At 40.9% G+C, this 222388-nt stretch overlaps 4 protein-coding genes and 1 pseudogene across 13 annotated transcripts in view; 3 read left to right on the top strand and 2 right to left on the bottom strand.

Moving 5' to 3' along the window:
* Positions 1–4364, bottom strand: part of ASL (argininosuccinate lyase) — a 9643-nt gene extending 5279 nt beyond the window's left edge. Inside the window, exons 1-5 of one of the 2 annotated variants that reach the window (XM_036826882.1) lie at positions 4273–4312; positions 3997–4051; positions 688–882; positions 287–370; positions 1–26 (exon numbers count right to left, since the gene is read on the bottom strand). The exon at positions 1–26 is cut by the window's left edge and continues 31 nt beyond it. In XM_036826882.1, coding sequence (XP_036682777.1) covers positions 1–26; positions 287–370; positions 688–882; positions 3997–4008 — 317 coding nt within the window. In that variant the 5' untranslated portion in view covers positions 4009–4051; positions 4273–4312. Of the gene's footprint in view, positions 27–286; positions 371–687; positions 883–3996; positions 4052–4272 lie in introns of both variants that reach the window. The other variant, XM_036826883.1, reaches the window with a different exon arrangement.
* A 9658-nt stretch (positions 4365–14022) lies between these two features.
* LOC118881583 (CGRP receptor component) lies at positions 14023–78535 on the top strand. 6 transcript variants are annotated; one of them, XR_005016569.1, is made up of 7 exons: positions 14023–14129; positions 22612–22648; positions 27780–27878; positions 30431–30525; positions 46951–47008; positions 52037–52975; positions 78338–78535. XR_005016569.1 is itself a non-coding variant. In XM_036826712.1 (6 exons), exons 1-6 carry the CDS (start codon positions 14122–14124, stop codon positions 52184–52186), a joined length of 447 nt encoding a protein of 148 aa, XP_036682607.1. In that variant the 5' UTR covers positions 14023–14121; the 3' UTR covers positions 52187–55284. The 6 variants fall into 6 exon arrangements, 4 of the variants coding, with proteins under 4 accessions (XP_036682607.1, XP_036682608.1, XP_036682609.1 ...); XR_005016570.1 differs by lacking the exon at positions 78338–78535 and adding an exon at positions 72804–72826; XM_036826712.1 differs by lacking the exon at positions 78338–78535 and having other exon boundaries at positions 52037–55284.
* On the top strand, positions 42677–45475 carry LOC118880917 (DAZ-associated protein 2-like). Its single transcript, XM_036825112.1, has 3 exons — positions 42677–42815; positions 43058–43174; positions 45465–45475. The coding sequence occupies exons 1-3, from the start codon at positions 42677–42679 to the stop codon at positions 45473–45475; spliced, it is 267 nt and encodes an 88-aa protein (XP_036681007.1).
* Positions 78536–85635: 7100 nt separating the features above from the next.
* TPST1 (tyrosylprotein sulfotransferase 1) lies at positions 85636–218365 on the top strand. 4 transcript variants are annotated; one of them, XM_036825969.1, is made up of 6 exons: positions 85636–86048; positions 130237–131182; positions 160022–160220; positions 211669–211719; positions 215165–215211; positions 217790–218342. In XM_036825969.1, exons 2-5 carry the CDS (start codon positions 130338–130340, stop codon positions 215180–215182), a joined length of 1113 nt encoding a protein of 370 aa, XP_036681864.1. In that variant the 5' UTR covers positions 85636–86048; positions 130237–130337; the 3' UTR covers positions 215183–215211; positions 217790–218342. The 4 variants fall into 4 exon arrangements, with proteins under 4 accessions (XP_036681864.1, XP_036681863.1, XP_036681862.1 ...); XM_036825968.1 differs by lacking the exon at positions 85636–86048 and adding an exon at positions 98857–98966; XM_036825967.1 differs by lacking the exon at positions 85636–86048 and adding an exon at positions 98874–99077 and having other exon boundaries at positions 217790–218365.
* Positions 205263–205377, bottom strand: LOC118882169 (annotated as a pseudogene).
* Positions 218366–222388: the final 4023 nt, after the last annotated feature.

A 222388-nucleotide genomic window follows, 5' to 3' on the forward strand; every position in this document is an offset into this window, starting at 1 on the left:
TTCCCTGCGGTTTCACCGATGAGCTCCTGGGGGTGGAGGGAGGCACGCAGTCGGGGTCTGCCTGCTTGTGGCCCAGTGGGGTCAGCCCAGGCCACAGCCTCCCCAGCCTGTGGCCCTCCCTCCCTGCCCCAGGGTCCCCTGGTTCTGCCCGATCTCTGCCATCTCTGCTCAGGCCTCCTGCTCTGAGGTCCCAGTGACGAAGGGAACAGAATGATGGCGCTTATGCTCCAAGCGGCCCAGAGAGGGGAGGGGCAGGGGCGGGGGGTGAGGTGGGGGGTGGCCTCACCTTCAGACGCCGCTCATTGGCCGTATGGATGTCCTCATCATTGGGGTTTAGTTTGAAGGTGCCCTGGGCCCACTCCTCAGCTACCTGTAGCAGACAGCAGCAACACGGGGGTCAGGTGGGCGGGCATCAGCAGTTGAGTCCTGGCAGCGCTCCCCCCGGAGGAGCATCACAGGCCAAGAGCATGTTTGCTCAGGAGCCACAGGACCACAGGGGCGTTAAGGGACGACGAGAGACAGTCAGCACAGCATGTGGTTAAAGGGCATCTCTCTAGGCATATGATCACTACGAGGGGAGAGGACAGGCTTGGGATGATACCGCAGCCTGCGCTTGCTCGGGGATTCGGTGAAAGCCTGGGACCACAGGGAGGGACCCTGGGTTGGGCCTGGGGGTGTGGAGAGTACCTTGTCCAGGCCCTGGAGTATCTGGTCCATCTCGGTCTTGGTGAGGAGCCCCGCCTTCTCCAGGCCCCGGCTGTAGGCCTTGCTGCCCTGCACGTCCACCTCCCAGAGGTGCTGGTCATAGGTGATGGACGAGTTGAACTTCTCCATGATGGGGTCCACTGCGCCCACAAACCGGCCACCCCACAGCTTCCCGCTCTGGCCAGGAGGGCACGAGCAATTAGTCTCCTCCCCGCTTGAGAACAGTACCTCCCACAAAGGGCCCTGAGGAGAGTTATCAAATCTGACGGCAGTGGGAGCCAGCGGGCAGGGTTATTCTCACTGGACAGATAAGGAAACTGAGGCTCAGAGAGGGTTAGGAACTTGCCCAGAGTCACTGAGGGAGTGAATGTGGGAACTTGGCTGGACACTGAAGTTAGGTTCTTTCCCACCATGGGGCGCTGCTCCAGGGAGATGGTGGCAGGCACCCCTGAGACCAGAGCAGAACTTCTAGGACCCTTCCTGCCACTGACCAAAGTGAGAAGTCACTCTGGAATCCAGCTCTGATGTACCAGGGATAATGACAATAATACTGGCTAACATATGTCGCATTCTCACTGTCTGCCAGGCACCATTATTTGCTTGTCATGCAGACAGCAACGCTGTGAACTGGGTACCAATACTATCCTGCTACAGAGAGGAAAGACTGAGGCACAGAGCAGATCTGTACCTTGCCCTTGCTGAGAGTGGCAGAGCCCGGACTGCACCTCGGCAGCCGGAAGTCGAAGCCCTGCTCTAAACCCCACAGGCCACCAGGACCTCTCTGCTGGCTCCGCTGTTCTGAACATTTGCTGCAGGGACAGGTGAGGAGGCACTTGAGGGGCCCCATCAGTCTCAAATTACCTGCATCTCCCTCCCCCAGCTTGGGGTGGGGCCTAAGGTCCCAACCCCCCACTCCTCTGGAGAGCACCCCGGACACACCCGTTATCATTGGCCTTCTAGGAGGTCACTAGCTGACCCTCTGCCCCCCAGGAGCCAAGGGCAGAGGGATGGGACAGAGACACCTCTGTTTTGAAAGAGGGCATAGGTCTGGGCATGGGACAGATGGGGGAGGGAGCACAGAACCCCTGAGGGGCAGTCCTCGTGCCCAGTGAGCCAAGGACAGGAGGGGAGTGGTCCGGGGTGGAGATGGGAATGTTACTTCACTGGCATCTTTTCTGTGGAGGGGGGTTTACAGTGGCCACTGGGGACATATGTTCTCCTCTGTCTCCCTGCAATGTCCCAGACCTCAGTTAGCCACCTGACCATAGGGGTGTTATATTACCTCTCTAACCTTCAGGGTTGCCCCTTTATAAAATAGAAATAATAATAGCATCTATCTGATGGAGTTGTTAGATTAAGCCATTAGATTAAGCTAACTGCATACATAGCACAGTGCCTGGTACTCAGTAAGTTCTAGGTATTGCTAAGGGAGGGGCCGAGGGCTGCCAGGGTCAGGGTGTGCCTTAGCTCCACTCCTCACTCCTGTGTGCACCCCCGGGACCTCCACCGTGCTCTGGCCCCAGGCTGTGAGCTGACCCCTCAGTGCCCAGCAGCCTTGGCTGCCAGAGGACTCTGCCCTGCAGATGTAGCCTCTGCCCCCACTCAGCCTTTTGAGCTGGACCTGCCCCTTACCCCCTGCTGCCCCGCCAAGCCTAGATCTCCAGCAAAGCACCACGTGGGGCCCTGGTCCTGACCACCGGGGCCAGAGGGTCAGGGCCAGCGAGTCAGGATGGGGAGGCAGGCTGCCCTTCAGCCAGGGGCCTGTCATCACCTCCCCCAGCAGGCCCCTGGACTCGCTTCGTGGGTTGTTAGTAATAACAACTATTTAACAAGTGGGGCCGCAGCCAAACCAATTAGTGCCAACCCACAGGACAGCCTGGGGCAAGCAGAGGTCGCCTGGCGCCCTGGTTTCCTGAAGGCAGCCCACTCCGCATTGGGGCCAAGCTCCTACCCTGCCGGCAGTCTTAAAAGGACCCCAGGAGGATGTCAGAGTGACGTGCCACCACCTGGGCACTGAGGGAGGGGCGAGGTGGTGGGAGAGGGCACTGCTGTGAGCCAGGGCACATCTGGGTCAGAAGGATCCCTTTGGGGCAAGGGGACAGGGACACTGGTTCGGGCTGGGATGAAAGAGCAACAGCCAATTTAGAACGCACGGGAAATACCGGCGTTGTCCCTCTTAGTGTCGTTAGCCATGATTTATTGAGCACCTACTATTGCTTCGCCCTGTGCCAGGCATTCTCCAGATGCTCTTACACCCCCCTATGAGGTTACCCCTATTTTACAAATGAGGAAAGACGTTCAGGGAGGTCGAGTGACTGCTTCAGAAGCCAAGTCTGTTTGGCTCCAAAGTCCAGGCCCTGCCACGGGCCCTCCACCATGACCCAGAAGCTAGCAGGGCAGACAGTCTTAACGCATTTATTCAATAAACAAACTGAGGCCCAGAGAGGAAGTGACTTGCCAGCTAATGGGGGCCAGGAGGGACTGGAGCCCACACCTCCTGCTTCCCAGCCCCAGGGTTCCCTTCTCTGGCATCAAGCAAACAGCCCCTTTTACCTGAAGAGTTCAAAGCAATGACCTCATGATCCAGTACCTTACAGAGAAGGCAGACAGCTAATATTATCCCCATCTGCCGGGTAAATCAACTGAGGCCCAAGGAAAGGAACCTGTGCCTCAGACTCCTGCCACTCAGTCAGAAAGAGAACCCAGGAGTCGTCTGGCTCTGAGGGAGAGAGGCCAATGAGGAAGCCACCAGGTCCTGGGGCCACACGGCACGGTCCCCTACCTCCTGGCTCTTAGCACACGCAAGAGTCCTGTGTACTCTGATACACAGGGACAACTGCTATGGTAGGAGAGGGGCACAGGATGGGGACTGACAGGAGGACAGGGGGCAGGGGGCGGGGAGGAAGGAATGAAGAGGTGAGGGTGCTGAATGAGTGGGCCACACCTTTCCTACCCCGCCTAGATCACGGTCAGGTCAGGGCCACCTTCCCCAGCAGTGTGGGTTGGTGCGTTTTCCACAAAGGCTGCCTGGGGAGGGGTGAGGGACGGGGGAGAGCAGATGGTGGTGGGGACACCGGGAAGTTGGGGCAAAGCTCTCTTTCGGGCTCTGGCAGGTGCGCCAGGGGGTACCCACTGCCTGAAGCCAGCGAGGACAATTACCAGGAGGATGGAGGGCGGCAGGTCTGGCTCGGGGAGATCGCGTGCGCAGGTCACTGTCCCGACTGGCGCCCAGGGCGCCCCTCCCCCTCGTTTGGAGGCTTGGAGGACCAGCGTCCTCGAGGTCCCACTTACCTCCGATGCCATGTTGGGCGGTTCCTTGCCGTCCGGGAGCCTAGGTCCTCCGGGTCTGTAAGACAGGGCGGGACTGACGACCTCGTCGGCCACCGGGCGGTGTCACCCCGGGCGGGGCCGGCTCCGGGTTGGGGCACTGCCCTTGGCGGAGCGCAGCCTGTGGCGGAGGCGGACGTGGGCAGCGCCCAGCGCGTTCGCGCGGGTCCTCTGCGTCCTCCGCTCCCGTCAGTCCCGCCAGTCCCGCCCGTCCAGCCTGTCCGGCCGCCGAGCACTTACCACCGCCTGGCCGCGCAGTGCGTCTCTCCACGGCCGCGGGGCTGGACTTTTCCAGCCGGGAGAGCGTCAACAGCAGCCCGGCGCTGTCCCCACCTCCTATCGGCGGCCGCACCAATCCCAGGCGGCCCGGCCCGGTGGGCGTTGCCTCCGCCCTCCAACCCCAGCTGTGGGCGGAGCCGTCTCCGGAGCGGCTTTGGGCTGAGCGGCCCTAGGGAGGCGGTAGGGACTGTGAGGGTGGTGCCAGGGCGGCAGTGATCAAGGCTGCAGACTGCTCCGGGCACTGGAGGGAGACCCGGGCTAGGGATAGAGGACACTGGGCCGGGCCTGGCGGGCTCACAGGAGACACAAGGTGAAAAGCCACGCCCGATCATTCCTTCATTCAAAAAACACGTACCCGCACCTCCTTTGTGGTAGGTACAGAGTTAGACACTGAAGAAAAGGAAGTGAGCATAAGAAATGATGCTTGCCTCAAGAAGCTCTAACAAAGCGTGGATAAGGCGTGCAGGGGGCACAGAGGGCAGCGCAGAGTGGGGCGTCCATCTTGGGGTACTCAGGGAAGGGTTCCCTGACGCGATTAATTAACTAATTATTCAACAAAATAGACAGCGGGGTTCTGGCCTTAGGGGCCCTTGAACTTCTGCCCTGGAAGTTCCACATTCTGGGGGAGATGTCCACTGAGTTGAGTCTTGGAAGATGAAAGGGAGTTAGCTCAGCGAAAAAGGGGGTTAGAACATTCCCTGCGGGGGGCGGGGGGGAGCAGCCTGGGCAAAGTCCGGGAGGCCAGAGGCCAGAAAGTGAATGGCCTGCTTGCAGAACAGGAAGCCAAGAGTGGCTATAACAAAGGGTCAGGGGCTTTAGAATGGAGGTGGGAAGGAGAGGTGGGAAGTAGGTTGGGGTAAGATTGTAAAGCGCCTTGAATGTCAGACGAGAGGGTTTGGTCTTGATAGGACCTATGGTCCTCCCATAGGTCATAGGGAGCCAACAGATTTTAAAAATTGAGGGAACCAAAATTTTTTTAGAAAGATACTTCTGGCAACAGTATTGAGGGTGGAATGGAGGGGAGAAGGGACCAGTAGCTGGGATACCTCATGGGTTGAAGGTTTTTAGCCCTCACTCAAGAGTGGAGTGCATCAGGCTGTTGCATCAGGCTGTTGCAAGCTTTCCTAAATGCTCCTCCCTGTGCCTGGAATGCCTTCCCTCACTGTCTGTCTTGCTACTCCCATTCATCCGTCAGTATTCGAGCCAAGCATCATCAACGTTGGGAAGACTCCCTGCTGATCCAGGTGTCCAGCTCTGGGCTCCCATGCGATCCTGGAGAAGCATCTAGCAGTCTTTCCCTGAATTGGGAGCACAGTAGTTGTGGCTTCTGGGTCTTCTCCCCCACCCAACTGTGGGCTCCTTGAAAGCAAGGCCTCATCCTCTTTATCTCTGTGACCTCCCAACCTCTCCTGTCTTCTCCCACAACAGTCCCAGAACAGGGCTGCAGCAGGCCCCTAGGTGGGCAGGGAAGCCCTTGAGACCAGCTGTGAGTCATGTGGTCCTGACAACTGAGAGAGTGCTGTGGCAAACCCCTGGGATCTACCTGCTAGTGTCTGAGGCCTGACATCCTCTCCTGGGAGGTCAAGTGTCAAAGCCAGAGGTACTTTGCAAATATGAGGTCACATTCCTGAATACCCAGCAACGTACAGGGATCAAACCCTTTGGCAAATGAATTGAGGCTGGAAAGGGTGTTGGGGAAGTGTTAAAAAATGCTCACAGTCTCACTGTTAAAAGCCTCATGAATCTGGATATGTATGGATGTGTGTGTGTGTGTACGTATATGTACATATATATGATGTATGTATCAGCTTTATTGAGATTTAATTGATACACAATAATATACAAATATTTAAAGTGTACAATTTGATATATTTTGACATAGGTACACCCATGAAAATACACCATAATCAAAATAGTGAATGTACCCATCATACCCAAAATTGTCCTTACCCTCTTCATAATCTCCTCCTCCTGCCTGTCCCCATCCATCCCCAAGAAAACACTAATGTGCTTGTAACAATAGATTAGCTTACATTTTCTCTCTATATATACATGGAATTATTATATATATAAAATTATTATATTTTTTGATCTGTCTTTTCTCACTCAGCATAATCATTTGGAAATTTATCCATGTTAGTACATGTGTCAATAGTTCATTCCTTTTTATTGATAAATAATATTCCATTCTATGGATATACCACAATTTGTTTATCCAGCTGCCTGTTGATGGACTTTTGAGTTGCTTCCAATTTGTGGTCGTTACAAATAAAACTTGTATGTGCAAGTCTTTCTATGGACATATGCTTTCACTTCCCTTGCGTAAATACCTGGTTCTCAGGCCTTTGAACTTGGACCGGATTACACCACTGGCTTTCCTGGTCCTGCAGCTTGCAGATGGCAGATTTGGGGACTTTTTGGCCTCCATATCAGCATGAGCCAATTTCTATAGATTATAGTTATAATAACTTTTAACATCCTTCTCTGATTTATTAATCCTTCTCTTCATTATGGTTCATATTTTCTTGTCTTTTTACATACCTAGAAATTTTTGGATGCTAGACATGAGATCTTTATCTTGTTAGGTGTTGGATATTTTTGTATTCCTATAAATCTTTTTGAGCTTTTCTCTGAGATGCAGTTAAGTTACTTGGAAACAGTTTGATTCTTTTGGGTTTTGCTTTTCATTATCTCTTAGGTCAGAAGCAATGCGCAGTCTAGAGCTAATTATTCCCCACTAATAAGGGAAGACCTTCTTGAATACTCTACCCAGTGAATTATGAGTTTTCCCAGTCTGGCTGGTAGGACTAGGCACTATTCTTTTTGATCCTTTTGGATGGTTCTTTCCCCAAACTCAGATAGTTTCCTCACATGCATGCACTAATCAGTAATCCACTGAATACTCGCAGGGAACCCTCGGTAGATCTTCACAGTTCTCTTCTCCCTGTTACTCTTTTTGATGAACTCTAAAGTCCTCTGTCTCTCTAGGCTCCACTTTTTTTCTCAACTCAGGGGGTCTGCCAGATTCTGCCTCAGTTCTTCCTCCCTGCATCATGTCCTTGGAACTTTCTCAAAATAGTAAGCTGGATTACTATAGGGCTCACCTCTTTAGTTTCCTGTCTCCCAGGAATCACTATCTTTCATTGAAAAACTTTGTTTCATGTATTTTGCCTTTTTTTAAAAAAATATTTATTTATTTAGGCTGCGCTGGGTCTTAGTTACAGCATGTGGGCTTCTTAGTTGTGGCATGCAGACTCCTAGTTGTGGCATGTGGACTCTTTAGTTGTGGCATGCATGTGGGATCTAGTTCCCTGACCAGGGATCGAACCTGGGCCCCCTGCATTGGGATTGTAGAGTCTTACCCACTGGACCACCAGGGAAGTCCCTATTTGCCTTTTTAATTTTGCCTTTTGGTTGTTTCACGTGTGATGGTAAATCAGATCCCAACTGACTCTATCTTGGCCAGAAGTAAAAGTCTGGTGGCAGATATTTAACACAAAAGGTAAGGGTGGCAGAGTCAAACTTACCTTGGCTTAAATTCCAACTCTGTCACTTACTGTAAAATGGGGGCGGGGCGGTCTTTTATATCCAAATGGCTATTTGATCTTTTTCCTCAGATGTTTAAAAGACATCTAAAAGTCAACATGTTCAAAACTGAACCCCTGATCTTCCCACTCCTGAATGTGAGTGTCATTTTGTGTTTCCCATGACAATAAATGCCAACACCAACCATCTAGTTGCTCAGACCAAAACCCTTGGACTCCCGTTTTTCCTCACACCCAAATCTGATCAGTCATGTAATCCTGTTGGATCTATTTCAAATTATATCCAGAATCTGTTTCTCTCACTTCCACTGCTTCTTCCTGGACTGAGCCACCATCATCTTTTCCCTTGACTATTAGTTACAACAGTCTTTCCTCTGGTGTCCCTGCTTCTACCCTTGCCCTTGGAGGGTCCCTTCTTAACACGGGAGCAGAGGATCCTTTTAAAATTTAAGTTAGGTCACGGTACTTCTCTGTTCAAAACACTCCTTTGGCTCCCCATTCTGTTCAGAGTGAAAGCCAACATCCTTCCAGTGGCCTAGAACTCAGTGACCTGCCCCGCCTCCTCCTTCCTTACATCTCTGTCCTCTCCTCCTGTGACTTTTCACTCTCTACTCCAGCCACACTGGCTTGGTGTGGTCCTCAAACATCCAGGCCTGGGGACTTCCCTGGCGGTCCAGTGGTTAAGACCCTATGCTTCCACTGAAGAGGGCACAGGTTCAATCCCTGGTCAGGAACTAAGATCCTGCAGGCCACGCGGTGAGGCAAAAAAAAAAAAACCCCAAACAAACAAAACAAAACAAACAGGTGTTTCTGCCATGTTTTTTTTTTGTTTGCTTGTTGTTTTTTAAAAACTATTTATTTATTTAGCTGTGCCGGGTCTTAGATGTGGCACTCGGGATCTTCATTGAGGCATGCGGATCTTTTCAGTTGAACTTTTTAGTTGCACCATGCATGTGGGATCTAGTTCCCCGACCAGGGATCAAACCCGGGCCCCCTGCATTGGGAGCGCAGAGTCTGGACCACCAGGGAGGTCCCTGCCATGGGGTCTTTGTACTTCTTGCTGTTCGGTGTGTGTCACTCCCTCACCTTCTTCATGTCTCTGCTCACATGTCACCTTCTCAGAAAGTGGGGACTTTCCTTGACTACTTTGTTTAAAGGAGCAGTTTGCTCTCCTTCTCTGTCTCGCCTCCTCACCTTTATTTTTCTCCACACCACCTTCACCCTCTGACATACTGTATTTGTCATCTATTTGTTTATTTGCACTTGTCCCTGCACACTAGAATGTGAGTGATTTCTGTCTGTTTTATTTTTTAATGTACTCCGGGTACCTAGAACATTGAAGGAACACAATAAGTATTTGTTAAATGAAAAAAAAAAATAGAATGAATAAATGAGTAAAAATACCTAGCTTGTATGATTTGTTGTGAGAATCTGAGTTAATAATATATGTAAAATCTCAACACTAGGTCTGGCAGCTATACAATTGGGGCTCAATAAATGTGCTTTCATTGCTATTATTACTATTATTTTTTTTAATTTTTGGCTGCACGGGGGCTTTCTCTAGTTGCTCTAGGCGCGTGGGCTTCAGTAGTTGTGGCACGTGGGCTCAGCAGTTGTGGCTCGCGGGCTCTAGAGCGCAGGCTCAGTAGTTTTGGTGCACAGGCTTAGTTGCTTTGCGGCATGTGGGATCTTCCCGGACCAGTGCTCGAACCCGTGTCCCCTGCATTGGCAGGCGGATTCTTAACCACTGCGCACCTGGGAAGTCCCTCGTTGCTATTATTGATAATAGTAACTGTGCTCCCAGGAGAAGAGGGAGTCAGGGAGGAAAGGGAGAGGTTCTTACCTCATTACATCTCCTGAGCATCATCCTCAGAAATCCAAAGCTCTGACTCCTGCCTGAGGGAAGAAAAAATTAAGGAAGAAATTTAGAGGTAGCCTGAGGCATTTCCTGTATACAAATAGAACAAGAAACAAAACAACAACGATAACTAATATTTGTTGAGCTCTAACTGTGTGCCAGGCACTATGCTAAACATATTATATAGTGATTACGTACTTAGATCCTCACAACCACCCTTTGTGGTCAATGCTATAATTACTCCCATTCTGCTGATGAGAATACTGAGTCTGGGAGAGATTAAGTGACTTGCCCCAAAACACCCAGCTAGGAAGTGGCAGAGCTGAGAATGACTACCAGTAGTCTGGCCACGGAGCCTGTGTTCTGTGCAAGCAGCAATAACATCCGTCTGAGGAGCCTTGACCATAGGCAAACCTTCTGTATCCATCCTCGTTGCCAGCTTGGGGGTCCATGACTGTTCAGACAATGGACCACACCCATTTTCAGCTGAGGGCTGAGTGCTGTACGGAATTTACCTGCCTCGGAAGAATGAAAACCTTGCCCGGCCTCTCTCCCCTAAAATTTCCACCTTGGTACAGCAAAAGAGTCTCGGAAGGGTCTAGTGCAGAACAGGGAGGAATCCCTAATGTTGCCAGGAGAGAGGTGAGGTTGGAGTTGGCCAGAGAACAGTGAGAACCCTGGCTCTGACACTTCCTGACTCCTCTCTGAGCTTCACTTTCCTCTCTGTGAAATGGGCTGATCATAGTGCTTAACTCTGAGGACTCCTGAGAGAAGTGAATGCGACCACGCTAACGCCATGCCTGGCATGCATCCCCATAGGGATTTTGTGAGGATTAGATGAGTGTACACATGTGAAGAGCTTACATCAACTCTCTGGCAGCTGGTAAGCACCCAAGTCTTACTATTCTAGACTCTCCCTGGGTGACTTCACTTTAAAGGCTTCAATTTCTACTTATACCTTCAAAAGCTCTATCTGCTTATTTTCTTCTGAGCTCTAAACCTAAAAGCTTCAGTGTTCAACAGGACATTTCCACTTGGAGGGCACACGGGCTTTGCTCATTCTCTAGCCCTTTGTATGTATTTAATACCTCTGCCTAAAAAGCCAGCTGTTAAGGAAAAGAAAAGTCATTTTCTAGGGTGGTGTGATTTGGGTGGCGAAGAACAGAGACTCGTTAGGCAGCCTCAAGTTAGGAAAGTTTCAAGGAGGCCCTGAGTGGGGACACGCCAGGCAGGAATTTCAGCTATGGACTGGCCCAGCTTTGTTGCCTGGGTTACCTGTTGCACAGGCTCCTTCTGGGCAGCCTTCCCTTGGGGGAGGGCCTCTCTCCTGACTACTTGGCTGCCTCCATGCCATAGGTTGGGTGGCTGAATATGGCCCCCAAAGTCTTAGGGTAGCATCCCTTGGAGAACCTGGAGCTTAGCCATTTTATCATGGGGTCCTCAAAGGCACTAGCTTCTCTTCTGTGGAAGCCCATCCCTGAAGCCTTGGCCTTGTGTGTTCCTTCCCACACCCCACTCAAACACCCCTGGCCTTGGAACGTCTCTCCACCTCATTAGTCATTTCCTCCTCTGTTCCATAGCGTCTAAACACAGCATATCGTAGTTATTGATGTCCAGAGCTCGTTCCCAACTAGGCTGTCAGCTAGGCAGGGTAGGAGGTGTGTATTATTCATATTGGTATCCTCACCACCGAATGGGCCATCAGTACATGTTTGCTGAGTGAATAACACGATGGGGACTCTCCACATGAATTAGACCAGCTGGGTCTGGGTTGGCATTTTATTTACTTGTTGATTTTTAAAGTAAATTCGTTGTTTTAAAAATATTTTTGTAGGGAGTTCCCTGGCAGTCCAGTGGTGAGGACTCGGCATGTTCACTGCCGTGGCCCTGGGTTCAATCCCTGGTCAGGGAACTAAGATCCCACAGTCTGTGAGGCGTGGCCAAAAAAATTTTTTTCTTTTGTATTGATAGTTTTAAAATAACATGTATATTGAAAAATATTTTTTAAATTCCAAATGTGTAAAATTAAATGTTAAAAATTCCCCTCACTTCTCTTCCAAGCAATCCCCACAGGCAAATACCAGTAAAAAACATTTTAATAGCTTTATTGATATATAATTTGGATACCATACAATTCACCCATTTAGAGTGTACAATTCAGTGTTATTTAGTGTATTCACAGGGATGTGTAACCACTACCACAATCTAATTTTAGGACATTTCTGTTTCCCTCCAAAGAAAGTATCCATCAGCTTTCCATCACCACCCTAGCCCCTCTCCCAGCCCTAAGCAACCACTAATCCACTTCCTGTCTCTATAGATTTTTTGGCCTATTCTTGGACATTTCATATACATGGAATCATACAGTATGTGTGTCTGGCTTCTTTCACTTAGCATGTTTTTGAGGGTCATCCATGTTGTAGCATGTATCAGTACTCCATTCCTTTTTATTGCCAAATAGTATTCCATTGTATTAATACTGCATATTTCATTTATCCAGTCATGTCACTATTTTTTTTAAAAATTAATTAATTAATTTATTTTTGGCTGCGTTGGGTCTTTGTTGCTGTGCACAGGCTTTCTCTAGTGGCGAGCAGGGGCTACTCTTCGTTGTGGTGCACGGGCTTCTCATTGCGGTGGCTTCTCTTGTTGCGGAGCATGGGCTCTAGGTGCCCAGGCTTCAGTGGTTGTGGCTTGCGGGCTCTAGAGCGCAGGTTCAGTAGTTGTGGCACACGAGCCTAGCTGCTTTGCAGCATGTGGGGTCTTCCCAGACCAGGGCTCGAACCCGTGTTCCCTGCACTGGCAGGCGGATTTCCAACCACTGAGCCACCCGGGAAGTCCCAGTCATCAGTCACCATTAACAATTTAATACACCTGTGTATTTGTTCAGATTGCCTGGGTTTGAATCTCTACTGGACAAGTTCCTAGAGAAGTGACTTTTGGTAAATTATAATCTCTCCAAGCTTGGCTCAGTTTCCTCAGTAGTAAAATTTGAATAACAAAGAAATCTACCTCATAGAGTGTCACAGTTGTACTGTCACGGTAATTATTATTTGTTGAGCACTAAGTATGTGCCAGGCATTCTAGGTATCTAACAGATAGATCTATGATTTACACATTAGGGAACTGAGGTTAGGAGAAGTTAGGTAATCTCCCAGGGTTAAACATCCCCTAAGAAAGTGATGGAGGTAAATAGAATCACAGGCTGCCTGCAAAGCCTGCACTGTTACTGTTAATATCACGGAATAGCAAAGCACTTATCAAGGGCCTTGCAAAGAGAATGTGTTTAGTAAATGATCTGATATAACTATTAAAAAGTGGGGGAAAAAGACACCTGCCATTGTTAATTTTTGGCATATTTCCTTCCAGTCTTTAAGAAATATTTCAAGCCATACCAAAATTCCAGAAAATAATAGACATCAACATTTCACCTTTTTTTAAGAACACAAAATTTAGTAGATTAGGTGGCTCTATCTCCCGTACCCTTAGGTATTTTTTTCCCTATGCTTATTTTTCCTTAGGTTATTAGAGTCACACCACATCATTTTTCATCTTTTAAATCCTATCTTGAGCATTTCCCTATAATATCAAATTATGCTACATGATTTCTCGTGGTCACATATATTGATATTATACTGTATGGTTCAAACATGATTTATCAACTCCTCATTGTTGGGTATTTAGGCTGTCTCCCAGCAAAATTATCATGACACATCGATCTTTCTTCAAGCATCTGATAATTCCCTTTCAACAAATTCCTAGAAAGGCTGGAAGGTCAGAGACTGCTTGTCATTCAAGCTCTTTGTACTTTCCTGCCAAATAGCTCTGAAGAATGGGAAATGGGAGAAGGGAGGCGGAGATTTTTTCCCCCACTTTTTAGTACGTTTTAGTTAATTATAACACACATAGAGAAAAATGCACCTAAGCGTGCAGCTCGCTGAATTTTGAGAAACGGAACACACCGCGTACCCAGCACCCAGGTCCTGAAATAGAGCATTTCCAGCGGCCCCGGGCCGTCTCGCCCCTTGCCATTGCTACTATTCCAGGGGTGGGATTTTAATGCCCAAAGGCCTACTAATCCGATTATGTCTTTGGAAATTTACTTTATTCATACTACTTAGATATAACCTAGACCACGAAAACGTGAGCTAAATCCTGTCTGCAAACGCTTAACAGTCTGAAGTCGAGCTGGGCGTAGAGGACAGGGCTCGGACGGCTAGAGGGGCACGCAGGGCTCGCGGCCCCGTCGGGTCCTCCGGGCTCCCGGTGTGCAGCGCGGCGATCCCGGCGTGCACCGCGGCGCGCGGAGCCGGCCACTTGGAGCTCGGCGTGGACGCCGGGTGCGGCGGCGGGGCGGTGTGGAGCTCCGCGGGTGCTGTCGGCTGGAGGCGAAGAGGCGGGGTCGACATGGAAGTGTAAGCAGCTCGGGGCGCGTCGCTGGTTTTGGGCAGACGCTCACAGCTGGGGACCGCTAGACCCTGGGAGCCGGGAGACGTGGACCTGGGGCGACCCCTCATCGCGGCTTGTGGGGAGGGCGACGGATCGGGAGGCGGGGGAGGAAGGGGCTCTCGCTCTGGCCCTCCGAACTTTCGCCCCCACGCCCACCGCGTGCCCAGCACGGGGGGCCGAGTGCCACTTGTTTCGGCTGCCTTTCAGGGTGCCTGTTTCCTCCCTCATCCACTCACTAGCATTGCAGGCGTCACGGTGGGGAGCCTGGCCCGGTGTTGGAGCAGGGACTTCGAAGGTATAAAGCCCTGGGTCCGGCCTGGAAGTACTTGGAGGAGAGATGGGTAAATGCTGGGGTAGAGCTTTGCTTAGGGGCAGTGGGCGCCTTTGGAACCCTAACTCAGAACAGGTGCTGTCCAAGTTTGATGAGAAGCATTTAGCTGTTTGTGTGAGTGTGTAGGGAGGGAGTAAAAGCCATTCTAACAGTTTTAACTCCACATGGTCTTTTCCGTGTCTGTTCATTGTACCGGGTGCAAATGGAAGTTTTCGTAGCTACTCTTTTTTTTTTTTAAATAAATTTTATTTATTTATTAATTATTATTATTATTATTTTTTGGCTGTGTTGGGTCTTCGTTTCTGTGCGAGGGCTTTCTCTAGTTGCGGCGAGCGGGGGCCACTCTTCATCGCGGTGCGCGGGCCTCTCACTGTCGCGGCCTCTCTTGTTGCGGAGCACAGGCTCCAGATGCGCAGGCTCAGTAGTTGTGGCGCACGGGCTTAGTTGCTCCGCGGCATGTGGGATCTTCCCAGACCAGGGCTCGAACCCGTGTCCCCTGCATTGGCAGGCATATTCTCAACCACTGCGCCACCAGGGAAGCCCTGTAGCTACTCTTTATGTGGATTTTTGCACGATTGACGTTAACTTGTAGGCATACTATATTGTGTTCTCTTTGCCACCGATTATTTAATATTGATATTTTCTTTTATGTTCTTTAGCCTCATGTTTAATGTCTACATGTACTACTGTTTTTCAGACTTTAAAAAAAACACGGTATGTATATGTAACTGAAATGAAAGCTTCATGAGACAATGCTGTATGCAGTACACTCTGATAGTCTCTTTTATTAAAATAGACCCACTAGATTGATTTTGCAATCCACTAATGGGGGTTAATCTGCAATTTGAAAAAACATGCATAATATTACTCTAGCCCAAGCCGTCATTATCAATTTTTCCCTCTTTATTAAGCATTTCCTGTCAGCATACAAACCAGCTTTAATTTATCTATCTTAAAAGAAAAATCCCTTGTCTGTCCCCACATCCATGTCCGCCTGTTGCTCCCTCTCTGCTTCCTGTCACCAGAAAACTTCTTAGAAATGTTGTTTACCCCCTCATTCTCTCAATCATTCTTTTGGGCTTTCATCCTCACCAGTCTACAGAAATGGGTCTTATGTAGGTTACCTGAGCCTTCCATCTTGTCAAATTCAGAAGTTGATTTTCTGGCCTCAGCTTCCTTGATCCCTTAGCAGCAACTGATACAGAAACTCTAGACACTCTCTTGGCTTTGTGACGTGCTCTCTTGGATTTCCTCCTACATCAAGGACTACTTCTCAGTCTTCTTTCATAGCCCCGCCTTCCTTCCTTGCTTGACTTCTAAATGTTGAAGTATTTTAGGGCTCAGTCCTGGGACCCTTTCTCTCCACATTCCCTTGGTCATTTTACCCATCTGTATGCAAATGATTCCCCAGAATATATTTCTAGCCCTTTTCTCTTATCCATCCAGTTGCTTAAACCAGAAATCTAGCCCTCTTTCCTCACCGCTAAATCCAGTCCATCAGCCAGTCCTGTCATCTCCACGCTCAGAATGTATTTTGAATGCAGCACCACCCCCACTGCTAATTTTGTAGTCCATCATCTCTGGTCCAGATTAAGCAATAGCCTTTGGTTTCCACTCTTGCCCCGCCCACTCCATTCGTTTTCCACACAGCAGCCAAAGTGAATTAAAATAATAATTGGATCAAATCACTCCCTGTGTAAAAACCCTTCATTGCTTTTCTATGTGCTTAGAGGATATCTGCATTCCTTAGTAGGACTACAAGACCTTATGTAACCTCACCCACTCACCAACCTTGTCTCTTGCCACTGTCCCCTCCCCCAAAGAGACACCCTTTCCACTGGCAGTCAAGTAATTTCAGTAACTCTCCAAGCCCTTGCATTGCTGTTCCCTCTGCCTGGTATACTTTTCCCCCTGTCCTGCCCACTTCTTATCTTTTTGACAGCTCAGGTTGAGTGTCCTTTTTCAATGTTGTTTTCCCTCTTTGGTAAATCCAAAATAAGTCCTGCTTTTTGTCTCTCATAGAACCTTGGTTTACTTTTCCCTTAAATAATTACAAGTTCTGATAATAGATGTATTGTAGATGTATTAATAGATGTTTACATGTCTAGTGTATTGTCTCCCGCTTGAGAGTGTAAGTATCATGAAGGCAGGGACCAGTGTCTGTTCCCCTGGTGCTTAGCAGAGCATCTGGCACACAGTAGCCCTTTGGCAAACACAGTCGGCCTTCCGTATTTGCTGGTTTTATAGTCGTGGGTTTCACATCCACAGACACAGAGGGCTGACTGTACTTGTTGAGTGAAGTAATATAACAATACTTCATTAATTTAATAAATTAATAAAAATTAATATAAATTATTTAGCTAGTTTTCTGATTGCTGAGCATATAGATTTTCTGATTTTCCTAAGTGAAATGGTTTCAATCAAGAGTTTTTTCTCCTATATAGTAACCTGTCCACTTCTCCCAAGGAGTCAGTGACTAATCAAGAACTTTGTGGCTAGCAGTTTGTGGGAAAATAGGTTTTCTGAGGTAGGCATGTGGTTTGGGGGTGGAGGGGCCCCTGGAATAAGACTGTCTGGAGGCCTAATTCTGTTTTTTTTTTTTGGCCCCAGCATGCGGCATGTTGGATCTTAGTTCCCTGACCAGGGATCGAACCCGTGCCCCCTGCCTTGGAAGGGTGGAGGCCTAACCGCTGGACTGCCAGGGAAGTCCCTGGAGGCCTAATTCTAGTTCTTGCCTGGCCTCCAGCATGAGGTGTAACCTCTGGCAGTGTGGTCCTTAGTATCTTCAGGAGACCCCTAGGTCTCTGAGAGGGCAAACATATTGTACCTCTGTTAGGCATTCCTAGGACCTGCAGTGAGGAGGCATGGATGGAAAACTCCCCTGAGTTTTTACTACTTTTTTTTCTTCAATCACTGAGTAACTACCTACTGTGTGAATGATACATATAGATGGATATATACTAGAAGTTTTTTAAAGGTAAGGAATATTTATGCTTTATTTGGTTGAATGATAGACTTTAAAAATAAAAACTTTTTGACCATCACATCAGATAAAAGGATACAAAATATTCATAGCAAAATTAAGTATTTGTATATTAAGGTATTTGCTGTTTGGCTAACTTTGTCTAATGCCTCGGGACTATTTATATGCCTGGAAAACTTTGTGTTCATCCTTTTATTCTTGAACTTAGTATACATAGTTACGGAAAATGGAGTTTCTTCCACATCATCTTTTTGAGATAGTGTCAGAATTTCCTTCTTTTTACAGCTGGAAATACTAAGGTTTAGAGAAGTTAGCTAATAGGTCCTACAGCAATTCAGTAACAGGACTGGAAAGAGGATAATTTGCTAGCTCCTAAGTGAATGCTACAGTTTAAATTGTTCATTGACTTTGAAGGCTGCTCAGTTTTCTTGGACCTGAGTTTAGTTTTTCAGAACAGGACTTGAATCAGTAACATAGGTTAAACATAGGAGAATTTGAGCAATTCTGTTTGTCATTGTGTTCATAAGAGTTAACTGTGTGGCAGTTATTAGGCACTGTTTGCTTGGGCTTTTTTGTGCATGTGTGAGCCTCTAAGGAAAGTCTGTCAGTAGATCATTTTGTTCTGTTTATAAAGAATTTGATTTTCCGAAGTAGTTGTTTGTGTCCATTAAATTGACTCAGCAAGTTAAGCAGATTTTACAGGTTAAATTTCAAATAGCACGTCAGCTTCAGTCAGCTAATTCATTACTTAAGGAAATTAAGTGACTGCCTTCCTGTAAGTATAGATTTAGACAATCTTTAAAATTCACTTGGAATATTTGCTTTAAACATCTGTAAGTAAAATCAGTACCATTCTAAGTCCTACAGGTGAGTATGAAGTAAAAAAACATTGGAGGAGAATGTCCTCAATTTCAAGTTATACTATTTTTTTTTTTAACTTCATGGAATTCTTTAGTTTTACATCTCCATTTTTCTCAACTTTTTACCTTGAAAAATTTCAAACCCATGGAACAGTTGCAAAAAGAGCATCTCAAGTACCTTTATATCCTTTACCTGGGGTCACCATTTGTTAACATTTTTGATATATCTGCCTTCTCTTTGTTACACATGCCTGCATTCTCTCTCCACACACTTTACTGAACCATTTCAGAGTCGTAGATATGTCATTTTATCAGTCTTAAAAAGACATTCTCCTGTGTAACTGCAATACCATCATCACACCCAGGGAATTTAGTGCTGATATTACCACTATTATTAAAATACAACCTATATTAAAATTTCTCCAATTGTCCTAATAATGTTTTAGCTGGATTTTAAAAAAAAATTGATTCAGGATCCAATCAAGAATCACACATTGCATTTAGTTGTCAAGGTTCTTTAATCTCCTTTACTCTGAGAACAGTTTCTTAGCCTCTTTTTGTGACATTGACATCGTGACAAATGATAGTGATATTTGAAGAATCTAGGCCAGTTGGTTTGAAGAAGATTTCTCAGGTTGGGTTTGTCTGATTATATTCTCATAACTACATTTTTTGACAGGATTGCTATAAGGGATGTTTCCTTCTCAGTGCATCACATCATCATTATTGGTGCTGTTAAATTGGATAACTTGATTAAGTTGATGTCTGTCAAATCTCACCATACCCTGTTCTCAACAACCTGCCACTTCGTGGTAGTTACAGTAACTTCTTCAGGATAAAAACTGCCTTCAAAAAAAATTTCCCAATACACATAGTTCATTTAGGACTCAATGAAAGGCAGATACTATACTCATTGACATTTTTCTGAATAAAGGAATGCCTAGCATATTTTGGCATTTACACCATTAGTATTTAGCTGGGTAAAAAAATTATTTATCTTCCTAATAAAAGAATCAATGAATAAATCAGCATCTGCCCACCAGACTGCAAGATGCTGTACCTTTTTAAACATCCATTGTTCTCCTGGCCCCAAAACACAGGTTCATGAAAATATACATGAAAGAGAGTTCCTTTCCTTCTTTGTATATTGGCTCTAGAAAAGGCAGAAGATGTTCTTTGGATTCTTGCAATTAACAATATTGACTTGGGCAGTGGGGCAGTAATTTGGAAGAGACAAGGACAGATTTCCCAGGGCATGGAATAATCTACATGACAGAGGGGGGCTGTGATTTGGAAATGAAGTTGTCACCGTGGCACCTGGGATGGATCCACTGGCCTTGAGGAAAAATAACATTTGTAATTTTTTTCCACCCTGTTCCAGGAAGGGATGTTTTAGTTCCCCTGAATGTTAGGGCACGAAGGGAGTTGTAATTCAGTTTCAAGCAAAGATAGGAGGAAGCCTTGTGGGCTGACTTCCTGATTAAGTAGGCAAAGATGACATGTGGTTTGATTTGTCATTTTCAATTTTATTTATTTATTTATTTATTTATGGCTGTGTTGGGTCTTCGTTGCTGTGTGCGGGCTTTCTGTAGTTGAGGTGAGCGGGGGCTACTCTTCATTGTGGTGCGTTAGCTTCTCCTTGCGGTGGCTTTTCTTGTTGCGGAGCACGGGCTCTAGGTGTGCGGGCTTCAGTAGTTGTGGCACACGGGCTTAGTTGCTCCGCGGCATGTGGGATCTTCCTGGACCAGGGCTTGAACCTGTGTCCCCTGCATTGGCAGGCAGATTCTTAACCACTGTGCCACCAGAGAAGTCCTGTCATTTTCAGTTTTAAATGAGCCATATCACATACTCTAATTATGCATTATCCTTCCTGTGTTAGGTTCCATTTATTTATTTATTTATTTAAAATTTTTAATTAATTTATTTCTGACTGCGTTGGGTCTTCGTTGCTGCACGCAGGCTTTCTCTAGTTGCGGCGAGCGGGGGCTACTCTTCATTGCAGTGCGTGGGCTTCTCATTGTGGTGGCTTCCCTTGTTGTGGAGCATGGGCTCTAGACGCGCAGGCTTCAGTAGTTGTGGCACTCTGGCTCAGTAGTTGTGGCTCACCGGCCGTAGAATGCAGGCTCAGTAGTTGTGGTGCACAGGCTTAGTTGCTCTGCGGCATGTGGGATCTTCCCAGACCAGGGCTTGAACCCATGTCCCCTGAATTGGCAGGCGGATTCTTAACCACTACGCCACCAGGGAAGTCCCCTAGGTTCCTTTTAAATATGGTATTCTTTGTGACCTGAGTTCCATTGTGGTCATTTGGGCAAAGCAGCACTTTTGTGAAATCCTGACTGTTTGTTGAATGACTCGTAGCTTTTGGTAAGCTTCATGTGCTAACTTGATTAAGTGCCGACATTACTGTGCTGATGATCTAAGGCCTAGGTTGAAGCCTGCGTTAACCACCTGCTTGTTTTGCTTTATTTATTGACTGGGGAAACCACCCATCTATTTGGCTCATGTTTTTGAAATTTTGTGTCCTCCTTTTCATCATATAGCCCCATTCCTAGTTTAAGAACAAACAGTAATCTTTGTTGTACCTTATGTCAAGTCCATACTCCTTCCTGAGTTTTTAGGATTCTGCATTACTGGTTTCCATTTGTTCAATCCTGTTTTATTTTTCACAATCCCATAGTTGTTGTCCACTTCAGTTAGGCTTTCTACTGTGTGCCCTTGAGCAAGTTTTTAAATCTCTGAGCCTCAGTTTTCATCATCTCTAAAGAAGGAATCATAATAGCTCTTACATCACAGGGTTTTTAGTGAGAATTTAAGTGAGGTGATATCTTTTAACAGTAATAGCCTTCGTTTAGGAGAACCTAATAAGTACCAAGAACTGTGTTACACTTTTAAAATTTGTTTTCCTTTCATCCTCAGAACGGCTTTATGAAGTAGGAAGAAGTGGTGGTTGTGGTGGTAGTAGCCCAGGCAGTAGTGATAATAGATGGTATTTATTGAGCACATACTGTGTTCCAGGTACTTTACCTGTTTCAACTCAATCCTGTAACAATGTTACAAGGTTGGTACTACAGTTGCCGTTTTATAGATGAGGAAATTTAAGCATAGAGAGGTTAAATAACTTGCCCAAATTCACATAGCTAATGGATGGTGGAGCTGGGTTTAGAATCCAGGCTACATTTCTAGGTACTAGTTATCTGCATTTTTTGTTTTATATGGGGATGCTTAGCGGGGGTTAATTAACTCACTGAAACTCACATACCTTATAAGTGGCAGAGCTGGAATATGAACCCAGATTTGTCTGATTTCAAAACTGTATTCTTTTAAAATTGAAGTATTGTTGATTTACAGTGTTTCAGGTATACAGCAAAGTGATTCAGCTATACATACATATATTACGTATATATGTATGCTTTTTCAGGTTCTTTTCCATTATAGATTATTACAAGATATTGACTGTAGTTCCCTGTGCTGTACACTATACAGGTCAAAACTGTATTCTTTATTATACTGTACTGCCTCCAGACTGTTAAAAACAATAAGTGCTTTCTGATGTGATATTGTAGAATGGATCAGTTGTAATTTAATACACGTCACATTGCTGTGCTCATTCATACATGAAAGGTGACATTTTGCCTTGATTGACCGTTGCCACTGCTCAACACCTGAACTCTACTTGTTGAGTTGACAGAAAAGATGAACACCTTGGGAGTTTTGTGGGTATCTGGCAGGATTCCAGATGTTGCTGGAATTTCCAGTAGTGATGTTAGTGTTAAGGATCCCATTTCTGGTGATTCAGCAGGAGGACTTGGCTGCCCAAAATGTCAGTAGCTGATGGAAGGCAGATGGTACTGTAGAGAGGACGTGGCTGTGGGATGAGGCGGCACTCTGTTTCTCCAGTTAATTCTAGCACCCTCTGTTTATTGACATCCCCCTACCCCCGTGGTTTTGCCCCTGTGTTCTTCCTGTAACTAACTTCCCCTAGGTATCTGACTTCTCAACTTCTGCCTACTTGGACCAGGGATAAGCATAGTATTTTAATCACCTACTTGGTGAGGGATGTGTGATATACTGTGGCTGTTAAATGGAGAATTTGCTCTGAATTTGCCCATCGCCAGCTAAACCAGTAAGACTTAGGACGTTTCTCAATTTTAGGCTGTAATCCCCAAGTTTCTGAACTGTGCTACTGAATCTTGACAGAGGGATTATTTTGTAGATACTTAATTCCCACAAAGGGATGTGAGCCCAGACTGATGATAATTTACTTTATTTTTCAGGAAGGATGCCAGCGCTGCGCTGCTCAGTAACTATGAGGTAAATAGCTTTGGACTATCGTGTTTTCCTCTCTGATCATTTGCCCTTTGCTTCTGAAGATTATTCAATTAGTTTTGGTTAGAAATGACTGAATTCATTTGGATTTGCCACTTTAAAATAGGAGAGATGGCACCATCTGGTGGACCTTGGAATAGCCTTAGCTTGGTAAATTATATACAGTAATTCAGGGAAGCTGGGAAGCCTTTAGTTTACTGTAGGCAACCTTCTCCAAATCCCAAAGATTTTAGATCTTCATTTGAGATGCCTTCCTGTGATGGAAGCATCAGTTTTGGAACTGTTTCTGTTTGCAGAAGTTTTCCATTAAAATACTTAACGCCTTTTCCTAATTACCACTCTTTAGCTGTAAAATGCTTTTATAAGTTATTATTTTGATCCTCATAAGAGTCTCATAAGTATTAACACATTCATTTTGGAAGTGAGAGTTTAGTGACTCACCATTACGAATAATTTAGTAGGAAGTAACAGATTTGGAATTTGGGGGCTTGAGGATTGGGTTGCTGGGGAAAGAAAGGAAAGAAGTTGGTGAGAGGGGAGATAGAACATTATTTTTGCCTACCTTCTATTTTGCCTGGGTGTTGTTTGGTACTAGCAAAACTATCTGATAGGTTAACTCCAGGTATAGAAAAAAACATTCATATATTCACTGTCCATTTTTCTTATGCCAGAGTCTAAACTCAGGAAGACTTATAGGAGATTTGAGTCTCCATTTTGTGATATATGTAGAAGGTAGTAGATTTAACACAGTGGGCCATATTCTTTTCTTCCTAAAGGTTCATCTTAAATGGTTGCTGCTCATAATAGGAAGGAAATGGTTGTTGGTCAAGCCGTTGGCTTTTAGGAACCTCCTTCTCCAGTTTAGACTCTGGACAAGGTGTGTAGTGTTTTATCCATTGGGGAAACATTGCATTAATTGGGTCTTATGCCCCTATTTCTGAAAGGAATGACAGGCAGGGGAGGGGTTGCATTGTATCTAGTCGTTACTGTGTTTATGATCCTATGCTTCTCTCAGTTCTCTGGTATAATCTCTAAAACAGGAGAGAGATTTCCTCCCCTGACCCTTCTTAGCACTAATACACATGTGTTTCTACCTTGTGGGGAAAATTTACTTCTAAAGTTGTATAGCATTTTTTCTTTCTTTTTTTTTTTTGTAAACTACTTTTATCGCTTGCTTCATAATTTTTCTTTTCCAGAAATAAAATAGATTTTCATGTTAGAGAAGCAAGATCTTTTAAAAAAAAAATATATATATATATATTTATTTTAGGAAAAATTTTTAAAATTCAGGTACAGTCAGCATACAACATTTTATTAGTTTCAAGCATACAACATAATGTTTCGATATTTGTATATATTGCAAAATGATTACCACAATAAGTCTACTTAACATCACTCACCATACATAGTTACATAATTCTTTTTTTCTTGTGTTGAGAACTTTTTAAGATTTACTCTTTTAGCAACTTTCAAATATGCAATACAGTATTATTAACTGGAGTTGCCATGCTGTACATTATATCCCCGTGACTTAGTTTATAACTGGAAGTTTGTAACTTCTGACCACCTTCATCCATTTTGCTTACTCCCCCCGCTGTCTCTGGCAACCATCTGTTCTCTGTATCTATGAGCTTGGTTTCTGGTTTCGGTTTTGTTTTTGTTTTTGTTTTAATTTTTGACCATGCTGCGTGGCATGCGGGATCTTAGTTCCCTGACCAGGGATCGAACCCACGCCCCCTACAGTGGAAGCATGGAGTCTCAACCACTGGACTGCCAGGGAAGTCGCTTTTTTTTTTTCTTTTCTTTTTTAGATTCCACGTATAAGTGATACCATACAGTATTTGTCTTTCTCTGACTTCTTTCACTTAGCATAATGCCCTCAAGTTCCATTCATGTTGTCACAGATGGCAAGATTTCATTCTTTTATTTATTTATTTATTTATTTATTTATGGCTGTGTTGGGTCTTCTTTTCTGTGCGAGGGCTTTCTCTAGTTGTGGCAAGTGGGGGGCCACTCTTCATCGCGGTGCGCGGGCCTCTCATTATCACGGCCTCTCTTGTTGCGGAGCACAGGCTCCAGACGCGCAGGCTCAGTAATTGTGGCTCACGGGCCTAGTTGCTCCGCGGCATGTGGGATCTTCCCAGACCAGGGTTCGAACCTGTGTTCCCTGCATTGGCAGGCAGATTCTCAACCATTGCGCCACCAGGGAAGCCCGATTTCATTCTTTTTTATGGCTGAATAATATTCCTTTGTATATATATGCCACATTTTCTTTATCCATTCATCTGTAAATGGACACTTTAGTTTATTTCCTTACCTTGGCTATTGTAAATAATGCTGCAGTGAACATGGGGGTGCATATATCCTTTCAAATTACTGTTTTTGTTTTCTTTGGATAGTTACCCAGAAGTGGAATGGCTGAATCATATGGTAGTTCTATTTTTAATTTTTTGATGATCCTTCATAGTGTTTTCCATAGTGACTGCACCAGTTAACATTCCCAGCTATAGTACACAATGCTTTCCTTTTCTCCACATCCTCCTCAATATTTATTTCTTGACTTTTTAATAATAGCCATTCTAACAGGTGTGAGGTGGTAATCTCATTGTGGTTTTGATTTGCATTTCCCTGATGATTAGTGATGTTGAGCATCTTTTCATGTACCTATTGGCCATCTGTATGTATTCTTTGGAAAAATGCCCATTTTTAAATTGGATTGTTTGTTTGTTTTGCTCTGGAGTTGTATGAATTTATATATTTTGGATATTAACTCCTTATCAGCTACATGATTTGCAGATATTTTCTCCCATTCAGTAGGTTGCATTTTGTTGATGATTTTCTTTGCTGCACAGCAGCTTTTTAGTTTGATGTAGTCCCACTTGTTTATTTTTGCCTTTGTTGCCTTAACTTTTGGTGTTAAATCCAAAAAGTCATTGCCAAGACCATTGTCAAGGAGCTTACTGCCTATGTTTTTTTCTAGGAGTTTTATGGTTTCAGGTTTTACATCATCAAGTCTTTAATCCATTTTGAGTTAATTTTTGTGTATGGTGTATATAGTGGTCTAGTTTCATTCTTTTGCATGTGGCTGTCCAGTTTTCCCAACACCGTTTATTGAGGAGACTGTCCTTTCCCATTGTGTATTCTTGGTTCCTTTATCATAAATTAATTGACCATATATGTATGGATTTATATCTGGGCTCTCTATTCTGTTCCGTTGATCTCTGCATCTGTTGTAGGCCAATACCAGACTGTTTTGATTACTATAGCTTTGTAATGTAGTTTGAAACCAGGGAGTGTGATGCCTCCAACTTTGTTCTTCTTTCTCAAGATTGCTTTGACTATTCTGGATCTTTTGTGATTCCATACAAATTTTAGGATTGTTCTGTTTCTGTGAAATATGCAGTTGGAATTTTAATAAGAATTGCATTGAATCTGTAGTTTGCTTTGGGTAGTATGGACATTTTATCAATATTCTTCCAATGTGTGAACATTTATTTGTGTCTTCTTCAGTTTCTTTCATCAGTGTCTTATAGTTCCCACTGTACAGGTCTTTTGCCTCCTTGGTTAAATTTATTCCTAATCTTATCTTTTTTGTTGCAATTATAATAAATAGGATTGTTTTCTTAATTTCTCTTTTAATAGTTTGTTATTAGTGTATAGAAACATAACAGATTCCTGTATGTTGATTTTGTATCCTGCAACTTTACTGAATTCATTTATTCTAGCAGGTTTTTGGTGGAGTCTTCAGGGGTTTCTATAAGTAATACCATGTCATCTGCAAATAGTGACAGTTTTACTTTTTCCTTTCCCATTTGGATGGCTAAATTTTATTCCTTTTCTTGCCTAATTGCCCTGGCTAGGACTTCCAATACTATGTTGAATAAAAGAGGCAAGAGTGGGCACCATTGTCTTATTCCTGATCTTAGAGAAGCTTTTACCTTTTTCACTGTGGAGTATGATGTTAGCTCTGGGCTTATCATGTATGGCCTTTATTATGTTGAGGTATGTTTCCTCTGTACCCACTTTGTTTAGAGTTTTGATCATAGATGTTGAATTTTGTCAAATGCTTTTTCTGCATCTATTGAGATGATCATATTATAGGAAAATTTACTTTCAAATACTCAGAATATTATTTTTGAGATCCGAGGACATAAGTTATATGGTGTGTATTGGTAGGAAACACTTGAAATAGTTTATGTAAACAAATGAATTTGCACAATTTGACTTAGATAAAAGAGCATTTTTATCTTATTTTATTTTTTTAAAATTTATTTTAATTAATTAATTAATTAATTAATTTGGGCTGCGTTGGGTCTTCGTTGCTGTGCGCGGGCTTTCTCTAGTTGTGGCGAGTGAGAGCTACTCTTCATTGCGGTGCGCTGGTTTCTCATTGTGGTGGCTTCTCTTGTTGCGGAGCACGGACTCTAGGCACACGGGCTTCAGTAGCTGTGGCACGTGGGCTCAGTAGTTGTGGCTTGTGGGCTTTAGAGCACAGGCTCCGTAGTTGTGGCACACAGGCTTAGTTGCTCCGTGGCATGTGGGATCTTCCCAGACCAGGGCTCGAACCTGTGTCCCCTGCATTGGCAGGCGGATTCTTTTTTTTTTTTTTTTTTTTTAATTTTTTTTTTTTTTTTATTGCTTTGTTGGGTCTTCGTTTCTGTGCGAGGGCTTTCTCCAGTTGCGGCAAGCGGGGGCCACTCTTCATCGCGGTGCGTGGGCCTCTCACTGTCACGGCCTCTCTTGTTGCGGAGCACAGGCTCCAGATGCGCAGGCTCAGTAATTGTGGCTCACGGGCCTAGTTGCTCCGCGGCATGTGGGATCTTCCCAGACCAGGGCTCGAACCCGTGTCCCCTGCATTGGCAGGCAGATTCTCAACCACTGCGCCACCAGGGAAGCCCATGGCAGGCAGATTCTTAACCACTGTGCCACCCGGGAAGCCCAAGAGCATTTTTAAAAAGTCACATGCTTCTCGGACTTCTTTGCTCTAATGCAAGAGTTTGGGGGAGGGTTTATGAGAAGAAAAGAGATATTCTCTTTATCCTTTAAAATCATTGACCTTGGAATAGGTACCTTTCTCAAATTTATTTATGGAAATCTTTTGTATATCTCTTCCTAGGTGTTCCAGTTACTAACTGATATGAAAGAGCAGCGTAAAGAAAGTGGAAAGAATAAACACAGTTCTGGGCAACAGAACTTGAATACTATCACGTATGAAGTAAGCCTAGGTTTTTGGAAGGTCTACCCAAACTACCATTGAAGGGGGTTGGTTTATCTTGCTGATGACTGGCCACCGAATCATGACTACCTATTATCTGATTTGAGTAGCTTTACTGTAACCCAGTTTTTATCCTGTTTATAGAAGTGGGAAGAGTTTGGCCAATTGCGAGTGTTAACCAATTGCAAAGTCAGACGAGGGAATAATTAAAAGTCTGCCGTCACTTCTAATACCAGTTGCAAGTCGGGGAGCCCTACGACCACCCTCAGGTTCAGTAATTCACTGGAAGTACTCACGGAACTTGCTAAAAGCTATTATATTCACCAGTACAGGTTATTACAAGGAAAAGATACAGATTAAATTTGGCCAAGGGAAGAAGCAAATGGGGCAGGTGCCAGGAGAAAAACCAAATGCAGAGCTTCCATTGTTCTCTAATGTGGAGTCAGAGCACATTTCTCTTGAAATCAGTGTGTGTTAATACACACAGAATATTGCCAACCAAGGAAGCTTGGCCAAGCTTTGGTGTCCACAGTTTTTATTGGGGCTCCATTACCTAGGCATGATTGAATGATTGATTGCCTGTGTAGTTCATGTCAGCCTCCAGGTCTACTGATACTGCATGACCCAAAGCCCCTACTCTAAGTCACATTGTTAATACCATCCAGTAGGACATAAGACCCCAAGACAGATATACTCCTATTAGATATAATGTTCCAGGAGTATGGAGATTACCTCCCAGAAGCTGAGGGCAAAGTCCAGACTCTCTGTTTTAGCAAAGCCAAATTCTTTATTACAGAGAAAGTGATACTTTTTATGGTAGAAAACTTAGAAAGTACAAAAAAGCATAAAGAAGAAATCAAAAGTAATTCATAATCTTAATATCTAGTTGATAGTTTGTTGCATTCTCTCCCAGTCTTATGCTTAAGCTGTTGTATTTGTTATATGATGTTTGATTTTTGTATCTGTCATTTTGTTTTTTCTTGTTATTTGCTTTCAATTTTGATTTTTTCTTTAAAGAGATTTGGATTTAACTCTTTTTAATTTATCTTTTCAAAGACATTTTAAAACTTGCATTAAGGTATCATAATCTCTTTTAAGGAAAATAAGGAATTTAACTCTTTAGTCACCATTCCTTCCCATCTGATTTTTTTCATTTAATTGTGTGTTTAGAACCCTACAGTTCATTTATTCATTCGTGTTCTTTCACATTATATAGTTCATCTCTTCCAAAGAAGAAAAAAAAAGATTGTTGGTAATTAGTTTTATACACATTTCAAACTATCAAGCACCCTTAACTACACAGTTAATTAGTTTATGCTCACTATCACTCTATTAATTCTTTTTTAAAAAAATTTAATTAATTAATTATTAATTTTTGGCTGCATCAAGTCTTTGTTGCTGTGCGTGGGCTTTCTCAGTTGCAGCGAGCGGGGACTACTCTTCGTTGTGGTGCACGGGCCTCTCATTGCAGTGGCTTCTCTTGTTGTGGAGCATGGGCTCTAGGCACGTGAGCTTCAGTAGTTGTGGAGCACGGGCTCTAGAGTGCAGGCTCAGTAGTTGTGGCCCACGGGCTTAGTTGCTCCTTGGCATGTGGGATCTTCCCTGACCAGGGATGGAACCCATGTCCCTTGCATTGGCAGGCAGATTCTTAACTACTGCGCCACCAGGGAAGTCCCCACTCTGTTAATTCTTAAGTTCTTGCTTTTAATTTTTGGTGCCTTAAGGAAAGTTACTTTGGTAATAAATGTGCCCTTCTCATTGCGTGATACAGAGTACATGGTATCAGTGTCTTATTACTGATGCTGTTAACCTTGATCACTTGGTTAAGGTGGTGTCTGCCTGGTTTCTCCACTGTAAAGTTACTGTTTTTCCATTTCCATATTCTGTTAATTAGCAAAGAGTCACCTAGTCCAGCCCACATACAAGGGGAAGGGGAATAGGCTTCATCTCTTAAGGGAGGGATATTAAAGAATTTGAGGACACACATTAAAACTACCACAGTAATTAATAAATATTTTGGGGAAGCTGCTTTGAGACTATGCAAATATCCTACTTCTTACGCTTTTGCCCATTAATTTTAGTATTCATTGGTGGATCCTTCCTGCAGTAATTATTCCTATGGTGCGATTGCCTAATGGTGATTTATTTCCCTCATTCTTTCTATGTTTAATTGTTAGAATTCTTCGTAAGAAAGAGTTGTTCCTTCTAATCCATTTATTGGGTAATTTATATCTATATGGACTTATAGCTATTTATTTTATTCTTTGGGTTCCCTGTGCATAAAAAATTGATACATGATAACACAGTTGTCAGACTGAGTTTTTTCCTTAAGATCAGAAAAGCTTTATTCTAAAATTTCAGTCATCTTTTTGTTCTAGCTACTGGTTTTATTTTTGAGGAATTCCTATTATGTGAAGATTGACTCTCCTGAAGGCATTTGTTTTACAAAAGATTTTTGAAGCAAAATTTTAGAATACTAAATTATAGCCATTGCCTTCTCTTTTTGTCATTCGGGGTTGTTTGTCTTATGCTTGCCTTTCCCTTTTTTGTAGACATTAAAATACATATCAAAAACACCATGCAGGCACCAGAGTCCTGAGATTGTGAGAGAATTTCTCACAGCAGTGAAAAGCCACAAGTTAACCAAGTAAGTAAAAATAATCTTAAGTGGGAAAAGACTGACACATAATGAAAATGATAGCTTATAAAAGTCATCCTCAGCAACTGTGTATTTATATTAGGTTGGGTTTTGAATTGTAATCAATACACAGGGCGTAGGGTCATGGTATTTTATAAATTTATTTATTGATTTATTGATTGATTGCTGCTTTGGGTCTTCGGTGCTGTGCGCGGGCTTCTCATTGTGGTGGCTTCTCTTGTTGTGGAGCACGGGCTCTAGGCTCATGGGTTCTAGAGCACAGGCTCGGTAGTTGTGGTGCACGGGCTTAGCTGCTCTGCGGCATGTGGGATCTTCCTGGACCAGGGATCGAACCTGTGTCCCCTGCATTGGCAGGCGGATTCTCACTGCGCCACCAGGGAAGTCCCAGGGTCACGGTACTGTAGATGAGACAACTGAGACTTAAGACACTGGGCTCCTTCTAGAGCCAGAAACAGAATGTAGTGGGCTTTTTAATCTCAAAAATCTTTCCCAAAAATCTTCCCATAACCCCTTCCCAGCATTCAGACTAAAACTGGTTGAAAAACAGGATTCACAAATTGAAGTGCTTTTTATAAAGTTGATGAATTAAGTCATTTGACATTTGTGTTTGTTTGGGGCAAAAATGGCTTGATAATATTCTCTCTGCTCTTCTAGTGCCCATTTACTTTCTTGGTGACTTTCTAGAATAAATTAAGTTTGTAGGAATTAAAAACATTAAGAATTAGATCAAAAGTTTCCATGAGAAGAAAACTAGCCCTAGTCTTTTAGAATTGATACTAGAGCTGATAAATCCAAAAAGCTTTTGTCATTCATTCAGAATAATCAATAATTTTCTTTTGGAGGAAACATTTGGTGTTAGTTCAGGCACACAGTTGATACACTGTCAGTAAACTAAGTGCCCTTCTCCCCTTGCCTCTCTTCTGTAAATGAACTCTGAAGACAAACATCTTTCAAATGTGTGCATGTGTGTGCATGTGTGTATGTTTACAGTTTGTTTTATTTTTGTGAGAAAATACACATAACATAAAATTTACCATCTTAACCATTTTTTTAAAAAATTTATTTATATTTTTGGTTGCGTTGGGTCTTTGTTGCGGTGCGCGGGCTTCTCATTGCAGTGGCTTCTCTTGTTGCGGAGCACAAGCTCTAGGCGCACGGACTTCAGTAGTTGTGGCACATGGGCTCAGTAGTTGCGGCTTGCAGGCTCTACAGTGCAGGCTTAGTAGTTGTGGTGCATGGGCTTAGTTGTTCTGTGGCATGTGGGATCTTCCTGGACCAGGGCTCGAACCTGTGTCTCCTACATTGGCAGGCGGATTCATAACCACTGCGCCACCAGGGAAGCCCTACCATCTTAACCACTTTTAAGTCTACAGTTCATCTGTATTAAGTATAGTGTTCACATTCTGTGTAACCAATACCCAGAATTGTTTTTTTTAAATTTATTTGGTTGTGCTGGGTCTTTGTTGCAGCAGGCGGGCTCCTTAGTTGCAGCTTGCGGACTCCTTAGTTGCGGCTTACCGGCTCCTTAGTTGTGGCTCACAGGCTCCTTAGTTGCAGCGTGCAAACTCTTAGTTGCAGCACGCATGTGGGATCTAGTTCCGTGACCAGGGATTGAACCTGGGCCCCCTGCATTGGGAGAGTGGAGTCTTCACCACTGAGCCACCAGGGAAGTCCCCAGAACTTTTTAAATCTTACAAAACAATCTGTATACCAATTAAACAACTCCCCATTTCCTGCTCTCCCCAGCCCCTGACACCACCACTCTGTTTTCTGTTTCTATGGATTTGACTATTCTATATACCTCATGTAATTAGAATCATATAGTATTTGTCTTAAAAAAAAAGTCTGAATATTATTTAATATTGTTATCTTTTTATTTTAACCATTTTTAAGTGTGTAATTCAGTGGCATTAGATATATTTAATTGTTGTACATCTCTGCCATCCATCCACAGGACAATTTTTCGTCATGCAAAACTAAAACTCTATACCCATTAAACAATGTCTCCCTATATGCCACATCCTCTAGCCCTGGTAACCACCAATTTGCTTTATGTCTCATGAATTTGGCTACTTTAAGTACCTCATATGAGAATCATACAGTATTTTTTCTTTTGTGACTGGCTTATTTCATTTATTATGTCTTCAAGGTTCATTCATATTATAGTATGTGTCAGATTTTCCTTCCTTTTGAAGTCTGCCTAGTATTACATTTTATGTATATATGACATTTTGTTTATTCATTTATCAACTGATGTATAACCTGGGTTGTTTCCACCTTTCGGCTGTTGCACATAATGATGCTGCTATGAACATGAATGTACAAATATCTCTTTGAGACCCAGCATTCAGTTCTTTTGAGTATATACCCAGAAGCCACATTTGCTAGATCTTATGATAATTCTATTTTTAATTTTTTGAGGAACTGCCACACTGTTTTCCATAGTGTCTGCTCCATTTTACATTCCCACAAACAGTGCACAAGGGTTCTAATTTCTCCACATCCTCGTCAACACTTCTTATTTTATCTTCTCCCTTTTGTTACAGTTGTCATATTTATTACATCTATATATGTTGAAAACAGTGTTTAGCAGTGTTTTATTACTTAACGTTCTATACTTCTACATATTTTAAAGAACATAAGAGGACAAAAACAGTCTTTTATATTTACCCGGAATTTTGCTATTTCTTTTGCTCTTCATTCATTCCTGTTCCATGTTTACTTTTTATCATTCAGCCTGAAGAACTTGCTCTAGCGTTCTTTTAGAACAGGCCTGCTGGCTACAGTTTTCTTTCAGATGAGAATGTTATTATTTTCTTTCATTCCTGAAGGATAGTTTCACAGGTTGAATGATCTTTTCTTTCAGCACGTTAAAGATGTTAGTTCAGTGTCTTCTGATTGCCATGGTTTCTGATGAGAAATCTGTGGTCATGCCAATATGTAATATATTGTTTTCCTCTGACTGTTTTCAATACTTTTCTTTATGCTTGGTCTTTGACGATTTGATTATGATTTTTTTTTTTTTTTTAGTTTATCTTCGCTGAGCTTCTTGATTATGTAAATTTTTGTGTCTTACCCAATTTGTGAAGTTTTGGGTCATTGTTTCTTTAAATATTTTTTTCTGCCCCAGTGTCTTCCTCCTTTCTTTTCAGAACTCCAAAGACACAACTGTTAGAACTCTGATAATTGTTCTACAGTCCCCAAGCCTCTGTTTTTGTTGTTGTTGTTGTTGTTTAAAGACAAGGAAACTTTCTAATTGAAGTATGGTTGATTTACAATGTTGTGTTAGTTTCAGGTATACAACATAGCGATTCAGTTATACATATGTATATATATATTCTTTCTCAGAATTCTTTTCCATTATAGCTTATTACAGGATATTGAATGTAGTTCCCTATGCTATATAGTGGGTCCTTGTTGTTTATCTATTTTATATATACTAGTGTGTCTGTTAATCCTAAATCCCTAATTTATCCCTCCACACCTTTCCCCTCCTTTCCCCTTTGGTAACCGTAAGTTTGTCTTCTATGTCTGTGAGTCTTTTTCTGTTCTGTAAAAAAGTTCATTTGTATCTTTTTTTCTTTTTTTAGATTCCACATATAAGTTATATCGTGATATTTGTCTTTCTCTGTCTGACTTACTTCACTTAGTATGATAATCTATTGGTCCATCCATGTTGCTGCAAATGGTATTATTTCATTCTTTTTTATGGCTGAGTAATATTCCATTGTTACACACACACACACACACACACACACACACACACACACACACACACACACACACCCCACATCTTCTTTAACCATTCATCTCTTGATGGACACTTAGTCCCTTCTGGGACTCCCAAACTGTATATGTTGGTCCACTTCTTGGTGTTCCACAGACCCATTAGGCTTTGTCCACTTTTCTTTAGTCTTCTTTTTTCTGTTCAAGTTCATTGATTCTTTGTTCTGCCTGTTCATATCTGCCTTCAAATCCCTTTAGTGTTTTTCATTTCAGTCATTGTACTTTCCAGCTCTGGAATTTCTTTTTGTTTTGTTTGTGTCTCATTGATATTTCCATTTTGTTTATACATTGTTTTCTGTACTTTCTCCACATCTTCCTTTAATTCTAGGAGCATCTTTTTTTTTTTTTATTTAAAAAAAATTAATTAGTTAATTTTTGGCTGCGTTGGGTCTGTTACTGTGCGCGGCTTTCTTTAGTTGTGGTGAGCGGGGGCTACTGTTTGTTGCGGTGCGCGGGCTTCTAATTGCAGTGGCTTCTCTTGTTGTGGAGCACGGGCTCTAGGCACACAGGCTTCAGTAATTGTGGCTTGCGGGCTCTAGAGCACAGGCTCAGTAGTTGTGGTGCACTGGCTTAGTTGCTCCGTGGCATGTGGGATCTTCCCAGACCAGGGCTCGAACCTGTGTCCCCTGCCTTGGCAGGAGGATTCTTAACCACTGTGCCACCAGGGAAGCCCCTAATTCTTGGAGCATCTTTAAGACAGTTGTTTTAAAGCCTTTGTCTAGTAGACCGGCCATCAGGTTTTTTTCAGGGACGTTTTCTATTGATTTATTTTTTTCCTTTGAATGGGCCATACTTAACTGTTTCTTTGTTTACCTTGTGATTTCTTATTGAAAACTGGACATTTGATCTAATAATGTTGTAACTCTGGAAATCAGATTTTCTTCCTTCCCCTAGGCTTGCTGATTTTTGTTTATTGTTTGCTATTTTTGTCTTGTAGGCTGTCTCTGTGCTACGGATCAGCTTGAGGTGTAAACTCAAGGTCTTCTCAGGTCTTTTCTGAGTGTGCCTCTTTCCCTAGGCATGCACAGTCACTCTGATTTTTCCCATATATGCAGTTGTTTTTGAATGTCCCAGCCTTTAGTGTCTGAACTTTAGGGAGAAAAAAATAAAAAGAAGGGTTGGGGGATAAAAGGACACCAGCCCTTTAAATTCTAAAAGTCACTTCAGCTGGAGGGGGAGGTGCAACAACAATGGCTGCTGCCCCTTTGCTTGCATCTCTGTGATCAGAAGCTATAGTCAGTGATTAGAGCACAGATCCTTGATATTTGGAGGACAGGGTACATTTTGCCCTCTCTAGCTTCCACAAGCTGTGTACAAGCTGCTCCAGGAACGTGGGCACAGCTGCCTGCCCCTGGAGTTGGGGGATGGGTGCTGCTACTGTGCTAAGATCTAAAATTGACCAAAATTAACTGCTATTTACCTTCCAAAACTTCCCCTGGAAGTTGCAAGCCTTCAGTAGACTTCAGAGTTTCAAAATAGTTAGTATCAGACAGATTCTACCAGTACAATTGTTTTCTAGGTGGGGAGACAGATTTCTGGTACTTCCTACTCTGGCACCTTTGCAGAATTTTTTTTTTTTTTTAAGAGACTTCATGTTTTTAGATCAGTTTTAGGTTTACAGCAACATAAGGGGAAGGTACAGAGGTTTCCCATATGTTCCATCCCCCTCACATCCATAGCATCCCTCATTATCAGCATCCCCCATCAGAGTGGTAAATTTGTTATAATCAGTGAACCTACATTGACACGTCATTAACACCAAAAGTTCATAGTTTATATTAGGGTTTACTTGTGGTGGTGAACAGTTCTTTGGATTTGGACAAATCTATAATGACGTGTATCCACTGTTACGGTATCATACAGATTATTTTCTCTGACCTAGAAATCTTCTGTGCTCCACCTGTTTATTCCTTCCTTCCCACTCACAACCCCTGGCAGTCACTGATCTTTTTACTGTCTATCTAGTTTTGCCATTTTCAGAAAGTCATGTAATTGGAACCATACAATATGTAGTCTTTTCAGGATGCATTTAAAGTTCCTCCATGCCTTTTCATGGTTTCATAGCTCATTTCTTTTTAGGAGTGAATAATATTCCATTGTCTGAATGTACCACAGTTTAGTAATCCATTACCTACTGAAGGACATCTTGGTTGCTTCCAAGTTTTGGCATTTATCAAGAAAAGCTACTATAAACATTTGTGTGCAGGTTTTTTGTCAACATAAGTTTTCAGCTCCTTTGGGTAAATACCAAGGAGCACAGTTGCTGGATCATATGGTAAGAGTATATTTAGTTTTGTAAGAAACCTGGACTGTTTTCCAAAATGGCTGTACCATTTTGCATCTCCACCATCAGTGAATGAGCGTTCCTTTTGCTTCACATTCTCATCAGCATTTGGTGTTGTCAATGTTCTGGATTTCGGCCATTCTAATAGGTATAGAGTGGTATCTCATTGTTGTAATTTGCACTTCCCTGATGACATATGATGTGGAGCATCTTTCATAAGCTTATTTGCCAGCTGTGTATCTTCTTTGGTGAGGTGTCCATTCAGGTCTTTTTTTTTTAGTGGGTGAAAAAACATGATACCTTGTTTTTATTTGTACTTCTGTACAGATGAATGAAGTTGAGCATCTCTTCCAGTGTTTAAAAGCTTTTTCTGTGAACTAGCTATTAACATCCTTCATCCACTTCTTTTTTTCTTTTTTTTTTTTTAAAGTTATACAATTTTTATTTATTTATTTATTTATTTGTGGCTGTGTTGGGTCTTCATTTTTGTGCGAGGGCTTTCTCTAGTTGCGACAAGTGGGGGCCACTCTTCATCGTGGTGCGCGGGCCTCTCATTATCGCGGCCTCTCTTGTTGCGGAGTACAGGCTCCAGACGCGCAGGCTCAGTAGTTGTGGCTCATGGGCCAAGTTGCTCCGCGGCATGTGGGATCTTCCCAGACCAGGGCTCGAACCCGTGTCCCCTGCATTGGCAGGCAGATTCTCGACCACTGCGCCACCAGGGAAGCCCCTTTTTTCTTTTTTTTTAAAAATAAATTTATTTATTTATTTTTGGCTGCATTGGGTCTTTGTTGCTGTGTGCGGGCTTTCTCTGGTTGCGGCGAGCGGGGGCTACTCTTCGTTGTGGGGCTTGGGCTTCACACTGGGGTGGCTTCCCTTGTTGCGGAGCATGGGTTCTAGGCACACGGGCCTCATTAGTTGTGGCACACGGGCTCAGTAGTTGTGGCTTGCGGTCTCTAGAGCACAGGCTCAGTAGTTGTGGCGCATGGGCTTAGTTGCTCCGCGGCATGTGGAGTCTTCCTGGACCAGGGCTCAAACCCATGTCCCCTGCGTTGGCAGGCGGATTCTTAACCACTGTGCCACCAGGGAAGTCCCTTTCATCCACTTATTTCTTGTTTGTTTGTTTGTTTCTTTTTTTTTCCAGTATAGGTGATTTACAATATGGTGTTAGTTTCAGGTGTACAGCCTAGTGATTGAGTATTTTTTGCAGATTATACTCCATTATAGGTTATTACAAGATTATGGGTATAATTCCCTGTGCTATGTAGTAAATCCTTGATGCTTATCTATTTTATGTATAGTAATTTGTATCTGTTAATCCCATACCCATAATTTGTCCCCTCTCCTTCCCCCTCCCTTTTGGTAACCACAAGTTTGTTTTATATATCTGTGAGTCTGTTTTGCATATGTATTCATTTGTATTATTTTTTTATTTTTAAATTTTTTTTAATTAAAAATTTTTTTTGGCCATGCCGTGCAGCATGCGGGATCTTAGTTCCCCAACCAGGGATCGAACCCATGCCCCCTGCAGTGGAAGCATGGAGTCTTAACCACTGGACCTCCAGGGAAGTCCCTGTATTATTTTTTTAGGTTCTGCATATAAGTGATATTGTATAGTATTTGTCTTTCTCTGTCTGACTTATTTCACTACACATAATATTCTCTAGGTCCATCCACATTGCTGCAAATAGCAGTGTTTCATTCATTTTTTTTAGCTAATACTCCATTGTGTATGTGTGTGTGTGTGTATATACACACACATGTACACACACACCACATTTTAATCCGGTCATCTGTTGATGGGGCACTTGGGTTGCTTCCATGTCTTGGCTATTGTAAGTAGTTCTTTTGCCCATTTTAAAAATTGGGTTGTTTGTTTTTTTATTGCTGAGTTTTAAGAATTCTTTCTGTATTTTGGATAACTGTCCTTTATCACGTGTCTTTTGGAAATATTTTCTCTCAATCTGTGGTTTATCTTGTTTTCTTGACTTGGTATTTCATAGAGCGAATATTTTTAATTTTAATGAAGTCCAATTTATCAATTATTTCTTTTGTGGATTGTGTCTTTGGTGTTGTATCTAAAAAGTCATCACCATATGCAAGGTCATCTAGGTTTTCTCCTGTGTTATCTCCTGAGAGTTTTATAGTTTTGCATTTTACATTTAGGTCTAGTTGTCTAGATGGTTGTTGTCTAGGTGGTGGGGAGGCAGATTCCTGGTTCTTCCTACTCTGCCATCTTCCCTGAATGCTCTCTGTTCATTTTTATCCCCTCTTTGTTGTTCAAATGGGGTAATTTCTACTGAACTGTCTATACGTTCGCAGACTCTTTTCTTCTGTCAACTCTATTTTGTTATTAAGCCCACATAGTGAATTTTAAAATTTCATATATTTTTCAGTTCTAAAATTGTCATTTGTTTATTACTTATAATTTCTGTCTCTTTCCTGAGAACTTTTATTATTCCATTCATTTCAAGAATGTTTAAAAAAAAAAGAATGTTTGTTTATATCTCATGTTGTAATAATAACTACTTTAAAGTTTTTGTGTGATAATTCCAACATCTGGGTCATCATAGATTTGGTATCTGTTGATTAACTTTTCCCTTGAGAATGAGTGATATTTCCCTCATTGAGATAATTTTGGATTGTATCCTGGACATTTTGAATATTATATTGTTTAGAACTCTGGATCCTGTGAAACGTCTCTGGTTAATGTTGCTTTTTTTGTTTCTTTTAGCAGGTGGTCAGTCCAGTTACGTTCACAACTCAAGTCTGTCTTGGCTTACATGGCAAAGATTTCAATATCAGTTTAGGTTTTAAACTGTTCTGCTGCTTTGGGCCTTTTTTGCATATGAGACTGGAGTTATGTTTTAACTTGTTCACTTCTCAGTGTGTTTGCTGTGCTGGGTCTCTGCTCTTTGTTGTTTGGGGCTGTTCTACACATGAATAGCTTGGGCTAAACCTAAGATTTGTGCTGATTGGTACTCAAATTTAGGGAAATCCTCTCTCTTGCTCTTCTCTCTGGGATTGCCCCCAGACTCTCAGGCCCACATGTGCCCCCTTTTTTAGGCCTCTGGCCACAAGTAGTAGATTTCTCTCATCATTTTAGCTGCCTATGTTTGCATTTGTTACTGGCGCCACCCTTGGGGCAAAGAAGGTAGGAAAAAAGAGGAGAGGGGAAAAAAAGATATTCCTTGGCACTCTGGACCACAGTGGCTCCCTTCCTGGATATACCCACTGCCAGGGCTCTCTGAGGAACTGCCCTCGAGTTGTGGGCTTTACCTAGATCTCCAGATCTCTGGGGCCCCTTTTCCCAATCTTCTGGCCAGAAAGATGGAATTTCTCCTGGAGTTTCAGCTGCATGTGAAACTACTGCTGTAGGGCAGTACTGCTAAGGCAGTCCTGAGGATCAGGGCTTATGAGAGAAAGGAGGAAGAGAAAGAAACTCACATCCATCCCCCACACCAACTAGTTCTTTTTTCTTTTTTTAAAAAATATTTATTTTATTTATTTATCTTTGACTGCATCGGATCTTAGTTGCAGCACACAGAATCTTCTTTGCAGCGTGCAGGCACTTTGTTGCGGCATGTGGGCTTTTCTCTAGTTGTGGCGTGTGGGCTTCAGAGTGCAAGGGTTCTTCGCTGCGGCACATGGGCTCTCCAGTTGAGGCGTGCAGGCTCAGTAGTTGAGGTGCGCGAGCTTAGTTGCCCCACGGCATGTGGAATCTTAGTTCCCCAACCAGGGACTGAACCCGCGTCCCCTGCATTGGAAGGCGGATTCTTAACCACTGGACCACCAGGGAAGTCCCACCAACTAGTTCTAGCTTTCTTCAAGTTTTTTTTCCCTTCCCAGTCCACCTACTTTTGTTTTCAGAGTCCAGGTTTTTGCTTTTGTGTTTTGTCCTGCGTTTGGTGTTGTCGTAAACAGCAGAAAGAGGCTTTAGTGGGTTTACTCCATCTTGTCTACAACAGAAGTCCTAATGGTCGATTTTTAAGACCTCTTCTCAGCTGTTTGCCTGCTGTTTTGCTTCCCAATCCCTACATCTTTTCTGCTATAAACATGCACCTGGCTACTATTCAGTTGCCTTGCAAGCTGATTCATGATTGGCCATAATCTCTATATATTTAAAGTAGACTGTAATATTCAGAGGAGGATTTATTTCAGTTCTCTTTTTCCATTTGTGATCCGAAATTTAAGGATTTGTAAAGTCCTTTTTGACCCTTTAGTGTCTCCTTTTCATTAAATGGTTGATTCCTGGGGCAGATGAACATGCCAGGGTTCTTATTGACACACAGGTTATCTATGACTGTAGGAAGCAAAAGCTGCAGGCAGTGTTGTTCTGAAAACAACCAGTAGAGGGGGCCGGTAGGCTTCGTTCACTGTCGCTGGGCCCGGCTCCGCTGGGAGGTAGCCGACTATTGCAGCCCACTGGAGTTCATTTGGCCCCAGTGCCTGGTGACTCAGGGGGCTGCTTGCCATGTGCTCTCAAGACCTGGATCATCTTGTGCTAGCCAGTATAGTCCAAGACAGGAATCACATTTATAACAGAAACTGCTGAAGTGCTCTTTAATGCTTATTTCTGAATATCCCAATAGAGTTGTTTTCTATCATTCTCTCAGGAAGAGGAGATTCAAGATAATAGCCCTTAAGTGGTCTGGTTCTAGTAGTACAAACTGGAGCTGCATTAATTTGCTTGAAAGCCTCCATTGCTAGAGTTCTTGAGGATTTGGTAGGAACCATGTTTTATTTGACTTTATAGCTTTATTCAGCAAAATGGTAGTTTTGAGACTCAGCTTAAAATCACTTTGACACTAAGTCCTATGTCATTTTTTCCTGTAGCATGTTAATTCCCCAAGGCATTTGGTTCTCTAGTCATTTAAATTTTTTGCTTGAGGTACTTTTTTCTTAAGAAGTGCAGCCTGGCTTGCAGCCCCAGGTCTCATCCTGAGATCTCCTTAGGATGTACAGCCGTGTCTGCCAGGAGTAGAAGGACTTGCCTTCGAGACCCAGGTCTGTAAATAACCCATGTGCAGCAACGAAGACCCAACGCAGCCCAAAATAAGTAAATTTATTATTTAAAAAAAAAAGAGTGGTCAGCATGGAGCTCCCTGCGCCCTTTAATGAGAACAGTTTTGGTGATCAGTTGGGGTGGGAGCTAAAGTGCAGTGAATTAAGTGAAGGAGAGAAAGTAGAGATGATAAAACTAAGCCTGATTATGAAGTCGGGGGGCATGTTTGTAACCCCCGCCCCCAAAACTGGCACCTGCAGTACGTGTGGTTCTGGGACTTGACTTCAGCAGGGCTCAGCTCCTGGGGGTGCAGAGCAGAGAACTTGACTGGTTGGTTTGACTACAGGTTGGGGTTTTTCAGGGAGTAGCTGTGAATGATTTTGTCGGTAGAAGACTTATCCTTTTTGCAACTGTAGGAACATTTCCAGCATTTCAGAGCCTGGCAGGATAATGACTGTTCAATAAACTGAGTTCTGTTGCTTTGATTGATTTGTAGCTGAGATGTTCATTTATTCAGCTATGTCTTTTCCTACTCTTTATTCTTTATTCATGCTGTTGGATGATGATGGTTAAAATAAATAATTGTGTTTTGAGTGAGGATTCATATTTTGCAACTCAGCTTGTCCTTCAAGGCTACTTGCTTATTCCTAGTCTTATTCCTAGTCTCCTCCTTACTCGATTCTCTGCAGCTTTTAGTCCTGTTAACCCTCTTCATGTCCAGACCTCTCAGATGGTGACCTCACTTTTGCTTCGCTGAGAAAACTATCCAAAATGAACTCATTTCCCTTCACATCTCCTTAAGTTTGCTTTTTCTTTCCCCATTGCTGTGATCTCAGTGAAACATGAGCCTTTTCGCAGAAACTTTGAACTTTTGTTTTTTTGAGGGTCTTTCCCTTTCTCTCCTGTAATTTCAGCCTCTCCACCTGCTTGTGTTCTTAGCCGACAAACATGCTTCAGTTTCCCTTCAGAACCTGCTCTCCTCAGGCCATAATTGCTTTTTTTACTTCTATCCTGTCAAGAGGTCATTTCTGTCCATGACACTGAGCTGAACCAGACCCACAGCCTCCATGAACGGCAGGGGTCAGTATCCACCACAGCCAGCCTACCCTGCGCAGCCTCCTGGGAATCCGGTGTGCCCTCAGACCTTGCATCTTCCTCAGGTTCCACCCTGTACTGATGCTTCACCTGCCTGCTCAGAGGTCTGCCATCCGAGCTTTGTGCACCCAGGGGCTGCCACAGTCCCCACCGTGTCAGCTGCTTTTCCTGGCACCTCACGGTATCTTCCCATGGCCCAGTCTGTGGCCGTTGGCCTTTTAGGTTGCAGAGTCCCCTGGCTTAGTATCTGGTTGGTCCCATCTCCAGCTGGTCCAACAGCGCCGGTGGGAGGAGGGTGTGATGAAGGTGCCAGATTCGGCGCTGAGGCTACTGCTGGCACGATTCCTCCTACACCACCGGGTACCCTCCCGGCACTGCGCAGCTTGCAGTCATGCAGGGAGCCCATGTCCTTGTAACTCAGTGGAAGAGAAACTTCTCCGTGGGTGGCTCAGATGGTGACTACACCATCGGTGAGGAACCAAGGCCACCTCTGTGCCAGGAAGGACATCACATAGCTTCTCACAATATAACTGCTTTAGTCAACATTAACCTGAAGTTGCGGTTTAGACACATGTTGTTGAGGTGTCTTTCTGGTGTCCAAACTTTCAGTCACTTTTCAAACTTAGTAAGAAACCATACATATAGTAGTAGCATTACCGCCCTGAAGCATTTTGATGGGGGGGATGGTATCCATTCATAAAATGAATGTGAGTGAAGCAGCCCTAGGGACCTTCCTTTAGTTTCTCTGGAGTAATACTGTACCATACTGGTCTTTGCTTTTAGTAATAAAACATGAAATTAGGTTTGGAGAAGACTTTGATCTTCTGATTAAAGTTTCCAGATTATTCTGATTGGTCTTTAATCTCCTGTAAGTCTTTGATTTTTATTACTTGTTATAAATGAAACACATTGGTTGTCTGCCTTTTCCTTTCCACCCTTTGCCCTAATCCCACCCTTTACCCTAGTCTTCCATTCCCTCCCACCAGTCTCCATTGAATCAGTGGTGCAGGACAGAAAGCAGTCAGACCCATTTCCTTCTCTCCTTGCACTTCTCCCACTTGTCATCTTTTAACTAGTCTTTTACAAGGATCCTCTGAGACCCCCTCTGTGCCCTAAGCACAGACCCCTTTATTTCCACTTTGGATCTCCTTAGGCAGAAGTGGAGAGTGCCTTTGGACCCTCCTTAAAGATCATCTCTTTATACATGAACCAAACCCAAATTTGCTTTGGTGCCAGAAAAACTGAACTTTTCCTGATATCAAAGCATATCAATACAAACTGTACTGAGAACAGTTTAAAATAAGAGGGGCAACAAGGAGGATGCCTTTGAAAAGCCTGATGACTTTAGAGCCAAATTAAGGGGAGTTTTCAGATCACAAATTGGTTACAGTTTATTGTCAGAGTGCCTGATGTGGCCACTCATGGCTCCCAAGAATTCCTAAGCTGGGTTAACGGGGTCATACTGTGAATGTCTCACTCCGAAATGACTTGAGTCCAGTGAAATCTCACTAGGGTTAAGAATATTTCGGGATCCTTAATCTTTTGATTTTTGTTTTCTGAAATTGGATTTTATTTTATCTTATAATTTCAGTTCACCTAAATTTTGTGTTCTCTACATGTTATGTTTGACTGTTGTGGAAGTTCAGTGTTGTATGTCTCTAGCTGCACTGTGGTGCATCTGTCTTGTGGGTTTTTTATACTAAAAATGTAGAATAAAGACTTTTGAAGATTTGAATAAAGTGATGATAATTGAATTACAAAGAAAAAAAAAAGAGGTATTTCCTCCACAGTTCTTCCCCAGTCCCCACAATCCAGTTGTCACCTTAACCGTTATTCCACTGAACTACTTGCCCAGGCCACCAGTGCCCTCCTTTTTGGCAAATCCAGTGACTTCTCTACCATCAACCTACTTTCCTCTCTTCAGTATTTGATATTGTTGATAATACCCTCTGTCTTGAACTTTTCCTCTCTTGGTTTCCATCACACCACTCTCCTAAGTTTTCTTTTTCTCTTTTCACTCCTTGCTCCTTTCCTGCTTTCTCTCCCGGCCCCTTGAATGGAGGTGTTTTACGGTGTCCTGTCTGGGTCTTCATTTACTCAGCAGCTGGTCTCTGGACTACGATTTCCACTCTCGTGGTTTCACATAACTCCTTGATAATAAAGCCAGCTCTGATCTTTTTCTTTAATTCTAGACCAAACTAGAACTAAAACTAGACAGGATGTTCAACAGAGACCTCTTCACTGTGGTCCCAAAAGTACCACAAACTCAAATTCAAATTTTCAATTAATACATTTTTTCCAAACAGGCTAAACATCTGACAGTAAGCCTTAACTCTCCCATTTCCTTCACCCCACCCCCCGACCCAACCTAGGCAGTTGTCAGGTCCTGTTGACTGTACCTGAGGGTGACCAGGAGCATTTCACAGGTCCAGGCTCTCATTTCCTTTCCTGCTGCTGCTGCTGCCGCTGCCCAGCTGCACAACTTTTGAGTATTACAGTGTCTCTGCCTCCATTTTCTCAGGTTTTCTAGACCCAGCAAGTCACTCCTTCCCTCGGTTGCTCTCCAGTGTCTACAGAGTAACATCTGGCCTCTTGGTAGTCAGGGCTCTTTGTGGCCTTGTCCCAGATGACTCTTTCAACCTGTGTCCCACAGCCTCTCTAGCAGCCATTTCCTGAAACTCCGTGAATCTTTGTTCTTCTGGGTGTTTAGTTGTACTGTTCCTTCCCTGACTGCCCATTCCTCTTATCCTTTTTGCCTAGAAAATCCTTAAGGGCCCAGTGCAAGAGTCGTCTCCTCTATGAAGTCTAGAGTAAATGTTTGGGGGACTCTGAGGAGTAGAGTTTAACTACAACTGCCTTACTATGACTACCATTTACGGGGAAATTACTGTGTGAGTCGTCATTATGAACACTATGAATGGTTAAGGACATGGGCTTTCATGGCAGAGTCCCAGCTCTGCCATTTACTAGCTGTGTAACCTTGGACAAAGTATTTCTTTACCGTCTCAATGTCAAGTCTGAGGGTTAAATGTGCTTGCTGTATGGAAGGTAAGCAGTAAATGGTAGCTGCTCCTGCTATAAATGGTAAGATTTTCATCCCTCATAATCTCCTTATGAGATCAGTAAGTACCGTTGTCATTCCTGTTTGACAGGTGGTGAAACCAAGGCTTAGGGAGAACCAGGTAACTGGTACTGCTTCCCCAAACACCTGGCTGTGGGAATTGTGGCTTACTCATCACTTTATTCCAGAATTGTTTATTGAATTGAAAGATGAAGTTGGAGGGACTTCCCTGGTGGTGCAGTGGGTAAGACTCCGTGCTCCCAATGCAGGGGGCCCGGGTTTGTTCCCTGGTCAGGGAACGAGATCCCACATGAGTGCCGCAACTAAGAGTTCACATGCCACAACTAAGGAGCCCGCCTGCTGCAACTAACTAACTAACTAACTAAATAAATAAATAAATAAAATATTTTTAAAAAAAGAAAGAAAGAAAGATGAAGCTGGAGCTCCAGGGTCAGATTGAGAGAGAAATGTAGAAATTGTCACCTGCACAGGGGTGGTAATTGAAGCCGCTTTCTTTCAAGTCCTGTCATCTTTGAGAGTCCACACATTTCAACCACCCCTTCAGCAAGGAGCTGTAAATTGTGACAGATGATAACGAGTATCTTCACTATTACTTAAATCTTTTGTTGAAATTTGCTTGTATTTGTCTTCTTTCCCCAACTGGATTGTAAGCTCTTTGAGGGCAGAAGACTGTGTCTTATACTACTGTGTATTAACTCCTGTCCCCTTAGAGTCCTTGTTTTTGTTTACTAACAGGCCAAGTCTGAATAACATTTAATCTTAATCTCAAAAAGGAATTCTCAACCGTTTCTAAGTGATGACCAACCAAGATGATTTTGTCAATCTTTTACTTTCTATAATTTGGATTAAGAAAGCATTATTCACATTTTCCAAATAAAATTTATTAAAACTACACCTGTGCTATCTGCTATCAATGCATTTCTTGTAATCCAAGCCTCTGTACCATTAGGATTCTAATACACATTTGTGCCCTTGAGTAACAGTCACTGATATAGGACTCTCTTACTCCCATTCTTTCGTTTTACAGTTGAAGAAACTGAGGGCCATGTTCCAAGTTGTACTTCCATTTGTTATCTGACAAAGTGTTCTCTAAATAGCTTGGTCAAGACTCAAAATCTTTAGGGGTATGAGAGTTTTAAATGCTCTGTACTTTTCTTTTGACAGAGCTGAAAAGCTTCAGCTGTTGAATCACAGGCCGGTGACTGCTGTTGAGATCCAGCTGGTGAGTGAAGGAGACTTGAATTTGGGCGGGTTAGTTTCTGGGTCTGAGATGTAGAAAGGGTCCTAAAGGCCGAGCTCAGACAAGCCAGGAACTGCCATTACTTGAAAAGACTGCCAGACCACCCATTCTGTAAGTGAAAAGAAACCTCACCAATTTGATGCTAGTTAGTATGGACTTCGGGAAAGGGAAGGACTGGAGAAAATTCAATTCCTTCTGTCGGGTCTGGGGCTATGACTTGGCAGCTCTTTGTCTCCCCTGTGTCCTGCACCATTCTGGCCATTGCTTCCCTGCAGAGGTTATTGCCAACCAGGTAAAAACATGAGATTCGACATGACTCTGGTGTTTTATCTCCCCCCACTCCCACCCTTTAACCTCCTCTTCCTGTATCTTCTCTTGGTTAATGGAGTGCGTGTGCACTTTCCCGCGTGCTCGCTCTCTCTTACCCTCCTGGCTCAGTGTCCCAAGCTAGAAGCCCAGAAGTCATTCCCTTCCCTTTATCTCCTAGTTAGTCAGTCAGTCCCGGGTTCTCTTGCTTCTCCCTCCTCTTGGTCTTTCTTCTCTCTGTACTGCACTGCGTTAATTCCTGTAATTGTTCTCAGCTCGGCTCTTGCGCCTGTCCTCTCACCGTTCTCCCTGCCTCCAGGCCAGCCCCCTCCTGTCCATCTTCTACACCACGATCAGAGTTCACTTTCTAAAGCCACACATTTGATCATCATGTTTCCCCGCATGAAACCATTCAGTGGAACCTCAACACGTGCAAAGTCTAGACTGCAGTCACAGCATAAAGCTTTAGGATTGGGGAAGCCACAGTAAAAGGCAGAGATGGTATAAGGAGAGTGTGAAGATGAGGCCTAGTGGTGCAGGCCCAGTGGTTGCTGTACTGGCATGTGCCGCGCTTTCCTTCCGTGTACAGGGCAGAGAGTACTGTTAAGCTCCAAATATTAGGCAGGCCGTTCAACTGCGAGTAAAAGAAAAGTTTGGCTGGAGAATTAATAAAATGAGAATAAAGCAGTTTTCAAAGTCAGTTTTAGAAGTATTTAGCTCTTTGTCAAATTTCCTTCAGAAAAATGTAGAAGAAAATGGCCCAAAATACCTCTGATATTTAGAGTTGCTTAAAAACAAAACAAAAAAACCTTTTTTTAAAAGGATCGTGGGGTATTTAATTTTTGACTAAAACTTTTACTGTCTTCTCAGCATTTTGTTTCTCCCCTTCAAAATGCACCCAAAATTAAATTAGAAGAATTCCTTCCATAAAGGGTACCTTTCTGGGGGAACTGGCCTTCAGGCTAAACAGAAATCCTTTTTTTTTTATATCCTCATTATTCTGATGCTTTCGACTATGTTGGAGATTCAGCTAAAAAAGAGAAAAAACAAAACAGCAAGAAACTAATCCCTGTCCTTCTGGGTTAAGGATCACATGTCATGTCTCCTCCAACTTTAATCAGCAACATATGTTATTCATGGCTTAATGACAGATGGAGAGAAGAGATGAGGAGGATTAGCATGACCTCATCCCAGAGCCTGTAGAAAGCTCTCATTACCTGGTAAGATTAGCTGCTATTAAGGTTGCCTGCTCTATGCCAGACTTGGTGCCAGGGGCTTTGTATATGTCACCTATAATGCCCTCACCATAGTCTTGGTTAGTGAGTGGCTGAGTGGGTCTGTCTGATTCAGAAGCCTTACTCTGTTCCTCCAAGCCATGTGCTTCTACATGGTGAGGAGAAAGGTGTGTGTGGCATCCCCTTTCCACAGGTAGATAGGCCTTGTTAAAAACTGGGTGTGTTATTTCCCAGCAGTGGGACCGTTTTTTGGCCAGATTTTTCCCAGCCTGGGATTTGGCTACAAATCATTTATCAAGATTTGTAGCAGTGTCTCTTCTCACCAGAAAGGGATAAGAAATGAGGTTTTCCCTAGAGTGGAAAGTGCAGAGGACTTGAGAATTTCCCTGTGTTAACCTTACAGCCATTGATTCTCCCTGGGTCCAGAAGTAATCCCAACATTCAGCATTTGTCAGGATTCACTTTTGGAGACTGAAGCTTCTTTTTTTCATTTCAACTTCAGCCGTGACTTGTTGTAATCCCCAGATCCACAGCCAGCTGCCTGCTGTGTGTGAGGAAATGAGGAAGCCACCAGCTCTGTGGCCTCTGCCATGCCCTGCTGTGTGTTCATTTGGGGCCATTTGTGAGCCCTCTGGCCTAAAGACAGGACCGTGAACCCCCTGACCTCACAGGCCACGGTCCTGAACAGCACTACCATCTGTGCCTATTGTAATTTAGTGATTGTAAAAAGGCTTGAATTACATAGTTCCATGGCTTAAATTATGTTCTCCTTTGGTCCTTACTGTAGGCGTTACTTTTGTTTTACTTTAGAAAAACTCAAAATATATAGAGGTTAAGTGAACCGTTCTGGGTCAGATAGCTAGAAGTGTCGCTGTTAGACTTTGCGTTGTTTTGAGGAAAGTAGGAGGTTGGGCTTGGCAGCTTAGAGTGAGAAGCAACCGTTTCTGGAATGCAGCAGCCCAGTCTGACAGCCCTGATAACCAGTGTGATCTTCATCTATGATAAAAAATTTATTGTTTATGTCGACCTGCCTACAAAAACTTTGTATTTTTACATTTCATTTGCCCTTATATTCAGAACAACTTGAACCCTTTAATGTTTGGGAATGTTGAGACGGTGCTTTGCATTTCTTTATTTGGGCTCTGTTTCTTCTGTGTTGGAAAGAAAAGGTGAGGAATAATGTAGTTATTATTTACTCTAGTGATCCAAGAGGGGTTAGTAAGTTTTTGGTTTCTGCAAGTTTCTTTTTTGTGTATATTTCATTCTGCTTAGTACAGCTCAGGTTTTCTTCCTGTGACTGGGAAAGAAAATTTCCCGACTCTAATTATCCCTGAGGGTTGTTTGCTTATAAAAGCTTCTGCTCTCGGCAAATTTGGCAAAATTAGTAAAGCTTGTCAGCCCTGTTGCTAAGAACACACCTAGCTGAAACTGGATCTGTCAGACCCAGAGATTGGGATGCAAGAAGGTGGCCTGTCAAAATCCTCTCTGTTTGGTTTTCTAAAAAGACCCCTCAGAGGTCATACAACCAAACTCTTTCAAACCAGTGGACTCTGGTGTGCCATACAATGTCTCTAAGAGAGGAAATGATAGAAACCTCTTACTTGAGGCTGTGGTATTCTAGAAGGAGCTGGGACTCAAAGTCTCAAAAGACCTTGCACTGCTTGCTGTGAGATACAGATGACGTTTTCCTTGTGATGCTGAGCCTCCATGTACTTGCCTGTAAATTGTCCTCATTTTATGTACATCATCCTTGAGAAGAGAAGCTCTGGTGGCAGTGATTGTGGGAAACCCCTGGTCTACTGTGGAGCACAGATAATGGAGGGAGGTTGTCACTGGTCTAACGACAGTCTAAGTCTCCTTCACCCTCTTCCCCTGAGGAAACAGTTCATCATCAACTGTGTGTGCCAGTTATTCATAAACTTGGAGACATTTTTCTCCCAAATAGAGATCATTTTTTCCTCAAGATTAAATTATCAAGTCAGATATATCCCTCCTTCCTCCTCCTTCATTCTTTGGAGGCAGTGTATGTTAAGAGTATTTCCTTTTACAGACCGTAATTTTACATGTCTGATTGTAAAAGTGGGCTTTTGAGGATTGTTTCTTGTTCAGTAGAGAAGTTACATGGAGCCTTTGAATCTTTAGAATATGGTCATTTTATTTCACAGTATGATGGGAAGAAGCCCCATTGGTTCACTCTGCATCTTTACTCTAGAACACCCAGGATTATTCTCTAGTTGTGGAAACATTTTTGGACTGAGGTGAATGAAGAGACCAGTGGTTTGCCAGGACTTTGATCTTGGGCATGTCACCTGGCTTCTTTAGCTTCTGTACTGTTGTTTGTGAAGCTAGGCAGTCAGACTGAAGTCCTTTTGAGGATTGTGAGCCAAGCTTGTCATCATGCTTTACTTAAATCTGCCAGGATTTCTTTCTGGAATTCCTTTTGGTCTTAGTTGCCAGATTTCAGAGATTGTTATGCCATAGGGTAGGACCCTGGACACCTTTAACTGAGAAAGCTATTTGTGATAGATGGCTAATGCCACCAAGTGAGCGTGGTTAAGTAACTTGACCGCCTGCATACTGCTTTTACAGAGGTGGTTGATGACATCATGTTTGTATTAATTAACATATTGAGAATTAGAGGTGAGGCTACAAATTGTGGATATCATCTGTGTGTTCAGATATCCAGGACCATGTCAGAAACTGGGCTCTAAGTGGACCTTTGATGGGGCGGTGGGAGATTGTTTCCCAGCCATCACTCATCGGACTCCTGTTCTGCATTCCCAGGAGATGACCAAGGCCACGGGGTGTGTGTTAGATTGTAGGTGTTAGAGATGGGCAGGTCTGGCTTGGGATTGTAGTTCTGCCCTTTGCTGGGCTTGCTGTGAGGTTTAAAAGAAATAACGGGTGTGAAGTGCAAGGCACAGTGCCAGGCACAAGAGCTCCCTGACAGGTCTTGTCAGTGGTGGTAGTAGTGAGGATTAGAAAAAATATACAGGCCATTTGGCACATAGTGGGCAGTCATCAAATGAGTTGTTGATACTATTCATAAGTTACAGATGGGCTTGTTGTGATATACAAAAGTATATAAAATGCCATTTCGCTCCCCAGAGATGAGTTTTCTTTGCATAAACAGCATATTCATGTGCGTGTGTATGAGTGTGTGTGTGTGTGTGTGTGTGTGTGTGAGTAGAGAACTGTTAGGCTTTGCTTTTTAAGGAAAAATGCTAACGTGCAACTCGCTTTTTTCACTGACCCGTTTGGAGCGGCCACGTCGGCTTACCCTGGAATTTGAGCTGGCTTCTCACTCCCATGGAGCCAAGATGGAAAGGACCTAGAGACCCCGGGCAGCTCAGGAGCTAGGCCCTGAGCTCTGTGCTGAGGGGCTGGGCCGGGACCAGGAACAACATGGGCAGGGCCCTGTCTGTGAGGCCCCATTGTAACTCCTGGAGGGTTTTCTTTCCTTCTGCAGATGGTGGAGGAGAGTGAAGAACGGCTGACAGAGGAGCAGATAGAAGCTCTGCTCCACACCGTCACAAGCATCCTCCCTGCGGGGCCAGAGGCTGAGCAGAAGCAAAATACCAACGATGACATGACAATGGACGAAGAGGACCCAGCATAGAAGAGCACAACTGGCCCAAGTGTCTCGTGAAGTTGAAAGGCCCAGCAGCCACTTCCCAGACATTCAGAGGATTATTTATTTGGTTTTACCTTCTATCCCAACAGGCCTGATTTCCTGGTTAGTTGGGTAAACCACAAAAATAAGCCTTTCTCAAAAATAAGCTGAAAAGAAATCCTTGTGCCTCTGAAAGAAGAAACATGGTGGATAGGCTGAGGTTGTCAGGGCAGAGAGCTAAAGAGAGGAAGAGTGAGTCCAAGAGGACAATACTGTGGAACTCTGTGTGGTAAAAATATTTCTTCTGTGGCCTTTGCCATGGTTGTGGGACGGTCCCTGTACACAGCTGGTAAAATACTTGCACTGGCTTTGATGGGCTATGTCCTAATTAATTTCATCTGCTTCCCCAGGAGCTTCCCAAGCAGGCATGCAGAGCCCTGCTAGGATGAGAGCTGAGTTACGAGAATCCTGTTAGATGGCTAAAAACTCCCAAAGCAGCAAATAGTTGCTCTAAGTTAAAATGAGCCACTGAACTTGGCTCACCTTAGAGGAATCTTTTCCTTGAGAACAGCAGAGATAAGAAGAGAACGGCCTGGACAACTCTTCATCAGGTCTAAAGGCCCCTTTCCTCTGCTGGCATGGGCTTTGTTTACAGCCCACTAATTAGTCTTAAATGTTAGGGCACCAGCTCACTCCAGTTGAAAAGAGGCACTCCAGACTGAATGACCGTGTCACCTGCCTTTCTGAATACCTTCCGTTTCCTGCCCTGTGACAGGCTCTGCCTGTTGAAGCCAGGTGGGCAAGTTGTTTGCATCTTTTAAAAAGGGCAGTTCCCTGGGGTTCCAGTGGCTAGGACTCTGCACTTTCACTGCTGAGGGCGTGGGCTCAATCCCTGGTCGGGGAACTAAGATCCCACAAGGTGCAAATTGTGGCTCAAAACAAAAAAAACCCAAAAATGAAGAAGGTACAGTTATGTAGCTCTTTTTGTGGATGGAATATGAAGAGCTAGAGGTTAATTAATAAGAATTTGAATTTGTTGACTGTTGCATCAGTTTTTGAATTTAAAATATTAGAATAATTACCATGTGAAGAACTTGTTAATATTCAGGCTTTGGAGAGTTTAGTAGCCCCAGACATGTAGTTGCCTTAGATCCTAGGAATATTGTTAAAAATTAATTTCCCATATTCACTCTGCTCCCGATTTGGGGAAGAAAATGCCCATAGACATTAATTTTTCAAATTGGTACTCGTGTTGTAAGATCACATTTTCAGTGTTTCTGTTTATTGGATTACTTCCCACCCCTAGGAATTCCCAGGTTATTTCAGCCTCCCCACCACCCCTGCCAGTAGGCAGTTATGTTCATCTTAACCTTATCATCTAAAGATCAGTTGAGATCTGCTTACAGGCAACATTGAAATTAACAGGGCATTTATTTTTTATTTTATATTTTTTAAAATTAATTTTTATTGGAGTATGGTTGCTTTACAGTGTTGTGTTAGCTTCCACTGCACAACAAAATGAATCAGCCATACACATACAGGGTATTTATTTTTTTATTTTTATTTTTATTTTTCATCGCAGAAAGAATTCAGTGAGAGACAAAGTGATGGGTAAGAAGTGGATTTATTTAGAGAAAAACACACTCCACAGACAGAGTGTGGGCCATCTCAGAAGGGGAGAAAGGCCCAGGGCATTTATTTTTAAATCTCTCTTTTGAGTATCAGGAATTTTACCAGGAGCTGTTGATTTGTCAAGGCATGCATGTGCTTGTATTATTTTTGTTTCATTTTGACCTTGAGTGTGTTAGGTGCTTTTTCTTCATGGATTTAAGGCTTAATTAGTTAATAATAAATTGTTTGCAGATGACTGCCAACTTGTGCTATTTTTATAAATCTTTGAAGAGTTTGTTTTGCCATGGATAGGAAGAAATAAAATGAAATCTGACTTAAAAGCTAACATATATATATATTTTTTAATTTTAATTTTTTTCTTAAGTTGAATCTATTTAGATCTAAATTTTGTGTTGGATTTCAAGAAAATTTTAAGTTTCTTTATTTGGGACCTGAATTTAGCCTCTGATTAAGTTTCTGATTAAGTCTGACAGGCTCTAGGAGACTTAACCTTTATAAGAAATATGGTCTTTGTAATATTCCCATAGCATTAGTAATCAACATTTCAGAAATAAAAGGTTGTAATTTACACAAGAAACTTAACCAGGATCATATCTGGAAAGGAGAGCTGGGAGTCTATGAGACTTGCTTTTCGTTTTATGTCCTTCTGTATGGCTTCAGTTTTTGACCAGGTGACTGTTTTATTCTTTAAAAAGAAAAAAAAAAATCTGTTTATTTACACGTTGTCCTTGGCCTCTGCGAAAGTTATTAAATGTATAGTGGATAGTTAAATTATGTCCCAAACGTGGAGACTGACACCCAGTCCAGTCACTCTGGGAGACGCAGCACTGAGGGGATTGATCTTTCAAGAAGGTACTGCTGAACTCTTAAAAGATGAAGTTGACTCTCACTTAGAGGTTTATCCAAATAATTTCCTTGCCTCTTTTTGCTTAAAAGTTACTGTATGACCCACTACCACCTCAGAGGACTTGCCACTTATTCAAGGCTTGTTCATAAAATAATGGGTACTGTTTTCCTAATCAGTCATTGTGTAAGCATACCAGCTCTCAAGAGCTTATACCCTAGTGAGAGATGAGAGGATCAGTCCTCCCGTATATTCTTTGCTAAATCATTTTCTCCCCTGAAACCAATTTATTACTGCTCGTGTAAATGGATCATTTCTCAGTAAACTATGAAACAGACCACATACCCTGAAAAGGATCGTCAATCTGATTTAATTACACAATGAACTAAGGGGATAAAAGGAAGCAAAACTGCCCAGAACTGGCCAGAAAGCCTTTTACATATTTTAAAAATAAAGATATAATTCACAGGGACTTCATTGGCAGTCCAGTGGAAGCTGCACTTAGCCTTCCAGTGCGGGGGGTGTGGGTTTGTTCCCTGGTCAGGGAGCTGGGGTCCCACGTGCCTCGTGGCCAAGGGGCCAAAACATAAAACAGAAGCAATGTTGTAACAAGTTTAATAAGGACTTATAAAAAAGAAAAATGTTCCACATCAAAAAAATCTTTAAAAAAAAAGATATAATTCACATACCATAAAATTTATCATTTTAAAATATACCACTCAGTGGTTTTGAGTATAATCACAAGATTATACAATCATCACTACTACCTAATTCCAGAATGGTTTCATCACCCCTAAAAGAAGCCCCATATCCATTAGCAGTCATTCCCAATTACCCATAGTCCCTGGCAACCAGTAATCTACTTTCTACTTTCTGTCTGTCTGTATTTGCCTATTTTGGACATTTCATATAAATTGAATCGTACAGTATATGGCCTCTTGTATCTGACTTCTTTCATTTAGCATAATTTTTTCAAGGCTCAAATGTGTTGTACCATTCCTTTTTATGGCTGAATAATACTTCATTGAATGGATATACCACATTTTGTTTATCAGTTCATCAGTTGATAGACATTTGGGTTGTGTCTACTCTTTGGCTGTTATGAATATGCTGCTGTGAACATTCATATATAAATTTTTTGTGACTGTTTACCTTTCTTGAATATACATAACTAGGAGTGGAATTGTTGCGTCATATAGTAACTCTGTGTTTAACATTTTTTTTTTTTTTTAGATTAATTTTTTGGCCATGCCTTGTGGCATGCGGAATCTTAGTTCCCCAACCAGGGATCAAACCCATGCGCCCTGCAGTGGAAGCACAGAGTCTTAACCACTGGACCACCAGGGCAGTCCCTGTGTTTAACTTTTTGATGAACTACCAAACTGTTTTCCATAGTACATGTACCATTTCATGTTTCCACCAACAACACAAGATGGAATCCAGGGAATTCCCTGGCGGTCCAGCGGTTAGGACTCGGCGCTTTCACTGCCATGGCCGGGGTTCAATCCCTGGTCAGGGAACTAAGGTCCCACAAGCCGCGCAGCATGGCCAAAAAAGATGGAATCCAATCTTTCACTTGTTATCGTCCCTCTTGTTGATTATAGCCAGCCTAGTGTTTGTGAAGTGCTATCTCGTGGTTTTGATTTGTATTTCCCTAGTGGCTACTAAGGTTGAGCATCTTTTCATGTGCTTATTGGCCACTTGTATATCTTATTTGGAAAAATGCCTATTGAAATCCTTTGCACCTTAAAAAATTAATAGATTTTGGTTTTTCAAGGAGTTTTAGGTTTACAGAGAAATTGAGCAGAAAGTAGAGAGAGTTCCTCTATAGTCCCTTGTCCCCACCCCTCCCAACACACAGTTTCCCCTATTAACATCTTGCATTAGTGTGGTGCATTTGTTACAGCTGATGAGCCAGTATTGGTACATCGTTACTAAAAGTCCATAGTTTACATTAGGTTCATTCTTTGTGAACCTAATGTAAGTGCAGTAATGCATACTTAGAATGGGTTTTGACAAATATGTAATATGATATATATAATGTTATATGTGACATCATTACAGTATCATCAGAATATTTTCAATGCCCTAAAAATACCCTATGTTCCACCTATTCATCCCTCCTTCCCTTCCTCTAAATTGTTGGCAACCACTGACCTTTTCACTGTCTTCATAGTTTTGCCTTTTTCAGAATGTCATATAGTTGGAATCATACAGTATGTAACCTTTTCAGATTGGATTTTTCACTTAGGTTACTCCATGTCATTTCATAGCATGACAGTTCATTTCTTTTTAGTATTGAATAATATTCCATTGTCTGCATCTACCAGATTGTTTATCCATTCACCTATTGAAGGAAATCTTGGTTACCGTCAAGTTTTGGCAATTATCAAAAATAGCTGCTATAAATATTTGTGTGCAGGTTTGTGTGGACAGAAGTTTTTAACTCATTTGTGTAAATACCAAGGAGTGTGATAGTTGGATCATATGGTAAGAGTATGTTTAGCTTTATAAGAAACTGCCAAATTGTCTTCCAAAGTGGCTGTACCAGTTTGCATCACCACCAGCATGAATGAGAGTTTCTTTTGTTCCACATCCTCACCAGAATTTGGTGGTGTCAGTGTTTTGGATTTTGGTCACTCTAATAGGTGTGTGATATTACCACATTGTTTTAATTTGCAGTTCCCTAAAGACGTACGTTCAGCATCTTTTCATATGTTTATTTGCCATCTCGCTGTCTTTTTTGATGAAGTGTCCCGATCTCTTGCTCATTTTTTAGTTAGGTTGTTGAGATTTAAGAGGTTTTTAAAATATATTTTGGAAACTAGTTCTTTATCAAATATGTGTTTTATGGATATTTTTCTCCCAGTCTCTGTGGCTTCTCTTTTCATTCTCTTAACAGTATCTTTCACAGGGCAGAAGTTTTAATTTTAATGAAGTCCATCCTATCCATTTTTTCTTTCATGGTTCATGCTTTTTTTTTTTTTTTTTTTGCCTCACTGCGTGACATGTGGGATCTTAGTTCCCTGACCAGGGATCAAACCTGCTCCCCCTGCACTGGAAGTGCAGAGTCCTAACCACTAGACCGCCAGGGAATTCCCTCATGGATCGTGCTTTTGATATTGTACCTAAAAGGTCATCATGAAGCCCAAGGTCACCTAGATTTTCTTCTGTGTTAGCTTTTGGAGTTTTATAGTTTTGCATTTTACATTTAGGTCTATGATCCATTTTGAGTTAATTTTTGTAAAAAGTCTACAAAAGCCACAGGGGCAGGGAGGGTGCTGTGCCTCGTGGCATGTGGGATTTAGTTCCTCGACCAGGGATCAAACCTGCTGTCCCTGCAGTGGTTGCATGGAGTCTTAACCACTGGACTGCCAGGGAAGTCCCTACATTCATTTTTGCATGTGAATATTCAGTTGCTCCAGCACCATTTGTGGAAAAGACTATCCTTTCTCCATTCAGTTGCTTTTGTTCCTTTGGCAAAGATCAGTTGATTTTCTTTGTGTGGGTCTGTTTCTAGGCTCTATTTTGTTCTATTGGTCTGTTTTCTATTCTTTCACCAATATCACACTGCCTTGATTATTGTAGCTTTGTATTAAATCTTGAAGTTATGTAGCATCAGACTCCTAGCTTTGCTCTTCTCCTTTGCCCATTTTTTAAAAATTTATTTATTTATTTATGGCTGGGTCTTCATTTCTGTGCGAGGGCTTTCTGTAGTTGTGGCAAGTGGGGGCCACTCTTCATCACGGTGCGCGGGCCTCTCACTATCGCGGCCTCTCTTGTTGCGGAGCACAGGCTCCAGACGCGCAGGCTCAGTAGTTGTGGCTCACGGGCCTAGTCGCTCCGTGGCATGTGGGATCTTCCCAGACCAGGGCTCGAACCTGTGTCCCCTGCATTGGCAGGCAGATTCTCAACCACTGCGCCACCAAGGAAGCCCTTAATTTATTATTTATTTTATTTATTTATTATTTTTGGCTGCGTTGGGTCTTCGTTGCGTGGGCTTTCTCTAGTTGCCGCGAGGCATGTGGGATCTTCCCGGACCGGGGCTCGAACCCATGTCCCCTGCATTGGCAGACGGATTCTTAACCACTGCGTCACCAGGGAAGCCCTCCTTTGCCCATTTTTAATTGGGTTGTTTGTCTTTATTTTTGAATTGTAAGATTTCTTTATATAATCTAGATACTAGGCCCTTGGCAGATACATGATATACAGTTATTTTCTCCCATTTTTGGGTTGTCTTTTCACTTTCTTGATGGTGTCCTTTGGAGCACCTAAGTTTTTAATTTAGATGAAATCCAGTATATCTATTTTTTGTTGTTTTTGCTTCTAATTTTGGCCTCATATCTAAGAATCCATTGCCTAAACCAATGTCATAAATATTTGCTCCTGTGTAACTTCTAAAAATTTTATACATTTAGGCCTTCAATCCATTTGAGGTTATTTTTGTATATGGTGTGAGGAGGGAGTCCAGCTTCATTCTTTTGCATGTGGATATCCATTTATCCTAGCATCATTTGTTGAAACCTGTCCCTGTTCCCCCCCCCCCCACCCGAGTATTCTCTCCCTGAAAAGAAAGTGGCTAAGTTTCATCAGTTGGTTCCTGTGGACTACTGAGTTATCTGTCATCTTAGGCCCTTATTAAATGTTATGTAATCCACAGCAGCCTCTAGCCCCTTTAGACTTCACTCTACTGTTTAGAACAGGGATCAGCAAGCCTCATCTGTAAAGGGCCAGATAGTATTTTAGCCTTTGCAGGTCATAAATTACCATCACAACTACTTAATTCTGCTGTTACAGCATGAAAGCAGCCATGGACAATATATAGATGAGTGGGACTGTGTTCCAGTACAACTATTTACAGAATTGGGCAGTAATCTGTAATTTGCTGATCCTTGTTTAGATGGTTCCAGAGTGGGGAGGAGAAGGTTCCCTCTCCACCGATAATCTTCCTCATGAGGTCCTCAGTGTGTTCTGTAGGACATCTGCACTCTTCCCATGGATGCTTCAAGAGCTGGCATGCTGAATCCTCGTGTAGATTCTACCCACTAGCATGATGCAGAAGTCTTAGAGTGTGTTTAGTCTTGACTGTCTTACCTGCCACACACTATGGGGCTGGCTTGAGGATTCTGTGTTCAGTCACATTAGCTATGATTTTAGGTTCAGCAAAGGTTTGTTGAGCATATAGTATGTGCCAGGTTCAGTGCTATATCCTTGGGCCATAGAGTCAAACCTCAAGTTGCATATGGCATGCAAGATAAGACAGGTTAATTAATGCTTCCACTGTTTTCTCTTGATCCATTGTGTACCCTGTCTGTACTTAATATACCTAAAATAGTCTTTCTTTACATCATACCCTCAGCTCAAAAACTGAAAGTCTTCCTATGACATTGAGAATAAAAAATTTATATGACATGAGCAAAATGGAGAGCTAGGAAGCTCCAACCTCTTGTTCCCCAACAGAGACATTAAAAACAACAAAAAGCTAGCTAAAGTGAGCTTGTGGGAAGCTCTGGAAAACAGTCAGAGGCCTACAGTAACCAAGAATGGCCTATCAAGAAAAAGCGACATTCAAAATGGTAGAAAATTTTGTGGAATTTTTGCTCACCCTTGTCCCCTCACCTCTGGGCAATCTTGCTCTGGAGGAGACAGAAGCCCATTTCTCAGTTCCCTCCTTCAAACTGGAGGGAGCAGAGCAAACCTTATTTGCAATATTCTAACTTGTCTGGGAGCTGCCTGAAGAACTACTTTCTGTTTCCCCTAATTGGATCTCTGCAGGGGAACTCAGTAGAAAGTGACAGTAATTGCTTATAAAATCAGTAAAATAAGACTCACAGACACCTAAAACAAGACATTGTGGGTGGAGACATACGATAGACTATCTAAGGCCCCAAGGAGAAATGAGTAAGACTCTGCATAAGACATATAAAAGCAATTTGTATAGAGAGAAATCACAAAAGGTACACAGATCGAGGTGAGATGTATGCTAAGAAAACATCTGAAGACTTTAGCTTTCTACTTTGGCTGATCCTAAGGCTCACAACATATCTTAATCAGTAAACGATTTTGCTGGCATAGACCCAGTTTGCCAAGGCTAGGAGAGGTGGTGGTTTTTTCAAATGCCCAATTTTCAACAACAAAATAATTGCAAGGAGCAGGATAGCCTGGCCTATTCAAAGGAAGAAAATGAAGTGCAGGAACCTTCCCTGAAGAAACATACGTATCAGACTTACTAAATAAAGACTTTAAAACAACTGTCTGAAATAAGCTCAAAGAGTTAAAGGAAGACAGACAAAGAACTATAGGAAATCAGGAAAATGATACATGAACAAAATGAGAATAGTAGCAAATTATAAAAAGGAAACATTCTGGAGCTGAAAAATACAATAACTTAATTGAAAATTTCACTGACGGTGCAACAACAGATTTGAGAAGGCAGAAGAAAGAATCGGCACAGGAGCAAAAAGGAAAACAAACAGATCCTTAGGGACTTATGGCACATCAACAAGAGGACCAATATATGTATATGCAAGTACCAGAAGAAGAGAGAAAGAAAAAGAGATAATTTGAAGAAATATTGGCCAAAAACTACCCAAATTTGTGAAGACATGCATCTACAAATCAAAGAAGTTTAAAATCCAAGTAGGATAAATCCAGAAAGACCCACACCAAGACACATTGTAATCAAACTATAGAAAAATAAGGACGATGTTGAAAGCAGCAAGAGAAAGGTGACTCGTCACGTACAAGGGATCATCAATAAGATTATCAGTTAATTTCTCAGCAAAAACTTTGGAGGCCAGAAGGGAACAGGATGATGTATTTAAAGTGCTGAAAGAAAAAAAAAAAACAAACTTTGAACCGAGAATTCTATTCCTGGCAAAACTATCCCTCAAAAATGAGAGAGAATCACCTCACACCCATTAGAATAGCTACTATAAAACAAAACAAACAAAATAACAAATGTTGGGGAGGATGTAGAGATTGGAACCCTTATGTACTGTTGATGGTAATGTAAAATGGTGTAACATATAGAAAACAGTATAGCAGGACCTCAAAAAAATAAGCATAGAATTATTGTATAATCCAGCAATTCCACTTCTGGGTATATACCCAAAGAATTGAAAGCAGGATCTAAAAGACGTATTGGTACACCCATGTTCACAGGAGCATTATCCTCACTATCCAAAAGGTGGAAGCAAAACGAAGTGTCCATTGACAGATTAATGGATAAACAAAATGTGATCTATACATATACTGGAATATAATTCAGCCTTAAAGGAAAACCTGACACATGCTGCAGCATGGATGAAACTTGGGGATATTATGCTAAGTGAAATAAACCAGTCACAAAAGGACAGATACTTTATGGTTCCACTTATATGAGATATAGTCAAAATCATAAACACAAACATAGAATGGTGGTTTCCAGGGACCAGGGGGAGGAGATAATCGGTTGTTGTTTAATGGTTATAGATTTCAGTTTTGCTTGCAAGTTGAAAAGAGTTTTGGAAATTCATTGCACAACAATGTAGATGTATTTAGCACTAATGAACTGTACACTTAAAAATGGTTGAGATAGTAAATTTTGTACTTTTCCACACAAAAAAATACTTTTTTTAAATAAATTATTTTATTTTATTTATATTTGGCTGTGTTGGCTCTTCATTGCTGCACACGGGCTTTCTCTAGTTGCGGTGAGCAGGGTCTACTCTTCGTTGTGGTGCAAGTGCTTCTCACTGCAGTGGCTTCTCTTGTTGCAGAGCACGGGCTCTAGGCATGTGGGCTTCAGTAGTTGTGACACATGGGCTTAGTAGTTGTGGCGCACAGGTTCTAGAGTGCAGGCTCAGTAGTTGTGGTGCACGGGCTTAGTTGCTCCACGGCATGTGGGATATTCCCAAAGCTGGGCTCGAACCCGTGTCCCCCTCATTGGCAATTCTTAACCAGTGCACCACCAGTGAAGCCCTCTTCTATGGTTTCTTTAAAAAATTTCCTCCAATTTTCCTTAAGACATTTTTCTTTAAATTGCATTTATTTAGTCTTATGTTTCCTCTAATTTAGTCTTCATTTTTTTCCCCTTCTAATTTTTACTCTGAGTAAAGTAAAACTCTTATTTATGAGTTTTTCTAACTTTATTTACTGTGGTTCATTCATGTCATGTATCATTTTCTTATTAATTTTTAGCTGGTTTTAAAATAGTATGTTGCAATTTGAGCTGTTTCGTGTGCACGTATTTCTGGTGTGCTCTCATTAGCTTATAGAAATGTTATACTCTTTTTCTTTTTTTTAATAATAACCTTGTATGAATTTGACCTCAATAATTTTCTGCTGTTTATTTTTATATGAAATTAGTTTTCTGGAACTTTTAGAAGGAGTTGTGTGGTTCAGGATGGTTTTACTAACTTCACAAAGCTCCCTCTTTTGTTGTTTTCAAATAACATTCAAAAATTTGGTGGCTTGCTGACTCTGTTCCCCTCCCACTCTTTTATTTAGACCAAGGATTGGCAAAGGCCACCTGTTTTTTTGTAAATAAGGTTTTATTAGACCACAGCCCTGCTCATTCATTTACATATGCTTATGGCTGCTCTCAGGCCAAATCTGCAAAATTGAGGAGTTGCAACATGCACCCTATAACCTATAAGCCAAAAATATTATGGTCTAGCCCTTTAAGACCCTGATTTAGACCTCTTCTTTCTTTGTCTCTCTATTGTCCCTGTTTTGCTCAATTTTGACTTTATCCCAGCTGTGTCTTCTCAGTGTGAGGCACTGTCAAGGAAGCCAGTCAGTTTAGAGAGTTCAAAGGGACCCACACTGCTTCAGACCTTAGTACCCCTTACGTTTAAAAAATTGTGGTAAAATATACATATAACATAAAATTTATCATTTTAACCATTTTTAGTTTAACAATTCAGTATATTCACAGTGTTGTGCAATCATCACCACTGTATATTTTCAGAACTTTTTTATCACCCCAAACTAAAACTCTGTACCCATTAAACAGTAATTCCCCATTCCCCCTCTTTCTCTAGCCCCTGGTAACCTCTATTCTACTTTCTGTCTCTATGAATTTGCCTATTCTAAGTACTTAATGTCCTTCAGTGTCTGCTTTATTCCACTAAGCATAATGTTTTCAAGATCATCCATGTTGTAGTAGGTATCAGAATTTTGTTCCTTTTTATGACTGAATAATATTCCATTGTATGTATATATCACATTTTGTTGATCCATTCATTTACTGATGGACACTTCAGTTGTTTCTACCTTTGAACATTGGTGTACAAATATCTGTCTGAGTCCCTGCTTTCAATTCTTTTGAGTATATATCTAGAAGTGGAATTGCTGGATTATACAGTAATTCTATTTTTAACTTTTTTTGTTGTTTGTGTGTGTTTTTGTTTTTTTTGGTTTTGGCCGCACTGCGCTTGCAGAATCTCAGTTCCCCGACCAGGGATTGAACCTGGGGCATGGCAGGGAAAGCCTGGAATCCTAACCACTAGGCCACCTGAGAACTCCCTGTTTTTAACTTTTTGAAGAACTGTCACAATGGCTTTTCCATTTTTCCACAGTGGCAGCACCATTTTATATTCCCACCAGCAGTGCACTTGGATTCCAGTTTCTCCACATCCTTGGCCAACATTTGTTTTTTTCCGGTTTGCTTTTGTTTTAGTAACAGCCATCCTCATGAGTATTAAGCGTTATCTCATTGTGGTTTTGATTTGCATTTCCCTAATGATTAGTGATGTTGAGTATCTTTTCATGTGCTTATTGAGCACTTGTGTTTCTTCTTTGGATATTCGTCTATTTGAGTCCTTTGAATTGTATTTGTTGTTGAGTTGCAGAAGTTCGGTTCTTTATGTATTTTGGGTATTAATTCCTTATCAGATATATGATTTGCAAATATTTACTCCCATTTGTTTGTTGTCTTTTCACTCTCTTGATAGTGTCCTTTGATTATTTTCCCTTTTAGAATTACTAAATAATTTATGGAGAGATATTTTAAGATTATGTAAATATCCTCTTCCTCATCAGACTTTCACTCACTAATTTAAGCATCTATCAGTGATTCTTTCCTGAATCAATGGCTACTATTTTTGCACACCAGCCATGTTCCAGATACTGCGCTAGGTGCTTACCATGCATTATCCCTATGTCATAGATGAGGAAACTGAAGCTGAATAGGTGAAACAACAGTGTAAGGACTCCTCGCAAGCAGTAGAAATGGGAGTAGACTCAGGACTGTCTGCTCCAGAGCTAGAGCTCATGTGCTAGAGCTTGGAAAGCAACCGTTAGCTGGAAACTTGGGGCTCCAAGCATCAGGTCTATTGAGCTAGCCTGTTTTTGATGCTCCTTCCTTGTGTTTCCCAAACACCCGCGACCTTGAGAGGGGGAAGAACAGGCAGACTTCAGGGCTATGGGCTGTGACATGCTGGGTGTGTTCTGCAGTCAGGAACCAATCCCCTGATAGAGTACCAGCTACCCAGACTGATCTGCTTACAGTTTATTGGGTCACTGTGTATCTGCAGTGTTCTGCAGGTGTGGTTGAGTCAGTAGCTGGGCTCACAGAACCAGAAGTCCCAAGTTGTCCTTTCAATGATAGGGGTCGGGGGGGTGGTCTTAGTAACCTGGCAGGTTCTGGGTTAAACACTCCCACTCTTTCCTCCTCTGGGGCCTTAGCTGGGAGGAACAGAACATGGGCAGGGTGGGGTCCTGGGGCAGGGAGCCAGAGCCCTGAGTCATAGAGAAACCAAGGAGTCAGGGTGAGGGCACAGCATGTTGAGCCAGAAAACCTAGAGGAAAGCCAATGTCTGAATGCTGGGAGGAGGGAGAAGTCACCAGATGCAGGTGAGGTCACAGGAGGGATCACAGTTAGAAATGGAGCCAAGAACAAGCTCCAGTGGGTCAGGATCACATGAGGTTGGTATAGGAGATGCTGAACCTGTGTCTGGAGATCTCCACTGTGGGAGGCTTATTCTCCAGGGCTGACAGTGGCCTAAGCCACACAAGGCCAGGTGTGTGCATTAGTCACAGGTGCCTTATTGGATCAGGCTTCGTGGTGGACATTCACCTCTCCAGCTACAATTGGGCATCTCCAGTAGGCCCATACCCACCTCCACTGCCTGGGATTCAGCCTCTGTATCCTATCAGCTGGGGTCACCTAGCTCAGCTCCTCATCTGCTGTGATTACTCAGTCAGACCCCAACCCTCTCTTGGATGAAAACTGCATTCTTCATGAGCTTTACTCTCAGACACTTTCCGTGTAGTGGCATTTTTTTGTTTTGTTTGTTTTTGTTTTTTTAACCATCCAGAAATAATTCCAAGCTTACAAAAAGTTGCAAAAATAAAAGCAGCACAATATAAAAATACGCATTTTTCCCCCAAACCATCTTAAAGTGAGTTAAATACATCATGACTCTTTACACCTAAATACTATATAATTAATTATCGCTGGTGTTTTCTCCCTTGCAATGAATAAGCAGTGCAGGGAGACCATGCAAATTTTCCTTAACAAAATTGCCCCCTAGATTGAGTGTCCCCTGATTCTTCCCTAATCCAGTCTTTACTGCGATGGTTACGAAACGGGTTTGTTGACTCCAGCACTCCCTCCGCATCTTCCATTCTGCCCTCAAAACCCCATTTTTTCAAAAGTGCTGCCTTACTTCCTGGATGGGGTTCCAAGCCTATCTTGTACCAGGCCCGGACTCAGTCATTTCCGTGAGGAGCATGACTCCTTTTAGTGCTGAAGGTATCAGAGATCAAGTTCAGAGAACTGGGTGTCCTCATTGCTACTGGCGTGCCTTTGCTTCCTGGCTCTTTCAATGGACAGAGCTAGGAAATATATGCTTGTGTATGCACATGTACATACGTACACATATTTGTGTATTCATACATATGTATAATATCAACATGCATATACATATTTTAGAAATCATGAATTTACGCTGATACCTCCTCACAGAGTTATTTCTTGCTTTGCCCACTCCGTATGTATATGTCCCTTCTCCCTCAGTGAGAATCCTGGCTCCCAACCGTATCAACATATTTGCTCAATCCTATATTACATCTAAAGTAGTTTATTACATCCAAGATGGTTTCTGAATTGCTTTGCCCACACCATTACAAACAACAGACCTACCAAAAGGAGTTCAGGATTTGTTTCCAATTCTTCCCCCTTCCACCACATCCCTGCCCCCAGTTGAGGGTATGTAGTCAAATACTGTGTTAAGTTACTTGAATTGATTCTTCTTTTTAGTGTGGTTATGGTGCTTATTTGATTATTTCCATTGTTTCAGTTTGCTTTCAGTTTTAAATTACCTCCTTTCCATTCTTATTGATTTAATTTTATTTTTGAACGTGTGACATATTGCCATACTTTCAAAAGTCAAATCTATAAAAAAAGTTATGCTCAGAGGAATATTACTTCCACCTATTCTCCTCCACCCCTTGTAGGTAACCAATGACATTGTTTCCTGATTTATCCTTCTTGTGTTTTATTTTGTAATGATAATCAGATATAAGTATATTTTCTTATTTTCCCTTCATTCTCGAGCAAAAGATAGCATACTATATATGTGTGATACAATAAGAAATATATTTGGTCTTTGTTCCCGGTTCCTTGCACAGAGCTCCTGAGACCCTTGAGATTTCCTGAGTGATGGGATTATCTTTAGTTACTCATAAGGAGCCCATTTTTTTTAGCACACCTGAGTTTATGGTAATGAGATGATATAGTGTGGAGCCCCTAGATAGCTTCAGGATGGGGCTGGTCACCAGAAAGACCAAGTGATTAGAAGGTTGGAACTTTCAGCCACACCCACCAACCAGCCCTCCTTCTAGCAGTTGTTCTGGCCAGAGCCCACCTGGATCACACATGAGCCAGGATAAGAGGCCTGAACAGTTTGGGGCTCTAACTCAGCCTCTGGTTACCAGGAATGGGAGAGAACCTTACAGTCCATCAGGAACTTTCTTGGCACTGACAGTGTGGGAACAGCGATGAAGGCTATAAATGATGTCTTGGAGAATGAGGGTTGGGGCAGCCCCATGAGGTATCTTGAGTAAAGGACAACTACAATAGGACTGTTCTGAGTGGCTGAATCCTGTCTATTCTTTTGTGCAAGAACATACACACACCTCACATGCCCTTTACTACTCGCTCTGGTTTTCAGCCTCCTTTGAGTGACCTGGCCCTTCCTCTTGGAAGCCATGCTGGTGAGTGCCTAGCAGGAGTACAAGCCCTAGGCCAGATGAATCCAGGTTCTGCTGTTTACTTGTTGCAGGACCTTGAAATTACTTAACTTCCTTGATCTCTCCATCTATGAAATGTGAATAATCAGAGTAACTACCTCCTGGGATATTAGCGGGGGTGTTACAAAAAATACAGTTTATATCAGCATATGGACATATATATGTAACTGAAACCAAAGTTTTATGAAACAGTCCTTATCTTTACTATGTGCAATGTTCTCTTATAATTTTCTCTTCTATTGTATTCTAGTCTGTCCTTTTAAACAAATATGTTGATTGTGCCTCCACGTACTCTCATGACTCACTAATGGGTTAGCACCCATAGTTTGAAAAGCATTGCTGAAAACTCTTCTGTCTTCAAATAGGGAATTAAAAAATGAAAAGAAAAAAAAATGAGTCAATAGAAAAATATATATATATAAGAACAAAAAATATATATTTCCTCCAAGTAGATTTAATTAATTCAACAGACGTACAGTAGAGTATATAATTGTTTCGCCATTACTCCTTCCCTTCCCTGTAAGGTGATTATGTATACCTTCTTGCTAAGCGGTCCATTGTGAGGTTTGGCCATGTTACTTCTTATGGCTTTTGGCAAGTGAGCAGGAATGACTCATATAATGTCTGAGCAGAAACTTTAAAAGCAAAAAATTGCATAGTTTGGCTTGGTCTCTAGTGATTTTGCCCTCTGCTATGAGAACAGTATGTTTCAGATAGGTCTGTTCCTTTGGCCTGGGTCCCAGAGTGAGAATGTACACAGATCCAAAGTGCAGCCTATCCTCAGCCCTCATGTAACATGAGAAACAAATATTTGTTGTAATAAGCCACTGAGATTTGGGGTTGTTTGTTACTGCAGCAAAAGCTGACTATTCCAAGAAGCAACTTAAAGAAAAAAAAAAAAAAAAGAGAAAAACCCAAAGCATTCTTTTGAACGTTTAAACAATACAGAAGTATATAAAGTAAAACATAAAGTTCCCTTTCACCAACTCCCTGCTCCTTCAGGAGTCATCATTGGTAACATTTTGGTGCATGTCCTTTCAGAGAAGGAAATTTTTGAAATGGTTGTTTTCTAATCTTAATGAGATAAAATTAGTACACGATTTTCCATAAGTAAAGTTTTATCACCTGTTTGTTTACATATGGCTGCTTTCACACTAAAATAGCAGAGTTGAGTATTGCAACAGAGACTGTAATGCCTAACATATTTACTGTCTGGCCCTTCACAGAAGAAATGTGCTGACCCTTTACCTAAGTTTACCAAATGTTAACGTTTGGCATTTTGTAACTTTTGTTTTTATTTCTCTCTCTTTTATATATGGATTTTTTTCTAAACTATTTAAAATAAAGTGTAGATATCATGACACTTTATATATTTCAGTATGTATTTCCTAAGAATAAGTGTACTCTTATACATAACCTGTCAACTCTAATAATATAATAGCCAGTTATTTTACTAGCAAAAGTGAGTTTATTTGGGAATAGCAGAGTAATTGAAATTTGGGATATGTGAACCATAGTGGACAATAGGCAAGTCCAGAGAATAAGGAAGGGAGACTTGCCTTTATAGGGAAAAGCAGGAAATTGGGAAGCGCTTGTGATAACCAAAGAGTCCATTGGAGGAAGCTGGTAGTCCAAAGTATGGAGCCTTCTCATTGGTTGGGCTACTACAATCTCTAATTGCCTGGGTTGTCATGGGTGGAGAGAAGTTTTCTTCTTGTGCTGGATAGTAAAGTAGAGGCATCTTCCTGTGGGAGATGTAGGTATATATCTCTTCCTGTTTGGAGCAATCAATGATGCATGGTGGGGCATGAGATCTCCCCCTACAGGCCTGTCCCAACTCCAGTCTTAGCTGAGGTTTCTTTAATTGATTCCACATTTCCCCCTTTTGATCAAAATCTTTCCTCGAAAGCATTGCTGATCAAAGAGTCAGGATCTCTGCACGTAGTGGTTTGTCCCTCGGTGCCAGGAAGGATCTTCCCTGGTTGTTATGTCCCATGTGGTAGGGAAGTACACAAATCAGAAACCTCTTGAGTCTCTATTTGAGTAACAAGGAAAGGTGGTAGGAAGAACTCTCAGGCATTTCTTGTTTAAAGTCCATATTTAGTCAAGGTTGTAAGTGCTAGAAATTACCTCAAAGTGCTGAACTAGCTCATCTTATTAGGCATGTCATTTTTTAAAAATTTATTAATTTATTTATTTTTTGGCTGTGTTGGGTCTTCGTTTCTGTGCGAGGGCTTTCTCTAGTTGCGGCGAGTGGGGGCCAGTCTTCATCGCGGTGCGCAGGCCTCTCACTGTCACGGCCTCTCTTGTTGCGGAGCACAGGCTCCAGATACGCAGGCTCAGTAATTGTGGCTCACGGGCTTAGTTGCTCCGCGGCATGTGGGATCTTCCCAGACCAGGGCTCGAACCCGTGTCCCCTGCATTGGCAGGCAGATTCTCAACCACTGCGCCACCAGGGAAGCCCCAGGCATGTCATTTTTGCAAAGGTTCAACAAGCAATAGGTACAGAACTTAACAAACAGGACCACAGATCATTATAAAATGATACTTAATTATCTATTTGATCAAAGTAACAATAAAAGATTTCAAAGACAAATAGAAAATATTACATAGTTGTAAGGGAGACTTAGCTCTTTTATTTTTTAAACTTTTTTCTTTTTTTTAAAGGAATTCCTTCATTTTTATGGCTGTGTTGGGTCTTCGTTTCTGTGCGAGGGCTTTCTCTAGTTGTGGCAAGCGGGGGCCACTCTTCATCGCGGTGCGCGGCCCTCTCACTATCACGGCCTCTCTTGTTGCAGAGCACAGGCTCCAGACGCGCAGGCTCAGTAATTGTGGCTCACGGGCCCAGCTGCTCTGCGGCATGTGGGATCTTCCCAGACTGGGGCTCGAACCCATGTCCCCTGCATTGGCAGGCAGATTCTCAACCACTGCGCCACCAGGGGAGCCCAGCTCTTTTAATATTGAGAAGATTCCGTTTTCTTAACTAATGAGAGACTTGATTAAGACAACATGAAGCACAGGAAATAATTTTGGTAAAACAGAAATCTCTGTTTTCTAAGCTGATTACTTAAAGGTAAGGAAAAACCTTTCACAATTTTTTATCAGGAGTAGATCAATATTCCAAGAAAATCTTGTTCTTTTAGCAAATGAAAGAAAATTGTTTTAGTTTTATATAAGTACACCACTTATTTTAAAGCTTAGTCTCAAAACTTTTATAATCTTCACCAGCTTGACCACACGTAAAGTTTCTTTTTTCAAAGATTCTTTTTCCAGAAATCTTCTACAACTTACTATTTCCGTTTAGCTTTGTCCTGTCTTTCCTCTTTCCTATTCTGAAACAATCAGCCTCATTTTAGGACAAAATTACTTTCTTTCCCTCAACAAAATTTCCATTCCTCATACCTTTTAATGCCAAGAGCACATATCCTTCTTTCCTTGCATACAGAGTTATTTTCCCTTATTATTCCTAGTAACTTCACTAGAACGGTCTGTTATTGACAAATTTCTGCATATATTTCATAATTCCTAAAAGCATATTTTCCCCACAGTAAAATTTCCAAAATATGGCATGCTTACCAATAGATCCAACTATCTTTAATTAGTTTGTAAAGGAAGCCCAAAGTGAATGAACCCATTTTTAGTAATGTATCAGTATTTTATCTTACTTGGGAATGATGTAGATATTTAATGATTACCCATCACTTAACTTAGCAAAACTGTAAGATTCCAAGTTACCAAAAAGATTTGGGGAAGCTACCTAAAAGCATTACTTATAAACCTGTATCTCATTCACATCCAGTTTACTTGTTTTCAACAGTCATGTAGCCATTTTTGTAACACTTGCAAAAATTTTTATCATACCAAGTTATTTTTCTTGCTGACAAATTTTGTAACAAAGATAACATGAACTTATCTGACCAGTAAGCTCAAGTAGAATAAAAATGGTATGCCTGCATTATTTTCAGTGTTGATAACTCCAAAGATATGCCTATTTTAATTAAACCCCAAACTAGCTTTCATTCACCAACATTAATCTCAGATCATGTAAACCTGAAAAGCACCTGGTCCAGTCTCTGTTATATTTTAACTTATATAAGTGCTTGTTTGTTTTTAAATCAATTAAATAGAGCTCTTTTATAAATTAATTTTAGCAATACCATCTACAGGTAGAAAAGGAAAAAAAAACCCCACACATCTACAACACATATATACACATAGACACAAATGAAAATACAGACAGATGCAAACAGAGACCTTCTAGGTTTGTTTTAAATTTTAGCCATGTCTCAGATACAAACTCAAAAGAATAGTTAGATCCAAATTGTGTCTCTGGCATGCTGTAAGAATGCTTTTAGAACTGTTTATGGAGTCAATTTGTCTTTTAGAAGCTTCTGCATACCAATCAAAGAATGCATTTTATTGTCTCCCTAAGGGTTTGGACTTCTCTCTTTTAAGGGTTCTCCGTCAGTTGGACTTATTTAAAACAAGGTTCCCCCTTTTGAACAGGATGGGGTGACTTACCGAAAAGCTTCAACAGACAGACAAACAGAAAGCAACTTTTCTCCTATTATCAAAAATCTAGGGCAGTTGATATTTAAATCCTTCCTTCTAGTTGTTTATTTGCTCCAGATAACTTAGAAACAGTAACCAGGGGTTTAGCATTTGGATCCTCAGAGGGTTCGATTTTAAAGGGGCTGGTTTTCACAGAGGAAAGAGGAAAGTGGCATTGGGGGTGGGGCCAGAGCACAAGGTGGAGTCTGAGACAAAGGGGGCAGAGAAGACACACAAGATGGCCCCTGAGACAGAGAACCTGGGGGAGGGGAACACAAGAAGTACGAGATTTCAGAAGTCATTTTGTTCTTTTCTCTCTCTCTCTCTTTTTTTTTTTTTTTTGGCCATACCATGCAGCATGTGGGATGTGGGATCTTAGCTCCCCAACCAGGCATCAAACCCGCACCCCCTGCATTGGAAGCACGGAGTCTTAACCACTGGAACACCAAGGAAGTCCCAGTCATTTTGTTCTTTTCTAGTTTTTCGGTTGTTTCTGCCAATGTAGAAACGGTATCTTGCAAAGAGGTAATTTTAGAGTTTTGTGTGTATTTGGAAGCTTCCAGGTACCAATAAAAATAAATAAACCGTTTGTTTTGTTTAATTTTAAAACCATGGACCTCCAATTTAGTCTTATAAAAAAAAATGAGTTTGGGAAGACTGAAAGCTACCCATAACGGCCACTGTAATTCTGAATTACCTTTAGTTTTCTCAGCCCACTTAGTTAAAAATGTGCATGTGGGGAGCCCATAGTTTTTAAACATGAAACCAGCTGGAGTCCCCAAAGGAGGGCTGCCCTCAGAGCATTTAGATGGTCAGGGTCTCATTTTCTTAAGTTCTCCTGGAAACCCAAGAAAGTTGCTAGAGTCCTAACCCAGATTCCAAAAGGACTAAAACAAAATCTTAGATCCCAGTTAGCTTGGTCCCCAAAAGAGAACCTCACTGCCATGCTCCAGAAAGCAACTGAGTACTCACCAAGGATGAAGCCTTGAACCAGAAAGAACAGAACCTTTCCAGATCCCAAATGAAGTCCGAGAGCTCAAAATGCAAAAAGAGTGGAGCTTGGAAACCAAGATGAGACTCCAAACTGAAAACAGGTGGTAACCTACGGAAACAATGAGCATAAAGGGCTTGGTGTAGGTACCTCGTTCAGTTCTGGGAGCCATCATCTCTCAGGTCCACCTCCTTTCGACCCCACTTCTGACACCAAACATGTCAACTTTAATAATATAATAGCCAGCTATTTTACCAGCAAAAGTGAGTTTATTTAGGGATAGCAGAGGAATTCCAATTTGGGACGTGTGAACTACAGCACACCATAGGCAAATCCAGAGAACAAGGAAGGGGTAGTTGAGAGGGTCTGTGATAACCAAAGAATCCACTGGAGGAAGCTGGGAGTCCAAAGTATGGTGGCTTCTCATTGGTTGGGCTGCTAGTCTTTGATTAGCTGGGCTGTCATGGGGCAGAGAGATGTCTTCTTCTCCCTGCTGGATAGTAGTGTAGAGGCACCTTCTGGTGGGAGGTGTAGGTGAGGTCTCTTCCTGTTTGGAGCAATTGATGATGCATGGCGGTCATGAGAGCTCCCCCTACAGGCCTGTCCCAACTCCAATTTTAGCTGAGTTTAAGAAAATTAATTTCACAAACCACATTATAATTATCACACCTGGAGCATTTAACATTAATACAATTCTACTAATATTCAGATTTCCCCAAAATTGTCCTGAAAATGTCCTTTATAGCCTTTCCCCCCTCAAGTCAGTATGTAATTAGAGATTATACTGTGCATTTCGTTATCATGTCTCTTTAGTTGCCTTTAATCTAGAACAGTTCTCAGTCTTTTTAGACTCTCGTGAAACTTTTTGACGAGTTTTTGAAGAGTCTGAGCAGCTGTTCTGCAGATTGTCAATTTGGATTTGTCTGTTTTTTGCAACCGCAGTATGAGATTCAGGTTAATCATTTTTTGGCAGAAATTCTACATAGGTGTTATCGTGTTCTTATCAGGAGGCTTATGCTGTCACTTTGACTAATTATTTGTGATGTTAAGTTGTGTCACTTGTTTGCCTAGTGTCTGCCAGATTTCTCTGCCGTAAAGGTCATTTTTTCCCCTTTATAACTAGTAAGTCATCTGTGGGGAAATTCTTTGAGCTGTGTGGAACAACCTATTTCCCAACAACATTTTGCCCCGTGTGTTTGGCTCCACTGATGATTCTTTCCTGAATCAATTGTTGTCATGTAGGATGTAAATGGACATCAATGTTTAAAATGGTACCCAAGTGATTTTAAAGTGTAGCAGCATTGGGAATTGCTAGACCAGTGCTTCTCAATCTGTGTTTATGAATCCCCTGGGGATCTTGTTACAATGAAAATTTGGAATCAGCAAGACTGAAGTAGAGGTAAGATTAAGCATTTCCAACAAATTCCCAGGTGCTGCTGGTGATACTGCCACATGGACCACACGTTAAATATCAAGGGTCCGTCTAGACTCCAGACAATACATACAATTCATTCTGGATACATCTCTTCCTAATTCATTCTGGATACATCTCTTCCTAATTCATTCTGGATACATCTCTTCCTAATTCATTCTGGATACATCTCTTCCTAATTCATTCTGGATACATCTCTTCCTAATTCATTCTGGATACATCTCTTCCTAATTCATTCTGGATACATCTCTTCCTAATTCATTCTGGATACATCTCTTCCTAATTCCTTCTGGATACATGAATGCAGTGGAAGCACAGAGTCTTAACCACTGGACCGCCAGGGAAGTCCCTCATCTACGACTTTTAAGAACTGTATGTTAATAAGGCCAAAAGGAGCTGTCAGAATGTTACTAGTGATTGTCTCTGAGTGGTAGTTGTCTTTCCATTTTAGTACTTTGCTGTGCGTTCCAAGGTGTTTGTAATACGTTGTTTTTTTTTTTAATCTTTGGAAAAAATTAAGTTAGAAGAATGGAAAGAAAGAGAGAGAGAAAGAAAGAAAGAAACAAAGAATGAGAAGGAAGGAAAGGTGTGAGGGAGGAAGAGAGAAAGAGAAAGGGAGAGGAAGTGAGGGAGGAAAGGAAGAAATAACTGAAATTGATTTACAGCTAGAAGGCTGGTTGCTTTCCTGGGGCTGAATTTTCCAGAAGAGCAGCCTGAGAAGTGCCATACAATCTGAGTGGCATGTTTCTCTCTTCCTCCTCACACACTCCTGTGTTGCTGGATCTGCAGAGCCACAAATAGCATCTAGTCCGGTTCCTGTGTTCGGCATCCCCTTGAACAGACTTCTGCTCTAAGCTTCTATGTATTGTGACTTTTGGCTTCGCCCAGAGCTTTGGATAGACTATTCCAATCCAAGCTGCGAGACTGGAAACTATGCTGATGGGAGATTCCTTTGATGTGGAGCAGGATGGAGTGAGAGAAGGGGTAGCCAGGATCTCCTGATGTTTCTGTTAGAGCCGGAGCTGCTTCTTTTTTATAAATTTATTTGTTTATTTATTTTTTATTTTTGGCAGCGTTGGGTCTTCATTGCTGTCCGCAGGCTCTCTCTAGTTGGCGGTGAGCAGGGGCTACTCTTCGTTGCAGTGCGCAGGCTTCTCATTGCAGTGGCTTCTCTTGTGGAGCACGGGCTCTAGGCACACAGGCTTCAGTAGTTGTGGCGCATGGGCTCAGTAGTTGTGGCTCGTGGGCTCTAGAGCGCAGGCTCACCAGTTTTGGCACACGGGCTTTAGTTGCTCCACAGCATGTGGGATCTTCCTGGACCAGGGATCAAACCCGTGTCCCCTGCATTGGCAGGCGGCTTCTTAACCTTGGCACCACCAGGGAAGTCCCGAGCCTGAGCTGCTTCTAGCTGAGGCTGGGACAAACCTTCAGAGCTGGTTTGAAGTGGGAGGTGGAGTGAGAGGGCCTGACTGTTATCCTCTGACGTCAATCAGTCCTTAGATGAGGGCTGCCTGAGGTGAGGATGTGACCTTGGGTGAGGTGGCTCTCCTCAGCTGAGGCTACTATTCTTGAAGGTGGCTGAGGCTTATCTATGGGGGTCACTCCATAGATAATGTTAATTTGTGCTTCATTCCTGAAAGGGGATCTTCATTTCTGAAGGAGGATCACAGCGTCCCCCATGAATTTACAGAATAGTGTATTGATATGAAACTAGGCAAGAATAGGATGAGAAGACATAAGAGGAAGCAGTGGGAAAGGAGGCAGGAAATGGTGTCTTGTTTAAGTGGGGGCTCTTTTACCCACCACAGCACAGGCCCCAGGCCAGGCTCACTCACCTAGGAGAGAACCTGGCTTCACCCTTGACTCTGGTTCTGTCTGTCTGTCTTCTTCTGTCTTCACCCACAATCCAGGCCTGCAGGTTTCTCAAACGTTCTGCTCTGAGGGACCCGTGCTCAAGGGTCTTTGGTATGTTTGGGACTCCAGGTCTGCTTAACATCTGGCCTCTCTGGTCCACTCGGAGCTACTCCCTTGGGTACACTGCTTCATCCCGGGAACACCACCAGGGCACATTGCAGACACTCTTGGCTTGCAGGACCCAGGCTGAGGACTCTGCTTTTATCTGAAGAAGCACTGCCTCTTCTCATCTTGCTTCTGAAAGAAAGAAAAGAAAAAGAGAAAGAAAATATATTTTATGGGATTATCCTTTTAAAAACAAAAGACACTGGGAGCCATGGAGATGTGATAGTTGGATCTCCCTCAAGAAAGAACGTGTCCTTCAGCTGCCAGGTGTGCAGGTAGCTGACAGCCTCCAGATATCTGCATCTCACGATCTGCCTCAGTTTTCACACCGAGGCCAGGGTCTTACTGGGCAGCCCCAGACCATGATATGTACGACAGGGACACTAGGACCTGGATATTTTTGCCCAACATACGATTCCTCTGTGGGCTATCTTTGCTCCCTCTCAAGAAAATGAAAAGATAACCCACAGAATGAAAGAAAATATTTGCAAATCTTATGTCTGATCAGTGGCTTGTCCGCAGAATATATAAAGAATTCTTACAGTGCAATGGTAATAAAAACAAACAAACAAACAAATAATCCAATTAAAATATAGGCAAAGGATCTGAATAGACTTTGCTCCAAGGAAGAAATACAAATGGCCCAAGGGCACGTGAAAAGATGTTCAACATCATTAGCCATCAGGGAAATGCAAATCAAAACCACAATGAGATACCACTTCATATGACCAAGATGGCTAATCAGAAAAACACATGAGCGTTGATGAGACTGTGGAGAAAGTGGAACCCTCAGACACTGCGGGTGGCAGTGTGAAATGGTGCAGCTACGTGGAAAACAGTCTGGCAGGTCCTGAAATGACTAAACGTAGGGTTACCATGTGACCCAGCAATTCCACTCCTACATACATCCCCATGAGAAATGAAGACATATGTCCACACAAAAACTTGTACACAAATGTCACAGCAGCATTATTCACAATAGCTAAAAGGTGGAAACAACCCAAATGTCCATCAAGTGAGGAATGGATAAACAAAATGTAGCATACCCATACAATGAAATATTATTTGGCCATAAAAAGGAATGCAGTGCTGATACGTGCCACAACATGGATAAACCTTGAAAACATTATGCTAAGTGAAAGGAGCCAGTTACAAAAGACCATATATTATATTATTCCATTTGTATGAAATGTCTATAATAGGGAAATTTATAGAGAGTAGATTAATGTTTGCTTAGGACTAGAGGGAGATGGAGGATGAGGGGTAATAACTAAAGGGTACAGGATTTAGTTTTGGGAGGTGCTGAAGTTGTTCTAAAATCGACTATGGTGATGGTTGCGCATATTTCTGAATATACTAAAAACCATTGAATGGTATGCTTTAAATGGGTGAATTGTATGGAATGTGAATTACATCTCTATAAAGCTGTTTTTTTTTTTTTTTTAAAAGAATACAGTGTGAAGAGAGCTGTGGTCATAGGGGCATACACAGAGTGCTGTGACAGCAAATCTAGAAAAAACAGAAAAAAAGGCCGGACCACCCCAGGCTAGGATGGTCAAGGAACGTGTTTCAGTGAGGCCCCGAAAACCTGGTGGGACTTAAGAAGAGGTTAAGAGGATTCTCAGGGTGAAGACTGTAATCTGGGACCCAGGTGGGAAGCCTGAAGTGGGGAATGGAGTCCAAGTAGTTAACTTTAGAGTAGCTAGCTTGGACATGGAATACAAAAAAGGGAAGAGAGAAAAGGGAAACGGGAAGGTTCTTATTTGAGCACTACTGCTGTGAGTTGGTTTCGGATTTGTTGAATGTTTAAAGCCAGATCTTTGAGGCTTGGGTACTTGGGTGAGTTCTCCGAGGAATCCTTTTCTTCAGTCACTAGATGTGAAGCAAACACACCTCTCCTTCTAGAAAATTCTCTCCCAAAATTTTCCTCCTTAAATCCAGTTGCCAACCTTTTTAGACCTTTGACGGGGCAAAGAGTTAAGACTAAAGTAACTACTTTTCAGAAACCTTATAAATTTTAGCCCAGGGTTTCCCAGCCTCAGAGCCACAGACAATTTGGTTGGATAATTCTTTGCTGTGGGCACTGTCCGTGCACTGTAGGCTGTTTAGCAGTGTCCCTGGCCTCTACCAGCTAGGTGGTTAACACCCTCACCTTCCAGTTGACAAGCAAAAACATCTCCAGACATTTCTCACTGCCAGATGTCCCCTGGGGGTGTTGATGACAAAATCGCCCCGGGTTAAGAACCACTGACCCAGCCCCCTTGCTACTCAAAGTGTGGACCATGGACCAGTACCATAAGCATCATCTGGGAACTTGTTAGAAATGTAAATTGTCAGGCCCCCACCCTAGACCTGCTGAATCAGAATCTGCACTTGAACAAGATGTGTGATTTGTATGCTCATTAAAATGGGAAGCCTGGTCTAGTACACCGCGGCATGCGGGATCTTAGTTCCCTGACCAGGGATCAAACCCGTGCCTCCTGCAGTGGAAGCGTGGAGTCTTAACCACTGGACTGCCAGGGAAGTCCGGAAACTGACATTTTTAACATAAAAAGAAAAAAAATATCAAGGCCATGGCCTGGCCTTACTGGCACAGTATTCTCTTGCACCGGCCCTTAACTCGGGGCTTGCGTTTGAATCTCCACAACCTTTCCCAAACTACATGGGTCCAGGGCCCAGATTTCTGATTCAGTGGGTTCAGGGCCTATGACTTTTGAGACGTCTCTCCAGGTGATGTGTCCTCAGTTAAGGTCCCCTGGGCTAACTTTACTGGGTACTTAGCTGCTTCCTTCCAAATCAACTATCCAAGTTGCAGAATCTCTTGAGAGAGAATAATTGGCTACCAAGTGAGCCCTGGCCATGTTTCAGAAGCACAGGGGAAATAGGGTCATACTTGGATTCTGGAGTGGAATCTTCTCAGGCCTCCAAACCTGGGGAACTGTTGTCTCTGGGAGTCGCCAGTTGTCGAATCCCCTTCTCTTGCCTGGAGGACCCAGGGAGCTGCTCTTTCTGTCATCACACCCTGCACTGCACACACCCCTGCTGAAACTCTGGCCACCAAGCTCAGGCATAGCATTCCTTCCAAGAATACCCAGGCTCTCTTAATTTCCTCTGTGTCCTCGGACAAGAATGGCTGGAAAAAGTGACAGGGCGGGCTTTCTTGGAAAGCAATCTGGCCTGCATCAGCATTAATGAGTAAAATGTGTCCTCATGTGGCTATTCCCCAACAGACAGCACATTCCCAAGCTATTTTAACTCATCGGTTCAGAAATTCTAGAGCCCCCATCCTCAGTCCTTGAGGTCTGGATCCTTTTTCTCCCAGAGAATCAGACCCAGACATCATTGATTAAAGGTTCTATAAGTCTCAGAGAATAGTTCGCTATCTATCATCTATCTGTGTATCTGTCATCTCTCTATCATCATCTAGATATAGATTGACAGTTGTAGAGATATTTATGTTACAAAGTGTTAAGAAATTCAACTGAGGAAATGTTAAAGATCTTATTGGCTTTATTGAATGGTTCATGAATTGGGCAGCATCCCATCTAGCAGATAGAAAGGAGCTCCCAGGAGCTGTACAAAAGAAAAGACTTACTGGCAGAAGGAAGGGGGTAAGGAAGTTAAACTAGCAAAAAGTGGATTGGTTTCAGCAAGGTCACCTTTCTTTAGGGGAGAGCAGGGGTCTATCAGGCAGATTACCTCACTGACCAGGTAATTCCTCATTGACCGATTTAAGATTCGATTTCCAGGAGACGCCAAAACTATAATTATTATTATTTTCTAATAAGTTTATAATTTGTTTATTTATTTTTGGCTGTGTTGGGTCTTCATTGTGGTGCACAGGCTTCTCATTGCGGTGGCTTCTCTTGTTGCAGAACATGGGCTCTAGGTGCGCAGGCTTCAGTAGTTGCAGCACGTGGGCTCAGTAGTTGTGGCATGCGGGCCCTAGAGCGTGCAGGCTTCAGTAGTTGTGGTGCGCGGGCTCAGTAGTTTTGGTTCGCGGGCTCTAGAGCACAGACTCAGTAGTTGTGGCGCACGGGCTTAGTTGCTCCACGGCATGTGGGATCTTCCTGGACCAGGGCTCGAACCCGTGTCCCCTGCATTGGCAGGTGGATTCTTAACCACTGCACCACCAGGGAAGTCCCCAAAACTATAATTATTAAGTCTCACTTAGGTGCCATGGGGCTTAGTATAAGTGACTCCATTTTGGGCCTGTTGTCTTCTTTTTAACAAAAATAATATAATCTTGATTTAGAAAGTTTGGAACATGATACAATTTTTACAACCCTGTTAAAGTTTAGTGGCCAGAACCTTCTTGGAGCTGTCAAAGTAACTTAGAAAATGCCAAGAATAGGCAGCCTTTTAGAATCATAGAAAACTAGACTATCTTTATTATGCTTCCCAAGGCCGTGGAAGCAGGCCATACACCATTTCAGGCCCTGTCCAAAGGAATGCATTTTCCCAGTCTACTGGGTCTTTTATTGTCCTACAAAAGTTAATTTTTTTTTTCCTTCACAAATAAACATGCAATTGACTAGTTTCAGTGTGGTAAACACCTGACTTGAAGCTCAAGAGTCACCAAGTTTAGTTCAGCTAATCATTCCCACTTTTGTCTCAACTGGGTTAAGTTCATGAGACCTTTGTTTCTTATCACGGATCAGCACTGTCATTTGTATAGTATTTTTCTCTTCAATTAAATATTTAAATAATGACATCAGTTGCTGTCCTGAGAATGATGACAACTGGTGATGCTGAAATGGGACTCTTGGCAGCTACGCAGCCCCCCCAGGAGTTAGCCTGAAATCATCCAGAGTCAGATGAGAGATAAAAGTGCAAATTCAGGCTTTGAAAAGTGCATTAGGTCTGTCCGTGTATAGTGTATGAAATGTATGAATGTGTAGACTGTTTTAAGTCTTGAATTTAGCAAAGTTGAGGACTGTCTGTATGTATAGGAATACCCTTTCCCTGCAGCACCGTATCTCTAAAATTCTTCCCTCCAATCTCCTGAAAACTCAGAGCCTGACTCTCCTATCACTATAACAACCCCTGCCTCATGGTGAATAGGGTCATTATCAAGAGTGGCAGAAGTGGTGAAGACTTTTAGTATTTCTATTGAAGTCCCATCTGGAGCTTGCATCTTATTTTGGGGGCCTCTTGATATCTTGACCTATGGGACACTTGCCAGTTGGGCCTATAACAGCCCTCGAGTGATCATCTGGGTGATCATAGTGACAAATATGGTAATTAAATTCTAACCAAAGTTTGCCATCCACACATAAAAATAACACAGGTGCTTAGAATAGATAAATCCTGTGTAAAAAGGAGGATAAGGGTGATCACCTCTGATTAATTATCCCAAGAGAGGCAGCAAAATTCCTGCAGAGGAAGGGAACAGAGTGCTGGTCTGTGCTAGAGAAGGTTCTCTCTAGGGGCACCAGACTGCAGTCCAAATCGTGAGCCTGTTAAGGCCAGGTGCCGAGGCTCACTTACCTGGGATCTGTTTGAGAATACCCGTTTTCAGTCTACTCAACTGCATTAGGTAGGACTCTTGGTTGTGAGTGGTAGAAACTCAAAATAGCTTAAGCCTGAAGATGGATTTATTTTAAGGAACAGTGGACCCTTGGAACCAATGGATCTCTTGGAACATGGGTGTCTTGGAACCCAGGAGCAAGAATGCAACTGGGCCTCAGAAGCTATATGGAGTCAGAGACTCGAACACCACCAGCCTCTCTGTCTTGTTTCTATGCCTCTCTGAGCTTCACTCTTTTTTCTCAGCAATGCATCTGCCTCCAATCCTTCAGACCAAATCATCTGAAACATGATTGTAGAGAGCTCCTAAATTTTATATTTTTACAACCTCAGACACCAACAAGAGCCTGTTTCAATTCTCTATCAGTCTCTGGTTCAAAAAATCTGGGAGAAGGCATTCATTGGATCAGCTTGAGGCAGGTGCCTTCCCTTGAGCCAATCAGCTGTGGGCAGCAGACAAGGTCACATGAAAACCGGGCAGCCTGGAAGCAGGAAGCAAGGAGCAAGGGCAGCAACTAAAAGGCGAGTAGTGCCAGCCAGTCATTCCTGTGGGGTGTCCACTGAGCCAACAATCCCACCATTTTGATGTCTTCTTTTGTATTCATTGATCTATGTCTGAGGCTGGAGAAATATGCCATGTTCATAGATTGGAAAACAATATTTTAAGGATCAGTTCTCCCCAAATTGATTTCTAGATTATACATATCCTTATCAAAATCTCAACATGTTTTTTTTCTTTTTTTTTGTATTTGTTTTGTTTTGTTTTTAGATTATGATTTTTATTTATTTTGTAAGTTTTATTTATATATTTATTTATTTATAATTTTTAAATGATTATATTCTATTTATTTAGGTCTTTAATTTCTCTCTTTTTTTTTCAAACCAAACAACTTTTTATTCAAGTATAGTTGATTTACAATGTGTTAGTTTCAGGTGTACAGCAAAGTGATTCAGTTACACATACGTGTGTATATATATATATATATATATACACACACACACACACATATATATATATTCTTTTCCCAATTCTTTTCCATTATAGGTTATTACAAGATATTGAATATAATTCCCTGTGCTATATAGTAGGTCCTTGTTGGTTTTCTATTTTATATACAGTAGTATATATCTGTTAATCCCAAACTCCTAATTTATCCCTCCCCCTCCCCATTTCCCCTTTGGTAACCATAAGTATGTTTTCTATGTTTGTGAGTCTGTTTCTCCACATGTTTGTTTGTTTGTTTATTTATTGATTTATTTATTTTTGGCTGTGTTGGGTCTTCGTTTCTGTGCGAGGGCTTTCTCTAGTTGCGGCAAGTGAGGGCCACTCTTCATCGCGGTGCGCGGGCCTCTCACTATCGCGGCCTCTCTTGTTGTGGAGCACAGGCTCCAGACGCGCAGGCTCAGTAATTGTGGCTCACGGGCCTAGTCGCTCCACGGCATGTGGGATCTTCCCAGACCAGGGCTCAAACCCGTGTCCCCTGCATTGGCAGGCAGATTCTCAACCACTGCGCCACCAGGGAAGCCCTCAACATGTTTTTTAATAGAACTTGACAAGCTAATTCTAAATTTATACGAAAATACAGAGGGCCAAGAAGAGCCAAGATAGTGGTCTGTTCTGAAGCTCTGGTCTAGAAATGATCCACCTCTTACTTACTCAAGATGTGACTTTTAAAAAAAATGTTAGAAAGAAAGAAAAACTAGCAGCATACTACCCACACTTTTCACTCAATAAAGGAAGGGAAGGTCAAAAGCAAGCTAGAGCTCCATAGGCACAGCCAGAAGCTTGTTCACAGGCACACAGGAAGGAAGATCCAGGGGGAAAAGAAGAACAATTAAGTGAGTAACGGGGAGAAACTGTGTCCTATACAGTAGGTGCTGCCTTCCTTCCATCCCCTGACTCTCATGAGAGAGTATCGCTGGTAGCCCACCCTAGCTGGAACATACTGGAAAGGGAATTTTGGAGTCTATAGATCAGCCTAGCCAGCTTGCCACTTCACACGTCCCCTGCACTAGTGTGAGTGCCGGTTTTGATACATAATGCCAGGATATAGTCATCAGTCTCACCTTATCCTGCACATCATTGCCAGCGGCTGACCCCCAGCTTCTGGCTGTGTCTCTTGTGGTCAGGCTCTTTCCCCTCCAAGCGGCCCTGCCCACCTTGTCCTTTGAGCCAACCTCAAATCCAGCATGTGCGTGTGTGCAGGCCTCTCTGGCTGTTCAAGGCCCAGCTGGCCCCTTTGCTCAGACTCCTCCGTCTCACACCCCAGAACTCCTAGCCCCTCCACAGCAGTGCAGAGATTTGCTCTTTTGGGAATGGGGTTCACCCCTGCCCACAAATGTTTCACTTAATCAAGGATTTGTTGTTTTAAAAATGACTTTGCTGGTGACTTTATTTGCATTAAGGACCTTCACATTCCCCTGCTGCCTGTGGCCTAGAATTGCTGACTTCAGCCCTTCTGGGAGCCCTGGGCATGGAAAAGCCCTGCAGATTCTGCATCCATATTATGCTCGTTGTGTGTGTGTGTCTGTAAATATTTTACCAGAATGTAAACAAGGTGTGGGCCTGCTGCCTTGTTCACTGCTGTGTTTCCAGTGCCTGCACAGGGCATGGCACGTGGTGGGCACTCAATAAACATGTGTCAAATGAATGAATACAGCATACATGCACATTTCTGTACAAGGACCTGGGTACAATGTGTAAACATCTCTGTGTAGATATGTTATTTTGTGCATGTGCGTGTGTGTGTGTGTATATGTGTGGCAGGGGGAGGACAGAAATATTTGGGTAGGCCCAAAACAGCCATCAGGGACTATTTTATTATTTTTTTATTTTTATTTTTTTTAAAGGAGTTGCTTGTATTTATTTTATTTTATTTTATTTTATTTATTTATTTATTTATGGCTGTGTTGTGTCTTCGTTTCTGTGCGAGGGCTTTCTCTAGTTGCGGCAAGCGGGGGCCACTCTTCATCGCGGTGCGCGGGCCTCTCACTATCGCGGCCTCTCTTGTTGTGGAGCACAGGCTCCAGACGCGCAGGCTCAGTAATTGTGGCTCACGGGCCCAGCTGCTCTGCGGCATGTGGGATCTTCCCAGACCAGGGCTCGAACCCGTGTCCCCTGCATTGGCAGGCAGATTCTCAACCACTGCGCCACCAGGGAAGCCCCAGGGACTATTTTAATTACTCCTAATCATCAATATAGAATTTGTTAGAGAAATATGTGGAAAACTAACATATACATGAGAGCATACATAAATTCCTTCCATGGCAAGTTGACTGGTGGCCCCCAAAAGATATGTACTAACTCCCAGAAACTGTGAGTGTGACCTTATGTGGAAAAAGGCTCTTTGCTGATGTAAATAAGTTAATGACCTCACTATGAGATCATCTGGGATTATCTGGATGTCCCTAGGATCCTGCCCCAAATCCAATGACAAGTTTCCTTATAAGAGAGAGGAAGAGGAGGCCATGTGACCACAGTGGCAGAAACTGGAGGATACGGCCAAGGAAGCCAAGGATTGCCAGCAGCCACTAGAAGCTGGAAGAGGCGAGGAAAGATTCTCCCCTGGAGCCTGCAGAAAGAGCCCGGCCCTGCTGACGCCTCGATTTCAGACTTCTGACCTTCAGAACCGTAAGAGAATAAATTCCTTTTGTGTTAAGTCCCCCATTTGTGGTCATTTGTTATGGCAGCCACAGAAAATGAATACACCTTCTGTCCAGCACACAAGAACTCGTGGCCAGTTTGTCCCAGGCTGTGTGTGTCCTGTGGGTGTGCACCGCCTACTTTCCACCGTGACTGCCAGCCCATGGTTGTGTACAACAGCAGAGCAGATATTTGTAAGGAGTGGAGCAAACAGGCAGGGGGCTGTGAGGGAGCCTGGCTGGGAAGGCCAGGCCAGGCCCAGAGGTCTGGAACCCTTCAGATTCGCTGGGGGCCCCTGGAAATATTCTGGAAATAATGCCTCTAAGGCATCCCCCGCCCCCCCTGGCACTGAGCAGTAGGGGCCACCAGGGAATAAGGAGGAAAGGATGGTCTTCCTGCTTCCTGCAAACTGGTCCCTCTCCAGGTCATGATTCTGGTGAAGGGGCCGGTACCCTTGAGGCTGCCCTGAGGTGCCTGGTGTGCTGTGACTGCCACCCATACCTCAGTGAGCTGCTGCTCAGCTCCCAGCATAGCACTCAGACTGCCTGCCCTGCTGTCCGCACAGTTTCCTGTCCCCAGTGCTTTTCCTTCTCTGCCCATCCCGGTTCTGTGATCTCCAGAGCCTCAGCTCCGGGCCACCGGCCAACTCCACTTTCCTTAAATGACTGGCAGGCACATCAGGGCCAGGCAAGAATCATCGTCAGACGGGGAACAGGATATTTTCACCGTCTCTGAAATACTAAGTCATTTCAACAGATTGCTTATAATTACAAAAGGAAAAACTGTAACTTCTCAGTGGAGAAACCCGGCAGATACCACCTTAACCAGATCATCAAAGTTAACGTCACCAATAATGGGACAAACTGACCTCGTGTGTGCCTCCTGCTGCCATGTGCTGTGAAAGGCGCAACCTCACTCTCGGGGCCTTCCTGCCCCCCTAAATGCATAACCTGAGACAGCAAAGTCAAGTCAAAGGCTATTTTACAAATAACTAGTATGCCTTAAGAATGAAAGAGGGAGAAACTGTTCGCTATTGTAAGAGACTAAAGTGATACAACTAAATGCAACACACAGATGATGTGAATCAAAAATGTCACCTGGGGCTTCCCTGGTGGTGCAGTGGTTGAGAGTCTGCCTGCCAATGCAGGGAACACGGGTTCAAGCCCTGGTCTGGGAAGATCCCACATGCCGCAGAGCAACTGGGCCCGTGAGCCACAATTACTGAGCCTGCGTGTCTGGAGCCTGTGCTCCGCAACAAGAGAGGCCGCGATAGTGAGAGGCCCGCGCACCGCGATGAAGAGTGGTCCCCACTTGCCACAACTGGAGAAAGCCCTCGCACGGAAACAAAGACTCAACACAGTCATAAATAAATAAATAAATAAATAAATAAATAAATAAATAAATAAAAAGAACGTGAATTTCTTTAAAAAAAAAAAAAATGTCACCTGCCCTATGAGTAAACAAAGGATACTGCAGCCATCAAGCCATCACATTACAGGCACCCCCGAGGGTGAGCCCTGTGGGAACTCAGGATGGGAAAGAACTGGATACTGGCCCTGGATAGCTAAGGTGCCTATCAAAGGAATGATTTCAGTGACCCCAGACTCTTACATCTTCCCATATATAGAAAAGCACTAAATTCATTACCTTGAGATGTCTGGTTGTTTTCTTTAATTAACAGTATTTTTTTTTTTTTTTGAGTGTAGAAAGCGAGATTTATTAAGTACACTGCAAGGGAACAGCCGGCAAGACCAGGGTCTGCCAACAGTAATCTTTTTTTAAAATTAATTAATTAATTAATTAATTTTTGCCTGTGTTGGGTCTTCGTCTCTGTGCAAGGGCCCTCTCCAGTTGCGGCGAGCAGGGGCCACTCTTCATCGCGGTGCGCGGGCCTCTCACTGCCGCGGCCTCTCCCGCTGCGGAGCACAGGCTCCAGACGCACAGGCTCCAGATGCGCAGGCTCAGTAGTTGTGGCTCACGGGCCCAGCTGCTCTGCGGCATGTGGGATCCTTCCGGACCGGGGCACGAACCCGTGTCCCCTGCATTAGCAGGCGGATTCCCAACCACTGCGCCACCAGGGAAGCCCCAACAGTAATCTTTTGATGTGCCAGCTACCAGGTCTTTGTTGCTAAACGCCTGTGTACCCTGGATCCTCCCTGACCTCTTTGGAGCCGTCCCTCAGAGCCGTCAGTGAGGCTACTCCTGGGCTTGAGTGCTCAGAAAGTCCTCCGAGGGACTTTCCTGGCAGTCCAGTGGCTAAGACTCCAGACTCCCAATGCAGGGGGCCCGGGTTCAATCCCTGGTCAGGGAACTAGATCCCACAGGCCGCAACTAAAAGATCCCGCATGCTGCAACGAAGACCCAGCACAGCCAAATAAATAAATAAATATTAAAAAGAAAAAGAAAGTCCTCCAAATAAAACATAATTCTCAACTTTTAGGTTGTACATTTTTTTTCCGTAGACAATGAGAATGAAAAAAATGGTTGTGAAGGACATAATTGGGACAACTGGGGAAATTTGACTAGGGACTGTATATGTAGATAGTAAGTAGTATCATATCAATGTTAAATTTCCTTCATTGGATCATAGTACAAGAAAATGTCCTTATATTTAGGAGGTGCCAATGAAGTATTTAGGGATAAAGCGACACAAGACACAATGTCTGTAATTTATTCTCAAATGGTTCAATAACTAAAAATAATGATAATTATAGCTAGCTAGCTAGATGGATAGAGAGAGATATTAAAGCAATTGTAGCAAATGTTAGCAATTGATGAATCAACAGTCACTTGGTAAGGGTACATATATTGGAGTTAATTGTACTATTCTCACCAATTTTTTTCTAGTTTAAAAAATTTCAAAATAAAGTAAAAAAAAAAAAACAACTTTGTGAACTATGGAGATGTAGAACGAAGTGAACTGTTGATTTTTCAGGGAGATGCTGTCCCATCATTCAATTTAATCCCTCTCAGCAAACATTCCAAGGCCTCTTATGGGCCCATAAACAGTGTTGGGTGTTGCAGGGAAAATTCCATCCCCCATCTAAGCAGCTCCCTATCTGATGGGGGTGAGGGGGGAGAACCAGACAAATAACACGAAGAACAAGAATACAAAGTAGAATGGGAGAAAGGCCTTAAGAAAGGTGTAAATTGGGACACAGGTCACAAGAGTCACAGAGATGATACCCTTCCAAGTGGAGTTGGCATTTCAGTGTAATGTAAGGTTGGCTGAATTTGCACTGGTAGAGTTGCACTGAGTTTTCACTGGCTGGGTTGAGGAGTACAACACAAGTAGAAGGCTATGCATGAGCACAGGACCAGAGTGGAGACAGGGGCACACTGAGTGGTGAGCAAGTCTTTGTTGCCTTGAGTACCTTTGTTAAGTATGTGTAGGAAAGGCAGTGCTTGTCTTCTGCTCTTCTTAAGTTCAGTGGCTGTAGCCTGAGAATTAAACTGACAAACAACACATTACAGGCATACCCTGTTTTTTCATGCTTCGCTCTGTTGTGCTTCACAGTTACTGTGTTTTTTCTTACGAATTGAAGGTTTGTGGCAACCCTGCAAGGAGCAAGTTTATTGGCACCATTTTTCCAACAGCATTTGCTCACTTCATGTCTCTGTGTCACATTTTGCTAATTCTTGTAATATTTCAAACTTTTTCATTATTATATTTGTTATGGTGATCTGCGATCTTTGATGTTACTGGTTGCTTTTTTTAAATTTGGCTGCGTTGGGTGTTCGTTGCTGCGTGCGGGCTTTTCTCTAGTTGCGGCGAGCGGGGGCTACTCTTTGTTGCCATGCGCGGGCTTCTCATTGCAGTGGCTTCTCTTGTTGTGGAGTACAGGCTCTAAGCGCGGGGGCTCCAGTAGTTGCGGCACGCGGGCTTAGTAGTTGTGGCTCGCGGGCTCTAGAGTGCAGGCTCAGTAGTTGTGGCGCACAGGCTTAGTTGCTCCACGGCATGTGGGATCTTCCCGGCCCAGGGTTCGAACCTGTGTCCCCTGCATTGGCAGGCGGATTCTTAACCACTGTGCTACCAGGGAAGTCCTGATGTTACTATTATAATTGTTTTGGGAGCCATGAACTGCGCCCACGTATGATGGCAAACTTAATCAATAAATGTGTGTGTTCTGACTGTTTCACCAACCAGCCATTCCCCCATCTCTCTCCCTCTTCTCAAGACTCCCTATTCCCTGAGACACAGCAATATAGAAATTAGGCCAATTTATAACCCTACCATGGCCTCTTAGTGTTCAAGGGAAAGGGAGAGTTGCATGTCTCTCACTTTACATCAAAAGCCAGAAGTGGTTAAGCTTACTGAGGAAGGCATGTTGAAGGCCAAGACAGGCCACAAGATAAAAACCTCTTGAGCCAAACAGTTAGCCAAGTTGTGAATGCAAAGGAAAAGTTCTTGAAAGAAATTAAAATTGCTATTCCAGTGAACACACAAATGATGAGAAAGCAAAACAGCCTTTTTGCTGATGTGGAAGTTCTTTTTTTAAACATCTTTATTGGAGTGTAATTGCTTTACAATGGTGTGTTAGTTTCTGTATATAACTAACAAAGTGAAACAGCTGTATAACAAAGTTGTATAACAAAGTGAAACAGCTATACGTACACGTGTATCCCATATCCCCTCCCTCTTGCGTCTCCCTCCCACCCTCCCTATCCCACCCCTCTAGGTGGACACAGAGCACCAAGCTGATCTCCCTGTGCTACGCGGCTGCTTTATGGAAAAAGTTTTACTGGTTTGGTTAGAAAATCAAATCAGCCACAACATTCCCTTAAGCCAAAGCCTAATGCAGAGCAAGGCCCTAACTCTCTTCAGTTCTGTCAAGGCTGAGAGAGGTAAGGAAGCTGCAGAAGAAAAATTTAAAGCTAGCAGAGGTTGGTTCATGAGGTTTAAGGAAAGAAGCCTACTCCATAATATAAAAGTGCAAGGTAAAGAGCAAGTGCTGATGTAGAAGCTGCAGCAAGTTATCGAGAAGATCTAGCAAAGATCATAAACGAAGGTGGCTACACTAAACAACAGATTTTTCAATGTAGACAAAACAGCCTTCTATTGGAAGAAGGTGCCATCTGAGACTTTCATAGCTAGAGAGGAGAAGTCAACGCCTGGCTTCAAACTTCAAAGGATAGGCTGATTCTCTTGTAAGGGGCTAATGCAGATGGTGACTTGAAGTTGAAGCCAATGCTCATTTACCATTCTGAAAATCCTAGGGCCCTTGAGAATTATGCTAAATCGACACTGCCTATGCTCTATAAATGGAACAACAAAGCCTGGAATGACAGCACATTTGCTTACAAATACTGACTACTTTAAGCCCACTGTCGAGACCTACTGCTCAGAAAAAAAGAATTCCTTTCTAAATATTACTGCTTATTGACAATGCACCTGGTCACCCAAGAGCTCTGGTGGAAATGGACAATGAGATTGATGTTGTTTTCATGCCTGCTAACACAACCTTCATTCTGCAGCCCACGGATCAAGGAATAATTTTGACTTTCAAGTCTTATGATTTATGAAATACAGCCATAGCTGCCATAGACAGTGATTCCTCTGATGGATCTAGGCAAAGGAAATTGAAAACCTTCTGGAAAGGATTCACCATTCTAGATGCCATTAAGAACATTAAGAATATTTGTGATTCATGGCAAAAGGTCAAAATATCAACCTTAACAGGAGTTTAGAAGAAGTTGATTCCAACCCTCATGGATAACTGTGAGGGGTTCAAAACTTCAGTGGAGGAAGTAACAGCAGATGTGGTGGAAATGGCAAGAGAACTAGAATTAGAAATAGAGCTCGAAGATGTGACTGAATTGCTACAATCTCATGATAAAACTTTAATGCTTGGAGAAGTGCTTCTTCTGTATGAGCAAAAAAAGTAGTTTCTTGAGATGGAATCTACTGCTGATGAAGATTCTGTGAAGACTGTTGAAACGACAACAAATGATTTAGAATATTATATAAACTTAGTTGATAAAGCAGTGGAAGGGTTTGAGAGGATTGACTTCAATTCTGAAAGAAGTTCTACTGTGTGTAGCATGCTATCAAACAGTATTGCACGGCTACAGAGAAATCATTCATGAAAGGAAGAGTCAGTCAATGCAGCAGACTTCATCGTTGTCTTATTCTTAAAAATTGTGCATTTTGAGACGCTTCACATTCTGTCTATGGAATATATATCTCTCTAAATAAACTTACTCTCACTTAACTATGGCTCGCTCTTAAATTCTTGCCTGTGCAAAGCCAAGGACCCTCCCTTGGCAGTCCCAGGGACTCATCCGAGACCTGGGATATGACCATTCTCTCATCCCCATTCTCCTGCAACAGTTGCATGTCCCAAATTGCAGTTCTTTGCTGCTCCTTGATAAACTCATTTTGCTGATAAAAATAACTGGCTCTTTTATTGTTTTAGATGAACAAATATAAGCCGAATAAAGGCAGCTGGGACTGACTTGTTCACTGCTGTGTCCTCAGCACCTAGAACAGTGCCTGGGTGCAGGACATTGGTAAATCCCCAGTGCTGGAGTCCCCCAGATCCTGCTGGGAGTAGCACGCTCTTCGAAGAAGCTGCTTGCCCTAGGAAAGGGACCTGGGAGGGTGGCAAGAAACTGGTAGCCTCTGCAGCCTCTTTAACCAGGGAGGGAAAACCAAAGCCACAGGAGAAAATGGCCCTCTTGAATTAGACCACAGGAGGCCTGAGCAAGCTCTGTCCAAGAGGCAGGGCCCGGGAAAAGTCTGCACTGGTGTCATGGGTCGGCATCCATGGGCAGAGAAGGTTTGGCTGCTCCCTGGAGCATCTCCCATCCGGGCCCCTCCCCTCCCTGGAGCTTTTCTCCACTGAGGGTCAGAGACTTGCCTCAGATGGAGGCAGACCCTGTAGCTACTCCAGCCAATACGCAAAAGCACCCAGCATCTCTCTTTTGTGTAACCTAAACCCCTCATCCTGAACTTCCAACTTAGTGGTTCTGACACCTGGTAGGGGAGCAGAATTTACCTGGGAGCTTTTTTTCTTTTTTTTTTTAAATGTAGTATAACGAACATACAGAATAGTGCACGTGTGTGTATAGTGTGATGAATTTTCACAAAGTGACCAAACCAGGTAGTTCCCAAGTCAGGAAACAGGATATCATCAACTAGCCTCTCTGAAGTTCCCCAAGTGCCACCTCCTAGTCGCTACCCCCATCTCTTTCCCTTGGGAGTTGGGGGGATCCTTCTCCCAGAGTTTCTGCTTCATAAAACTGACCTGATGCCCAGCGTCTATTTTACAAAGCTGCACAGGTGGTTTACTTGCATAGCTAAGTTTGGCAACTACTCCTGGAAGTCATATAATCTTCTTTGTCGTAAGTGGAACCAGAGGCAGCTTTGCTCCCAGTCTTCGGCTCAGCACCAGTAGCTGTCTAGCTGGGTTTACCCGTGAAGCAGTGGGCATTTCCTGCATCTGGGGTCTGCAGAGCACGGGGGGGCAACTTCTGGACTCAGGAAGCCCAATTGGTTGGTTCCAGCCTGGGCATGTGGCCCTCCCTCCCCGGCGGGAGTTGCACTAAGAGGTATTTTTGGAAGGTGCAGGAATTCTGTAACCATTTGGAAAATGCCTGCTCATAGGCTGGGCTGGATTCTCATTTTAAAATGCTGATGTGGCTGAGGGGCCTGACCTGGCCAGTTTTCCTGGATCTAGGAGTGGGGAAAGTAAAGAGGCATGCTCATTTTTTTCCCTTTTTCTTTAAATTGTATCACCATTTTCTTTTTGTCTCAAATCCCTCTAACCTACAAGCTTCAAGAGAATTGTGAGGTGTCTTCTGCAGTTCATGGGCTCTTTGATGCTGCTTGCAGGTAAGTGTTTCATCTTGTCTCAAGTCAGCCAGGGCTCTGGGGTCACTTCAAGTCGAATGAAAGTTTAACCCTCAATTCCCCATCAAGGATCTTTGGCTCTGGAGCCCTCACCTGGAGTCTCCCTGCCCTTCCAGGCAGGACCCTGAGTGCCCTCCTACTCTCTTCCCTGTGTCTCTCTCTGCTTTGCCCTGCTGCCTTCATCTTTATCGAGAGCAGCAGCTTTTGTTTTTTTAAATTAAGTATAGTTAGTTTACAATGTTGAGCTAATTTCTGCTGTACAGCAAAGTGATTCAGTTACACATATATATACATTCTTTTTTATATTCTTTTCCATTATGGTTTATCACAGGATATTGACTATAGTTCCCTGTGCTATACAGTAGGACCTTGTTGTTTATCCATTCTCTATATAATAGTTTGCATCTGCTAACCCCCAGCTCCCACTCCATTCCATCCCTCCCCCTCCCCCCTTCCCCTTGGCAACAAGTCTGTTCTCTATGTCTGTGCATCTCTTTCTGTTTCGTAGGTAAGTTCATTTGTGTCATAGTTTAGATTCCACATATAAGTGATATCATATGGTATTTGTCTTTCTCTTTCTGACTTACTTCACTTCGTATGATAGGTCCATCCATGTTGCTGCAAATGGCATTATTTCATTCTTTTTTATGGCTGAGTAGTATTCCATTGTATATATGTACCACATCTTCTTTATCCATTCATCTGTTGATGGACATTTTGGTTGTTTCCATGTCTTGGCTATTGTGACTAGTGCTGCTATGAACACAGGGATGCATGTTTCTTTTTGAATTGTAATTTTGCCTGGATATATGCCCAGAAGTGGGATTGCTGGATCATAAGGCAGCTCTATTTTTAGTTTTCTGAGGAACCTCCATATTGTTTTCCATAATGGCTGCACCAACTTACATTCCCACCAACAGTGTAGGAGTTTTCCCTTTTCTCTATACCCTCTCCAGCATTTGTTATTTGTAGACTTTTTAATGATGGCCATTCTGATCGGTGTGAGGTGGTACCTTACTGTAGTCTTGATTTGCATTTCTCTAATAATTAGTGATGTTGAGCATCTTTTCATGTGTCTGTTGGCCATCTATATGTCTTCTTTGGAGAAATGTCTATTTAGCTCTGCAGTTTTTGCTAATCATCCATTCACTCACCCATCCATTCATTCAACCAGTGCCAGGCCCTGTGCTGGGGACAGCATGGAGGGTCAGGCTGACAAACCATCTTCTGTCATCACCATTTCTGCCCTTACCCTTGACAACTCTTTGTCCCCACTTCTCCACTTCCTCCCAAGGCCATGTCCGTGCTCTCTGAAGGACCTCTCTTCTTCCCTTGCATGGCAAAGGTAGCCTGCCCTCTCCATTATCTGTGTCCAAACCCCTTGCACCCGACCCTCATTTCCAGCTCCCTTGGGCTGAGACAGAGAATAAAAAAGTAGAACCTGGCATGATTCTCTTCCCCAATTTTCCATTTCTGAGGACCTCCCCATCCCTTCCACCTCCCACCTCCACCACTATCCTCTCTCCACGCCAGAGCCTGGAATGGAAGTGCCATGAGTGGGGAGCTGCTGTACTTTTGTCCTTCGAGGGAATTCCCTGGCAGTCCAGTGATTAGGACTCTACGCTCTCACTGCCGGGACCCCAGGTTTGATCCCTGGTCGGGGAACTAAGATCCTGCAAGCCATTCAGCGCGACCAAAAAAAGAAAAAAGAAACCAAAGCAAAGCCAACAACCCCCCAAAATAAAAGTGCTGGAGGGCTGGGCTGCCTCTTCAGTTCTCCTCAAAGCCTGAACATTCTTCGGTGTATTGCACGGAGACTCTCCTTCCAGAAGGTGAGATGACTGTAGGAAGGTGTCCTCACTTACTCTCAGCCAGGCCTTCTTGCTGAGAGATGACTCCCTGAAGTAGAAGCCAGGCAAAGGTTGAACTAGAAGAGGGCAGTGGCTTCCGGGTACTCACTGGGGTGTCAGTGAGCACTTGTCTACTTCCTCTCTTTCCTTGGGCCTACCAGCCTGTTTGGAAGAAACAATCTCTGAGCCTTTGAACTGCCTATCAGCCAGGGGACGAAGCTGTCTAGGCCCTCAGGTGAGGTTCTCTGAGTCTGAGCTGATCACCTGGAAAAGGTAAAGCTGGGGAAAGAAAAAATAGATCCAGAGTGTTCAGAGTATGTGTACTCAATATGAGACTTACTAAATGACACAGAGCAATACATATGTCACATAAACCAGATATTCATATAGGCTTGATCAGTGAGTTTTCCAGAAAAGAGTTCTTTTCTTAAAAAAAAAATTATGTATTTTTTCATTTTAAATAGGTAATCCAAGCACAGGGCACAACATTTAAAAAAGTGCCAAAGACTATATACAGTGAAAACTAAATGTCTTTCCCTCTCCTGTACCCAAGTTCTTCAGTGTCCCTCCCAGAAACAACCACTGTTGCCAGTTTACTGTGCATACTTTTGGAGATTGTCTCTGAAAATCACAAGTGTGTGTGTGTGTGTGTGTGTGTGTGTGTGTGTGTGTGTGTACTTGAAAAAAATACAAATGGACATATTATATATACTGTTTTTAACATTATTCTTTTCACTTAAGAGTATATTTTGGAGACTTTTTTCTTAACATATATGGGTTGGGGGTAGATTTGGAAAGCAGAAAAACTTGTTCCCATATGACCCTGAGCTTTGCTTCAGATCAAGCAGCTCCTTGTTTGGGGCTGTTTTTTTTTACAGACAGTGTGGTCCCTGGGCCACCTGAAGCTGTCTTGCTCAGGGAGACATCCTGCCACAGGACGGGCAGGGAGTCAACCTCCCTGCCAGAGTTCACTGGGATTCATGTCCCCCGTTCTTACTGAATTCCTCACATCTGGAATTTGTTCTCAGAGTTTATATGTGAGATCCAGCAGCAAGCCCCCACCTGGCTACTCAAATTTTTGTTTTCAGGTCTTGTAGGTAGGTGAAGTATTTTCTGGGTATTGTGGAGGTCATCTCAGAGCTGCATTTCTGGCTTGTGGAAAGACGATGGCAGGGGTTGTGTTTAAGGGATTAACGCTCCATGGTGCTGGCCGTGGCTTCAAGATTACTCAGGTCAGGGTGAGCTGCTTCCCTGAAGGGGTCTGGAATGCAGGAGGTGGAATGGGACACAGCTCTTACTTAAACTTAAAAGACTTGTTAAACAAACGACTTTGGGTGCAGATGTATCTAGAATCACCTTGTAGAATGCTGTGTCCTTTCCCTTTCCTCTTGCTTTCTGCCTGCCGACGTCGTTCATTTTCTTTTGATGAGCTTTGTAATCCTAGTGGATCATTTCTGATGCACCAAAGCAGCTTGGGTCAAATCAGATCATCTTCTTCATTTGATTTAAATGTTCCATAGAAAAATATTATGGTGGGTATTTCTTTAAATTTCCTCAGGTCAAATTGCTTACAAGGTTTTGCCAATTGAATAAAGAGAAAACAGTTAGATATACTGAGCCCTGGTTCTTAGAGCGGCACCACAGCCTGGGGCTTTCAGAGGTTTGTTACCTTATTTGCTCTTTTTAAAAAATAACAGCTTATTGAGATATAATTCACATACCATACAATTCACCTACTTTAAGTACACAATTCAATTTTTTTGGATATTCACAGAATTGCGCAATCATCACCACAATCAATTTTAGAAGATTTTCATCAATCATTCCCCCCGCAGAAGCCCCATAGCCATTAGCAATCACTTTCTGTTTTCCCCCAACCTCCTCAGCCCAAGACATCCACGAATGTACTTGCTTTTTCTATGGATTTGCCTATTCTGGACATTTCATATAAAGGGACTCATGTAATATGTGGTCTTTTGTGACTGGCTTCTTTCACCTAGCACGATATTTTCAAGATTCATCCCTGTGTAGCATGTATCGGAACTTCACTTCTTTTTATGGCCAAATAATCGTCCATTGTGTGGATATGCCATATTTTACTTATCCATTAATCAGTTGATAGACATCTGGGTTATTTCCACTTTATTGGCTACTATGAATAACGGTGCTATGAACATTCATGTACAAATTTTTGTGTGGACTTCACTTGATCTTTACAGCAACTCTCTGAGGTACATATTCTACAGACCTCATTCTATAGATAACAAAACTCATTCCAAGACGGTAGACAGGAATTGTGAATACAGCTGTTAGATTCCTGAGCCTATGCTTTTTCCAATGTACGTTCATAGAGTTGAAATAATTGCTTTGACAGAACCTTGTGTGGATATACCTGTAGGTATTGTGAACACGAACGGGTATTTTTCAGTTGCGAAATTTCAGCCCTCTTCCCAACGTCCTCATTCTCTTTGCCCTTTTCTCCTTTCCTAGTTTTCACTTCTTTCTTTCAAGTATCAGTTCCCCGCCCCTGTGGTGGGGACAGAATCTATCACTCACTTTGGTGTGTAATGAAATGTGTGAATCTGATATTTATATTTTTGAGTCACCCCAATGAGATGAAAGCTCCTCTGCCAGCAGCAAGCACAGAGGCGGTATGTGAAGCAAGGACAAGCAGAGAGAGGATTTCTTGGAAAAGCTCATTCTCCTGTCCTGTCCCAGGGTTTCAAGGATGAAGGGCACCCACATTGGAGGTTGGGGCTACGGTGGACAGCCACCTGCCTCCGGCTCCCCTCCAGCTAGGTCGCGCGCACCGTTGCTCGGCAACAACCCGCTCACACAGGTGGCGGCCCCAGAACCCCGAGGGGAGCGCGCACACGCAGGGACGCAGGGACGCCCGGGCGGCCCCGACGTCAGACCCACCCCGCCCCTCAGCGCCTGTCAGACCAGGCGGGAGGCTGAGCCCCGCCCCCCCTCGGGGTGGGGGGCAGCCAGCGGAACCCACGAATCAGAGAGTCCGACACATCCCCCGGCCAGGCGCCGGGCAACCAATCGGCGCACGCGTGTGATCCCACGCCCGTCCGGGAGGGCGGCTGCAGGCGCTAAGGCGGCGACTGGGGGAGTCGCTGCTGAGGCGGCTGCGGGCCCGGGTCGCGTCGGCGCAGCTCCGCGCGGCCGAGCCGGGCTGGCAGCAGCTGGCGCCTGGCGGTGAGGGCGGGCTCCCGGGGTGGGTGGAATGGCCCTCACCTAGGGCGGTGGGAGAAGCGGCTGAGCCGAGGATGCTGGGGAGGCGGCGCGGCGGCTCCTCACTCATCCCAGGTAAGGGGGACGCCGCGCTCGCTGCGGCTCGGGTCGGAGCGCCGCCCCGGCCCCGCTGTGCTCCCGCCGCCGCCCACCTAGCTCCGAGTCCCGGCCGCCTCTGTCCTGGCATCCCTCGGCCCCAGTCGCCGCCGGCCGCCGCATCTCCCCTCTGCCCTCGGGCGGTTGTCCAGCCTCGCCCCCTCAAGCGCAGAGCCCGGCGGCCCGGCCCGGCTCCGGCGCCCACCCCTTCCCCCAGCGCCGGCGTTTCCCTGTCTCGGGCTTCCTTTTGGCCCGGCTCGCCCCCGCCGTGGTCGGCCTCCCGCCTTCTCCCGCCCCCTCCCCGCCTTTCCCTCTCTCTCGCGGGGCTGGCACCGTTTCCCAGCCCCCGCGGTCCTTCGGGGCGCTTGCCGGGGATGAGACGCCCCGGCCCCCCCGGATTGGACTTTTGCCCTCACCTCTACCCGGGCTTCCCTTCCTCAGTCTCACCCCATCCTTGCCTCCTATACGGTGTCCTCTGGACATTTCACTCGCGCCCTCCCACCCCCACGCCATGTGTCCCTGGGTTTTGCCCTTTTGCTCCCAGTTGCCTTCCTTTCCCAACTCGCCCCTTCTCCCTTCGCTTCCATCAACCACCGTCGCTAGCACTTCTTTTCCTTTACACTGAAACCTTCAGACACCGCGACTCTCCTGAATGCCCGGTCTATACTTTCAACACCGTAGTTCGTCTTTCAGTGAGCTGCACCCATAACGTCTCAAGTGTGTTGTCCAGAGTCTGGCACACAGTAGGCCTGGTACATGGCAGATGCTCACACGTGTTACCATCTTCCTCCTTCCAGGCCTTTGTACTCTCCAGATGGTGGTAGCAAGAGGTCCAGTATCCAAAGGGAATTGATGCGCTACCTGAAGAGTGGTATAGGAGGTGGCGGGATGAATTAGTGAACTCCAAGTGTGATAGAGATTACATTATCAGTTATTTACTCACTGCAGTCATCCCGAAGAACTGAATTCTGCTCTCTTTGTGCCATGTGTTGTTTTATAATAATTGGCTTTGTAAAGTATTATTAACAACGTTTGCAATGTAATTGCCCCCTTAACCCCCGCCCCGCCTCCCCATCTGGTGTTTGCTGAACCTTTATTTTTTAGGGAAGAAAGAGCCCCTAACTCCTAGTTGAAATAGCATTGTGTGTAAGAAGTATTTCACGTGTTTATCTCCCAGCTGGATAGTCCAGTCTGCAGTGAATTTTCATCCTTTAAGAGCCTGCCGGGAGGAATCAGGTTCAGATTTCTTGGAATCAGCTGTTGAAGGGACCAAAAATGCTTAGGAGTGGAAGTTCTGACAGGTTCTCTAAGAGTGAAAGAGGAATTAGCCACCCCCGCCCCCCTTTCTGGCTCTCAGAGGAAATGACTATAGTCGATTTTTAAAAAGAGTAAAATAAGTTTGACTTTTTAAAATTATAAAAGCAGTGTCACTGGCCTCAAGCCATTCTTGCCACATTTGCTCTGATGGTTTCCAAGCCTGGATGAATCAAACAGTTGGCTTTTTCTGCTCCTAGGGTCTCCAGAGCAGGCTGGAGGAAAGTGTGTAACTGAGCCGCTGGTGCTGTTGCAGACTTCTGGATCCCAACTTTACTTGCACTGCCTGGAGATGCTTTGACTTACTCCTCAGCTTCCTTTTATGTACCCACACCTAATTGCTGTCTATAGGTTTTTACCGTTCTCCTCTCCTTGTCCTACTCTTGACTTCTCTACATTGCTTATCTTGTTTCCTACTTCACAGAAGAAATAGGTGGGCATCAGCCCTGAACTCTTAAGGGTGTGTCATTTTTCTGTGTGCTTATACCTCTCTGATACCTGATCTCCTTTCCTTTTACCAGAGGAAGAAGGTGTTACTTTCTCAGGCTAACTAACATCTTTCCTATTCTATATTCTCTCTCTTTTTCTCAGCCTGCACACATGCTCAGGTTTTCACCAATCAAAACAAACAAAAACATTGCCTTGATATGCTTTCCCTCAGATTAATGTGGTATTCCTTAGGGTTTTATTTTCTGTTCTTTTCTCTGTCCTCTAATTTCCTTGTGTGATTACACTTCCCTTCATGGCTTTAAGTAGCACCTGTATATTTTTGGTTTTCAAAGATGTATGTCCAGTCCCCATTTTTCTTGAACTTCAGGTGTTTCGTATTTTCGTCTGTCTATTGGGTAACTATACTTGGATACTTGGTACTTCAAACTTGGTTATTTTTTCCTTTCTGTTCCCTCATCTTGCTCATAGCTGCGTCAAGCACATCCACAAGCTTCCTATTTTAGGGTCTTCACCCTAGAAACCTTAGAAGCCTCTTCTTTCCTATCATTAAGTCTACCATAGATCCTGTTGTTCCTACCTGAAATCCTTTTCTTTCTCTCCTCATTGCCAGAAGATTGGTTGAGGTCTGGGTTATGTTTTTCCTGAACAGAGTAGGCCGTTTTCAACCCAGGCTCTACTTTAAAACCACCTGGGGAGCTTTTAAAGGTTAAGGATGAGGGGATCAAGGCATCCAGGAGGTTCTGATTCTTGGTCTGGTGTGGGGCTAAACCTTTTCATTTAAAAAATGTTTCTCCTCTTGTAAAAATAAAATACAGTGTGTGTGTGAAAAAAAAAAGTTTCTCATGTGGCAGTAATAGGCAGCTAGGGCTGAGAACTGGCTTGAGAGCTCTAAGAGGGAGTGAGAACCCTGAGGAACTATATATAGCATTTAACTCATCCTTTATAAATCAGCATAAATGTCACTTTTGTTGGCATGGTTAGTTGCCTACTTTCCTGATATTTTGTACATGTACCTATTAAACTACTTATCACATTTTATTTAAATTATTTCTCATGGGCCCATTTTTGTCATGACTAGGAGTTCCTTGAGGTCTGGGATTATGCCTAAAGGTAGACTACTGTTTCTTATACTACTTGGAGCACTTCTGATACCAAATATGTAGGTCTTCCCCTCACATTAAATACTTCTCCAACTCTCCAGGCAACAACTGGGTATTCTACAATTTAACTTAATTATTACTAACTACCTGGATTTAGTGCAGACCCCACAGATTAAGGACTCAGTCCTGCATGACTCCTCCCAACTTCAGACCAATCACAAGACCTGGATTGTGACCTGTACTTCTGACCAATTGGGTATAAACTGGGGCTTCCCACAGCTCCCTCCGCAGGTCAGTAATTTGCTGTAATGGCTCACAGAACTCAGGAAAGCTCTTTACTTACCTTTACCCATTTACTGTATTATAAAGGCTGTAACTCAGGAACAGCCAGATGGAAGAGATGCATAGGGCAAGGTATGTGGGAAGGGGCATGGAGCTTCCATGAGCTTCCATGCCTCTTCTGGGCTCGCCATCCTCCCAGTACCTCAGTGAATTCACCAGCCTGGAAGCTCTCCCAACCCCTTTATTTAGGATTTTCATGGAGGCTTCATTACATGGGCATACTTGATTAAATCATTGGCCGCTGGTTATTAGCTTCTTTCCCCTTCTGGAGGTCAGGGGTTGATTCCTCTGGCAACCAGCTCCCATTTTCCCAGATGTGGTTGAAAGGGCCCTATTATGAATAACAAAGGGTGTTCCTCTCACCCCTATCAAGAAATTTAAGGGTTTTAGGAGCTCTGTGCTAGGAACCAGGGATGAAGACTGATAAACTGTTCTATTCTACAATAATTCTTATAATATCACAATATCACAATGCCTTATTTATCTTTTCATCACTGTCTTGCACAATACTTGGTATATTTTAGAAATGATAAAAATTGGCTGAATGAATCAGTTGGTAAATAATGTATAACAGATCACTGAATTCACGGTTTTGCAAGCTGACCAGCTGTTTCTTTTTTGGCTGCTTAGCAGGTCACTAGTCATACTTGCACAGTCATTCTTGTTTTAAAAACACACACACTCTATAAATTAGAGTGCATTAAGAGAAATATTATTTGCTCTTATGCTTTGGCTTTTAAGATGGTTAAACTATGACAATATTATAGAGGTTCATTCAGGCTTCCTCTTTAGCAGATACTATTTAAAATAGATTTTATTTCATATGGTTGAAGCAGATGTATCTTTTTTAAACAAATAGCTCTGATTTTAGGCTTATAAGCTTTGGAATCTTTAGAACAAAAACTGTCCAATTGATAAAGATCTTGAACAGTGGCAGAACTTTCTTTTTAACTAAGAGAATTAAGGAAGTAGGATTAAAGCCATCTACCTATGTGAATAGCATTGGTGATGGCGAGGGGGAAAATCTGTAATTCTCAAATATTTAATTACTGTTATAGGAAAAACTTGTAATTGCTCATATATTGATATCAGCATATTTTATAATTCCTCAGAGCTAAGATGTAAACTGTAGAGTTGTTTTCCTTTTTTTGTTTTTTAGTTTTTAGTTTTTTTTTTTTTTTTTGGCCATGCCGAGCAGCTTGTGGGGTCTTAGTTCCCCGACCAGGTGTCAAACCCTGGCCCCTGGCAGTGGGAGCGCCGAGTCCTAACCACTGGACCACTGGAAACCAAGGGATTCCCTGTTTTTTAGTTTTCTTAAGATTTTGTCAGCTATGTCTCTTTATAGAATTTGTGGTTGACAGGTCTTTACTTTCAGCATTTGAAAAATGTGCCACTTCCTTCAGATATCCATGATTTCAGATGAGAAATCTTCTGTCATTGGGATTTGTGTTTCCCTATAGCTAATGTATCCTCTCTTCCTGGCTGCTTTAAAGACTTTTTCTTTGTCTTCAGTTTTCAGAAGTTTAATTATGGTACGTCTTAGCATGGATTTCTTTGGGTTTATCCTATTTGGAATTCTGTTAGCTTTTTGAACTGTGGGTTAATGTCATTTGCCAAATTTGGGATATTTTCAGCCATTTCTTAGAATAACTTTTCAGCCCCACTCTCTTTTCTTTCTGTGACTCTGATGATACAAATGTTAGGTCTTTTGTTACTGTCCTACAGGGCATGAGGCATTCTTTTTTTTTTTTTTTCTTTTTCTTTGTTGCTCAGATTGGGTAATTCTTAATGTTCTACTTCTAGTTTCAAGTTCGCTCCTTCTTTCTTCTGTCATATTCATTCTGCTGTTGAGCCCATCCAGTGAGGTTTTGTTTTGTTATTGTATTTTTCAGTTCTATACCTTCCATTTGATTTTTTTCTGTTTATCTTCTCTTTCTTTGATAATATTTTCTATTTTGTCATTTGTCTCAAGAATATGTCTCATTGCTCATTAAAGCATGATGACTGCTATAAAATTCTTGTCAGATAATTCCAACATCTGATTCATCTTGGTGTTAGCCTATGTTAATGTCTTTATTCATTCAAGTTGTGATTTTCCTGGTTCTTGGTATGATGAGTGACTTTTGATTGTGTCCTGGACAGTTTTGATATTTTGTTAGGAGACTCTGGATCCTATTTAAATCTTTTATTTTATAGGTGAGAGAGATTAAAAGTTACAAACTTTCAGTTATAAAATAAATAAATCTTGGGGGTGTAATATACAGCATAAGGAATATAGTCAATAATATTGTAATAACTTTGTATGGTGACAGACGGCAACTAGACTTATGGTAGTGATCATTTTGTAATGTATAAAAATATTGACTCACTATGTTGTACACCTGAAATTAATATAAATTGTAAGTCAGTTACACTTCAATAAAAAAAAGCCTTCTAATTTAGTAGGCAGTCGCCCTAAAAAGTTTAATGCGTAGGGCCCAGCCAACTTTCTTTTTTTGGTAGCAGCTTTATTGAGCTATAATTCACATACCATACATTCACCCATTTAAGGTGTAAATTTGTTTTAGTATATTTACAGGGTTGTGCAACCCTTACTACAGTCAATTTTAGGACATTTTCAAGAAACTGCACACTCCTTACCTGTCACCTCCAACTCTCCCACTTGTCATCCCCTCCATCCCTAGGCAACTGGTACTCTGTTTTCTCTCTCTATAGATTTGCTTATTCAGGACATTTCATATAAATGTAATTATACAATATGTAGTCCTTTGTTACTGGTTTCTTTCACTTTGCATGTTTTCAAGGTTCTTCCACGTTGTAGAATGTATCAATATTTTATTTCTTTTTCTTGCTGAATAATATTCTATTTTATGCATAGACCACATTTATATATTAATCAGTTGATGGGTGTTTGGGCTGTTTGTACATTTTGGCTGTTATGACTAATGCTGCTGTGAACATCTGTGTACAAGTTTTTGCGTGGACATGTTTCATTTCTCTTGGATATATACCTATGGGTGGAATTGCTGGGTCATGTGGTAACTCTAGAACTCTAGGTCTAATATCTTGAGGAACTACCAGACTGTTTTCCAAAATGGCTTCTCTGTTTTACATTTCTATTAGCAAGAAATGAGGGTTCCAATTTTTCCACCTTGTTGCCAAGACTTGTTATTATCTGACCTTCATATTTTAGCTATCCTAATGGATGTGAAGTAATATCTCATTGTGGTTTTGATTGCATTTCCCTGATGGCTAATGATGTTGAGCATCTTTTCATGTGCTTTTTGGCTATTTGTATATCTTTGGAGAAATCTCTGTTCCTTTGTCCATTTTTAAATTGAGTTATTTGTCCTTCTGTTGTTGAGTTGTAAGATTTCTTTATATATTCTGGATACTAGACCCTTATCAGATATGATTTACAGATACAAATCTCCTGTTTTGTAGGTGTCTTTTCACTTTCTTTTTTAAAATTTATTTACTTTATTCGTTTATTTTTGGCTGTGTTGGGTCTTCGTTGCTGCGTGTGGGCTTTCTCTAGTTGCGGCGAGTGGGGGCTGCTCTTCGTTGCAGTGCTTGGGCTTCTCATTGCAGTGGTTTCTCTTGTTGCAGAGCATGGGCTCTAGGCACTCAGGCTTCAGTAGTTGTGGCATGGTGGGCTCAGTAGTTGTGGCTCATGGGCTCTAGAGCGCAGGCTCAGTAGTTGTGGCGCATGGGCTTAGTTGCTCTGTGGCATGTGGGATCTTCCCAGACCAGGGCTTGAACCCGTGTCCCCTGCATTGGCAGGCGATTCTTAACCACTGTGCCACCAGGGAAACCCTCTTTTCACTTTCTTGATGGCACAAAGGTTTTTAATTTTGATTAAATCCAATTTGTCTATTTTTTTCTTTTGCTGCTTGTGCTTTATGTTTCATATTTAAGAAACCATTTCCTGATTCAAGGTCATGAAAGCTTACTCCTATGTTTTCTTCCAAGAGTTTTATAGTTTCAGCTCTTACATTTAGATCTTTAATCCACTTTTGTGAATTTTGTATGTGGTATGAGATAGGGGTCCAACCTCATTTTTTGCTATAGATATTCAGTTGTCTAAGCACCACATTTTTTTTTTAAATTTTTATTTTTATTTTGGCTGTGTTGGGTCTTCATTTCTGTGCGAGGGCTTTCTCTAGTTGTGGCAAGCGGGGGCCACTCTTCATCGTGGTGCGCGGGCCTCTCACTATCACGGCCTCTCTTGTTGTGGAGCACAGGCTCCAGACGTGCAGGCTCAGCAATTGTGGCTCACGTGCCCAGTTGCTCCGCGGCATGTGGGATCTCCCAGACCAGGGCTCGAACCCGTGTGCCCTGCATTGGCAGGCAGACTCTCAACCACTGCGCCACCAGGGAAGCCCAGCACCACATGTTGAAAAAACTATTCTTTCTCCCTTTGAATTGTCTTGGCACTCTTGTCTGGTTGGAATTTTGATAGAGATTGCATTGAACTTGTAGATCAGTTTGGGGAATATTGCCATCTTAACTGTATTATTCTTCCAGTCCATGAGCATGTAATGACTTTTCACTTACTTAGATATTCTTTAATTTACTTCAATAGTGTTTTCTAGTTTTCAGTGTACAAGTTTTGCATTTTTTGGTTAAATGTATTTCTTAATATTTTATTCTTTTGGTGCTATTGTAAGTGGAACTCTTAATTTTGTTTTTGGATTGTTATTGATAGTATATAGAAATATAATTGAATTCTTTATATTAGTCATGTATCTTAAAACCATACCAAATTAATTTAATAGTTCTGATAGTTTTTTAGTGATTTATTAGGATTTTATATATACATGATATATAATCTCTGAAGAGAGGTAGTCTTCTTCCTTCCAATCTGGATTGTTTTTCTTTTCTTTTTCTTGTCTAACTGCCCTGGCCAGAATCTCCTGTATAATACCGAATAGAAATGGTGAGAGTGTACATCCTGTCTTGTTCCTGATATTAGGGGGAATCGTTAAATGTGAAGTTAGCTGTGGGTTTTCTTAGATGTCCTTTTTCGAATTGATGATGTTCTCTATTTCTAGTTTATTCATTGTGTTTATCATGAAAGAGTGTTGGATTTTGTCCAATGCTTTTTTCAGTGCCTATTTGAGATCATATGGTTTTCGCTCTTTTGCTCTTGTGTATGACATTAATTGATTTTCATATGTTGAAACAACTTTGCATGCATGGAATACACCACATTTGGTCATGATGTGTGAGTCTCTGTATATGTTGTTGGATTTGGTTTGCTGCTATTTTGTTGAGGATTTTTGCATTTATATAATAAATGTTTATTTATAGTTTTCTTGTATTGTCTTCGTCTGGTTTTGGAATCAGGAAAATTGGCTTCATAGAATGAGTTGGGAAGTGTTCCCATCTCTTCTGTATTTTGGAAGAATTTGTTAAGGGTTGGTGTTCATTCTTAATGTTTCATAGAATTCACCTGTGAAGCCATCTGATCCTGGGCTTTTCTTTGTGGGAAGTTTTTGATTATTTATTCAATTTCTTTACTTGTTATAGCTTTATTCAAATTACTTCTTTGTGAGTTGATTTTAGCAGTTTGTGTCTTCTGGGGATTTGTACATTTCATCTAGGTTTTGTAATTTGTTACATTACAATTTTTATAGTATTCCATACAATCCTTTATAATCATTCTTATTTATGTAAAGTTGGTAGTAATTTCTGATTTCAGTAATTTGGTCTTTAGTAATTTAGGTCTTCTCTCTTTTGTTCTTGTTCAGTCTAACTATGATGATTGTCAATTCTGTTCATCTTTTCAAAGAACTGACTTTTTGTTTTGTTGATTTTCTCTATTCTTTTATTCTCTATTGTATTTATTTCACTAATTATTTCCTTCTGTCTGCTGGCTTTGGGTTTAGTTTGTTCTTCTTTTTCTAGTTTCTTAAAGCGTACAGTTTGGTTGTTGATTTGAGATCTTTTTAATTTTTAAAATTAAAAAAAATTTTTAAATTCAGATATAATTGACATATAACATTGTGTAAGTTTAAGGTGTGTAACATGTTGACTTGAGATCTTTTTTTTAGATCTTTTTTTTAAATACAGGTGTTTACAGCGATAAATTTTCTCATAGCTTGGCTCTTGCTGCTTTTGTCACGTCCCGTAAGTTTTGGTTTTTATCGCAAAGTATTTTCTTTTTCTTTTTTTTGGCTGTGTCGGGTCTTAGTTGCAGCATGCAGGATCTTCAGTGAGGCATTTGGGGTCTTTCGTTGTGGCACGTTGGCTTCTCTCTAGTTGTGGTGCGCGGTCTTCTCTAGCAGGCTTCTCTCTAGTTGTGGCACGCGGGCTCCAGGGCGCGTGGGCTCTGTAGTTTTGTGGCATGCAGGCTCTCTCATTAAGGTGCACGAGCTCAGTAGTTGTGGCACGTGGGCTTAGTTGCCCCATGGCATGTGGGATCTTAGTTCCCCGACCAGGGATTGAACCTGTGTCCCCTGCGTTGGAAGGTGATTCTCTACCACTGGACCACCAGGGAAGTCCCCCAAAATATCTTCTAACTTCCCGTATGATTTTTTGGGTCATTGGTTATTTAGGGGAGTGGTGTTTATTTTCAAATCTTTGTGAATTTCCTAAATTATTTTCCTGTTATTGTTTTCTAATTTCATTCCATTGTTGTTGGAGAATATACTTTGTATGATTTCAATCCTTTAAATTTACAGAGACTTCTTTTATGGCCTGTTTTAGAGAATGTTACCTGTGCACTTGAAAACAATGTATATTCTGCTATTGTTGCTTGGACTGTTTTATAGATGTTTGCTAGATTTTGTTGGTTTGTAGTGTTTGAGTCTTCTGGTTCCTTGCTGATCTTTTGTGTGGTTGTGTTATCCATATTGAAAGTAGAGTATTGAAGTCTCCAACTGTTATTGTTGAATTGTCTATTTCTTCTTTCAATTCTGTCAGTTGTTGCTTCGTATATTTGGGGGTTCTGTTATTAGGTGCATATATGTTTATAATTGTTATATCTTCTTGATGGATTTGTCCTCTTGTAATTATAAAATGTTCCTTGTCTTTAGTAACAATTTTTATCTTACAGTGCATTGTATTTGATGCTAGTATAGCTACTCCAGAGTCTTTTGGCTACTGTTTACGTGTGTGTATTTTTCTCTCCTTTTGCTTTCAGCCCACTTAGTCTTTGAGTCTAAAGTATGTCTTGTAGAAATCATATATTAGGATTTTTTAAAATTGTTTTTTGTTTTTGTTTTGGTCCATTCTGCCAATCCTCACCTCTTGAGTGTGTAATCAATTTACGTTTAATGTAATTACTGGTATATTAGGATTTATGTTTTCCATTTTGCTATTTGCTTTCTATATGTTTTATGTCTTTTTAGTTTCTCTATTCCTCCATTACTGCCCTTTTTGTAGTAAATATTTTCTAGTATATGTTTTAATTAGCTTGTTATTTCCTTTATTATAATTTTCTTTATTTTCCTGGTGATTACAGTTAGTATCTTAGAGCAATCTATTTTGGATTAATACCAGCTTCATTTCAATAGTATGCAAAAACTTTGTTTTAATAGAGTTCTGTTCATTTCCTCCTTCTTTGTGTTCTTATTGTCATTCAAACTGCATATTTTATAATAAAATCCCATCAACAGTTATTTAATTATTGCTTTATGCAGTTGTCTTTTAATTCGTGTAGGAAAAGAGTTACGAACAAAAATATGTTTATACTGCCTTTTGTATTTATCTGGGTAGTTATCTTTATTAGTGCTTATTTCTTCATGTGGATTTGGGTTACTATCTAGTGTCTTTTTATTTCATCATTAAGGACTCCCTTTATTTCTTGTACAGCAGCCCTTCCAGCGATGAATTCTTTCAGTTTTGTTTACTGGGGATATCTTAATTTCTCTTTCTTCTTCTTTTTTTTTATAAGAGATGGTTAGTTTTTTTATTTTTTATTTATTTATTTATTTTTTAGATTTTTTTTAAAATTTAATTTTATCTATTTATTTTTTGGTTGTGTTGGATCTTCGTTGCTGTGCGCGGGCTTTCTCTAGATGTGACAAGTGGGGGCTACTCTTCGTTGCCGTGCGCGGGCTTCTCCTTGTGGTGGCTTCTCTGGCTGCGGAGTGCGGGCTCTAGGTGCACAGGCTTCAGTAGTTGTGGCATGCAGGCTCTAGAGTGCAGGCTAAGTAGTTGTGGCACACAGGCTTATTTGCTCCATGACATGTGGGATTTTCCTGGACCAGGGATCAAACCCATGTCCCCTGCATTGGCAGGTGGATTCCTATCCACTGCACCACCAGGGAAGTCCCTCTCCTTCATTTTTGAAGGATAGTTTTGCTGGATTTAGAATTCTTGATTGATAGTCTTTTTCCTTTTCTTTTAGCACTGTGAATATGTTATCCCACTGTCTCTGGCCTCTGTGGTTTTGATGAGAAGTCAGCCTTTCATCTTATTGAGGATTTTGAATGCGATGAGTCACTTTTTTCTTGGTACCTTCAATAACCTCTGTTTTTGGCTTCTGACAGTTTGATTATAATGTGTCTAGCTGTATATCTCTTTGATTTTTCCTACTTGGTGTTTATCTAGTTCCTCAGTTGTTAAGATTAATGTTTTTCACTGAATTTAGGGTGTTTTCAGCCATTTATTTATGTAACTCTGATTTTTTCCTCTTTTTGTCTCCTCTGGGACTTCTGCATATTTTGGTGTGCTTGATGATATCCCACAGATCTGAGGCTGAATTCATTTTTGTTCATTCTTCTTTCTGTTTTTCAGACTAGAAAATCGATCTCTCTTTAAGTCTGCAGATTCTTCAGCTAGCTTAAATCTGCTGTTGAGCCCCTCTAGTGAATTTTTCATTTTAATTATTATACTTTAACTCCAGAATTATTTAAAGAATAATTTTTATCTCTATTGATACTCCCTATTTGGTGAGAAATTCTCATAATTCCTTTAAATTCTTCAGACATGATCTCCTTTAGTTCTTTGAACATAGTTACAAAAGCTGATTTAAAGTCCTTGTCTAGTAAGTCCAACATCTGGGCTTCCTTAGGGATAGTTTCTATTGACTGCCTTTTTTCCCCTGTGTTTGGGTCATACTCTCTTGTTTCTTTGTGTGTCTCATAGTTTTTGCTGAAAATGGACATTTTAAATAATATAATGTAGCTACTCTGAAAATCACCCTCTCTCCCAGGGTTTATTGTTGTTGCTATTTGTTTTGTTACTTTTTTGGACTAATTCTGTAAACCCTGTACTCTTTGTCCTGTGTAACCACTGAAGTCTCTGCTTGGTTTGCTTAGTGATTAGCTAATGATTGGGCAGATTTCCTTAAATGTCTTGAACTCATAAGTCTCCCAACCTTGTTGAGGGACTGTGTGTGTGTGTGTGTGTGTGTGTGTGTGTGTGTGTGTGTGTGTGTGTGTGTGTTGTGGCTCCCTTAATGCACCAGAAGTTTACATTGTGCCTTAGCCTTTACCTCCTGTTTGTGTAGAACATCAGGGTCAGCCGGAGGTGAGAGAATAGGGCCTTCCTAGGTCTTTCCTGGGCATGTGCATGCCTTCTAGATTACTAAAAGTATGTTGGAGCTTTTCTAAACCCTCTATGTACATCTCATTCCTCAGTTTTTCCTTTTAAGTTTTTGGATCAATATATTGTTTGCCCCAATTTTTATTGCCACTGCAGACAGCTATGGCATTAAAAAATTGTCTCTGGTTATTTTAACAAAAGCCCTGGGGATAGAATTGTTTACATTGAGGGTGCTCAGATTCAGGTCCAATAAAGGTAAGCCCTGAGAATGGAGTTTTTCCAGTGAGCTGCTAGACTGGTTAAGTAATACAATTCTTTAGAGTTGTGGTTTCAGAGGGAGCTCCTAACCTCTTCTGCTCCCTTGAGTGGCTGCTGGACTGCTGTTATTCACACCTACCATGTTTGCAGGTTGTTGGTTTCCCAGGCTTCCATGGAGCTGGGAGGAGGGAAATAGGGCAAATTGAAATGCCATAAAGCTTGCTCTCCTTGCTGAAATTCAGCTGCTTTTCATGACTAAATGTTTCTTAGATTGTTGCAAGCCTTTGGTTTTCAGATTTCCGAAAAAGTTGATTTTGACCATTTGTGCCAGTGTTCTCATTAATTTTATGGAAGATCAGACTTTTAGAGGTCCTACTCTGCCATGCTGGATGTGTTTCCTTCAGCCTTTTCTTACATTTATGTAGTAGAAGAGTTTCATGCATTAGATTTTAGCACATTTTTTTAGGTTACTGACAACTTTGAGATAATACATTTTTGTTTTTCCAGTTTTCTTTGCTTTTGTTCCCATACACTCTGGTTAAACTGATTACTTAATATTTTCTGAATACATGCTATATTCTTCCACTTTGAGGCTTCTTATTTTCTTATTTTCTCTGCTCAAAATACTCTTTCTTCCCTCAGTCCCACAGTGGGAATCCTGCTTATCTTCTAAGATTCATTCTGATGTCATTTTCTTCATTTAGCTTTTTATGAACCCATGGATGTGATCCTTTATTGGAAAACTTGTATTATTTTTTTCATACCTTTTGTATGATCTTATACTTTCATCATGTGTGTATATATATGTGTGTGTGTGTGTGTGTATGTGTGTGTATATATATATATATATATATATATATATATATATATATATATATATATATTAGGCATACATAGTTTATTGTCTTTTCCCCCTGCTGAGTTGCTAATTCTTTGAAGCCAAATGATGAATCGTACTTATTTATGTGCTAAGTAAATGTTTGTTTAATTCAAGTGTAAGTGTAAGGTTTCATAGCAAGAATGCTTTACATTTTAGGTATTTTACTGGGAATTGCATTTTATTCATTTATTTTTGAACTGAAGGAAAATGTCTACTCTGGAAAAATATAACAATACAGGGTTGTGCACACACTATACTATATAATCCTTGGTAAGGTGCAGGAAGATGAGACTATAAAGGCAAAATTCAATTTTTCCCATAGAGATTGTTATAATAGTGGTTTCTGATCAAAGATTTGTTACCCAGATTTTTATAGAGAAGATCACAGAATTCCAGCTCTGAGTAACTTTGTGTCAGAGGCATAATTTCTCATGACAGAAGTGGGAACTTATTTACATGTGAGAGTGACTGTGCTGAAGCAAAACTAAACTGCTAAAAAACACAGGAAATGTAGAGCTACTTGACATGCTAGATTTTAGCTTCCGTGTATGTCTATTATCTCTTAGGACCAGATCTAGCTCTTCATTCTTAATGCTATCTAGATAAAATCATCAGGGACTTGCAGAAAGTGTGCAAAAATGCATGCTGTTCATTTATGCAAATAAAGCAGAATGCATACATGGATTTAGAGTTTTCGTCTATCATTCTAATTAGATCTGAGATGATCGAAATAGGATAATTCAAAAGTCCACAGGGACTTCCCTGGTGATGCAGTGGTTAAGAATCTGGCTGCCAATGCAGCGGACACGGGTTTGAGCCCTGGTCCGGAAAGATCCCACATGCCACAGAGCAACTAAGCCCGTGTGCCGCAACTACTGAGCCTGTGCTTTAGAGCCTGTGAGCCACAACTACTGAGCTCACATGCCACAACTACTGAAGCCCGTGCACCTAGAGCCTATGCTCCACAACAAAGAGAAACCACTGCAATGAGAAGCCTGTGCACTGTAATGAAGAGTAGCCCCTGCTCGCTGCAACAAAAACAAAAGCTAGGTACAGTTTTTAAACCATATGCTAATGAAAGCCTTATAACACTATCAGAGTCTTACATTCACTTCATTTGCACCATATGTTGCCTACACCGCTTTTTGTTCATGCCAAGCCTAATGTCTGGGAAGCAACCATGGAATAGTCATCATACTTTTAGAGTCAGACCTGGGTTGCAACTTGGTCAACAATTTGCCAAGTATTGATACCTTAAGTAAGTTACTTATTCTTTCTGAGCTTCACTTTCCTTATGTGTAAAATGATTCTAGGACAGAAATGTAACTTTAACTTCTGGTTTGTTGCAGTGAGTGTAAGGGAGTACAAAAAAAATAAGATTCTGATTTATTCGTTAATGAGAGTGTGAAATGATAGAGGCAGATGAAATAGACTGATCAATAAAGAAAGTGGATTAGAAGAGCAAGGGCCAGAGGGGGGAAAAACAAGAGGTGAACTTTGTACTTTAGTCTTTCTGAATATAGTCAATCCATATTTTAACACTGGAATCAGGAGGAAAGACCAGTATTCTAATTATAGGAAAGAGTTAGCTGTCTGGGATTTTAGTGAGAAAGAAAGTTTTAGTGGGGTCACTCATTGCATATTTACTGAGTGCTCAATATGCATGTAGCATTTTATGTTATATGCTATGGGGAAAACTGAAAAGGATAAGATATAGTCAGTACTTTCCAAGAACTCACAACTAATTACACTCATAGAATCTAGTTACATTAACTTATTGGCAATCAAGAATCCATTAACTCATTCAAAAGTCCTTACTTTCAAGGAGTTCACAATCTACTGAAAAAACAGACAAATTAGAAGAAATAAGATACGGGTAAGTACAAGAGCACTAGGAAGGACAACTGCGTCGTATGAGGCAGAGAGCTGTCAGGAAAACTTCCTAGAAGAGATAGTATTGAAACCTAATATTGAAGGATGAATGGGAGTTGTGAGTAAGAGATGCTGCACGTTGTTGAAGATGAAGGCAGCTTTGAGTGAGTGTGTGTGTGTGTGTGTGTGGAGGGACGTTGGTGACGAGGAGTAATAAGAGGCTGAGGGGCAGGCAAGGGCTGCATCATGAAAGGCCTTATGTTATGGTAAGGATTTTTTTGAAAGAAGTAGAAAGTCATTGAAGGGTTTTAAGTAGGGGAGTGTCATAAGTATATTTCCATTTTAGATGGATCACTCTTGGGGGCTTCCCTGGTGGTGTAGTGGTTCAGAAGCCGCCTGCCAAGGTAAGGGACACGGGTTTGATCCCTGGTCCGGGAAGATCCCATATGCCGCAGAGCAGCTGAGCCGGTGCTCCACAACTACTGAGCCTGAGCTCTAGAGCCTGAGAGCCACAACTACTGAGGCTGCATGCCACAACTAATGAAGCCTGTGCACCTAGAGCCTATGCTCCACAACAAGAAAAGCCACTGCACTGAGGAGCCTGCGCACCGCAACAAAGAGTATCCCCCGCTTGCCACAACTAGAGAAAGCCCACGCGCAGCAACAAAGACCCAACGCAGCCAAAAATAAATAAATAAAGTAAATTAAAAAAAAAAAAAGAAAGATCACTCCTGAAACAGGATAGTGAATGAACTGATTAAAGGAAGTCAGAAAGTACCAGTCAGTAGGCTGTGGAGTTATCCTTGAGAATAAGATGAGGATGAGAATTAAAGCCATACCAGCAGAGGAAGAAAAGGGAGGAGAATTGATTCAAGAGCTATGAAGGAGGAAGAATTGACAGGACTTATACCTGTTGTGTATGGAGAGGTTAAGGGAGAAACTACATAAATGCTCCCAGATTTTTAGCTTAAGCATTTGGGAGGAAGTGGTTCATTTACCAGTAGAGGAAAATGAAGAGGAGGATTGATTTACTAGGGAAGATATATTCCATTTGGTGTTCTTTGAATTTGACAGGCCCAGTGGAACATTCAGATAGAATTTGTCCCTTGGCCTTTGAATGGTCAGGTCTCGGGATTTAGCATAGAAGTTTTGGCTGCAGGTAGATTTGTGAGACATCAGAAGATAAATAGGGGGTAGCCATAGATGAAGCAGGATGAGTGTAGGAGTGTGGATGAGGGAACCCAATACCATAAATTAATGCTTTGTGACTGTTTTGTGATGTTTGCTTCTGATACATATTAAATTTGTGTATGAGGCTTTTTTTTTCCTGGGCTTTCTATTTTGTGCCACCGATTACTGTTAGTATCATAACAGTTAAAATATTTTTGTTAATACCTTAGTATCTGTTTGGCTCTTTCTAAAGTCTTGGGAAAGCTATTTTTCCCATCTGCTATGAATTTTGTAGATTCAGTTTAAAAATCCTGTTGGAATAATGACTGGGATTGCAAAATTTTGTCATGGCCTCCAGATTACTTTGGTTTTATTTGTAGTTCCTTTTTCATTTCTGATATTATTTGTTTCAGATGACTCTGTAGGCATGTTAAGGAGATTTAAGACAGATTTCACTAGGTGCTGATTCATCTATAAATTCCTTGCTTTATATTTTATTTGATAATAGCGCACCCACTGCATGAATGATGAATGGGTTTTAATTTGTGCTTTTTTTATTTTTTATTTTTTTTAATTTGTGCTTTAAAGGAGCTTATAGTTTAGTGGGGTAAAATAACCACAATACAGTGCATGAGCATGCAAACCAATGTGTTTTTACCAAGTGCTTGAGGTTACAGAAGAGGGAAAAATTGATTTGGAGGGTGAGGGGGATGAGTAAAGAGCCCCAAGGAGGCGTGTATAAAAGAGAGAAAGGGGCTTGATACAGGAGGCAGCAGCATGAGCAGAGGCCAGGTGTGTGTGGAGGTGCCTGGTTTGAATGAGGGGTGGTCCTGAAGGGGGCAGGCTTCATGGGAGGAGTGCCAAGGGGTGAAGTTGGTGGAAGAGCAGGAGCCAGTGTATGAAGGGTGCCACAGGCCCGTGTTCTTTAAAAGTTCTTTCACATGTTATCCACCTGATGGCCACAGCAGCACTGTGAAAGAAAAGAGAACTTGCAGGCATTCTTTTATCTTTGCATTTTCTCTCCAGTCTTACTTCTTGTAATTTCTACTCTGATTACATGTGGAAAAGAGCTTGATTATCATTATTCCTGTTTTATGAATGAGAGACTTGATGCTCAGTGATTTATCTAGTTCCATATGGCTAAGAAAAAATGGATTTGAGACTAGAGCCCACGTCTTCTGACTAATATACTAGGCTGCCTTTACATTATTTCAATGCCATCTTCTTTTCTCCTTTACCTATTCTAGTTACTTTTAATTCTAAAACTTGGGAGGTTGGTGGAAAAATTGCATAATTGAATAACTGAATGAGAGTATATGATTTGAGCAAATTTGTTTTTTCTTTTCTTTGTGTTCCCTCTCATGGATGATTTAAACAGACAATAAACATGAGTGAAGAATCTAGAATAGGAATGGTTAGCCTACAATGGCCCTCTGATTTATAGGTCTGAGAAGGTTAGAACTTAGTAACTTAAACTTTTTATTTTGTTTTATTTCATTTAACTCTGTATTATGAAAAATTTCAAACATATGCAAAAACAAAATTACACTGAGCCCTCAAGTACTCATAGCTCAGCTTCAACAGTTACTAACTCGTAGTCATCTAATTTCATATAAACCCTTCCTTCCCCCGCCACATCTGCCTTCAGATATTTTTGAAGTAATTCCCAGACATCATTTCATTTAATTTGAACTTTTAAAAATGTTGTGCTTGAGTTTAACTTGTGCTCTTGTCTCTATTTGTGTCCTAGGCATTAGGTCCAGTTCTTAGTATTTGACCAGCTCTTTTCCCTCCTGACCATGGGGTTTATTGGAAACAAAATTCCAGTACACTGCTCCTTTATGAAGATGGGTCCCAGAACACTCCCAAAGATCGTCAGCTGTGTGTACTGTATTTTTCTTACATTTGTTGTCAGTGGTTTTAGTGCCAGCCCCCAGGGTGTGGCTAGGAAAAGATGTTCCCATGTTGGTACTCTGACCATGAGCTGACATAAGGATTGGTTTTACAACAGTGGGTTTATTTGGAGTTTCTGCTGAATGCAAAGCTGACATTCAAATTAAACCCTGGACACTTATTAATTGGCAAGTTCAAGCACACGATACAGTTATTTTTCCTTTTGCTAAAAAAGCTGGAAGCAAATAGAGAAACCAGCTATAAATTGGACTTTAGACAGAAGGCAAAGTGTCACTGGGTGTTGCCATTTGCCACGTTGGTTGGCATGAATAAGCATGGGAAGCAAGGAGCTAATGATTAATAAAGGAAAGAAAACATTTAGGGGACTGTTACATTCCTGTAATTTATCTTTTGCTGGGAAATTTACCCAGCATCTCTTTGTACATAGCACATGGCTACTTTCCTGACCACAAAAGCAGGGTGTAAGGAATGTGGTCATGAGTGCATGTGCCTGGGCCTGTGTATATGCGCTGAGTGTTGAAAATGGTCTGCTGACTACCAACCTCTTACACCCTTATGTTTGTTGACTGACACTGTTTTTGATTAGAAATCTTTATAAAATTTACAAAGATCTAAGTATGGAAGTATAATGTCATCATTCTCTTCTTCTCTAGAGCATTATTTCTGGGAGTCTTTCATTTGGCTTGCTGGGAAAGAACAGTCTTATTAATAGTAATTTTTCAGATATGTTTGTTGCGGTGTTTCAGTGCTTTTTCTTTCTACTGGAGGTAAAAATATGAGACTGAACTTTCTAGTGTTTCCTTCTAGCACAGCCTCAGCTTTGTAAACGTCCCAGTTGAGAAAATATTGATACTACTTCTCTGAAAATACAGTGACATGGACTTTAAGATAATGGAAAGAGGCCAGTGTGTGTGTGTGTGTGTGTGTGTGTTCATGCGTGCACATGTGGACAGTGGTCAAATATATAAGGGTAATGGTCAGACAAGCTTTTACTGTACTTTCTTCTTAAATTATAGGACTACTTTTTTCAAGAATTTGAGAAGAATCAGTATTAAGGTCTGAGTAGAGACTTCAGTCTCTGCAGCATCTCTCTTCCGTAGACATTTTCTTCCCAGTTTGATTAGTTTACTTTTACATTTTGAAGACTCAGTGTACACTGTAACCTGGTGCTCTGTTAAGCATGCTGTGGTAGGGGACGGAACATAGACAAGGTCTCTGAGCTTCAGGAGTTTAAAATCTTTGGGAGTAAGTAAAATATACACAATAAAATGAAGAGTGACCTTTGAAGAGGAGGTAAGATTTAGAGAGGTGGTGAGGAGAATGTGCTACTTGGGCCTCAGTTTCTATGTCTATAAAATGAGAGGGTTGGACCAAATGACGTAAAGGCCCCTTTTAGCAGTCATGCTCTATGATTCTTCAAGTTAAGAAACATCTAAAGACAGAAAATTAGGCTTCATATACTTAGTGAAAAAGTAATGAGGGACTTCCCTGGTGGTCCAGTGGGTAAGACTCTGCACTCCCAATGCAAGGGGCCGGGTTCAGTCCCTGGTCAGTGAACTAGATCCCACATGCGTGCTGCAGGACTAAAGAGTTCGCATGCTACAACTAAGAGTCTGCATGCTGCAACTAAGAAGCTCGCATGCTGTAATGAAGATTCCGCATGCCGCAGTGAAGATCCCATGTGCCGCAACTAAGACCTGGCGCAGCCTGAATGATGAATGAATGAAAAGTAATGAGAATGTTTCTGGGGAAGCCAAGAATCCTCTTCTTTTCCTTTTTAGTATCCCTTACAAGGTCTTTGACCACTGTCTTACTTGCTTTCAAACATCTTGAAGGGAAGATACAACATACTTTTTTCCCTTAAGTGTGTTGGGGGAGACAATGTTTAATTAATTTCTTTTTTAAAATAAATTTATTTATTTGTTTATTTTTGGCTGCGTTGGGTCTTTGTTGCTGCGCACGGGTTTTCTCTAGTTGCGGCTAGTGGGGGCTACTCTTCGTTGCGGTGCGTGGGCTTCTCCTTGTGGTGGCTTCTCGTTGTGGAGCACGGGCTCTAGGCGCGCGGGCTTCAGTAGTTGTGGCACGTGGGCTCAGTAGCTGTGGCTCGCGGGCTCTAGAGCGCAGGCTCAGTAGTTGTGCCGCACGGGCTCAGTTGCTCTGCGGCATGTGGGATCTTCCCAGACCAGAGCTCAAACCTGCGTCCCCTGCATTGGCAGCCGGATTCGTAACCCTGCGCCATCAGGGAAGTCTCACAGTGCTTAATTTAAAATGCAACAGGAATGAAGGCTTGAAAAAAATTACCCCAAATTATGTTAATTGACACAGCTCTCAAGTATGATGGGATGCATGGCAGGGTTTTCTTTTTCCCTAAATTGTTCCTTAGTAAAGAGAAAGTTGCCTTCATTTGAGTCCTTATTAAACCTCTAATATGAAGAGGTACCTTCTCAATTATTTCACTTTGAACAATAAACTACTGTTTTAGGATAATGATATATTAGCCTGACTTCAATCAGTGCTACTTTTGATGCCTATTGACAGAATCAGTAGAAGGAGACAGAAATTTAGTGTTGGATGTCTTAAAATAAGCCTTTTCAAGACCATTTTGAAAAATAATACCAGGCTTTGAGCAGAGGAATGACATGTTCTGACTTAAGGTTTGAAAAAATCTCTTTGGCTGTTGAGTTGAGAATAGACTCTAGGGGGCAGGAGAAGAAGTAAAGATACCTTTCAGAAATCCTGGTGAGAGAATCTGGCAGTCCTAGTGGAAGTGTTGAGAAGTGGTGGGATTCTGATTGAGAAGTGGTGGGATTCTGACTACATTTTGAAGAAAGAGCCGGTAGAGTTTTTGTCAGATTTAGATGTAGGGTATGAGAAAGAGGTAAATCAAATATGTATTAAATGCTTTAAAATCAAGCACATCTCACACCCTTTGACCTAGCAATTCCTCTTTTAAAAATTCAGAGTAGAGAATAATCATGTGTGCAAAGATGTTTGTACATGCAAGAATATTTATCACAAAAATTTAGAAACAAGTAAGTAATAATACAGAATTGGGGGCTTCCCTGGTGGCGCAGTGGTTGAGAATCTGCCTGCCAATGCAGGGGACACGGGTTCGAGCCCTGGTCTGGGAAGATCCCACATGCCGCGGAGCAACTGGGCCCGTGAGCCACAACTACTGAGCCTGAGCATCTGGAGCCTCTGCTCCGCAACAAGAGAGGCCGCGATAGTGAGAGGCCCGCACACCGCGATGAAGAGTGGCCCCCACTCGCCGCAAATGGAGAAAGCCCTCACACAGAAACGAAGACCCAACACAGCCAAAAATAATAAAAATAATAAGTAATAAATAAAAAATTAAAAAAAAATACAGAATTGGCCAAATAAACATTGGTAAAGCCTTTTCAGTAAAGTATTATGCAGTCATGAAAATGATTTACAAGTATGTTTCTGGACAAGGAAATACATTCATAATATATTTCCAGTTTTTGTCTTTTTATGTATTTTACTGGGAATTTTTGGGTATTTTAATGGGAAGTTATCAGATACTGTTGGTTGCTGCTATAGTAACTTAAAGGTCTATCATGTTAACTTTTGATTGGTGAATTCTATTTTGTATCTAATATGTGTCTGGGGAAGTTTTCAGAGAAGTAGTTATGTTGTTTTTGTACAATTGAATTCTAAATTGTTCATGTAATTTTTCAACGAAGTTGAGTCATTTGTCACCTATTGGATTCTGACATATGTCAGGTGTTGGTAAGTCAAATGTAAAGTATGTATAGTACTAAATTTTATCAAAAAGCTTTGCAATTTCAGGGTGATTTCTTAGTGATCACTGCTTTTCTCTCATGCAATATACATTATGCAACCCCCTCAAACAAATGAATGTACTAGAGGAATCATTCCTGTATAACTATAAAATGAAATTGACTAGAGTTAATTGTGTCCCTAAGAGCACTCCTCTTTGCTTCATTAAATGAGTTTTGTTTGCTTTGTTTGTAGTTAAATTAATTTATATTTCATTCAAATGTTCATAAAATGGAAAATACGGGGATCATTTTTCTAGGATCATTTCTCTACTTTTCTCAGTAAAACCCGTTATTTACTTAATGTCTTCCTATCACCACTAAGTAATGTTAATCAGAAACATTAATTGGAAGATTTAGAATCACAAGCTCTCCTCTTCTTGGTCTTCTCCTGTCATCTGTCTTCTCCTCCCCCCATGTTTCCCCTCAAATTTCTCTTGATTCAACAAATTTTTTTGTTTTAAAAATTGTTATACAGTAAAATTGACTTTTTTCTGGTGCATAGTTCTGTGAATTTTCATACATATATTGATTCATGTAACAACTACCACAATCAGGATACAGAACAGTTCCATCATCCCAGAACACTGTTGTGTTATATCCCTTTATACTTAGTCCTCTGGCATCCAGTGATGTAGTTTTGTCTTTTCAAGAATATTTTATAAGTAGAATCATTTTGAGACTGGCTGCTTTCACTCAGCATAATGCCTTTGAGGTTCATTCAAATTGTTGCATGTATCAAGTATTTGTTCTTTTTTACTGCTGGATAGTATTCCAGAAGTGGATGTACCACAGTTTATCCAAATTTACCCATTGAGGGACATTTGGTTTGTTTTCAGTTTTTAGTGATTATGAATAGAGCTGCTATATTCATGTGCAGGTTTTATGTGAATGTAGGTTTCATTTCTCTAGGACAAATGCTCAGGAGTGCACTTGTTGGGTTGTATGGTAAGTGTATGTTTACATTTATTAGACTCTATCAGACTGTTTTTTTAAAATTTTTATTGGAGTATAGTTGATTTACAATGTTGTGTTAGCTTCTGCTGTACAGCAAAGTGAATCAGTTATACATATACATATATCCACTCTTTTTTAGATTCTTTTCTCCTATCGGTCATTAGAATCTACCAGACTCTGGATGTACCATTGTGCGTTCCCAGCAGTGTGTGAAAGCCGGTTGCTCCTCATCTTTGTCAGCACTTGATATTGTCTGTCAGCATTTTTTATTTGAGCCATCCTAATAAGTGTGTAGTCGTTTTTTTAAAAAACCAGTATTATTGACACGTAGTCCACACACCATAAATTTTCCCACAACCTGGATTTAGAACATTTTCATCACCCAAAAAAAAGACCACATGGGCTTCCCTGGTGGCGCAGTGGTTAGGAATCTGCCTGCCAATGCAGGGGACACAGATTTGAGCCCTGGCCCGGGAGGATCCCACATGCCGCAGAGCAACTGGGCCCGTGCGCCACAACTACTGAGCCTGAGCTCTAGAGCCCGCAAGCCACAACGACTGAGCCCACATGCCACAACTGCTGAAGCCTGCGCACCTGGGGCCCACGCTCCGCAACGAGAGAAGCCACAACGAGCCCGCACACTGCAAGGAAGAGTAGCCCCTGCTCACTGCAACTAGAGAAAGCCTGCTCACAGCAACGAAGACACAACACAGCCATAAATAAATAAATAAATAAATAAATTTTAAAAACAAACAAAAAACATGGTATGGGCTTTGCTGGTGGCACAGTGGTTAAGAGATCCGCCTGCCATTGCAGGGGACACGGGTTCGATCCCTGGTCCGGGAAGATCTGACATGCCGCAGAGCAACTAAGCCCGTGCACCACAACTACTGAGCCTGCGCTCTAGAGCCCACAAGCCACAACTACTGAGCCCATGCGCTGCATCTGCTGAAACCCGCACGCTCTAGAGGCCATGCTCTGCAACAAGAGAAGCCACTGCAGTGAGAAGACCGTGCACCGCAATGAAGAGTAGCCCCGACTTGCTGCAACTAGAGAAAGCCCGTGCACAGCAACGAAGACCCAACACAGCCAAAACTAACTAACTAAATAAAAATAAATAAATTTATTTAAAAAAAACAAAAAAAACATGGTAGTTGTTTCCATCTTCCTTCTCCCCTCAGCCCCAGGCAACTACTAATTTTTCTGTCTCTACAGATTTGCCTTTTCTGGACATTTCATATAAATGGGATCATACAATATGTGATCTTTCATGAGTTATTTCAGTCAATTAGCATAATGTTTTTAAGGTTCATCCAAATTGTAACATGTATCCGTACTCCTTTTTATGGCTGAATAATACTTTATTGCATGGATATACCATATATTGTTTACTCATTTATCAGTTAGTGGGCATTTGGGTTGTTGCTTATTTTTGGCTATGAATAATGATCCCATGAACATTTGTGTACAAGTTTTTGTGTAGACACATGTATTCAATTCTCTTGGGTGGAATTGCTGGATCATATGGTAACTCTTAACCTTTTGAAGAACTGCCAAACTGTTTTCTAAAGTGACTGTGCCCCCGCCAGTTTACAGTCCCACCCACTGGCAGTATATGAGGGTTTCAGTTTCTCCACATCTTCACCGACACTTTTTATTGTCTGTGTTGTTTTTGTTGCCATCTAGTGGGTTTGAAGTGGTATCTCATTTTGGTTTTGATTTGCGTTTTCCTAAAGACTAACATTGTTGAACATCTTTTCATGTGCTAATTAACTATTGTGTATCTTCTTTGGAGAAGTGTCTATTTAGAGCTTTTGTCCATATTTTATTGGGTTATTTGTTCTTCTTGTTAAATTGTAAGTCCTTTATGTATTCTGGTTACAAGTCCCTTATTGGATATATGATTTACATATATGTTCTCCCGTTTTTTGGTTTGTCTTTCACTTTTAGGATATTGTCCTTTGAAGCACAAATATTTTAAATTTTGATGAAGTCCAATTTATCTGTTTTTTCTTTGTCTCTTGTACTTTTGGTGTTGTATCTAAGAAACTGTGGCCTAACGCACAGCCACAAAGATTTACACTTCTGTTTTCTTCTAAGAATTTTATAGTTTTAGCTCTTACATTTAGGTATTTAGCTCATTTTGAGTTAATTTTTGTGAATAGGTATTCAACTTCATTCTTTTGCATGTGGATGTCCAGTTGTCCCAGCATCATTTGTTGAAAAGAGTGCTCTTTCCTCACTCAGTTATCTTGGCACCCTTGTCAAAAGTCAGTTGACCATGTAAAGCAATTATACTCCAATAAAGATGTTTAAAAAAAAAAAAAAAGTCAGTTGACCATAAATGTAACAGTTTATTTCTGGACTTCCATTCATCTGTATGCCTGTTTTTCTGCCAGTATTGCATTGTCTTCATTACTATCACTTTGTAGTAAGTTTTGAAATTGGGAATTGTGAATCTTCCAACATTGTTGTTTTTCAAGATAGTTTTGGCCAGAGTGAGATTGTATAAACCTAAATAGGATTAAGTAACTCACTGCTTAGAATCTTTAAATCAGTCACATCTGATTGCATCTATGATAAAATTTTATATCCTTAACCTGACCCACAAGATTTATGAACTGACCCCTGACCATTTTTCCAGTTTCATCTCTCACTCACTTTCTCTCTTGCTTACTGCCTTAGCCTGCTCTTTGAAAACTTTTTTTTTTTCTTGGCCGCACCGTGTGGCATGTGGGATCTTAGTTCCCGACTAGGGATCGAACCCGTGCCCCATGCATTGGAAGCACAGAGTCTTAACCACTGGACTGCCAGGGAAGTCCCTGAAAGCTTTAAAATGCCTTTCTATTGCAGGGCTTTTGCGTATCCATTTACTTTTGCTTAGAATGCTCTTCTCTTCACTCTTTACCTAGTTCCTACTCATTCTTCAGATCTTTACCTGTCAATTTTTAAGAAAGACTATTCCTATTATTATTATTTTTTAATAAATTTATTTAGTTTTGGCTGCATTGGGTTTTCGTTGCTGCGCGTGGGCTTTCTCTAGTTGCTGTGAGCGGGGGCTACTCTTCGTTGTGGTGCGTGGGCTTCTCCTTGCAGTGGCTTCTCTTGTTGCAGAGCATGGGCTCTAGGCTCGCGGGCTTCAGTAGTTGTGGCATGTGGGCTCAGTAGTCGTGGCACGTGGGCTCAGTATTCATGGCTTGCGGGCTCTAGAGTGCAGGCTCAGTAGTTGTGGCGCACGGGCTTAGTTGCTCCGCGGCATGTGGGATCTTCCCGGACCAGAGCTCGAACCCGTGTCCCCTGCATTGGCACTCGGATTCTTAACCACTGCGCCACCAGGGAAGCCCCCTATTATTATTATTATTATTTTAATTAATTAATTAATTAATTAATATTTTTGGCTGTGTTGGGTCTTTGTTTCTGTGCGAGGGCTTTCTCTAGTTGCGGCAAGCGGGGGCCCTTCTTCATCGCGGTGCGCGGGCCTCTCGCTATCGCGGCCTCTCGTTGCGGAGCACAGGCTCAGTAGTTGTGGCTCACGGGCCTAGTTGCTCTGTGGCATGTGGGATCTTCCCAGACCAGGGCTCAAACCCGTGTACCCTGCATTGGCAGGCAGATTCTCAACCACTGTGCCACCAGGGAAGACCCCCCTATTATTTTTATTTATTTTTTTTTTTAAAGCACTTTTCTTTTTTATAGCTACTTTATTTATTTATTTTATTTTTATTTTTGGTTGTGTTGGGTCTTCGGTTCATGCGAGGGCTTTCTCTAGTTGAGGCAAGTGGGGGCCACTCTTCATCGCGGTGTGGGGACCGCTCTTCATCGCGGTGCGCGGGCCTTTCACTATCGCGGCCCCTCCCGTTGCGGGGCACAGGCTCCAGACGCGCAGGCTCAGTAGTTGTGGCTCACGGGCCCAGCTGCTCCGTGGCATGTGGGATCTTCCCAGACCAGGGCTCGAACCCGTGTCCCCTGCATTAGCAGGCAGATTCTCAACCACTGCGCCACCAGGGAAGCCCCCCCTATTATTTTTTAAATATTGGTTTTTCTTTTCTCACTTAGAAAGGTAACACATGTTCATCATAGCAAATTTAAAAAATAAGGAAAGGTATCTTACAAGGAAACCAGAGGATAAGCATTTAATGTTGTAGAGACATCTAATGCCAGCTTGTTTTTGGGTCCTGTGGTCCTTATTTTCTTTTTCTGTTTGGAAGCCTGAAGAACTATTTCTTTCACATTTGAAATTGAACTATATTTGAAATTTGAAATTGCCATATTTGAAATTGCCAGGATGTTTCCAGATTGGGTTTATTGTCATTTGTTTTGCTTGAAAGGTAGGCCCTCACTTGAATAGACTAATTTCTTTTTTTCCATTTCCGAAAGGTTTTTTTCCCTTTGTGCTTGTAATACAGTTTTAGTTTCTTTAACCAAAATGTTATTTTTCTAGGGTTGAATCTTAATTCTCCGTTTTCTCTATTACTCGCTTTTCTCTCCATTGTTCTCTTTCCTTCCACTTACTCCCTTTTAAATTAAATACTGGTGTAACATCTTAAGTGTGCCTTCTACATCGTGGATACAGTTTTCTGCATAGATATTTCAATGCTATATTGCTACCAATTATCTTAATTAATGTTTTTTTCTTTGCAGTCTTTTCTTATCAAGCTGATCTTCTAATCTCGACCTCTTCTCACTTTGTGGTTCTTTGTTGCAGCTTTATAATAAAGTACCGTGCCTGGCACAATAATATATCTTCAAATATGTGGCTAAAGGAATGAATACATGAGTAAAGAAAAACCAGATCTTGATTGTTGTATCCTACTGAGACTCTCAAAAAATATTTCTTTGAGTGTATTCTTCAAAAAAAGAAAACCCAGCTGTACTGAGGTGTAACATATACCATAAAACTTACTCATTGTAAGGGTACAATTCAGTGATTTTTAGTAGATTTTATAGAGTTGTGCAACTATCACAACAGTCCAGTTTTAATTAATTAATTAATTTATATTTTTGGCTGTGTTGGGTCTTCGTTTCTGTGCAAGGGCTTTCTCTAGTTGCGGCAAGCGGGGGCCACTCTTCATCGCGGTGCGCGGGCCTCTCACTATCGCGGCCTCTCTTGTTGCGGAGCACAGGCTCCAGACGCGCAGGCTCAGTAATTGTGGCTCACGGGCTTAGTTGCTCCGCGGCATGTGGGATCTTCCCAGACCAGGGCTCGAACCCGTGTCCCCTGCATTGGCAGGCAGATTCTCAACCACTGCGCCACCAGGGAAGCCCCAACAGTCCAGTTTTAGAACTGGAAAAAGGTTCCAGTGATTTTCATCACTGGAAAAAGCCCCCTCATGCCTGTTTGCCATAAGTTCCTGCTTCCACCCCATGCTTTCTGTCTCTGTAAATTTGCCAGATGTGAACATTTCATATAAATGTATGCTGATGTAGCTGCTCAGATACATACACACACATACACAGTTGTTTTCATTTTTAAGCATGGCTTTCTTGTGGTTTGCCCCCCTGTCTGCATAGCTTAGTGGACAGCGGTTGTGCTCAAACATATTGAGGCAGTAAGACTTGTCCTCTGCCAGTGGATCTGCGTGTGGGGCAGAGGAACACATTCAAAGTTCAGGCTGTTCTCAAATCTGCCCTTGGTTTCCACTTGATCCTTTCATGTCTCCTCTTTGCCTGTATGCAGCTCAGCGTTGGCCACGAGCTTGCTGATCACGACTACAGCCTCAGCCTACTAGAGCTCTTCACCCTCCTTGCTCACCTGCCGCCTAGAGCATCACTTACACTGGCAGCACAGTTGGGCATGTGTGCTACGCTCCAGTTCAAATTGAGTGATCTCCCATTGATTCCAGCAGCAAAGCCTCCAGGCCTTGTAGTTTGCCCTGCCCTGCAGAACCTCTCTACCTGCTGAGTGGGTGGATGGTGGGGGTGGGAGTAGTCTTGGGCACAAATACCACAGCTCTCACTGTTCTTACTGAACGTTGAGCAGTTTTTCAAACATAAATGCTTCTTGGGTGGTTGTATTCCTTTGGTCAATTTCCAGAGGACTGAAAGGGTGGTTTTGTCAGTTTCATTCCTTTTTATAGTTTGTTTTTTGAGGAGAAGAATTGCCTACCTTCCTGTTAGTTCATAGCTAGACATCCTGCCTCTCAGAATGTATTCTTTTTCTAGTGTAGTTAGTCATTTCCCCAGGTGTCCTCACTGTCAGTCAGGATATTCATATATATATATATATATATGACTGAGAGTTTTTAAGGACTTGGCTCATGTGATTATGGCACTGGTATTTCTAAAATCCATACAGCAGTCCGGCAGGTAAGAGTTGATGTTAGCCTAGAGTCTGAATTCCTCAGGGCAGCAGGCTGGAAACTCAGACAGGGTTTCTGTGTTGCAGTCTTGTGGAGAATCCCTTTTTCTTCAGGAAACTTGTCTTTTCTCTTAAGGACTTCAATTGTTGGATGAGGTCCACCTGTATTTTGGAGGGTAATCTACTTTACTCAAAGTCTGTTGATTTAATTGTTAGTCACTTCTAAAAAATATACCTTCACAGAAACATTTAGACTGGTGTTTGACCAAACACTGGGCACCATAGCCTAGCCAAGTTGACAGATAAAACTAAACATCACACTTGCCCTCTGAAGTTCAGGGTAAGTTTACATGTACATAGTACGTATGTTTTACATACATGCCCCTGCTTTTACATGTCTGTGTCTTTGGTCATAGCGTATCTTCAGTTTAGAATGCTCTGTGTACCCAAATCTTATCTATTCTAGATAAGGCTAGATCACAGACACACACAGTTTTCTTTGCACCCTATACACCAGCTTTCCTGAACTACTTGTCACCTAATTATGCTGTGTTCTGTCATGCCATTGTGCTTTTGCACACGAGTTTCTGTTGCTTTGCGTACTCCTTCCTCTTGTTTTATATACGGCTTTTATAGCTTCCAGAGGTAGACTCTGTGTGCCTTTTCATTATACTACCATTGTCTCCTTTGCTTATTTCTACTAAGACACTGATCACACTTTATTGTCATTGTATATCTGTCTGCCCATGAGACTTTGTTTCCTGAGAGCAGGAGTCACTGCACTGCTGTCCTTTTCAAAGTTTATCCTCAGCCAAGCCCAAGTATCTGGACTGTAGTACCTAAATAAATAATTTGTAAGATATGAATAAACTGAATCTGTGTTAAAAATTTGGAAGTTGCATATTTCTTCTGTAATTTCTCTTTATAGTAGAATGTGGATGAAGCTTCTTGGGGATGAAGCAACTCTGAATATCAGAGATGAACCTTGGGTTAGACTCCAAACATACTTGGGAATATTAAATATTTGCTTGACTCACTATAGAAATAATTTTATTTTTCCATTCTGTGCAAGGTCTGTAGCTTCAGAATTGTTACATTAAGAAAAGCTGTTTCTGATTAGAAGTACTGATTTATTTTTGCTTGTATTTATATATACTTGTATTCTAAGAGTATCAGTGTATTTACGACTGCTTCAGCTTCTTTCTAGCTAAAATGTAATGGTGATAACTGATGATTAATTTGTAAACAATCTTAATGTGATGGTAAAATAACTTTTTCCTTTTCCTATTAGATATTGATCATCTTTCTGAAGTAGAATCTCCATGGCCTGAATGTTTTCTGAAAAACATTTGTAGCAAAATATCTGTTTAATAGCAAGATAACCACATCAAGATGGTTGGAAAACTGAAGCAGAACTTACTATTGGCATGTCTGGTGATTAGTTCTGTGACTGTATTTTACTTGGGCCAACACGCCATGGAATGCCATCACCGAATAGAAGAACGTAGCCAGCCCCTCAAATTGGAGAACACAAAGACCACTGTGCGAACTGGCCTGGACATCAAAGCCAATAAAACCTTTGCCTATCACAAAGATATGCCTTTAATATTTATTGGAGGTGTGCCTCGGAGTGGAACCACACTCATGAGGGCCATGCTAGATGCACACCCTGATATTCGCTGTGGAGAGGAAACCAGGGTCATTCCTCGAATCCTGGCTCTGAAGCAGATATGGTCACGGTCGAGTAAAGAGAAAATACGCTTGGATGAGGCTGGTGTCACCGATGAAGTGCTGGATTCTGCCATGCAGGCCTTCTTACTAGAAATCATTGTTAAGCATGGGGAGCCAGCCCCTTATTTATGTAATAAAGATCCTTTTGCCCTGAAATCCTTAACTTACCTTGCTAGGTTATTCCCCAATGCCAAATTTCTCCTGATGGTCCGAGATGGCCGGGCATCAGTACATTCAATGATTTCTCGAAAAGTTACAATTGCTGGATTTGACCTGAACAGCTATAGGGACTGTTTGACCAAGTGGAATCGTGCCATAGAGACCATGTATAACCAGTGTATGGAGGTTGGCTATAAAAAATGCATGTTAGTTCACTATGAGCAACTTGTCTTACATCCTGAACGGTGGATGAGAACACTCTTAAAGTTCCTCCAAATTCCTTGGAACCACTCAGTATTACACCATGAAGAGATGATTGGGAAAGCTGGGGGAGTATCTCTGTCAAAGTGAGTAGATGTTATGTTTTTTATTTGACCATATTCAGCTAATGAAGTGTGTGTGTGTGTGTGTCTATATGGAATATATATATGTATATGGAAACTATAGACCTTTTCTGGAATAGAGCTTCATCAGTGAGTTTTTAAAAAATTCTCTAGCCGGTTCATTATAGACCCTTTCATTTACTTAATTCATTTTTAAATTTATGAATTGTCCTTTATGTACTTGATGGAGGCAAACCCAATTTAGAGCAGTGAAAGGACATCAGACTTTAATGTCCATCATTCAATTTTAGTGGCTTCTGATATTTAACTTCTAGATATTTTTGTTAATAAGGATAGTTAACTTTTGTGTAGATTAAGGTCAATATGAGGAAAAGCATCTACCATGTTGGTATGTAGTGAATTCCAGCATATAGGAAATTTTAGTGAGAGAAAAATAAAGGTTAAAATTATCTAACTCATTCCCTTCATTTTACAGGTAGGAAATCTGAGTTAGAAAGATCAAAATGATTTACTCAAATTTAAATGGCAGGGCCAGAATTAGAATCTATGCTTTGGTCTTAATGGGCTAGTGCTTTTTCCCATGTCATTTTATTACATGTAGTGCTTCTTTTGTCATCTGATGGATACATCTTCCCTTGATTTTTACAAAATTTTAGAGGATCTCTGAAATTTGGAAGCTTAATCCATAATTCATACAAGAAGTTCCTTGGATTCAAATATTTCTAAAACCATTGTATTTTTCTTCCTTTCTCATGAAGTGATGACTAGGGTGGCCTGACTTGATCTGCTAACCTGACTTGATGACTTATACCTAGAATAAGGATATAAGGATATAAAAACTACTGTTAAATTCAGGTAGCATCTCCTCATGAAGAAAAGTTGGCTATAACTAAATTTTATTTTTTATCTTTCCATTTATAAAAGTAATATCCCCTGTAAAAAAAAAAAAAGAAAAAGCAGTGAACTTCCCTTGTGTGTCCTGCTTGCTCCTATCAAGGAATGTCTTCTTGATTTTTTTTCAAAGTATAGAACTTGTACAGTAAATATTGATTCTTCATATAGGTAATTGGAAAGGAACAGCTACCTTTCTGCAACAGGCTTTCAGTTATTGATTATAAATTATTAGGTATCGTCACTCCAGTGGCTCCAGGTTATTTTTATTGATTCAAAGAGAAATACAGCTTTAGCTAATGTCATCACAGTTTACTGTTCTTTCCAAATAATAAAGCATCACTAGTTTCTAATCACCTGTATTCCTAGGTAGCATTTTACTTTGTATGCTTGTATGTTGGCCCAGAAATTCTGATGCTAGTTCCATCTATTAATATAAAATAAGCCTATTAACACCCCCCCATCTCTCCAAGTAGGGATTAAAGAGATATGCTCAAGTTAAATTTCTGTGGAAATCAGGAAAAGATAATTTTGCAGGGACCTCCCTGGTGGTCCAGTGGTTAAGACTCTGCGCTTCCACTGCAGAGAGTGCAGGTTTGATCCCTGGTTGGGGAACTAAGAACCTGCATGCTGCGCAGTGTGGCCAAAAAAAAGATAATTTTGCAAACATGCAGACCAAGGAAATTCATAGGAATTTTGAATCAGTGAGTTTTAGAGGGGGAAGAGACCTTACTTAGCATGTAGTATATGGAATGCAGACCCAGTGAGATTTTATGCTTTGTCAAGAATCACACATGGCAGAACCATGACTAGAACTTCCAATGCCTATTCCAAGACTCTTGCCACTATATGAGTTTTTAAAAATTAGGGTATAACATATATAGTAAATCACAAATATTCAGTGTACAATTTGATGAATGTTTACATCTCTATACACTTGTGTTCTCACCATCCATATAAAGATATAAAAAAATTACCAGCACTCAGGAGACTCCTTTGTGCTCCTTCCCAGTCAGTATCCTCCTCAACCCCAAAGTAACCACTGTTCCAATCTCTTTCACCAGAGGTGATATGAGGTTGCATATAAAGTTCAAAAACAGTCTTGCTTGTTTTTGAACTTCATATAAATGCAGTCATGTCTATTTATTATCTTGTTCCTGGATTTTTTCATTTAATATTTAGATTCACCCAGAATATTATACATAGCAGTAGTTCATTCTTTTTCATTACTACGTGATATTCCAATATGTAAATATAACACAATTGATCCATTGTTCCATTGATGGACATTTGATGTTTCCAGTTTTGGGGAATTATGGGTAAAATTGCTAAGCATATTCTTGTACATAACCTTTGGTTGACATAAGCTTTCCTTTCTCTTGGGTATATAACAATGAGTAGAATTGATGGCTCATAAGATATCTCTATGTATCTATATATCTTTAACAAATACTTCCAGTTTTCCAGAGTGTATCATTCATGTATGGCTGTACCATTCATGTGTGACTATACTCTACATGAATGTGTTCTAGTTGCTTCACATCTTTGCCAACACTTGGTATTGTCAGTCCTTTTAATTTTAGTGGGATGCAAGTAGTTTTTAAACTTAAAAGCAAAATAATAACATTTAAACTCCTTTTTGAAACAAAGTCTTACCCAGCATTACAGTATAAAATAGATAAGAGCAGAGTTACTGTGGTTGAAGCAGGTCTAATCTAAACTGTACTGCCTCTTTTAAGACTGAGTCCCTGCTCTTAAAAAGAGCTAATTGGGGGGACTTCCCTGGTGGCGCAGTGGTTGGGAGTCCGCCCGCCAGTGCGGGCAACACGGGTTCGATCCCTGGTCCGGGAAGATCCCACATGCTGTGGAGCAACTGAGCCCCCTGCGCCACGGCTACTGAGCCTGCGCTCTAGAGCCCACGAGCCACACAATTACTGAGCTCATGTGCCGCAACTACTGCAGCCCGCATGCCTAGAGCCTGTGCTCCGCAGCAAAGTAAAGCCACCGCAGTGAGAAGCCCGCACACCGCAGCAAAGAGTGGACCCCGCTCGCCGCAACTAGAGAAAGCCCGCGCGCGGCAGCGGAGACCCGATGCAGCCAAAAAATAAATAAATATTAAAAAAAAAAAAAAAAAAGAGCTAATTGGGGGATAAGGTAGAAATATACAGACTTATTCCATTAGTTAAGTACCAGGTTGTAAATATTACATGTTAGTTGAGAGTCATGACCATAAGGAATTCATAGCCCAGAGTCAATCATCCTGTGTGCTTTTGCCTTCCTATAAATATTTTTATTCTGGGAAAATTGTTTAAAGTAAGTATTTTAATACTTATTTTAGTATTATTTAGTAAAAAAATACTGAAAATATTTAGGCAGCCTTGAAAGCTTGAATATATCACCAGATGGCTCAGGATGCAGAAATTGTTGACGACAGCAATAAGAAGGGCCTTCATGGTTCTACCTGCCTTATCTTGTTAACTATGGAGGTTAAGCTTTCTTTTGCTTTGCTTAGGAATTTTCAGTTATTTTCACTTCATCTCTTGCTTCCCTGGTCAGTTCCAGTTACAGAAGAGTAGGAGGTGCAGGGTAGTCACCTGCTAGCATGTATAAGGGTCATCTATGAAAGAGTTTGATAGAAGAAAGCATGCTTTCATTCTGGCGTGGTCCAGGGAGTCTTCATTAGAGATTAGTGTATATAAGCTAAACTTCTCAAAATTGAAAATAAAAGCAAAATATTTAATGAGTGGAGAAGGGATGAAAACAGATTGCTTTGACTGGCTGATAATTTAGCTTTAGTTCTGCATGTAGGTAAAACTGTAGGATTTTATTCTGTTTTATTTTTTTACTTATTAATTTTTTTTTGGTTACGCTGCACAGCATATGGGATCTTAGTTCCCCGACCAGGAATCGAACCCGCACCCCTTGCATTGGAAGCGCAGGGTCTTAACAACTGGACCGCCAGGGAAGTCCCTAGGATTTTAGATATACTAGTCATCCTTGATATTTTAAGGTAGTCGTTCAACTCCAGTAGTAGTTCTAGTTTCTCCAGTGACTGGCATTATAACTTTTATGTTTGAATGCTATGTTCTGTTTTAATAAATTATTCAACCACACTACTCAACTTCATATTAAACTGAATCATAATCTTGAATATGATAGCTCCAAAAAACAATATGTATAGAACTCGCTGATCTCTCTATTTCTTCTAAACTAATAGAGAGTAGAAAAAGATTGAGGTATTTCTACATGTCTTTTTGCCTTTATCTTTCAAGAAATGTTTGTATAGAAAGGTGGGGGGGGCACATTCTAAGGAAAATATTTTATGCAAATAGGTGTATTCCGGCAGAATTCTCCAAGTGATTGAATTGGAGGAGGGTTTCGCTGATCAGGGAATGGTATCTCCTGCTGAGGCCTGCTCCTTTTGACATTTGTATTTTGCGTTTGGAGTAGGAAATAGAAGTTCGTATTTTGAGTAGGAAATAGAGGTAAAGTTTGAGACTATTTATGTAGACCTCTTCCTGCAGATTGTGGAATTTTTGTGGAATTTTAGTCATCTCCATATGGAAGCATTCAGGAAGTTACTAGACTGCACAGAGTTGTTTTTGCTATTAAACTCATTAAGATACTATAGAATTACCTGGAACAAATAAAAATCATCAATAACAGTAACAAAAAAGAAAAGCCACCAACCATATGTATACTCAAGAGTGAGTGAAATAAAAAGGTAACTTAGATCAGTAAATAAGTTTAGTAGTCAAAAGAGCAAAGCCAGAAAAACAAAATAATATAATGGTAACCCTTAAAAGGAATAAGTACAAGAATCAAAACTACAATTCAGAGAAGAGTTATCTACTCCTAGAGCAGAAAAAGGGTGTAAAACTATTATGCACAAATAGGTTAGAATGAAAAATGTAATAATAGTGGTAAGTATAAGAGAACAAATTGGAATACAATAAATGACACTCAGAAGCTTCTAATAAGTGTAAAGCAGAGAAAAAACTTAGAAATCAGATCCAGAGCAAAAAACACATTAAATAAATAGGTGAAAATAATGCAGAAAAGTTTTTGGAAATGGAGATACTTTTTTTTTTTTTTTTTTTTTTTTTTTTCGTGTGTGTGTATGTGTATGTAATGGATCTTCTTATTTATTTATTTATTTATTTATGTATTTATTTATTTATTTATTTATGTATTTATTTATTTATTTATTTATGGCTGTGTTGGGTCTTCATTTCTGTGCGAGGGCTGTCTCCAGTTGCGGCAAGCGAGGGCCACTCTTCATCGCGGTGCGCGGGTCTCTCACTATCGCGGCCTCTCTTGTTGCGGAGCACAGGCTCCAGACGCGCAGGCTCAGCAATTGTGGCTCACGGGCCTAGTCGCTCCGCGGCATGTGGGATCTTCCCAGACCAGGGCTCGAACCCGTGTCCCCTGCATTGGCAGGCAGATTCTCAACCACTGCGCCACCAGGGAAGCCCCGGAAATGGAGATACTTTTGAGGAAGTAGAATAGTTATTTAGTAAATTTAGAATATTAATTTTTTTTTAGTTTCCAAAATGGAATTTAGTTTGGAAATTAAAAATTTTTATATTTTACAGGATTACCAGAGAAAGATAACAAAATGTCTACTTGAAAAATTTCTGAAATGTAAGGATAACAAGAATATTATGAGCAAGTTAAGAGAAAGGCTATATTCATGCAAATTAGGATCACTTCTATAGTTTGTAAGATTAATAGCATGCAAATTAGGATTAGCTGAGCTCTGTGAACTCAGATTAAAATATCCCAGAGGAGTTTTATAAGTATTACATTTTTTCCCCATAAAATTATCATAGAGCAAGGCTGTTTACTTTGGATTACTGATCCTTTGTGAAGGCAGTAAACCTATCTTTATAAATTTAGTTGTTAATCAAATACCATCTAAGAGGAATGCTTTGGGATTGTGGAAATGGCTGTGCTGCTTTTACAAGTCAAATTGAAGAGCTAAGTAGCTGAGAACCCTTAGCTGGAAAAGGGTAATTGAATAAACGAGGAATACAATTGACAGCAAAACAGGTTGTAAAAGGAAAACAGTAGAGGAAAATTGTATTTCAAAATACGTCAGCGAAGAATGAGAAGAAGAAAAAGAACATAAATTAATATAAAGCACAACTCGCACTTTTCTTGAAGAACATGGCAATTGATGGCAAAAAATAGAAGTTGGGTATTAGATCATTTAGATTAGGTGTCTTTGCAAAAGATAGAGATCCAAGATAACAGTGGTTTTAAATAAAATACTGGCTGTTATGTAAAAGAAGGCAGACCAAGACTGGTTTGGAAGCTCATCGCCCCCAAGGTCCAAGTTGGAGCTCCAGTCATATTATCTGTGTCCTAGGCAGCAGGGAAGGGGCCTTAAGTATTTTTAAGAATATTTCTAGAAGCTTCCAGGTAGCCCTTCTCCGTGTGTTGCACTGGCCATAACTTAGTCTTATGGCCGTAAATAAAAGGCTGAGGAATGTAGTGACCATGTGCCCAACTGAGAGTTGATGTTTCTTTTACTGAGAAGAATAGGTGGTTTTTTTGGGGTAGGCAGATAGCAGTCTCTGCTACTTCACTGAGTACTTACTATGTGCCAGGCAGAGTGCAAAAGTCTGCCCTAAAGGTACCCATGATCTAACAGAAGACACAGATTGCTGAATGATACAGTGCGAAGTACTATGGGAAACCAACAAGAGGTACCTAACCCAGTCTGGGCTGTTCAGGAAGGCCTTCCTGGATGATGTGGTGTCAAATTGAGAAATAAAGCAGTGTTTCTCAACCTTGGCAGTATTGACATTTTGGGCCAGATAATTCTTTGTTGTGGGGGACCATCCTGTATGTTGTGGGATGTTTAATTAGCAGCATCCCTGGCTCCTACTCAGTAGATACCAGTAGCAACCCTCCCCACCCCTGCCAAGTTGTGGCAACCCAGAATGTTTCCAGACATTGCCAGATGCCCCCTGGGGGGCAAGCTCCCAGATGAAGGGAAGACCATTTTGACTTACAGGATATTGTGCTCCTTGGGTGACCCATGGTTAGAGTGTGGTAGTTCTTCCTTGACTGCTTAGAACATCTCTTCCTTCCTTAGCCAATTGAACCATCAGGAGATATTACTCCTAGGATCGGTCTGTGTCTAACTCTAGTCCTACAGTGTCCAAAGAGAAGAGGTGGAATAGAGAGCTTCTTGTGGCGTGACTCATGGCCCAACCTAGGGGCACAGAAGGACCTAGGGAACAGCTGGGACCTGTTATGCCTGAACTGTAGGCCCTGCCCTCCCACTCTATAGTGGAAGTCATCCAAGCTCAGTCCCACCTGGGCCCAGAATGTCGCATTTGTTTCCCATAGCCTAATATAATTTTTTAAACATAAAGTAAAATAAACCCAGGCAGTAATCATTTGGAAGCTACAACATGGACAAATTCACGAAGATGAGAAACACTGTGGTATTTATGAGGAATTATAGGCAGTTTGGTGTTGCTAGAGAGTTCATTCCCAGGCACGAAGTAGTGGGAATAGGCTTGAGAGAGCTGAGGGGGACCAGGCTTTGGAGGGCCTTATATTTTATGCTAAAGATCTTAAATTTTATCCTGTAGAACAGTTGTTTCAAACTTGTCTTATCCGTGGGACACTCTTTTCAAATGAAATCTCATAAGGAACCTTGGTATCTAAAGTACTTAGAGGTGATGTGGCTCTGGTTTGTAGCAACATTTAATTTTGCTTGGATTTAGCAAAACTGAAGTAAAACTCATGGAATTGCAACACTTCTATTTTGTTTTCAAAAGAAAAAGTTGATTATAACATCCTCTTAAATTTATAGAAATTGTAAGTTTTTAAGAGGTTGGGATTATAATGGTTTCTACAAACACTTAGGGTTTTTTTGTTTGTTTATTTTTGTTTTTGTTTTAAATATTTATTTATTTACTTACTTATTTGGCTACACCATTTCTTAGTTGCACGCAAGATCTTTGTTGCAGCACGTGGGATCTTTGCAGCATGCGGGATCTTTAGTTGTGGCTTGTGGGATCTTCAGTTGTGGCATGCGGGATCTTTTAGTTGCGGCATGCAGGCTCTTAGTAGCAGCATGCCGGCTCTTAGTTACAGCATGTGGGATCTAGTTCCCTGACCAGGGATCAAACCCGGGCCCCCTGCGTTGGGAACACAGAGTCTTATCCACTGAGCCACCAGGGAAGTCCCTACAAACACTTAGATTTTTGTTTTATTTATTTATGTATTTATGTATGTATGTATGTATGGCTGAGTTGGGTCTTTGTTGCTGCATGTGGGCTTTCTCTAGTTGCGGCGAGTGGGGGCTACTCTTCGTCGTGGTGTGTGGACTTCTCATTGTGGTGGCTTCTTTTGTTGCGGAGCACGGGCTCTAGGCACGGGCTTCAGTAGTTGTGGCTCGCCAGCTCTAGAGTGCAGACTCAGTAGTTGTGGCACTCGGGCTTAGTTGCTCCGCGACATGTGGGATCTTCCCGGACCAGGGCTCGAACCCGTGTTCCCTGCATTGACAGGTGGATTCAACCACTGCGCCACCAGGGAAGCCCTAAACACTTAGTTTTAATAGACCTAAGTTTGACCTTTCAGGGTATGAAACTTAGAAGGTATGAAACAAAGAAAAAAAATTTTTTTAAGATTTAAAATGTTAGCCTGTTTGGGAGTGTTTTTCTAAGGTGAAACATAGGGCAAATTTGATCTGTAAGTAGAATAGCCTGTAAAATTGATTAACTGCTATCAAGAAAAACCAAGCACATCATAGGTATTATAGCTAGTTTCTATCCAGATACTATGGTCCTCTCCCTCTTCTGAATTCAGAGCATTATGGTCCCCTCCCTCTTCTGAATTACCTAATAAAGGATGATTTCATTATTTTTGAAAAACACCATTACATTCCATCATTGATCAAAATCATCTTCTCAGACATCAGCCATACATTCGGGTCACCTAAAGGACCTTTTAAAAGACCCAGAGTTTGTGATTCAGACCTGGTGTAGCCCCAATAATTTGCATTCGTAGCAGGTTCCTAGGTGGTGGTGCTCCTTGTCTGGAGATTTCACTTTAAGAACCCCTGCTCAGAATCATGCTGCATCTTATGTTTGCTTCGTATGTAGACTCTAACTTTTTTGTCACTTACTCTCTGGGCTCCAGCCACACTGAAATAATTGTATCTACTCAAATATTCTACACTGTTCATTGTATCAGCTGCTTTGGATGTATTGCTCCCTCTGTCTGCAGTACCTTTCTCACTTCATCTGACCAAGTCAAGTTGTATTTCAGCATTCAGCTTAGGTCTCCCTTCCCTAAGGAAGAGCTCCTTGAGATCTCCCTTTGTCTAGGATGTGCTTCCTTTGCCTTCATGAGGTGTCTTGGCAAGTGGAAAAGAGTTCAGACTTTGAAGCTGATTAGACCTATGTTTAAAATTCCTTTACTGACACCAACTGGTTTTGTAACATTGGATAAACTACTGTCCCTCTCTGTGTCTCCATTTTTTTAATCAAGAAAATGGAGAAGATGGTGATGATGACCATGATGTTATCATCTAATATTTATTGAATATTTGTTGTGTGCCAGGCACACATATGTTATAAGTTCTTTGCATGCCTTATCTCAGTTTTCATATTTACCCTTTCACACTTACACATAGATACTTTAAAAACCTCCATTTTGGGACTTCCTTGGTGGTGCAGTGGTTAAGAATCCGCCTGCCAATGCAGGGGACACTGGTTCGATCCCTGGTCCAGGAAGATCCCATATGCCACGGAGCAACTAATTCTGTGCGCCACAGCTACTGAGCTTGTGGTCTAGAGCCCACGAACCACAATTACTGAGCCTGAGTGCCACAACTACTGAAGCCTGCGTACCTAGAGCCCGTGCTCCACAACAAGAGAAGACACCACAATGAGAAGCCCGTGCACCACAACAAAGAGTAGACCCCTTGCTGCAGGCTAGAGAAAAGCACGTGCGCAGCAACGAAGACCCAACGCAGCCAAAAATAAATAAATAAATTTATTTTTAAAAACCCCTCCATTTTATAGATGAAGGGCCTATCCCTCTCAGAGAGGTTGAGGAGCTTGTCCTCGGTTCCACAGTTGGAACATAGTAGAGTGAGGATATGGGCTCATATCTTTCCATCTTCAGAACCTGTGCTCTTAACCTCTATGTTATATTTACTTTATAGGGCTTATGAATATTAAATAAAATAATGAGTGTGAAAGTGGCTAAACACAGGCAGACAGATAAGAGTCAGACAAAGGTACCTAGCACGGTACCAAGTGCGCCATAGGCTTTTGTTATCACACATTCTCCATAAGCTTGTTTACGGTAGAGATAGTCTTAACTCATGAATGTCTGTTTAACTGATGAAGCAAAATGGGCACCTGATTTTAACAGCTCTACTAGGGAAACTGACATGGAAGTTTGGGAATTTCAGCCTTACAGTAGCAATATTTGAAACTACCTGATGATGATCCCTGGTCTGTCATTATTTTTGTCGTGTTTTTCCCATTTTTGTTTGTTTAGTTTGCCTATTTGTGAACTTTACATAAATGAGATCATAGTCTGTGTTTTCTTCTGTCCATTTTTTTTTTTTTACTTAACATTATCTTGAGATTTATCTTTTTGAGGTGTATAACTATTTTCAATTTGTTTTTATTGCCACAATACTATGATATAATAGATATAATAATAATAAATATAATGATTTATACATTTATACTGTTGATGAACATTTGGGTCATTTTTGGTTTCGAGCTATGTACATTTTTTAAGGTGTCCTCTTCAAGAGTTTCTCTAAGATACACACTTAAGCATAGGATTGCTGGGTCATGGAGGATATGCATATTCACCTTCACTAGGTAATGCCAAGTTGTTTTCCAAAGAGTTTGCAGTAGCTTACACTGCTACTATCAATATAAAAATCCCCAGGAATCCATAACCTCACCAGCCTGGCTTTTTTTTTTAAACCTTCTTATTTAGTTTAACTGTACAGTACAGCCTGGCTTGTTAATTTTTCTAACTGGGTAAGAGTAAATGGTAGGTACCTCATTGTAATTTCAATTTGTAATTCTCTGTTAATGAATTTGAGCACCGTATATTTTCATTGGCTATATATAGTTCTCTTTTGTGAAAGGCCTGTTCATGACTTTTGCCCATATTTCTGATGGGTAAGGTTTGTCTTTTTCTTTTTGATATCCTTTATCTGATAGATATATTACAAATTGCTTCTCTCAGTAGCTTGTCTTTTAACTTTCTTTATAATCTCTTTTGATGAAGTAGATTTTCAAGTTGTTGCACTTATCAGTCTTTTCCCTTATGGCTTTTTTTTGTTTTGTTTGTTTTATCTTAATCTTTATATGACATTGATTTTTGAACATGATAAACTGTGAAATACAAGTGGTCTTGAAATATAATCGTTCATAAAATTCATGTAACAAATCAGAAACCCAAATTAATATATTCAAATATGGAAAATTTTTTAACAATATTACTTTTTAAATTAATTTGTTTTTGGCTGCACTGGGTCTTCGTTGTTGCATGTGGGCTTTTCTCTAGTTGCGGCGAGTGGGGGCTACTCTTCGTTGCAGTGTGTGGGCTTCTCATTGCACTGGCTTCTCTTGTTGCAGAGCACAGGCTCTAGGCATGCGGGCTCCAGTAGTTGTGGCAAGCGGGCTTCAGTAGTTGTGGCTTGCGGGCCCTAGAGTGCAGGCTTAGTAGTTGTGGCACATGGGCTTTGTTGCTCTGCAGCATGTGGAATCTTCCTGGACCAGGGCTCGAACCTGTGTCCCCTGCAATGGCAGGCGGATTCTTAACCACTGCGCCACCAAGGAAGTCCTGGAAATTGTTAAATAGTAAAATTAGCAATGTTGCCTAATATTCTTTTTCTGTTCCAGGATCCCTCCAGGATTCCATATTACATTTAGTCATCATATCTCCTTAGGTTTCTCCTGGCTATGACAGTTTCTCAGACTTTTGGTATTTTTCATGACCTAGATATTCTTTTTTTTTTAATTTTTGAATTTTATTATATTTATTTTTTTATACAACAGGTTCTTATTAGTCATCAGTTTTATACACATCAGTGTATACATGTCAATCCCAATCGCCCAATTCAGCACACCACCATCCCCACCCCACCGCAGTTTTCCCCCCTTGGTGTCCATATGTCTGTTCTCTACATCTGTGTCTCAACTTCTGCCCTGCAAACCGGCTCATCTGTACCATTTTTCTAGGTTCCACATACATGCGTTAATATACGATATTTGTTTTTCTCTTTCTGACTTACTTCACTCTGTGTGACAGTCTCTAGATCCATCCACGTCTCAACAAATGACCCAATTTCGTTGCTTTATATGGCTGAGTAATATTCTATTGTATATATGTACCACATTTTCTTTATCCATTCGTCTGTCGATGGGCATTTAGGTTGCCTCCATGACCTGGCTATTGTAAATAGTGCTGCAATGAACATTGGGGTGCATGTGTCTTTTTGAATTATGGTTTTCTCTGGGTATATGCCCAGTAGTGGGGTTGCTGGATCATATGGTAGTTCTATTTTTAGTTTTTTAAGGAACCTCCATACTGTTCTCCATAGTGGCTGTATCAGTTTACATTCCCACCAACAGTGCAAGAGGGTTCCCTTTTCTCCACACCCTGTCCAGCATTTGTTGTTTGTAGATTTTCTGATGATGCCCATTCTAACTGGTGTGAGGTGATACCTCATTGTAGTTTTGATTTGCATTTCTCTAATAATTAGTGATGTTGAGCAGCTTTTCATGTGCTTCTTGGCCATCTATATGTCTTCTTTGGAGAAATGTCTATTGAGGTCTTCTGCCCATTTTTGGATTGGGTTGTTTGTTTCTTTAATATTGAGCTGCATGAGCTGTTTATATAATTTGGAGATTAATCCTTTGTCTGTTGATTCGTTTGCAGATATTTTCTCCCATTCTGAGGGTTGTCTTTTTGTCTTGTTTATGGTTTCCTTTGCTGTGCAAAAGCTTTTAAGTTTCATTAGGTCCCATTTGTTTATTTTTGTTTTTATTTCCATTACTCTAGGAGGTGGATCAAAAGAGACATTGCTGTGATTTCTGTCAAAGAGTGTTCTTCCTATGTTTTCCTCTAAGAGTTTTATAGTGTCCAGTCTTACATTTAGGTCTCTAATCCATTTTGAGTTTATTTTTGTGTATGGTGTTAGGGAGTGTTCTAATTTCATTCTTTTACATGTAGCTGTTCAGTTTTCTCAGCACCACTTATTGAAGAGACTGTCTTTTCTCCATTGTATATCCTTGCCTCCTTTGTCATAGATTAGTTGACCATAGGTGTGTGGGTTTATCTCTGGGCTTTCTATCTTGTTCCATTGATCTTTGTTTCTGTTTTTGTGCCAGTACCATATTGTCTTGATTACTGTAGCTTTGTAGTATAGTCTGAAGTCAGGGAGTCTGATTCCTCCAGCTCCGTTTTTTTCCCTCAAGACTGCTTTGGCTATTCGGGGTCTTTTGTGTCTCCATACAAATTTTAAGATTTTTTGTTCTAGTTCCGTAAAAAATGCCATGGGTAATTTGATAGGGATTGCATTGAATCTGCAGATTGCTTTGGGTAGTATAGTCATTTTCACAGTGTTGATTCTTCCAATCCAAGAACATGGTATATCTCTCCATCTGTTGGTATCATCTTTAATTTCTTTCATCAGTGTCTTACAGTTTTCTTCATACAGGTCTTCTGTCTCCCTAGGTAGGTTTATTCCTAGGTATTTTATTCTTTTTGTTGCAGTGGTAAATGGGAGTGTTTCCTTAATTTCTCTTTCAGATTTTTCATCATTAGTGTATAGGAATGCAAGAGATTTCTGTACATTAATTTTGTGTCCTACAACTTTACCAAATTCACTGATTAACTCTAGTAGTGTTCTGGTGGCATTTTTAGGATTCTCTATGTATAGTATCATGTCATCTGCAAACAGTGACAGTCTTACTTCTTCTTTTCCAATTTGTATTCCTTTTATTTCTTTTTCTTCTCTGATTGCCATGGCTAGGACTTCCAAAACTATGTTGAATAATAGTGGTGAGAGTGGACATCCTTGTCTTGTTCCTTATCTTAGAGGAAATGCTTTCAGTTTTTCACCATTGAGAATGATGTTTGCTGTGGGTTTGTCATATATGGCCTTTATTATGTTGAGGTAGGTTCCGTCTATGCCCACTTTCTGGAGAGTTTTTGTGATAAATGGGTGTTGAATTTTGTCAAAGGCTTTCTTTGCATCTATTGAGTTGATCATATGGTTTTTATTCAATTTGTTAATATGGTGTATCATATTGATTGATTTGCATATATTGAAGAATCCTTGCATCCTTGGGATAAATCCCACTTGATCATGGTGTGTGATCCTTTTAATGTGTTGTTGGATTCTGTCTGCTAGTATTTTGTTGAGGATTTTTGCGTCTATATTCTTCAGTGATATTAGTCTGTAATTTTCTTTTTTTGTAGTATCTTTGTCTGGTTTTGGTATCAGGGTGATGGTGGCCTCATAGAATGAGTTTGGGAGTGTTCCTTCCTCCACAATTTTTTGGAAGAGTTTGAGAAGGATGGGTGTTAGCTCTTCTCTAAATGTTTGATAGAATTCACCTGTGAAGCCATCTGGTCCTGGACTTTTGTTTGTTGGAAGATTTTAAATCACAGTTTCAATTTCATTACTTGTGATTGGTCTGTTCATATTTTCTCTTTCTTCCTGGTTCAGTCTTGGAAGGTTATACCTTTCTAAGAATATGTCCATTTCTTCCAGGTTGTCCATTTTGCTGGCATAGAGTTGCTTGTAGTAGTCTCTTAGGATGCTTTGTATTTCTGTGGTGTCTGTTGTAACTTCTCCTTTTTCATTTCTAATTTTATTGATTTGAGTCCTCTCCCTCTTTTTCTTGATGAGTCTGGCTAATGGTTTATCAATTTTGTTTATCTTCTCAAAGAACCAGCTTTTAGTTTTATTGATCTTTGCTATTGTTTTCTTTGTTTCTATTTCATTTATTTCTGCTCTGATCTTTATGATTTCTTTCCTTCTGCTCACTTTGGGTTTTGTTTGTTCTTTCTGTAGTTCCTTTAGGTAGGTGTAAGGTTAGATAGTTTATTTGAGATGTTTCTTGTTTCTTGAGGTAGGCTTGTATAGCTATAAACTTCCCTCTTAGAACTGCTTTTGCTGCATCCCATAGGTTTTGGATCATCATGTTTTCATTGTCATTTTTCTCTAGGTAATTTTTGATTTCCTCTTTGGTTTCTTCAGTGATCTCTTGGTTATTTAGTAATGTAGTGTGTAGCCTCCATGTGTCTGTGTTGTTTACATTTTTTTCCCTGTAATTCATTTCTAATCTCATATGGTTGTGGTCAGAAAAGATGCTTGATATGATTTCAGTTTTCTTAAATTTACTGAGGCTTGATTTGTGACCCAAGATGTGATCTATCCTGGAGAATGTTCCGTGCGCACTTGAGAAGAAAGTGTAATCTGCTGTTTTTGGATGGAATGTCCTATAAATATCAATTAAATCTATCTGGTCTATTGTGTCAGTTAAAGCTTCTGTTTCCTTATTTATTTTCATTTTGGATGATCTGTCCATTGGTGTAAGTGAGGTGTTAAAGTCTCCCACTATTATTGTGTTACTGTCGATTTCCTCTTTTACAGCTGTTAGCAGTTGCCTTATGTATTGAGGTGCTCCTATGTTGGGTGCATATATATTTATAATTGTTATATCTTCTTTTTGGATTGATCCCTTGATGATTATGTAGTGTCCTTCCTTGTCTCTTGTAACATTCTTTATTTTAAAGTCTAATTTTATCTGATATGAGTATTGCTACTCCAGCTTTCTTTTGATTTCCATGTGCATGGAATATCTTTTTCCATCCCCTCACTTTCAGTCTGTATGTGTCCCTAGATCTGAAGTGAGTCTCTTGTAGATGGCATATATATGGGTCTTGTTTTTGTATCCATTCAGCAAGCCTGTGTCTTTTGGTTGGAGCATTAAATCCTTCACGTTTAAGGTAGTTATCGATATGTATGTTCCTATGACCATTTTCTTAATTGTTTTGGGTTTGTTTTTGTAGGGCCTTTTCTTCTTTTGTGTTTCCCACTTAGAGGAGTTCCTTTAGCATTTGTTGTAGAGCTGGTTTGGTGGTGCTGAATTCTCTTAGCTTTTGCTTGTCTGTAAAGCTTTTGATTTCTCCATGGAATCTGAATGAGATCCTTGCCGGGTAGAGTAATCTTGGTTGTAGGTTCTTCCCTTTCATCACTTTAAGTATATCATGCCACTCCTTTCTGGCTTGTAGAGTTTCTGCTGAGAAATCAGCTGTTAACCTTATGGGAGTTCCCTTGTATGTAATTTGTCATTTTTCCCTTGCTGCTTTCAATAAGTTTTCTTTGTCTTTAATTTTTGCCACTTTGATTACTATGTGTCTCGGCGTGTTTCTCCTTGGGTTTATCCTGTATGGGCCTCTCTGTGCTTCCTGGACTTGGGTGGCTATCTCCTTTCCCATGTTAGGTAAGTTTTCGACTATAATCTCTTCACATATTTCCTCGGGTCCTTTCTCTCTGTCCTCTCCTTCTGGGACCCCTATAATGCGAATGTTGTTGCATTTAATGTTGTCCCAGAGGTCTCTTAGACTGTCTTCATTTCTTTTCATTCTTTTTTCTTTAGTCTGTTCCATGGCAGTGAATTCCACCATTCTGCCTTCCAGGTCACTTATCCGTTCTTCTGCCTCAGTTATTCTGCTATTGATTCCTTCTAGTGTAGTTTTCATTTCAGTTATTGTATTGTTCATCTCTGTTTGTTTGTTCTTTAATTCTTCTAGGTCTTTGTTAAACATTTCTTGCATCGTCTCGATCTTTACCTCCATTCTTTTTCCGAGGTCCTGGATCATCTTCACTATCATTATTCTGAATTCTGTTTCTGGAAAGTTGCCTATCTCCACTTCATTTAGTTGTTTTTCTGCGGTTTTTTCTTGTTCCTTCATCTGGTACATAGCCCTGTGCCTTTTCATCTTGTCTATCTGTCTGTGAATGTGGTTTTTGTTCCACAGGCTGCAGGATTGTAGTTCTTCTTGCTTCTGCTGTCTGCCCTTTGGTGGGTGAGGCTATGTAAGAGGCTTGTGTAAGTTTCCTGATGGGAGGGACTGGTGGTGGGTAGAGCGGACTGTTGCTCTGGTGGGCAGAGCTCAGTAAAACTTTAATCCACTTGACTGCTGATGGGTGGGGCTGGGTTCCTTCCCTGTTGGTTGTTTGGCCTGAGGCAACCCAACACTGGAGCCTACCTGGGCTCTTTGGTGGGGATAATGACAGACTCTGGGAGGGCTCTCGCCAAGGAGTACTTCCCAGAACTTCTACTGCCAGTGTCCTTGTCCCCACGGTGAGCCACAGCCACCCCCGGCCTCTGCAGGAGACCCTCCAACACTAGCAGGTAAGTCTGGTTCATTCTCCCCTGGGGTCACTGCTCCTTCCCCTGGGTCCCAGTGCACACACTACTTTGTGTGTGCCCTCCAAGAGTGGAGTCTCTGTTTCCCCAAGTCCTGTTGAAGTCCTGCAGTCAAATCCCACTAGCCTTCAAAGTCTGATTCTCTAGGAATTCCTCCTCCCATTGCCGGAACCCTAGGTTGGGAAGCCGATGTGGGGCTCGGAACCTTCACTCCAGCGGGTGGACTTCTGTGGTATAAGTGTTCTCCAGTCTGTGAGTCACCCACCCAGCAGTTATGGGATTTGATTTTACTGTGATTGTGCCCCTCCTACCATCTCATTGTGGCTTCTCATTTGTCTTTGGATGTGGGGTATCTTTTTTGGTGAGTTTCAGTGTCTTCCTGTCGATGATTGTCCAGCAGCTAGTTGTGATTCTGGTGTTCTCATAAGAGGGAGTGAGAGCACGTCCTTCTACTCCGCCATCTTGGTTCAGCCTCTCCCTTATGGTTTGAACTTTGTGTTTTGTAAAGAAATCTTTCCTTACCCTAAGGTCAAAAATAGTCTCCCACATTTTTTCCTAAAACTTGAAGAATTTTCCTTTCATGTTAATCAATCTGGAATTTACTGATCAATATGAAATTTATTTTTTGTGTGTGAGGGTACAGATCCATCTTTAATTTTTTTTCCATATGGATGTCTGGTTCCCCAGAGCTCTTTATGGAGTAGTCTCTTTTTCCCTAGCCACCTGCAGTACCTGCTAGGTTAAATATTAAGTTTCCATATATGCATTTTTCTGTTAGTGAAATATAACATAGTTATACTCTATTTTAATTACTATAGTTTTACAAAATGTCTTAATATCCAGTAGGGCAAGCCTCCTGCTTATTTCTTCTCTTGGAATGTCTTGGCTATTTTTAGCCCTTTATTCCTCAGTTTTCTATTTAAGCATGATTTATTAATGATTAAATTTACATTGAATTTGTAGGTAATTTTGAGAAGGATAGCTATCATTATATCAATATTAAGCCTTCCTATCCATAACACAGTATGCTTCTCCATTTATTTAGGTCTTCAACATCTTTTGATGATATTTTATTATGTTCTTCATAAAAGTCTTGTACTTCTTTTGATTAATTTTTGAGTACCTTTTTGCTGTTAATGTGAATAATGTGTTTTTTTTCAAATAATTTTTTGTTTGTTTTTGGCCATACCTCACAGCTTACGGGATCTTAGTTCCCCGACCAGGGATTGAACCCGGCCCCCCGCAGTGAAAGCTCCGAGTCCTAACCACTGGACTGCCAGGGAATTCCCCTATATAATTTGTTGTTTTTAAAGTTTCTGTTAGTTGCTCTTATATCAAAATACAATTGACTTTTGTATATATTTATGTCCTGCAGCTTTCCTAATGTTTTGTGGTTTTGTCTAGGCTAGGACTTATAATAACAAGCAACCTTGTTTTAAAGCAGTGGTTCTCAACTGGGGCCAATTTGCTCTCCTGGGGGACATTTCGCAATGTCTGGAAATATTTTTGGTTGTCACAATGGTGGGGTGGTTGCACTGCTGGCATTTAATAGGTAGAGACCAGGGATGTTGCTAAACCTCCTGCAATGCACAGGACAAGCCCCACAACAAAGAATTTATCCAACTTAAAATGTAAATAGTGCCAAGGCTGAGAAACTTTAAGATAAGTTTTTTCTTTATTGTGAAAATTTTCAAGTACAAAAATATTCAAAAGAATGGTATATGTATGACCGCCAACAATGATCAATATAGGGCAACAGTGTTTCATTTAACTTTCTCCCTTCCCCTACTCTTGAATTATTTTAAAGCAAATCCAGGACATTATATCATTCCATCTTTTATTTTTTTTATTTTTGGCCTTGCCGCACGGCTTGCGGGATCTTAGTTCCTCAACCAGGGATTGAACCCAGGCCATTGGCAGTGAGACCACAGAGTCCTAACCACTGGACCGCCAGGGAATTCCCCATTCCATCTTTTAAAAAAATAATTAATGAATCATTTATTTCATTAAAAGTAGACATTAACAGTTTTAAATCAGACATTTAGAAAAAAAATTCTGATTGTAATCTACATTAAAATTAGCTCCTGCGAAGACATATTCAGTGAGTAAGATAGTTAAGATTTTGGTTTCTTACTGAGATAGTCCTGGGTTTGAATCCCAGCTCTGCCTCTTATAAGCAGTATGGGCCTACAGAAGTCACTCTGTCACTTTGAGTCTTGGCTTATTTCTCATTTAAAAGGCTGCATTTAAGAAAGAAAATCTGGAGCCATTCTTAGAAAGGATACAGATGAAGAAGTATGTAGGGCGAGGTCTGGAAGGGTCCCAAGACAGAAGCTTCTGACCCCATGAAACAAGGGTGCTCCATCCTCCTGACATGTGGATATGTTCACCAACCTGGAAGCTCCTCAAAATGTAGTGACTTTAGTGTTTGCTTAAAATAGCCAACATGTATTTTATCATGGTTTCGGTGGGTTGGGAATATGGGCTTGTCTTAGCTGAGTCTCCTAGCTCAGAATCTCTTACAGGCTGCAATCAAGGCTTAACTGATAGGGGACTGTTTCCCAGCTCATGTGGTTTTGGGCAGGATTCAGTTCCTCATGGGTGTTGGATGGAGGACCTCACTTCCCTGCCGTGAAGCTTTCTCTGTATGGCTAGTCACAACACAGCAGCTGACTTAATCAGAGCAAGCAAATGAGAAGAGCCAGGGAAAGTGAGCAAGACGGAATTCACATCTTCTTAACCTCATCTTCAGGTGACATCCTATCACTTCTGCCATGTTCATTAGAAGCAAGTCCCTAGGTCTAGCTACAATCAAGGGGAGGAGATTACATGAGGGAATACAGGAGTTGGGAATCTTGGGTACCATTTTATTTTTAAATTTATTTTATTTATTTATTATTATTTTTAATATTTTATTTATTTACTTATTTATTTGGTTGTGCTAGGTCTTAGTTGTGTTTTTCCAGCTCCTTAGTTGTGGCCAGTGGGCTCCTTAGTTGCAGCTTGCCAGCTCCGTAGTTGTGGCATGTGAACTCTTAGTTGTGGCATGCATGTGGGATCTAGTTCCCTGACCAGGGATTGAACCTGGGCCCCCTGCACTGGGAGCATGGAGTCTTAACCACTCTGCCACCAGGGAAGTCCCTCTTGGGTACCATTTTAGAAGCAGCCAATCAGTCTGCTCTTAGGCTGCCAATGACTCATATGCAAAATACATTTCCCCCGTCCCCATGTCCCCAAATTCTCATCCTATTACAGGCTCAAAGTCCTTCATCTTGCCATCTAAGTCTAGTTGTGGATGGAGCTTCTGGATGTAGTTCCTTAAATATAGGTCCTTGAATAGAAAAGATCTGTAGCACTAAAGGTACAAGTTATGTCCCCACTCCACCCCCAATGCCACTATACAGTGATGGAACAGGCATAGGACAATAGACATTTAAAATGAAGGCAAATAGGAGGGGAAAAAAGGTGTCATTGATTCATATCAATTCTGAAATCCATCTGGGAAAATATTAGACATTCTTTGATCAAGTCTCAGTCAAATGTAAGTAATATAGGAATTATGTTCCATGTCTCTCAGCTCTGCCCTTTGGGCTCTTGAGTGATCCTTCCTTTTTCATGAAAGATAGCACATATTTTGTAGCTATGTGGTTTTATCTGTCTACTTCCTGCCAGAAGAATTTTGGGAATCCAATGTGTCTTTCCATTTTGTACTGTTTCTGTCCCTTTCAGTCCAAGTTGGCAATGTGGCTGCTGATAAACTTCTCAAAAACGTTGTGGGTGCTCTGTAAATCTCACTGGGGTTCATTCCATTTGGATAATAATTTTACCCACAAATCTCTTTGAGATAAACCGTTCTTTGCTTTGGGCTCCTGCTGAGATGGCTAAGGGACAATGTGCTTAAGCTTCCTAGAGGACTTATTGTTAAATTGAGAGGATCTGTGAGGCACACCCTTAATTTGTTTAAAGGACTCTGTGTGACTGAATTATTAAGAGCCATTTAGGAGCAGCCTACCACAGAGGTTAATTTATCTAATTGAAGTAGTTATATGACTTTTTTTGCTCCTTTTAAGCTACTAATGTAAGTTACATTAATAGATTTTGTAATGTTGATTTAACCTTGAATTTCTGGAAAAACTCCAACTTAGTGGAGCACTAATTATCATCTGATAATTAGTGCTGGATTTGATATGCTAACTTTTGGTTTAGGATTTTTATATATATTTCATGAGTGATACCTGTAATTTTTATTATTCCTATACTCTATGTCTGGTTTTGATAGGGATAGAGTAGGATAGTTACACAGGTAGTTTTAGAAATCCCACTAGGGGATTATAGATAGAGAGGGAACCTTAGGGAACTTTGGGAGACCACTGTAAGTTTTTGTCTTGTTTTATTTTTGAGACCATTGTAAGTTAATGGTTGAGTCCAGCAAGATAATATCCTTAGGATCAAGGACAAGAATGTAAGGGAAAGGTAACATTCCAAAGGAGAAGACCCTCATTATACTGAAATCTGTGATGATTTAATGTATTTTAGTATATGTTACCACCCTTCTGCTGATTTGAATAAGCACCATGATAGTCCTAGTTTGACCTTATAGAGTCAAACACTCTCTTGCCTGATGAGAAGGAGGAGCTAATGATGTAAGTAAGCCTAACGTCTACTCAAAGAATGAGGAAGAAGGTGGTCCTTTCCCCCTCCCCACTTTCCTTTGACTATAAAAATGTAGCCCACTTAATTCTTGGGGCAGAGCCCCCTTGCCTGCCTGCTTGTATCCCTCGCAAGCGTCCTATATTAATAAAGCTACTCCTTGTCTATCACTTTGCCTCTTGCTGAATTCCTTCTGCACTGAGACATAAAGAACCTGAGCCTCAGTAAGTCCTGACACAAGGTTAGTGATTCTAATTACAAGACCGTGGCTTCAAGTCACAATCTGGGTTTTGGCTGGGTTCGAGTCCCGGCCCGTGGGTTCAAGTCCCAATGTGAGGTATGCGGTTTCAGTTTTGTTACATAGTTATGCTGGCCTTATAAATTACTTAGAGAGTGTTCCCTCCCGTGCATCTTTTGATTGTCTTTTCCCTCAATATTGGATCACATTTTCTTGGTTCTCTGTATCTGAGTATTTTTGGAGTTATGTTTTGAGTCTCTGAGTCCTGCTAGAATCCTCTGGTGAATGAAGATTTTTCTGTTGTGGTGGGTAATCAAGCTGGTTAGTTTCTAAACCACAAGTTTGTGTCTCCTTCTGTGAACAGTGTTTCCAGTATCAGTTTAGTTTTCAGACTTTGCTATGCTGCTTTGGGTTTTTCTCATTCACAAATCATTTATGAGTTTGGAGCGTTGGTGGCAGTTTATTTCATAGTTTAATTCTCAAAGCCTTTGCTGTGCTTCCTTCAGTCTTTCCCAGGTGTGAGTTGGAAGTTGTGCTGATTCATATGCAAAATTATGGAACATGTTCTCTGGCTCTCTCTTTTTTTTTTTTTTTTCCAGTTTATTTTTTTCATTTTATATAATATCATTTTAACAAAGTTCACTTTTTTTTTAAACATCTTTATTGGAGTATAATTGCTTTATAATGGTGTGTTAGTTTCTGCTTTATAACAAAGTGAATCAGTTATACATATACATATGTTCCCATATCTCTTCCCTCTTGCGTCTCCCTCCCTCCCACCCTCCCTATCCCACCCCTCTAGGTGGTCACAAAGCACCGAGCTGATCTCCCTGTGCTATGCGGTTGCTTCCCACTAGCTATCTGTTTTACGTTTGGTAGTGTATATGTGTCCATGCCACTCTCTCACTTTGTCACAGCTTACCCTTCCCCCTCTCCATATCCTCAGGTCCATTCTCTAGTAGGCCTGTGTCTTTATTCCCGTCTTGTCTGGCTCTCTCTTTCCCTTGATTTCTCCCTAACGCTCCCTGGCTCCCAGAGGCTACATTTCTCGTTATTCTGGCCAGAAGTAGGGCTTTCACTCAGCGTTTTAGCTGCCTGCACCATCACTGTGCATTTCTGCTTGCTGGGTGCCACCATTAGGGCAAAGAGGTGAGAGAAATCTGTCAAAAATAATGAGGATGTTTCTTATAATACTCTTTAGACTCCAGTGGTCCCTTTTCCCAATTATTTTTTGCCTAAAAGATGGGGTTTTGTTCAGTTTTTGCTGCTTACATTTGTGCATAGTATGGACTTAGGATTTTTATTTTATTCTAAGATTTATTTGAAAAATCTTTAATTTTTGGAAGATTATTTTTGTTCTATTCAGTCTGGGTTGGCAGTGATTTTCTCTTAGTACTTTGAAGGTATTATTCCACTGTCCACTAGTTGTAGTTGTTGCTGTTGAAAAATCTGCTGTCAGTCTAATTGTCAGTCCCTTTTCTATATGCCATTTAAAGTTCATCTTTTGTGTTCTGTGTTTTAACTTTAAGAATCCCTGCTTCCACTGTAGGGGGCGTGGGTTCAACCCCTGGTCCAGGAACTAAGATCCCACATGCCGTGCAGCCAGAAAGAAAAGACCCTTTTTGGGACTTCCCTGGTGGTCCAGTGGTTGAGGCTCTGTGCTCCCAGTTCAGGGGGCACGGGTTCAATCCCTGGTTGGAGAACTAAGGTCCTGCATGCTGCATGGCATGGCCAAAAAAAAAAAAAAACAAAAAAACACCACTTTGTGACATAGAAATTTGAATTCCATATGATTTTCATGTGTTTAAAATATTATTCTTTTGATTTTTTTAAAAAACATTTAAAAATGTAAAGCCATTCTTAGCTTGAAGGCCAGACAAAAACAGGCAGTAGGACTGGATTTGCCCTGTGACTCATAGATTACTAACCTTTACCTTAGCTACTTGGTAACTTACGCTGACTCATGTCACCCTAGGAGAGGAATGACCTAGTTCTGACATCTGCATTGCCATAATATGGTTTCTAACCTCTGTCGTCACATTTATCATGCTGCATATTAATCATGTGTATGCTTATCTCTCTTACTGGACTCTGAGCTTCTTGAGAGGAAGGCCATGACCTAGTCATGTTCATCTTTGCATACTTAGTATCTAACACTTGACCTGACCCATAGTGGGTATTCAAAAAGTATTTAATATGAATTTTATGCTCAATCAATATAAAATGCCATTACTGCTGCCTTAAAGAGAAACACCTGATTGATAGGCAGTACGCCTTCCCAAGTTCTTCCCCCTAAGGAGTCCATGGCAACTGCATTTGCTACTAGTGAATCTTGTGACTCAGTGGTTACATAACAAAAAGCCTTTTCATTTTAGAATTCTATCTCTTTCAGAGAAGAGATGGTTGGACTTTATCTTTAAATCAATCATCATGATAAATAATGGCTTTAATTTTTCTTCTGAACTGGTGCTATATTCTGGATGCAAAAATAATACTAGCTATTGTTTACTGAGCACATACTACATTTCAATCTCTTAGTCAACTCTAATTTTCCTTTAGACTTTTGGTAAGTTCCTTACTACTATCAATTTACCTCTTTTCCTTTGTTCCCTACATCTGAAACAAAACTAAGCAACAATACTTATGCATTTTCTCCACGCTATTGTAATGAATGAAAACACGGTCCATTCAGTCCTTCAAGTCAAATATGAATTCATCTAGACTCCTTTCTCTCCTCCCCATATCTAATTGGCCACTAAGTCTGATCAATTAAAAACAAATCTACGGGGTCTTCCCTGGTGGCACAGTGGTTAAGAATCCACCTGCCAATGCAGGGGACACGGTTTCAAGCCCTGGTCCAGGAAGATCCCACATGCCGCGGAGCACCTAAGCCCGTGTGCCACAACTACTGAGCCCGCGTGCCTAGAGCCCGTGCTCCACAACAAGAGAAGCCACTGCAATGAGAAGCCCGCGTACCGCAATGAAGAGTAGCCCCCGCTCGCCACAACTACTAGAGAAAGCCCACGCGCAGCAACGAAGACCCAGTGTAGCCAAAAATAAATAAATAAATAAATACATTTATTTAAAAAAAAAACAAATCGATGGAGGTTTTTTCTTTCCATCTCTATGTCATTTGCTGTAGTTGAAGCTTTAATCATTTCTCAATTCTTTCAATATATAGTTGAACGTCTTTACTGGTTTTTCTGACCCTGGTTACCCCATCCTTCAATCTACTCTTCCCATAGTTATCAACATTGAATGCAGATAAGAACAATCTAGTCTTGTCAGTCCTGTGATTAAAACCCTTCTATCATTCCCAACTTCCCAAACACGACATATGAGACCCTATGTGTGACTTCAGTGCTTAACACAGATATGTTTCAGAATTCAAAATTTTTGGATTCTAGAAAGGTCATATGATGTACATAACACATATTATATAACATCCTCTGTTTGTTCTGGGTCAACACTCTGTAATCAAGGACATCAGTATTTCTGCATTAAAGAGTATGATTGTTTATGCCAAGAAGAATAAAGACTATAAATAGATTCCTATCAGTTCAGGTTATGTTTTGCTGCCACATGAGTTACAGGAAAATGTTTAGTTTTTGGATTTCAGAATTTGGGACAAGAGATTGTGACCCTATAGATATCCAGTGGTCTGCTGGAGCTGGATTGAGCCAGCTACAGTGCACCCATTTTTGTGCATCTCTTCTCAACTCTGTGGTCAATGACATCATGTTGGTAGCTTGAAATCAGCCATGGTGGGAGTATTTACACCATTGGTCGTCAGTAAATGCTACAAATTATGACCTTTCCCTTCTCAGAGATCAGGTTGTTAAGTGTTACCGGCACAGCCCTGTATATACCTATTACATGTGTAGTATGTTATCACTGTGGCAAAACCACTCAGTCTATGCAGTATAGAAAAAGAGGCCAAGGTTTTCAGGGAAGCGTAGAATGTAAAAATCAAGATGTGATTTGACGTCAATAGGACGGCAGTAAGAGAAACTGGGTAAAGCAGATGCTTTGGAGTCAGACAGACGTAGGTTCAAATTCTACCTCCATTATTTTCAGACTGTGTGACTTTGGATAAATCACTTATGGGTCTCAGTTAACATAGTTGAAAAATAGGGACTGATAATATTTCTCTTAAGGATGTTTCAAGGATTAAAGTAGATATCATATGCAAAGTACCTGACATAGAATGAACAGAAATTATTATTTTTTGTTTACTATAAAGCATTTTTTTCTTGAGATGTTTATCTCTGCAGATGTGACTCCCATTCTCTAACACTCCTAGTGCACCCACAGTAAATATCACGCAGTTCAGCACTTGGATGTTCTCTAGTTATTTCATCTTTTTTTTTTTTTATAAAGTATGTTTGGTTATATACTAGATATTTTTATTTTCTTTTTATTTATTTATTTGGCTGTGTCGGGTCTTAGTTGTGGCACGTGGGATCTTTCATTGCGGTGTGCGGGCTCCTCTCTAGTGGTGGCGCACGGGCTCCAGAGCACGCGGGCTCAGTAGTTGCGGTGCGTGGGCTTAGTTGCCCCACAGCATGTGGGATCTTAGTTCCCTGACTAGGGATCGAACCCACGTCCCCTGCATTGGAAGGTGGATTCTGAACCACTGGACCACTAGGGAAGTCCCTAGTTATTTCATCTTGTAGCAGTTGATCTCCTTATTAATATATGATCCTTGACCTCTTGAGCATGTTTGTATAAACTAAATTTGTAGGGTTTTTTTTTCCCCATGAAAAGCTTTTACTCATTAGTTTAATGAACATTTATTGGGCATCTATTATATGTTAATATGCTAGATACTGGTGAACGTGAAATTAATAAAACATAGACCTTCCTTACAGTCTGGTGGAAGGATAGATAGTTGGGCAAGGAAGCCAACTACTTAAATGCAGGGAAATTAGGAGGCTTTTGTAGTAATCTGGGTGAGAAATGATGGTGACATGAACTAAGGTTAGTGGCAGTAAGACTGGAGGAGAGATTTTCCTACTCAAAGATAGAGTCTCTAGAACTGGATAACTTGGGAGTGATCTTACTTTCTCCCTGTTCCATCTGAGATCTCTGGTTTTGCCTTGTAGATAGGTGGTGGTGCCATTTATCAAGATAAAATATATATGAAGAGGAGTAGATTTTGAGCAGAAGTTGATGGGTCCAGTTTTGGACCATCTTAGTTTTTGGGTGTGTGCAGGGTATATGGATAGGGTAACCATATAATTCATCATACAAACTTGAACATTTGTGGGTGTGAGTGGGATATGCTGTTCATAATTAAGCTGGGGGCAATTGGTATAAACGGGACCTGTCCTGGACAAACCAGGATGTTCTTTAGTCAAGAAAGAGTGGGGTCTACTCTTTGTTGTGGTGTGCGTGCTTCTCATTGTGGTGGCTTTTCTTGTTGCAGAGCACAGGCTCTAGGCGTGTGGGCTTCAGTAGTTGTGGCACGGCAGGCTCAGTAGTTGTGGCTCACGGGCTCTAGAGCGCAGGCTCAGTAGTTGTGGCACACGGGCTTAGTTGCTCCGCAGCATGTGGGATCTTCCCAGACCAGGGACCGAGCCCGTGTTCCCTGCATTGGCAGGCAGATTCTTAACCACTGTACCACCAGGGAAGTCCTCTCTTGTGTATTTTTTAAGGAGTGGAGACCCTTTGAGGGATTCTTCATCAGATAATGGTTATCTGCAGCGAGAGATCGAAAACTTAAAGAAAAAGGTCTTTTTAACCTTTTATTAGAATACTGTGTTTGAATGACTTCTAATGTATTATGATATAAAACTCTCTTAGGCACTTTTGTTTGATAGTCATTTGGCCAAAATCTGCTAGTTCAGATCCAATTTCAATCTAGATGTCATTTTAGATCATATTTTACCCTAAGATTATGAGTTATTTAGTCAAATATAGTGTCACTATAAGCTTAAAGTAAATTTCTAGGTCAAGAGATAGAACACATTTATTTTGTAATATCGAAAGTCATAAACAGCACTCCTTTTTCTTCCTTAGAAAATAGGGTTCTTTAGGAAATCAACAGAAAAATGGGACAAATGAATATTTTGCAGTCTAAGTGGATTATGGTTGACTATTTTCCCCCCAGTATTTTATTATGAAAAATTTCAAACATACAAAGAACTGAAAGAATTATACCCACTAGCTACAATTAACATTTTGCTATATTTGCTTTATCACATAATCTGTCCATCTTTCTGTTCCTCTAGTCATCGTTCATCAAGCCATCTTATTTATTTGTGTTTTTTTTTAATGTATTTCAAGTAAGTTGACCAGCTGTTTTTCTAAGCAGTCTTATCTTTGTTATGTTTTTCTGAATGTTGTAATTAAAGTGTCAATACATTCTGTGCAGATGTTTTCAGCTGACCATTTTTCCTATTTCTAGGAATCTGAGGTTGCCAATAATTGCTGTCAGATTGAGAACATTAAAAAAAAAGTCTAGTAAGTAATGTCAAGCCTGAAAAATGCACTCTTTCTCAATAGCTTTTATAATCTGGAGACTTGTAATTTTTAAAGTCATCAAAAATAATTTCCAGTACTGTTTTCAGTATTCTAAATACATGTTTATTCACATTATATTGTTTTCAGAGTGGAGAGATCTACAGACCAAGTCATCAAGCCAGTCAATGTGGGAGCTCTATCAAAATGGGTTGGGAAGATACCTCCAGATGTTTTACAAGACATGGCAGTGATTGCACCCATGCTTGCCAAACTTGGATATGACCCGTATGCCAATCCACCTAACTATGGAAAACCTGATCCCAAAATCCTTGAAAACACTAGAAGGGTAAGTGAGATTTTTAAAGTGAATTGAGAAAACTGGTTATGGAATTGGGGTCCTAAAAAGTTTTTTCTGATTTTGTTCCTTGCTTTTTTATGATCAGAAAATTATTTTAAATTAGAAAAATCCTATTTGTAAAATGCTTTATCATCAGAAATCTTCCACTGCATTTTAAGGATAACTGTGGCTCTTTCCAGGGACTATGGGGACAATTCTTTAATCTGTTTTTCCCAATTTCTAAGAATGGTGCTTACTGTTGGGAAGATTTATTCTCATAGCTGATTATCATAAATTTGCATAAACACCAGAATTATTAGTGACCTCACTTCTAGTTTCTTTTTACTTTGAATCTAATGGCTACTTTACTTTTCAACCTTTGTTTAGATGAGGCATGATTTCTTGATACTTGAAAACTAAACATTGGCTACATGAGAAGAATTATTACATAGGTACAATAAACAACCCTCTGATTGAGAGAAAGTTACTATTAAAGTGTAGTTACAACTACTTCTTTTATAAGTTATGCTCATATCTTTATAATCTTATTTGAGAAAAGCTGAAAACTCAAAAAATCTGAATATATACCTTACCTGTATAATCTATTTCAAATCATACCTTAATGTATTTTTTTTTATTGTGGTAAAATTTAAATAACAAAATTTACCATTTTAACAATTTATAAGTGTACAGTCCAGTACATTCATATTGTTGTAGAACTGTCACCACCATCCATCTCCAGGACTTTTTTCATGCTTCCAAACTGAAACTACATAATCATTACCCATTCCCCCTTCCTCCAGCCCCTGGCAACCACAATTCTACTTTCTGTCTATAGATGTGGTATTTTTTGAAACTACAGTTTAAATAAGACAACCGTGTTAGCGTAAGTTCACTGATAGGCTGTTGGATTTCAAGATTAAAATTCCTTGCCTTTCTCTGGTATTTTTTTTTTATGTCAGTGTCCTCTCCTCCCCACAGCCTTATAATATATCATCTCTTTAGTCTGTTCTTCTGTTGATACCTTTAATCGACAAACAAACTTATATTTCATGAGGCTGATTTCCATGTGGATTTTTTACTCTTAGATATTACTTTTGTTTTCTTTTTTCAAGTCATTAGTGGCTATTTATGAAGAGCTATTTTCTTATAAACCATCATATATGGAGGCAGATTTTTTTTATTTTTAAAATAATCTTTATCCTTTTTATATTTTTCATACATACAAGCATTATTATAAAAATATAAACTTAGTTTATAAAACTTATAAAATTAAAAAGATAAGAGAATAAAATTTACCTATAATGTTACCACCCAGACAAATACCATTTTTAGCATTTTGATGGATTTCTCTTTCTTCTTTGCATGTTGTTAAACAAAGGTAAGAATACTTGTCTTACATCTCACTTTTGCACACGCACAATCTTGTATTCAGCCCTTTCCACTTAATATTCATGAGCATTTTCTCATTGTGCACATGCTTTTTAAACATAATTTTTCATGGTTGTATAAATAAATCATTTTATGAGCCACCTTAAATCCTTTATGAAACACAGTAGTAAGTGAATGAATGAATGAACAAAGAAATAAAATGTATCCCTAGTATATGTTCTATAATTTATTTTACCATTTTTCTTTTGCTGTTTACAATTTTCTCTTTGACAAATAGTGCTACAGTGAACATCTTTGCACATACTACATTTTAGTGGGGGTTTTTTTAGGGCTAGACTAATGAAAGTGGAATTAAACCACGTCAAAATATCTGAAATTTTTTTAAGGTGCATGATATATGTTGATAAATTTTTTTTTGTTCTTTTGAACTACCAGCATAATATAGGTAATTTTATTTTAGATTTTTGCTAATTTTAATAGGTTTCATTGATTAATATAATTGACCATTTTCCAGTTATTACCTATATGTATATATTCTTCTATGAAACATTTCTTAAGTTTGAAAAAAGTTTTATATGTGTTAAGGTTTTGTGAATTACGTTCTGCTAAAGGCAAAGTATACAGTGCATTATCATAGTCCTTTTTAATCTCTTGGTAATTGGTAATTCATAGCTTTCTCCTTTGTACAATACTGAAATGGTTTTTATAAACCAAGGTACATGTGTAAGTGATATTTAGAGGTTCCCCAAGTAGTAGACATTATAGTTTTCCTACATGTGAATTGACCAGCTAGATTATTCTTGGCTTGCTTGAGTGGTTAAGTAGGGAAGAATGCTGTGGTTTGAATCCTTGTGACTAGAGAATTTGTTTCATACACATTTGTGGCTTTTGAAAGAGTTTCAAAATGCACACTGGAATAAACCTCCCCACCATCTTTGTCTACCTCTAAAGTGACAAATAATTTTGAGGAAAAAAAGATAAAGTGTGAACTATAATTGCATTTTTGAGCACTTTGTGATAATGCATTCAAGCTAACATCCTTGTTTTATGGGGTTGGACTATATATTTTCAGAGCTTTTTGCCTGTAAAAACTCAGATGCTAATATATCCAGCATTGATGATCATGAAGTTTCGTAAAGTAATGGTTAAAAAGTGATCTTCGATTGTCAGCTGTGACCTGAGATGGACTCCAGAGAAAGAAGGTGGCTGTGGAGATTGTGCCCTTTATTTATGAGATGGGAGTGGGGAAGAGATTCACGTTTTGACTGGGAATATAGAATCCAAAGCTCTAGGCCTAAAAATTCAAGTTTTCATACAATTTTGGGTAATCTAGAAGTACTGGTGTCTGAGTCAGTGTATTTTGGGGAGATGTTGCCCAATTTTGAATAGAAAATCATGTGCTTCATGGTTGCTGTGACTCAGATGGTAAATTGGAAATGAAATGCTCACAGATTCCATACCCTTTCCCACCATGGTCTCTAATCCCACAATTGTAGCACATTTTAGTAAGGAGTGCCCTCTAGGTTACATTCTAGCCATCTCCCTCCCCCATAGGTTTTAAATCTTTTTAGAGTTATCGACCTTTGAGAATCTGATGAAATTTATGGATCCCTATCTGAGAAATGCAGACACATACATACACAGAATTTTACCCACAATTTCAGTGGATTCATAGATGCCCCTAAAGCCTATCAGATTAAGGACTTCTGTTTTATAGTCTCCTTAAGCTCATCCACTCATGTGATTTTGATTACAACCTATTTGCTGATGATCATAAATCTTTATCTCCTACTGGGTCTCTTTCCTGAGCCCTAGGCTCATTTTTTTCCACCTGCTTTCTGTATCTCTCCACTTGGATATTCACAAGGACCTCAAACTCAATGTCCAAATGAACTTATTGTCCAAAGTTGTTCCTTGATAGGCAGAAGCTAGATGGATTGTTCACTAAACTGAGCAAGAATCTAGAATAGGGGTGGGATGAGGCTGTGTTTATCTGTATTTGCGTTGTCTGTGAGCCAGTGAGCAGCTGTGCGGAGCAGAGTCCTCAGGACACGTGGGTCAAGCCAGAAAACAGTTCAAAGACCTGGTTACTAAACCCGGAGAGTAAGCTGAAAAGCAGATCCAAGTGTGAATGCAATATCCAGTTGAAAACCAGACTAGACAGTACTAAAGAAGAGCACATAGTCAAATGGAAAAGCACGTATCAGTGTGCAGAACCCACAGAGCAAACAAGAAGGAACTTGAATATTAATTAAGTGAGCTGGGAGGGGGAGTTGAGTTATATCCCTGAACCAAACAGTAAGAAGCTGCAGCAGTTAGAATTGATGTTCTTGCATTAAAGGGAGAGCCTATAATGCACACCTGTGTTTTCTAGTTCCTGTACCCATCAGAAACTGCTTCTCCCTGTTTTTCCTGTCTCCATTCGTAGCATTCCTATTTGTCTAGTCATCAAAGTTAGTTAGGATTAACTGGCTTTGAAGATCACATGTAATTAATTGGTCACCAAGTCCCCTTGATTCTGCATTTGAACATACCTTGATTCAATCCTATTTCAGGTACCTTAGTTCAGTTTCTCCTCATTTTTTACATGAATTATGGTTTATTCCCCTTTGTGTATGTGAGTGTGTTCAGTCATTCTTCTGCTACATTTTTAAAATATTCAATGAAAGTTACTTTTTAAAAGTTCAAATCTGAATGTATTATATCTGAATGTATCATTCCCTTGCATAAACCTTGAATAGCTCCACTAGTACTATAGGATAGAGCCCAGACTTCTTAGAATGGCATGTACTTTTCAGGTCTTTGGAGATTTTCTGGTGATCTTTTTATTGTTTGTTTCTAGGTTAATTCCTTTACGGTTAGAGAACGACTCAGTGTGGTTTCAGTCCTTTGAAATATATTGAAAATTGCCTTATGGCCAGCATATGTTCTCACCATGTCACTTGAGAGGATGTGTATTCTGCAGCTGTTGCAGAATTCTATAAATATCAATTAAGTCATGTTGTTTCACAGTGTTGCTCAAATCTTCTAATTCTTATTGATAGGGGGTGTCTAATTTTATCAGTTTTGGAAAAAGATTATTTTTTATTTCTGTCAATTTTGCTTCATGTGTTTTGAATCAGTATTATTAGGAGCAAACCCTTTTATATAGTCTTGAGGAATTAACTCATCATTATGAAGTGTCTCTCATCATCTCTGATGTTTCTCTCTGGAAGTCTAGTTTGTCTGATGTAAACGTAGCCACTTCGTTGTTTTTATGCATACAGTGTACATGGTATATTTTTTTCCGTCCTGTTACTCTTAATCTGTGCCTTTATATTTAAAGTATGTTGCTTATAAGTGGATATAGCTGGTCTTGTTTGTTAATCTCATAATCTCTGACTTTAAATGGACTAGTTAATCTACTTACATGTAACGTTATTACTCACCTGTTTGGGTTTAAATCTACCACCTTGCTGTTTGTTTTCTATTTGGACGTCTGTCTTTGTCCCTTTCTTTCTTTTTTCCTGCCTTCTTTTGCATCAGTCTAGTTTGTTTAAGTATTTCATTTTATCTCCACTATTGGCTCTTAGCTCGCCTTGTTAGCTATACCTCTTTTTTTATTTGTTTGTTTATGGTAGTTGCTCTCTGACAGGAGCTGCAAACTTTTCTGTGAGCCACAAATGGTCTTTTTCATCTTTTCTGAAGACTCAGATTTTCATCTGGAATCATTTCTTTTTACCCTGATGAAATTCTTTTAGTATTTCTTATAGTAAGGGTATGCTGGCTACTAATTCTCTCAGCTTTTGTTTATCTGAAAATGTCATTATTTCTCTGTTATATGAGAGTATTTTGCTGAGTATAGAGTTCTAGGTTGACAGGTTTTTGGGTTTCGTTTGTTTGTTTTACTTTCAGCACTTAGAATATGTTATTTTATTGGCTTTCATTGTTTTTATGGGAAGTCAACTAAAATTCTTATGAATGTAATAGTTTTTTGGGTTTTTTTGGGAGGGGGGCTGCTAATAAGACTTTTCTCTTATCTCCAGTTTTTGGAAGTTTGACTAAAATGTGCCAAATTCACTGATCATCTCTTTTGCCATCTCTAGTCTGGGCCTCAGGTTTGATTTGTTTTTAATTAACCTATCTTTGAATTCATTGATCCTTTCTTCTTCTGTGTCTGGTCTGCCATTAATCCCATCCAGTGACTTCATTTCAGATAGTGTATTTTTCAGTTCTAGAATTTCCATTTCTCTGCTGGAATCCTCCATCTCTCCACCCATTCGGTTCATCTTTTCCTCTAAATTCTTATTTATTTACTCATTTATTTATTTTTGGCTGTGTTGGGTCTTCATTGCTGTGCGTGGGCTTTCTCTAGTTTTGGCAAGCGGGGGCTACTCTTCGTTGTGGTGCGCAGGCTTCTCATTGCGGTGGCTTCTCTTGTTGTGGCTCGTGGGCCCTAGAGCACAGGCTCAGTAGTTGTGGCACATGGGTTTACTTGCTCTGTGGCATGTGGGATCTTCCCGGACCAGGGATCGAACCTGTGTCCCCTGCATTGGCAGGTGGATTCTTAACCACTGTGCCACCAGGGCAGTCCCTAAATTCTTTTAACATATTTATAATAATTATTTTAAAGTTCTTATACATGGGTCTCTCTTTTGGCCTTTTTTCTTAATTATGAGTTATACTTATTTGCTTCTTCACATGTCTTAGAAGTTTTGATTTCATACTGGACCTTTTGTATAAAAGAAGAGTAGAGAGTAACCTAGATAATATTTTTGCTTTATTTTTCCCAGAGAGGGCATATTCTTTTTTCTGTCAGGCAGCTAGGGTAATTGGCTGATCATTCAAATTTCAGTGTGTCAGGTGGAGCTGTGGCTGAGCAACAGTTTTAATTAGTTTACTTCTGGATTTAAACGAGATTATGGAGATTTGACCTTTAGCCCAACCCACAGTTTCCTGTGTGCTGTAGATAAAAGGTTGATTTCTTTGACTTTTTAAAAATAACAGCTGGCAGGGAGATGGGTTGAAGCTTAAATTAATTTATTTCACCTCTGGATTGCAACTGCAGCAGGGCCCTGGAAGCTAAGGACCACACAAGACTGGGCGATCTCGGACTTCCCTGGTGGCGCAGTGGTTAAGAATCCGCCTGCTAATGCAGGGGACACGGGTTCAAGCCCTGGTCTGGGAAGATCCCACATGCCGTGGAGCAACTAAGCCCGTGCGCCACCACTGCTGAAGCCCGCATGCCCTAGAGCCCATGCTCCACAACAAGAGAAGCCACCGCAATGAGAAGCCCGCGCACCGCAACGAAGAGTAGCCCCCACTCGCCACAACTAGAGAAAGCCCGTGCACAGCAATGACGACCCAACGTGGCCATAAATAAATAAATAAATAAATGTATTAAAATAAAAGATTGGGCTATCTCTCTCTCCTTTCTAGCTCTGCTCCCACTGTTACTTACTCAACAAAAGGCCCTTGGGGTACAATTGTTAGACCAAGAGATTTATTTTTACACCTGGGGCTCTTCTAGATTTGGATCCATCATACCAGTCCACACTGCCACTAAAAGTTCAGCCCCTTTTTGTCTCATCAGCAAAATCTTTCACCTCTGGTAGGCCTGCTTTTCTGCCTACCTATATGCACAGTAGGCAGTTGATTCAAGGTAGAAAGGGGCTCTTTGCTCACCTTTGAAGAACTCATCCTTCTCTGGAATTGGGTTCATTTAGACTTCTTTGCATCCACTGCTTTTTGATGGCTCTAAAGAATAGTATGAAGTTTAGTTTGTCTGGTATTTTCTCATTGTTTTGATGAGAGCAGTGGTCTTTTGGGTCTTTTGAGACCTCTTGCTTCGTAACCATAATGGAACTCAGAATAGCATTAAGATTCTTTGTCTTCTGCTTTCAACCTTCCTTTTCAACCTTATCTCTTTTTATCCTTCTAATCACACCCCACTACCTGCCTTTCATTCTTTTGGCACATTTGTATACCTCTGTACCTTTGCACTTACTCTTCTTCCTGCCTTGATTATCTTGCTTCTCTTCTTCATTTTACAACTTTGTCCTTTAAGACTCAGCTCAAATGACACCTCTTCTGTGCCACAGATCCTTCTACTATACTTTGTGCCTGCCTTTGCTCTTGCAGTTATCACACTATATTATGATTGTTTGTATTACATGCTGCTTCTTTTACACTAAGGACTTTTCAAAGGCAAGGACCACATATGCATTTTGTATGCTGAGCACCAAACTTAATACTTGAGAATTAGTAGGCGTTTAATAAAATGATTTTTATTAGCAAAATAAATCTTAGACATAGGAATAAGAATATTTCTTCAACCAAAAATACTGTATCCTGATATGAAGCTCTTGTAGACAATATTTGAAGTTATGGCCCAGTTCATAGGGATTCTACCTTATGTGAGAAATGCTCCATCACCCAGAAGTGAGCTCCAGTGGCTACGGCAGTACTTTATTACTGTATCAGTCTGCATTCAGTTGGGGAAAGAGAGCTACTGTAAGTATTACAGGAGTGAGGGGTTTAATATGTTAATTATGGCTTACACAAATGTGGGAGAACTGGAGAACTGAGGGTCTGGAAAATTTTTATCATATACTGGACATTTTATATAAAAGAAGAATAGAGAATGAACTGATAAATCTGTCATAGAAAGATCAGGAAAATAGGCATTAATGATTTAAGCCTGAAGTGGGTGGAAAGCCAGAGTTTGCAGAGAAGCCCTCAAAACTGCATCTAGCTGTCAAAGTGGGACCTCAGTAAGGGAGCCTAAGGAAGGACCTGTGAGGCATGCCATGGGGATGAAGTGGGAGCTTTAGGAGAGGTCTGTGGAAGCACTGCGTGTCTTGAGAATAATGGCTTCTGCTTCATTTCCATTTTATAAATCTCTTTTATAAAAGAGAAAATCATATTTTCTCTCATTGGCAGCCTTTTACTCAGAACCACACAGGGAAGGGAATTATGGGAGACTTAATTTTCTGCCTTAGACAAAAGTAGTTGGTGGTACCAGTTGACCACGGACAGTCCAGCACTGTTCATCTCTTTGCCAGCCTGACGTACATACATTGCCATTTTAACCCCATTTAACTTCCAAATAAAGATAATGACATTGTGCTTCCACCTTACATGATGCAATGATCCCTTACAAAACTAAAAGCATACTAACCATCTCCCCAAAAGAGGAGACACTGTGTTTCACATTGCACTTTATTCATTTCTGGGTGATATTTATTTACTCCCCTAGCTGAGTCACATTCCGTCTTTGATATCCTGAAACCTAAGTACTGAGATATAGAGTCAGCCCTAAGTAACACACCTTATATTAGAGCGTATGGGAATGGGAAAGGGAGGGGAAAAAAAAGAAATAGTTAATCTATTCAGGTATATTCATAACAAAGCAGGAAGAATATCTATAACACTATTGTAGTCCTCATTTCTGCACCTGCCACGTGATCATGGATGGTATTTGTAATTTCTTTCTTTCTCTAGCTATTTCATATTCCATTTGCCCTCACTAACCATGTTGGTTGGATGGTGACCCAAACCTTCATTCTAAAAGGATGTGTGCCAATAATGGTCATGCCTATATTGTTTTGCTGTAATTTTCCATTAACTTTCCATTGTAAACAAGTGTAATAGAGGATCTTCTGGGTTCTAGGAAATGTCTTTCCTTCCTCCATTGTGTCTTTTATTTATTTATTTATTTATTTTAATTGATTTTATTTTTGGCTGCCTTGGATCTTTGCCACTGCACGTGGGCCCTCTCTAGCTGTGGTGAGCGGGGGCCACTCCTTGCTGCAGTGCACAGGCCTCTCACTGCGGTGGCTTCTCTTGTTGCGGAGCACGGGCTCTAGGCGCACGGGCTTCAATAGTTGTGGCACGCTGGCTCAGTAGTTGTGGTGCATGGGCTTAGTTGCTCCGCAGGATGTGGGATCTTCCCAGACCAGGGATCGAACCCGTGTCCCCTGCATTGGCAGGCGGATTCTCAACCACTGCGCCACCAGGGAATCCCCCCTCCATTGTGTATTTTAAATCCTGTTTCCTAAGACTATACTTTCAGGGATCAACCAAGATTACTCTACCCAGCAAGAATCTCATTCAGATTTGACGGAGAAATTAAAACCTTTACAGATAAGCAAAAGCTAAGAGAATTCAGCACCACCAAACCAGCTTTACAACAAACGCTAAAGGAACTTCTCTAGGCAGGAAACACAAGAGAAGGAAAAGACCTACAATAACAAACCCAAAACAATTAAGAAAATGGTAATAGGAGCATACATATCGATGATTACCTTAAACGTGAATGGATTAAATGCTCCAACCAAAAGACACAAGCTTGCTGAATGGATACAAAAACAAGACCCATTTATATGCTGTCTACAAGAGACCCACTTCAGACCTTGGGACACATACAGACTGAAACTGAGGGGCTGGAAAAAGATATTCCATGCAAATTGAAATCAAAAGAAAGCTGGAGTAGCAATTCTCATATTAGACAAAATAGACTTTAAAACAAAGACTATTACAAGAGACAAAGAAAGACACTACATAATGATCAAGGGATCAATCCAAGAAGAAGATATAACAATTGTAAATATTTATGCACCCAACATAGGAGCACCTCAATACATAAGGCAAATACTAACAGCCATAAAAGGGGAAATCAACAGTAACACAATCATAGTAGGGGACTTTAACACCCCACTTTCACCAATGGACAGATCATCCAAAATGAAAATAAATAAGGAAACACAAGCTTTAAATGATATATTAAACAAGATGGACTTAATTGATATTTATAGGACATTCCATCCAAAAACAACAGAATACACATTCTTCTCAAGTGCTCATGGAACATTCTCCAGGATCATATCTTGGGTCACAAATCAAGCCTTGGTAAATTTAAGAAAATTGACATCGTATCAGGTATCTTTTCTGACCACAACGCTATGAGACTAGATATCAATTACAGGAAAAAATCTGTAAAAAATACAAACACATGGAGGCTAAACAATACACTACTTAGTAACCAAGAGATCACTGAAGAAATCAAAGAGGAAATAAAAAAATACCTAGAAGCAAATGACAGTGAAAACACGACGACCCAAAACCTGTGGGATGCAGCAGAAGCAGTTCTAAGAGGGAAGTTTATAGCAATACAATCCTACCTTAAGAAACAAGAAACATCTCAAACAAACAACCTAACCTTACACCTAAAGCAATTAGAGAAAGAAGAACAAAAAACCCCCAAAGTTAGCAGAAGGAAAGAAATCATAAAGATCAGATCAGAAATAAATGAAAAAGAAATGAAGGAAACGATAGCAAAGATCAATAAAGCTAAAAGCTGGTTATTTGAGAAGATAAACAAAATTGATAAACCATTAGCCAGACTCATCAAGAAAAAAAGGGAAAAGACTCAATAGACTTAGAAATGAAAAAGGAGAAGTAACAACTGACACTGCAGAAATACAAAGGATCATGAGAGATTACTACAGGCAACTATATGCCAATAAAATGGACAACCTGGAAGAAATGGACAAATCCTTAGAAATGCACAACCTTCTGAGACTGAACCAGGAAGAAATAGAAAATATGAACAGACCAATCACAAGCACTGAAATTGAAACTGTGATTAAAACTCTTCCAACAAACAAAAGCCCAGGACCAGGTGGCTTCACAGGCAAATTCTATCAAACATTTAGAGAAGAGCTAACACCTATCCTTCTCAAACTCTTCCAAAATATAGCAGAGGGAGGAACACGCCCAAACTCATTCTACGAGGCCACCATCACCCTGATACCAAAACCAGACAAAGATGTCACAAAGAAAGAAAACTACAGGCCAGTATCACTGAAGAATATAGATGCACAAATCCTCAACAAAATACTAGCAAACAGGATCCAACAGCACATTAAAAGGATCATACACCATGATCAAGTGGGGTTTATCCCAGGAATGCAAGGATTCTTCAATATACGGAGATCAAACCATGTGATACACCATATTAACAAATTGAAGGAGAAAAACCATATGATCATCTCAATAGATGCAGAGAAAGCTTTTGACAAAATTCAACACCGATTTATGATAAAAACCCTCCAGAAAGTAGGCATAGAGGGAACTTTCCTCAACATAATAAAGGACGTATATGACCAACCCACAGCCAACATCGTCCTCAATGGTGAAAAACTGAAACCATTTCCACTAAGATCAGGAACAAGACAAGAAATTGTTAGTTATTCCCAGGTACTCAAGCTTAACACATTGCATCCAAAATCTCTGTATCCATATCAATAAATTTGGATTAATCCAACATTACTTTTCTTCTGCTCTGGTCTTAGGATTTCTACTACACTTTACCTAGGTTTTGCAGATACAAAAAGGCAAAATCTTGAAATTCTTGTGGTGTGTACAGAACCTCTTCTTGGGTCTGACTTAGTGTTCATGTCTCTGGGGCCTGCTGGGATTTAAGTCTAGTTCTAAGTTTAGAAGCAATAAGAGGTGGTGGGTGGGTCATTGTTCTCCTGCTAGGTGACTACCTCAAGAGAGATCATGAAAGGTTCTTCGGCAAGAGGATGCCAACTTTTTCAGACAGAGAGCAAAGACTGCCTCTTTTGGCAAGGAAGGTAGGATGACCAACTATCTTGGTTTGCCCAGGACTGAGGGGTTTCCTGGGGTACAGGACTTGCAGTGCTAAAACTGGGATAGTCTTGGGCAAACTGGGAAGGTTGGTCAACTAGTAGATATGTTGTATTGTTCTGTTGTCAACTTGGTTAACTCTGGGAACTGCCCTTCCCAGAATTCTCTTCTTTGTATGGTTCTAGGCGAGAGCTTGTCCATGGAAGAAATTGTGTGAGATTGAGAGGTGGAAGTAAAGCGATGGCCATTTCTTCCTGGAGGTTTTGCAGGCAGATGCAGAGATAGACACAGAGGAGCCTGGTGTTGTCGTGCTTGTCCTTGCTCTTTTCCATTCCACATCCAGCTCTTCCACGTGAGTGCTGGCCCTCCTGACCGACAGTGGCTCCAGGTCCACCACCATTCCGTTGGCAGCTGACCCACAGAGGTGGTGTGCTACCCAAAGGCAATAGCTCCCTGTGGACTTATCCACAAGCTCTCTTAATAATCATAGTGGTTTTACTGCCCTGTCTAAATCCTGACTGATATATAAGGCTCAGCAGAATTTGAACATTTAAGATGCTCAGCTTTATCAGAATCTTCCCAAACAGCTTCATCCTAATATTCAGGATCTCATTCTTTCAATCAATGCCTTAACATTAATATGATACCTTACATGGCTGTGAATTCAATAGCATTGTTATTCAACCATATGCAGGCTCACACTTTGGACTTGGTTTTCAGAAATATTGATTCAGTGGCTGTAAGTGATACGGGCATTCAGGGCATCCATTATTTGAAGTCCTGTTCTAGTTGTCTATGAAAATCATCTCCAACTCTGCCCTTGCCACAGCTGTGGGAGACATCCTAGTTAACTTCCAGGAAAAATTCCCTCTTTTGACTACATTACTGTAATTGAGCTTCTGGGCTATAGTAGGAGTATTCCAACTAACACTATCCTGGGTGAATTTGAAGTGTGATGAATCTTTAGCTATTGCTCATTTCCTTTATTTCTTGTACTCAAATACTGGCTGTTGTAGTTAAAGGAATACTTATCCCATTCTTCTAAGATTTTCATAGACCTTCGAAGTAACAACTGTAGAATTTAACTCAGTTCCTTAACTTGGCATTTTTTTTCAAGTATTTTGCTTTGGTTTTGAAAGCAGGCAGAATTGTTTCCTTTAGGCATTCTATAAAGAATATAGGGACTTCCCTGGTGGCACAGTGCTTAAGAATCCGCCTGCCAATGCTGGGGACACGGGTTCGAGCCCTGGTCCGGGAAGATCCCACATGCCGCAGAGCAACTAAGCCCGTGCGCCACAACTCCTGAGCCTGTGCTCTAGAACCCGTGAGCCAACACTACTGAGCCAGCGTGCCACAACTACTGAAGCCTGCAACAAGAGAAGCCACTGCAAGGAGAAGCCCGCGCACCGCAACGAAGAGTAGCCCCCGCTGGCCACAGCTAGAGAAAGCCCACGCGCAGCAGTGAAGACCCAACACAGCCAAAGATAAATAAATAAATAAAATTATTTTTAAAAAAAGAATATATAAGAAGGTTCAAAGTAGTACATTTTACTGTCTCTTAGAATAACTCAGTCTGTGTTTGAGTATATCATTTTAAGTCTTTGATTATTAAACAAGTAATTACTAAATAATTGCTCTAGGCATAATACCTTCTAGTTGCTTCAAGAGAAGCAAAGACCTGGTTTTTATCCAGAGGGAATATATAGGTAGTTGGAGAGAAAAGATGACATAGAAAAAAATGAGGTAATGATAAGACGACAGAAAATTTTCCACTGTGTTTTAAAGGATAAAAACTGGTTTTAGAAATGCAGGAATTTGTCCACAGGGTCAGTCTAAAAGTCTGAGACTACCCTGAGGGAATAGCCACAGCAAGTTTGTGCCCTTTGAATCATTTTTCAGAGTCAAATCTTTCTCATCTTCTCTGTCACTGTTTTGGCACTGTCATTCATAAATGTATCCCAATAATTTGTGTTTTCTGCCAGAAGTCCTCTTGGAGGTAATGAGTTTCATGCACTCATATATGCTGTATAAAGCAGGTTTTCTTTGTCTTCTGCTTACCTAGATCAGATGTCAAAGGAGCCCCTTTGTTATGTGTACAAGCACTTATTCCTTGCTGTGTCATACATTTTAATTGTCTTCTTTAGCCGCTGTGATCTCATCTGAAGGCTTATGGGGAATCCAGTCTCTTAAACAAATGAAGCAGGTTGCAGGGTTCCTCTCATTTTTCTCTTTCTGTCTTCTTTAGTTAGATTACCTTTTGAAAGTGAGAGAACACAGCTAAGAGATTTGGTTGGGTAGCTGTTGACACAGTTTCCTTTGGAATATTAAAGAGAGAAATCACTTCTCTTTATGTCAATAAATATTCTGAATGTTCATAAATGATTGTACTAAACAATAATACCCAACGCCTAGAAAACCCAGTGTCTGTAAATGAGAATATAATAAACCAGAATAATTAGAAGTAATTTTTTACCCTGTGGTCTTATTCAGGGAAAACATGGGAGAAGACACAGTTCTAGGTTAACTTGGTATCAGATTACTAGTGTCTGAAAGAGCTTCTTCCGATTACCTTTTTAAAAATTCCATAAAGATCCCTAATAAAAAGGAACATCACTGTAAAATAAAGATATGAAAAAACTCTATGTTAAAGAATGGGGAAATTTTCTAGTAAGTTTATCATTGACTGTATTGAAGACGACATTCATAGTACTTCCTTAAACCCAAGATTACTGATGACAACAAAGAAGGCAGAACAAGGCTTTGACTCACCTTTACTATTCATCCCTAACTCCATATTGGAGGGGCTCCCTGACTAGAAAATCAGGAAGTCAGAGCTGTTAGCTGGTCTGCTAAAAATCCCAACCCTGTCATCTCCCCTCATTTTTTATCCACTGTATCTTCTGTATCCACTCGTAAGCCGGAGCTCCAAGTAAACAACATATCTGGGGAAGAAGGAGCATATGGTAAGGGGCAGAATTTGACCAAAAAAATCAAATTAATGACATAGAAAGCATACTTGGGATGACCATCCAGAATTCACAGTGAAAGGACAGAGATGGAAATGATAGGTAAGAGAAAATTATACATATTAAAGAAAGAAAATTGAGATTTAACCAGTGAATAATAGAAATCTCCAAAGGAGAAACCAGAAGAAATGGAACAGAAGCATTAATCAAATTTGTTATCGTAGAAAAGTTTCCAGGGTTGGAAATGACCTGAAGAATAAAAGGGTTCACCATATTCTAAAGAACATCATGAAAAAAATGTCTGAACCGAGACATGTTTTGGTGGTATTTACAAATTTCAGGGATCCTGGGGGGGAAAAAAACCCCCTGTATATATCGAGGCATAAAAAAGTAGGTTACCTACAAAGGAACAAAAATTATGCTGGCTTCAGAATTCTCTTTTGCGGTACTAAATAGAAAATGATGGAGTGGTAGTTCTTAACCTGCATGTACTTTTTGGTGTCTTTGAATCCCCTGAAATAATATGCAAACTTAGGTGTGTTGATACAAGTTGCTATTCCTGGAAATAGAATTCATATCTTTAAAAAAATTTTTTTTTAATTTAATTTTATTTTTTTTTTATACAGCAGGTTCTTATTAGTCATCAGTTTTATACACATCAGTGTATACATGTCAATCCCAATCGCCCAATTCAGCACACCACCATCCCCACCCCCCCGTGGATTTCCCCCTTGGTGTCCATACATTTGTTCTTTACATCTATGTCTCAACTTCTGCCCTGCACACCGGTTCATCTGTGCCATTTTTCTAGGTTCCACATCCATGCGTTAATATACAATATTTGTTTTGCTCTTTCTGACTTACTTCACTCTGTATGACAGTCTCTAGATCCATCACGTCTCAACAAATGACTCAATTTCGTTCCTTTTTATGGCGGAGTAATAGTCCATTGTATATATGTACCACAACTTCTTTATCCGTTCGTCTGTCGATGGGCATTTAGGTTGCTTCCATGACCTGGCTATTGTTAATAGTGCTGCAGTGAACATTGGGGTGCATGTGTCTTTTTGAATTATGGTTTTCTCTGGGTATATGCACAGTAGTGGGATTGCTGGGTCATATGGTAATTCTATTTTTAGTTTTTTAAGGAACCTCCATACTGTTCTCCATAGTGGCTGTATCAATTTACATTCCCACCAACAGTGCAAGAGGGTTCCTTTTTCTCCACACCCTGTCCAGCATTTGTTTGTAGATTTTCTGATGATGCCCATTCTAACTGGTGTGAGGTGATAACCTCTTTGTAGTTTTGATTTACAATTCTCTAATAATTAGTGATGTTGAGCAGCTTTTCATGTGCTTCTTGGCCATCTGTATGTCTTCTTTGGAGAAATGTCTATTTAGGTCTTCTGCCCATTTTTGAATTGGGTTGTTTGTTTCTTTAATATTGAGCTGCATGAGCTGTTTATATATTTTGGAGATTAATCCTTTGTCCACTGATTCATTTGCAAATATTTTCTCCCATTCTGAGGGTTGTCTTTTCGTCTTGTTTATGGTTTCCTTTGCTGTGCAAAAGCTTTTAAGTTTCATTAGGTCCCATTTGTTTATTTTTGTTTTTATTTCCATTACTCTAGGAGGTGGATCAAAAAAGATCTTGCTGTAATTTATGTCAAAGAGCGTTCTTCCTATGTTTTCCTCTAAGGGTGTTATCGTGTCCGGTCTTACATTTAGGTCTCTAATCCATTTTGAGTTTATTTTTGTGTATGGTGTTAGGGAGTGTTCTATTTTCATTCTTTTACATGTAGCCGTCCAGTTTTCCCAGCACCACTTATTGAAGAGACTGTCTTTTCTCCATTGTATATCCTTGCCTCCTTTGTCATAGATTAGCTGACCATAGGTGCGTGGGTTTTTCTCTGGGCTTTCTATCTTGTTCCGTTGATCTATGTTTCTGTTTTTGTGCCAGTACCATATTGTCTTGATTAGTGTAGCTTTGTAGTATAGTCTGAAGTCAGGGAGTCTGATTCCTCCAGCTCCGTTTTTTTCCCTCAAGACTGCTTTGGCTATTCAGGGTCTTTTGTGTCTCCATACAAATTTTAAGATTTTTTGTTCTAGTTCCGTAAAAAATGCCATTGGTAATTTGATAGGGATTGCATTGAATCTGTAGATTGCTTTGGGTAGTATAGTCATTTTCACAATGTTGATTCTTCCAATCCAAGAACATGGTATATCTCTCCATCTGTTGGTATCATCTTTAATTTCTTTCATCAGTGTCTTATAGTTTTCTGCATGCAGGTCTTTTGTCTGCCTAGGTAGGTTTATTCCTAGATATTTTATTCTTTTTGTTGCAATGGTAAATGGGAGTGTTTCCTTAATTTCTCTTTCAGATTTTTCATCATTATTGTATAGGAATGCAAGAGATTTCTGTGTATTAATTCTGTATCCTGCAACTTTACCAAATTCATTGATTAGCTCTAGTAGTTTTCTGGTGGCATCTTTAGGATTCTCTATGTATAGTATCATGTCACCTGCAAACAGTGACAGTTTTACTTCTTCTTTTCCAATTTGTATTCCTTTTATTTCTTTTTCTTCTCTGATTGCCGTGGCTAGGACTTCCAAAACTATGTTGAATAATAGTGGTGAGAGTGGACATCCTTGTCTTGTTCCTGATCTTAGAGGAAATGCTTTCAGTTTTTCACCATTGAGAATGATGTTTGCTGTGGGTTTGTTGTATATGGCCTTTATTATGTTGAGGTAGGTTCCGTCTATGCCCACTTTCTGGAGAGTTTTTATCATAAATGGGTGTTGAATTTTGTCAAAAGCATTTCTGCATCTATTGAGATGATCGTATGGTTTTTATTCTTCAGTTTGTTAATATGGTGTATCTTATTGATTGATTTGCATATATTGAAGAATCCTTGCATCCCTGGGATAAATCCCACTTGATCATGGTGTATGATCCTTTTAATGTGTTGTTGGATTCTGTTGACTAGTATTTTGTTGAGGATTTTTGCGTCTATATTCTTCAGTGATATTGGTCTGTAATTTTCTTTTTTTGTAGTATCTTTGTCTGGTTTTGGTATCAGGGTGATGGTGGCCTCATAGAATGAGTTTGGGAGTGTTCCTTCCTCCACAATTTTTTGGAAGAGTTTGAGAAGGATGGATGTTAGCTCTTCTCTAAATGTTTGATAGAATTCACCTGTGAAGCCATCTGGTCCTGGACTTTTGTTTGTTGAAAGATTTTAAATCACAGTTTCAATTTCATTACTTGTGATTGGTCTGTTCATATTTTCTATTTCTTCCTGGTTCTGTCTTGGAAGGTTATACCTTTCTAAGAATTTGTCCATTTCTTCCAGGTTGTCCGTTTTATTGGCATAGAGTTGCTTGTAGTAGTCTCTTAGGATGCTTTGTATTTCTGTGGTGTCTGTTGTAACTTCTTTTTCATTTCTAATTTTATTGATTTGAGTCCTCTCCCTCTTTTTCTTGATGAGTCTGGCTAATGGTTTATCAATTTTGTTTATCTTCTCAAAGAACCAGCTTTTAGTTTTATTGATCTTTGCTATTGTTTTCTTTGTTTCTATTTCATTTATTTCTGCTCTGATCTTTATGATTTCTTTCCTTCTGCTCACTTTGCGTTTTGTTTGTTCTTCTTTCTCTAGTTCCTTTAGGTGTAAGGTTAGATTGTTTATCTGAGATTTTTCTTATTTCTTGAGGTAGGCTTGTATAGCTATAAACTTCCCTCTTAGAACTGCTTTTGCTGCATCCCATAGGTTTTGGATTGTCGTGTTTTCATTGTCATTTGTCTCTAGGTATTTTTTGATTTCCTCTTTGATTTCTTCATTGATCTCTTGGTTATTTAGTAATGTAGTGTTTCCCCTCCATGTGTTTGTGTTTTTTACGTTTTTTTCCCTGTAATTCATTTCTAATCTCATAGCGTTGTGGTCAGAAAAGATGCTTGATATGATTTCAATTTTCTTAAATTTACTGAGGCTTGATTTTTGACCCAAGATGTGATCTATCCTGGAGAATGTTCCGTGCGCACTTGAGAAGAAAGTGTAATCTGCTGTTTTTGGATGGAATGTCCTACAAATATCAATTAAATCTATGTGGTCTATTGTGTCATTTAAAACTTCTGTTTCCTTATTTATTTTCATTTTGGATGATCTGTCCATTGGTGTAAGTGAGGTGTTAAAGTCCCCCACTATTATTGTGTTTCTGTCGATTTCCTCTTTTATAGCTGTTAGCAGTTGCCTTATGTATTGAGGTGCTCCTATGTTGGGTGCATATATATTTATAATTGTTATATCTTCTTCTTGGATTGATCCCTTGTTGATTATGTAGTGTCCTTCCTTGTCTCTTGTAACATTCTTTATTTTAACGTCTATTTTATCTGATATGAGTATTGCTACTACAGCTTTCTTTTGATTTCCATTTTCATGGAATATCTTTTTCCATCCCCTCAGTTTCAGTCTGTATGTGTGCCTAGGTCTGAAGTGGGTGTCTTGTAGACAGCATATATATGGGTCTTTTTTTTGTATCCATTCAGCAAGCTTGTGTCTTTTGGTTGGAGCATTTAATCCATTCACGTTTAAGGTAATTATCGATACGTATGTTCCTATGACCATTTTCTTAATTGTTTTGGGTTTGTTTTTGTAAGTCCTTTTCTTCTCTTGTGTTTCCCACTTAGAGAAGTTCCTTTAGCATTTGTTGTAGAGCTGGTTTGGTGGTGCTGAATTCTCTTAGCTTTTGCTTGTCTGTAAAGCTTTTGATATCATTATTCTGAATTCTTTTTCTGGAAGGTGCCTATCTCCACTTCATTTAGTTGTTTTTCTGGGGTTTTATCTTGTTCCTTCATCTGGTACATAGCCCTCTGCCTTTTCGTCTTGTCTGTCTTTCTGTGAATGTGGTTTTTGTTCCACAGGCTGCAGGATTGTAATTCTTCTTGCTTCTGCTGTCTGCCCTCTGGTGGATGAGGCTGTCAAAGAGGCTTGTGTAAGTTTCCTGATGGGAGGGACTCTGGTGAGTAGAGCTGACTGTTGCTCTGGTGGGCAGAGCTCAGTAAAACTTTAATCCGCTTGACTGCTGATGGGTGAGGCTGGGTTCCCTCCCTGTTGGTTGTTTGGCCTGAGGCAACCCAACACTGGAGCCTACCTGGGCTCTTTGGTGGGGCTAATGACAGACTCTGGGAGGGCTCACGCCAAGGAGTACTTCCCAGAACTTCTGCTGCCAGTGTCCTTGTCCCCACGGTGAGCCACAGCCACCCCCTGCCTCTGCAGGAGACCCTCCAACTGTAGCAGCTAGGTCTGGTTCGGTCTCCCCCGGGGTCACTGCTCCTTCCCCTGGGTCCCGATGCACACACTACTTTGTGTGTGCCCTCCAAGAGTGGAGTCTCTGTTTCCCCCAGTCCTGTCAAAGTCCTGCAATCAAATTCCACTAGGTTTCAAAGTCTGATTCTCTAAGAATTCCTTCTCCTGTTGCCGGACCCCCAGGTTGGGGAGCCTGATGTGGGGCTCGGAACCTTCACTCCAGCGGGTGGACTTCTGTGGTATAAGTGTTCTCCAGTCTGTGAGTCACACACTCAGCAGTTATGGGATTTGATTTTACTGTGATTGCGCCCCTCCTACCGTCTCATTGTGGCTTCTCCTTTGTCTTTGGATGTGGGGTATCTTTTTTGGTGAGTTCCAGTGTCTTCCTGTCAATGATTGTCCAGGAGCTAGCTATGATTCTGGTGTTCTCACAAGAGAGAGTGAGAGCACATCTTTCTACTCGGCCATCTTGCTTCCTCCTCCCAGAATTCATATCTTTCATCATATTTTTGAAAATAATTTCTATTACCATTCTTCGTTTCATTTGAAAATATGAACTCTTATAATATTTCGAACATTTTCACTATTATATTTGTTGTGATCTGTGATCAATGATAGTTGATGTTACTATTATAATTGTTTTCGACACCTCAAAGCATGCCCATGTAAGACAGTGAACATAATTGATAAATGTTTTGTGTTTTCGAGTGGCAATTCCCCCATCTCTCTCCCTCTTCTCGGGCTTCCCTGTTCCCTGAGACATAGCAATATTGAAGTTAGGCTAATTTATAACCCTACAATGGCCTCTAAGCGTTCAAGTGAAAGGAAAAGTTCCACATCTCTTACCTTACATCAGAAGCTAGAAATGATTAAGCTTGGTGAAGAGAGCAAGTAGAAAGCTGAGACAGGCTGAAAGCTAGGCTTCCTGTATCAACAGTTAGCCACGTTGTGAATGCAAAGGAAAAGTTGTTGAAGGAAATTAAAAGTGCTACTCCAGTGAACACACAAATGATAAGAAAGCAAAGCAGCTTTATTGCTGATATGGAGAAAGTTTTACTGGTCTGGTTAGAAGATCAAACCAGCCACAACATTCCCTTAAGCTAAAACCTAATCCAGGGCAAGACTCAAACTCTTCAATTTTGTGAAGTCTGAGAGAGGTGAGGAAGCTGCAGAAGAAAAGTTTGAAGCTAGCTGAGGTTGGTTCATGAGGTTTAAGGAAAGAAGCCATCTCCATAATATAAAAGTGCAAGGTGAAGCAGCAAGTGCTGATGCAGAAACTACAGCAAGTTATCCAGAAGATCTAGCAAAGATAATTAATGAAGGTGGCTACACTAAGCAACAGATTTTCAATGTAGACAGAGCTGCCTTACACTGGAAGAAGATGTCATCTAGGACCCTCATAGCTAAAGAGAAGAAGTCAATGCCTGGCTTCAAAGCTTCAAAGGATAGGCTGATTCTCTTGTAAGGGGCTAATGGAGCTGGTGACCTGAAGTTGAAGCCAGTGCTCATTTACCATTCTGAAAATCCTAAGGCCCTTGAGAATTATGCTAAATCTATTCTGCCTAGGCTTTATAAGTGGAGCAACAAAGCCTGGATGAAAGCACATTTATTTACAAATACTGAATATTTTAGCCCACTTTTGAGACCTACTGCTCAGAAAAAAAGATTCTTTTCCAAATATTACTGCTCATTGACAATGCACTTGGTCACCCAAGAGCTCTGATGGAAATGGACAATGAGATTAATGTCATTTTCATGCCTGCTAACACAACATTCATTCTGCAGCCTATGAGTCAAGGAGTAATTTTGACTTTCAAGTATTATTAGTTAAGTAATACATTTCATAATGCTCTATCTTAGACAGAAAATGATTCCTCTGATGGATCTGGGCAAAGGAAATTGAAAACCTCCTGGAAAGGATTCACCATTCTAGGTGCCATTAAGAGCATTCATTGATTCATGGGACAAGATCGAAATCTCAACATTAACAGGAGTTTGGAAGAAGTTGATTCCAACCCTCATGGATGACTTTGAGGGGTTCAAGACTTCAGTGGAAGAAGTAACTGTATATGTGGTGGAAATAGCAAGAGTACTAGAATTAGAGGTGGAGCCTGAAGATGTGACTGAATTGCTGCAATCTCATGATAAAACTTTAATTCATGAGGAATTGCTTCTTCTGGATGAGCAAAAAAAGTGGTTTCTTAAGATGGAATCTACTCCTGGTAAAGATGCCATGAAGACTGTTGAAATGACAGCAAAGGATTTAGAATATCACATAAACTTAGTTGATAAAGCAGCAGTAGGGTTTGATTGACTCCAATTTTGAAAGAAGTGCTACTGTGGGTAAAACGCTATCAAACAGTATTGCACGGCTACAGAGAAATCATTCATGAAAGGAAGAGTCAGTCAGTGCAGCAGACTTCATCGTTGTCTTATTCCTAAAAACTGCCGCAGCCACCCCAGCCTTCAGTAACCACCACCCTGACCGGTCAGCAGCCCTCAACATCAAGGCAAGACCCTCCACCAGCAAAAAGATTACAACTCACTGAAGGCTCAGATGATGGTTAGCATTTTTTAGCAATAAGGCATTTTTAAATTAAGGTATGTACATTATTTTTAGACATAATGCTATTGCACATTTAATGGACTACAATGTAGTGTAAACATTAGTTTTGTATGCACTGGGAAGCCTAAAAATGTGTGTGACTCACTTTATTGCAATACTTGCTTTATTGCGGTTGTCTAGAACCAAACCCACAATATCTCCAAGGTATGCCTATGTTATTTACTGGTGTTGTTGAATCTGCATAGCTGACATTGATAGAAGTTCAACATTGCTTTTTTCAAGTATTCATTTTTGGGACTTGAAATCTTGAATAAGCATCAATGGGCTTCATGTGAATTCTTCATATATTTTTCACTTAATGTATTTTGCATTTCTGCAAGTGACACATTCTCCTAGGTAGTGATTTGACAGGCAAGAGAGCATACAAAGACCTCATCTTGTAGCGAAAACCTATTGATCATGTTTTATAATTGAAGGAAGATTGTGCAGACTATTGCCAGTTCCTTTCTGTTTTTCTACCATTTTTCAACCCAGAGATGCTTCTTTTTCCTTCCAAGGAGATAGTAACAATACCCCAGAAGCCTTCTGCCTGCCCCTCCAAATTATTTCCTCCTCTTCTTTCCTTCTTTCCACAGATAACTTCTCTCTTGAATTCTGCCATCATGGATTTAATTTTGCTTGTTTTAAAATTTCATATAAAAAAAAATTTCATATAAATGGAATCACACAGTATATTTTCAGGAAAGGAAAAAAGCAGTGTCTGACATCTAAGAACTGATCTGACACAACTTCTAGGCCATGGTTTATTAGAAACTGGCTTGGTCAGATAGTTGGACTTCCTTGTCCACCCCATCTCTGCCTTTAAAAGCCTTCCATTTTGTACAGCTCCTTGGAGCTCCTCTCTCCTTGCCAGATGGAGTGCTGCCTGATTTATAAATTGTTAAATGAAGCCAATTGGATCTTCAGTAAAAAAGCAAATAGTAAAAAAAAAAAGAAAGAAAAAGAAACTGGCTTGGTGCTGACCACTAGGACATGTTGGTCTCATATTGGGTATAAATGATCTCACAGAACACCAACACAAGATTACTCTTTAACCATGATGAACTGAGAAAAGACAAGGCCACTTTATAATTTTGTTTGAGCACAGAAAATATCAAGGTCACTGTGCAAACCACAGAATACCCAATACCCACCTCTTGTTTAATATGAGTTGATTGCTGCGTCTTACAAATAGCTTTAGTCTCACTTCTAGTCTTCCTTCCTTTTAGATAAGATTTATTAAGATACCCAGTTATAGAATCATCCCTGCTTGCTGACAGCACCCAGTCCGGAGCAAACCCCTGTTTCCTTGGACTCTTCCCAAAATCACCTAGCCAAAACCTGAATCATGAAAGTCCTTTCTAATACTCTTTTACTGAGACATCCCCCATTTCCCATGTTGTGTGTCTTCCCTTGATTAAATGAGTAATGAATTCACCATGTTCAGCTACAGCTATATTCCTGGTAGTCTTTAGCTGGAAGGTATTGACAGTATTCTTTTGTGTCTGGTTTCTTTCCTTTAACATTCGTGAGTTTCATGTTGTTGCATTTCACAGTAGTTCATTTTTGTTATTTAATATGATACTATAGTTACACAACTATTTGGACATTTGAGTTGTTTATAGTTTTAGGGATTTTTTTTTTTTGACATTAATTCTTGCAATTTATTTTTTATTATTATTTTTTTTCACACACACACACTGTATTTTATTTTTACAAGAGATAAATAGACTGACACCAAGCATTGTACATGGATGACCACAACAAAAGCAACAATGATTGCAATTACCAAACATGAAACACACTCATACTATGTCATAATATTGACTTAGGGATGTTTTAATGTTGATATACAATATCCTTGTACATGTCTTTTGATGAAAATGAGTATGCATTTTTGTTGAGAATATGCCTGAGATTTACATTAGGAGTTCCCAAGACCACTCACAGTAATCCAAAATTCAGTTGCAGTTGATTATAGCAAAAGGATATAAAGTAAAATCTACAAAGCGAAAAGGCATATGGGGGAAACTCTGGAGGAAACCAGGTACTGTCTTTCAAATGTCTCTCACAGTGGAGTCACACAGGATTTGCTTCATTCACCCAGCAACATGTGTGACAACACATGTGAATTGTTGCCAACCAGGGAGCTCACCAGAGCTTTTGAATCCAGAGTTTTTATTGGGGGTTGGTCACGTAGGCATGTAGACCCCTCCAGAGAAAAAACAGATGTTCACCGTAAATAAATCACTAACATAAACTATCTGCTCAAACTGGTACAGGCTGGCCCAAGGCCTCAGACATGCAAAAACATTCTTATAGACAGAACATTCCAAGCTCAGATCCCAGGAGCCAGCCAAGAGCCAGTCCTGAAAATAGGCCTTTCTTGGGAATGTGCAACATTTGAGCAAGCTAGGCCTGCCGAGTTAATCTTTTCCTTTACAGAATGAATGTATGGAGGGCATTTGTATGTGCAAATTTAGAAGATAATGCTGAAGAGTTTCCCAGAGTGATTATACTCTATCACTAGCAGGTGTATGAGAATTTCAGTTACTCTACATTGTCAGTATTTGTTGGTCAATCTTTAAAATTTTAGTCTTTCTTGTAGGAGCGTAGTGATGTTTTATTATGGTTAAAATTTGTATTCCTTAATTACTAATGAGAGTGAACACTTTATGTTATTTGCCACTAAACTATGTTATGAAATGCCATTTCAAGTCTCTTACCCAATTTTCTACTGAATCATTTGCTTTTTCCTTAATGATTTTTAGAAATTCTCTACATATTTTGATGTGTGGAGTTTATATGTATTTCACATATCCTTCTCCCACTTATCTGCCTTGCCTTTCTCTCCATTAAGGCTGTCTTTTCAAGAATAGAAGTTCCTGGGACTTCCCTGGCGGTCCAGTGGTTAAGACTCCGTGCTCCCAATGCAGGGGGCACGGGTTCGATCCCCGCTCAGGGAACTAAGGTCCGCATGCTACATAGTACCGCCAAAAACAAACAAACAAACAAAAAAAGAATAGAAGTTCCTATGCTCAAGCTAATGAATGGTTGCAGGTATGTCTGAGTATAGATCCCTTGTACTGAGATGTCTCTGGAAAGAATGAGATGAAGATTTATTACTTTTTTTGGTCTGCTCAGCATCTTTAAGCTTTGGAAATGGGCTGTCAGTCATGTAGCCCTGCCTTTCCTGTCATGGGGATGAGGGGAATGAGGGGAGGAGGGACTGGCTGGACTTAGGCTGGCCAATCAGATTACTCAATATCCCTGGGCTTAGTGAATTGTCTGGGAGATCATATGAACCAAGGGGGCCAGAGTATTTTCATAGATTGATACAGATGCTGAGGGAAAGGGGTTCTCTTTCTTCTTACTGGGATTGGAAGCCAAAAGATGATGTAAACTAGAGCTAATGGAGACATCTTTCCCACCATTTGGAGAGAGCCTGTCTGAGGATGAAGTCATTGTGATGATAAATTTGAGGACACTTGATAACATGAGGGAAACATATCCTTTTTTATTTCCTTGAGCTATTTTGATTTGGGTCTCTACTATTTACTATCTGTGTATTTTGACTAATATAATACCAATTACCCAAATTTCTCCTGGTACTAAAACTGATATTGCCTCTGAAAAATGTTCAGCTGCTAATCAGAAACTAATGTGATTTTCTGAAAAATAAAAACATCTGTTTCTAATTTTAAAAAAGTTCCTAATTTTAATGCCTAGTTTAGTATCCTTTTCTTTATGTTTAGTGGTTTTGTTATACCATTTAATAAATCTTTTTCATAATCCAAGGCCATGAAGATATTCTCCTATGTTATCTATAAAACCTTTATTGCTTTCCTTTTCTCATTTAGATCTGTAGCCTACCTGGAATTGATTTTTTTTATTGTGGTAAAAAATGCATAGCATAAAATTTACAATCTTAAGTATTTTTAACTGTACAGTTCAGTAATATTAAGTATATTGACATTGTTGTGAAACAGATATCCAGGACTTTTTAATCCTGCAAAATAAACTTTCTACCCATTAAACAACTCCCCATTCCTCCCGTCCCCTCAGCCCCTGACGGCCACCATGCCACTTTCTATCTCGAATTTGACTCTACTCTAGGTACCTAATAAAAGTGGAATCATACAGTATTTGTCTTTCTATGACTGGTTTATTTCATTTAGCATAATGTCCTCAAGGCTCATCCATGTTGTAACATATGACAGGATTTCCTTCCTTTTTAAAACTGAATGATACTCATTTATATTTATATACCATATTTTGTTAATTCATTCATCCATTGATGGACATCTGGGTTGCTTCTACCTTGTGAATAGTGTTGCTATGAACATGGGTGTGCAAGTATCTCTTTGAGATCCTGCTTTCAATTATTTTGGATATATACCCAGAGGTGGGATTGCTGGATTATATGGTAATCTTATTTTTAATTTTTTGAGGAACTGACATGCTGTTTTCCGTAGCAGATGTACCATTTTACAGTTGTACCAACAGTGCACAAGGATTCTAATTTTATACATCCTTGTCAACACTTGTTATTTTCTGTTTTTTTTTTTTTTAATAGTAATCCTAATGGGATTACTAATGGGTGTGAGTGGTATCTCATTGTGGTTTTGATATGTATTTCTCTGATGATTAGTGATGTTGAGCATCTTTCCATACGTTTGTTGGCCGTTTGTATATCATCTTTGGAGAAATGTCTGTTCAAGTCCTTTGCCTATTTTTTAATCAAGTTAGTTGCTTTTTTATTATTGAGTTCTAGAAGTTCATTATGTATCCTGCATATTAACTCCTTATCAGATATACGATTTGCACGTATTTGCATTTCTTTAGAGTTGGTTTCTGGAGTGGTTTTTTGGTGGGGGAACGTGCATATCTCCCTCTTTCTTCGTGCATATCTCCCTCTTTCTTCGTATGCCTTGTGGTCTTTTTTTGAGATTTGGGTGTTTGACAAAATAGTCACCTCTCCCATTCTTTATGTACTGGCTTTATGCATGGGGAAGATCTTCACTATCAGACCAGCTAGAGGCACTAAGACTTCTCAAACCTTTTTTGATTTGCCTAGTCACATTGCAAGTGGCCTGGATATATAGGGAGTGGAAAACCAGGGCCACTTTTGCAGTCTACCACAGGGATGGTTTCGAATCATGGATGATTTTTCTGTAATAGATAAATAATATCTATGTTTCTTCTTATGTCAGTTTGTTGTGTTTTTCAAGAGCTTGTCCATTTCTCCTGATATTTCAAACTCACTGGCAAAACAATTATAGTATCCCCTAACCTTTTAAAATATTGGGTGAAATTCACATGACAATTAATGTTTTTGAAGTGTACAGTTCAGTAACATTCAGTTCATTCACAATGTTAAACAATCACCAACTCTTTCTACTTTCAGTACTTTTATGTCATCTCAGAAGAATAACCTTTCAGTAATCATTCCCTATTCTCCTTCCCCTTACCCTGTGGGAACCACAAATCTGCTTTCTGTCTCCATGGACTTACCTATTATGAATATTTCATATAAAAGGAGCTGTACAATATGTGTTCCTTTATGTCTGGCTTATTTCACTTGGAATGTTTTCGTGGTCCATGTATCCTCTTTAAGGCTGCATAGTATTCCATTGTATGCGTATACCACATTTTGCTTATCCATTTGTCCATTGAGGGACAGTTGGGTTATCTCCACCTTTTGGCTATTATGAACAATGCTGCTATGAAAATTCATGTATAAGCTTCTGTGTGGATATATGGTTTCATTTCTCTTGGATATATACCTAGGAGTGGAATTGCTGGGTCGTATGGTAATTTTATGTTTATCTTCCTGAGAAACTGCCAAACTGTTTTCCACAGTGGTTGTGCCGTTTTACATTCCCATCAGCAATGCACAAGATTTCTATTTCTCCACTCCTCACCAACACTTGTTTGTTTTTTTTTTTTTAATTAATTTTATTATTTATTTATTTTTGGCTGTGTTGGATCTTCGTTTCTGTGCGAGGGCTTTCTCTAGTTGTGGCAAGCGGGGACCACTCTTCATCGCGGGGCGCAGGCCTCTCACTGTCGCGGCCTCTCTTGTTGCGGAGCACAGGCTCCAGATGCGCAGGCTCAGTAGCTGTGGCTCACGGGCCTAGTTGCTCCGCGGCATGTGGGATCTTCCCAGACCAGGGCTCGAACCCGTGTCCCCTGCATTGGCAGGCAGATTCTCAACCACTGCGCCACCAGGGAAGCCCACCAACACTTGTTATTTCAAGTTTTTTAAATTCCAGCCATCCTAAAGCATGTGAAATGGTATTTTATTGTGGTTTTGATTTGCATTTCCTTACTGACCAATGAATTTGAACATCCTTTCATGTGCTTGTTGTCCATTTGTATCTATTCAAATGTTTGTTTAAATCCACTGCCCATTTTTTAATTGGGTTGCATTTTTGTTGTTGTTGAGTTCTTTATATGTTCTGGATACCAAACCCTTATCAGAGGTATGACTGCAAATATTTTTCCCATTCTGTAGGTTTTCTTTTCATTCTCTTGATAATGTCTTTTGATAGCCAGATACAAAAAGACAAATGTTATATGATACTACTCATTTTAGTTGCCTGGAATAGTCAAATCTATAAAGACAGAAAGTAGAACAGTGGTTATCAGGAGCTGGTGGAAGGAGGGAATTAGAAGTTATTATTTAATGAATGCAGACTTTCAGTAAGGGGTGAAGAACAAGTTCTGGAAATGGATAATGGTGGTGGTTGCACAACAGTGTGAATGCACTTAATGCCACTGAACTGTACACTTGAATATGGTTAAAATGTATTTAACATCAAGTGACATGTATTTTATATTAAGTATATTTTACCACAATAAAAACAAAAGAAAAAATATAATAATATGTTTCCAAGGATGTGGAGAAATTAGAACCCTAATACAATGCTGGTGGGAACGTAAAATGGTGCAATCACTTTGGAAAACAGTCTGGTAGTTTCTCAAAAAGTTAAACATCAAATGGACAAAGGCCTTGAATAGATATACAGATGGCCAATAAGCATATGAAAAGATGCTGGTCTTATATTCTTTTATTAGATGGTCAGTCAGGTGTGGCTACAAGAATCAGAGGAGAGACTCAGGAATACAAAGTTTCTGGTACTCACAGGTCTAGAGAGAGGAGCCCATGCAGGGCTACATGAGAATGCCGCCAGGGTGGTCAGGAGGCAGAAGACAGGAACAAGGAGAAGGTTTAAGTCAGAAACTTAATTAAGATTTCCAAGGGAATGGCAAGACAGGGCAGGGTGAACAGTTTAAGACTGGCTATTTTTAGTGATTTTGGTGGGATGTGGGCTATAGGGATGGTCCCTACTTACCTGGTACTTGACTTGTGATGATTAAGGCAAAGGAATATTGTCTACTGTGGTATAGGGGCCAGATAGAGGAGGCTTGGCCCTGGATTATTGGTTAATTTGTATAACAAAAACATCCTTCAGGTGAGGCCCTTTGCTGTCTCTAAGAATTGGCTAGTCCTGGAGGGGCAATCTCTAACCAGAAAGGTTTTGTTTTGTTTTGCTTTTTAATGATGGCAAAACATCATAGTATACAATACAGTGCTCAATATCACTAGTCATTAGGGAAATGCAAAGCAAAATCACAGTGAGATACCTCTTCACACCCACTGGGATAGCTACTATTTTAAAAAGCAAGGAAAGGAAATTACAAGTGTTCGTGAGGATGTGGAGAAATTGGAACCCCCATGCATTGCTGCTGGGAATGTAAACTGATGCAGCCACTTTCTGACAGCTCCTCAAAAAGTTAAACATAGAATTACCACATGACCCAGCATTCTGCTTCTAGGTATATACCCAAAAGGATTGAAAGCAAGGACTCAAACAGATTTTTGTTCACCTGTGTTCATGGCAGCATTATTTACAATAGCCAAATGGTGGAAAAAACCCAAATGTCCATTGATGGATGAATGGATAAACAGGTGATATCCACACAATGAAATATTGTTCAGCCTTAAAGAAGAATGAAATTCTGATACATGCTTCAACTTGGATGAAAATTGAAAACATTACACTAAGTGAAATAAGCCAGACACAAAAGGATAAATAGTGTATAATACTCTACTTATGTGAGATGCACAGAATAGGCAAATTCATAGAAAAAAATCAGATTATCAGGGGCTGGGCCATGATTTTATTTCTATAAAGCTCAAAGTTACTCTCATTGGAGGAGAGAGATACTTTTTGACTAGAAGGAGGCACAAGAGAGGCTGCTGGGTCATGTTCTATTTCTCAATCTATGTTCATTCTGTAAAATTTCATTGAGCAGTTCAGCCACAATTTGCACATTTTCCTTTATATGTTATACTTTAATTAAGTTGTACTTAAAATCGGGAGGGGAAGAGATATCTGAATTTCAGTTTTTAAATGCCAGAGTAAAAGATAGCCATTTTCTTATCTTGGAAATCATCTAAACACAATAACCGTAACAAGAAATAGAGACATAAATTCTATGTTTGACACTTGGAGAAATCCACAGCCCCAAACCGCAAGACACTGAGGAAGAGTAGACAAATGCAGTGAAGAGAAAACAAAAATGAGAGGGACTTGTTGAGAGAAAACATTAAGGAATGATCAACAAATGCAGTGAAGGTCAAGGAAAGGTGAGGGGGACACCCAATGTGGACGCTTTTAGGCAAGAACACAGGATTCTACAGAATTGGCAAGCACTGAGGGCAAAACCAACAGTCTTTTTTTTTTCAACTGGTGCTGGAAACCAATTTATTTAACCGAAAAAGTCGGGGACGGAAGTGACAGCGTCTGTGGGTAAAATCAACAGTCTGTAACAAGAACAGTACACAGCCAAGTTCCAATAGCTTCCCTAGACAGGGTTTGGCATGAAATATCACAAAACAGGGAAGATGGGGACTAAACACAGACCATTTAAGCCATATTTGTATAATGCTGTTGTGAAGTAGGTTGAAGGAGAGTTTTAGCAATGAAAGCAGCTTTGCAGTGTGGATCTTTGTTAGTTGTAGAGAAGTAAAGGTAAAAAACCCAATTCTCACACACAATCTGTATCATAAAGAGAATTCCTACTAACCTGGAATGTAGCCCTGGTCCTTCCCCAGTGTGAACCTCTTATAAATATTTGACATATGAACAACTCTTCTCTTTCAAAAATGAATAATAAGGCAAAAAGGATCAGCACCAGATGAAAATTTGACCAAGTATATAGCCCTGAATTAAAAAAAAATAATGAAAAAAATCACCTTGAAAAATTATTATAATTATTATTAATTATATAGAAGGAGATATGAAACAGGGCATGTATGTGTTGTTTGTAGTTTTGATACAGGAGACAAGATTTGTCTCCTACCGAGACTTGTGAGGCATTTCCTAAATGTAGGAAGGGGATTCAAATCCCGGGCAGCCACAAAGAGTAAAACTACTGCTATGTGGAGATGTACAGCGGGAGAAATACATGCACACACAGGGTTTGGTCTCCTTTTCACTGATTTCAACACTTACCAATCTCTGTTAAGTAAATCAGATTTTGTTTTCTGTCTTTCTGCCGCAGTACTGATTTTGAGCTCTTCAATCTAGTTTAACTAAATATCTTAATGGAGTGAAGGTGTGACATACTTCCTTGTTCTTAGCCTCCCCTTTGCTTTACAGGTCTGCTTCTCTACACAGAATATGATTGTCCTAGCCTTGCTTTCCTTTTCTCATCGTGTCCATTTTATTTATTTATTTATTTATTTATTTATTTATTTATTTATGGCTGCGTTGAGTCTTCATTGCAGTGCGCGGGCTTCTCATTGCGGTGGCTTCTCTTGTTTCAGAGCATGGGCTCTAGGTGCGCGGGCTTCAGTAGTTGTGGCATGCAGGCTCAATAGTTGTGGCACATGGGCTTAGTTGCTCTGCGGCATGGATCTTCCCGGACGAGGGCTCGAACCCATGTCCCCTGCATTGGCAGGTGGATTCTTAACCACTGCGCTACCAGGGAAGCCCCCCATTTTTAAAAAGGAAAATAAGGCAAAGCACTTGTATCTGCAACATGCTTTTTCTAGAATGGCCTTCGAGGCAAGAAAAAGAGATCATGATTAGAGGTCTTTGAAAATGTGCTATATTCTTTCATTCATATGTACACACACACACACACACACACACACACACACACACACACACACATTATAAGCCTTACTAATGTTGGGGCCAGGGAGAATTTCTTAGATTTTCTACCTTTTTTTTTTGGCTACTTGGCACCAATTGGTTCCTTCATGAACATTTCAAAGTGCAATTAAACAAAAGGGAACACTTTTTCAAAAAGCTATGTAATTTCTTATCAAAAAATAATTTTAAATTCTTGAGTTATTTTATTTCTAACAGTAGAACTGAATAGAATGAATAACAGTATTCTATAAGGTAATGTCATATGTAGCCCTGAAGGGTCAGCAGGTTCAAATCAGGGAGGGCCAGATGGAGTTGCTTCTTCTGCTTCTCTGCTCAGTGTATACTGTAAGTTGGCCTCAGAAACTGTTCTCAGTCCATCATCTGTAAAAATGGAGACCACTATGAAAGGATCTCTTCATTCATTTCTTTTTTTTATCCAACTGTGTTCATCCCTGGATCCAGGATATACAGATGATTAAAGGTTTATCCTTCTCCTTAAGAAGTATGCTGAAAATAGATCTGTAATTAACTATAATTCAACGTGATAACTGCCATAGAAGTAGGGTATTTGGGATGCCATGTGGACACAGAAATGGCCCTACTGGATTCTCATGTTTAAAGGATAAGTAAAAGTTCCCTAGTTTGAGGGGCTTCCCTGGTGGCGCAGTGGTTAAGAATCTGCCTGCCAACGCAGGGGACACGAGTTCGAGCCCTGGTCTGGGAAGATCCCACATGCCGCGGAGCAACTAAGCCCGTGAGCCACAACTACTGAGCCTGCGCGTCTGGAGCCTGTGCTGCGCAACAAGAGAGGCCGTGACAGTGAGAGGCCCGCGCACCGCGATGAAGAGTGGCCCCCGCTCACCGCAACTGGAGAAAGCTCTCGCACAGAAACGAAGACCCAACACAGCCAAAAATAAATAAATAAATTTAAAAAAAAAAAAAAAAAGTTCCCTAGTTTGAGAAAAGAAGGAAAAAGCACCCCAGTGAAGGAAATTGATGAAATTATTATTGACTGTACTTGTATGAACTATCCTTCATTGTTTCTGAAAACTATGTTCATTACAGTTACCTTTGAATAGAAATGACTTAGCATTCTTGCCTGATAAGTGTCCCATAGTAAAATGATGCGATTTCTTAATCATTCTGCATGCTAAACTTTTCTCCCCAGGAAATCAAAGTCCTAATGCTATAATTGTTATATTTATACTGCTTTCTGTAGAGGTTCCTATAGTTACTACATGTTCACAATTCAATTTACATTCCAATCCATCGTGTCCAACTTCACCCAAAAGTCAATACACTTTTTTTTTTTTTTTTTTTACCTTTTAGCATATCTATTTATTTTTTTATTTATTTATTTATTTTTTTTAAACATCTTTATTGAAGTATAATTGCCTTACAATGGTGTGTTAGCTTCTGCTTTATAACAAAGTTAATCAGTTATACATATACAATATGTTCCCGTATCTCTTCCCTCTTGCATCTCCCTCCCTCCCACCCTCCCCATCCCACCCTCCCCATCCCACCCCTCTAGGTGGTCACAAAGCACCGAGCTGATCTCCCTATGCTATGCGGCTGCTTCCCACTAGCTATCTATTTTACGTTTGGTAGTGTATATATGTCCATGACACTCTCTCACCCTGTCACATCTCACCCCACCCCCTCCCCATATCCTCAAGTCCATTCTCTAGTAGGTCTGTGTCTTTATTCCCGTCTTGCCACTAGGTTCTTCATGGCTTTTTTTTTTCTTAGATTCCGTATACATGTGTTAGCATACTGTATTTGTTTTTCTCTTTCTGACTTACTTCACTCTGTATGACAGACTCTAACTCCATCCACCTCATTACAAATACCTCCATTTCATTTCTTTTTATGGCTGAGTAATATTCCATTGTATATATGTGCCACATCTTCTTTATCCATTCATCTGTCGATGGACATTTAGGTTGCTTCCATGTCCTGGCTATTGTAAACAGAGCTGCAATGAACATTTTGGTACATGACTCTTTTTGAACTATGGTTTTCTCAGGGTATATGCCCAGTAGTGGGATTGCTGGATCGTATGGTAGTTCTATTTGTAGTTTTTTAAGGAACCTCCATACTGTTCTCCATAGTGGCTGTATCAATTTACATTCCCACCAACAGTGCAAGAGAGTTCCCTTTCCTCCACACCCTCTCCAGCATTTATTGTTTCTAGATTTTTTGATGATGGCCATTCTGACCGGTGTGAGATGATATCTCATTGTAGTTTTGATTTGCATTTCTCTAATGATTAATGATGTTGAGCATTCTTTCATGTATCTGTAGGCCATCTGTATATCTTCTTTGGAGAAATGTCTATTTAGGTCTTCTGCCCATTTTTGGATTGGGTTGTTCGTTTTTTTGTTATTGAGCTGCATGAGCTGCTTGTAAATCTTGGAGATTAATCCTTTGTCAGTTGCTTCATTTGCAAATATTTTCTCCCATTCTGATGGTTGTCTTTTGGTCTTGTTTATGGTTTCCTTTGCTGTGCAAAAGCTTTTAAGTTTCATTAGGTCCCATTTGTTTATTTGTGTTCTTATTTCCATTTCTCTGGGAGCTGGGTCAAAAAGAATCTTGCTGTGATGTATGTCATAGAGTGTTCTGCCTATGTTTTCCTCTAAGAGTTTGATAGTGTCTGGTCTTACACTTAGGTCTTTAATCCATTTTGAGTTTATTTTTGTGCATGGTGTCAGGGAGTGTTCTAATTTCATACTTTTACATGTATTTGTCCAATTTTCCCAGCACCACTTATTGAAGAGGCTGTCTTTTCTCCACTGTATATGCTTGCCTCCTTTATCAAAGATAAGGTGACCATATGTGCGTGGGTTTATCTCTGGGCTTTCTATCCTGTTCCATTGATCTATATTTCTGTTTTTGTGCCAGTACCAAACTGTCTTGATTACTGTAGCTTTGTAATATAGTCTGAAGTCAGGGAGCCTGATTCCACCAGCTCCATTTTTCGTTCTCAAGATTGCTTTGGCTATTCGGGGTCTTTTGTGTTTCCATACAAATTGGGAAACTTTTTGTTCTAGTTCTGTGAAAAATGCCAGTGGTAGTTTGATAGGGATTGCATTGAATCTGTAGATTGCTTTGGGTAGTAGAGTCATTTTCACAATGTTGATTCTTCCAATCCAGGAACATGGTATATCTTTCCATCTATTTGTATCATCTTTAATTTCTTTCATCAGTGTCTTATAATTTTCTGCATACAGGTCTTTTGTCTCCTTAGGTAGGTTTATTCCTAGATATTTTATTCTTTTTGTTGCAGTGGTAAATGGGAGTGTTTTCTTAATTTCACTTTCAGATTTTTCGTTGTTAGTGTATAGAAATGCAAGAGATTTCTGTGCATTCATTTTGTATCCTGCTACTTTACCAAATTCATTGATTAGCTCTAGGAGTTTTCTGGTAGCATCTTTAGGATTCTCTATGTATAGTATCATGTCATCTGCAAAGAGTGACAGCTTTACTTCTTCTTTTCCGATTTGGATTCCTTTTATTTCTTTTTCTTCTCTGATTGCTGTGGCTAACACTTCCAAAACTATGTTGAATAATAGTGGTGAGAGTGGGCAACCTTGTCTTGTTCCTGATCTTAGTGGAAATGGTTTCAGTTTTTCACCATTGAGGACGATGTTGGCTGTGGGTTTGTCATATATGGCCTTTATTATGTTGAGGAAAGTTCCCTCTATGCCTACTTTCTGCAGGGCTTTTATCATAAATGGGTGTTGAATTTTGTCGAAAGCTTTCTCTGCATCTATTGAGATGATCATATGGTTTTTCTCCTTCAATTTGTTAATATGGTGTATCACATTGATTGATTTGCGTATATTGAAGAATCCTTGCATTCCTGGGATAAACCCCACTTGATCATGGTGTATGATCCTTTTAATGTGCTCTTGGATTCTGTTTGCGAGTATTTTGTTGAGGATTTTTGCATCTATGTTCATCAGTGATATTGGCCTGTAGTTTTCTTTCTTTGTGACATCTTTGTCTGGTTTTGGTATCAGGGTGATGGTGGCCTCATAGAATGAGTTTGGGAGTGTTCCTCCCTCTGCAATATTTTGGAAGAGTTTGAGAAGGATAGGTGTTAGCTCTTCTCTAAATGTTTGATAGAATTCACCTGTGAAGCCATCTGGTCCTGGGCTTTTGTTTGTTGAAAGGTTTTTAATCACAGTTTCAATTTCAGTGCTTGTGATTGGTCTGTTCATATTTTCTATTTCTTCCTGGTTCAGTCTCGGCAGTTTGTGCATTTCTAAGAATCTGTCCATTTCTTCCAGGTTGTCCATTTTATTGGCGTAGAGTTGCTTGTAGTAATCTCTCATGATCTTTTGTATTTCTGCAGTGTCAGTGGTTACTTCTCCTTTTTCATTTCTAATTCTATTGATTTGAGTCTTCTCCCTTTTTCTCTTGATGAGTCTGGCTAATGGTTTATCAATTTTGTTTATCTTCTCAAAGAACCAGCTTTTAGTTTTATTGATTTTTGCTATTGTTTCCTTCATTTCTTTTTCATTTATTTCTGACCTGATCTTTATGATTTCTTTCCTTCTGCTAGCTTTGGGGTTTTTTTGTTCTTCTTTCTCTAATTGCTTTAGGTGCAAGGTTAGGTTGTTTATTCGAGATGTTTCCTGTTTCTTGAGGTAGGCTTGTATTGCTATAAACTTCCCTCTTAGCACTGCTTTTGCTGCGTCCCATAGGTTTTGGGTCGTCGTATCTCCATTGTCATTTGTTTCTAGGTATTTTTTGATTTCCCCTTTGATTTCTTCAGTGATCACTTCGTTATTAAGTAGTGTATTGTGTAGCCTCCATGTGTTTGTATTTTTTACACATCTTTTCCTGTAATTGATATCTAGTCTCATAGCGTTGTGGTCGGAAAAGATACTTGATATGATTTCAATTTTCTTAAATTTACCAAGGCTTGATTTGTGACCCAAGATATGATCTATCCTGGAGAATGTTCCATGCGCACTTGAGAAAAATGTGCAATACACTTTTTTAAAAAAACATTATTGGAGGAGCAGATCATGCTTCTGAGCTGATTAATATTTTTTCTTCTTGATATAGAGAGTATAGTATTAATAACATTTGTCCGTTGTTTCTAGCACAAGATTATTGAATGCTTCAGGGGCCTAGTCTGAGACTTGCAAAGCTGCCAAAATATTTTAAGACAAATGAGAATATGTAAACATACATGTTATCAGCTGTTTCATATTTGTGTTTTAGAGATAATGAGTCTCTAGTGGGCCACAAGAGCCCAGTGGGATTAAAGATGTAAATTTCAAAATCTAGATTCCTTACTACATTATCATATCTGGCTGGAGTTGTGTTTTCTCTGCATGTGAAACTATCAAGTCATTGTTTCTCAAGGGGGAATGCTCTGTCTATTAATAAAAATAATGAATTGCATAACAAATAACAGCAGGCCAAGCATGGACCAGTGATGAAAGTTTGTCATGAACTGAGGATTATGAATAATCCAATTCTGTGCACTTGAGCACACTTGGAAAGAGGATGGCAAGAAGAAAGAGGGAAGGGAGGGAAGGAAGGGAGAGAGGGAGGGAGGGAAGAGAAGGAGGGAGGGAGAGAGGAAGGATTAACTATATTATAGAGTTTACAGTGAGTTTACAGAAAGGAGGAATAAATTAGGTCTGAGCTTACAGTGAAATTTGAATTCACAACCAGGGGTTATGAGACTAATCTTTTAACCCTTAGAGAGAGAGAGAAAGAGTGTGTGTGTGTGTGTGTGTGTGTGTGTGTGTGTGTGTACACATATGTGTATATGTACCTACACTTTGAGCAAAACAATTTATATGTACACACATACACTTCGAAGAAAACAATGAGCAAAAGCAACACCTTAAAGTCTGCAGTGCACATAGTATGGTCATTAGTATGTGTTTCTGGAGATTGTTTAAAATTCTCTTATTTTGAAAGAATGTTTTGAGTTAAATCAGCAATTGGTACTTCACAGCCTACAGGCCAAATCTGGCCTGCCACTTGTTTTATAAATAAAGTTTTAGTAGAACACACTACACTCATTTATTTACATGTTGTCTATGTCTGCTTTCACACTACACAAGCAGAGTTGAATAGTTGGGAAAGTGACTGTAGCCTACAAAGCATAAAATATTTACTCTCTGGCCTTTTACAGAGTAGGATGCCAACCCCTGAGTTTAATCCTCAATTTCAGCCCCTTCACAAATTATATATTTCTTATAATCTAATGAGCTTTCTAAGGCTAATATATTTGTTCTGTTGAAAATTGTTTTGATCTCTCTGATTTTTTCCCAACTTTTTCATACTTATAGAAAAATTTGGAAAACATCTGTATACCTGTAACAGATTCATTAGTTAAAATTTTGCCATATTTGCTTCATCTCTCTATGTACATGTATACACACATGATTTCTTTTGTTTTGTTTTGTTTGCTGTTGAATTATTTGAAAGTTGCAGATATTATGCTCCTTCAGCACACATCTCTAAGAATAAGAGCATTTCCTACATAAGTCATTGTTTTAAAATTTAAATATACATGTACGGGCTTTTTGTTTATGTGTAAGAACCATTTCATTTCTATAGCATTTTATTCAACCCTGTGATCCTATTTATAAATGGGATTCCAAGTATAGTAATTATTTATCTATTGATTATAACCTGAATAATGGTCCCCTAAAGATTTCCATGTCCTAATCCCTGGAATCTGTAAACACGTTCATTACCTTATATGTCAAAAGGGACTTTGTACATGTAACTAAGGAATCTTAAATGAAGAGATTATCCTGTATTACCTGGGTGGGCCCAGTGTAATCACAAGGGTCCTTATAAGAGGGAGGCAGGAGAGTTAAAAGGCAGAGAAGGTGATATGACATTGGAAGCAAAATCAGTGAAAGAAATGTGACAGCGCTACGCTTCTAGCATTGAAGATGGCAAGGCTAAGAATTTTCAAACCCATTTCAAAACCAGCAACTCATGGCTCCTTTTTTTTTTTTTTTTTTTTAAACAGTGTTTCCCTCAATATCTCTCTTCTCTTGCATATTTTACTATAATTATCAAGAAGAAACCTAGTGATACCTTCAATACTTTGCTTGGAAGTTTCCTTAGCTGGACCATCCAGTTCGTTTGGCTCATTTTCTACTTTCTGTATAACTGCAGCTGACAGGGTTGCTAAACTTTCTGTTACTGTGTTATAAGATCCCCCTGCCTCTAGTGTCTAATCAGGTGTCCCTGCATTCCTTAAAACCTGCGCAGGTAGCCTCCTCAACGTCTAAAATCTACTGCAATTCATGTCAATTTAGGCTTTTACTGCTGCTCTCCTTAAAGTCCCTCTAGCTACCTCCTCCTGCCCAGTTCCAAAACTTCTGCCACATTTTAGGTGTTTGTTACATTATCACCCCACTTATGACACCAAAATCTGTATTAGTTATTTACTTAACCATAGCAAATTACCCTAAAATTTAGGGTAATTAGCTTAAAACAACAAATGTATTATCTCCCAGTTTCTGTAGATTAGGAATCCAGGTGCAGTTTATCTAGATACCTTGGGTCAAGGTCTTTCGTGAGGGTGTGGTCAAACCGTGAGCCAGGACTGCAGTCATCTCAAGGTTCAGTTGGGAGAGGATCCCTTTCCAAACTCCCTCCTGTGAGTGTGGGCAGGCCTCAGGTCCTTGCTGGCCGTTGGCTGGAGATATCAGTTCTTTTGCCGCTTGGGCCTCTCTAGAAGGCAGTTCACAACATGCAGCTGGCTTCCTTCCAATCAAATAAGCAAGAAAGAGTACCCAAGACAGAAGAAACACTTTTGTGACCTAATCTCAGAAATAACATCCCATCACTTTTGCCATATTCTAGTTGTTAGAAGCAAGTCACTAGATCCAGCTCACACTTAAAGGAAGGGGATTACACATGTCATGGATACCAGAAGCAGGGATCCTGGGGGCTCAATCTAAGGGAATGTGGCCACAAACACTTTTAGCATGAAAATAATTTAGAAAAAGTTTAATATTCTCCATAAGATCAAGCCAGATTCAGAGTTAGGCCTCATAACATGTCTGACACTTTCTCCTGTAAATTGTAGAAGCTTGACTGTCTGAAACCCTTGGGGAACCCATCATTCTAGAAAGTCAGGTTTCTGGACAGATTTGTCCCATTTAAGACCAAACCTTAATATTTTGGTGTAGAATTCCTCTGCATTTTGATGACATATTTCTTTACCTTCTTAAATAAATAATTGATCATAATTTAAATTTTCATTTCATCCAAAGGAAATTACTGTATGTGTTATAAAGAGAAAAATGCCCATCTTCTCTTTATATAGGATATAGAACTGTTGGTCCCTTTCTTAAAGAACTCAAGGCTTCCTGTCTGCCTTTTATAATTTCTGTGTCTTCCTTTGTTTCATTTGTCACTTCTCAGTTATCAGTACTTGCCCATTGCCTTCCTGTTTGCTGTATCTGATGGCTACATGTTGAGACCAGATAACTTACGATGGTTAAAACTGTGTAAAGGAAAAGGGACCTAATGGAGGACTGGATCTGCAGTCTTCAAGTGTGTTAACGACACCCATTTTAGCTGCTTGGAGACTTTTGCTTACACCTTAATTGTAAACTATTACTACAGGTGAGGCTGTGGTAACAGGTGAGGTGATACTGGGCATAGTTGGTCAGTGGCTGATTAATCTTGTAAGAAAGCTGAAAGTGGCCTGAGGACAAGTAACAAGAATGATGCATTGCTTGCTTCAGCCAGTATTCAGAACCCCTTCTTTCTTGGGTTTTTGAAACTTCACAGGCAGCTTAGATAAATTCTCCTCCCTTCTCTAGCTCTGTAGTCTAGGTAATTCCACAATTGAAGGCTTCGCTTATAACAGAGTTAATTATATCTCACTCCAGAAATTTGAATCTGACTTTAGTCTATAAACCCAAAACAGCAAATACAATTTACTTTTCTATTTGACTTATTTCTTTTGAAATGGTATACGTCACCAGCCAAAACCTCTCAAATGGAAGCGTGCTATCACTATCACAAGTAAAAGCTATAAGGCAGGGTTAAATATGCGGACCTCACATTTTTATATGCATTTCTTTTAGACCTTGTTTAGTGTTTTGCTCTGTGAGAAGATCAAGAGCAGTGTGGTAATCTTTACAAATTGTTAGACACAGACCAGGAGGCCTGCTAGAGGGGGCAAGGGTGGAACTGAGAAAGTATTCCTTGTGGTATTCAGGCTTTGAGAAACTTCTTTGAGAATCGCAAAATGTTAGAGCTTGGAAGGGAGTGGTTAAAAAAAACCCCTTAGTCCTTTTCCCTCAGCTCCAGTGTCTTGCGAATAGTTAACAATACAGCTAAAGGTTATGGGAAGTACACATCTCTCCTTCTTATCTTTTTTCTCTGCATAACATAGAATTCCTTTTCCAGTAGTAATGTGTTCCTTTACTTAGCAGTCTTATAAATAATGGTTTCCAGCTTCTGCAAAGCTTCCAGCCACACGTTACTCACATGGACCTCAGAGAACATACATACTATGAGTACACCCTCACCACATGTTTCTTTAAAACTAAGTACTGTTGGGTCCTTTAATTTTAGCACCTCTTCTCCTTTTCTATCTCCAGCTTTGCAGAGACCACCAAACTAGAGACCCCAAACCCGTTTGTCACCACTAAAACATAATATATGAAGATGGAAAGCTGTTGTAGGAATAGAAATGACTTAGCAGAGTGGAAGATAGCTGAATTTATATGCAAGCAGAGGAACAAGAAACAAGCCAGTTCACCCTGAACCCTACAAAAGCTCAGGGATTTGGAAACATCAGGTATTAGGGGAGGGGGATGAGGTCTGATACTAAAAAGAGAGAGATCGAAAGTCTGTATAGAGCAGTTAGACTTCCAGATCACCACCCTTCCCCTCCCCTTGCAGAAGAAGTGCATTCTCTTAGAGGGAAAATAGGGACGTTAGGAATAGAGTTAGGGCTCCAAATTGAAAACCAGAGCATTAACTGAAACTCTGCTTTCTGAAAAAATAAATTATCATTAGATGATGCCTCAATCCTCTACCTCTACCCAGCTGAAGAATGCTGGTACCAAGGTAAGAGATTGTGGTGCTTTCTCTACGTTCTTAACTACCCCCCCAAAAAAGCCTACAAACATGATACATGGAGAACCCTGACCAAAAAAAAGCTGGCTGAGGAAGTATACCTGAAATTAGACTCAACCCTCATAAACAGAACTCTGCTTCATAGCCAAGACTCACTGGACGTTTGTAGAACATCTCTAACATGAAAGAGACTAAAAGAAAGATAAAAAAGAACCTCAGAGGAAACAAAGTGTAAAGAGCAAAAGAAACGTAAATGAACTATAATTAACGTTCTTAAAAAGTAGAACAGGGACTTCCCTGGTGGCGCAGTGGTTAAGAATCCACCTGCCAATGCAGGGGACACGGGTTCAAGCCCTATTCCAGGAAGATCCCAGATGCCGCGGGGCAGCTAAGCCCATGCACCACAACGACTGATCCTGTGCTCTAGAGCCCACGAGCCACAACTGCTGAGCCTGCCTGCTGCAACTACTGAAGCCCGCGCGCCTGGAGCCCGTGCTCCACAGCAAGAGAAGCCACTGCAATGAAAAGCCCACACACTGCAACAGAGTAGCCCCCGCTCGACACAACCAGAGAAAACCCGCACACAGCAACGAAGACCCAATGCAGCCATAAATAAATAAATAAATAAATAAATAAATAAATTTATTTAAAAAAAAAAAAGTAGAACAAAAAGACCAAGAGATGACTTGGAGAGGAAAAAAAAATTAGAGGCTTAATTCAAGTGGCCTAACATTTGACTAATCGGAGTCCAAGAAAAATAGAGAAAATGATGAGTGGGAAATTATCAAAGTAATAATTTAAGGATATTCCCAAGAACAGAAGGACATGCATCTCCAGTACCAATGAGTGAAGAAAATGAGCCTCATCAAGGCACCTTATTATAAAATTATAGAACCACCAGGGATAAAGAGAAAATTCTTAAGTCTTGCAGAGTGAAAACAAAGGTCACATACAAAGGACCAGGAATTAGAATGATACCAGCCTTGTCAACAGAAACATGGGAAAATAGAAGACAATGGAGCAATGCCGTAATTTCAGAGAGAAAATTACTATATCCTAGAATTATATAACCAGATGAACTTTCAGCCAGGTGTTAGGATAAGATAAAGACATTTTCAGACATGCAAAAAGACAAATACTGTATATTATCACTTATATGTGGAACCAAAAAAAATAAAGCAAGCTAGAGAATATAACGAAAAGAAACAGACTCACAGATATGGAAAACAAACTACTGCTTACCAGTGGGGAGAGGGAAGGGGGGCGGGGCAAGATAGAGGTAAGGGATTAAAAGGTACAAACTACTATTGTAAAATAAATAAGTTACAAAGATACATTGTACACCACAGAGCATATAGCCAACATTTTATAATAACTATAAACGGAGTATAATCTTTAAAAATTATGAATCACTATGTTGTACACCTGAAACTTATGTAATACTGTAAATCAACTATACCTCAATTTTTTTTTTTTTTTGACAGGAAAGTAGGATTTATTGGTGGGCATGAGTAAGGAGGGGACAGTGCCAAGGCTGTCATGCGTGCAGGGCCCGCCATTCGTCCAGGGGCCACGATTAGGGATGTATTTGACCCCACAGCCTTCTGGGATGAGCCGCTTTTCTGGCACCATGTTTTCAAATTCATCTGCGTTAAACTCAGTGAATCCGCACTTGGAGATGTGGATCTTCTGGCAGCCAGGGAACTTAACTTGGCCCTGCAGAGGGCCTCAAGCACATGCTCCTTGTTCTGCAGCTTGGTGCAGATGGACGTTATGACTTAGCCTGTGTGGACCCTGGCCACTGTGCCCTGGGGCTTTCCAAAGGCACCGCGCATACCTGTCTGGAGCCTAGAGTGGGGACAGCATGCCAGTCGTTAATGTCCACTGGAAGGGGCTGTCTCCCAGGTCCCCTAGGGCAACGCATACAGGCAACAGGCTGCACACACTACTGAGGAGGCTGCTGTTTGCAGCCACTGTGTGCCGGGCCCCCGCGGGGATATACCTCAATTTTTAGAAGAAAGAAAGAAAGGGAAAACGGGGAAAATGGGCAAAAGATCTGAATAGACACACCTTGCCGAAGGAAAATATACCAGTGGCAACTAAGCATATGAAAAGGTGCTCAACATTGTATGTCATTAGGAAAATGCAAATTAAAACAACGAGATACAGCTACACACCTAGTAGAATGGCCAAAATCCAAAACACTGACACCACCATATCATTGTGAGGATGTGGAGTAACAGAAACCTCATACACTGCTGGCGGGAATGCAAAATGGTACAGCCACTTGGAAGACAGCTTGGCAGTTTCTTATAAAATTAAACATACACTTACCTTGTAATCCAGCGGTCACATTCCTTGGTATTTACCCACATGAGTTGAAAACTTATGTTCACACAAAACCTGTACACAGATGTTTACAGCAGCTTTGTTCATAATTGCTAGAACTTGTAATTTGTAAGCCACCAAGATGTCCTTCAGTAGGTGAATGTGTAAATAAATATCCAGACAATGGAACATTATTCAATGATTAAAAGAAGTGAGTTATCAAGTTGCAAAAATACATAGAGGAACCTTAAGTGCATATTGCTAAGTGAAAGAAGCCAATCAAAAGGCTGCATACTGTATGATTCCAACTCTATGGAGATAGTAAAAAGATTGGGGGAAGGTAGGGAGGGCTAAATAGATGGAGCACAGGGGATTTTTATGCTAGTGGAACTATTCTGTGTGCTACTGTAATGGTGGATACATGTGTCAAAACCCATAGAAAGTACAACACAGAGAGTGAACCCTAGTGCAAACTAAAACTTCAGTTAATAACAGTATATCTATACTGGTTTGTTAATTGTAACAAATGTACCACAGTAACGCAGGATGTTAATAATTGGGGAAAACTGTAGGAGAGGGAGAGGAAGTATATGGGGACTGTGCTTTCAACTCAATTTTTTCTGTAAACCTAAAACTGCTCTACAAATAAAGTCTATTAATTTAAAAAGTATATGAGGCAATTATTAACTCTAGCTAAAACAGCACAAATTGTGTAAGAAAATGTAACTGTGGTATTTATATTGTCATAATAATGAAGACTTACAGAATGTGGCTTTAAACAAAAATTATTGTGTAAGTTTTGAGAGACTAGAGGAAGGGAAGTATTACAACCTAATATCCTCATCTGTCATAATAGAAAGTCTGTGTAACAGAAGTGAACATCTGAACATGTTCCTATCCAAAGGCGTTTCCTCCCCTGTGTACCCAAGCCCATCTCCCTGTTTCCTGCATCATCACATTTTGCATTCCAGCAGAATCTTTCCCATCAACAAACAAATATGCCTTTAACTCTTCTATCTTAACGCACACACACACACACACACACACACACACACACACACACACATGCGCGCGCACACACACACCCCTACATTTATGCCAGGTGCCCTGCCACTGCCATTCCATTTCTTTGCTTCCCTTTACTTAAAAGCTCGTTTTCTGTACTCCTGTCTCCAGTTCCACTCCCTCTATTTTTTGTTACATTCACTCCATTCAGAATTTCACAACTACCATTCTACTTAATTTGCTCTTGTCAAGGTGACAGTGACCTTCACGTTGCTTAGCCAATGGTCAGTTATCATCTTGTCTCCCAGCCTCTTTTGATACAATTGATTACTCCCTCCTTGATATGTTTCCTTCACCTGGCTTCTAGACACCACTTTTTAAATTTTTCCTTCTGTGTCATTGGTGGCCTCTTCTCAGTCTTCTTTGCTGATTCTTCCTTTTCTCCTTGACCTCTTAATGTTAGGATTCCCCCATATCTCAGTCTTAGGTCCTCGGCTCTTCTCTCTCTACCCTGAGCACCTGGCTTATCTCATCAGGTATCAAGTTTTAAATACCATCTATAAGTTGATGATTCTCAAATTTATAGATCCCAGCCCAGACCTCTTCCATGAACCCTAGATTTGTATATCTAACTGGCTACTTGACATTTTCATTTATTGTCTAATAGACATCTGAAGCTTAACATTTCTGAAATTGAACCCCTGAAAATCTGCTATATCCAGAACCTTTCCCAACTGAGTTGATGGCAACTTCATATTTCCAGTTGGTAGTTGCTTAGGCCAAAAACCTTGGAGTCATCCTTGACTCCCCTCTGCTCTCTCACATTCCACATCCAGTCTGTTAGGAAATCTAGACATGATTAGGGAAAAAAAATCCACAAACGTACCACTTCTCACCACCTCCACCGCTGCCTCCTTGTCATCCTGTCTTGTCTGGATTACTGCTGTTGCCTCCGCACTTCTGCCCTTGGCCCTTTACAGTCTAAACAGAGCAATTAGGATGGCCCTTTTAAAATCTAAGCCCCATCATGGTACAGTAGCCTCCCATTTCACTACACTGGACAAATTAACTTAATTTCTCTGTGCCTCAGTTGCTTCATCTGTAAAAAGAGAAAAATACCTCCCTCAGGAGATTGTGGGATTTGATAAGGTGATAAATGTGAAACGCATGCTCAACACTAACCTGATGCAGAGAAAATAATAACGTTTAGCTGCTGTTCGTATTATTTTTATTGCCAATGCACCCTCTAAATCAGAAGCCTACTTTTGTTTCCTTGTTGTTCTTCAGTGCTTGAGGTGGGAGGGCTCTGTAGGAGCATTTGGATTCTGACTGCTTAGCTCATTTCTGTCTAGCAAAATCCTCAGTTCATTAGTACCAGAGATTAGTATGTCCAGAAACACTGTTCCTTTAGCCAGAGGAAATTCCACTCCCGACTTTGCTGTTTTTATTAAGTGATGCCATACTTGGTTTCCTGCACTAAATAGGAACTGCTTTGTCAGTAGAAAGTGTTCTTTTTGTCAGTACTGTAGTTCCTAACTTTTGAAGCATTTTTTCCCTAAAGGATAATGAGAGGAGACAGCTTCCCACTTATTTTTTGATTGAGCCTTTTGTCTGATGTCTTATCCTGAACCCCCCCTTTTTTTTTTATTACATTTGTAACATCACATATTTAAGGTTTTGGTTTTTCCCCCCCTTCATATAAGCCTTACCTCTCTGGAACTGTTGATTTCTGGAAGACACTTGTAATATTTAATGTTCCCACTCGTATTTTCTGTCATGCCTTACAACAAACCAAAAAGAGAAGGGAAAATGTAACAGTCAGATTTGCTAATAGTAGTAAAATGCAAAGAGCGTGGTATAATGGGCCATGCTCATTGGGCTAATATAATGGGTTGAGCCAGGGCCTTCTGAGCCTCACTCTGCCGCTGACTAGCTGTATGACCCCGTGGCCTTGCGTTGAACCTTCTGCTTGAATTCTAGCAGAAGAGGCTACCTAAGAGAGAGGAGAGTTGGTTTCTGAGAGGATGTGAGGAATATAAGAAAAGTTTCTTAGGGACCAAACCCACTAACACTGGAAGAGGCACTGGGGCAAACACACTTGTTCTGGTTCGGTAAAGGAGCCAAGGCACAGGACCCTAGGCCTGGGCAGCTTATGCTTAGAGGCTTGGAGGATGGGGGTTGGGACTCAGTTCCCTGAGTAGAGGGAGAAGGAAAGACACTTGAGAATCTGGTAAAAAGCAAAAACAAAAAACCTATTCTAATGGCTTGAGCCCCTGCTTTGGATATAGTGTCTGCTTGTCCCACAGATAGTGGAGACAGGCACAGTGGAAGTCAGTGTTAACATGATACACACACACTTCCTACATCAGAAAGCTGGAACAGTAATACAGTGTTATATGTCAATTATATCTCAGTAAAACTGGGGGGAAATGAAGAAAGCTGGAACAATCTCTGGACTGTGGTACTGGAGTAAAGCAAACAGGATTCTGACATGCAGATTCTTCAGGGAGAAGTTAGGCCAGCCCTCCAGTGACCTGGGACTCTTTGAGGGTGTGAAGGTTTCGAGACACTCCTAGCAGCTACATTGTTGTTATCCTGCACTCACCTCAGCTTCCAGTGCGATGCATAGCTAAAGAAATATCTTATGCATAAGCCTCTTCTCTCTGCTTTAATTTAGCCTTCCTAGAACTGTAGCAGAGACCCTAAAGAATAGACCAGGTTTCAGAAATTGCAGAGAAAGAGACAGGAAAACAGTGCATTCATTCTCTCAATCTCAGAAGGAATACTGCTACTTTTAGAAGTGGATCAGTCATCTTATAACCAAGTAAAAATCCTTTAGGTTTCTGGGCTTTAGTATTCACCATTTAGAAGATTTCTTTGTGCTCTGAGGGGCTACCCAGTGACTCTCTCCCCAATGACAATCCATAGTTTCTTCCTGTAGTTTCTCGAGTCCAGCAGTTATCAAACTGTAGCTGATGGAGACCTTCTTCACTCTTGATTGACATGAATAGTTCCCAGTTTTTTTCTGTTGTTGACAGTGTTGAAACAAATATCTTTGCACTTAAAGTGTGTGTGTATGTGTGTGTGAGAGAGCAAGACAGAGCGAGTGTAGTAAATTCCTAAGCTACTGGCTTAATTTGTTCAGTTTTGTTATTGAAGTATAACATACATAGAGAAAAGTATCCAAGTCATAGCTCAATAAATGATCACAAAATGAACACATCTTTATAATTGCTACCCATATCAAGACAGGAAATTACCAGCACCCTGAAGCCTCTCTCATCCCCCTCCCAATCACTACCACCCTGCTCCTCCCCAGAGTAAACAGTATCCCAATTTCTAACATCAGAGTTGCTTTGCCTACTTTTGAGCTTTAAAAGTTTTAAATGGAGACATGTGTCAATCGTATATTATTTTTTGAGATCTGGCTTGTTTCTCCTCATCATTATGTGTTGGGATTCATCTACATTGTTGGTTTAGTAGTAGTTCATTTTTAAAATTGCAGTATGGTATATCATTATATACATAAACACATTTATTTATTCGTTCTAACTGTACTGCTCTGCAGTGCCACCTTTGTCATAAACCAGTTATCTCTAAATGGGGGTCTGTTTCTGGACTCTTCATTTTGTTTTATTAATATATTTGTCTATCCTCGTGCCAAAACCTTACCGTCTTGATTATAGCTGCGTTTTTTGTATGTATAGCTGTATAATATTCTATTATGATAGAATAAGTCCTTCCACTTTGTTCTTTTTAAGATTACCTTGATTATTCTTGGCCCTATGCATTTCCGTAAAACTTTTACAATCAGCTTGAAATTACCCCTACCCCAAAAAGCATGCTAGAATTTTTATTGGAAATCCTTTGAGGAGAATGGACAGCTTTACTATGTTGAATGTTACAATCCCTGAAAGTGGTTTGTCTCTCTATTTATTTGGTTTTTAATTTCTCTCAATAATATTTTATAGTTTTCTATGTAAAGATCTTACACATCTTTTAAAAAACTATTTCCTAATTATTGCTGCTATTAGAAACATAATTTTATATGTTGAAAAGAGTAAGTTTTTGATTATAAGATTTTACAAGGTTAAAAGTATGTATCATTTTAAGAACCACCTAATATTCAAATTATTATGGGAATATTGGGTACATTAAGAAAAGTAAAGCTGAATTAATCCAGAGTTGTAAGGTTGGAGATGTCAGAAGGAAATCAGGAGGAGCCTATTCCTAAATTATGTGAATTCTGTGTTGGTTGCTGGAGAGAGAAGGCCTAGGGCTTGCTTTCTCTCTCAGCTAAAATGATTGGAACTTGGAATGTTAGGATGCTTTTCTTTCTTCTTCAGAGACTCTACGCCCTCTCCCAGCCAGCCCACAATTTGGGAGCACCCAGGCAACAGTAGAGCAGGTGGGGTCAGAGTGAATAGGGATTTCACTCAGTCCTCAACTCAGGCTGCTTCTGAACTGACGGGCTTCCCTCCTGTTCTAAAACTTGACAAGGGGCTTCCCTGGTGGCGCAGTGGTTAAGAATCCGCCTGCCAATGCAGGGGACACGGGTTCGAGCCCTGGTCTGGGAAGATCCCACATGCCGCGGAGCACCTGGGCCCGTGAGCCACAGTTACTGAGCCTGCGCGTCTGGGGCCTGTGCTCCGCAACAAGAGAGGCCTCGACAGTGAGAGGCCCGCGCACCGCGATGAATAGTGGCCCCTGCTTGCCGCAACTAGAGAAAGCTCGCGCACAGCAACGAAGACCCAACGCAGCCAAAAATAAATAAATAAATAAATGTAAACACCCTCCTCTCACCCCTAGTGATCCATCTCCTGTCCCTATAATTTAAAAAAAAAAAAAAAACAACTTGCCAAGACTGAAGCAGTGAACCCATCCACTATCAGTCCTTGCAAGCCTCCCAAAGTGATGATGACAGTACCTGTTTCCTTAAACTCATACTTGGCTTTGTTTTTCCAGGTCTATAAAGGAGAATTTCAGCTACCTGAATTTCTTAAAGGAAAACCTCAGGTACTGTGTCTGCTTCCTCCTCTTGATATACAATAATAGATTGGCTCTTGCATTGAAGTAATCTTTTCAAAGAGATAATGCTATGTGCTGGTGGTAGAAAGACTGGCTTCTGCAGGGAGATCAGCTCAGTGCTTTGTGACCACCTAGAGGGGTGGGATAGGGAGGGTGGGAGGGAGACGCCAGAGGGAGGATATGTGAGGATATATGTATATGTATAGCTGATTCACTTTGTTATAAAGCAGAAACTAACACACCATTGTAAAGCAATTATACTCCAAAAAAGATGTTAAAAAACAAAAAAAAAGACAGAAAGACTGGCTTCTGGTAATTGTTGGTTTTAACAATCTGTGTTAAGCAGATTTGTTAAATTTAACAATTTAACACAGTCTGAATTTCAGAGGGCTCAGTGTCTTCCAAAAGTAGGGAAATACTTTATTGATAACTAAAATCTGATTGCTTGAGGTCGCTCACAAGCCACACAGTATTCCACATATAAGGAGCCTGCCTTGGTGAATCTGCTCCAGGCTTCTGATACCTAACTTGAAATAAAAATGTACAGCTACCCTTTGTTCTTATTACATGTACATCCATGGCCTTTTCATTTTTCTCATTTGGAGCCTAGAAGACTTGTGAATACATTATACACACAGCCATTGGCCCTCAACTGCTAAGTCCCCCAAGTTGGTAATGGATGGTATGAGTTTGAAGTTTATAACTTCTACTTTTTAAAAAATTAATTCAAACAGATCCAGAGTTCTCCTTGTAATGTCACACTGTCACTTGCTTGGATTCCAATATTGTTTCTTGAGTTGAAGAGAAATAGGTGATGTTACGGCCGACAGGCCTAGAGTAGCCCAGAGTGTCCTGCGTGAGCGCATCACCTGCCATTCCTATGTAGTAGTGGGAAGAAATCAATGACTACAGCCTGAGTCCAGCAGAAGACTTCCCTGTCCAGCATGGTGATAATACATGTTGCCTCCAGGCTGCTGCTATCAGTGATTCGCTTGTTAATAGGAAATGAAGACCCAGCACTGAACTCAGTTTCTAAAAGTGTTCCAGATCTGGGTTGTTGAGGGGAACCTCGCAGATTGTGTGAAGTCGTGTTGCCTAAAGCAAGCCTAGAATACATGGGCTTCTCTGTAAGAGCAGCTGTGTCTCACACCAGGATTGAAGGCTCTGTCTTCTCAGATCCTTGTCTCATAACAACCATCAATAACTGATACATATTACTTGAGTATTTTAAACTACTTTCATGGTATATGCTTATTAACATATATTTAATTTTAATCCATCCATTCAGTCATTTATTCAACAAATGTCTACTGAACTACTTTTATGTGTGAGAAATTGAAATAAGGCCTCAAGAGTCAGAGAAAAAAAAAAGATCTTCTCAAAGGAACTCCTTATCTATCCAAAAGACTCTGATCAACTTTTGCAGACAAAGGGGCACAGGGGCCCTGAGCCTTGGCTGGGCAAGATGTGCCAGAAACCTGGATGGATTCGTGAACAAGTTGTCACTCACTTACAGGCTATGGTAACTGGAGCCAGAGAATAATCCAAGAGGCAGAGTCTTGAAGAAATGTCAAATCCAAAGGCCGTTTTGCATAGTAAGTCTGAAGGAGTCAAGAAAGGGAATTTGAGACTAAAACTAAAGGGACACCCCTGCTTCACAGCATACATAAAAATCATTTCCAGGTTGATTATAGGCCTAAATGTGAAAGGCAAAATAATAAAGTTTCTAGGAGGCAATAAAGGAGAATATCTTCATGACCTTAAGAGGGAGGGATTTCTTAAGTGAGTTATAAAAAATACTGATCATTAACTTAATTTAATTAATTAATTTATTTAAACATCTTTATTGGAGTATAATTGCTTTACAATGGTGTGTTAGTTTCTGCTTTATAACAAAGTGAATCAGCTGTACATATACATATATCCCCATATCTCCTCCCTCTTGCGTCTCCACCCTCCCTATCCCAACCCTCTAGGTGGTCACAAAGCACCGAGCTAATCTCCCTGTGTTATGCGGCTGCTTCCCACTAGCTATCTATTTTATATTTGGTAGTGTATATATTAGTCCATACCACTCTCTCACTTTGTCCCAGCTTACCCTTCCCCCTCCCTGTGTCCTCAAGTCCATTCTCTACATCTGCATCATTATTCCTGTCCTGCCCCTAGGTTCTTCATAACCATTTTTTTTTTTAGATTCCATATATATGTGTTAGCATATGGTATTTGTTTTTCTCTTTCTGACTTACTTCACTCTGTATGACAGACTCTAGGTCCATCCACCTCACTACAAATAACTCAATTTTGTTTCTTTTTATGGATCATTAATTTTAAAATGGAGAATTTGGACTACATTAAAATTGAGAACGTTTACTTATTAGAAAGCATCATAAAGACAGTAAAAAAGGATACCTTAAGGGGGGGAAATTTTTGAAACAAAAGATTCATCAGTATAGAGAATTCCTACAAATAAATAAGGAAAAGGTAATAAAAAATTGGGCAAAAGACTTAATATAGGCACTTCAAGCCCCGTTCTGGTTAGTTTCATTTAATGTATCACACACATACTAGAAAAAAGCCTATAAAAGGCTTTGATTTAATGTCTAATACATGAGAAAACTGAAGCCCACAGAACTCTCAGGATTACATTTAGCTAGAATTCTGACAGAACTCAGGAAAGTGCTATACTTAAGATTATAGTCTTGGGAATTCCCTGGCGTCCAGTGGTTAGGACTCTGCACTTCCACTGCCGGGGGCCCGGATTCGATCCCTGGTGGGGAAACTAAGATCCCGCAAGCCACACGGTGTGGCCAAAAAAAAAAAAGATAGTTTTATTATAAAGGAAACAATTCAAGACCAGCCAAATGAAGAGACACATAGGACAAGGTCTGGGAGAGTCTCAGACTCAGAGTTTCTGTGCCCATTCCCTGTGGAATCAGTGTACTTCTCAGAACACATCAGCGTGTTCACCAACCAGGGCGCTCCACTGAACTTCGGCATCCAGAGTTTTTACTGAAGTCTAAGTACATAGGCATGATTGATTGACTCATTGGCATGGAATTGGACTCAATGCCCAGTCATCGTCCCCTTCCCAGAAGCTGGGCTGGCTCAGAGCCCCAACCCTCAAATCACAGGTTGGTCTTCCTGGTGACCAGCCCCCCTCCTGAGTCATCTCATCTCTTAGCAGAAACTCAGGTATGATCTAAGGGGCTCATGAATAATAAAGACACTCCTGTTACCTGGAAAATTCCAAGGATTTAGAGTCTCCCTACCAGGAACGAGAGCCAAAGACCAGTCATCTTCTTTATTATACAACAGTAGCAGATGGAATTCATTAGAAAGTCTCTGATCACAGCCTGCAAGCTACACCTTTTTGATGAGAGCAGTCACTTCTCATGCTAACCAACGTTAAAACATCTTTTGCTTCCTTCCACAGACTGAGCAAGTGGAATAGCAGAGCCAGGAACCTCTTGCATACTTGAGGTGAGGTTGGGGACATTGCTGGGTCTTTGGGTTTCACTGCTTAGGCTCTCGGGAGGCAGCGTGGCAGGTGGAGGGCACAGCCCTGGGGTTAGTTCACCTGCTTTGGAATCTCGGCTATGTGTGGCATTGAGCTAGTTACTTAACTTCTCTGTGTCTTAGTTTCTGCATCTGTAAAATGAGGACGATGTTAATAAGAGAGTGGTAGAATTAACCATGATAATGTCTGCCAGAAGCCTGGCACATAGTAAGCACTCAAACAGTGTTAGTTATTATTTTCAGTATGAGGAGGGGTTTAAAATGATAAAATATTTTAGCTGAAAGAAACCTGAAGACCATCAACCTCAACCACCTGTTTACTGATAAGGAAACTGATCCTAGAGAGAGGATTTGTCAAGGTCACATCATAGGTCGGAAAAACCCAAGGCTAAAGAGCACCGTCTCCTAACATCCAGCCAGGGATTCTTTCACCACCCTGTACTGCTTCCTCTGTGTGCTGGATGTGCAGATGTTTTTGCGCTAATATTTTCGGGAGTTGCCTGGTTGGTTTTTCAACCTTGCTGATGTTAATGCATTATGATGTCTTAATGTTTGTAACCTATGTTGTCTCGTTGTAGTTAAAGGCTACAGTGTGGAGCAGGACTTATTGGCCCTTTCTATCTGAGTAATCATCAGGTGCATGTCCAGGGATACCAGCCAATTAGTGACAAGGCTGGTTTCTGAACCTAGACCTCCTGACATGGCTGCTCAGACCTCACACCCCTATCCCACACTTTCTTAAGATTCTGTTTTGCTCTGAATATTTTGGTTATGCCTTAGATCATTTGGAACTTGAAAAGCTTTCTTTAAAATATGATTTTTCCTGGGAATTCCCTAGCAGTCAAGGGGTTAGGGCTCCGTGCTTCCACTGCAGGGGGCAGGGTTCGATCCCTGGTCGGGGAAGTAAGGTTCTGCAGCCGTGCAGTGTGGGAAAAAAAATAAAGTAAAATAAAATAAAATACTAAAATAAAATGTAAAAAGAAAACCTATTATAAAAAAGTAAAAAATAAAATCTGTTTTTTTCTTATAGTTTTGTTTGCTGTTTTATTTTTATTTTATATATTAACCATGTATTGAGTGTGTACTCCATACCAGGTATAAAATACCAAGCATCATATATATATATAGTATATAAATGATATAGGATATATTATATGATATCTATAATAAATATATATATTATTCATATATATATATATATATGAATGATTTCATTCAAGTTTCAAACCACTCTGGCAAGTAGGTGATATTATTCCTCTTCTGCTGTTGAGAAAATTGAGATTGAATAATATGATTTGAATAAGAGGTTTTTATGACTTGCTGTGTGCTAATAGATTATAGATAGAAAAAGCATATGAACGCTGCTATGCCATGTCAAAATCACGGATGGCAGTAAGTTAATAATATTCATAGGTTTTAGGAATTATGATTGCCTTTTTTGCTAAGAAGCAAATGCTAAATGTAGACTTCAACTCGATGGGCATACAGGTATAACAGCCGTTATCAGGCCTTGGATAATTTTGTTTATTCAAAAATACTTTCAAAAGTGTAGATAAATTCCCTCCTGGAAACATGCATACAGGGATTCATTACTGACCAGCTGTTTTACAAGACAGAATGCAGTGTCAGTTGACTCCAGCCTTGAGTGGCCTCCACAGCAGCATTGCATCCTTGTTTGCTTGTCGAGGCTTGAAGGTGCCCACATGCAATGAGAGAAGGACTCGGGAGAAGCTAGGAAGACATCAAAGCATCTCAAGACAAATCGTAGTCTTTCTCTTGTCTTTTGGATCCCTTTGGCATATGAACGACAGTCACTGTGTTTCCTAAAGCTTCCTTTAAAGAATCTCAGTATCCACTTTTTCATACTGAGTCAGCATGTTCGACCCCTGGACATTTGATGTCCCTGTCAGTGCCCCTGCAGTAGCTTCAATTGCAGATGACAGTTGCAGTCATTTAGAAATGGGCAGGCTTCCCTGGTGGCGCAGTGGTTGAGAATCTGCCTGCCAATGCAGGGGACACGGGTTCGAGCCCTGGTCTGGGAAGATCCCACATGCCGCGGAGCAACTAGGCCCGTGAGCCACAATTACTGAGCCTGCGCGTCTGGAGCCTGTGCTCCGCAACAAGAGAGGCCACGATAGTGAGAGGTCCGTGCACCGTGATGAGGAGTGGCCCCCACTTGCCGCAACTAGAGAAAGCCCTCGCACAGAAACGAAGACCCAGCACAGCCATAAATAAATAAATAAATAAATTAATTAATTAATTAATTAATTAAAAAAAAAAAAAGGGCAGGAGCAGCCCTTGCTTTGGCTGCCATCCTTTTGTGGTGCACATCGAAGCTACTGGCAGGCATCTAAAAGCATCCCAGACTGAGGGAGAGTGTGCCTCTCTGGTAGTCCTTCTGAGGCAGCTGTTCTCATAATGGTCCATCCCCCTACCTGTCTACCTGGCTTGTGCCAGGCCCACAGCTGGAAAGGAGGCGGTGTCGTGCAGGGGAGAACAAACTGACTGCATACCTGTAACACATTCTGTTTGTTTGCCCTAGGGAAGACTGCTGCCTTTTCAGCAGCAGAGAAGTTTCTAGGACTGGCTGTTTCTAGGACTGGCTGTCCCCTGCTGAGATCAGTGGAGTATATGTACCATGGCCCGAATCTCCTTCTCATTTGCCAGTCTCCTCCCACTGAGAGGGTGGGATGTCAGCACACATTCGGACCCTCCTGAGTGACCTGCTTCTTCCCGAGTACAGTGCTCTTGATCCTGATTACGGGCACGGCCCTGTGGAGAAGGAGCCCAGAGAGGATGTGTGCTTTCTCTTAAAACTGCTCTGGTCCTCATCTTTTCTTACCAGATTACAAACTTTGTTTTCAAGGGGAGGGTTTAAAGATGGGATTCTGTCAGCAAAATTGGGCAGTTTCATCTTGGAATAGGTTGTCTGTACATGTTCTAATGTTTTGTAGAACACTTGTACCTGTTTAAATGTATTGATGTGGATAATATTAAATATCTTAATTATTTAAATAATTCATTGTATTGTTTCTGAGAAGTTGAGGAATTACCACATACATTTACAACTTGATGACTTTTGTATTTTATTTTTCAAAATAAAAGCTTTAAATGTGAAGCACTGGTAGTTTACATGTTTTCATTACTGTGATTTCTGAGAAGCAATAAGACCTATCAGATAATGATCTGATAAACCACAGTTTCTTCAGTTGCTGTATTTTAGATATTCCCCTCTATACATCATAATTTCTTAGTGAGGTTTTTGCTATAATTTATTTCAGAGAGACCTGCTACCATCCTTTTGTCTCAGACTCCTGTTCTCCTATTTCCTTCTCAATTCTCTGGTCTCCATAAATTCTAATTCCTCAGAAAGACTTTCCCTGATCCCCTTCCTGCCTACCTTATTCACAATATCACCTTATCACACTTTGCGGTTTTTAATGTTTCTTGACTTCTTAAATTGTCTATCTCTTATACTAGATGGTAAGTTCCTGGAAGACAGAGACTATGTCTTTTCTTGTCCTTTTTTGTACCCCTGACACCTAGCAGAGTGTCTGGCACATTGTAAGAACCTAGTAAAATATTTAGTAAATGATTAATCCTCCCAGACGGAAACTTCTAACATACCATTTTCAGATGAAGAAACAGAGGCTCAGCCAGGTCAAGTCACGTACACAAGGCCCCTCAGCTAGTGCCACAGTGGTGACCTGGTATCTAAGCCTGACTCTAGTATCCTTCTTTCCGCTCCACGCCCCTAGCCGTGTCCCCTTCAACTGAAAATGAATACTGCTGCCACATCAATCCTTTGTTCAGCACTGTGTCTTAAGTCACTCTTTTGTTCAAAAACCTTCTTTGAATCTCTGATGCCTCACACATTACATCTAAACTGTTTCGTCTCTGCAGTGTGGCCTTACCACCCCCTTGTGAACAGTACACCTCTTCCCTGTCTCCTTACACTCTGCTTTCTGCTTCTTCCAGATGCCCAGAAACCTAAACCCTCTCCCCTCTCCCTGGGAAATCCCAGCCCTGTTAAGGGCTCAGCTGTCTTAAGTCCCATTTCTTGTTACTGCTCTAGTTACTGCTCCAGCCTCCAGATAGCAATAAAATCAGCTTCAGCATAACATAATTTGTTTTTGGTTTTGGTTTTTTGCTTATTTCCTGTGTTAGTCTTATGTTACCAGTATTGTAGGGAGGAGGTCACATATCCCTCTAGAGCCTATCAGAATGGGAGGCGAGGACATTTCTAAACTATAACCCAGCCTGACTCCAATACTCACCCCTAGGTGAACATAAGGATTTTTATTCCCTACGCCTGCCCACCCCTGGAGACTCCACTGTCATGAGTGGGAATGTACTGGAATAGGAAGAGGGCAGAGAACCACCGCACAAAAACGGCTGACTCAGGAAAGAAGAAACCACTGCACAACTGGCCTGGAGAAGCAGATGCTGTGATATCTCCCTCCCTGTTGACATTCCCTCCTTCACAAAGCCTTCTTTCTGGTCTGAGCACATTTCTCTTGAGCCCTGCGAAGCAAAGCATTTATGTTCCATGTGACATCTTAGAACACCTGTAGGAAGATGACTATATTTGTGAGATGTTGTGATTTGATGGAATCAAATGGAATTCCTGTCAGACAAATGAAAGATACCTGGAGTAAAATTAAAAAATTGGTAACTGGGGGACTTCCCTGGTGGCCCAGTGGTTAAGAATCCGCCTTCCAATGCAGGGGACGTGGGTTCAATCCCTGGTTGGGGAACTAAGATCCCACATGCCGTGGGGCAACTAAGCCCGCGCGCCACAACTACTGAGCCCGCGTGCCGCAACTACTGAGCCCGTGTGCTGCAACTACTGAGCCCGCACAGTCTGGAGCCCACGCGCTGCAAGGAAGGGCCCACGCACCGCAGATCCCAAGTGCCGCAATTAAGACCCGACGCAGCCAAAAATTAAATAAATAAATATTTTTTAAAAATTAAATAGGGCTTCCCTGGTGGTGCAGTGGTTGAGAATCTGCCTGCCAGTGCAAGGGACACGGGTTCCGGTCCTGGTCTGGGAGGATCCCACATGCCGCGGAGCAGCTGAGCCCGTGCGCCACAACTACTGAGCCTGTGCGTCTGGAGCCTGTGCTCCACAACAAGAGAGGCCGCGATAGTGAGAGGCACGCGCACCGCGATGAAGAGTGGCCCCCGCTCGGCGCAACTGGAGAAAGCTCGGGCACAGCAATGAAGACCCAACGCAGCCAAAAATAAATATAAATAAATAAATATATATTAAAAAATAAATTAATTAATTAATTAAAATTGATAGCTGGGTAAGGGACCAGGGTAGATGTGTTCCCTGTGAAGATCAGAGAGCTGCCCAGGGCCAGCACAGCCATGGCTGCAGCCAGTGGGTGAGCCTGTGGAGCCAGGGAGAGGCCGGCGTCCTCAGTGGCTGCAGGAGGAGGCTGGAGAGCGCATCATCCATGAAGAATCATAGAATTTTTAAATGAGAGAAAAAAATCTTAGTAATCACTTAGCCACGTAATCATTCTAGAAACATTTATCAGCAGCTTCTCGTGGTCTAGATCCTGTGGCTGAGTTTACATGTTTAAACTCATTTAATTCTCACAATCACCGTCTGAGGTAGGTACTGTCACTACCTGCATTTTATAGACATTGGCTTGGGAGGCAGTACCAGCTTTCTAGACCAGCTAGTAGGTGATGGGATCAGAATACAAGTACAGGCAACCTGGCTCCGGAGCCTACACCCTTAACCACCACTCTACCTCTCAGTAATCATCTTTATACTAGAATAGAAACTTGTCATTAGCATTGAGTGACAACTATTTAAATACCTCCCTTGTACTTAGTAATTTGCTAGGTATAATTGTTGTGCTAAGAAGTATAGGCAGATTGTTGCCCTTGGGAATTTATGGTCTTGGTGAAAATCAAGAAAAATGTACATAAAACAATTATTTCAAGCTTACCTAACAAAACCTATAGTATTACCTATGACAACCTGGCTAGTAGGTGATGGGTAAGTAATAGTCTAGGCAGGACTCCATTCAGTGTTGCGCCCAAATTTGTTTTTCTAGGGAGCTACAGATCCTGGGGGCTGTCTGAGCTTTTCTCTGGCAAGGTCAGTATTTTCAGCATTGAGTTCCCTTTCCTGATTGTTTGTCACTATCCAACAGTCTTCTGCAGGGAATTTAGGCCTTTGCATAAAGCAGAGCAGTCACTTTGTTATTCTGAGCAAAAGATCATTTTTATTCATTTTGGGTTTAAGTCCTAACAAAGCTCATCATTTGAGGGTTTTTTTGGGGGGTGGGGGGCGGTGATTCTGGCTAGACAGAAAAATAAATGACTTTGATTCTCTCTTTGGAGTTTGCTGATTATTACTGAACATCCAAAATTGAATCATTTTTCACAATAAAACCACTATTTTTGTTGTTATATACTGAAGAAATGGCTATGGCCTTGCCCTGAGAAGGAAAGCCTTAAATGCCCTCTGTTGGTCAAACATGGAATAACTGCTGAACGTATGAAAAAGTGTTAAAAAAGTTGCAAGAATTAGGGAAATATATCACAAAGGTGTGCAAAGCTTTCTCTACAAAGACGTCCGTTGCAATGAAGTTTATAGAAACAAAAAACTGGAAAAAAAACTAACAAAAGGGGGGGCTTAGTTAAATGAATTATGGTACATCCATGTAACAGAATACTCTTTAGCTAATACAATATTGTAGAAAAATATTTCCAAACAGGAAAAATGTTCATGTTACATTAAGTAGAAATTTGAAATCACAAAGCTGTTTAGTGTGCTCCCACTTTTATGATTGAAAGGGTAGACAGAAAACTAGAGTCACTAAATTGATGGAAAACAGAAAGGACATGTGCCAGTGTCCCTTGTTATCTCTTCGTGGTGGAGTTTTGGGGATTCTTATTTTCTTTGTGCTTAACTCTGTTTTCTAGATGTGCTACGATCAGCATGAATTACTTTAAGTAAAAAAGTGAAAAACAATGAGAGTTTTTTAAAAGAGAGACATCGAGATTGAACCGGCCTAATCTTAGAGATAAAATCGGGGGGTCTAGAGTAGTGCTGTGACTTACCCAAGGCTACCCATCTAGTGAGACTTAACGTGGACTTGCAGTTCATTTATTTTCT

This window comes from Balaenoptera musculus, chromosome 15, assembly GCF_009873245.2.
Source record: "Balaenoptera musculus isolate JJ_BM4_2016_0621 chromosome 15, mBalMus1.pri.v3, whole genome shotgun sequence".
NCBI classification, from domain to species: Eukaryota; Metazoa; Chordata; class Mammalia; order Artiodactyla; family Balaenopteridae; genus Balaenoptera; species Balaenoptera musculus.

Coding starts and splice junctions, on each gene's coding strand:
- LOC118881583 (XM_036826712.1), top strand. Junction 22,649..27,779: donor CGCTGCTCAGTAACTATGAG/GTAAATAGCTTT, acceptor ATCTCTTCCTAG/GTGTTCCAGTTACTAACTGA. Junction 27,879..30,430: donor TGAATACTATCACGTATGAA/GTAAGCCTAGGT, acceptor CCTTTTTTGTAG/ACATTAAAATACATATCAAA.
- LOC118880917 (XM_036825112.1), top strand. CDS start 42,677: ATGAACGGCAGGGGTCAGTATCCACCACAGCCAGCCTACCCTGCGCAG. Junction 42,816..43,057: donor TGCCTGCTCAGAGGTCTGCC/ATCCGAGCTTTG, acceptor ATTCCTCCTACA/CCACCGGGTACCCTCCCGGC.
- TPST1 (XM_036825969.1), top strand. CDS start 130,338: ATGGTTGGAAAACTGAAGCAGAACTTACTATTGGCATGTCTGGTGATT. Junction 131,183..160,021: donor GGGGGAGTATCTCTGTCAAA/GTGAGTAGATGT, acceptor TATTGTTTTCAG/AGTGGAGAGATCTACAGACC. Junction 160,221..211,668: donor TCCTTGAAAACACTAGAAGG/GTAAGTGAGATT, acceptor TTGTTTTTCCAG/GTCTATAAAGGAGAATTTCA.